Source organism: Eurosta solidaginis, chromosome 2, assembly GCF_040869045.1.
Source record: "Eurosta solidaginis isolate ZX-2024a chromosome 2, ASM4086904v1, whole genome shotgun sequence".
In the NCBI taxonomy this organism is placed as follows: Eukaryota; Metazoa; Arthropoda; class Insecta; order Diptera; family Tephritidae; genus Eurosta; species Eurosta solidaginis.
The window spans coordinates 258,375,549-258,622,983 of NC_090320.1; the positions used below are offsets into that span (position 1 = coordinate 258,375,549).

At 37.2% G+C, this 247,435-nt stretch overlaps 1 protein-coding gene across 3 annotated transcripts; it reads left to right on the forward strand.

Moving 5' to 3' along the window:
* The first annotated feature begins 76,371 nt into the window (after positions 1–76,371).
* On the forward strand, positions 76,372–238,817 carry Atet (ABC transporter expressed in trachea). Of its 3 annotated transcripts, XM_067767709.1 has the most exons (8): positions 76,372–77,566; positions 135,915–135,985; positions 141,278–142,360; positions 223,715–224,014; positions 228,263–229,656; positions 229,738–229,838; positions 235,385–235,673; positions 235,750–238,817. In XM_067767709.1, the coding sequence occupies exons 3-8, from the start codon at positions 141,906–141,908 to the stop codon at positions 235,959–235,961; spliced, it is 2,751 nt and encodes a 916-aa protein (XP_067623810.1). In that variant the 5' UTR covers positions 76,372–77,566; positions 135,915–135,985; positions 141,278–141,905; the 3' UTR covers positions 235,962–238,817. The 3 variants fall into 3 exon arrangements, with proteins under 3 accessions (XP_067623810.1, XP_067623809.1, XP_067623808.1); XM_067767708.1 differs by lacking the exon at positions 135,915–135,985; XM_067767707.1 differs by lacking the exons at positions 76,372–77,566; positions 135,915–135,985; positions 141,278–142,360 and adding an exon at positions 219,452–220,222.
* The last annotated feature ends 8,618 nt before the right edge of the window (positions 238,818–247,435 follow it).

Consider the following 247,435-nt stretch of genomic DNA (forward strand, 5'->3'; position numbering starts at 1 on the left):
CGCCAATGCGCATACACTACCATCGTCACCAATTATATATGGCATTCGACAGTCAAGCATTATCACTCGGCAACCGCGGACGCGCTCCTTTGTATTGTTGCATACATGCGAATACTCTTTATATACATTTATCTAAAATCTAAAGTTAAAGTTTTTTCCAAAATTAGAACCTACTTATATACGTATATTTATCGTGTTAAAGAAGTGAACACATTATTAAATATTATAACGTTTTAAGAAAAAAAACTATTAAACTTCTTATTTTCGACTAAGTGAGTGTAGCGAAGAAAGACCAAGTGAGTATTCACTTTTTTGTTCAAACGACATCCCTCCTTGCAAAGAGGTTTTAACATCGGCATTTTTATTCCGGTACCCACTGCTTTGTATCGTCTAACAGTTTTGAAACTATTATGGTGGTGATGGAACTCGCATTGTGTTTGTGCATATGGGCGCGCCTGACAACCTGCTTTTGAAATCTGCCGACCAAGGACTGCACTACTTTATCACAAAAGGCGATTACTATTTAGTTGTTGCCCTACCGGGTCGACTAACCGGGAAAGTATACGTTGACATTTTAGAACAAGATTTCAGAGGAAAATTGCTTATATTACACTGTTTCGAGGTGATTAATATAAGACCGCCTACATTTTCACATCGCGCGATGTCCTATGGGGATGTAGAAGCCTTCAGAAGCTCAAAGGTCAGATGTGGTGGTAAGCTTCGTCTCCAGTAGTGGGGTAGCACTGAACCTTATCTTTTTTCTAAACCTTTTTTTAACGATTTTTGTATAGGTAGAAAAAGTGTCTAGTAAGTTCACAGGTATAATTAATTTACGTCTGAATGGCATACTAATAGGTGAAAAGGTTAATGATCTATGTGTGCAAAATAACAGTAAACAAACATACACTCATCAAATACATATGTATATCTATGGGTATAAGTTGCAAGCATACATTTTGTAAATTACACTACGGTCGTCAAACATTTACTATGTATGCCAAGCCCAAAAAAGCTTTTGCTTCAGACTGTACCAATAATGTATAATAAAAGCTGCATAATAAAAGCTTTTTACATATAACAGTTCTGTTATAAGCTTAATAGCAGTACAGTACATACAAAAAATATTAGTGGAAACTATTTTTTATTTTGCAATGCTTCGCAAGAGGTCGCTTTAGCAAAAGCTTTGACTTTAACAGAAAAGTGGGGCATAGTTTAAAGCTTGGCGTTCTACGCAAAAGAAATATTTGGGCCATAATATAAACTTTTGTTTCAATTTTTCAGCTGGTTAATTAAACTAAATAAAAAATTGAACCTTTCTTTACGCGTTTTTGCGCTTCAGTTATTTGGTGCAAGGACAAGTAAGAAAGCCTAAATGGTCATGGCAAGGCGCGCCAGTGGCTTGTTCGTTGTGCTAATTGGATACGTCAAAAAAATTAAAATCGTATTCCACCTGATCCTTCCAGCGGAGTGGCGGACGCCCTCCTCCTCTGCTTCCATAGGTTAGTTCCGACAAGAATGCCTTCTTGGCTGGAGTATCATCTTAAATACGCATAACAAGCCAGCGTATAGGCTATATTTTAATTCAATGAACTATGTTAATGTCTGGCGGGCACCGTGGTGTGATGGTATCGTGCTCCGCTTACCACACCATATGCCCTGGGTTCACACCCCGGGCAAAGTTTTTCAATTAAAAGAACATTTTTCTAAGCGGGGTCGCTCCTCGGCAGTGTTTGGCAAGCACTCCGGTTGTATTTCTGCCATGAAAAGCTCTCAGTGAAAACTCATCTGCCTTGCAGATGCCATTCGGAGTCGCCATAAAATATGTAGGTCCCGTCCGTCCAATTTGTAGGGAAAATCAAGAGGAGCACGACTCAAATTGGAAGAGAAGCTCGGTCTTAGATATCTTCGGATGTTATCGCGGCTAACATTTATTTATTTTTTCTATGTTAATATCTGCATAAAGCTTGTGTAAGTCATCATTAGAAGGGTACTATAAGTCACTTGTAGAGATTTTCGGTTGCCGAGATAGGACTTTACTTTTCACTTGCTGGCTTAGTTCAATTTATTATTTATTGGCAAGATTGACTGTTGGCTGGACGTAGTTGTTTGTGTTAATGCTGGTGCCCAAATAGACGAAGTCCTTTACTGAGTATTTTCATATTATAGCTGCCAACAGTGACATGATTGCCAACACGCAAATGCGCTTATTCTGATTACAGCTTGAACTTCGTTTTGTCCTTACCCCCTTTGCCAGTTTGGATTAAGTGCAGGTGTTCCGGCTGATAATGCCAATTTCATCAGCATACGTCAGTTATATCACGCTCTTATAAAATATTGTTCTAGAGCGGCTCGGCTCTACAGCTTATATAATTTTATCGAGAACCAGAGTTTGAGAAATCGGATGATGTCGATATTATCGATAGTTCCAACAATAATTTTGATACTCTATTGAGGAGCTGTGTAGGTTATAGATTATAAAATATTTTTTGGAATGCTATTGAATGATTTATGAATTTTGTTGTCGTGGTGTGGTGGTAGCGTACTCCGCCTACCACACCGAAGATCCTGAGTTCACATCCCGAGCAAAGCAACAGCAAAATTTTATAACCAAGTTTTTTTAGTTATAAGAAAGTTTGTCGAAACGGGATCGCCCCTTGGAAGGGATTTGGTCGAATGTATTTCTGCCATGAAGAGCTTCTCAGCGAAAACTTATCCACCTTGCAGATGCTGTTCGAAATCGGCATAAATTATTTAGGTCCCGTTCATGGCGGAACTATACAAGGTGGCAACACGGTGAAGCTGATGTGTAATTTTTATACCCAGCTGTACTTGTACACAGGGTATTATAACTTTGATTGGATAACGGTTGGTTGTACAGGTATAAAGGAATCGAGATAGATATAGACTTCCATATATCAAAATCATTAGTATCGAAAAAAAATTTCATTGAGCCATGTCCGTCTGTCTGTCCGTCTGTCCGTTCGTCCGTCCGTCCGTCCGTTAACACGATAACTTGAGTAAATATTGAGATATCTTCATCAAATTTGGTACACGAGCTTATCTGGACCCAGAATAGATTGGTATTGAAAATGGCTGAAATCGGATGATAACCACGCCCACTTTTAATATATATAACATTTTGGAAAACACAAAAAACCTTATTATTTAATAAATTATACACCTAGTATGTTGAAATTTGAATAAAAATTTTAAAATGGACTTGGCACCGCCCACTTCTGATAAAATCAATTTTACAAATATTAATCATAAATCAAAAATCGTTAAACCTATCGTAAAAAAGTTCGGCAGAGAAGTTGCCTTTACTATAAGTAATGCTTTGAAGAAAAATTAACGAAATCGGTTAAGGACCACGCCCACTTTTATATAAAAGATTTCTTAAAGGGTCGTGGACGAATAAAATAAGCGATATCTTTGCAAAAAGAGCTTTATATCAATGGTATATCATTTTCCAAGTGGATTTATAACAATAGGAAAAACTTTAAGTTTTAGAAAATGGGTGTGGCATCGCCTCTTTAATGGCTAAGCAATTTTTTATGCTTCGGGAGCCATATCTGGAAGAAAAATTAACAGATCGTAATAAAATTGGGTACACAAATTTTCCCTATAGCAGGATGTATTTCTAGAATAAATGAACGAGATCGGTTAAAGACCACGCCCACTTCTATATAAAAGATTTTTAAAAGGGTCGTAGACGAAAATAATAAGTTATATCTTAGCGAAAAAGAGCTTTGTATCAATAGAATTTTACTTTCTTAATTGAATTATAACATTAAATAGGAAAACACTACAATTTTTGAAAATAGGTCTGGCACCGCCCCTTTTATGACTAAGCAATTTTCTATGTTTCGTGAGCCGTAAATCGAAGAAAAATTAGTTCAGAATAGAACGATATGCATTATTGTGGAGCCTTGTAATACTACTAAGCACACAAAAGAAACAACAACAGCATTTCAAGTGTACAGCTGGGTATGTAATGTTCGGTTTCACCCGAAATTAGATTTACTTGTTTAATTTGATTTTATACATCAACTTCCAGCGCAGTACGCTTTTGACATTTGTCCATCGGCTTACAAAAACAAAGTACACCAAACTTTCATTTATATTTGTAGGTATACCACCGCGCTGCCACATTATATGTTTTCTACCATGGTCCCCCCTCGAAAATTTGCAGGAAAAATCAAAAGGAGTACAATGCAAAAAGGAAGAGAAGCACGGCGTAAAATTTATTCGGAGATTATCGCGCTTTAAATTTATATATATTTTTTCTTTATTGCACGTAGGCTTATCCTTCCATATATTATATACGTATATATGTATGACCGGCACGTGGCACCTAAGATATTTGCATCGGTGGGAAGGCGTGGGAACATTGCATTTTGCTAAGAGTCGTGTGAATAAACCCATCTGTGTATAGAATTTTAAATGTGAAATTTAATCAATTGTTTTAGAGCCCAATGGTATTAGACTTGCATACATTTGTATCGCCTACTTATTCATGCAAATGTATAAAATATCATCGGAAAAGCATATAAGTTTATGAACTGGTAGTAGAGGTTTACGCCGATCACTTTATCGGCGGCGGCGGCGTAGGCTCTATTATATACCAGCGGCGGCGGCGCGCCGACGTAGGCCGTTGTTCTTACTTTAAAAAGCTTGATTTTTCTATTTAAAAAAATAATATTTAGGAAAAGTTTTGTTCGCATGTATTTAAGGAAATCAACGTGTTGGCCAGTTCGGAAAGATCCGGGGTTTTTTCCTCAAAGATCTCGGAGACCGTTCAAAAAATTTCAGAAGTAGCTCCATGCGGAGGGATTGTCCCTCGTTCGCTTACTCCAGAGAGGCTTCGAACCTAACCCCGGTCTATGGAATTGGTACTAGTCACACTTTTGTCTGTATATGTCGTTCAAAGCGTAGTTTCACCTAGGGTTAACTCCTAGTAATCGTCACGAACACAATTTCTTTAAATCATTTGTGGTTCCTTGGCGGTCACGCACAAAGGCGACTTACGGTTGCTATTAATGGTCTATTAATACTCATGACTCTCGTGGCTCTCGGCTGATTTAAGAGCTACATTTCCCTATGCGCGAACAGTAGCGATCCCGACCACCAGTTTCTACCACGCCTCCTGACCATCGCACCATATGCCAGTACAGAAGCTATAGGACGGCGACTTCGAACTCATACCTTCGTCGACGTCACTTTCCTAAAAGCTCTAGGTGTAGCTAAGAAGACTTTCTAATGATGGTTTTGTCGCGCAATACTGCCGGGCTACACCAGAAAAACACCTTGAAACGTTAGGGAGTGACTATGCGGCCAAGGATGCCGCCCTCGTCTAAGTGGATGTCATTGGGGAATGGGTGAAAATCGTATAATCCTCGGCGCATCTACATATTAAAATTCTACAAAGACCCTGGATAAAATTTTTAAAATGTAGACCATAGTTTTCAGTTTGTATTCACAACATTGATCTCAAAAGTCTTCGTTAAATCAAAACGTTATTTTAGAATGAAAGTCGACCGATTTTAAGTTGAAAAATGTTAATTGTTGTTTTCAGACCTTATGATATAAGAGCACACACGGTTATTAGTTCGACTGTCTTGGGAAAGCTTTTACTTTACCACATTGAGTGTTCTTGCGAAGTACAAAGCCTCACCTGGTAAATATATGTGCCTACGTATTCACATTTGTAAAAGGAGCCGTAACGTGTAGGTGATATTTAAACTTCGTTGATAGGCTATAATCAATGTGATTCACTCCAAGGGACTAGTTTTGGATAGGGCCGCCAACTTTAGGAAATGTCAAACCGGGAGACTTGGGTGTTGAAGGACGAAGTGCGAAAAACAAAATTATCATTTCAGACGCTTTGTATAGTTTCGGAAATAAACAACAGATGTTTGAATGTAAGCCCAAGTGATTTTTCAAACCCTTTTCATAGGTACATATGTATATCCTCAACTTAAGTATGAGGTAAGAATCATTCCAAAGGGGTGTTTGTGCCCCTAGAACCTACTAAAGGATTTTGCATCACTGATTTCGCTTATTCTTTCAGCGAATCGTAATACAAAATTTTTTTAAAATCGGCACTTTTAGGGTATTTTGCTGTTTTTAACAACTTGAGTACAATCTGAAAACATGTTCGCCGTGGGTCATTTTATTTAAATTCATTGTTCATTATAAATTAAAACAAGTAAGGAAGGTTAAGTTCGGGTGTAACCGAACATTACATACTCAGGTGAGAGCTATGGTGACAACATAAGGGAAAATAACCAAGTAGGAAAACGAACCGAGGGAAACCCTGGAATATGTTTGTATGACCTGTGTATCAAATGAAAGGCATTAAAGAGTATTTTATGAGGGAGTGGGCCATAGTTCTATAGGTAGACGCCATTTAGGGATATAGCCATAAAGGTGGATCAGGGTTGACTCTAGAATGCGTTTGTACGATATGGGTATCAAATGAAATGTGTTAATGAGTATTTTAAAAGGGAGTAATCCTTAGTTCCATAGGTGGACGACGTTTCGAGATATCGCCATAAAGGTGGACCAGGGGTGACCCGAGAATTTGTTTGTACAATATGGGTATCAAAATAAAGGTGTTAATGAGTATTTTAAAAGGGAGTAATCCTTAGTTCCATAGGTGGACGCCGTTTCGAGATATCGCCATAAAGGTGGACCAGGGGTGACCCTAGAATTTGTTTGTACAATATGGGTATCAAAAGAAAGGTGTTAATGAGTATTTTAAAAGGGAGTGGGACTTAGTTCTATAGGTGTACGCCTTTTCGAGGTATCGCAATAAAGGTGGACCAGGGGTGACTCTAGACTTTGTTTGTACGATATGGGTATCAAATGAAAGGTGTTAATGAGTATTTTTAAAAGGGAGTGGGCCTTCGTTCTATAGGTGGATGCCGTTTCGAAATTTCGCCATAAAGGTGGACCAGGGTTGACCCTAGAATGTGTTTGTACGATATGGGTATCAAATTAAAGGTGTTAATGAGTATTTTAAAAGGGAGTAATCCTTAGTTCCATAGGTGGACGCCGTTTCGAGATATCGCCATAAAGGTGGACCAGGGGTGACCCTAGAATTTGTTTGTACAATATGGGAATCAAATGAAAGGTGTTAATGAGTATTTTAAAAGGGCGTGGGACTTAGTTCTATAGGTGGACGCCTTTTCGAGATATCGCCATAAAGGTGGACCAGGGGTGACTCTAGAATAAGTTTGTACGATATGGGTATCAAATTAAAGGTATTAATGAGAGTTTTAAAAGGGAGTGGTGGTAGTTGTATATGTGAAGGCATTTTCCAGATATCGACCAAAATGTGGACCAGGGTGACCCAGAACATCATCTGTTGGATACCGCTAATTTATTTATATATGTAGTACCTGTCAAGATTTTAAGGGTTTTTTATTTCGCCCTGCAGAACTTTTTCATTTTCTTCTACTTAATATGGTAGGTGTCACAACCATTTTATAAAGTTTTTTTTAAAGTTATATTTCGCGTCAATAAAACAATCCAATTACCTTACCATGTTTCATCCCTTTTTTCGTATTTGGTATAGAATTATGGCATTTTTTTCATTTTTCGTAATTTTCGATATCGAAAAAGTGGGCGTGGTCATAGTCGGATTTCGTTCATTTTTCATACCAAGATAAAGTGAATTTAAGTAAGCATGCGAACTAAGTTCATTAAAGATATGCCGATTTTTGCTCAAGTTATCGTGTTAACGGCCATGCGGAAGGACAGACGGACGACTGTGTATAAAAACTGAGCGTGGCATCAGCCGATTTAGCCCATTTTCACAGAAAACAGTTAACGTCACAAAAGCTATGCCCCTACCAAATTTCAAAAGGATTGGTTAATTTTTGTTCGACTTATGGCCTTAAAAGTATCCTAGACAAATTAAATGAAAAAGGGCGGAGCCACGCCCATTTTGAAATTTTCTTTTATTTTTGTATTTTGTTGCACCATATCATTAATGGAGTTGAATGTTGACATAATTTACTTATATACTGTAAAGATATTAAATTTTTTGTTAAAATTTTACTTAAAAAAAATTTTTTTTTTAAAAGTAGGCGTGGTCTTCTCCGATTTTGCTAATTTTTATTAAGCGTGCATATAGTAATAGCGGTAACGTTCCTGCCAAAGTTCATCATGATATCTTCAACGACTGCCAAATTACAGCTTGCAAAACTTCTAAATTACCTTCTTTTAAAAGTGGGCGGTGCCACGCCCATTGTCCAAACTTTTACTAATTTTCTATTCTGCGTCATATGTTCAACTCATCTACAAAGTTTCGTCGCTTTATCTGTCTTTTGTAATGAATTATCGCACTTTTTCGGTTTTTCGAAATTTTCGATATCGAAAAAGTGGGCGTGGTTATAGTCCGATATCGTTCAGAGATGAGTGCTCAGGAATCTACATACCAAATTTCATCAAGATACCTCGAAATTTACTCAAGTTATCGTGTTAACGGACGGACGGACGGACATGGCTCAATCAAATTTTTTTTCGATCCTGATTATTGTGATATATGGAAGTCTATATCTATCTCGATTCCTTTATATATGTACAACCAACCGTTATCCAATCAAACTTAATATACTCTGTGAGCTCTGCTCAACTGAGTATAAAAAAAAACAATATATGCAAAGTGATCATTTAAATTTATTATATAACTTTTCTGTTAGTGTTTTGTTTTAATAACTTGGTAAATTGGGCGATGCAAAGTCCGTGTTAAGCTGTCATCGAAAACGCCTGTTTTTTTGAATAACTTTTGAACAATTAGAAAGAGTTAAACTTCGCAATTAGTTTCTTATAACTGGCAATGATGCGCATCCGTAGATACCACTTTCTACCATATCCGACCAATTTTCGATATGAACAATAAATGGCCTAAACAATCTTAAACGAGAACACGCCGGACGCCGCCGCCGCCGCCGCGCGCCGATATTTTTGACATTCGGCGGCGGCGTTCGAAAAACGACCAAAATCGGCGGCGTATATCTCTAATTGCTAGGTTGTTAAGCGGACTTTTGATGGGTAAGAACTTATAACTTTTGTATAAAACTTTTCAATAAGAGGGAAAATTTTTCTTCAATTTTTTTCATTCAGGCATACTTGATTGAAAATTTCTCACTATATGTACAACCCAAGATTAACAAAGTTACGCCTATCATTGAAAATACGTCACCTTTTTATTACAACTGGACACTACCTTCTGGCGTCACTTGCTTTTAAATTAGACCTTTTTAGTGATACCAAATAAAAAAAGTACGTAGACTTCAACTATTAAGAATGACGCAGCTATCAGATCTAGAGGCAACACGAAGGAAATGCCCTGGAAAGCTTCTAGTATTTTCCTTAAGGACAGAGTTATTTAAGGCGTAGTTCCTAGTTTCTTATGATAGACGGAGTAATTTTATAAAATAGGTTTCTGTTTCTGATGGGGGTTTTCAGTTCAGTCGTTCGGCACACTTCTGGTAGCACTATGCGCTCATTCAGTCTATGTGAGCTCCTCGCGGACCAGCTAGTTCAAACTAACCTAATCTACATATACTTGTAATATCAGTCAATAAGAGCACTCAACTATAAAGATGTGCACCGCAACTAAAAATTCACGTCCGTGACAGCTTTAAGAAAATTGTTTCTATAGACAAGAAAAAATAGTTTACATGTTGGAGAATATTACTTGTACAGATTTCGGGAAGGATTTCTACGGTGTCATATACCAATTTTCCTTATTTTAATAGTCTCTAGTTGGAGTGTGTAGCATGATAACAATTTGATGATTGTCACATGAAAACTAACCTATAACCAACTGAACAAATTGTATATAGTCCCGAAGTATCAGTGACATCAAAAAGCTATACAGGACTCCGGTAGTCGATCGCAGATTGATATCGGAACACTTAAAGCCCAGCGATAACTTGCAGTATTGACTAACCGTAATAATTTTCCAGTTTCTGTCTGCGGTTTCACGCTAGCACGCTAATATAGAATACACCATGGCCTAGTGGTAAGCCATGTGTTATTCAGATCCGACATCCATAGTGAAGTTGGAGCTTTGCTTGGCATGGCTAAAAATCGAGCGCGCTTAATGCTGCGTCGCCATCATAGCAGCCGAATAAACATTTCCGTTTATTCGCTACAATAGGGTCCATGGACGCGTAAGTTGCCAATACCTCAAACTGAAAAAAAAAACTTCCCAACATATTGTAACGAAATTAGTGCAATTCTTCTTGTTGCAACCTTCTACTAACGTTCGAATCGCTAAACTGTTGAATAAATAACTCCACTATTCAATAATGCAAAATGGCCTTTATTATACTCAGTTGAGCAGAGCTCACAGCGTATATTAAGTTTGATTGGATAACGGTTGGTTGTACATATATAAAGGAATCGAGATAGATATAGACTTCCATATATCAAAATAATCAGGATCGAAAAAAAATTTGATTGAGCCATGTCCGTCCGTCCGTCCGTTAACACGATAACTTGAGTAAATTTTGAGGTATCTTGATGAAATCTGGTATGTAGGTTCCTGAGCACTCATCTCAGATCGCTATTTAAAATGAACTATATCGGACTATAACCACGCCCACTTTTTCGATATCGAAAATTTCGAAAAACCGAAAAAGTGCGATAATTCATTACAAAAGACAGATAGAGCGACGAAACTTGGTACATGAGTTGAACTTATAACGCAGAATAGAAATATAGTAAAATTTTGGACAATGGGCGTGGCAACGCCCACTTTTAAAAGAAGGTAATTTAGAAGTTTTGCAAGCTGTAATTTGGCAGTCGTTGAAGATATCATTATGAAATTTGGAAGGAACGTTAGTCCTATTACTATATGTACGCTTAATAAAAATTAGCAAAATCGGAGAAGGACCACGCCCACTTTTAAAAAAAAATTTTTTTTAAAGTAAAATTTTAACAAATAATTTAATATTTTTACAGTATATAAGTAAATTATGTCAATATTCAACTCCAGTAATGATGTGGTGCAACAAAATACAAAAATAAAAGAAAATTTCAAAATGGGCGTGGCTCCGCCCTTTTTTATTTAATTTGTCTAGGATACTTTTAACGCCATAAGTCGAACAAAAATTAACCAATCCTTTTGAAATTTGGTACGGGCATAGATTTTATGACGTTAACTGTTTTCTGTGAAAATGGACGAAATCGGTTGATGCCACGCCCAGTTTTTATACACAGTCGTCCGTCTGTCCTTCCGCATAGCCCTTAACACGATAACTTGAGCAAAAATCGACATATCTTTAATGAACTTAGTTCACGTGCTTACTTGAACTCACTTTATCTTGGTATGAAAAAAGAACGAAATCCGACTATGACCACGCCCACTTTTTCGATATCGAAAATTACGAAAAATGAAAAAAATGCCATAATTCTATACCAAATACGAAAAAAGGGATGAAACATGGTAAGGTAATTGGATTGTTTTATTGACGCGAATTATAACTTTAGAAAAAACTTTATAAAATGGTTGTGACACCTACCATATTAAGTAGAAGAAAATGAAAAAGTTCTGCAGGGCGAAATAAAAAACCCTTAAAATCTTGGCAGGTATTACATATATAAATAAATTAGCGGTATCCAACAGATGATGATCTGGGTCACCCTGGTCCACATTTTGGTCGATATCTGGAAAACGCCTTCACATATACAACTACCACCACTCCCTTTTAAAGCTCTCATTAATACCTTTAATTTGATACCCATATCGTACAAACACATTCTAGAGTCACCCCTGGTCCACCTTTATGGCGATATTTCGAAACGGCGTCTACCTATAGAACTAAGGCCCACTCCCTTTTAAAATACTCATTAACACCTTTCGTTTGATGCCCATATTGTACAAACAAATTCTAGGGTCACCCCTGGTCCACCTTTATGGCAATATCTCGAAACGGCATCCACCTATGGAACTAAGGATTACTCCATTTTAAAATACTCTTTAACACATTTCTTTTGATACCCATATTGTACAAACAAATTCTAGGGTCACCCCTGGTCCACCTTTATGGCGATATCTCGAAACGGCGTCCACCTATAGAACTAAGGATTACTCGCTTTTAAAATACTCATTAACACCTTTTATTTGATACCCATATCGTACAAACGCATTCTAGAGTCACCCCTGGTCCACCTTTATGGCGATATCTCGAAAAGGCGAACACCTATACAACAACCACCACTCCCTTTTAAATCCCTCATTAGTACCTTTAATTTGATACCCATATCGCACAAACACATTCTAGAGTCACCCCTGGTCCACCTTTATGGCGATATTTCGAAACGGCGTTCACCTATAGAACTAAGGCCCACTCCCTTTTAAAATACTCATTAACACCATTCGTTTGATGCCCATATTGTACAAACAAATTCTAGGGTCACCCCTGGTCCACCTTTATGGCGATATCTCGAAACGGCGTCCACCTGTGGAACTAAGCATCACTCCCTTTTAAAATACTCATTAACACCTTTCTTTTGATACCCATATTGTACAAACTAATTCTAGGGTCACCCCTGGTCCACTTTTATGGCGATATCTCGAAACGGCGTCCACCTATGGAACTAAGGATTACTCCATTTTAAAATACTCATTAACATCTTTCGTTTGATACCCATATTGTACAAACCCATTCTAGGGTCACACCTGGTCCACCTTTATGGCGATATCTCGAAACGGCGTCCACCTGTGGAACTAAGCATCACTCCCTTTTAAAATACTCATTAACACCTTTCTTTTGATACCCATATTGTACAAACTAATTCTAGGGTCACCCCTGGTCCACTTTTATGGCGATATCTCGAAACGGCGTCCACCTATGGAACTAAGGATTACTCGCTTTTAAAATACTCATTAACACCTTTTATTTGATACCCATATCGTACAAACGCATTCTAGAGTCACCCCTGGTCCACCTTTATGGCGATATCTCGAAAAGGCGAACACCTATACAACAACCACCACTCCCTTTTAAATCCCTCATTAGTACCTTTAATTTGATACCCATATCGTACAAACACATTCTAGAGTCACCCCTGGTCCACCTTTATGGCGATATTTCGAAACGGCGTCCACCTATAGAACTAAGGCCCACTCCCTTTTAAAATACTCATTAACACCATTCGTTTGATGCCCATATTGTACAAACAAATTCTAGGGTCACCCCTGGTCCACCTTTATGGCGATATCTCGAAACGGCGTCCACCTGTGGAACTAAGCATCACTCCCTTTTAAAATACTCATTAACACCTTTCTTTTGATACCCATATTGTACAAACTAATTCTAGGGTCACCCCTGGTCCACCTTTATGGCGATATCTCGAAACGGCGTCCACCTGTGGAACTAAGCATCACTCCCTTTTAAAATACTCATTAACACCTTTCTTTTGATACCCATATTGTACAAACTAATTCTGGGGTCACCCCTGGTCCACTTTTATGGCGATATCTCGAAACGGCGTCCACTTATGGAACTAAGGATTACTCCCTTTTAAAATACTCATTAACACCTTTCATTTGATACCCATATCGTACAAACGCATTCTAGAGTCAACCCTGATCCACCTTTATGTCGATATCCCTAAATGGCGTCCACCTATAGAACTATGGCCCACTCCCTCATAAAATACTCTTTAACACCTTTCATTTGATACCCATATTGTACAAACAAATTCTAGAGTCAACCCTGATCCACCTTTATGTCGATATCCCTAAATTTCGTCCACCTATAGAACTATGGCCCACTCCTTCATAAAATACTCTTTAATGCCTTTCATTTGATACACATGTCATACAAACACATTCCAGGGTTTCCCTCGGTTCATTTTCCTACATGGTTATTTTCCCTTATGTAGTCACCATAGCTCTCAACTGAGTATGTAATGTTCGGTTACACCCGAACTTAACCTTCCTTACTTGTTAGACTACTTTCAAAATAACACTGCTACTGCTCGACAGATGGAATGCTTAAATCGAACTGATTATCGTGCCTCTACTGTTGCTGCCTTTTATACTCTGTGTTTTCTCGTTCGCATACTTCTAGGCGCTTCCATTTCTAGAATTTACTATTTAGTTGTAAAATTACTTCGTTTATAGCTTCTCATATGCGAGAGTAGATGTGACTGATACTTGCACAATTATAATTGCCTAGGTTTGGGAGCATCTCAGATAAGATATATGCATATGTTTGTGCGTCTTTTCTCCACTGCGTGTACGTACATATATGTAGACATAATGATTGATGTGCATACAAGTCACTGCTTAGCATCGGCTTAGAGATGATAGTATCCTTTAGTGTTGCTAATATTCGTCACACTGCCTCCACAAGTCTCTCGATCTAAACGATGCCAGCCTTTCCAAATGAACCACTTTCATTTGGTTCGTGGTTTGCCAATGGTTTGTATACGGCACACTACATCGTTGTCCCGTTCTACAACTTTGTATGGGCCTTCCCAATTACACTGCGATTTCGGGGACAAACCTTTTTTTCGTTGTGGGTTGTATAACAGCACCAATTCTCCTTCCTGAAACCCTTCCGAATTAATTGCTTTATCATATCTGGCTTTCATCTTGTCACTCATAATCTTTGCTCGTTGCCTTAACAGATCGTGTATCTCTCTCAGCTCTTCTTCCAAGAGACCAGTGGATTTCTTGACATTTCTCTCCGCATCGGCATCTATTCCATACTACAAATCAGCTGGAGCCGAAGGTCATTGCCAAAAATTGCCTTTGCGGGAGTTTGGCCCATTGTCTCATGCACTGCCGATCGGTAAGCCATCAAGAATAATGATATGTGTGTATCCCACTCCTTATGGTACTTGTCTACTACTTTCCTTAAATGCTCCTCCAATGTTCTATTGAAACGTTCCACCATACCACCGGATTGAGGATGCAATGCAGTTGTCCGTGTTTTTCGAATGCCCAACTTTTTACACATTTCTTGGAGAACAGCTGATTCAAAATTCCTGCCTTGGTCAGAATGTAACTCCATTGGTACACCATACCTTGCAACCCAATCGTTTGTAACCACTTCTGCTCCTGTTTCTGCTTCTTGGTTTGGGATTGGGTATACCTCTGGCCATTTATTGAAATAATCAATAACCACCAGTACGTATTTGTTTCCGCGGTTGCTAGTAGGAAATGAACCTGCGACATCCATGGCGATCCTTTCAAATGGTGCACCTGAAATATACTGCTTCACCTGGCCATGACTTCGTGTTTTGGGCCCTTTCGCTCTGTTGCAAACCTCGCAGTTGGCAATCCACTCGGTAGTCGACTGATGGCAACCAACCCAATAGAATCTCTGCTTAATTTTCTCGAGCGTCTTCGTTATTCCAAGATGACCTCCTCTTGGACTATTATGCAGCTCTCTGAGCACGTCAGGAATACTCTTTCTGGGAACAACTATCAGTTTCTTCTTGCATTGACCATCTTCACTCTTCCATCCTCGATGAAAGCAATCGGATATCAATTCTAAACTGTTCCACTGTGCCCAATATGACTTCGCAATGGGTCTCTCTGCTGACATCTCCTCTCTGCTTGGTCTTTCGTTTCGTTCGAGCCCTTGCATAACATGTGACAGATCTGTATCTTCTAGCTGACACTTTCTTAGTTGTTCCTTGTCCCATTCATCCGTACACGTTATAGTCATTAGCCATACATCTATAATGCCTTCTTTAGCCTCGGCCTTTGAACAGTGCTTGCATTCCAAACTAAATGGTCTTCGTGACATTACATCAGCATTTCCATGGGTACTATCTTTTCGATGCTCAATGGAAAAGTCAAAGCTTTGTAGTCGCTCGATCCACCGTGCCAATTGTCCTTCCAGATTACGGAACTGCAGAAGCCATTTCAACGCTGCGTGCTCTGTCATAACGCGGAATCGCTGGGCGTAGAGGTATTTTTTTAATGTTCTACCAATGCCAACAGCTCTCTCCGTGTAACGCAATAGATCTTCTCTGGTTTTCCAATCGAACGGCTGTAATATGCAACTACCTTCTCCTGTCCATCGACCAGTTGTGATAAAACGCCTCCTATAGCATATCCACTCGCATCTGTATCTAGAATAAATGTTGCTCCTGGAATCGGATATGCCAACATTGGGGCAGTGCACAAACGCTCCTTCAATGTTTGGAAAGCCTCTTCTTGCTCCTTCTTCCATTCAAAAGCTTTATTTTTTCTTGTAAGCTTATGGAGGATATGGCCTACGCTGGAAAAGTTTGGCAAAATTGGCGGTAATATGTGCACAGACCAAGGAAGCTTCTTAATTCATGCAAGTTCTGTGGTCTTGGCCAATCCTTTACTGCCTCTATCTTTTCATTCGTACAGATACCTTCTGTCGTTACCTTGTGACCCAAATAATTTACTTCCTTTTTAAACAGCGAACACTTTTTGGGACTTAGTTTCAGACCAGCGCCAGCTATTGTTTGGAAAACTTCCACTACATTTTTAAGATGTTCATCAAAGTTCTTGCCCAATACGATGATGTCGCCGAGGTCCATCAAGCATGTTTTCCAATGTAGTCCTTTCAGTACCTGATCCATGAGTCTCTCGAAAGTAGCTGGTGCATTACATAGTCCAAAGGGCATTACTGTAAATTGCCAAAGACCATCTCCGACGCTGAAGGCTGTTTTCTCTATGTCTTCCTCCTTCACCTCCACTTGCCAGTAGCTACTTTTCAAGTCCAGTGTGAAAAACTATTTCGTACCAGAGAGCGAGTCCAGAGTGTCGTCAATTCTTGGCAATGGGTAGCTATCCTTTTTCGTGACGTCGTTCAACTTTCGGTAGTCCAAGCAAAACCTCATTTTCCCATCCTTCTTCTTCACAAGTACCACCGGTGAGCTCTATGGACTAGCTGATGGTTCGGTGACGCCGCTGTCACTCATTTCTTGCACGATTTGACTCACAACTTCCCATTTCGCCAGTGGAACACTACGAGGAGCTTGACGCATCGGTCTCGCGTCTCCAGTGTCAACTTGATGTTTCACAACATTGGTGCGGCCTGGAGCTGTTCACAGTTAATAACTACTTCAGCCTCTTGGCATCTTCCCAAAATATTGACCCATTGGTCAATTTGAGTGGTGACTTGAACTCATTGAGTACTCTTACCGGAATATTTCCACCTTGTTTTGTCATAGCCATGTTTTTTCCTACAAGTATGTTCGATGTTGATTTGTTTGCTGCTTCGACAACCCACAATTTGTTTGTCCCACAATCTCCATCAACCTTTGCCCAGATGACTGCTTCTGATTTTTGTGGTATTTGCTGACTCTCTTCCACCAGCACTCATTTACTGCTGTAGCCTCTCTCGTAGCCGAAATTAAGTGGTACATCCATGTTCTTATATCGCCTCGTCTTGCTTTGCATGTCGATCTTGATGCCCTGGTCGATTAAGAAGTCCACTCCAATTATGATTTCATCAACAATCTCTGCCACTATAAAATTATGTACTACCGTGACGTTCCCAATTGAGACTTCACATGCCTCTTCTCCTAGAACCGTGCTGTCTTCTCCAGTGGCTGTAAGCAATCTTGCTCCATGCAGTGGTCTTATCTTCTTATTGACTAAATCCGCTCGAATGATGGAATGAGATGCAACCGTATCTACAGTCAGTAAACGTTCCTTTCGGTCCACATGTCCTCCTACAGTAAGATTGTTTGACCTTCTTCCAATTTGCGAGATAGAAATTTTGGGGCATTCAATTGAGGGAGCGAGCTGTCGCCCCTTGCGGCTGACTCGCTTTAGTTTAACGACTGAGTCGATTTGGAGATTTGCTCATCTCCTTCGGCTCTGCGTTTACGGCCACCCACATTGTTGGAACTATTGGGATTGGTACTGCAATAACATGCAATGTGCCTTGGCTTTCCACACTTAAAGCATTTGACGGCACCATCGGTTTTCTGCTGCGTTCCTTTTAATGCTTCTAAAATTGTGTCTACCCAGTCTGGCCTTTCCACTTCCAAGCAATGAGCTTTGTACACTGGCTTACCGAAAAGTGAGGCAGTCTCCTGAGTTGGTGCATGGGATACTGTTTCAGCAAAAGTTTGCTTTGGGCTTGCGTATTTAGCTCACTTTGTTTCGACGTCCCGTATGCCATTTATAAAACTCTGAATCTTTACCCTTTCAGTGTATTCCACTGGTGTGTCCGCATTTGCAAGATGAGCCAATCTTTCAATGTCTGAAGCAAACTCCTGCAAAGTCTCGTTAGATTTTTGGTAGCGGTTTTGCCATTCTATTTGGTAGATTTGTTTCCTATGCTCGCTTCCGTAACGTCTCTCGATAGCGGCCATAAATGTCACATAACTGTTCGTACTCTAGAATGGTTTGTAAAATCTCAGCTGCAGGCCCTTTCAACGCCATGAACAGTACAGCAACTTTATTTTCAGCATTCCAGTTGTTCACTGCTGATGTCTTCTCAAATTGAAGCTTAAACACCTGGAAAGGAACAGATCCGTCAAAGGATAGAGCGATTTAGTTATAAGTGCTCCATACGACCTTTTAAATCATCTACTTCTGCCTGAAATTGAGCCATTTTTGCATTCTGCGCTTCCAGTTTTGATGATACCTGTTCCATAATTTCTGCCGACATTTCAGATATACGTGCCTCTTGCGCTTCCAATACCATATATGTCTTTTTGTCTTCCAGTTGAGATGACACTTGCGACGTCATTTCTGAAATACGTGCCTCCTGTGATTCCAGTTGGGATGCTATATATGTCTTTTGTTCTTCCAGTTGAGTTTCCATCTTGGATGTTATACGTGTCTGCTGTGATTCCAGTTGGGATGCTACACTTGTCTTCTGTTCTGTCAGTTGAGATGTTATATCTGTCTTTTGATATTCCAGTTGGAATGACATTTGTGACAGTGTCTATCTTCTCCTCCATTTTAGTCGCTGGCTCTTCCACATCAGGATAAAAGACATACTCGTCTACATTAATTCCTTCCAACTCCAATACCTCTCGTAGCCATGCTTGAAGTTCGATCTTATTGCCGGTTGTATTCAATCCATGGCTCTCCAACTCCTACTTCAGTTGCTGGATCCTCAATTCACTCAACTTTGCCATGTCCAAGTTGTATTCGAAGTCTTCGGAATTTATTCAACAATTCCTCTTCTGACACCAATTGTAACGAATTTAGTGCAATTCCTCTTATTTGCAACCTTCTGCTAACGTTCGAATCGCTAAACTGTTGAATAAATAACTCCACTATTCAATAATGCAAAATGGCCTTTATTAGACTACTTTCAAAATAACACTGCTACTGCTCGACAGATGGAATAATTAAATCAAATTGATTGTCGTGCCTCTACTGTTTCTGCCTTTTATACTCTGTGATTTCTCGTTCGCATATTTCTAGGTGCTTCAATTTCTAGAATTTACTAGTTAGTTACCAGCTATAAAATTACTTCGTTTATAGCTTCTCATATGCGCGTTTAGATGTGACTGATACTTGCACAATTATAATTGCCTACGTTTCGGAGCATCTCAGATAAGATATATGCATGTGTTTGTGCGTCTCTTCTCCGCTACGTGTACGTACATATATGTAGACATAATGATTGATTTATTGATGTGCATACAAGTCACTGCTTAGCATCGGCTTAGAAATGATAGTATCCTTTAAAAAATAAATAAAATCCCTTAGTGTTGCTAATATTCGTCACAATATAATTTAACTTCCTACCAGATTTGTGCCGTAATTCCGTTTGTATTGTGACGAATATTACCATCTCTAAGCAGGTACACAGCAACAAAAACATTAAAGCAAGCTACATAAACACATTTTTCATCATTTACCCACATGCATACAAGGCAATGAAGAGATAGCTCACACACAGTCATCAGTTGAAGTAGTATATATGTACACGCGCATATGGTAATGCGAGAGGCTATAAACGGCGGTGGGCACCACTACATTTACGCGGTTACCAAATTGAGAATGGTTTAGTAAACACGAACGCGTAGCGAGCACGAAAGCAAAATCAATTATTTATTTAGTTTGATTTCAATGCTTGAACGGTGAACACGTGCCACACGCACTCTTTGGTACTCTGTTTTAAGCGCGCGTGCAACACTTCCTCACTGTATGACTATCGAAATCAAACTAAAAGAGCTGTCGTTGATTTTGACGAAGTAGCCATTGTGCTCTCGCTTATCGTATACATATATGGTCGCTTAGCAGGTGCTAAGCTCACGCCCACCCCGGCTATAAACTACAGATGCGCACGCGACGCGTGTAGTTGGTGACCAAGTAGAAAATTCTAGCAGAAGAAACTTCTAGACGTTTGGGCACAGACTATAAAAGCAGTGAAGGCTGAGTAGTCAGCAATCAGTTTGATTTAAGCACGCTATTGGTTGTGAAGTTAAGTGTTATTGTGAAATAGTCTAATAAAGACCATTTTTGCATTATTGAATATTGGAGTTATTTATTCAACAGTTAAGCGATTCGAACGTTAGCAGAAGATTTGGAATAACTGGAATTTCACTAAATTCGTTACAGTATGATACTGGTCAATATTCAGAAATATTTGAGCATGGGCTCAATACAGGGATAGCATAAGGATAATTTCTTTAGTGAGGCAAATGGTAGCACGGCATCGTCTTTCGCTAAAAACAGATGGCTCTCTACATCTCAGCTCCCAGCAACATTCACTCTTATTGTCTTCAAGAACGTCTTATTATTTGTCCCATAAACTTAAATGTCCTAGTCAGCATATTGCTTCAACATTGCCCTTCTAGATATTTCAGTTGAAATGACATGAGGCTGATAGGCCTGAAGTTTCTGAAACCCATGTCGTAGATAGCAATTAGTATCCACTTGTTTACCAGCCACACCGAGTACAATAACAGGAATATAAAATTAAGGCGTTGTCTTCATGCTCAATAAACATCAAAATGTATGTATATCTCCTTCATCGGGCAGAGTTCTGGCAAGAAAACACTCGTTGTCTTGTTTTCACTCTCTTCCCAAAAGGTAACTTAAATTTATATCCGTCATCTTATGGGACAATAAAAAAATGTGTAGTGACCTTGTTCCTTTTGTAGCAGTGTTTTTTGTTCTATACAATAGGTGCGATCACTCACAAATTGTCATCGATATCCTCTAACATGAGCCCTACGAAACTTGCACTTTCAATAAGGTTGAACGAGGCAGATATGCTTGTAAGAGGCATTAAGCGCATTACATATGACATTCCGTAAGCCGGGATTGATTCTGAATAAGTAAGAGTCGACGTAATGCGCGCCTACATAACACCTAACATCTTTCAATTGCAGTGCGGAACAAACGCCTATTGAAATATCAAGAGCGATATTGCGAAAGTCTGTTTTGCTCAACTGCTAGTTTGGAGTATTGAACTCTGAAGACCAGGCATTTATCGGTAAAAGGCTCATCAGGCTGAGGCCTGTTTCTGCACATCTGGATGAATTTTTTCATATTGATTGAATATATAAATCCTGAGGCGGAACCCCTTCAGTGAGATGTGTGTTACAATTCCCAGGTTGCAAAATATTTAACAGCAACTGTTTTGTTTAGCTTTTCTTTTCTCTCTCTGTAGGAAGTATTATGCCTCACTGTGTAGGTGATGTAGTGACGACATAAGAACACGTCCGGTAGCAGGTTTAGGCGCGTTGTTTTGACATGCCTATACCTTCTTCCTCTGTGTTTCTTTTGAGCTGTGTGGCTGGTTTATTCCTTTACAGGTAGATGAGAATGTTAATTTTTGTGTTTGAACTAAGGCTGCCATCGAGGGACTTGAAGATTTTGTCATGGCTCTTAGCTTAGGTTTAATTGCAGCTTTCAACTTCCAAAAATGCAAACCATTATCGAACGTCATTATCAGTATTTTGGGTGTCAGGCAGTCGGTAGCGTATTGCTAACGATGTGGTTGTCCGATATATCATATTTATATATTTAATATTGGCGACATTTGCTTTGTCCACTTATTTTAATAAGGTTACCGATGACTTGGTTGGTGATAGTGTAAATCTACGCGAAAAAACTGGAAAAACTTAAAAGATAGATGTCAATTTTATAACATGGCTAAGCAACGCAGATTTTACTTTTGATGCCGGTATTCTAAAAACATATTCTATGGATATCTCATTTATCGCTTCCGTGAAGTAGTCAGACCTTCAAAAATCGGTATAACTTCTATCCTCGATCCGTTTACCTTCGGGTCCCGACAATATTTCTCGCTATTAAATCTTTATTGCACATGGAAGACTGTGTCAGCCTCAATACTTCCAAATCACAAATAACACCAGCATTTTACAACCCAAAAAAAATTGAAGTTCTAAAAACACTGATCGTAGTTAAGCGTGCGTTCATTATTCATCAATTACTAACCGATCGACAGTTCGTCATACAAATTCAATGAACGTGTTTTTATACTCAGTTGAGCAGAGCTCACAGAGTATATTAAGTTTGATTGGATAACGGTTGGTTGTACATATATAAAGGAATCGAGATAGATATAGACTTCCATATATCAAAATAATCAGGATCGAAAAAAAATTTGATTGAGCCATGTCCGTCCGTCCGTCCGTCCGTTAACACGATAACTTGAGTAAATTTTGAGGTATCTTGATGAAATTTGGTATGTAGGTTCCTGAGCACTCATCTCAGATCGCTATTTAAAATGAACGATATCGGACTATAACCACGCCCACTTTTTCGATAGCGAAAATTTCGAAAAACAGAAAAAATGCGATAATTCATTGCCAAAGGCGGCTAAAGCGATGAAACTTGGTAGATGGGTTGACGTTATGACGCAGAATAGAAAACTAGTAAGATTTTGGACAATGGGCGTGGCACCGCCCACTTTTACAAGAAGGTAATTTAAAAGTTTTGCAAGCTGTAATTTGGCAGTCGTTGAAGATATCATGATGAAATTTGGCAGGAACGTTACTACTTTTACTACATATGTGCTAAATAAAAATTAGCAAAATTGGATGAAGAACACGCCCACTTTTTAAAAAAAAAAATTTTTTAATTCAAATTTTAACAAAAAAGTTAATATCTTTACTGTATATAAGTAAATTAAGTCAAAATTCAACTCCAGTAATGATATGATGCAACAAAATCCAAAAATAAAAGAAAATTTCAAAATGGGCGTGGCTCCGCCCATTTTCATTTAGTTTGTCTAGAATACTTTTAATGCCATAAGTCGAACAAAAATATACCAATCCTTCTCAAATTTGGTAGGAGCATAGATCCTGTGACGGTAACTGTTCTCTGTGAAAATGGGCGAAATCGGTGGAAGCCACGCCCAGTTTTTATACACAGTCCACCGTCTGTCCTTCCGCTCGGCCGTTAACACAATAACTTGAGCAAAAATCGATATATCTTTACTAAACTTAGCCCACGTACTTACCTGAACTCACTTTATCTTGGTATAAAAAATGGCCGAAATCCGACCATAACCACGCCCACTTTATCGATATCGAAAATTACGAAAAATGAAAAAAATGCCATAATTCTATACCAACTACGAAAAAAGGGATGAAACATGGTAACTGGATTGGTTTATTGACGCAAAATATAACTTTGGAAAAAACTTTGTAAAATGGGTGTGACACCTACCATATTAAGTAGAAGAAAATGAAAAAGTTCTACAAGGCGAAATCAACAGCCCTTGGAATCTTGGCAGGAATACTGTTAGTGGTATTGCATATATAAATAAATTAGCAGTACCCGACAGATGATTTTCTGGATCACCTGGTCCACATTTTGGTCGATATCGCGAGAACGCCTTCACATATACATCTAAGGGCCACTCGCTTTTAAAACCCTCATTAATACTTTTAATTTGATATCCATATCGTACAAACACATTCTAGAATCACCCTGGCCCACCCTAATGGCGATATCTCGAAAAGGCGTCCACCTATAGACCTAATGCCCACTCCCTCTTAAAATGCTCAGTAACACCTTTCGTTTGATACCCATATCGTACAAACATTCTAGAGTCACCCCTGGCCCACCCTAATGGCGATATCTCGAAAAGGCGACCACCTATATACCTAATGTCCACTCCCTCTTAAAATGCTCAGTAACACCTTTCGTTTGATACCCATATCGTACAAACATTCTAGAGTCACCCCTGGCCCACCCTAATGGCGATATCTCGAAAAGGCGTCCACCTATAGACCTAACGCCCACTCCCTCTTAAAATGCTCAGTAACACCTTTCGTTTGATACCCATATCGTACAAACATTCTAGAGTCACCCCTGGCCCACCCTAATGGCGATATCTCGAAAAGGCGTCCAAATATAGACCTAATGCCCACTCCCTCTTAAAATGCTCAGTAACACCTTTCGTTTGATACCCATATCGTACAAACATTCTAGAGTCACCCTTGGTCCACCTTTATGGCGATATCTCGAAAAGGCGTCCACCTATAGAACTAAGGATTACTCGCTTTTAAAATACTCATTACCACCTTTCATTTGATACCCATATCGTACAAACACATTCTAGAGTCACCCTGGCCCACCCTAATGGCGATATCTCGAAAAGGCGTCCACCTATAGACCTAATGCCCACTCCCTCTTAAAATGCTCAGTAACACCTTTCATTTGATACCCATATCGTACAAACATTCTAGAGTCACCATGGCCCACCCTAATGGCGATACCTCGAAAAGGCGTCCACCTATAGACCTAATGCCCACTTCCTCTTAAAATGCTCAGTAACACCTTTCATTTGATTCCCATATCGTACAACTAGAGACACCCCTGGTCCACCTTTATGGCGATATCTCGAAACGGCGTCCACCTATGGAACTAAGGACCACTGCTTTTCAAAATACTCATTAACAGCTTTCATTTGATACCCATATCGTACCAACATATTCTAGAGTCACCCCTGGTCCACCTTTATGGCGATATCCCTAAATGGCGTCCATCCATAGAACTATGGCCTACTCTCTCTTAAAATACTCTTTAATACCTTCCATTTGATACACATGTCATACAACCACATTCCAGGGTTACCCTAGGTTGATTTTCCTACATGGTGATTTTCCTTATTTTGTCTCCATAGCTCTCAACTGAGTATGTAATGTTCGGTTACACCCGAACTTAGCCTTCCTTACTTGTTCTTTATTGTTTCGATTACTTCCATTAGTTATTGCAATTTTTTATTTGTTGTTTCTTTGTTTTTGCTTTCCAATGCACTCGCAAGACGTTTTAACAATAGCGTCAATACCAGTTTTGGACTTTGAAATTGTATGCAGTTGTTGGGTGCATGTGCACCTAAAATGCACCTGCATGAACTTTTAAATGTTTTTTTTGTTTTCTTGCACTCGTTTTTCTACAAACAGAACAACGTCTGCATTACGCACACATACATACATACATAAATGAACACGCACATACAACATACATGTTCATATGTTTTTATCTACCACCTCAATGCAATGGCATCGAATAAGGAACTTCAAATTGCATGTTAAAAATCAAAGAAAAAAAATACTTTTGTATATCTATTGACATCTTTTTTTGTTCTTTGAGCTTTTCTTCAAACTTAAGTAGAGTTGGGTCGTTTCGTTCTGAACTTGTTCAATTGACAGGGGTCTCTCAACTGAACAAGTGAACTAGATCTTCGATTTCGGCTCTATTTGTTATTTTAGTTCTTTCTCTCTTCTCGTTCGCGAACATTGTAAATTCATACATATGTACATATGTAGAGTAACTTCGAGTATTTTGGTGTAGGCGGCTAATATGGTACATCTCTCTATCTTATGAGCTATTTGCATTGTGGCAACGCCGGCTACGAAAACAGCTGTTAAATTACGAAAAAGAAAATGAAAAAAAATTACAGCGCTGACAGATGCCCAGTTCTCTTCCAGATCTTGAAAACACGTGGTTGCACATGTACGACTTTTTAAGACATTGTAGTAGAAACGGTTTTTTATTCCGCAACAATATACGGATAAGTACAAATATCTTTTAAATCTATAATATACAACCAATATTTTATTTTGAAAAGGTGAGTTATAAACTAGATAAAGTTTTTATTAAAAAAAAGTTTAAAATTTGTGTAAATGAAAGAGGAGTATAATATGGTACACTCGTGACGGGGTAATATGTTATAGTGTACCATGTTTCCCTCCCTATGTTCAGTAGGTCAGTATGTTAACTTAGTGGTGGAATTTTACAGCAAGAATGGAAAAAAAGGGTGTACGAAGGCTATGGACTGCAGAAAATGTTAGCACGGCCATTGCAGCGGTGAGAAATGACGAAATGGGGATTTTGTTGGCATCAAAAAGGTTTGAATACCACACACTACACTGCAACGCATGATCAGAAGCCAAAAGCTAGTTGAGGAGCTTCTTTCAGCAAAGCTTGGCAGAAAACCAGTTTTCACCTAAGAAATCGAACGCGAACTTGTAAGATACTCTTTAGAGATGGAGTCTCATTTTTGGGGGCTAACAAGATTCGACCTGCGATCGCAGGCATAACAAATTGCAATGGAGAACAACATTTCAAATAAATTTAGTATCTTGAAAAAATGCGCAGAAAAGGACTGGCTGTATGGATTTTGTAAAGGGCATAGTGAAACACTAAGCTTGCGAACTCCAACCGGCACTTCTTTTGATCGAGCAAAAGGATTCACTGGCGAAAATATGGCTTCGTTTTACAACTTGTTGGAAAATGAGTATGTTAAACATAACTTTTCAGCAACACGCATTTGGAATGTGGATGAAACGGGTTTGTCAGTTTTGCAGTCTCGACAACCAAAAATTATTGCACAAAAAGGAAAAAGGCAAATAGGCGCGATGACTTCCGCAGAACGCGGATCTCTTATAACTGTCATTACCTGCATGAGCGCTGGTGGCTCTTTTGTTCCGCCTTATTTTATTTTCCCAAGAAAGAACAATCATCCACTCCTTATGAAGGATGCACCTTCCGGAGCGGAATCGTCGTGCCCTCTCTCTGGCTGGGTGCAAATACCGATCTTCACAAATTGGTTCAAACATTTCTTGGAGTTTACAAAGCCAAGAAAAGAAGAACCTATTCTACTTATTTTAGATGGGCATTATTCCCACACGCGAAATATGGAATTACTTGATCTAGCCCGTCATAACGGAGTTGTTATATTATCCTTGCCGCCACACTCTACACATAAATTGCAGCCATTGGACAAAACTTTCAGGGTTCACTTAAAGTATATTATAGTGACGAAGTAAGGCGTTTTACTCGAGATCAAAGACGCGAGTTCAAAGTGGTCAAATAGCTATCAGTGGATTTAGAAGCACTGGAATCTTTCCGTTGGATAAACCTATTTTTTCTGAAGCTGATTTTATAGCAGGCGAAATGAAAAATGTCCAGGCAGAATCTATCTCAGTCCAGGACATCGATAAGGAAAATGCTCAGAGTTTGCTGCCCACATTAAATGACAACGTGGCCACTACTAGCACCGAATTATCACCTTGTATTTTTTGATCAACTGGTTCTATGAAAACTGTGATTATAGGTAAGCATTTTATTTCCACAAACTTCCCTACAACAATAAATTTGTTTACCAGCGATATTTCTTTTCAAGCAGCTGCAAAATACATTACACCTTGGGAGATTTCTCCTCCGCCAAAATTACGAGGAATCGTAAGCAATAGAGAAAGGAGGTCTAAGCCAACAGTTTTAGCCACGTCTCCGTATAAAGCGGAGCTACAAAGTAGCTTGTCAAAAATAGCCAAACGAAACTCCTCCAAAAAACTAAACCAGTTGAGCCTAAGAAAGTATTTCCCCATAAAAAGAACCTGCGGGAATCTAGTACCGACTCCGATCAAAGTGTAGTTCTAGAAGAATCGGAGGGAAGGAAGAGTTCTATGATGTTCATCCCTCAAAAGGCAGTTTATGTAATTTCTGCAATAAAAGCTGGGAAGACGATACTGAAGTTCAAACATGGACTTCATGTTTGCAGTGCGAAGTAATCTGGGCTCACGACATATGCATTCCGAAAAGAAGTGCCATATTTCTTTGCCACTCCTGTATATAAAGTAAATAGTTACCTACTTTGTCTTTCTTTACATCATTTGTTTTTGACGTAGATGCCAAGTAAATTATTATATATTTTTTTTTTAATGAATTTGGTTTTTTTTTTACCCTTAAAGACGTTTTTGAAAATGATATGATGCCAAGGAGGCTTTATTTGTAATTGCATTTCATGTTCTGAATAAAATTGTTTCCATTATATTTTGCTTTTTAATTGCATTATTATTTATGTAATTTATTTTTTAATTGTAACATTGGGCTGGTAATATGGTATAGTATACCATTTTAAACGAACCTATATACGAAATTACCCGCAAGTTTTTCAAAGTTACACTTAATGACTTTTTTCAAATTTTCCCTCAAGATTTTTTTTTTTTCATATGTTTTAGTGAACTAATTGTAAAATACCGTTGTAGCCCATATTTTAGCGATACTGTATACGAGATAAAAAGAAATAGGTATTCCATAATACCCGAAGTTACTTTACGTAGAATTTCATAGTGAACACGAATGTCGATGATGTCACTTACACTAAAGATATGTGTGGCACTGCTACAAAAAGATATGTGTGCACCAAAGAATTCTTTAAAAATGTTTTGACAACACTTGTGTTCTACAGTTATAAGATACAGTTATGTTAAAAAATTTTCTTTTATGTGTTTATAAAAAACATAAAATTAAAATATATTTCTTCATGGCTGCAAAAAGAAAGCGTTCTGAGATTTGGAACCACTTTATTGTTGGCGAAAACGGGAAAAGTGGAAAGTGCATTTATTGCAAATCTACATTGAGCATTTCATGTGGCTCACAAAGTAATCGGGCTCGGCATTTAAAGGTTAAGCACCCAACAGTTAATTTAGTCGTCGTTCGTCAAGAAATATCATCGCTGAATTCTCAGCAGCAGCGTCAAGTCCAGCGATGGTATCTATTACTGACCAACAAATAATTACAAATTTTATTCCTCGGCCACCTCCAACTCGCAAAGTAGAGTTAACTGACCGTCAGGTTCTTAAAATGGTAGCGAAAGGCAATCATGCTCTTAGCACTGTAGAAGAGCCCCAGTTCAAGAACTTAGTTCAAATGATCGCTCGTTGCCCAGGATACACTCTACCTACGCGCAAAAACTTAACAAATTCAATTTTATCAAACGTTTATAATGAGCTAAAGGCGAAACTACATACTTGAGCACAGATGCATAGACGTCGAGAGCAAATGAAAGTTATATTGCAGTAACCGGACATTTTGTAGAGCCTGAGCAGGGTTTATTAAAATCACATCTTATAGCTTGTATCGAATGTGTGGAGTGCCATACCAGTGACAACCTATGTGCGAAATTATAAAAATTAGGTATGAGTGGGAAATTTCCAACAAAATTACTGCTGTTGTGTCAGATAACGCGCCAAACATTATTGCAGCCATAATATTAGGAGGCTGGCGTTCATCCCATGTTTCGCGCACACCTTAAACTTAATAGTTCAAAAAGGGTTGCTGGAAATAGACAATATTAAAATAAAGTCAAAAGCTATTGTAGAGTTTTTCCATCGCAGCACTAGTGGTTTACAGAAACTAAAGGAAACACAAAAGCAGCTAAACTTGGCCGAATTAAAGTTGAAGATTGATGTGCAGACTCTATGGAATTCCACATATGAGAGGTTTGGCCGTCTATTAAAGATTAAAGTTGCTTTAGCCGTAGTTCTGCCTCGCACTAAACCTGATTTATGTATGACTCAGCAGGAGTGGGATGCCATAGAAGAAATAATACCTGTATTGAAATAATTTTATGAAGTGACTGTAGAGTTGTCTGCTGAGCAGAATGTTACTCTTTCAAAGGTTGTAAGATCTAGACGCAATGTGTGTATTTATGCTTATATTTTATGAGTTTTTTTTTTTATTTACAGGTCCTTATAATTTGTAAAATTCTTAAGAAATTCATAGCAGTGGTAGTGTCCACATCAAAAATAGTACGTGGTGTGGTGGAGCATTACAATCAAAGATGCTGACACGTTTTTCCAAAATAGAAACTAACTTTTTATATGCAGAGAGTACAATACTCGACCCTCGATGCAAAAGACGTGGTTTTAAGAATGAGGATGCATACAAAAAAGCATTAGACGAGTTTAAGAAAAAATTTGCATCAATTAAACAAACAGAAAGCACCACGGTTCAAGAAGTTGAAACATTTGAACAGAACGTGGGCACTGTTCAGCCGGGCCAAAGCATTTCGGACGGGTACGACCCTGAATTTGCTTTGATAATCTCTTCGACGAATAAAACCATAGCAACCAAAACATAAACACGAGAACTTGATAAGTATTTAAACGAAGAATATATTAGTAGAGGAAATGATCCATTGAAGTGGTGGTGTGAGCGGAAAAAGATATATCCCCGCTTATATACCTTTGCTATGAAACGACTGTGTGTGGTTGCAACTTTTGAAATTAGACATTCGAAACTGTATACATTATATGAAAAAGATCTTTTGTAAGAAACTAATTATTACATTTATTAAACTCGAAAATTTCATATTTTCAATTTGTGTCTGTACTGTTTCAATTTCCTGGATCTTCCAAACTTTGTAACTTTTTTTGAAGTTAATTATACATATATATACTAACTTATTTATGCATAACACATTTAAATATACCTACACAAGGCATTGCTACACCCCCATCCAAAGAGGATAGATATAATAAGAGACATCATTTCACACTTTTTGCAAAATTTATTTTTAATGTCCCATTTGAGGGGTAATTTTAAATTGCGTCTACACATTTTCATAAGGTATTTTTTATTGTTTTAAAGGATCGTATTAATTAAGCAATTCATCCTCTTTCCAACAATCACAATATATATTAATATAAGCTTCCTAAAAATGTGTAGAAGGTAATTTTCTAATACCCGCCAATCAGGTCATTACAAATGAAAGTCGAAATGACGTCTCTCATTCTATCTATCCTCTCTGCCCTATCTATACTTGTTGACTTTCTTCGTGGGTGTGAGCAGCAGTGAACAAATTTGCTTAAAAAAAAAAGGAACAGAAAAAGAACGAAAGAACCGAATATCTGAAATGAACGAAGAAGCACAACTCTAAACTTAAGTATCTAGATATACACGATTCGAAACGATCGATAGATCACTTAATATAACCCTCGGGTATTCAAGCATACATACAAACATACATACTTGCTGAGTTCCAATGAAGATTGATCCAGATGCCGATAAAAATTTAACATGTAAACGCAGCAACAATGTCGTGATCCTAATATTTATCTCGATCAGATGCGGATTCGTATGGCGGTTCTGTTCGTTTTGTTTTTTGTAGTCGATTTTTGACAGCTCATCTTTTTGACTTGGTAGCACTTACAGACATATACACTAGGGTGGCCCATATTTACCAACTTTTCTCTACTCTAACAACGGACTATAATGTCCATAAAATAATTACATTACACTCGTTCAAGGTCATGCTGGAAGACAATACATTTGAAAGGTCAAAATAAATGGAACTACCAAATTTTCCTAGGAAATTTCTATTTACACCAATGAGCTACAAAAGTTTATTAGAATATAAACACTCTAACAAAAGATAAAATTTGGATAAAACAATTTTTTTTTAATATTATACAAGTCAAAGCTGGCATGTTTGACTGCTGTAAAAAGATTCCTCAAAAAAAAACAAACGAGATCCAAACATTTTTTTTTCAATAGAACACTTTTCTTTGTGTCAACAAATGATGGAAAATACAAAAACTACAACAAAATGTGCAATGGTTTTTGTGAAATTTTAAACATCAGCCTTCGAACGACTGTTTTTAGGTTCCAAAAACCATTTTGCTACCTCTACCGACATTTGTGGGCGTGCTTTAACTGCCGATCTTTGCTTATAAGTAATGGCATTCTAGATCTACATAAAAATTCTAGTTATTAGTTTGAAAAATTGTTTGGAATTTTAAACTAAAGTTTTGGGGGCGATTTGGGGAAAAAAATTTTAATAACAGGTAACCTATTAGGTGTACATATGAGTTGAGTGCTGCCAACTCTCAAAAGCACTAATCCAGATCTTATCCACGAGATTTGATTGCGATGCAGAACTGGATAACTCAATGAACCGCTACTGCTATGGATGTAGAAAATATGGAATCAGCAAACGCGAATGCGAATGTGCAACTCGTGACATTTTTTAACAAGCTGTTTTAATGGAAGTCGTCTTAGAAAATGTAGTTGTTGCTTTTGTTGAAGTTGCAAAGAAACTCCTGGAAGATACATATGAGTGCTAAAGATGTGGATAATTCCTTTTTGCCCCTTTTGTTTTCCTTTTCGGATATTGACGCATTTGTGGAGTTCCATATATAGTATTTTAAGGTGAAATGTATCTTTTTTTTCTAGTCAAATGATATTTTTTTCCAAATCAAAAGAAAATTATTATGGTTTTTGTATGAATTAAGCAGGTGTTGCCCTTGCTGCTTTTCAATGTATGGAAACATTTATTTGAAGCAATTTTTAATTTATAATTTATTTAATAATTTGGGAAAAATTTAAACAACGTGACATCAGGACGGACAAGGCGACAGCTGTTTCGATTATACTTTGTAAATCTCTTCAAAGCCGTATCTCCCGGGAGTGGGATTTGAACCCGTTTGTAACGCTTCAACCATCGTAGGAGTGCGGGTTCAAATCCCACTCCCGGGAGAAAAGGCCTTGAAGAGATTTACAAGGTATAATCGAAACAGCTGTCGCCTTGTCCTTCCTGATATCACGTCGTTTAAATTTTTCCCAAATTATTAAATATGTTTTTTTTTGTTTTATCGGCCTATTGACAAAGTATTCCAGGTAGGTAGACAATTTTTCAGACACCTGTCATAGCTTCGCAGATAGCCCCATTTCGAAGTTGCAAAGCTTTAATCATCAGTACGCTTTAGGCACGCTGCGCTAACCATTTAGCTACACAGCGTTGGTGAGATCAACACAATAATGTAAAGCCAAACCCAGCTGACCATTTTTAATTTTACTAGTTGTGAACCGGCGCAGAGCTATCACATTAACAGACATAACTTGTTCTCATTCTCCCCCCTCGCAGTGCTTTCTACTGACACTTTTTACAATGTGATGTGCTATGAAGTTCCAATATCCCCTGAAGAACTTTTGAACGCGTTCTTAATTGGTGCAGTCATATGCTGGAATAGTCGCAGCATTGTACAGGTGTGTCCACCAACTGTCCCGCTCGGCATCCGATTGGCATCAGTTCAGAGGTAGTTATTGAACTAGTATTGGAAAACTTTCGCTTTGCGTTACTATCTATCTTATTCGCTGCAGGATATGATAGATACCGCAATTTCACACATACACACATTTTCTACTCGATCCTTGTTTTTTAGCGACATTTTAAGGTATCAAGTATCGACAAAAGATGGTGAGGATATTTATGGATCTTTATGATGAGATTGGAAAAAATACGATGACAAATGCTTCTCTGCTTAACAAAATTGCTAGTTACAGCGCCACATCGTGTAATGAAAGCTTGCAATGGGGCGAAAAGGAAAGGCGAGGCCGTGAACAAATTTGCGCAAAAAGAAATTTCTTATTTTCGGGAATAAAAAAAAATAAATAACTTAACTACATTTAAACCTTTTGATAACAGCAGTAAGGCCCTTCGCAGAAGACTTCTATACCGCAAATTTAAAAAGTATCGTAATAAATATATTTCAAAAGTTCTTTGAAACCATTTTTCAAACTGTTCGAGTATGACATTTTGTACCTCATTTATTTTGGTACGATATATATACATAGTGCCAGGGATTTGATTTTGAGTCAAATTTCTGCAAGATATAGTGCTGCTCATCTCCACAGAATACTTTGCATAGCCGCGTCACGACTTAAAAACATAACCACCCTTATCGCGATTTTTATTTTCACCCGAAAATATTCACAGTTGTTGTTCACCCTATCGCAGAGGGTGGCGAAACAGTTTTTCGTCCAAAAATTCAATTTATCCGAAGGGGACAGGACGGCAAAACATCCTGCAAATCCTTCAACCGTGTTAACTTTTATATTGACAGTCAAACAGCAATTAAGGCAATAATCTCGCATAGCACAGCATCTAAATGTGTGTTATAGTGTAAGCATTCTCTGGAGAGAATCGGGACAGGGAGAAGCATACATCTATATTGGGTCCCAGGGCATATGGGAATAGATTGGAATGAAAAAGCGGACGAACTAGCTAAAAAGGGCGCATCCCTTGAAGCTTGCTCCGTAGATGTCCCAATTAGATTGTGCGAGATTAAGCGAAGGCGAGAGGTGCACATGATCGACCAAGCGGGCAAAGCGTGGGTTAAAGCGCGGGGCTGTAAAGTGTCGAAGATTATGTGTTGGTCTTACAACCTTAGACTAACACAGTTGCTTCTATCATTAAAAAGAGAGGACTGTAGACTCATGACGGGTATTCTGACTGGACACTGCCTTCTGGCGTCACATGCATTTAAATTAGGATTGGTCAGTGATAGCAGATGTAGGAAGTGCGGGTTGGAGGAGGAAACGATCGAGCACGTTCTGTGCTCGTGCCCTGCACTTGACAGGCTAAGACTCCAGCTATTAGGAGTGATACAGCTGTCAGATCTAGAAGCAGCAAGTGGCTTAAGTCCTAGGAAGCTTCTAGTATTTGCCAAGAGGACGGAATTGTTTTATAACATCGGTCCTGGTTTTTGATAGGTTTTTTCAGTTTGGTCGTTAAAATAAACTTCTGGTAACACTGCGGACTCAATCAGTCTATGTCAGGTCCTCATGGACCAGCCAGTTCAACCTACCTACCTGGTATTCCGAACTTTGTCTAAAAATCGTGTGCAGTTTTGACGTTGTTCTTCTAAAGTCGCCCAGATTACCATTGTGGAAAAAGCAACGGTTTCAAAATGTTGAGCACCTCGCTGAAACAAGATTGGCTAAGACCCACCCCATGGTCCTTTCCAACGCCTTTTTGATGTCCTCCATCTGGGAAAATACGAAGACATGCGCTCAATTTTATAATTGATGGAACTCCAAATTTTTGCTTCAATGGCGACAAGGACTTGGTAAGAATATCTAGCAAATATTTGAATGCCGGATTGTTTAGCCTGTAATATTGCCGAAAGCTAATTGAAAAAAGTTAACTTGTTATGCAAAAATGCTCAAAATAGTAATTTTTTACTTACAGGGTTAGAACTGTTCCTTAATTGCTTCGGAATCGCTTTCACATTTATATTCTTCTCGCGCTCAATCAATACCAACCTAAGTGGAATACTTACTCAACATTTTTTTATAAATTTTTTATCTCTATTTTTGCTGTATTTTAAGGAAATATTTATATGCTTGCTTACAAAATTTTCAAATTATTTGTTCACTGCTAATTCACATCAGCTGTTTCGAAGTGAACTTTTGTTCACCCAAAATTGCCGATAGGCGAAAAAAGTTCACCCGAACAAAGAAAGTGAAGGCGAACCATTTTCCGTGAATACATTCGAATATTTGCAACATCCCTAATACCCACACATCAAACATGCCAAAACACAGAACTGGGCAATTGAACAATCGTTTTTGGTGCTTAGGACATTTGTAGGCGCACATTGACGTTTAAATAGGTTAACATGCAACTTTCTCATTTAATTTTTATTTCCGTTGATTGCTTGATGTCTTTGAATTGGCGAAAGCCCAAAGTATGAGTGACACGGAAAGTGTGACTAGATACACAAATGACATGTACCTCTGAGACTTTTGTCCCTCGGAGTATATGTTCTTTATTGGAGCAAATGAGGCAAATTCATTGCCGAAGAATTTGTATAAAACGGTTCGAAAGTAAAACTCTTGTTGCCTTTAATATCATCCGCAAAAGTGATGAGCTCAACATCTGGTTCCCGAATTACCGACAAAGTCTTCAAATATTGGAGTTCCCTTTTGAGGAGTATCTATAATGTTAAGCTTGCTGTTCATCGTCCGGTTAGGCAACAAGTCTTTTTCCTCTCATTAGCTAATACAGCAACCCTGCAAAAATTGTTGGATTACGTGTTCTATTTTCTTCATGTTGGAGTACTCTAACAATAATCCTTTGCAATGCGTTTTCGGACCACCATCAGCCGATCATTGCTCGTTTTTTAACGACCGTGATCACGACACGATGACGATCGAACAGAGTTGCCAAAAGTAAAATAACTAATTTTACTTTGGCAACTCTGATAAAATGCAACAGCGCACTGGTTTTATGTATACATACTATAGTATGTATAGAGAAATATTAGTTTCTTTATTCACGCAAATGCTAAATAACATAAGAATATTCGTAGTATAAAATATAAAAGTTGTGTTGCCCCTCTTCATTTACTTTCATTTTAAGTTAAATTCACTTCGATAATTCTTTCCGACACAATTCCTCTTTAGTACTTTGGCATATGATCCTCTGTGGGTGCTCCAAGGAGTACTACAGTGAAAGTACTTTGGAAAGTACTCTCACGTATGTACTCTATGGAATACTCACAAACAAAGCGAGAGTGGGATCACCTGCTCCTCTCCTAGGACATCGCAATGTTAATTGGAGCACATTTTTTGTATGAATACAGATTAGATTTGGAGCAGTCCTATACTCCCAAAGGAGTATTCCTTACATTATTTATAGAGTACTCGCGTTTTTTGAAGGGAAGTGGTATCGATTTTTGAATTCTTAAGATTTCGTTTTTTTATTTCATTTGAATAGGGCAATTCACAAGACTCCCGTATTTACACTGAAAGAAAAAGACTGGTAAAATCAAATACGGGCCAATTCAACCGAAATTTGTGTCAATTTTTATCCGTCGCAAAAAGATGTTGAATCAACTGCGCACAAATCGTTGATTCGTAGTTGGCCGTTTTAGTAGTCAAATGAACAAAAAACGTTGTTGCGGCAGTTTTGTACATAAATATGCATGCTTGCTACATATACCACATATGTACGCACTCACTAACTGGACTCCAATTGTGCGTACATCAAATATGCTGCCACACATTAAACATTATACACTTTATTATTTTGTTTTATTAAAGGCACTTTCACCAAATTTTATATTTTATAATTTATTTAATTTATAGCTCTGAACTTCGCTTTTCAAATAGAAATGAAAATGGTAGTCACAAACTGACTCTGACGTCTTTCAGTTGCAGCTCAGCTCATTCTCAATTTCTTCTCTCGCATTCAGTTGCCACACTTCATTGTTTCGAACAAAACTTGTAGTACAAATGTTTGACATAGCATTTTAAATAGAGAATTTAAATAGAGATGTATGTTGTAGAAAAGTAAAGAATCAAATCGCAGGAAGGTAATTCACCACTGGAGTAACTTTACATGTAATTTGGCAAGTTTGAAACGATTGAAACGATTCCAAAGTAACTCAAACTATTATGTTGTCGGAAACATCAACATTAAAAAAGGAGTTTATTATTATCTTATTAGATTCGTTCGCATGAGTGAAAATTCGTAAAAACTTGAATAAAATGTTAGTAACTTTGGAAAAATCCTGTTCGTTCAAACAAAACTTTTGCAACAAGAGGGCGCAATTTTGCATTTCGGTTGGAGGAGGAGTTGCAAAATTGTACCCGATAAATAGGTGTCCCCTCATCTCATAATTTTTTGCGGAGTAAATTCAAAAAAGGGTTTTTTCGTTTTGTACTGATAACTGAAAAAGTATTTTTTTGTTGTTTTCCCATTTTGTGTGTTTTTTCGATTTAGTGGTTTTCTTATTTTGGTGTTTTTTTGTAACAAGTGGCACCATCGTCATAAGCACAAATTAGAGAGCGCAGTGAGCGTAAAATTTTCTTTGAAATTTGCTCATGTATTGACTGTTTATCGCTGTTGAAATGACCAGTGAGATCAGTTGTGTTAAAAGAAAAATCAGATTGATTAAGAATCTGTAAATTTTACAGATTTTTGTTAACTTAAGAGCGACAATTTCTCTTCTGTTGAAATGACTAAACTAATTTGTTCGCTTGACAAAGAATTCGATCGAATTAACCATAATTCGATCAATTTCACCGAATCTCCGTTAAATCAAGAACAACAGAACCGATTTGTTGATTTTACTAGCACCATTTCTTTCAGTGTATGTAAAGGTTAAAGATATAAGTTTCTTCCATGATTTCTAATTTAAAATTTGACTAAAGCATTGCACGGCGAAAGGAGATCTTGTAAATAACCTCAATACATTAAGCATGTTATTGATGTCACGATGATTGGTAGGTCACGTATAACCAGCCATCTGCAGAAATCAGAGAGACATTTACAACCACTTGAAATTAATAAACATGTCACCTTTTCTTCAGTCTTTTATCAGATTAATATCTTACTACAAGTGGATCTAAGTTTTAAATTACAAGATTTAGATGCGCTAGGTATAATAAAAAACAAGTGCCCACCCTGGGTATCTCCATCGCATCCTTATTTCATTCATTGGTTGTGCTGACCACCCACGCAATATTTCACGCTATCTACACTCAATTTATAATTAATGTTAATTACTTTGCACTCGGAATCGTTTAAATACATTTACTCGATTCGTTTCCCCATTTAATTGATATCGCACTGTACTTTGAAATTTGTATATTTCTATTTTACATTTTAGCACATTGAAAATCAGTATAAACCAATATTTAATTGTTTGAGGTAAATTACAGATACATTGATAATAATATGTAGGGTAAACTGGGGTAAATTTGAATTTGGAACACTTTTACACAATGTCGTTATCGCAAGCGAAAAATTGCGATTTCTTTTTTTGGCTGGATTCAAAAAATTTCAAATGCACGACCGGTTTTGCCTACTTCAGGGTGATGTTCCATATTTCCCGTTTTTTAAGAGCCCTCTACTGTTCCTGCGACCAGGTTCCGCCGTTTTTCTCTCAACGTGGTTTCTACGAAGCTGGTGATTTGTTGTCCGCATATGATTTGGTCGATTTATTTCTCGAGCTTTTGTCGGTTATGGCAAGCTGTGCTCAGCATCGTCCTCGGTTGCATCGCCGCAAACGCACTTAGAATCTTCGGCTTTCTATACTCTGAACAGATATTTTGGGTAGGACCCACAGTTCAAACCGTATAGTAACGTGGATAGGGTGATGTCCATCAGCAGCTTTCTCTTGATTTCTGTTTGTCCTTCTATTTTTGCCATCAACTTGCTTAGCAACAACACTTTTTTAGATGTCTTCTCAGTCGCAATTCAAATTCGCACCCAGTTTGTTAAACGGGAGTATAACTTTACACCTAAATAGTTAACGTTAGATTTCCAGTGAACTCTTTTTTTTCTAGACAGCTTGAGTCAACTCGAGTCTAGCCACTTTTATGTAAGTATCATGACTTGATTAAGCTTTATGCGTGCTTCTTCCGTATTCGGTCTGTATTAGTTGCAGAAATGAAAGAATGCGGTCACTGAGACAATTCATTTCGACTTGTCATTATATCGCCGTGCTAATAGTCCAAGGACGTCTGCAATTGCGCCTAAATGTTATTTCCTGGGCCTAAAGCTATGTTGACTGGTTAATAGTCCTCCAGTTTGTTATGCGGCGCTGCATACCTTTCGACAAAATTTACCGCTTTGTTTGTAGTTTTCTAAAATTTTTTGAGTATACATTTTCTTAGCCTAAGAAATTCAAGTTTAACAAAGTACAAGCTATAAAAACACTTAGCGGGATTTACCTCCGATGAGATTCAGGCCGGAATTGATTTTAGACATTTCTTTTTTCCGAATGGTATTCCAATTTTTTTTATTTTTTTTTTTTTTTCAATATAAAAAATGCTTCACACTTTGCATGAAAAAAAGATCAAAAATCAATACTAATCTTGAGAGAGCTATAACTTGCACTCTGTGAGACTAAGGGCCTCATTCTCTATTACGAAACGAAAGCTCGTTTTGCCTCAGAAAACAGTCGCTAGTATATTTGTAGCACACTGAAAGAAATGGTGCCAGTAAAATCAACAAATCGTTTCTGTTGTTCTTGACTTAACCGAGATTCGGTGAAATTGATCAAATTATGGTTAATTCGACGGAGTTCTTTGTCAAGCGAACAAATTAGTTTAGTCATTTCAACAGAAGAGAAATTGTCGCTCTTAAGTTAACCATTCTCTATTACGAAACGAAAGCTCGTTTTGCCTCAGAAAACAGTCGCTAGTATATTTGCACTACACTGAAAGAAATGGTGCTAGTAAAATCAACAAATCGGTTCTGTTGTTCTTGACTTAACGGAGATTCGATGAAATTGATCAAATTATGGTTAATTCGACGGAGTTCTTTGTCAAGCGAACAAATTAGTTTAGTCATTTCAACAGAAGAGAAATTGTCGCTCTTAAGTTAACCAAATTTTGTAAAAACACCAAAATAAGAAAACCATCAATAATTTGGGAAAAATTTAAACAACGTGACATCAGGACGGACAAGGCGACAGCTGTTTCGATTATACTTTTTTTATACTCAGTTGAGCAGAGCTCACAGAGTATATTAAGTTTGATTGGATAACGGTTGGTTGTACATATATAAAGGAATCGAGATAGATATAGACTTCCATATATCAAAATAATCAGGATCGAAAAAAAATTTGATTGAGCCATGTCCGTCCGTCCGTCCGTCCGTCCGTTAACACGATAACTTGAGTAAATTTTGAGGTATCTTGATGAAATTTGGTATGTAGGTTCCTGAGCACTCATCTCAGATCGCTATTTAAAATGAACGATATCGGACTATAACCACGCCCACTTTTTCGATATCGAAAATTTCGAAAAACCGAAAAAGTGCGATAATTCATTACAAAAGACCGATAAAGCGACGAAACTTGGTAGATGAGTTGAACTTATGACGCAGAATAGAAAATTAGTAAAATTTTGTACAATGGGCGTGGCACCGCCCACTTTTAAAAGAAGGTAATTTAAACTTCTGCAAGGTGTAATTTGGCAGTCGTTGAAGATATCATGATGAAATTTGCCAGGAACGTTACTACTATTACTATATGTACGCTTAATAAAAATTAGCAAAATCGGGGAAGGACCACGCCCACTTTTAAAAAAAATTTTTTTTTTAAGTAAAATTTTTACAAAAAATTTAATATCTTTACAGTATATAAGTAAATTCTGTCAACATTCAACTCCAGTAATGATATGGTGCAACAAAATACAAAAATAAAAGAAAATTTCAAAATGGGCGTGGCTCCGCCCTTTTTCATTAAATTTGTCTAGGATACTTTTAACGCCATAAGTCGAACAAAAATTAACCGATCCTTTTGAAATTTGGTAGGGGAGTAGATTTTACGACGTTAACTGTTTTCTGTGAAAATAGGCGAAATCGGTTGATGCCACGCCCAGTTTTTATACACAGTCGTCCGTCCGTCCGTCCGTCTGGCCGTTAACACGATAACTTGAGTAAATTTTGAGGTATCTTCATGAAATTTGGTATATATGTTCCTGGGCACTCATCTCAGATCGCTATTTAAAATGAACGATATCGAACAATAACCACGCCCAATTTTTCGATATCGAAAATTTCGAAAAATCAAAAAAGTGCGATAATTCATTACCAAATACGCATTAAGCGATGAAACTTGGTAGGTGAGTTGAGCTTATGACGCAAAATAGAAAACTAGTAAAATTTTGGCCATTGGGCGTGGCACCGCCCACTTTTAAATGAAGGTAATTTAGAAGTTTTGCAAGCTGTAATCTGGCAGTCGTTAAAGATATCATGATGGAATTTGGCAGGAACATTACCCTTATTACTTTATGTCTGCTTAATAAAAATTAGCAAAATCGGAGAACGACCACGCCCACTTTTTAAAAAAAAAATTTTTTAATTAAAATTTTAAAAGAAGAGTTAATATCTTTACAGCATATAAGTAAATTATGCCAACATTCAACTCCAGTAATGATGTGGTGCAACAAATTACAAAAATAAAAGAAAATTTCAAAATGGGCGTGGCTCCGCCCTTTTTCATTTAATTTGTCTAGGATGCTTTTAATGCCATAAGTCGAACAAAAATTAACCAATCCTTGTGAAATTTGGTAGAGGCTTGGCTCCTAGGACGATAACTGTTTTCTGTGAAAAAGGGCGAAATCGGTTGAAGCCACGCCCAGTTTTTATACACAGTCCACCGTCTGTCCTTCCGCTCGGCCGTTAACACAATAACTTGAGCAAAAATCGATATATCTTTACTAAACTTAGCACACGTACTTATCTGAACTCATTTTATCTCGATATAAAAAATGGCCGAAATCCGACCATAACCACGCCCACTTTATCGATATCGAAAATTACGAAAAATAAAAAAATGCCATAATTCTATACCAAATACGAAAAAAGGGATGAAACATTGTAACTGGATTGGTTTATTGACGCAAAATATAACTTTGGAAAAAACTTTGTAAAATGGGTGTGACACCTACCATATTAAGTAGAAGAAAATGAAAAAGTTCTACAAGGCGAAATCAACAGCCCTTGGAATCTTGGCAGGAATACTGTTAGTGGTATTCCATATATAAATAAATTAGCAGTACCCGACAGATGATTTTCTGGATCACCTGGTCCACATTTTGGTCGATATTCCGAGAACGCCTTCACATATACATCTAAGGGCCACTCGCTTTTAAACCCCTCATTAATACCTTTAATTGGATATCCATATCGTACAAACACATTCTAGAGTCACCCCTGGCTCACCCTAATGGCGATATCTCGAATAGGCGTCCACCTATAGACCTAATGCCCAATCCCTATTAAAATGCTCAGTAACACCTTTCGTTTGATACCCATATCGTACAAACATTCTAGAGTCACCCCTGGCCCACCCAAATAGCGATATCTCGAAAAGGCGTCCACCTATAGACCTAATGCCCACTCCCTATTAAAATGCTCAGTAACACCTTTCGTTTGATACCCATATCGTACAAACATTCTAGAGTCACCCCTGGCCCACCCTAATGGCGGTATCTCGAAAAGGCGTCCACCTATAGACCTAATATCCACTCCCTCTTAAAATGCTAAGAAACACCTTTCGTTTGATACCCATATCGTACAAACATTCTAGAGTCACCCCTGGCCCACCCTAATGGCGATATCTCGAAAAGGCGTCCTCCTATAGACCTAATGTCCACTCCCTCTTAAAATGCTCAGTAACACCTTTCGTTTCATACCCATATCGTACAAACATTCTAGAGTCACCCCTGGCCCACCCTAATGGCGATATCTCGAAAAGGCGTCCACCTATAGACCTAATGCCCACTCTCTCTTGAAATGCTCAGTAACACCTTTCGTTTGATACCCATATCGTACAAACATTCTAGAGTCACCCTTGGTCCACCTTTATGGCGATATCTCGAAAAGGCGTCCACCTATTGAACTAAGGATTACTCCATTTTAAAATACTCATTACCACCTTTCATTTGATACCCATATCGTACAAACACATTCTAGAGTCACCTCTGGCCCACCCTAATGGCGATATCTCGAAAAGGCGTCCACCTATAGACCTAATGCCCACTCCCTCTTAAAATGCTCAGTAAGACCTTTCGTTTGATACCCATATCGTACAAACATTCTAGAGTCACCCCTGGCCCACCCTAATGGCGATTTCTCGAAAAGGCGTCCACCTATAGACCTAATGCCCACTCCCTCTTAAAATGCTCAGTAACACCTTTCGTTTGATACCCATATCGTACAAACACATTCTAGAGTCACCCCTGCCCACCCTAATGACGATATCTCGAAAAGGCGTCCACCTATAGACCTCATGCCCACTCCCTCTTAAAATGCTCAGTAACACCTTTCGTTTGATATGGCGATATCTCGAAACGGCGTCGACCTATGGAACTAAGGATCACCCCTTTTCAAAATACTCATTAACAGCTTTCATTCGATACCCATATCGTACAAACATATTCTAGAGTCACCCCTGGTCCACCTTTATGGCGATTTCTCGAAAAGGCGTTCACCTATAGAACTAAAGCCCATTCCCTTTTAAAACAATCATTACCACCTTTCATTTGATACCCATATCGTACAAACACATTCTAGAGTCACCCCTAGTCCATCTTAATGGCGATATCTCGAAAAGGCGTCCACCGATAGACCTAAGGCCCACTCCCTCTTAAAATGCTCAGTAACACCTTTCATTTGATACCCATATCGTACAAACATTCTAGAGTCAGCCCTGGTCCACCTTTATGGCGATATCCCTAAATGGCGTCCATCAATAGACCTAGGCCTACTCTCTCTTAAAATACTCTTTAATACCTTCCATTTGATACACATGTCATACAACCACATTCCAGGGTTACCCTAGGTCCATTTTCCTACATGGTGATTTCCCTTATTTTGTCTCCATAGCTCTCAACTGAGTATGTAATGTTCGGTTACACCCGAACTTAGCCTTCCTTACTTGTTTATATCTCTTAAAGCCTTTTTTCCCGGGAGTGGGAAAAAAACTCATACAAATAGACAACATTGGTGTTAATTCGTTGTAGTTCTATAAATAGAACAAAGCAACAACACCAAGTTTCTCTGAAACCGCCTTAGCAACGCATAACTACGAAAGCATCATATGGACTATGAATAAAGAAAATATGCAAAGAAGGCAATTGGGATAAGGTTCACAACAACTAAGGCATGACGTGGCTGAATGCGTTTATAACACTTCAACCATCGTAGGAATGCAGGGTTCGAGTCCCACACCCGTGAAAAAAGGCTTTGAAGGTATAATCGAAACAGCTGTCGCCTTGTCCGTCCTGATGTCACGTTTTTTAAATTTTTCCCAAATTATTAAATAAATTTTAAATTAAAAATTGATTCAAATAAATGTTTTCATACATTTAAATCAATAAGCGTAATCCCCACTTAAAAAACTCAATAAAAAACTAGTTTTTCAGTTATCAATACAAGACGAAAAACCCCTTTTCTGAATTTACTGTGCAAAAAATTATGAGATACCGGGACACCTATTTATCGGGTACAATTTTGCAACTTCTCGTCCAAACGAAATGCAAAATTGCGCCCTCTTGTTGCAAAAGTTTTGCTTGAACGAACAAGATTTTTCCAAAGATAGTAACATTTTGTTCAAGTTTTTATGAATTTTCACTCACGCGAACGAATCTAATAAGATAATAAAAAAACATCCTTTTTTAATGTTGATGTTTCCGACAAAATAAAAGTTTGAGTTGTTTTGGAATCGTTTCAACTTAAAGTGTTGCGAAAATTAAACTTGCCGAATTACATGTAAAGTTACTCCAGTGGTGAATTACCTTCCTGCGATTTGATTCTTTACTTTTCTATAACTTACAAGTTCTCTTTTTAAAATGTTACGTCAAACATTTATACTACCAGTTTTGTTCGAAACAATCAAGTGTGCCAACTACATGTGAGAGAAGAAATTGAGAATGAGCTGAGCTGCAACCAGTGCACGGACTTTACCACTTTATTGGTAGATCTACCAACTTTTTTGCCCATTTTCATTTTCTACCACTTCTACCACAAAAGCCCAAAAATCTACCAACATTTCAATATATTCGCATTGAAACCAAATACTGCGATCATTAGCACATTGACTGCCACGTCGGACATATATGTGTGACACTGTACTATGCGGTTTACGCCACGTCAGACACATATGTCCGACACGAATATTATTCTATCTCGCCATGTCACACAGCAACGATTGACGATAAATATGATTTTATTTCAATAATAAATTATATGGCTTCCCATGAAATTTCTGTTATAGTAGCTTCGGCGTAGCTCAAAAAACAATTGGAAAAAATTGGTTTTGAAAAAAAAAATTTAATTCATTTTATTACAGGAACACAAAATTTTTTAAATATTACTTTTACAAAGTAGTTATACATATGAACCCATTAAACTTGTTTGCGGTGATTCCCAAAACATTCTAAACACATGAGTTGCTCTTAGGGACAATCCGGGCAATACGTGTGTACTCTTTTAGCCCTCTTTCTGGCGATCTCCCTTCCTTCCATTCGTTTTATTCTGGGATAACATAAAGTACATGTTCGACGTACTTTTGTATTACTTGCACTTAGTTTTATTTTTAAAATATGAATATCGCCTGATTTTGGCTTCATATGTTTTTCTGGCTTCTGGAAGTTTAGAAGTGATGAAGTAATTTACCATTTACTACTGATAATATTCTACAGATATTCTATACCCAATTTGCGGTACCACTTTACGCCCTTCCTCAAAGTAGAGCTTGTATGACGACGATGTATTTTGATGTTTAGCCAATGTTTTTGTCGTGCATATATGTCCGCCATGGCCCTGAAATAAAAAAAAGTCGGTAGGCGCCACGTCGAACATATGTGTGTGACACACTAATTAGTTAAAAATCGCCTGTTTCTAAGCAGAAAATATTACCAGCACTACCCTAAATTCCAATTTTGATGTCTCTGATGAGACTGAGATGAATGCTGTGGCCCCAGCATCTTATTTTCTGAAAGTGCCTTGACAGTCAATGTGTTAGGCAAACGTATTTAATTGCCGAGCACACACAAATAACATTAATAGCTGAGACTAACCAAACTAACCAATTTTGAAAAATGTGTGCACAAATTCAAACAAGAAATAAATTTTAATAATTTGGGAAATATTTAAACATTAAAAATTGCTTCAAATAAATGTTTCATACATTTAAAGCAATAAGGGTAATCCCGGCTTAAAAAAAACCTCATATAAAAAGATATAAATTTGTTTATGTAATAAATGTAGTGGGCACGCAAATATTTTCCTGCGCTTTTTCATCAGTTTTTTTGTGAATAATTTTGAACGAAAATAAAAAAAAGTTTTAAGTAAACGATAACATGCCGAAGGCGGTTATTTTGTGGCAGTATTTTTGGTACATTGGAAAATTGTTGTTGTTATTATACGTTTCGGTAAATTTTCGCCAGTATTTCAAGCCCGAAATACTGGAAAAAAAGAAGTATCATATAGGCATAAGCTATGTATATACAAATTTACATGTATTTTTTTGTAGCAAGCATGCGTATTTATGGATTTACATATTTACCTGTTTATATGGCGGCCGCCGTGGTGGGATGGTAGCGTGCTCCGCCTAACAGACCAAAGACCCTGGGTTCACACGCCGGGAAAAGCAGCATCAAATATTTAGAAACAAGCTTTTTCAATTAGAAGAAAAAGTTTCTAATTATGTGTAAACTAAGAAGACGGTGAAGTTCACCGTAACGTAATATAGCGGCAGGGCATAAAATATTACGGCCGTCATTACGGCAGAAACTAGTTCATCACCGTTTTTTGCCACCGCTATTGTAAAGCGGTGAACATTCTGTCAAATATTTATAAAATAAACAACATTTTTGAATTTAAATTTTTTGACCATGTTTTTTTTTTTTTTTTTTTGTATGTGCAGTTAAAAAAATAAGAGGAAAAACTAAAAAAAAAGGAAAAATGTAAAATAAAATTTTGTGGATCGTCTGCCGTAAGTGCTCGTAGTTTCATCTCAGATCAACCAAATATGGGTCAATTCAACCGAAATTTCTGTCAATTTTTATCCATCGCAACAAGATGTTGAAACAACTGCGCACAAATCGTTGATTCGTAATTGACCGTTTTAGTAGTCAAATGAACAAAAAAAGTTGTTGCGACAGCTTTGTACGAAAGTATCTATGTTGCGGCATTTGTAAGGCAGATGAGTTTTCACTGAAATCTTTTCATGGCAAAAATACACTCGGAGTGCTTGCCGAACAGTGCCGAGGGGCGACCCCGCTTAGAAATTTTTCTTCTAATTTAAAAACCTTATTTCTAAGATTTTTATGTTGCGTTGCCCGTGGTGTGAACCCAGGGTCTAAGGAGTGGTAGGCGGAGAACGCTACCATCACACCACGCCGGCCGCCATATAAATACGTAAATATGTGCCTACATATAGTACACAGCATACATAAGTACAAAGTAGAAAGCGCAGTGATAGTAAAATTCTCTTTGAATTTTGCTTATGTATTGACTGTTGATCGTTGTTGAAATGACCAGTGAGATCAGTTGTGTTAACAAAAAAATCAGTTAGATTGATTAGAAATCTTTAAATTTTACAGAATTTTGTTAACTTAACTTGATACCAAGCCTTTAACGAGGCAACACAAGTCAGTTCTTTCCTATATCTTGTTATGTACGAAGATGAACTTTTTTTATTTCTCCTCATACTTTATATTGCTTTTACATCTTATTAATAAAAACATCTTATAATTCAATTTTGGGTGCATGTGTACCCAACCAAAGCACGCAATATGTTTCGATCTAATTGAATTTCTTATTCGGATACGTATGAATCTATCTCTGCAAACAGGCATAATTTGCATAACACTAAATTATTTTGTCTCCCATGCATTAAGCTAATGCAAATCAGTCATTCATACCCGTTATTTTAAACAAGCGCATATACATTAGGGTGCAGTCTATTTATATCAAAACGATTTTTTCCTTCATACAAAAATTGTGCTTTTTTGCTTACATTGAATTATTTTTGAAATCTTTTTGCATTTGCAAAATCGAAAAGTTTACCCATGTATATCATATAAAAAAATATTGGAAAAGCTAAAATTTTTACCTACAATATATTAGGTATATCAAAAAATATTTCTAAGCTGCGCAAGTAGCTTGATCTCGTTAAAAGGTCGTACTTTCAAGGCGAAACGTGACGGCAAGAATAAAGGGATCTGTTAAGGATCTACAGGCATGAAGTTTCCAGGGCAAAGAAGATTTTATGAAAACGTTTATGTGAAGACATCGAGTGCTTCAGCGAAGCAGCGCGTCTGAGGAAAGCCCTAGCAAGGGGAAACTTAGTGCTGGAACTAATAGAGAAAGAAATGGAGTAATGGTCGCGCAAGAGTAAATAGTCGCTTGAGGCAATTCGCGACACATATTTCCCCATTTTGAGGTGATTCAGAAAAGCCGGCAGACAGTGCTTCGATAACGGAGCGAAAAGAGCCGGAGATCGAATACGCGGTGAAAATTGTCTCAAAGTTTAAAACGCTAGACCCAGATGGTATATTCCCAGCCATGCTACAAAATCTGAGTAGAGAGGTCGTGAAATGGCTGAAAATAATATTTAATGGGTGCATAAGATTAAAGCAAGTACAGCACTCTTGAAGAACTGCTCGTTTAGCACTCCTATCAAAGGCGAGCAGATCGGTCATATGTACCCCATAGACTACAGGCATATTAACTTAACATCATTTCTGCTTAAAACTTTTGAAGTGCAGATAGATGAGTACATAAAGTCAAACGTGGATGAAAAACTGCTATCTGTAACATAACATGCGTACACCAAAAATATCACCCAACACTGAATATAGTGATTATAACCATAGAGAAAACCAAAGCGGGAAGAAGGTCTCGTTGGATATTAATGCATGTAAAATAATGCTGGGGTGTACGTGGGGCTTATCGTCCTCCCTCACTCGTTGGGTATATACAGCGTTTGTAAAGGCTATCCTATACTATGGAGTTCTTATTTAGTGGAAAATCATACAAAAAAGAGCATACCCTAAAAATGTTGAAGGGATATGAAGGCTATTACTGTATGCTACTCTGCATATTCCACCTATAGACCTGGTGGCAAAGAACAAAGTGTTAACAACCACAACGATACTCAATGCCTTGAGGCAGCTTGAGCTCAGACCATATGGCCAATGTAGTATAGCATTATCAACTAAAGGACCAAAAGACTATCTAATTATATATCTACCCTACGAGGGAACTCTTCGGTACACAATAGAGGCGGATAGTTGGTGCAAGTGTGCACAACTAGTGGACGAGGCGATACATGTGTACACCAATGGTTCCAGTGTAGTGAAAGGAGTAGCGACTGGAGTATACTGCAGCCACGTCAACTTTTACATTGCCAGCCAAGCAGCAACTAAGGCAATAATCTCGCATAGCATAGAATCTTAAAGTGTGTCAGAATGTAAGACTAGGAATAAGGAGATGCATTGAGTTCATCAAGGGCATATGGGAAAAGTTGGGCATGAAAAAGCGACGAGCTAGCTATAAAGGGCGCAGCTCTCAAATATTGCTCCGTAGATGACCCAATGAGATTGTGTGAAATTAAGAGAAGGCGAAGATATCACACTATACACCAAGCGGGAAAGGCGTTTACACTAGCGCGGATCTGTAAAGTGTCGAAAATCACGTGTCGGACTAATAACCTTAGACAAAAAAAAGTTACTCCTATCTTTAAAAAGAGACTGTAGAATCATAAAGGGTATTCTGACTGTGCACTGCCTTTAGCGTCACGTGTCTTTAAATAAGGCTTAGTCAGTGAAAACAGATGTAGGAAGTGCGGGTTGGAGGAGGAAACGATCGAGCACGTTTGGCTTTGGTCCTAGAAAACTTCTAGAAATGGACTATAGGACGAAGTTATTTTATAACATAGTCCTGGTTTTTGATAGGGTTTTTCAGTTTGGTCGTTAAACAAACTTTTGGTTACACAATGGGCTTAAAGGCCACCCTAATGTACATATGGAAATGACTGCAATTTGACTAACAAATGCGTACAAAGACGATGAACGTTACAAGAATATTTTTATACTCAGTTGAGCAGAGCTCACAGAGTATATTAAGTTTGATTGGATAACGGTTGGTTGTACATATATAAAGGAATCGAGATAGATATAGACTTCCATATATCAAAATAATCAGGATCGAAAAAAAATTTGATTGAGCCATGTCCGTCCGTCCGTTCGTCCGTTAACACGATAACTTGAGTAAATTTTGAGGTATCTTGATTAAATTTGGTATGTAGGTTCCTGATCACTCATCCCAGATGGCTGTTTAAAATGAATGATATCGGACTATAACCACCCCCACTTTTTCGATATCGAAAATTTCGAAAAACTGAAAAACTGCGATAGATAATTCATTACAAAACAAAGATAAAGCGACGAAACTTGGCAGATGAGTTGAAATTATGACGCAGAATAGAAAATTAGTAAAATTTTGGACAATGGGCGTGGCACCGCCCACTTTTAAAAGAAGGTAATTTAAAACTTTTGCAAGCTGTAATTTGGCAGTCGTTGAAGATATTATGATGAAATATGGCAGGAACGTTACTCCTGTTACTATATGTACGCTTAATAAAAATTAGCAAAATCGGAGAAGGACCACACCCACTTTTAAAAAAAATTTTTTTAAAGTAAAATTTTAACAAAAAATTTAAAATCTTTACAGTATATAAGTAAATTATGTCAAATTTCAACCCCGTTAATGATATGGTGCAACAAAATACAAAAATAAAAGAAAATTTCAAAATGGGCGTGGCTCCGCCCTTTTTCATTTAATTTGTCTAGGATACTTTTAAGGCCATAAGTCGAACAAAAATTAACCAATCCTTTTGAAATTTGGTAGGGGCATAGCTTTTGTGACGATAACTGTTTTCTGTGAAAAGGGGCGAAATCGGCTGATCCCACGCTCAGTTTTTATACACAGTCGTCCGTCTGTCCTTCCGCATGGCCGTTAACACGATAACTTGAGCAAAAATAGACATATCTTTAATGAACTTAGTTCACGTGCTTACTTGAACTCACTTTATCTTGGTATGAAAAATAAACGAAATCCGACTATGACCACGCCCACTTTTTCGATATCGAAAATTACGCAAAATGAAAAAAATGCCATAATTCTATACCAAATACGAAAAAAGGGATGAAACATGATAAGGTAATTGGATTGTTTTATTGACGCGAAATATAACTTTAGAAAAAACTTTATAAAATGGTTGTGACACCTACCATATTAAGTAGAAGAAAATGAAAAAGTTCTGCAGGGCGAAATATAAAACCCTTAAAATCTTGGCAGGTATTACATATATAAATAAATTAGCGGTATCCAACAGATGATGTTCTGGGTCACCCTGGTCCACATTTTGGTCGATATCTGGAAAGCGCCTTCACATATGCAACTACCACCACTCCCTTTTAAAACTCTCATTAATACCTTTAATTTGATACCTATATCCACCTGGTCCACCTTTATGGCGATATCTCGAAAAGGCGTCCACCTATAGAACTAAGCCCCACGCCCTTTTAAAATACTCATTAGCACCTTTCATTTGATACCCATATCGTACAAACATATTCTAAAGTCACCCTGGTCCACCTTTATGGCGATATCTCGAAAAGGCGAACACCTATAGAACAAAGGCCCACTCCCTTTTAAAAATACTCATTAACACCTTTCATTTGATATACATATCGTACAAACAAAGTATAGAGTCACCCCTGGTCCACCTTTATTGCGTTACCTCGAAAAGGCGTCCACCTATAGAACTAAGGCCCACTCCCTTTTAAAATACTCATTAACTCCTTTCGTTTGATACCCATATTGCACAAACGAATTCTGGAGGCACCCCTGGCCCACCTTTATGGCGATATCTCGAAACGGCGTCCACCTATGGAACTAAGGATTACTCCCTTTTAAAATACCCATTAACACCTTTCTTTTGATACCCATATCGTACAAACAAATTCTAGGGTCACCCCTACTCCTCCTTTATGGCGATATCTCGAAAATGCGACCACCTATACAACAACCACCACTCCCTTTTAAAACCCTCATTAATACCTTTAATTTGATACCCATATCGTACAAACACATTCCAGAGTCACCCCTGGTCCACCTTTATGGCGATATTTCGAAACAGCGCCCACCTCTAGAACTAAGGCCCACTCCCTTTTCAAATACTCATTAACACCTTTCGTTTGATGCCCATATTGTACAAACAAATTCTAGGGTCACCCCTGGTCCACCTTTATGGCGATATCTCGAAACGGCGTCCTCCAACGGAACTAAGGATTACTCCCTTTTAAAATACTCATTAACACCTTTCTTTTGATACCCATATTGTACAAACAAATTCTAGGGTCACCCCTGGCCCACCTTTATGGCGATATCTCGAAAATGCGACCACCTATACAACAACCACCAAAACCCTCATTAATACCTTTAATTTGATACCCATATCGTACAAACACATTCTAGAGTCACCCCTGGTCCACCTTTATGGTGATATTTCGAAACGGCGTCCACCTCTAGAACTAAGGCCCACTCCCTTTTCCAATACTCATTAACACCTTTCGTTTGATGCCCATATTGTACAAACAAATTCTAGGGTCTCCCCTGGTACACCTTCATGGCGATATCTCGAAACGGCCTCCACCTATGGAACTAAGGATTACTCCCTTTTAAAATACTCATTAACACCTTTCTTTTGATACCCATATTGTACAAAAAAATTCTAGGGTCACCCCGGCTCCACCTTTATGGCGATATCTCGAAACGGCGTCCACCTATGGAACTAAGGATTACTCCCTTTTAAAATACTCATTAACACCTTTCATTTGATACCCATATCGTACAAACATATTCTAAAGTCACCCCTGGTCCACCTTTATGGCGATATCTCGAAAAGGCGAACACCTATAGAACAAAAGCCCACTCCCTTTTAAAAATACTCATTAACACCTTTCATTTGATATACATATCGTACAAACAAAGTCTAGAGTCACCCCTGGTCCACCTTTATGGCGATATCTCGAAACGGCGTCCTCCTATGGAACTAAGGATTACTCCCTTTTAAAAATACTCATTAACACCTTTCATTTGATATACAAAGTCTAGAGTCACCCCTGGTCCACCTTTATGGCGATATCTCGAAACGGCGTCCTCCTACGGAACTAAGGATTACTCCCTTTTAAAATACTCATTAACACCTTTCTTTTGATACCCATATTGTACAAACAAATTCTAGGGTCACCCCTGGCCCACCTTTATGGCGATATCTCGAAAATGCGACCACCTATACAACAACCACCAAAACCCTCATTAATACCTTTAATTTGATACCCATATCGTACAAACACATTCTAGAGTCACCCCTGGTCCACCTTTATGGTGATATTTCGAAACGGCGTCCACCTCTAGAACTGAGGCCCACTCCCTTTTCCAATACTCATTAACACCTTTCGTTTGATGCCCATATTGTACAAACAAACTCTAGGGTCACCCCTGGTACACCTTCATGGCGATATCTCGAACCGGCCTCCACCTATGGAACTAAGGATTACTCCCTTTTAAAATACTCATTAACACCTTCCTTTTGATACCCATATTGTACAAAAAAATTCTAGGGTCACCCCTGGTCCACCTTTATGGCGATATATCGAAACGGCATCCACCTATAGAACTAAGGCCCACTCCCTTTTAAAATACTCATTAACACCATTTGTTTGATGCCCATATTGTACAAACAAATTCTAGGGTCACCCCTGGTCCACCTTTGTGGCCATATCTAGAAACGGCGTCCACCTATGGAACTAAGGATTACTCCCTTTTAAAATACTCATTAACACCATTCGTTTGATGCCCATATTGTACAAACAAATTCTAGGGTCACCCCTGGTCCACCTTTGTGGCGATATCTCGAAACGGCGTCCACCTATGGAACTAAGGATTACTCCCTTTTAAAATACTCATTAACACCATTCGTTTGATGCCCATATTGTACAAACAAATTCTAGGGTCACCCCTGGTACACCTTCATGGCGATATCTCGAAACGGCGTCCACCTATGGAACTAAGGATTACTCCCTTTTAAAATACTCATTAACACCTTTCTTTTGATACCCATATTGTACAAAAAAATTCTAGGGTCACCCCTGGTCCACCTTTATGGCGATATATCGAAACGGCATCCACCTATAGAACTAAGGCCCACTCCCTTTTAAAATACTCATTAACACCATTCGTTTGATGCCCATATTGTACAAACAAATTCTAGGGTTACCCCTGGTCCACCTTTGTGGCGATATCTAGAAACGGCGTCCACCTATGGAACTAAGGATTACTCCCTTTTAAAATACTCATTAACACCTTTCTTTTGATACCCATATTGTACAAACACATTCTAGAGTCACCCTGGTCCACCTTTATGGCGATATTTCGAAACGGCATCCACCTATAGAACTAAGGCCCACTCCGTTTTAGAATACTCATTAACACCATATGTTTGATGCCCATATTATACAAACAAATTCTAGGGTCACCCCTGGTCCACCTTTATGGCGATATCTCGAAACGGCATCCACCTATAGAACTAAGGCCCACTCCCTTTTAAAATACTCATTAACACCATTCGTTTGATGCCCATATTGTACAAACAAATTCTAGGGTCACCCCTGGTCCACCTTTGTGGCGATATCTCGAAACGGCGTCCACCTATGGAACTAAGGATTACTGCCTTTTAAAATACTCATTAACACCTTTCTTTTGATACCCATATTGTACAAAAAAATTCTAGGGTCACCCCTGGTCCACCTTTATGGCGATATATCGAAACGGCATCCACCTATAGAACTAGGCCCACTCCCTTTTAAAATACTCATTAACACCATTCGTTTGATGCCCATATTGTACAAACAAATTCTAGGGTCACCCCTGGTACACCTTCATGGCGATATCTCGAAACGGCGTCCACCTATGGAACTAAGGATTACTCCCTTTTAAAATACTCATTAACACCTTTCTTTTGATACCCATATTGTACAAAAAAATTCTAGGGTCACCCCTGGTCCACCTTTATGGCGATATATCGAAACGGCATCCACCTATAGAACTAAGGCCCACTCCCTTTTAAAATACTCATTAACACCATTCGTTTGATGCCCATATTGTACAAACCAATTCTAGGGTCACCCCTGGTCCACATTTGTGGCGATATCTAGAAACGGCGTCCACCTATGGAACTAAGGATTACTCCCTTTTAAAATACTCATTAACACCATTCGTTTGATGCCCATATTGTACAAACAAATTCTAGGGTCACCCCTGATCCACCTTTATGGCGATATCTCGAAAATGCTACCACCTATACAACAACCACCACTCCCTTTTAAAACCCCCATTAATACCTTTAATTTGATACCCATATCGTACAAACGCATTCTAGAGTCAACCCTGATCCACCTTTATGGCTATATCCCTAAATGGCGTCCACCTATAGAACTATGGCTCACTCCCTCATAAAATACTCGTTAATGCCTTTCATTTGATACACATGTCATACAAACACATTCCAGGGTTTCCCTCGGTTCATTTTCCTACATGGTTATTTTTCCTTATGTTGTCACCATAGCTCTCAACTGAGTATGTAATGTTCGGTTACACCCGAACTTAACCTTCCTTACTTGTTTAAATATACAGTTCAATTTAATTCAAATCCAACAACAATATTATATGTACATTTTATATAACAAAACGATCTTTGGTCAACTGAGCATTAAGAAATAAAATCTAAAATAAAAAGTTAAGTTCCAACGAAGTTCTGCATATTATTCATTTTATTGCTCTAAAATTGCTTATACATGCCGTAGAACAAGGAACCCCTACCGCTTTCTCAGAAAACCATAAGCATTTGTCTGAATTCAAGAAACCAAAATATAAATATTTACAAACAGAATTGGTATAATTTTGAACTGTATTGCATTATTTTTATAAAATGTCCGTTATAGCAAATATTTGAATTTTGATACTTATTGTATATTACGGGACTAACAACAAATTATAAAATAATATATTAATGTTTACATAGCAAATATTGAAACTGCATCAGTTTATATGAAAGTAATTATTAAAGTGTTAATAAACGCCGTAGTTCGAAACTGTGTGCATTCGCAACCACTACTAGTTCGTCACCTATCTCTTTTACATATTTTCAACGTCGACTTAAACATGGCGATGTTCGAGGCCGTGGTAATTGTTCTTGCTGCATTACCTTTTCTCTAGTTCCGAGCTAGTTACATATTTTCACTTTAGAACTTGTTGCTTATTGGCAAGTTTTCGACAGTTCCCAACTAGTTACATCAAAATTTGTGTTCTTTTCTTGCTACTATTTCGTTGGCTCCGAACTGGGCCGAAACTCTATTTATACGTTGCATCTAGCAAGATATTATTTCTTTTTTCGATTTTTTCGATCTGGTGGGAAAGTGTGGGAAAAAAATGCATACTCATAGTCGAAGCTTCTTAAAGCTGGTAGCAGTTTTCTTGTTGGTGGCCTTTTTCTCAAATATATGTTAAATATGATATATAACAAGTAAGGAAGGCTAAGTTCGGGTGTAACCGAACATTACATACTCAGTTGAGAGCTGTGGAGACAAAGTAAGGGAAATCACCATGTTGTAAAAGGAACCTAGGGTAAACCTGGAATGTGTTTGTATGACGTGTGTATCAAATGGAAGGTATTAAAGAGTATTTTAAGAGGAAGTGGGCCATAGATCTATAGATGGACGGCATTTAGGGATATCGCCATAAAGGTGGACCAGGCCTGACTCGAGAATTTGTTTGTACGATATGGGTATCAAATAAAAGGTATTAATGAGTATTTTAAAATAGCGTGGGCCTAAGTTCTATAGATGGGCGCCTTTTCGAGATATCGCCATAAAGATGGACCAGGAGTGACTCTAGAATTTGTTTGTACGATATGAGTATCAAATGAAAGGTGTTAATGAGTATTTTAAAAGGGAGTGGGCCTTAGTTCTATAGGTGGACGCCTTTTCGGAATATCGTTATAAAAGTGGACCTGGGTTGACTCTAGAATGCGTTTGTACAATATGGGTGTCAAACGAAAAGTGTAATAAGTGTTTTAAAAGGGAGTGGGCCTTTGTTCTATGGGTGAAAGCCTTTTCGGGATATCGCCATAAACGTGGACCAGGGGTGACTCTAGAATTCGTTTGTACAATATGGGTATCAAATGAAAGGTGCTAATGAGTATTTTAAAAGGGTGTGGGCCTTAGTTCTCTAGGTGGACGCCTTTTCGAGATATCGCCATAAAGGTGGACCAGGGGTGACTCTAGAATTTGTTTGTACGATATGGGTATCAAATGAAAGGTGTTAATGAGTATTTTAAAAGGGCGTGGGTCTTAGTTCTATAGGTGGACGCCTTTTCGAGATATCTCCATAAAGGTAGACCAGGGGTGACTCTAGAATTTGTTTGTACGATATGGGTATCAAACGAAAGGTGTTAATGAGTATTTTAAAAGGCAGTGGGCCTTAGTTCTATAGGTGGATGCCTTTTCGAGATATCGCCATAAAGGTGGGCCAGGGATGACTCTAGAACTTTTGTGTACGATATGGGTATCAAATGAAAGGTGTTAATGAGTATTTTAAAAGGGTGTGGGCCTTAGTTCTATAGGTGGACGCCTTTTCGAGATATCGCCATAACGGTGGACCAGGGGTGACTCTAGAATTTGCTTGTACGATATGGGTATCAAAAGAAAGGTGTTAATGAGTATTTTAAGAAGGCGTGGGCCTTAGTTCTATATGTGGATGCATTTTCGAGATATCGACATAAAGGTGGACCAGGGGTGACTGTAGAATTTGTTTATACGATATGGGTATCAAATGAAAGGTGTTAATGAGTATTTTAAAAGGGAGTGGGCCTTAGTTCTATAGGTGGATGCCTTTTCGAGATATCGCCATAAAGGTGGGCCAGGGGTGACTCTAGAATTTTTTTGTACGATATTGGTATCAAATGACAGGTGCTAATGAGTATTTTAAAAAGGCGTGGGCCTTAGTTCTATAGGTGGACGCCTTTTCGTGTTATCGACATAAAGATGGACCAGGGGTGACTCTAGAATTTGTTTGTACGATATGGGTATCAAATGAAAGGTGTTAATGAGTATTTTAAAAAGGATTGGGGGTTAGTTCTATATGTGAACGCCTTTTCGAGATATCGCCATAAACGTGGACCAGGGGTGACTCTAGAATGTGTTTGTACGATATGGGTATCAAATTAAAGGTATTAATGAGAGTTTTAAAAGGGAGTGGCCCTTAGTTGTATATGTGAAGGCGTTTTCGAGATATCTACCAAAATGTGGACTAGGGTGATCCAGAACATCATCTGTCGGGTACCGCTAGTTTATTTATATATGTAATACCACGTACAGTATTCCTTCCAAGATTCCAAGGGCTTTTGATTTCGCCCTGCAAAAATTTTTCATTTTCTTCTACTTAATATGGTAGGTGTCACACCCATTTTACCAAGTTTCTTTCTAAAGTTATATTTTGCGTCAATAGACCAATACAATTACCATGTTTCATCCATTTTTTTGGTATTTGGTATATAATTATGGCATTTTTTTCATTTTTCGTAATTTTCGATATCGAAAAAGTGGGCGTGGTCATAGTCGGATTTCGGCAATTTTTTATACCAATACAAAGTGAGTTCAGATAAGTACGTGAACTGAGTTTAGTAAAGATATATCGATTTTTGCTCAAGTTATCGTGTTAACGGTCGAGCGGAAGGACAGACGGTCGACTGTGTATAAAAACTGGGCGTGGCTTCAAACCGATTTCGCCCTTTTTCACAGAAAACAATTATCGTCCTAGAAGCTAAGCCTCTACCAAATTTCACAAGGATTGGTTAATTTTTGTTCGACTTATGGCATTACAAGCATCCTAGACAAATTAAATGAAAAAGGGCGGAGCCACGCCCATTTTGAAATTTTCTTTTATTTTTGTATTTTGTTGCACCATATCATTACTGGAGTTGAATGTTGGCATAATTTACTTATATGCCGTAAAGATATTAACTTTTCTTTTAAAATTTGAATTAAAAAAAAAATTTGTTTAAAAAGTGGGCGTGTTCGTTCTCCGATTTTGTTAATTTTTATTAAACAGACATAAAGTAATAAGAGTAACGTTCCTGCCAAATTTCAACATGATATCTTCAACGACTGCCAAATTACAGCTTGCAAAACTTCTAGATTACCTTCATTTAAAAGTGGGCGGTGCCACGCCCATTTTCCAAAATTTTACTAGTTTTATATTCTGCGTCATAAGCTCAACTCACCTACCAAGTTTCATCGCTTAATGCGTATTTGGTAATGAATTATCGCACTTTTTCGATTTTTCGAAATTTTCGATATCGAAAAAGTGGGCGTGGTTATTGTCCGATATCGTTCATTTTAAATAGCGATCTGAAATGAGTGCTCAGGAACCTACGTACCAAATTTCATCAAGATACCTCAAAATTTACTCAAGTTATCGTGTTAAGGGACAGACGGACGGACGGACGGACGGACGGACGGACGGACGGACATGGCTAAATCGAATTTTTTTTCGATACTGATGATTTTGATATATGGAAGTCTATATCTATCTCGATTCCTTTATACCTGTACAACCAACCGTTATGCAATCAAGGTTAATATACTCTGTGAGCTCTGCTCAACTGAGTATAAAAATCCAAACTGTCGATCCTATAACTGGAGAAAATCTAAATACTAACGGACTAGTACTTATTTGGCACTTTCGGTCTAGTTCCGAACCAAAAATTTTTATCACTGGCTTTCCTTCAGGGTAGTTGCAATATTTAATAATTACATTTATTCTATTTTAGCGTCCACCATGGTGTGATGGTAGCGTGCTCCGCCTACCACACCGCATGCCCTGCGTTCACACCCCGGGAAAAGCCACATCAAAATTTTAGAAATATGGTTTTTCAATTAGAAGAAAAATTTTCAAAGCGGGGTCGCCCCTCGGCAGTGTTTGGCAAGCGCTACGGGTGTATTTCTGCCATGAAAAGCTCTCAGTGAAAACTCATCTGCCTTACAGATACCGTTCGGAGTCGGCATAAAACATGTAGGTACCGTCCGGCCAATTTGTAGGGAAAATCAAGAGGAGCACGACGCAAGTTGGAAGAGAAGCTCGGCCTTAGATCTCTTCGGAGGTTATCGCGCCTTACATTTATTTATTATTTTTTATTTTATTCTATTTTTGTACTCATCGTGCTTTGCACACAGAGTATATTAACTTTGATTGGATAACGGTAGGTTGTACAGGTATAAAGGAATCGAGATAGATATAGACTTCCAAATATCGAAATCATCAGTATCGAAAAAAATAGATTGAGCCATATCCGCCGTCCGTCCGTCTGTCCGTTAACACGATATCTCGAGGAAAGTTTGAGGTATCTTGATGAAATTTGGTATACAGTTTACTGTGGATTCCTCACAGATCGCTATTTCAAAAAAAATTTCGAAAAACCGAAAAGTGCGATAATTCATTACCAAATATGGATAAAGAGATGAAACTTGGTAGATGGGTTGATCTTGTGATGCAGAATAGAAAACTAGAAAAATTTTGGACAATGGGTGTGGCAACGCCCACTTTTAAAAGAAGGTAAAGTTTTTCAAGCTGTAATTTGGCAGTCGTTGAAGATATCATGATGAAATTGGGCAAGAACTTTACTCCTATTACTTTATGTGTTCTAAATAAGAATTAGCGAAATCGGATGATGAACACGCCCACTCTTTAAAAACATTTTTTTTTATATCAAATTTTAACACAAATTTAATATCTTTACATTATAAAGTAAATTATGTCAACATTCAACGCCAGTAATGATATAGTGCAACAAAATACAAAAATAAAAGAAAATTTCAAAATAGGCGTGGCTCCGCCCTTTTTAATTTAATTTGTCTAGAATACTTTTAATGCCATAACAATCCCTATTAAATTTGGTAAGCGCATAGCTTCTTTGACGATAACTGTTTTCTGTGAAAATGGGCGAAATCGGTTGAAGCCACGTCCAGGTTTTATGCACAGTTGACCGTCTGTCCTTACGATCGGCCGTTAACACGATAACTTTAGGAAAAAACGTTATATCTTTACTAAACTTAGTTCACGGACTTATCTAAACTCACTTTATCTTTGTATTAAAAATGGGCGAAATCAGACTATGACCACGCCCACTTTTTCGATATCGAAAATTTCGAAAAATAAAAAAAATGCTATAATTCCATACCAATTACGTAAAAAGGGATGAAACATGGTAATTGGATTGGTTTTTAACGAAAAACATAACTTTAGAAAAAACTTTGTAAAATGGGTGTGACACATATCATATTATGTAGAGGAAAATGAAAAAGTTCTGCAGGGCGAAATCAAACGCCCTTGGAATCATGGCAGGAATACTGTTCATGGTATCACATATATAAATAAATTAGCCAACATACCCGACAGCTAATGTTGTGGCTCACCCTGGTCCTCATTTTGGTCGATATCTTGAAAACGCCTTCACATATAAAACTGAGGCCCACTCCCTTTTAAAATACCTATTAACACCTTTCATTTTATACCCGTATCATACAAACATATTCTAGAGTCACCCCTGGTCTATCTTTATGGCGATATTTCGAAAAGGGATTAATCGCACAAGTTTTTGGAGGGTACGCATTTATTTTTCATTGCTTCACAAACTCAGGTCATCCTAATGTTATATGTGACTGTAAGCTCTTGTAATTAGTTTTGAAACAAAGCTGTATTTAATTTTAAAATTTGTTGCATTTTCTAATCGCTGCAATTAAAAATATAAATTTTAAGTACAGTTGCACTTATATTGTTTGCACTTGCTTACAATAAGCCTATTATCTAGCTCTAGTATACAGTGTAATTTATCGCGGGGTTAGGTTAGATTAAGCTGGTCGATCAATAAGGAACTTATATAGACTGTAGATTTACAGCCAAGTCGTTTCAAATTTTCACCGCGCCATTCGAGTTATGACGCTCGAGATGCTTTTGAAATTGTTTGAAATTGTATCTCCTGAAAAGATATATAGGCTTGAAGGTCAAAAATACCAGTTTATAGCGAGACCTAAGCTTTTATAGCTTTGAAGTCGGGTTTGAGTTATATCATGTTGAAAAGAAAAATATATACTTTTAATAACAAGTTAAATTATTTATATTAGGAATCGAAGTTGAACACAAATCGAATGGGCGTAGTCAGATTAGGTGCCCCACTTCAAAAATAATAACACAAATATCAATTTATATTACTTGAATTACCTTTGGTGAAGCCGATGCTTATTTCCATAAATACAAAAAAAAAAAAATATTATTTTTAAATCTGGTATGTATATTAGGATGGGCCTTATTATTCGTATAAACGATTTTTTCCAGTCTCATCCCTGCAAACGGTAATACTTACAAGAATATATCACATACGAACTTTGGTTCCGATTGCAGACGGTTAAGGGCTGTCGCACAGGAGTCAACGTTAAGACTTTTTTTATAGAGGCTGTAAAAATTTAGGTAATTTGTTTCTTTTTTAATATCAACAAGTAAGGAAGGCTACGGTGGTGTGATGGTAGCGTGCTCCGCCTCTCACACCGTATGCCCTGGGTTCGCACCAAAAGCAAAACGGTTTTTCAATTAGAAGAAAATTTTTCTAAGCGGGGTCGCCCCTCGGCAGTGTTTGGCAAGCGCTCCGGGTGTATTTCTGCCATGGAAAGCTTTCAGTGAAAACTCATCTGCCTTGCAGATGCCGTTCGGAGTCGGCATAAAACATGTAGGTCCCGTCCGGCCAATTTGTAGGGAAAATCAAGAGGAGCACGAAGCAAATTGGAAGAGAAGCTCGGCCTTAGATCTCTTCGGAGTTTATCGCGCCTTACATTTATTTTTTTTTATAAGGAATGCTAAGTTCCGGTGTAGCCGAACATTACATACTCAGCTGAGAGCTTTGGAGACAAAATAAGGGAAAATCACCATCTAGGAAAGTAAACCTAGGGTAACCCTGGAATGTGTTTGGACATGGGTATCAAATGGAAGGTATCAAAGAGTATTTTAAAAGCGAGTGGGCCATAGTTCCATAGGTGGACGCCTGTTCGAGATATCGCCATAAAGGTGGACCAGGGGTGACTCTAGAATGCGTTTGTACGATATGGGTATCAACAGGGTGACCCAGAACATCAGCTGTCGGGTATATTGGCTAATTTATTTATATATGTGATACCACGAACAGTATTCCTGCCATGATTCCAAGGGCTTTTGATTTCGCCTTGCAGAACTTTTTCATTTTCTTCTATATAATATGGTAGGTGTCAAACCCATTTTACAAATTTTTTTCTAAAGTTATATTTTTTGTTAAAAAAACAATCCAATTACCATGTTTCATCCCTTTTTTAACACGCTTTTATTAGCTTGGCCTGTATGTAACGGAATCTTTGAGCTTAATTTTCACCGGTTTCTAGAAGTCTGATTAATTTTAAGCTTTGCATACGTATCATGGACCGATGACAATGCATTAATGTGATGGTGTGGTGACAAAAGGTCAACGGCCAGAAGGTCAATTGGCCTTATTACCACTTTGAATGGCCATAAGTTTGATTGAAACTTTGCACACGTATCAAGGCTCGATGACAATGCAATAATGTGATGGTGGGGTGACATAAGGTTAACGGACATAAGGTCAATTGAACTTATGACCACCCCAAATGGCCATAGATTTGAAACCTTGCACATAATGCGGAAAACACATTCCTTTATTAATGATAGAAGCGGATGCATGGCACATCTACGAAAGAGCATACTGGAGCCCTTTTTAACACGCTTTTATTAGCTTGGCCTGTATCTATGTAACGGAATTTTTGAGCTTAATTTTCACCGGTTTCTAGAAGTCTGATTAATTTGGAACTTTGCATACGTATCAAGGACCGATGGCAATGCATTAATGTGATGGTGTGGTAACATAAGGTCAGCGGCCATAAAGCCAATTGGCCTTATTACCACTTTGAATGGCCATAAGCTTGATTGAAACTTGGCACACAAATCAAGGCTCGATGACAATGCATTAATGTGATGGTGTGGTATCATAAGGTCAACGGCCATAAGGTGAATTGGCCTTATTACCACTTTGAATGGCCATAAGTTTGATTGAAACTTTCAACACGTATCAAGGGTCGATGACAATGCATTAATGTGATGGTGTGGTGACATAAGGTCAACGGCCATAAGGTCAATTGGCCTTATTAGCACTTTGAATGGCGATAAGTTTGATTGAAACTTTGCACACGTATCAAGGCTCGATGACAATGCAATAATGTGATGGTGACGCATTCCTTTATTAATGATAGAAGTGGATGCATGGCACATCTACGAAAGAGCATACTGGAGCCCTTTTTTAACACGCTTTTATTAGCTTGGCCTGTATCTATATAACGGAATCTTTGAGCTTAATTTTCACCGGTTTCTAGAAGTCTGATTAATTTGAAACTTTGCATACGTATCAAGGACAGATGACAATGCATTAATGTGATGGTGTGGTGACATAAGGTCAACGGCCATAAGGTCAATTGGCCTTATTAACACTTTGAATGGCCATAAGTTTGATTGAAACTTTGCACACGTTTCACGGCTCCATGACAATGCATTATTGTGATGGTTTTGTGATATAAGGTCAACGGCCGTAAGGTCAATTGGCCTTATTGCCACTTTTAATGGCCATAAGTTTGATTGAAACTTTGCACACGTATCAAGGCTCGATGACAATGCAATAATGTGATGGTGGGGTGACATAAGGTTAACGGACATAAGGTCAATTGAACTTATGACCACCCCAAATCGCCATAGATTTGAAACTTTGCACATAATGCGAAAAACGCATTCCTTTATTAATGATAAAAGTGGATGCATGGCACATCTACGAAAGAGCATACTGGAGCCCTTTTTTAACACGCTTTTATTAACTTGGCCTGTATCTATATAACGGAATTTGAGCTTAATTTTCACCGGTTTCTAGAAGTCTGATTAATTTGAAACTTTGCATACGTATCAAGGACCGATGACAATGCATTAATGTGATGGTGTGGTTACTTAATTTCAACGGCCATAAGGTCAATTGGCCTTATTAGTACTTTGAATGGCCATAAGTTTGATTGAAACTTTGCACACGTACCAAGGCTCGATGACAATGCAATAATGTGATGGTGGGGTTACATAAGGTCAATTGAACTTGTGACCACCCCAAATGACCATAGATTTGAAACCTTGAACATAATGAGAAAAACGCGTTCCTTTATTAATGATAGAAGTGGATGCATGGCACATACATATATGCTTTTATTAGCTTGGCCTGTATCTATCTATGTATATATGTATCCATGTGTGTATGTAACGGAATCTGGAGTGGAGCCGAGGGCCTCGGTAATGCAGACCTCCGAACTCCGTTGCACCTTTTGAAGCATTTTAAGATAGGTACTTTTAGCTAGTGCAGGCCAGCAGACCAAGGCACCATAAAGAAGAATCGGGCGCACAATGGCTGTGTAAATACAGAAGGTCACCTTAGGGGAGAATCCCCAGGAGGTGCCAATTGCCCTCTTGCAGGTGAACAGTTCTGCTGCTGCCTTCTTGGATCGCTCCACTATATGGTTACTCCATAATAGCTTCCTATCCAGAATGACTCCCAAATACTTGACTTGATCGCTAAACGCTAAGAACTTACCCCCAATTCTTGGCGGTGTAAGGTTTGGTACTTTGTACCTCTTCGTGAAGAGAACAAGCTCGGTTTTATCCGGGTTGACTTCCAAACCTGTGGCGGGTTGTACTCCTGGAGCAGCTCCAGGATGTCAGCTGGGTCCGTTGGTGTCACTGGAACCCAGGCTCTAGCCCTTGGTCGTGAGGGGATATCACGCGCCTCCACTACCTTGAGGCGCGCGCCCGGATATACCGCCCCTATCAGCGTGACGGCGACTCTATAGAGGTTGACCGACTTGGCGTCGTCACAGGCAATTAGCTTGACATTGCCCTGCATCGGTGTAAGATGACGGTGGACCATGGTTGTTTCGGGATCCTGCCATCTTCGCTGCTCTCGTCTATAATGCCAATGATCTGCCGACCCTTGGCAATTTCGGCGAAAGACCGCGTCCAGCCTCCCTGCGTCTTGGCCCTTTTCGGTGCCATGTGGTTGGATTCATCCATGGACCGCTGGCGTTTCGAGGTTTCATCACTCTCGAATAAAACTTTTAAAATTACTTGAACTAAAATATTAAAAATAAATAATAGTTTAAAAAAACTAAAAAAAACACGCTTTTATAGCAAACCGAACTAAAAAATGGAAAATAATTTTCAATTAAAAAGAGTTTATATAACAGTAGTAGAAGGTCAAACAATCGTTTATAGTTAATCATCTCAAAATAAACTCGTAATAAAATTTAAGTTATTAACAGAATAATTTAATTCACAGTAAAAATCGTGGGGCGCTTGATATTGAATGTTACAGTCATTCTATTGGAAACTATCTGAGAGGAAAGATATGAAATGTAGTCAAATGCACCCCACGCTTTTAACTCTGAATTAAATTATTCTGTTAACAACTTAAATTTTATTATAATTTTATTTTGAGGTGATTAACTATAAACGATTGTTTGACCTTCTACTACTGTTATATAAACTCTTTTTAATTGAAAATTATTTTCTATTTTTTAGTTCGGTTTGCTTTAAAAGCGTGTTTTTTTTAGTTTTTTTAAACTGTTATTTATTCGTATTTTGTATGGAATTATAGCATTTTTTCCATTTTTCGAAATTTTCGATATCGAAAAAATGGGGGTGGTCAAAGATAAAGTGAGTTCAGATAAGTCCGTGAACTAAGTTTAGTAAAGATATATCGATTTTTGCTCAAGTTATCGTGTTAGCGGCCGAGCGGAAGGACAGACGGTCGACTGTGAAAACAATTACCGTCATAGAAGCTATGCGCTTACCAAATTTAACAAGGATTGGTGAATTTTTGATCGACTTATGGTAAAAAAAGTATTCTAGACAAATTAAATGAAAAAAGGCCGAGCCACGCCCATTTTGAAATTGTCTTTTATTTTTGTATTTTGTTGCACCATATCATTACAGGCGTTGAATGCTGACATAATTTAATTATATACTGTAAAATAAAATTGTTAAAATTTGATTAAAATAAAATTTATTTTTAAAGAGTGGGCGTGTTCGTCATCCGATTTTGCTAATTCTTATTTAAAACAAATATAGTAATAGGAGTAACTTGCCAAATTTTATCATGATATCTTCAACGACTTCCAAATTACAGCTTGCAAAACTCTTAAATTACCTTATTTTAAAAGTGGGCGTTGCCACGCCCGTTGTCCAAAATTTGTCTAACTTTATATTCTGCGTCATAAGATCAACCCATCTACTAAGTTTCATCTCTTTATCCGTCTTTGGTAATGAATTATTGCACTTTTTCGGTTTTTCGACATTTTCGATATCGAAAAAGTGGGCATGGTTATAGTCCGATATCGATCTGAGATGAGTGCCCAAGAACCTATATACCGAATTTCATCAAGATACCTCAAAATTGACTCAAGTTATCGTGTTAACGGACAGACGGACGGACGGACGGATATGGCTCAATCAAATCTTTTCGATACTGATGATTTTGATATATGTAAGTCTATATCTATCTCGATTCCTTTATACCTGTACAACCAATCGTTATCCAATCAAAGTGAATATACTCTGTGTGCAAAGCACGCTGAGTATAAAAATATATATTGTAACGAATTTAGTGCAATTCCCCTTATTTGCAACCTTCTGCTAACGTTCGAATCACCATACTGTTGAATAAATAACTCCACTATTAAATTATGCAAAATGGCCTTTATTAGACTACTTTCGAAATAACACTACTATTGCTCGCCAGATAGCGTCTTAAATCAAACTGATTGTCGTGCCTCTACTGTTGCTGCCTTTTATACTCTGTGATTTCTCGTTCGCATACTTCTAGGCGCTTCCATTTCTAGAATTTACTAGTTTGTTATCAGCTATAAATTTACTACGTTTATAGCTTCTCACATGCGCGTGTATACGTGAGCGCAATTATTATTGCATACTTTTGGGATCATCTCAGATAAGATATCTGCATGTGTTTGTGCGTCTCTTCTCCGCTGCGTGTACGTACATTGATTTATTGATGTACAGACAAGTCCGTGCTTAGCGTCGGCTTAGAGATGATAGTTTCCCTTAGTGTTACTAATATTCGTCACAATATGTAATACCATAGCAAGGCGAATTCAGTACGAGGTACTGTTATCCCTTCAGGTGATTTATTCTTCTTGATAATTTCCAAGCACTGCCTTGGTATAACAATATATCAGTTAATCAAAGCTAATTTTCCTTTTACCTGATATCATTTTGCACCGTCATTGAATTAAATTCGCCTTGCCTTGTATAGATTCGTCTTGTACTATTGTTGGCGATATCATATACAACTTTAGATCCCGACTCGAAATGGTTAAGGCGTGATCCGCAGGGACTCAACTTAATCGTCTTCAATCGGGACCAAAGCTTATGTGTAATATTTTTGCCTTCGGTATTACCGCTTGAAGTGGCGGGACTGGAAAAAATTGGTAGTTGGATTTATAAAGACCAACTGAATTTAGTAATTCAAAAGTTCTCTGATGTAGGGCTTTTCCGAAACATCAGCCGAGATTGGTTGATATTCTTCTTGGTAGTCGAAATTAAATATGTATATGTCCTCAGCTGATATTGTTAAAATGTTTTAGATAGCTGCAGAGAGTGTTACTCTTAAGGATCAATTCTAAAAGTAATGTTGGGGATGCGACTGCATACATTTCTTACATCTGGCCCCATTATAATATAATTACGGCATTACTTTTCTGGGTAGTAACCTAGGCTACCATCTATGCGAAACGGTCTAGAAAGGGACTGAGGAAGGGAAAGAGTTAGAGAAGATAGAGATATACCGAGATCGGGATAGGGAGAGAGAGTGAGAGCTACAGAAAGAGAGATATATACAGAGCGAGAGAGGACAAAAAAATAAATACTTGACGCAATTTACCTCGAGCCAAGCCTCTCTTCTCCAGCGAGAGAGGAAAGTAGAGAAAAAACCATGCATACATCAGCACAGCATACGCAAAAAAAAATTTAGAAAGGTAAGTCCCAGAAAATGGACTTGTATTCAGTATCGGTATTCGTTTGTTCAACGAACAAATTCTGTTAAGATTATAGATAAATAATTTAATTTAGGATTGCACTGCGACCATTGGTCACAGCACCTCATCCAAGCTGACTCCCTTGATGAACCTTAGCAGTTCACTTCATTTGTTGGAATTTAATGTGGGAATGCTCTGGTCATGGTGAGCCCATAAACTTAGCCCTACGTGTTGAGATTGCTTCACATTCATAGGATATGGTCCACCGTCTACGCTGTTCGATCACAAAATTGGCATGTGTTATCCTTTATTATGCCCAATTTCTGCATGTGGCTGTTCATTCTACAATGTCCTGTAAGAATAGCCCTTAGGGTTCTTAGGTTATCTTTCGGGAGGCCTATTATTTCCCTATAGCGAGTTGTGCTATAACCTCCTAACATTAATTTAGATTGTCTCAAGCCTGGCATATTGCGCCAGTGTTCTTCTATCTTTTTCCTCTCTTCTAATAATAAATGCCCCCTAATTTTGTGTGGGCCTACTGGCAGAAACGGCTCGGCACCGATGGTTCGTACCGTTGCTGCCTCTCAGGCCAGGCTGTCCTCAACTCACCTGTGGCCTGGTACCCAGGCCATCAGTACTACCTTGAGTACTCCTAGTTGGTACAGCTTTTCTACGCCCTCAAGGACCAGTGCTGACTTTATTTCGAACGCCGAGATTGCCTTGAGTGCGGCCTGACTGTCACTGAGTATGGCGATTGTTTCATTGGAGCATCCGCGCTGGAGGTTTACGTCAGCGCACTGGCTTACGGCGAATACTTCCGCTTGAAAAATGCTCGAATATGCTCCCAGAGGTACTAACATCTTGGCTCTGGGTACAAAGACTACGGCTGAAATCCCCTCTGGCGTCTTCGAGCCATTAGTGTATCTTGTGTAGCCGTTGAATGTTATCTATTCTACTTTCCTTCCATGTTCTCTTGTCTCCCAAATCTTCTTTTATACCTTTTCTCAAAAACTATATGCCTTGTCGATATTCAGGAGGGTTCGCTTGGCTGACTGCTCTTAAGATTGCAGATACATTCGGTTTTGCATGTAGCAGCATACATTATCGTCCACAACCGTCTCGAACAAAGAAATTTTGGCAAAAACATGCAGAGCAAAAATTCTTTAAAGATTTGCTGAATTTTAGGTGCATATGCACCGAATATATCTTATCAGAACTCACAGCTGCTGTGATTAATTTATTTGCAGTCAAGAAAGTGAATAATGAAATGCATACATATGTATGTATGAACATGTGTAATATACAATTCAATAAAACGTTTCTGATAATTTTAAATGCGAGCAACTCGTAATCTACAATACTTATTCAATTTAAAAATTTCGTCTTAAGGCTAATCCTAATCTTGGCGTCATGGGGATGATTTATAATAAATTTTATTTGTATTTTACGGAGGGTACTTGTTTTGAAGAAGCAAGTTAGCAAGGTGATAAACAAGCAATCTATAAATTTGGAAGTCAAAGATCTGGTAACATTTTCGACTACGGCATCTGTCAAACTTTTCTTACACATGTACGCTTGTCGTAAAGCTTTGTCCTATTGTGGTTGTGGTCTGTAGCCGTCGTGTTGAATATTATCAGGTCTTAAGATATAAGACTAAAGGGCCCATTACTCATACTTAGCATTGACTTGACTTGACTTGAGAACTGTCACTTACAGTTCTGTTAAATGAAAGTTTCATGTTACTGATTACTCAAAACTTGGCAACACTTAACTTGACTTAGAAGTCTGTTAAATTTTGATTTTCTCTGTAAGGTCTAAGTGACGTTTACATTTGAGATGCCATTTGTTTGTTTCCATTTCATTTTGACATTTTGTCCTACAAATTGACATTTATTTAAAAATAAAATTCAAAGCTGATTATGATGCCAGATTATATGCGCTAAGTGGAGTATAATCGTGGCTAAGTTGCCAAGTTTACGCCAAGTCAAGTCAAGTCTATGCTAAGTATCAGTAATGGGCCTTTAAGGGAAAGTGCAGTACAGTGATCTCTTTCTATGAGCAATGTATTCAGAATCGATTAGCTCTTGAGGGTTTAAAAAAAAACAAATAGCTAATACTAGGTTCAAACACACACCAAATTGGCAATTTATACTGTTTGGGCAATTTATTACGCAATTTGTCATATAATAAATTGTAATAATAAATTGCCAATTTAAAAATAATTGCGTAATAAATTGTTTCAAACTGCAAATGCAACATCGTAAAGTGTGTTTATTGAGTATATACAAACGTCAGGCTTATTCATCAGCTGATTTTATGTCTTTCATTTCATTGGAGTAGGGATTGTCAAAAGAAGATGGCAAAATCAAAATGAAACCAAAACATTAAACACATTTTCTTACAACACACAAAAATTTCAAAGTTTTATGTTTTCATTCCATTCCATTCACCTAATACGAACACGCACATTTTGACAGTCTCAACAAAGATATGTTGCTACTGTAGAGATGAGCCAACCAGCTATCAATTTACTATTGTGTAAGCCAAATAGAGTTGTATGAACACCACTCAATTTAAATCGAAATAACCTCAATTTATTTTTCTGTTTGAACATAGTATAACGTCATTATTCAGATGATAAGACCCTGCAAACACTTCAGAAATATTTCTGTAAGTATTTCACACTTTTTTCTTTTTCTACAATTCGAATGGTTCGACCAGTTACTTCTTGTTCGATTTTATCAACGAAGACTTATGATTAAAAGAGAAATGTTTATATAGTAAAATCATTTTAACCTCACGTGCGCATATGCTGCGTTATAAGCCTAAGGTACGATAAGAAAGATTAAGGCCATTTTATTATTTTATATTCTTCAAGTCAATATAAAGTTTATTTATATTTTTTATTACAACTATTGTAAAAGATCAGGGCCCATATTACGTGTTATGATCCGTGATCCAAACTCAGTTTTTAAATCACAATAACTCTTAAAAGGTGAATCGGATTAATGACATATTTGAACTAACGACAAATAGTACTCGTTAGATTCATTCTTTATTATAATTTTTAAAAAAAGATTGACAGTTGCATAGTTATTACTTGAGTCAAAATGGTTTTCAGTCACTGATCGTAACACGTAATACGGGCCCAGGTTTGTCCGACAACTTCACTAAACTCTCACCCTTTAAACAACATGCCCCTGTAGTGGAATTCTTCTTTTTACTATTTTTATCGATATTCGATAAACTTTGATTAACTATTGATGCTTAATTATAACAAATAATTTTAAAGTTGTCAACCTCATTAACTGGATTGCCATTATTCTTTCCTTAGAACTTATAATAATGGCCACCCCGTTAAGCATGTTAAAACTGTGCTAGTAAATAGCACAATCGTTATCGTAAACAAAAATCGTTAGTTTAAATCTCGATATATTGTCTCGTTAAAGGTTAGCAACTTCGATAAACAACTTTGCAATATTTGTGTAAAGCTCATGCAGCTTATAATTAAGCCTTTTTTAACCGGGATCTTACTGTTATCACTCCGTTACAGTCTAGTGACGGAACGTATATCTCGTCATCAGCGGTCGGGTTCGTATTCTACCAGGCTATTCATCAATGAGGAGGAGTGCTCCCACCAAAACTTAAGCCACTATGTATTATCACTCCTGCAGGAATTATTTTGTTATTTTCATACTCAGCTGAGCAGAGCTCACAGAGTATATTAATTTTGTTCGCATAGCGGTAATCCGTAACGGCATAAACTAATCGAGATAGATATAGACTTCTATATATCAAAATGATCTGGGCGAAAAAAGAAATCCATTTAGCCATGTCGGTTCGTCCGTCCGTTCGCCCGTCCGTTAACACGATAACTTGAGTAAATTTTGAGGTATCTTGATGAAATTTGGTATGTAAATTCCTGGGCACTTATCCCAGATCGCTTTTTAGTAATACTAACGAAATCGGACTACAACCACGCCCACTATTTCGATATCCAAAATTCATTACCAAAGACGGATAAAGCGATGAAACTTGATAGGTTTGTCGACCTTATGACGCTGAACAGAAAATTAGTAAAATTTTGGACAGTGGGCGTGACACCGCCCACTTTTAAAAGAAGGTAATTTAAAAGTTTGGCAAGCTGTAATTTGGCAGTCGTTGAAGATGTCATGATGAAATTTGGCACGAATGTTACTCCTAGTACTATATATGTTCAAGATAAAAATTAGCAGTGACGGACACGCCCACTTTAAAAAAAAATTTTTTAGTCAAATTTTTACAAAAAAATTTATATTTTTACAGTATATAAGTAAATTATGTCCACATTCAACTCCAGTAATGATATGGTGCAACAAAATACAAAACTAAAAGAAAATTCCTAAATGGGCGTGGCTCCGCCCTTCTTCATTTAATTTGTCTAGAATACTTTTAATGCCGTAAGTCGAACAAAAACTTACCAATCCATGAGAAATTTGGTAAGGGCATAGCTTCTATGATGATAACTGTTTTCTGTGAACGCGGCGAAATCGGTTGAAGCCACGCCCAGTTTATATACACAGCTGACCGTCTGCCCTTCCGCCCGGCCGTTAACACGATAACTTGAGCAAAAATCAATATATCTTTACTAAACTTAGTTCAGGTACTTTGAACCCACTTTATCTTGGTATTAAAAATGGGCGAAATCCGACAATGGCCACGCCCACGTTTTCAATATCGAAAATCTCGAAAAATTAAAAAAAAATGCCATAATTCTATACCAAATATGAAAAAAAGGATGAAACATGGTGATTGGATTGGTCTTTTGAGACAAAGTGTACATAAATTTTGAAAAAAACTTTGTAAAATGGGTGTGACACCTACCATATTAAGTGAAAAAGTTCTGCATGGCGAAATCAAAAGCCTTGGAATCATGGCAGGAATACTGTTCGTGGTACAAATTGTTGTGGGTCACCCTGGCCCACATTTTGGTCGACATCTCGAAAACGCCCTCACACATAGGACTAGGGGTCACTCCCTTTCAAAACCCTCACTAATACCATCAATTTGATACCCATATCGTACAACCATGTTCCAGAGTCACCCCTGGTCAACCTTTATGGCGATATCACGAAAAGGCGTCCACCTAAAGAACTAAGGCCCATTCCCTTTTAAAATATTCATTAACACCTTTCATTTGATCTCCATATCGTACAAACACATACTATAGTCACACCTGGTCCACCGTTATGGCGATATCTCGAAACCACCTTCAAATATACAACTAAGGGGCACTCCCTTTTAAAACCCTCATCCATACCTTTAATTTGTTACCCATATCGTACAAACATATTATAGAGTCGCCGCTGGTCCACTTTTATGGCCATATCTCGAAAATGCGGCCACGCACTCTAGAGGCCACATGGTCCACCTTTATGGTGATATCTCGAAAAGGCGTCCACCTGTGGAAGTAAGGCCCACTCCATTTTAAAATACTCATTAACACCTTCCATTTGATACCCATATCTTACAAACCCATTCTAGAGTCACCCCTGGTCCCCCTTATTGCTATATCCCGAAATGGCGTCCACCTATAGAACTATGGTCCACTCCCTTTTAAAATACTCTTAAATAACTTCCTTTTGATACCCATATCACACACAAAAACAAAACATTTCAGGATTGCCTCAATGGTGATTTTCCCTTATTTTGTCTCCAAAGCTCTCTCTGAGTATGTAGTGTTCGGTTACACCCGAACTTAGCCTTCCTTAATTGTTTTATTTTTAGTTACATCGGGACGTATTCCTTTCAGTCGGTATCTGAAACTCCTCACACTTGCGGTATTTCTCTTCCTTCTTCGTGTGACGGTATCTGTCCTATACATCATATAAACGACAGCGCGCCTTTTCTTATCGCACTTTATTTTTGTCGACTCGCCGGAAAACTAGGGTGTTCATTCCGGAAGTGCTTAATGGTAGTGCAATGTGCTGCACCTGCGAGTAAGCATCTTTAGATTGAGCTTAGTGAGCAGTATGAGAGCCGAGTGGAGTAACGAACAGCTGTCTGCCTCGTGAGCAGGCAAAGTTCCGTTATGTCCTTGCGTGTACATTCTTCGCTTGACAGAGCAATGTACGTATCTGAGCTGCTACACGAAGATAGTCGGAGTCGATATTTGAGTGCGCACATCCGGTACGCTGGAGCTATGTCTGCTTACGATAACTGCGTGATAGATGGAGATGTTATGTACATCATGAAGACTGTATATATTATGATATTCACACATCTAAAATACGGAGTTACAATAAAAGAAATCTTAAACGTATGTGCCATACAATATTCATCGCACAGCCTTAAATCGACATGCAACCAATTATAATGAAATTCAAAATGAAATCAACTAAAATGTTTAGCAACATTTGTATCTACAGACAACAAAACTGTTCACACACAGATGCACTCAAACAGAAGTTCCAGCAGCTAAGTACACAAATTCACTACCATTTTCTGCGCTTCTAAAGCAGCTAACTTTTGCTTTGTACGATTTTATAGCTCCACTCGTAGTCAGTTCTTATTTGTTAGCGCAGTAAGATAGCAGCAAAAAGCGGGTAAATCTAATGTGTGCGCGTTAAATACGTAAAATTCCTACTAAAGAACAAAGCATGAGGTACGAATGATTGGATTAGTGTAGACAATTGATGGTGGGCGCACCCCCGCACTCGTAGTTTGACTTCATGAGCAGTCACTCATTCAAAAGACAAAGCACACGTGCAAACAAACATGCTTAGCAAAAACAAGCAACATCACCACCCCACACACAGAGCACCTACAACATCGCTTCCACTTTACTCGTAAGACCAAAGAGACTCAAAGAAGAGATTCTGGTTTACAAACGAATCTGTGGCAATTTACATCCGCCTATTAAAGACTGAGAGGCAACGAACCAGCAAACGATAGCGATAACGCAACAACAAAAGCAGCAACAACAATCAAAACAATAACAAAGGCAAACCGCAACCAGCTGAGTTGAGTTGAGCGAAGCTGAATTGTGAACTGTGAACCCTGGCTAGAGATGGTTAGACTTGATGAGCTACTTTTGCTTTTATATTTTTCAACGCATTTACATTTATTCGGTCGATGAGCGCTGTATTTACGGTTTGACTGCGGGAAGAAAGAACAAAAATATTGAATGCTCAATATTGGTGCTGCACGCGACAATTTCGGAAACAAAGAAAAACGTGTAAAAAACCTGAATAAATAAACAAATTAATAAATTTGTGTGTCTATGCAATTTTTAATATCTCAAAGTTGGTGGTGCTCGAAAAAAAGTTGTTTAGTTGCTCTTTCTTGCATAACTTGATTCATGAATTTGTTAAACAAAAACAAAAAAAAGGACGAGTAGATATTTATAGTGCTCAGATAGATAGATACATAAAATAGTACACACTCACATATGTGTAAATATGTAGACATAAATATTTGTGTATAAATTACAGAAAACTTGTGAAGATGCCAGACAAAGTTCGCTCAATTAAGCGCGTGCATAAATAATAAGAAACTAACAAAAAAAAAAAAAAACAAATGTAAAGAAGAGCAGTGGAAAATAATAAATATAAAATTTTTGTATGTGCTTTTAGTATTAACGGTTACATCAATGCCAAAATTATTTAAACATGTGCTAAAGCTATGAAAAATTCTTATAACACAGAAGAAGTTCATTAGGGAAATTTATCTAAATTTGATTTAAAAAGAGATTAAAGTTGAAAAGCGCCAATTGAAAGAAACGTAAGTACAATAAAATTATACTATTAAAATTTGTAATTTAAAAATAACAAGAATTTTTAACTAAGCAATTAAGAAAGGCACAGTTCGACAGAAAACCAGCATTAAATTTCTAGCGATGGATTCTGATATTTCACAGGAGATAAGACCAATTTACAAAAGTTTTTAGAACTACTTCAATTAGGCTGAAGACTGAGTGTAAATAGTGCAGACTTATAACTGAAAGCGTGGGTGTCTCATCATTAATGGCCGCGTCACCATGAATTTTTCGTAAAGATGTGATCTGTCATAAAAAAATTGGCAATTTTTAACTTGTGTTACATGTAAAGCATAAGAAGAAGAACTCGACATTAACTTTGGCTATGGGTGCTTTCACACTTTGCAAGTGACATTATTTTTCCCACTCTTTGGTACTTATTCAACGTTTTTCACAATTAAGAACAGCATTTTGACAAACAAATAGGAGACAAAATATCTTAGCAAGTGATATTATTCTTGTATAGTGAGAATGTTTATAACAGTGCTTCGCGAAATTCGTATGTATGTAAATGGACAAGGCGAAAAAAGTTTCAATTGCCATGTCTGAAGTTCCTTTATATTTACAAACGCGTTGAACGCATCTACATGAAAAAGTTCATTATGGCGCAGCCCGTCACAGAAGCAGTTTTTCATATAGATGCGTTTAATTCAATCTTATGCATTATGAGTAGATTTTTATGGGGAAGGGTAGCTTGAGCGACACTGGCGCCATCTGACATGAACAAGTAGCCAACTTGCAAACTTTTGTTGCAAGCAAAGCATAAGAAGAAGAATTTGACATTTGCTTTGGCTATGGGTGCTGTCACACTTTGCAAATGAAAATATTTTTCCCACTCGTTCTAAAATTTTTCACAATTAAATACTGCAGCATAACAAATGACTTCGACACAAAATATGTTAGCAAGTATTTTTGATGTATAAGGAGAATGTTTCTAATAGTGCTTCGCGAAATTTTGTATGTGAATGGGCAAGGCGAAATAAACTTGAATTGCTAAGTCTGAAGTTCCTTCATATTTATAAACGCAACATTTTGGCTGATTGTGGCGATGTTACTGGAATGCATAAGCTTGTGTTAAACGCATCTATATGAAAAATTTCATTATGCCGCGGCCTTAAAGCAATGCTAGGGAAAGTGATCTATTGTCATTTTACTATTAGACTATGCATCGGTAAAGTTTTCATATTATCGTTGTACCGAGGAGTGTCATGCGAGAGCGTGAAAAAGTTGCAATCAAAGCCCCAGAATGATTGTAGAAGTGATAAATTATAATTTATTTTTTTTTAATGTTTGGGAAAACATTGAAACAATTCAACATCAGGACGGACAACGCGATAGCTGTTTCAATTTCACCTTGTAAATCTCGTCAAACCTTTTCTCCCGGGAATGGGACTTGAGTCCGAACTTCTGCGCTGATCGGACTGTTACATCCGACCATCACCACGCCTTATTAATTTATTTTTAAATTCAAGAAAAAACTGTGTTTCTAGGGTCAGAAAAATGAAGGAAGATAAGCACCTAATAAAAGGTGGAGAAGTTGCAGGAATGTGCTCGTCATTATGATTAGCTAATCAGTAACAAGTTTGATTTCTGCGTTCTTTGAATAAAATAAACAAGCAAAAAAGGTAGACCTTGCGCCAAATGGTGACAAGGCGAAGTACTTGCTGTCATTCAAGGAAAAATCGGCGCATACCCTCCCCTCCCCCCCCCTTCCCCAGGTCACTATTGAAGAGACTGTGAAAATTTTCGTCTATTTGGGAACTAACATTAACAGCAAAAACAATGCCAGCTTAGAAATCAAATTTAGAACTGCTCTTGGCAATAAGGGGTACGTTGGACTGAGTAGGAAATAAAAAAAGTCCTCTCTCGACGAAAAAGTCACTCTAACGGCCCGATTCTTAGCGTTACCGGTAAAATAGTTCCCAGAACATTATGTAACCGAAAATCGTTACCAGTTGTTTTATTCGCGATTCTGTCCAAAGTGGAAACGCTGTCATCACCGAAAAACTCACCAGTGTCTGTGGTGAAATTTAAAAGTTGGTTTTCTTCGCTTTACCCATGGCGGAACGATACAAGGTGGCAGCATGGGACAGCTGAATATAAACTTTTTTAATTGAATTTGATACATCAACTTCCGGCGCAGTACGATTTTGACATTTGTCCATCGAATTTACAAAAACGAAGTACATGGAATTTTTATTTATGTTTGTAGGTATGTCACCATGCTGCCACCGTGTATGGTTCAGACATGGCTTTACCGAAAATGTGTCACTCGTAGATACGATGTTAACGAATAAACGGGACGATGTGTATATACATATGTGCATACATGCATACGTTTTTACATAGCTATATTGTAATATATACTGTGAAAGTACATGGAAACAAATATGTATAGCAAGAGGCAACACTTTTTTACTATTATGTTTACTTATTTGCGCTCACAATTCTTTATTTTTCAGTTTTGCCTTTTACTAGACAACAGCTGTTGTGTGGTTATTTCGATGTAACCACCTACTTTTGTGGGTAAACAATTATCCGGCTACTTTCGTGGGCAGAATACCAAAAGGGTACAAAAGTTACCATATGAAGAAAGTTGCCGTGGTGAAGAAAGTTGTTACCACATTAGAATCAGGCTGTAAGTCGCTCATCATACTAGTCCTGATGTATGGCTCGGAGTTGTTGTGAGTTTGCTACATTTTCTGCTGAGAAGTTGTTCGATTTTAATTATCCTTTTAATATTCCTTTCCAATTTAATTTTCATTATTTCTTTCTTCCGCTAGGTAGGTAGGTTGAACTGGCCGGTCCATGAGGACCTCACATAGACTGATTGAGTCCGTAGTGTTACCAGAAGTTTGTTTTAACGACCAAACTGAAAAACCCTATCAAAAACCAGGACCTATGTTATAGAATAACTCCGTCCTCTTGGCAAATACTAGAAGCTTCCTAGGACTTAAGCCACTTGCTGCTTCTAGATCTGACAGCTGTATCACTCCTAATAGCTGGAGTCTTAGCCTGGCAAGTGCAGGGCACGAGCACAGAACGTGCTCGATCGTTTCCTCCTCCAACCCGCATTTCCTACATCTGCTATCACTGACCAAGCCTAGTTTAAAGGCATGTGACGCCAGAAGGCAGTTTCCAGTCAGAATACCCGTCATGAGTCTACAGTCCTCTCTTTTTTAATGATAGGAGCAACTTCGTTAGTCTAAAGTTGTAAGACCTACACATAATCTTCGACACTTTACAGCCCCGCGCTTGAACCCACGCCTTTCCCGCTTGGTCGATCATGTGCACCTCTCGCCTTCGCTTAATCTCGCCCAATCTAATTGGGAAATCTACGGAGCAAGCTTCAAGGGATGCGCCCTTTTTAGCTAGTTCGTCCGCTTTTTCATTCCCATCTGTTCCCATATGCCCTGGGACCCAATATAGATGTATGTTTCTCCCTGTCCCGATTCTCTCCAGAGACTGCTTACACTCTAACACGCATTTAGATGCTGTGCTATGCGAGATTATTGCCTTAATTGCTGCCTGACTGTCAATATAAAAGTTAACACGGTTGCAGCTTAAGCTATTCTCTTCCAGGGTTTCTACTGCTATGGTTACGGCTAATATTTCCGCTTGGAAAACGCTACAGTAATCCGGCAGCCTGTAGGATCTGCTTATTTCCGGATCAGCGCAGTATACCGCAGACCCTACTCCTTCCACTACTTTGGAACCATCGGTGTACACATGTATCGCCTCGTCCGCCATTTGCGCACCCTTGCGCCAACCGTCCACCTCTATTGTGGCCTTAAGATCTCCCTCGAAGCGCAGATAGAGAATCATGTAGTCTGTTCGTCTTGTGATTGATGACGCTATACTACTATGGCCATATGGTCGGCGCTCAAGCTGCCCCGAAGCACCGAGCGTGGTTGCGGTCGTTAACGCTTTGTTCTTTGCTACCTGGTCTACAGGTGGGATGTGCAAAATGGCATACAGTGCAGCCGTCGGGGTTGTTTTCAGGGCTCCCGTAATGCTAAGCATCGATAGTCTGCATACCCCCTCTAATTTTTTGAGGTATGTTGTTTTTTGTGTGGCTTTCCACCAAACAAGAAGTCCATAGTATAGAATAGGGTTTACAATCGCTGTAAAACCCCAATGAGAAAGAGAGGGCGATAGACCCCACGTACACCCAAGCATTCTTTTACATGCATAGAGTGCCGTTTAGGCCTTCTTGACCCTCTCCTCCACGTTGAGCTTCCATGACAGCTTACTGTCTAGGATGATTCCTAAATATTTTGTGCAAGGTTTCTCCTGTAAGGTCACCCCTCCTAACTTAGGCCTGGTCCAATTTGGGACCTTGTACCTCTTTGTAAACAAGACCATATCCGTCTTCTCCGCATTGACTTTCAACCCGACATTAGATGCCCAGGTATGAATATCGCGAAGCGCCCGATCCATCACAGAACTAATCGTTGGAAGGCACTTTCCACTTATGACTTTCTTCCGCTAAGTTGTTCGCCAAAGCTTCAATGACACTTTTGTTATAAAAACAGTTTTTTTTTGTATTATTTTAAATTTTGCGCCTTCCTTCTATTCCATTAATCGCATCCTCCCTTTTCTAGCCAATTCCGAAATCAGGCTTTATTTTTACAGCCTGTACTGATCTAACGAAACATTTGCTTGATATTTTTTCGATTACAGTACCTGTTTACTGATGGTCGGCCCATTATCTCGAGTCATTCTAAATTATTAATGTATGCTAATGATGTTATGCATTTCCAGAGAATACAGGAATGTGAATGTAATGACACTCAACTTGAAGTAATGCAAATCCTTGTACTCTACAAACAGATTTTGCATACCATATCCATAATAAGCAAAAATTCAATGGAACAGTGGTCCCCAAATTTGACTTTAAATCTCATAATCTGATAATAAAAACTGTATGAATTAAGCTAAAGGTACGATAGCATATACATATAAAAAGCCGTGCTGACAAGTTTAATGATCCTTATATTACAAGAACCTTGTGTTCAAAATAATGCCAGCTCTTTACGTTGAAGGACTTACCATGGGATCCAGGACAGAAACCTTTGTTATAGTGCTTGGAATCCCGCGAATCCTGCCATCAACATTAGAAATGCCACTAATATATTATATTTCTATTAATTTTGTAAACATATTGTGTTTTCCTATGAAAATGTATAAAGAGTATCTTTAAATAAAATTGCACATCAACTCCCATTTGCAGAAAATTGTTTAAAAAGCTTTTTAAAATGACGTTTCAATACGAATTTCTAATCATAAGGGGATTATTCTGTAAGAGTCGTTGTATATGAAATCAATAAAAATCTCCATAGTCAATTAAGACGATCTTCATAACAACTCTTCAATATACAAAGTTAAAACAATCAAACTTGTAAGATATTTGCTCACAGCTCATTAGCTTGACACATCAGAGCGTAAGAGCTCTTACAACATACTTAACAATTTCACTTTAATGTTTAAATACTTATTTTGAAGTCAATATCTCATTCGATTTATGTAATCTCTCTTTATCAATAACTGTTTAGCTTATCAAGCCTGCAGATATAGTAGAATGTGTAATAAAGAAACTGTGTCTCAATACATCGGCTTGTGTAATTTATTTGGGCAACATTTTTATTCTATAACAGACAGCGCCTCTAGTTATGTATACGACATAGCGAAGTTAATAAATTCATTGAGAAATATCTCAACAATGCCCTATTTTTATACCTTTCATGAACATGAAATGGTATATTAACTTTGGTCCGATGTTTGTAACGTTGAGAAATATAGAAGATATACTCACCATTAAGTATACCGAATTGATCAGGGCGACGAACTGAGTTGATATAGCCATGTCCGTCTGTTCGTCCGTCCGTCTGTCCGTTTGAACGCAAACTAGTCCCTAAAATTTTGAGATATCTCAATGAAATTTGGCACAAGAATGTATTTTTGTATTATATAAGACATTTGTCGGATCCGGTAGGTTCGGACCCCTATAACATATATCTCCCATACAACCGATCGTTCAAATAAGACGATTTGGGTCATTCCTGCTGCAATTTAGAAAGTATAAACGTGAAACTCGGTGATATATATTCTAATATATCATAGAAGATATCCTGAAAAAATTACTTTGATCGGAGCTATATATAGTATATATCCCATACAACCGATCGTTCAGATAGAAAGATTTTTGGCCATTTCTCCCTTAATTTAGAAAGTATAAACGTCAAACTCGGTGATATATATTCTAATATATCATACTTGTCTTTTTTTTTGCTTTTTCATTACTTCCTATAGCCACGTCACAAAGAACTTTTTAATATATCGCACGCTAACTACAAAAGAGTCATAACTTAAATTTTTTCAAAATCTGTTTTTTTCCATAAACCAATTCACAGTACACGTCTCTAACTGCCCCTTAAATTTCGTTGTCATTATTTCTTCTTTAACTGGAAAATTACCGATATGCCAGTTTTGGTGTTGATTGCATCGCTTGCGCTGTATCAACTAATGAGAACTATTTTTAGTTGTGTCAATGTGCTTAAGAACAAGTGACCAGTTTTTGTTACGCATAAAGCGTATTATTTTATATTCTGACTATCTTGTTGCAAAAAAGTTTTAACTTTATTTTGTATTAATTAAAATTGTGTCTTTTTATACGTAAAGAGTAAGTAAATTTGCTTGTATTATTGTGAAATGTGGCTTTTTTGATGATATATTTATCATATACAATTGTCATAAATAGTCATAATTCAAAGTCGCTATATATTTTGTCCATAAATAAATAATTACAACAAAATTTCGTCAATTAATTTTATAATGAAGGTCTACTTCTTTGTAAAACTGGATTTCAGTATAACATTACAGACGTTTTCACATGAACCGCTTTTCTTCTCTCCTGAACATTTACATTTTGCAAGTTGTGACTCTTTTGTAGTTAGTGTGCGATATGTAGATGCGTTAAAGGCAATTTTATTCATGATGAGTAGATTGCACATATTCTTATGGAGAACGACTAGCGCCATCTGACATACAAAAGTTGGAGAGTTTATAGTCTTGCTACATGTAAAGCATAAGAATATTTCGAAATTGTTTTGGATATGAGTGCTTTCACACTTTGCAAGTGAAATTATTTTTCTTACTCTTTGGTACTTTTCCAACGTTGTTCAAAACAAAAGCACCCCATTTTACGAAAAGAATAGGAGGCAAAATATATTAGTAAGTATTTTTCTTGTTATAGTGAGAATGTTTATAACAGTGCCTCGAGAAATTTTGTATGTGAATAGAAAAGTCGAAATAAGTTTCATATGATAAGTTCGAAGTGCTGTTTATATATACAAATGCAACATCTTGCGTGATTGTGGAGATATGCAAAATATTGCGTTGACGCACCTATATAAAAAAGTTCATTGTAACACTGCCATTACAAATTTGCGTTTGTTATACACGCGATAAAGTGTAATAATCTTCTTTATTTGAGTTTAGCCTAGTTAGTTTCGTTTAAAACCTACAAAGCTATGTTTGTTTTACAAACTTATATGATATTTGATAAACGAATTTTGTGAACTGTATATGTGTGAGTATTTATTACAATGAAAGTAAAAAAAAGTGTCACCCATAAGATTACAAATAATTCACCGGCCTTGTAATTCAGTGTCGCGAATTACAAGCATTCTCATCCCTTATCGTAGGACGCTACCAAAATACTCGTCTTGTTGTAAATTTGAATCCTGCATATTTCGCTTTACCGCGATTCTATGAGTAGTATTTACAAACAGGGTTGTTAGGTTTTCCGCATTTCCCTGTAGGAAAAATTTTCTTTTAAATTCTAATTCATTTCAATAGCACATAATCTGACTTTGGGGATGTTTTCAGAGAAGATTTCGATTCATGACGTTTTCACGCGAACAAAATCTAGAATTTATATAGAATTGTTTTACAATGAGTACACAAAATTATCTAGCAATAAGCTACACGGCCCTTAGTGTTTACCATCTTCTTCTACTGCGATCCCAAATAGCGGGGGATGTTGCAGGAAGCTGAAACTGAGGGAGTTTTCATAGCCCTGTAATTATTTACTGTGATATCTATCAGTACATAACCATAAAAATCATGTATTCATTGATCTGTCGCAGCTATTTGCTCTCCTGTTCTTTGAAGAGTTGTGATCGCGTCTGTGATTGTGATTACTGGTACACGTGATTGTGAACTACGATTCAGATCATGCTGCTTTTCTAACACTGTTTCGCCACATTCACTTATGTGTTGGAATCACCGCGACTTCAAGGAAATAGTCACAGATTAGTTGTTTTTCAACAACTGTTGTGACTTGCCAACTCTACGGCATTGCAGGTTCTTCTTCGTGAATAGTTGTCAAAAAAACTTCTTCGGGATAAAGGAGTAATTTTTTGCTTTAGAATTTTTTTACTCAATTTAGTATACGACTCTTTTAATATTGAAGAAAATAATTTTTTTTTATAAGTCAGGTCCCGTATTGTGTTATACGATTCGTAATCGAAATCAATTTTTTAAATCCAAAATAACACTAAAATGGTGATTGGGATTGAGGTAATACATGGAATAATGCCTACAAGTACTTATAAGATTCATAATATACTATTATTTTTATGAAAAGCTTGACAGTTCATATATATCATTTGAGTGGAATTTATTTTTCATCCGTGATCGTATTACACCATACGGGCCCGAAGCGTTATACGATCTTTGATCCAAATGAATTTTCTAAATTGATATAAATTTGAAATGGGTAATCTGAATGGATAATCGGATTAGAAAAACATGTGAAATGGTGGCTGCCGGTATTCATTAGATCACTAACTTAAGAGCTCATTATCAAATTTTTTGACAATTTCTGATTTGTCGTTTGAGTGAAATTGTTTTTCGGTACGTGATCCTATAATACGATAAGGGCCCTGGACCCATGACAGTAAGTTATGGATCTTATAAGTACTGGTAGGCACAATTTCACATATTTTCCAAATCCGATTACCAATTCAGGGCTATTGCGATTTCAAAAATTGATTTCGATCACTGATAGTATAACACGATACAGGCCCAGGCTTCCTTGGCGAAAAGTTATTCTTATTTTGGGAAAAGGGTTTTTTCAGTTTAAGTCAAGTCAGCCGTCAATCCACGGTTTGGTACTGCGAGCAACTATGTGAACTAAACCACCAAAACTTTTTTGCCACAGGTATTTAGGTGACAAAAACTCGAAGTCTACGAAAATTCTCTATTTCCTCTTTTAGCTAGCTACGGTCTCACCATGGCGGAACCATACAAGGCGACATACATACAAACAGAAATAAAAATTACATGTACTTTAATTTTTAAATCGATGGACTAATGTCAAAATCGTACTGCGTCGGAAGTTTAAGTGTCAAATCATATTAAAAAAGTACAAATCCGCTGATTTCAGGACGTCACTTGTTCCTTATTCCGCCATGTATCTCACCGTAGTGGAATAGACGTTAACTAGTTACAGTTTCAAACCCACTCATAATATAATAAATGAATGTTTGCGCATAGTAAGAACATTTTCTTGTTTGTGGTGTATCTATCAACATATTTATTTTTGCGAGATACTCCCTTCAGGTAAACGCCATGTCAAAATGACTCTCTGAGATATTAGATGAAAACATAAAGGGAAGAATAAGCATGATGCTGCGCTGTGCTGATGCAAAGAGAACATTTAATATTGTGGCATAATTCGTCTGATTGACTAATGCTCTTCGCCGGAATATGCGAGCGCTCTTCAATTTTGTTGAATTTGTTTATAACTTTTGATAGCTTCTCACTGAATTACATCGAACTATTGAAGCAGTTTTGTATTTTAAAATTTATTAATAAAAACGAAAAAAAATCATAATAGTTTATCCTAATATATTATACATATTATTGTTGTAAACGGTTTACTCAAAAAAATTTTATTTTTTACATGAGGTATGAACTGCGACTGCGCCTATTTGAGTACTCACTTGTAAACCAGAATGCCATACTTTTCCAATTAAAATTTTGTGGTAGCACTGATGCATACAATTTACTGAGCATTGCAAATATCTGAAGTACTCGTACCATTTAAATGTCTTTTAAAAAATAGTGAAAGTTTTACGTTTTTTTTCAAGATTTCGTGCGCTCAAAGCCAGCTTATAATAATACAGTTCAACTTAATTGGAACATTTTCGTGCAACAGGGTAACCATGGAATTTTCGCCAAACATACTTACAGCCCAGAACATCTTTGATCACGCTTACACATGCCTTAATCTGCAATAAATGGTCAATAGATAATTTACGCCTTGACATATGTTCCATCCTTGGAAAATAGATCATTTTCTGTCAATTTTTTAAGTGTCTCTTTTATTTTGTGCTTCCAATTGAAGACTACACTCTAGAGGTGGAACTTTTTCTTTGAAAAAGAGTCCGCCTCGCTCGACTTTTGTTTATAATTACAGATTATCGAAGGAAAAAAATTATATGGGAAATCTAGTTATATATTTAACGATAAGGAGCTATGTTTATGTAAACTAGGTCTTACACTTAAAAATTAAGGGGCACAAGAGAACTTCATTCAGTTGCAACAACGGTTGTACGAGTTACAATTTTCATGTCCTAAAAACTTTACACATTGTACAAAGCTTAAAATTTCATACTAACACTTAAACTTTCCACCGTTAGTCCTTCCATAATGTTTTTACTACATGTTGCATCAACACGTAGCAATTATCTAATGCTTTCGGCAAAATTTAAAAAATATGATTAAAGGGGAAATGATGGACTTTACATGTATTGATGGAAATTGCTTCATATTTTATAAGGACCAATATTATTAGGAACCAAAACTTAAGCTCTTCAGTATACTGCACACAGGCCGGAATGACATCGTGGGACCAGTTCAACTTTCAAATGCGAATCAAAAGAAAACTAGCAGAGCCGCCTTATAAGTTTCAGAAAAATGTATCTGTTAGGTGACACCTTTTAAGCCCACTTGCACAACGAAAAGTAAACCTTTTAACTCAGAGTTAAGGTGAAATGAGGGGTTGATTGTCCAAGTCCAAGTAGCGCACTTCGCGCCATTTTGATGCATATTTCCCTTGTAACCAATTGCTGCTAATTTTATATGGCTAGCCGATATTCCGTTTGGCGCAGACAATGAACCTGCTAATATCTTTTACAGAGCATTGAGCTTCTTCCATAAATTCCGTTAGTATATATGTAACTGCGTTCGAAGTGGCGCCACATTCCTCTTCGTATCAGTTGATCGCGGGCTCTTTGAGCTTTATATAAAATTTAAAATAGAAATAAATTTCGATTACCATGATTTCAAATACAAATAAACATAATCCAATACTAAAAACTACAACGGCCTTGATTTCTAGCTATATCCAAGGCTGACTTACTATGACTGATAAGGATTTACTAATCTTTTAACACATGTAGATATGAATTCACAAGTAGTAATTCTTCCATACGTTTTATAAACGCCGTATTTGATCAACATGCTTATCAACAGATACAAAATTCACTATCAATTAAGAAAATAATTTTACTTCTAAGTAAATGTGTAAACATAATAAAATACAGACAAGGTCATTATAAAGTACATTAGGGTAGGACCAGAAACAAATTAGAACAAAAGTAAAATAGTAAACAAATAAAATTTGCTATGTATATGTAGACAAAAGACTTGGCAAGCAAAAATTCAAACAGGTTTTTAGGTCAATAGCATGAGATTTTAGTGAAAGAGAGAGAAAAAGAGAAATTGTGTGGTAATAAAATGCTGAATTGTGTGAGAGAATATAAGGAAATAGAGAGAAGCAAATCTCTTGCAAGTACTTATTTAATTAATAAAAACACAGCTTCGAAAGGTTGAAATATTTTATATAAATTGTACAAAAAAAAGCTTTTACGAGTAAAGTTTTTTTACTAGAAAACCTTTGGGAGCAGCAGCAAATCATATTTTTGGTCTGATTCATGAAACAACCCTCAAAATGTACCACACAGTTCTCATACACTCGAAGTTATGAGAGTGCGTAGTTGCCACATATTGAAAAATACGACATTTATTCAACTAGAACAATAAAGGGGTGAGCATGAAAGCAGCTTCCACTTATTAGAAATGTAAGAAAAAATACTGTGTGCTTTCAAGCCTGAGCTCGTATTACGTGTTACAATGCGTTATCGAAACTCATTTTTTTAATCACAATAGCTCTGATTTGGTGGATCGGATTAATCGTATATGGGATCTATCGGCAAATAGTACACTCAGAGAAAAACGCCGTTCAAAAATCCAGCACCACCGGACTCATTTCAAGCTTTTCATGTTCTTACTTTTTTGTTCTTGAAAAACGAACGACCTGTTCTCAAAACAACAACCTTGTTCTTGAACTGACAACCATTTTCTTGAAAACAGAACGGCTGGTCTTAAAATATGAACAAATGTTCTAGTAATGAGAACAATGTTCTTAAATTAAGAACAATGTTCTTAAATTAAGTTCAAGAAAAAAGAAACGGTATAATTCGTGTGCACTAAAATGTTAAATACAACATTTGGCACAATCTATCAAGCAGTTGTAGTCGCTCAGCGGCTACGATGTTGCGGTTGTAATCGTGTGGCTCGAGTTCGATCACCGCCAAACTCTGAAGTTTTTTAAAACAATTTTTTTATATTCTATTTTTTTAACTCTTATTTTTCGTTCAGTTCCACTCATATATGTACAGCTAATTCTCAAACTTGTTATGAAATGTTTTAAGTATATATTCAGATTGCATCAATAAAATGAACAATTTCTCAATAAGAGAAAGACATGAAAAAATGCATATTATGCGTTTTTTCATCTTTTGGTCTTTAATAATAGCTTTTTTGTTATTAATATTTTTTATTAATTACAAAAAATTATTATTAATAAAAATAAATAAATGAGTACTAATTGGAAAAATCAACTTCCCTCTCCATCCCCCCACCCCCTCCAACAAAGATCAAGAACAAACCGTTCTTGAATTGAGACCGAAAATTTTTAAATCGACACAAATCGTTCTCGAAGCGTGAGAACGAAAATTCTTAAATTAAGCCCAAGTATTGCTTGAAATGAGCACTGAAGGTTCACACATCAATACCAAAGTGGTCATAAAATACGAACGCTGTGCTTGGAAAAACTGTTCTTAAAACAAGCCCATCGGTCACAAGTTAAGAAAAAAAGTACTTAGCAGACTTTTGTCGACGAATGTTCTTAATTTTGAACTTGTTTCGTTCGTTTTAGAACGATTTTTTCTCTGAGTGTACTCGTTGGATCCATAACTTATTAAATTTTTTAGAAATAGTTTGACAGTTGCACTCGCTTGAATAAAATTGGTTTTCCGTCACTGATCGTAACACGTAATACGGGTCCAGGTTATGGCAGCCTTTAAAGTGTTTCCGTTTTCCAATTTATAGTCTTTTATAATAGAAGGTATGTTCTAAGTACCTGCGGCTGCCGCGTCGTGATGGTAAGGTACTTGGGTCCATGGCCGGGGCAATGTAGCATTAAAAATATATAAAAAGTTGTATCTATTAGAAACAATTTTTTCTAAGCCGTCTCGCCCATCGGTAGTGGTTTGGCAAACACTCCAAATGTACCATGAAAACGTTTTCAGCGAAAATTAAACCTGCCGTTTGGAGTCGGCATAACTTATGTAAGGCACGTTCCACTAATTTGTAGAAAAAAGCTATAAGGAGAACGACACAAGTACCAAGTACGTTTTATTATCCATTAATGGGATATCATCTCATCAGACTATTCCTGCCTTTAATATTAGCATTTATTGTATACTAATTACATTATGAATAAGTTCGCAATCATTTCAAAGTTATAAATTGAAATAAAGAGACGTTTTCATATCTTCCTCCAAAGATATAAATTCCAAATTCTCCCTGTTGTTTTTGTTGTTGTAGCGATAAGGTTACTCTCCGAAGGCTTTGGGGAATGTTATCGATGTGATGGTCAGCCTGAATAGGTGCGCTACACAGCCCCTTGAATCTGGTATTTTAGACGCCTCTGACGACAGGCATACCTACCGCGGGTATATTCTGACCCCCTTACCCTTCGAACTTTTTAGACCTTTACCTTATAATTTATGATCTGTGTACTCAATTTAACACTTCAATTTCTCATAAATATTTTGAAAAACCTTGTACCTGATAGTCTGATGTATCACCGCCCTATTTTCTTCTTCTTATTCTTGTGGCAATAAAGTCCCTCTCCAAAGGTTTTGCACATGTTTTGGAAAACTGTGAAGCTATATAGAATAAGATCTTTGTCACAATTGTTTGTTATAGGTACATATCAAGTGTTATGATATGCTTGGTTATACGGATACGATAGCTCAGTGGTTAGAGACACATCTCTCATACGCAGCACCTCGACTCGCGACCTGCCGACAGACCACACAACATTTTAAATGAAAGTGTGGGCAAGATTAAAACCCCCGTCAGTTTCAGATTCATAGCCAAACTATTAACCGTGTACCAAACCAAAATTAAAAATCAAACAGAAAATTATACTACAAAGCCAAGAACCCGAAAGCAAAATGTAAATAGGAGCGCCTTTATAAGTCGGGCTGGAAATCAAAATCTAGAACAAAATCTGGATAATATCCGAAAGCGAACATAAATTTTGAATCAAAATCTAATATAAAGTCAGATTTAGATTCTAAAATTTATGAGATCCAAACCGGATTTAAACCCGGGTCGAAGTGGATGAGTTATGTTGAATATCTACAAGTTGGAATCAAATATAGCTAAAAAAATATTTTTGTTTCTATTGCAAACGCATACTTAGTATGAGACTTAGGAGTAATTTTTAAGTACTCCAAAAATTTGTTTTTTCAAACATCTACTGATTCTATCTCTTAGGTAATTTTGGTTTTCAAAAAAAAGTTGCCCACTAATTTGTTTTAAATGTAAGCGGAAATGGAAGTTGTATGTTTTCACTAAACTTACTTCTACAACAACAATAACCTACCTCACCTTTTATCTACAAAAAATGCACGAAAATATTCATTATATGGCAACCCATACACGCTAAACTTGGGCTACTTGACCATCAATGAAAATCTTCCTCCACGTAAAAGATGCTGTAGACAAAGTGTCGACTAACAAGCAAGAAAACGGAAAACTTCGCCAAACCCTTAAACACCACCCCTCACTCACCCAACAGATACTTACAACGAAGAGCATTTTATGCCAGAATTGTAAAGTTCATTCATTGCTAGCGAGGCGACGCGAGCGGAATTCGGTAGCACGCTGCGCTAAAAGTGAAAATTAAAGTAAATGAAAATTTATGTGAAAAAATAAAAGTGATTAAAAAATGACTTTATGCTAACACTAATGGCCGTGTAAATTGAGTGCATTTGTACTTCAAGCATTGTTTAAAGTTGCATTGCCATTATTTTCTTATTCAACCAAATCAGTCAGCAAAACAGCATAAAATGACACAAAACCAAATTTATTTGATTAAAAAAATAAAAGAAAATTACAACAAGCATTGCGTAAATACCTATTTATACATAAAACCAAATATTATTTATTTTTGTTGGTGGTTGAACCGAATTAGTTGCTTAAAGAAAAAATGTGTATTGTTTGTATTTGTTATTAGACCGAATCAGGAAAAGAAAATTTATTTGCTATGTTTTCATGCCTCATTTTATTGTGGAAGAGTTGAGGATTAATCTCAATACAATAATTGTTAAATTTTGGGTTCGAGTGTAAAAAATGAAGCTCAAAATATTAAATTTTATACTAACACTGGGATATTATATAGTGACGAAGACTATATTACTAAGCAAAACGGCTTTTCTTTAATAAGCAATTGAGCTGTAAGTATTACCAGATATACAAATTTACAAATATTGAAACACTATTGAAACGTGAAAAGGAGGCAAGTTACGCCCACAATAAATTAATTTAAAACATAACTCAATTTTGAAGTGTGATCACTTTGTGTTTTAGGATAACTTAAGAAAACAGAGATTTTCTTATGACCTCAACCTCTTCAAAAAACTTTGTTTGATCTTATACTCACAAAAGATATTATTTTGCTGTTTTGGCTCATATTTGGAACACATAATACATGCAAGAATAGAAATCGACCTGTGAAAAAAAAACGCCGCTAGGTGGCGCATGGATCGAGATATTCACAAAAATCGTATTTGTGGCCCGATTTGGCTCATATTTGGAACAGATAATACATGCAAGAATAGAAATCGACCTGTGAAAAAAATCGCTGCTAGGTGGCGCATGGATCGAGATATTCGCAAAATTCGCATTTGTGGTCCGATTTGGCTCATATTTGGAACACATAATACATGCAAGAATAGAAAGCGACCTATGATGCCCGATTTGGCTCATATTTGGAACAAATATTGCATACAGTCCGGTAGAAGTGACATCAAAATATTTTGGAGTTGGAGGAGGGACAAGCATACGTGGCGCAGAGTCGAGTAAAGTCTTTGGAAGGATTATGTATTGAGGACTTAGATTGTAACAAATTGTAAGGAAAGAGTCCTTGTAATAATGAGTCACTAAATGAACTAAATAGAATGAGAAATAATAGGCAATTAAATAAAGACTAAAAACTTGAAAATAAAATAATTTAAAAAAAAATTTTAAGTTAAACGGTTTTATTGAAAACAATACTTACATTAAGTAGTAATAATGCTTAAAGATAGAAAATAATTAGGTAGGTCCTAGGTACTAGTCACCACACTCACCACCAATCTACGCCGTTGATCAGACAATTAAATAAAATCGTTGGGCGCGTGAAATTTCTAAAAATGTGAGGCGTAGCATAACCTGATTAAGGTTCAGTTGGTCTTGTATACGACTATCAATAGAAATTTGACGCATCCAACGCTTTTATTTAATTGTCTGATCAACGCCCTAGACTGATGAGGAGTGTGATGACTAGTACCTAGGACCTACCTAATTATTTTCTATCTTTAAGAACTATTGCTACTTTATGTAAGTATTGTTTTCAATAAAACCGTTTAACTTAAAAAATTGTTTTAAATTATTTTATTAACAAATTATTGTAATAAAATATAGCTAACTAAAAGCACTACGACCAATAATGAACAAAGCTCGCTAATAGCACGAATCTCCGTCTTTACAACCAAAACTTTATTTATAGATTTGGATTCCAAATAAGAGCGAAAAAGGGACCTGCACATAAAAACAGCAATTAGAAATAATATATAAGATAGTTATCAAGAATAAACGTCAACGTTTATTCAGCACCATATTGCTGATGATGTCAGAAAAGATACGATTCCATCAAGTGCAAGTTCGTTGGGGGCTAGAAGGAACGCGTACTACTCCCCAGTTCTGCCTGTCATTTAAAGATTATTTTATCAATAACACACGTGATGTGTTTATGTTAGTGTAAATATTTTAGACTTTGAGAAAAAATATTGCATTGCTTACATGGTGAAAGAAGAGTACGCCTTTCAAAGCCTCCATCTCCTTATTTTTTTACTTCTTTATGTCCATTTAATCCAGAAATTTGTTTATAGTCTAGAATTTTGAAACATACTTCAGAATCCGAAGACAATTATTAATGAAGGAAAGAAACTAAGGCTAGGTAACGCAGGTTAGGTTAGGTTGAACTGGCCGGTCAATAAAGACCTCATATCAACTAATGTGTCCATGGTATTACCAGAATTTGTATGACAATCAAACGGCAACCCCCAGTTATAAACCAAGATATATGTTAACATATCACTCCGTTCTCTTAGCAAAAACTTACTGGAATTTTTCTAGGACCTAGATAATTGTTGCCTCGAGATCTGGCAGGTGGTATTTGATATTTTATTTGAGTAACTATCTAGTGAGCTAAGGACTTAAGACTTGGAATGGCGCGCTATTAAAATTAAATACTTTGGATAAAAAATGCGTGTAAATGGGGCAGATACCAAAATATCAAGTGATTTTCGGAAAATCCATTCAAGGCATGTGGAATATTGCGATCGTTTTTAAGTAACTTCCCATTGAGCTAGAAAGATAAAACTTTGCGCTTTGATCAGGGCACCGAGAAAATGCAACATAATGAAAAATAGATCAGCTAGGTGGCTAGCGTGTGCAAGTAAATGAACAAATTCGTACGCGATCAGAACTTAAGAGAACAGTTCTTAAGTAATTTTACAGTGAGATAGAGACTTGAATCTTTGAACATAGCTTAGAATTGTATTAAGATCTAAAACTAAGGAAAAAACTTCAGCAGATGGGGATGGGATCGAAATATTTACACATCTTTGGGATTTAATTAACTTTAAAACTTACACTTAGATCGAGGCTTCGTGAAATTGCTAGGTGGGTCGAGATAATTAGAAAATTTATATGAAACTTGGAATATTGAGACGTAATACTTTGAAAATAGCTTCAGCCCTGTTAAGGCAGGGATCGAGATTTTAGAGTTATTTAGATTGATAATGCAACAAAACGGAAAAAACTCCGCTAGGTAGCGCACAGACAAAAGATAAAAACAGATTTGAAATCTTTCGATGCCTTTCAATGTAACTTCTTATAAATCTTTAAATTTGAAATGTGGCAAAAAGTTCCACTAGAGTGCGTGCTAATCGAGATATTAACGTAATCATATGAAAGGTTAGGAATCTGGCGACCAATTTTCAAGAGATGTTAAACACTTTCTTTATATAAATAGACCAAAAATACAACCGAAAATCTTTCCTTAAACAAAGGCATAGAGTTGATGAATTTCGATTTTGGAATTTTAGCAACAGCTTTTGTGTACAACTTATCAGAAACGAAGTTATAAGGCAGGTCTCCACCCCTAGCAAGACAGTATCTAGGTGTACCATACCTAGGTTAGAATGTCGTGATATCAAAAAGTTCATGAGCGAAAAAGTTCATCATCGAAAAGTGACATCAAAAAGTTCATGAGCGGCTCCGTCGCTTGCGCGCTGAATCGTCCAACGCGTCGAGTGCATTTCTGCAAAAAAAAAAAAAATGAAACGGTCTAATGTGTTTACTTACTTACTTAATTGCCGCTTAACTGTTTAAACGGTTATGGCCGTTCAACAAGGCGCGCCAGTCGCTTCTTCGCTCTGCCAACTGGCACCAATTGGTCAGACCAAGGGAGTTTAAATCGTTTTCCACCTGTTCCTTCCAGCGGAGTGGGGTCCGCCCTCCTCCTCTGCTTCCTTAGGCGGGTTCCGATAAAAACACTTTCTTGGCCGGAGCATTATCTTTCATTCGCTCATTACACATACATATAAAACACCGCATGAATTACCAACCAACTATTTTAACATCGAGCAAGAAGGGAGATTCCAAAAAAACATTAAGTTCCACGGATTTAGCTTGTGTACGGTGCATGTGCACATGATTCACGTACTCGCATTCGTAAAAGTTTTTAGGGGCTAACTACACGCCGTCATAAGTACGTGGTAAATACTTACTTATAGAAGAAATAGAGAAATGCAAAGAAAAAAATGAATGTATTATAAGCTAAGTGAATAGTAATTTTTCGAAGTACTTCCCAAGCAATGTTACAATGTGCTCTCTATTTTCGAGAAAACATTTTGAGTAGCAGAATGCTGGTTGAGCTTGCAATATGCATAGAAAAGTACGTAAAAGTATCTGTGTACAAAACTTCTTCAGATTTTTTGCTTAAAATAAATTTTTTTTTATTTTTAACACTGCTATGTCTTTGCATGTGTGGTTGGTTCCCTTACACTGACAGCAACTATTCAGCAATTTCAATGTTCACACTTGAGCCACTTGACCCAGAGTCGAAAAGTACGTGTCTCCAAAAGTATTCAAACAAGCACAAAAGCACATATTTTTTTGAGTATTCATATTTAGTAGAATACGAGTGTATATTCCCTCTAATATTCTCATAAAAATACCGATTATATAATGAAATGTATCATTCTAAATGGTAATAAAATTTTAAATTAATTAGCACAGTGATTAAAAGCAATATGCTCAAAGGTTCAAATTTTAAGCACAATCTTTTAAATAAAAATTTATGTTTGTTTAATCTGTAGGCGTACAAAGTTCTCAACTGATCTCGACAGTACGTAATCGTGGGCACTCAATATTTGTATGGCTATGAAGATTTGTGTTCAAGTTGCGCGAGAGGAGTAGAAGGAGGGTGGGAGTGGAAGTGAGAGTGGGAATGGATGTGTGAGTGTTAGTGGAAGTGCTAGTGGGATTTGGAGTGGGAGTGCGAGTGGGAGTGGAAGTGGGTGTTAGAGTGGGGGTGGAATTGGGTGTGGAAGTAGGAGTGGGAGTGGGGGTGGGAGTGAGAATGATTGTATGAGTGTTAGTGGGATTGGGAGTAAGAGTGGAAATGGAATTGTGTATGAGAGTGGCAGTGGGAGTAGGAACAGGAAGGAGGGTGGCGTGGGATAGGAACAAGAACGGATGTTTGAGTGCTAGTGGAAGTGGGAGTAGGATTGGAAGTGGGAGTGGAAGTGAAAATAATAGTGTTTGAACCAATTTTCAAATTGGTTGAAGAATTAAAAAAACCGCAGCGCCTGTGCCAAAAATAATCAGTCTGCAGGTTTCAATGTGGCTAGCTACAGACGTAAGAAAAGGTATGAGTGTTTGATTGACCTTTGTTTCTGTAGTCGCACATAGTTACTGACTCGGAAGCATACAACTGCACAAGCAAAAAATGTTCGATAAAATTTCTTTATCGACGGAAGCGAATTCAATTGCAGCACGTGTAGGGAGTAAAAAAGCAGGCAGTTAGGCTTGTTCATTTAATGAAGATATCCAGCCGATTTACCTGCTGTTCAATCATATAGGATGCAAAAGAAATAGGTCTGCTGCTTAAGTGTGTATACTGCTCCTCCATAGTATTACCAAATTAAAATGCCATAGTCGCTCTCAGAAGATTCGATGCACGAATAGTTAGGAATGAGCCTCCTAAAGCAGCATACAGATCTAAACTTTATTTCAAATTGTCTAACAATTTCATCTTCAATGATATCAATAAAAAAAACGCAATGTTTCTTGTTGAGTTCTGACAGGCACTCAAATTGCCATAAAGTTCCGCTTTCGGTGCACTAGAGGAATACTGGTGGGAAATTACAGAAGTTATATTGAATTAAAACTTTCTATATACATATTTTAGAATAGTCTATTAATCACACCGAAAGCACTCAACACTTATAGGACTGCAGTAATCAGTTGATTCTCTCACTCTCCAACTTTCTTGTAAACAAACATCTTACGATAAGCTACGGCTGCTTCGTTTTGGGGTACATGATCTTACTGTGCTTTGGTATAGCCTTAATTCTTCCCATTTTATTTTACAACTAGCTTGCAATTGTTGCGCGAGGCTTCGCCATATGCCTACTATAGCATGGAGATGCTTTTAGAAATGTCTTACGATCATTTACTTAAAAAAATAAGTGAATGCAAGGCCCGATAATCACCGAAGATATTGTGGCCTTAACATACTTCTGCTTCTCTTCCAATCTGAGACGTGCTCCTTATTAATTTTTCCTACAAATTGGCGAGACGGGACCTACATATTTTACGCCACCTCCGAACGGCATATGCAACGCAGAGAGAGTTTTCACTGAGAAGCTTTTCATGGCAGAAGTCACTGTTTTTCAATTTACAGTTATTCCTATAAATATTAGCTCATAGATCATATTCGTGTTAATACTGTGACAAATATTACCATCTCTAAGGTTATTAAATACAGGCACAACAACAGAAACATCAAGCAAGCTACATAAACACATTAATCATCATTTACCCACATACATACAAGGCAAAAAAGAGATAACTCACATACAGATGTAGTCATTGGTGGAAGTATTACTCACATATACACGCACATATGGCTATGCGAGAGGCTATAAACGTGTATCTGTATTTATAGCTGGTAGCGTATAGCTGGTAACCAAGGAGAAAATTCTAGCAGAAGAAACGTCTAGACATTTGGTCACAGAGTATAAAAGCAGTGAAAGCTGAGTAATCTGTAATCAGTTTGATTTAAGCACGCTATTGGTTGCGAAGTATAAGTGTTATTGTGAAGTACTTTCAAAGTAGTCCAATAAAGACCATTTTACATTATTGAATGTTGGAGTTATTTATTCAACAATTTAGCGATACGAACGTTAGTAGAAGGTGTAAAATAAGTGGAGTTTCCCTAAATTCGTTACAGTTGGTGTCAGAAGAGGAATTGTTGAATAAATTGCGAAGATTTCGAATTCAACTTGGACATGGCAAAGTTAAGTGTATTAAGGATCCAGCAGCTAACAAAGGAGCTGGAGAACCGTGGATTGAATACAACCGGCAATAAGATTGAACTTCAAGCACGGCTACGAGAGGCAATGGAGTCGGATGGAATTAATGTGGACGATGATATCTTTCATCCTGATGGGGACGAGACAACAACAAAAATTGAAGAGAAAAACGAAACATCGCAGACAGCTACGAACATAGACTTGAACACGATTTTGGTCGCAATATCTGCTAAAACATCGACAGTGTCATCTCAACTGGCAGAACAGAAGACATATATGGCATCCCAACTGGAATCGTAGGATACACGTATAACAGAAATGTCGTCACAAATATCAACCAACATGTCATCTCAACTGGAGGAACATAAAACATATATGACATCAGAAATGGTATCCCCACTAGAATAGCAGATAACAACCAAGATGGAAACACAGTTAGAAGAACAGAAGACATATATGGATGAGCAGTTGAAAGCAAAAGAAACTCGCATATCACCGCAGCTGTAGGCACAGGAAGCAAGGGTATCATCAAAAATTGAATCGCAGGATGCAAAAATCGCACACTTTCATACAGAATTCGATTATTTAAAAGGTCGTATGGAGCAATTACAACTAAATCGCCCGGCTGTTCCACAGAGCAATCCGAAGGTAAAAACTTCATCTTTTGACGGTTCTGTTCCTTTCCAGGTCACAGCTACAGTTTAAAAAGACCGCTGCAGTGAACAACTGGAATGCTGAAGATAAAGTTGCAGCTCTCTTCGTAGCACTGAAGGGGTCAGCAGCCGAAATCCTACAGACGATTCCCGAAGGAGAGCGAAACGAATATGAAGCGTTGATGGCTGCTGTAGAACTACGATACGGAAGCGAACACAGGAAGCAGATATACCAAATAGAGCAAAACCGCTACCAAAAAGCTAATGAGGCTTTGCAGGAGTTTGCGTCAGATGTCGAAAGGCTTGCACATTTGGCGAATGCGGACGCACCCATGGAATACACCGAGAGAGTAAAAACCCAGAATTTTATAAATGGCATACGGGACGTGGAAACGAAGCGAGCTACATACGCAAACCCAAAGCTAACATTTGCTGAAGCAGTATCCCATGCACTGACATAGAAACAGCGTCACTTTTGAGTAAGCCCGTTTACAAAGCTCATCGCGTGGAAGTGGAAAAGCCAGACTGGGTAGACACAATTTTGGAGGCATTAAAAGAAACGCAGCAGAAAAACGATGGTGCCGTCAAATGCTTTAAGTGTGGAAAGCCAGGGTACATTGCACGTTATTCCAGTACCAATCCTAACAGTTCCAACAATGTGGCTGGTCGTAAACGTAAAGCTGGAGGAGATAAGCAAGAGCGAGTCAGATGTAAAGATCGAAAACTTGCCCCAGCTATTGAACGTCCTGTGATATCTATCTCGCAAAGTGGAAGAAAATCGAGCAGTCTTACCATCAAAGGAAATGTGGATGGCATGGAGCGTGTACTGACTGTAGATACGAGCGTATCTCATTCCTTGTTCCGATCTGATTTGGTCAACAGGAGAGTAAAGCCCTTACCTGGAGCAAGGTTGCGTACGGTCACTGGCGAGTATAACTAAGTCCAAGGAGAAGTGGTATGTGAGGTCTTAATTGGAAAGGTCACGATTCTACACAAATTCGTTGTGGCGGAGATTGTTGATGAACTTATATTGGGAGTGGACTTCTTAGTTGACCATGACATCAGGATCGACATGAAAAGAAGGAATATTCGCTATAAGACCAGGACGTTCCACATAACTTCAGTTTGGAGAAAGGGTTCAGCAGGAAGCGAGTGCTGGTGGAGGAAATTCAGCAAAGACCACAAAAGCCAAAGAAAGTAAATAGGGTAAAGGTTGATGGAATGAATGGGCCAAACAAAGCAAAATATATGATACCTGCGAGAGAAACACTGGCATTGACAAACCCAAATGGGTGCACTAAAACGAAGGATATAATTCCCCAGAAAAAATGCAAGGGTGGTTTCAAGCAAGGGCGCACTACTGTTGTGAACCGTCAAAACGATGCTGATGATGCAAATTAGATCCGTCAAGATCAAGCTCTGGGAAGTAGTTCATTGGCCAAAAAACAGAGTGTGAAGGAACGGCCCAGGATAACGAGTAGTAGGATCAAACACAGGTACGACAAGAAAAATAATTCTGAAGGTTTCCGGGAGGGAGATTTGATACTGCTTTATAACCCTCACCGGCGGAAAGTTGTTCCATCCAAATTTTGGTACAGTTGGTAAAGTTGTTAAGAAAATCAGTGATACCATCTTCCGCATACAAACCATTGGGAAACCACGAAATAGCAGGGTGGTTCATTTGGAGAGGCTAGCAGCGGTTAGGTTGAGAGATTTGTCTGATCGGGACGATCAGACTTAGGTGGAGGGCAGTGTGACGAATATTACCATCGCATTATGCTACGCGAGAGACTATAAACGTGTATCTGTAGTTGTTGTTGTTGTTGTAGCAATGGTTCGCCCCACCTAATAGCTGCGACCGATCAAAAATTGTCATCAATATCCTCTAACGGGAGTCCAAGGAAACTTGCTGTTTCAACAAGGGTGGACCATAGTGAAGGGGGTGCTAGAGGCGTTGGTTCCACATTACAATTAAAGAGATGGTTGGTGTCATGTGGGGACACATTGCAAGCGGGGCATACATTTTGTATGTCGGGGTTGATTCTGGATAGGTAAGAGTTTAACCTGTTACAGTATCCAGAACGAAGTTGAGCTAGAGTGACTCTCGTTTCCCTGAGGAATATGCGTTCCTCTTCCGCAAGTTTTGGGTACTGTTCTTTGAGTACTGGATTCACCGGGAAATTCCTGGCATAAAGGTCCGAAGCCAGTTTGCGGAGGCAATTCCTGACATAAACGTCCGACGCCTGTTTTTGGATGTACCTGTAGTTATAGCTGGTAGCGTATAGCGGGTAACCAAGGCGAAAATTCTAGCAGAAGAAACGTCTAGACATTTGGTCACAGAGTATAAAAGCAGTGAAAGCTGAGTAATCTGTAATCAGTTTGATTTAAGCACGCTATTGGTTGGGAAGTATAAGTGTTATTGTGAAGTACTTTCAAAGTAGTCTAATAAAGACCATTTTACATTATTGAATGTTGGAGCTATTTATTGAACAATTTAGCGATTCGACCGTTAGTAGAAGCTGTAAAATAAGTGGAGTTTTCCTAAATTCGTTACAATACGATAGTTTATATGCAGATGAAAGGACTGATTTCTAGCGGCTTAAAGTGTAGTAAGACCGCAGATTTGATATAACAATAAATAAATTTAGCTAAGTATTATTTTTCCTGAGTTTTTTATACTCAGCGTGCTTTGCACACAGAGTATATTAACTTTGATTGGATAACGGTTGGTTGTACAGGTATAAAGGAATCGAGATAGACCCATAATTGATTGGTATTGAAAATAAGCGAAATAGGATGATAACCACGCCCACTTTTTATATATATAACATTTTAGAAAACACAAAAAACCTGATTATTTAGTAAGCAATACACCTAGAACGTTGAAGTTTGACGTTTGGACTAAGATTGAGACTCTTGATAAAAATTTTTAAAAATGGGCGCGGCACCGCCCACTTGTGATAAAATCAATTTTACAAATATTATTAATCATAAGTCAAAAATCCTTAAACCTTATCATAACAAAATTCGGCAGAGAGGTTGCCTTTACTATAAGGAATGCTTTGAAGAAAAATTAACGAAATCGGTTAAGGACCATGCCCAATTTTATATAAAAGATTTTTAAAAGAGTCGTGGACGAATAAAATAAGCTATATCTTTGCAAAAAAGAGGTCTATATCAATAGTATTTCATTTCCCAAGTGAATTTATAACAATAAATAGGAAAAACTTCAAAATTTTAAAAAATGGGCATGGCACTTTTATGGCTAAGCAATTTTCTATGTTTCGGTAGCCATAACTCGAAGAAAAATTAACGGATCGTAATAAAAATGGGTACACAAAACTTCCGTATAGCAAAAATGGACGAGACCGATTAAAGATAAAAGATTTTTAAAAGGTTTGTGGACGAAAGTAATAAGCTATATCTTAGCGAAAAAGAGCTTTATATTAATAGAATTTTACTTTCTAAATTGAATTATAACATTAAATTGGAAAACACTAAAATTTGTTTAAATGGGTGTGGCACCGCCCCTTTCATGATTAAGCAATTTTCTATGTTTCGAGCCATAACTCGACGAAAAATAAACATATCGTAATGAAATTTGCGTAAATATATTTTCCTTATAGCAGAAAATATTTGTAGTAAAAATGAAGGGGATCGGTTATAGACCACGCCCACTTTTATATAAAACAAGTTTAAAAGGGTCGTAGACTAGAATAATAAGCTATAAATTAGCAAAAAAATAGTTTTGAATCAATGATATTTCACTTATCAAGTTTTATTTTAAGAGAAAATGGGGAGAAATTTCTTTAAACGGGCGTGTTATGTAGAAAAGTAATTTATCTGAAATGAAATGTACAATTGAAGCTCACGCTAAGTATATAATGTTCAGTTACACCCGAACTTAGACACCTTCACTTGTTATTTATTATTTTGCCATGCTTTGCTTTTAAAAAATCATCCTTTCTTTCCTTAACCCCAGAAAGATAACATTATTTTTTTACCCTAGAAAGATCACGTACGTCTGAGAGACGTGTTCAAGTTTAAGGACCTTAAAGATATAAAAAAACATACATTTTTTTTGTTTTTTTTTTAATCATTTATTTGATATATATTCACTTGTTTTAAATACTTTTTAAAGAAAAATATTGCTTTTTTAATATATTAAAAATTAAGTTTGACTTTTCTTGGACTTGTCCTTACAAAAAAATAAAAAAAAAATAAATGTAAGGCGCGATAACCTCCGAAGAGATCTAAGGCCGAGCTTCTCTTCCAATTTGCGTCGTGCTCCTCTTGATTTTTCCCTACAAATTGGCCGGACGGGACCTACATGTTTTATGCCGACTCCGAGCGGCATCTGCAAGGCAGATGAGTTTTCACTGAGAGCTTTTCATGGCAGAAATACAATCGGAGCGCTTGCCAGACACTGCCGAGGGGCGACCCCGCTTAGAAAAATTTTCTTCTAATTGAAAAATCTTATTTCTAAAATTTTGATGTTGCTTTGCCCGGGAGTTGAACCCAGGGCATACGGTGTAATAGGCGGAGCACGCTACCATCACACCACGGTGGCCGCTACGCTACGGCCTTACAAAACTCAGTCTTTTTCGAAGAACCTCAGTTTATAACAAAAAAATTAAAATAAAATAGGATTTGTTTGTACCTCAATTGAATGAATTAACCGTTTTAAACTATACTTAAAAAAATATTACCTAGAATTACCATTTTAGGCAAAAATTACATATAAGTCACGTAAAAGATAACGATACGTCTCTTAGACGTATTTTTAAAAAACAATCGTATATATTGCAGCAAACAAAAAAGTTACTACTGAAAAACACCCCCACTGACAAGCTGGTAATGGTAGCTGAGAAAACTGAGAATGAGAATGTTCTCTCTTTACGATTGTGGGAGACTGAGAGCAAAAGTAAAGCGACATACGTCTCACAGACGTACGTTATCTCACTAGGGTTAAATTTTGGTATTTGTACCTACTTGAACGGGTAAGGCGCTCAATGCGTTGGGAAATCAACAACATAAACGGCAGACAAATTTATTAGCCGAATAAATTAAGCACAGTTGATTTACGTCTCATAAAATCACACTTCTTGACGCCACAACACCGAATTTGCGATCGTTCGTAGCAATTGCCGTGTTTAGTGTAAATAATTGCAAAACTTAATTATTAAATGCTTCAGAAATGGATGGACTAGTTTTTATTTTTAACGGCTATCTTTGTGAAGCTTAATTTAACATTTTTTTTAATCTGCGAAAAACCTCTGTTTAACGTACTCCTCTTAGTACATCATAGTCAGGTCACCACAAACAAACGACAAAAACGTGGCTAGAGGAAACGGGTCCGGCTTAGGTTTTTATCATAACGTCGTCGTACCGTCCTGCCATGACGGGAAATGTCCTAGATTTATGCAACTGCGTCGCTCGGTGTCATTTACGGCCGCTAACATGCCTACTCTAACAGAAAGAAAATTTTTTTGTCCAAGGATATGTGGTCTGCTGCATCTTGACTGAATAAATTGTATTGCCACTCTAATCAAAGCTCGTTTCAAGTTGCAATTGGACATTTTGTTCAATGTGTCTTTTCTTTGAACCATTTCTAAATAAAACTTGCATACCCTTCTTTATTTCCATAACTGAATAGTGTACTGAATTTAAATCCACACACATACTTAATATTTTGATTGAAAACTTTAAATTTGCATGTTCAAACGCCACTTCTCAAACAAACTCTCACTTTTCGGCACGTTGGCACACATGATTATAATTACATCTTCTCAGATATATACAAACATCCATACGTAAACTCAGCAGGTCATGGACATTGATTTGCGCTATTAACTGGCAATCCTTTCGAAAATGTAACACCTTTGCCCAAAATCAATATTGATACTACAATATTATTTCCTTTTTTCGGGCCAAAAATTGTACAGCTATTTCCTTTGCTTATTCACAGCGCATTAAAACGGAAGCAGCGCTTCATGAATAATCACAGACGATGGTATTTTTGCTACACTTAAAATGGCGAAGCCGGAAGCTAGAGTGGAAAATATGAAAACTAGAAAGGCAAACTAATTGTTGAAACGCAGAAAGAGAATTTTAAAATTTTCTTAATGCTGCACATTTCCACAAATATATTACCTAAGAATGAGCGAATCGTGCTAACTATTTACATGACTAGAACAATTCAAATTATACTCATATTCAGCAAAATGAATTTCTGAATATTTCGCCTACTTTAGAGATATACAGATCTATGAACACGGGCGGATCCAGAGGGGGAAACTTCTCGAAAAAATCCGATTTTTCGGCGCCATCAATGGTAGCGCCTAGCGATTTTTGTGAGACCCTACTCAAGTCAAACGAAAAAATCGGTAGTCTCAACCGTAAAAAAAGTTTATGTTTGCATTGCATTCATCGCTCTATTCGTCAGCCTTTGTTTTCTTTTTTTTGCAATAACTTTTGTTTAAAGAAATGTATTGTAATGAAATTCAACATACTACGTCTTCCGACTGCGACTAATACTTCTGTAACAAAAAATATTATTTCAAAATGAAACATAATTCTGCGATAATTCAATACAAAGCTACAAGCTAAAATCGTATATTATGGTTGACTTAAAAACTGTATTTAACTATCTTGAAAAAAAAAGCGCATGGCAATGCCTACTAGGGCCGCTCGAAACTTTTGAAAATATTTGCATCGACTTCAAAAACGATTGAAGATGTTGTGATATTATTTTTATAAATATTTCCTTTTCAAAATAGAATTACCCTAGACAAGAGTCGCAAAATCGGTTGATTACCAAGCCTACTTTCTGTATACAAAAACACTAAAGCAAGCCACACTTGTGTACATAAACACATCAATCTTCATTTCCACACATACATAGAAAGCGACGAAGAATATCTCACATACACATATACTACATATGCTAAGAGCAGAAGTTGATACTCACATATACACACGCATATGGCTAGTAGAAAAGCATGAACTACAAATATAAGTACATGTATATAGCTGGCAACCAAGCATGAGAGAAAATTTAGAAAACCGAGAGTATAAAAGCAGCGCAAGCTAAGGAATTAGTAATCAGTTTTGATTTAAATATGCTATTTGTTGTGAAGTATAATTGTAAAGTACTCCCAAAGTAATCTAAATAAAGACCAATTTGCTGAATATTGGAGTTATTTATTGGAAAGTTTAGCGATTCGAACTTTAGTAGAAGGTGCATAATAACCAGGATTTACCCAAATTCGTTACAATATATTGTTTATAAAATTATATTTACACAGCAATTTCATATATTGAATAAAGAAGTGAGGACGACCTGCTATTTCATGAAATGTTTTCATATCCAGCTCAAAGTTTAAAAATTAAAAGATCCGTAGAACTACGTGGCTTTCAGCTGATCGAAAAATACGGCGCAGAGTATAGCAAAAATTTAAAATGGTAAATACCAAAAATTTGGCGAAAGATTTAAGGTTTTTAGCCGGGGTTAAATATATTTCACAACCAAAAGGGCGCACTGGTAACCAATTTTCAGAGTGCGCAGATTCTAGAGGGAAGTCGAAGGTGATAATGTTCCACCCGCTCTTCACAATAATTGTTACTGAAGCATTCCACGGTTGGCACGGGACAAATCGTACCCATTTTTTTCAGTTTTAGACCTTTACTAAAGAAATTTTATAACCTTTTCAGACAAAATATTTTGTGCATTAATATTGTGTGGTACATGTCTAATTAAAAATAGAAATTTGTTCTTGAAAAATTACACAAAAGCATCCGTTTATACGGGGCACCAATAAGTCAGGTGAAACTTAAGCGAAACTAGTAATATTTTAACGAGTTTTTGAGTAATTCCCGAAATTTATACATCTTCTGCTAACATTCGAATCGCTGAACTGTCGAATAAATAACTCCAATATTTACTATTGCAAAATGGTTTTACTTGACTGCTTTGGGAATAGTACTTCACAATTACCACGTACTTCACAAAAGCGTGTTTAAATGAAACTGATTAGTTTTTGCCCAGTTTGCGCCGTTTTATACTCTCTGTTGTCTCGTTCGGATGTTTCTCCTAAGCTCTAGACTTTTCAAGAACATGAAACAGTTGTATCGCATACTTGGTTATTTAGCTATATGCGTGTGTATGTGTGAGTAACCACTTCTGCTCTTAGCTGATGACTGCACAAGTGTATGTGAGATATTCTTCGTCGCCTTCTATGTACGTGTGTAAATCGATTACTTTGATGTGTTCATGTAAACAAGTGTGGCTGCTTGCTTTATTGTTGTTGTATATTTATTTACTAACAGCATAGTGATGCTAACATTCGCCACAATATTTAAAAAACAAACAAATACTTCGTTTATTCGAAAGCAAAATTTTGTTTAAAAATCAATTGTTTTTTCGAAACACGTATGAAATTCAGTTTTCAAATTTCGATTTTTCTTTATATATATAGCGTAGCGTGCTCCACCTACTACAACGAAAATCCTGGGTTCAAATCTCGGGCAAAGCAACATCAAAAATTTAGAAACAATTTTCTCAATGAAAATGCACCTGCCTTGCAAATGTCGTTGGGAGTCGGCGTAAACATACAGATTCCGTCTTCTCTCTCCCCAGTTCCACGCCCTCGGATCCGCCACTGTCTATACGTATATGTACATATGCACGTACTTCTCTTACTTTCGAGTAAATCATGTCACATTTGTTCTTCTTAAGATTTTTTTTTTGTAATTAACTGAAGCTCTTGAGGTCGTTTATGGGCTACAGTTGTTATGTACATTAAAAAAAATTTACTTTTTCTGCCAAATGAATTATTTCACCGAATTTGAGTTTTTTTTGTGGTATTTGAGTATGTGTATTTTGTTCTTTGTACAGTTTGAAGATTTCGCTTACTTTGTATTTTTATTGTTATATCTTTTTTTCGTTATTTCATTCTTTAACAGTACCTCCTTTGCTTTTACATTCACATAAGAATTATTCATATTATTTGAAGCAAATCAGTTAGTAAAGTTATACAACTTTTTTAACCGGTATTTCAGAAAAACCAGTTGTATTCCACAAGGGAGCTGACTTATTTCAGAAAAAAAAAACAAATATATTTCAGAAAGTTTCAACTATCACCGGTCCCTCTCCCCTAGTTCATTCCTTTGCCTTCTTTTTTATTCATTTAAATAACATTTCTTGCAATGCCAAAGAGTGAGTAAAAAGTTGAAGCGTGCTGAATAGCACAAGGCCAATCTGCAATAGGTGATGCGGCTTTTTCCATGCTGTATAACTTCCTCTTTATAGTGAAGTCGCCTTTCTACTACCTCTGGTCCCAGGAAAATAAGAGATCGGAGTGGAAATTGGAAAGGGTAAGAGTACGCTTACACAGCCACCTATTCTGATCGCTCGATGCCGGTCGTAATCGTCCGATAAAAATAAACACATGTACTTAGATGAGCGCCTGTACATTTCAACCGATCACCAAATTGTTGTAGGCCATTGTCGTTTTTACTGCCAGTAAATTGCGTGCTTTTACTGTGAAAAATTAATTATTTATTTGGATTGGAAAACTGATTAATTGTGTGCAAAATCGGCGCTCTTTATGGGATAAGCACATACAAGCAGAAACGCAAACGTATTTTTGCGAAAAAGTAAAATGTATGAAAAAAGCTGCCGGCCGATAATCGGTTGCAGTTTTAACACAAGCTCGGCCGATTTCATCAGCTGATTGCAATTTTTTTGGTTTATCGGTGACTGTGTAAGCATACCCTAAGAATGAGATGGAAAGTTTAGGGATAAAAAAGAAAGTGTGAGTAGAAAAAGGCGAAATAAATGAAGAAAGTGCGAGGGGAATATGAATAGGAGAAGAAGCATGAGCACGGAAGGAAATGAAGAAGAATAGGGGAAGGTTCAGACAGAGGAAAGAAAGTAGAAGTAGAATTAGAAGAAAGAAAAGTCGCGAATGTAAAAGGGGTAAGATACGGCAGAGAGGCAGGGAGAAGGAGGGAGAGGCAAGAAATTAACTAATTTTGTTTTTTGCAGAAGCCACAATACGACATATGCCTATGTTCAATGATAGAGTAATAATATCGCGGGGAGGAATATTATCGGGCTGTAGAACGGGTAAATTTTCTTTCTATATCTTATTCAGAATAACATAAATATAGTCATCCAAAAACTAGAAAAAACCCGCCGTAGCACAGAGACTCGTGTCTCCGCTATTAATTTAGTACAACTCGTTTTGTAGCGAGTTATTTAACGCGAGTCTTCAATGATTGCCTCTAGATGGGTCTCAATCTCCTTTTGCGCGCCTAGCCTAGAGAGTTACAAACAAGTATACATACATACAAGTGAAGCTAATATAAGCGTGTTAAAAATGAAAGCGGGTTTGAAAAGTTAGTTAATTTTATATAGTTTCGTAAAGGTTTATACAAAGATACTGAAATCGGCAGGACTTGAAGTGGGAAGAGGAATGAGAAATTTAGCGGAAGTAGGAGTGGATGTGGGCGTAGGATTGGGATTGGGAGTTGAGATGGAATTGTGGAGTGGCAATGGAGTGGGAGGCAAACGAATGAAATAAGACATGGACAAGCATCATAAGAAAAATGTAATACTAATTTCACACAGACGGCTTATTGAATAATAAAGGAAATTTTCTACATTAAGACGCTTATTGAGCTCAATCTTCCCTACAAAATTCGAATCTATTATTATTTCATTAGTAGCTAATCGAATGCCTAATGAAGTCAAAAGCACAATGCAACTCTGGTGGCAGCGTTCCGCTTCCGTTTCCGTTTCTTAGTTTTCAAAGCAAATGTCATTGTCTGCATGGCGGAACGATACAAGGTGGCCGCATCGAACAGCTGATTATAACCTTTTTTATTTGATTTGATATATCAACTACCGGCACAGTACGATTTTGACATTTGTCCATCGAATTTACAAGTACATGGAATTTTTTTTGTTTGTAGGTATGTCACCATGCTCCCACCTTGTATCGTTCCGCCATGATTGTCTGTCTCATCCCTCATACTAATCGAGCAGTTACTTCTGTGTGAAAGCAAAAAATTTACGATTTCATTAGCAGGTAAAATGAGATCATTAAGTTTCTGTGTGAAAACAGTATTAGAAAGAGTAGAAGATAACTTAATTAGGGAAAATTGTAAACACATTTCAGAAACGTGCAAATGTATTTTAAAATAGGACAAATGCATTTGGGAATAGAGCCAATTTATTATAGTGATGCATTTTATCTCATCTCATCTTTCTCAAATTCATTTGCCCTTTTCTCAAATAAATTTGCCTGTCAAATATATTTGTCCATTTCTGAAATTCATTTGCCCATTACTCGATCCCATCAGCATAAGTAAATATCTTGATATCTAGGATCTCTTGAATAGAACTTATATTTTTGTCATTAATATACCCAAACACCATCGAGCAGTAAAAAATTTTTGCCCACCCACTATTAACATATATCTTTACTAGGACGACTATTGCGGGAACGATTTTTTTGACCACGTGCGACCCTCCTTAATTTTCACTCACATGATTACCCACCTCCAAAGAGGACCAACATTTGTGATATATCTGACCTTGGTATTACAGCCAGAACTGCTGAGCTTGGAAAAAATCATTTCTTTTGTTTATAAAGACAACCCTAATGTAGAGCGTTACGGTTTCGTAATAGGCAAATATTATGAGATGTTAATAAAAAATGTAAACTACATAAAAAATAATAATTCTGTTTATATGTAACTATAACCAATGTTGGTCCTGTTTGGAGGTGGGTGAAAATTAAGGAGTGTCGCACGTGATCATATAAGATCTTTCACGCAATGGTCGGACGCGTACTTTAATAGTAGTATTTTCCAAGAATATTCCGAATGAATATGCGGCAGAAAACCATAAACATTGATAAAACCCCTTGGAACATTCTAGGACTCTTCTTATGGCTACAAGAAGAAGAAGAACCATAATTTATATTTGACCTTGATGTTGCCGTCTGATTTAGTGAGACCGAAAAAATAGTTTCTTTGATTTATAAGAACCACCTTAGTACTCAATTTTCAATTGTTTGCGCTTTAGCGTTGCAAATGAGGAAGTATCAATTGTGCTCCCTTAGACGGTGCCTGTCAACTTTTTGACTCAATTATAGCATACATTTATTCTTGCCCCTTATAAGTGACAACACATTAAATGGGCTTATAAGTATGCTTCGGTGAAAAAATATACATTTGTTTTCTATATAGGCATTAGGTTGGTCATTAAAAATCAACTGAATGAATTTATTCCGTATCATAGCTTCACACGGTAATCCCATGCCATGATATAACATTTATCTGCTCTTTCGACTAAAGAAATTTAAATTTTGTTATCGAAAAGTTATCGAAATTTTATCAAAAAGTTATTGATTTGCTATAAGAAATTATGGATGATAATAAATGTTTATCGATTTGTTATCTGCGCGCTATCAATTTGTTATCGACGATTCATCTGTTTGTACAGGTACCGATAAAACTTCAAAATAAAATCGACAAAACATCTGTTGCCGATAACAAGCCAATAAGAAAGACACCAATAATGACAACAAGCGGGCGAAATGGGAGGAGCACCTAAGAGGTTGTAGCCTCTCTACCGGTGTGGGTAAACTTTGGTCCACCGTAAAGTCCCTATCGAAACTGACTAAGCACAAAGACAGAGTTTCCATCGCCTTTGGGACAAAGTGCTGTCGGATGCGAAAAAATGCGCGAGCGTTTTCTGCCGACAATATATAATGCATTCTACGGTCGACAAAGATAGACGGAGGGCCAACAGACACGCACATAAACACAAATTCAGCGCGTCACCAATCACCATCACCGCTAAAGAGGTTGTGGACGCCATTGGTCGCGCTAAACCATCCAAAGGAGTGGGCCCAGACGGCATAGGCATGCCGATGCTTAAAAGCCTAGGGAAAGAGGGTTTCAAATACTTAGCGCAGGTCTTCAACCTGTCTCTTTCCACCTTTGTCATGCCCGAGAAATAGAAAATGGCCAAGGTGGTCCCGCTACTAAAGCCTGGTAAACCAGCTAACATAAGAGAGTCGTATCGTCCGATATATCTCCTATCGCAAGTAGCAAAGACGCTCCAAGCCATTTTGCTCCCTTATTTCTAAGCAAATTTGCAGCTAGCCTCTCATCAGCATGGCTTCAGAAAACTCGATAGCACTACCACCACGCTAAATGCCATTAGCAACCAGATAAATTGCGGTTTAAATCAAAACCCCCACCATAGAACAGTACTCGTAGCGCTAGACTTATCAAAAGCTTTTGATACGGTCAACCATGGCTCGTTACTGCAAGACCTGGAAGGGTCTACCCTTCCCCCATGTATTAAAAGGTGGATCGCAAATTATCTGGGTGGTCGGCAGGCACCGGTGCAATTTAGAAACGAAACGTCAAAACCAAGGAGAATTAAACAAGGGGTGCACAATAATGGCAACAGGCCCAGGCCCACAGATCGATGAGCTATGCAATAAAATAAACTACTACCTCCCTGATCCCTCCAGTTTTTTCGCCTCGCGAAACCTGGCATTATCACCGACTAAATCTTCCGCGACCTTATTTACAACATGGACGTCCCAAATGTCGACCATTTTGAGCATCCACGTCGATAGCACTACGCTACCGACTGTCCTACACCCCAAAATCTTGGGAGTGACGTTTGATCAGGATATACATTTCGGTGAGCACGCAGCCGCAATTGTTCCGAGAATTCAGAGCCATAACAAAATCCTCAACTACCTCGCTGGCAATACCTGGGGAAAAGATAAAGAAACGCTCATGACTACATACAAAGCAATTAGCCAGCCGATTACGTGCTACGCGGTCGCCAAGCCTAAAAATTACACACTGGAAGAAGCTACAGGCCTGCCAAAATACTGTTCTCAGAATTGCCACGGGCTGTCTTCATATGTCCCCAGAACACCATCTGCATAATGAGGCGAGAATACTCCCCATCAGGGAGAGAAACGAGATGCTGACCAAACAGTTCCTGTTAAATACCCAGAAACCTGGGCATCCCAACAGACATCTGATTGATGAACCAGCACCGCCTAGGGGCTTAAGGAGTCATCTCCGTAAGTATTTTGAGGAAATACGGCACCTGAGAACCCAGCCGTATGAAGCGAAAAAACACAAGCAGTTCCTTGGTGAACTCCACAAACAGGCGTCGGACCTTTATGCCGGGAATTGCCCGGTGAATCCAGTACTCAAAGAAAAGTATCCAAAACTCGCGGATGAGGAACGCATACTCCCCAGGGAAACGCGTGTCCCTATTGCTCAACTTCGTTCTGGATACTGTAACAGGTTAAACTCTTACCTTTCCAGAATCAACTCCGACATACAAAATGTATGCCCCGCTTGCAATGTGTCCCCACATGACACCAACCATCTCTTTAATTGTAATGTGGAACCACGCCTCTAACATCTCTTTCCTTATGGTCCACCCCTGTTGAAACAGCAAGTTTCCTTGGACTCCCCTTAGAGGATATTGATGACAATTTGTGATCGGTCGCGGCTGTTAGGTGGGGCGAAGCGCTGCTACAACAACAACAACACCAATAATGAGGCGATGAAATTGCAATAACAAATTACTCGATGATAATTTTGCCAATTTGTTGTCGAAAACTTCTGGATTTGTTTGCGAAAATTTACCGATTTGTTATCAAAAAGTTATCGATTTGCTGTCGCAGTGTTATCAAATTGTTATAGGCATGTTATCATTTTGTTGTCGACGACTGCTCAATTTTGTGTTTTTGAAACAGATGCCGGTACAACTTCGATTCTTGGTTCGAATTCGAACTCAGAGCCTATAACAGTAATTTTTGTGATATAAATTTTTTTTTTTTTAATTTTTCTAGATTTAAAATGGAAGAGAACAAAGGAATTTTCAGTTACCTAACATAGTTGCGCAGATAGATACATTTCGAAAATTGCTAAGCCTTCATCGTGAGTACGCCTTGAGCCTTGAGCTCGAAATAGAACCAAGGATCCTTAATCAATAGGCCCATAAAAACAAAAACAATTGATAAATGTTCGATATAAAATAAGTGACACATCTGTCACACCCGTCGATCACAAGCTGATAAGAAACCAATAAAAAGTTGATGAAACGGTGATAATATACCAAGAGCTCGTAGACAATTTGGCTTCTGATAATAACCTCACAATAAAACAATTACCTGTCCGTATTGACCAGAAAAAGCTTCTGGTGAAATTGCCACTATTGCGGTTAAACTACAACCCCTGGGCAAGCTCTGAATAACTTGAAATTTACTTCTGTTATTCACGTCATTATTTATTTTTAAAACGCCACTAGCAGACCCGGCAGACGTTGATCTGCCCTAGCTTTGGTCTATCTGAATAACTTTTAAGCAGCTTTTACCTCTTACTCTCCCTTCCAGTGAATAGAATTTGTTCGAATAGATCGGTCCCTGATCCACCTCACGGAAAGAAACATCACAGGAACGCAATCCTGTATTTCAGGTTGGATCAAACTGCACACGGTGTGAAAATTTGATTGAAATCGGTTAAGTAGCTTGGGAGTCCACCGCATTTATTTAGTCTCCTTAGCGAAATGTGAAGTTCGGCCTTTGTTAGACACGCCTTAACCCTATCCTATCGTAAACTAAAATATACATGCTATATCTTTTGCCAAGGTATAATTGAAAGTTCGAAACTGAAAAAAGCATTCATTTGAAACTTTAAGGAATACCCTCATATAATCAATTAGCATTTGCTAGTATCATTTCGTTTACTCATTTAAGTCAAGTAAAGTTATCATTATTCTAGTAATGAATGGTAGTCTTTAGATTATGATTTTTGTTATAATAATGAACTCGTACCCATTTGCATATATGTATTTGGTTTGTATGGGTGTGTATGTTGCTTAATTTGCATTTACAATTTAATCTCAATTTAACTAGCTACCTTCTTGTTGCGTCTTTAAAGGAAAATATTTCAAAAATTTAAATTGTCAGCTCTTTGCCTAAATATTCATAACATCCATCACAATCAAATTCACGTCACGTCCCTTGTTAGAACACAAACTTAATCGCTTTGAGTCGTGAAATTAACAACAAAAACCATAGCACATACAAAAAGTGCTAAATATATCACTTTTTGTTGATTTCTTGTTCACATCTGTCGTTAATTGTATCCGTACAAGAAAATTGCTCACGATTATTGTAAATAATACACATCTCAAAAAATAGCCAAATAGTGGCATACAAGTGTAAACCCGCACATTAATCATCTGCTTAGCTGCACCGAAAAAAATTAGTTCCAATACTTAAAACTCACGCCATGAGGATCTCATTATTTACTTATTCCCATTACAGCTACGAATTTGACTAATGAAACATTTAAATAATCGAATTTGGTCAGAATGTGTTTGATATAATAATCAACCTTCATTAAATAACGTATTTTTATACTCAGCGTGCTTTGCACAGAGAATATATTAACTTTGATTGGATAACGGTTGGTAATACAGATATAAAGGAATCGATATAGATATAGACTTCCATATATCAAAATCATCAGTAGCGAAAACAAATTCGATTGAGCCATGCCCTTCCGTCCGTCTATCCTGGGCGTGGCTCCGCCCTTTTTGATTTAATTTGTCTAGAATACTTTTAATGCCATAAGTTGAAAAAAATATACCAATCCTTGTGAAATTTGGTAGGGGCACAGATTCTATGACGATAACTGTTTTCTGTGCAAATGGGCAGAATCGGTTAAAGCCACGCACAGTTTTTATACACAGTCGAACGTCTGTCCTTCCGCTCGGCCGTTAACACAATAACTTGAGCAAAAATCGATATATCTTTACTAAACTCAGTTCACGTACTTATCTGAACTCACTTTGTATTGGTATAAAAAATCCGAAATCCGACTATGACCACGCCCACGTTTTCGATATCGAAAATTTCGAAAAATTAAAAAAAACGCCATAATTCTATACCAAATACGAAATTAGGTTGGTTTATTGACGCAAAATATAACTTTAGAGACAACTTTGTAAAATGGGTGTGACACATATGGTAGGTGTAGAAGAAAATGAAAAAGTTCTGCAGGGCGAAATCAAAAGCCCTTGGGATCTTGGCAGCAATACTGCTCGTGGAATTACATACATAAATAAATTAGAGGTACCCGACAGATGATGTTCTGGGTCAACCTGGTCAACAACGCCTTGACATATACAACTAAGGGCCACTCCCTTTTAAACCCCTAATTAATACCTGGTCCACCTTTACGGCGATATCTCGAAAAGGCGTCCACCTATAGAACTAAGGCCCACTCCCTTTTAAAATACTCACTAGCTCCTTTCATTTGATACCCATATCGTACAAACAGATTCTATAGTCAGCCCTGGTCCACCTTTGCGGCGATATCTCGAAAAGGCGTCCACCTACAGAACTAAGGCCCAGTCCCTTTTAAATAATCACTAACACCTTTCATTTGATTTCCATATCGTACAAACAGATTCTAGAGTCACCCCTGATCCACCTTTATGGCGATATCTCGAAAAGGTGTCCACCTCTAGAACTAAGGCCCACTCCCTTTTTAAATACTCATTCGCACCTTTCATTTGATACCTAAATCGTACAAACACATTCTAGAGTCACCCCTGGGCCACCTATATGGCGATATCTTGAAAACGCCTTAACATATACAACTAAAGGCCACTCTCTCCAGGGTTACCCTAGGTTCATTTTCCTACATGGTGATTTTCCCTTATTTTGTCTCCAAAGCTCTCAGCTGAGTATGTAATGTTCGGTTACACCCGAACTTAGCCTTCTTTACTTGTTTTTTACAAATGTGGAATTAGCGGTTTTCAAATTGACGGACAAAATATGCGTAATTTTTTCTATCGAAACTCTTTATACAATTAAAAGGACAAATGTGGGAGTTAAATTAATGTTACATATGACTTTATATATACATAACTACATTAATAAATTAGTGGAATTAACTTGTGTAAGTTAAGCTGATTTTACGCAAAATCCTCGTTTATTTTGTGGTTTCGCTGTAACCACCCTGTAACAACTGCGATTAGTCTAGGCTGAATTCGGAAGGAGTCGCAAGGGAATATGTAGCTTTAACTAGTTTGGATTTCTTTATATGGCTAGGAGATATACCTTTTGTTTAAGCATATTCTATGGGGAGAGAGTTTATGCCTGAATGGGTAGTGTCAAACGGGTCCTTTCTGTACTTTCATTATACCCTTATGGGTACTGTTTGACACGTCCTCTTTTCACCATTAACGGGCACTGTCGGACAGTTTTTTTTTGTTCCGTCGGACAAGTCCACTACCTTCGCTCTCGAAAACACTACCGATTTTATCTTTACATATATATTTCATCTGTACGTGTGTTTGTGATTGAGCTCCTCTTAAACGACTAGACAGATTATAATGAAATTTTGTGTGTGTTCAAGGGAAATTGTGTTTTCTGTAGATTATTTTTATTCCAAAAAATCGAATGTATGGTGCGACTCACATAAAACTCGGTGATTGAGATAGCAGAAATATTGTGTAGTGCGATTTGCTTGAAATTTTGTATAGGGGTACTTTCGTATCTAGCTCATTATTTAAGAAACTTTTCTCTCTGTGAATTCGACTATGGGCTAATCTATTCTAAATAAAAAAATTGTATTATTAGATTTTCTTGAAATATGGTGCCGGGGTACTTCCCCCCACGAGAATGAAGAAAGCAAATGGGAGTAGAAAATAAAATATAAAGTTAAAAAGGTTCGAGGGAAATATATGAGGGAAGGAAGCCAGAAAAACTAAAGATGGACAAGAAAAAGAAGAAAAATGGAATATAAAGTAGAAAATAATGGGATAGAGCGTGAAGGGGAAAAGCTATGCCCACTTTTTAAATTTGGGCAAAACAATTTTCGGACAGAACAAAGTCTGGCGAGTACTTTTTATTTTTTCGCATTGGTATTGTAAAAAATCACAAAGAAAAACAAATACCATGATCATGGTATGGTATCGGTATGAGGACATTTTCCTTAAATATTTTGTTTCAACTCCATTTTTATACCTTTCATGAAAATGAAATGGTATATTAATTTCGTCACGAATCCCAAAATTGTAAGTCCTTAAAGGAAAATAGATAGACCCACCATTAAGTATACCGAAATAGTCAGAATGAAGAGCTGAGTTGATTTAGCCATGTCCGTTTGTATGTTTGTATGCAAACTAGTCCCTCAATTTTTGAGATATCTTGATAAAATTTGGTGAGCGGGTGTATTTAGGTGTCCGATTAGACATTTGTCGGAACCGGCCGGATCGGACCACTATAGCATATATCCTCCATACAACCGATTTTTCAGAAAAAGAGGATTTTTGTCATATCTTCCTCAATTTATCAGATTGAAGCTTCAAACATCACCATATGCTTTCGTATATAGCATATATTGTTGTCTGAAAAAATTGATGAGATCGGTCGTATATATATTATATATCCCCACAACCCATTGTTCAGATAAGAAACTTTTCGTAATTACTGCCCTATTTTAAGAGCTAGAGGCTTCAAATTTCGAATGCTTACGTATATAGCATATATTGTTGTCTGAAAAAATCATAAAGATCGGTGATATATATATGGTGGTATATATAGTATATATATATGAATATATATATATATTTTCGCAATTTCAGCCCCATTTTAACAGCCATAAGCTTCAAATTTCACCAAATGCTTACGTATATAGCATATATTGTTGTCTGAAAAAATCATAGACACCGGTGGTATATATAGTATATATCTCATACAACCGATTGTTCAGATAAGAAACTTTTCGCAATTTCTACCCCATTTTAACAGCTATAAGCTTCAAATTTCACCGATTGCTTACGTATATAGTATATATTGTTGTGTAAAAAAATCATAGAGATCGGTGATATATATAATATATATATGATGGTATATATAGTATATATGTATATATAGTATATATATTTTTTTTTTGCAATTTCAGCCCCATTTTAACAGCTAGAAGCTTCAAATTCCACCAAATGCTTACGTATATAGCATATATTGTTGTCAGAAAAAATCATAGAGACCGGTAGTATATATAGTATATATCTCATACAACCGATTGTTCAGATAAGAAACTTTTCGCAATTTCTACCCCATTTTAACAGCTATAAGCTTCAAATTTTACCGCTTGCTTACGTATATAGTATATATTGTTGTGTAAAAAAATCATAGAGATCGGTATGGTATATATAGTATATATATATTATATATATATATTTTTTTTTTGCAATCTCTGCCCCATTTTATCAGCTAGAAGCTTAAAATTTCACCAATTGCTTACGTATATAGCATATATTGTTGTCTGAAAAAGAGATCGGTGGTATATATATTATATACCCCATATAAACTGTAATTTTTCCTTTTTTTTACGGCTAGAAGCTTCAAATTTCATCAAATACTTACTTCTACATCATATATTGTTTGAAATACGTGATTCGTAGTCATAGTTTTTATAAGCAGACCACCAAAAACCTGAAACTTTGCATCCTCACACAAAGCACTGTAGTATTTAATATATAAATCACTATTTAATAATAAGCACTATTTATTTTTATAAAATATTTTTATTTAACCGCTCCTAAAAGTATGTTACAAAACGTTTTTAAATATTTCAACCGAATGAAAATTTTTGAAAGACAATATTTTACAATTGAAAAATAAAAATCAACAAGAACAAAAAAAATTCAATTTATTTAAAGTAGGTACATTTATAGTTGAATATAAATATAACCCTACAATACTCCCCCTTCCGGAGATTTAATGTTATATAAATTAAATGTAACTTTCTTTTTTGTTTTTGTGTTAGGTATCTGTATTTTATCAATCATTGCTGGTTTTAAACGATCAATAGGAATAGATTTAATTTCATTGTTTATTTCAATTTTAAAGTTTTTAATATCTTTTTCAATAACTCTATAAGGACCTTCATACGGATGTTGCAAGGAATGTTTGTTTATTACACGTACAAAAACAAAATGACAATCTTTTAAATCTTTTGGAACAAAAATACCACTAGAATTTTGATGATGTTCCAAATTTGATTTAAAATTTTTAAAATGTTCACGCAAACTACTTAAAACATCCGTTGAAGTTATATTCTCTGTAGTTGAAACAAATAATTCACCAGGTAATCTTAAATTTTGTCCATAAACCATTTCAGCCGGTGTTGCTGAAATATCTTCTTTAAAAATCGATCGCAAACCCATAAGTACTATGGGTAACTCTTCATACCAATCTCTGGATCTATTCCTAGCCATTATTGAAGATTTAAGCTGTCTATGAAAACGTCCTATCATTCCATTAGCATGGGGATGATAAGGAGAAGTAGTTATTTGATGACTTCCAAGAAGTTTCGTTAATTCTGAAAACAGGTTCGAAGTAAATTGAGATCCCTGATCTGTTGTTATTTCTAATGGAACTCCAAAACGTGAAATATATTCTTTAAAAAATTTATTTACAACCGTAACTGCAGAAATATCTCTTAGTGCGAATGCCTCTGGCCAACGTGTAAATCTATCAATTATAGTTAATATGTAACGAAATCCTTTTGAAACAGGTAAGGGTCCAACAATATCTAAGTGAATGTGTTCAAATCTAGATTTTGGAATTGGAATTTTCATAACTGGAGATTTTGTATGACGATGTACTTTCGATTTTTGACAACTTATACATTCTTTAGACCAAGTATTAATATCTTTATTCATTTTAGGCCAAAAATATTTCTTAACTATCAAACGACGTGTAGCTCTACTACCAGGATGTGAAATCCCATGTAACATATCAAATATTATTTTTCTTAAATTGTTTGGAATGAAAGGCCTAGGATTTTTTCCTGACACTTCGCACCATATATTAAAGTTAAGAACATGAATTTTTATTAGTTTCAAATTTAAAAATGTTTGTTCTGAGGTAAGTTTGCTTAATTCACTGTCTTGTTGTTGTTCACTTTGTAAAATTTTTAAATTAATGTCCGAATTATTAATCGCTTCTACTTCAAACGCACGAGATAATGTATCAGCTACAACATTTTCTTGTCCTTTAATATACCTAATGTCATTTGTAAACTGAGCAATGAATTCCATATGTCTAGTCTGTCTTGGACTGCGTTCTGTTTTTGAATTTAAAGCAAATACAAGAGGCTTGTGATCTGTGAAAACTGTAAATTCACGTCCTTCTAGAAGGTAACGAAAATGTTTAATGTTCAAATAAATAGCTAATAGTTCCCTATCAAATGCACTATATTTAATTTCGGATGGAGACAATTTCTTTGAAAAGAATGCAAGTGGTTCTGACTTATTATTAAACGTTTGATGTATGACACCACCTATTGCCGTATTGGATGCATCTACATTTAAAGAAAGTTTTGCATCTTTGTTAAAATGATTTAACAATATCGCAGATGCAAACTTTTCTTTAATGCATTCGAAAGCTTTATTAGATGTATCGTCCCAAATTAAAATCTTGTCTCGCTTCTTATTTGTTCTATTAATTAAATCATAGATAACTGTCGTAAACTCTGCTTATTTTGGTATATATCGATGGTAATAATTAACCATACCAATAAATTTTTGTGCCTGCTTAATAGATTTTGGACGATCAAAATTTCGAATGGCTAAAACTTTTTCTTCTGAGGGTCTAATTCCCGTTTCAGAAATATTATGTCCTAAAAAGTCAACATTTGTTACGCCAAAAGTACATTTACTTGGTTTTATATTTAAACCGTACTCCGTTAGACGCTGAAATAGTACGCGAAGATCTTTGAAATGTTGTTCCTCATTTTCGCTTGCCACTAAGAGATCATCAATATATGTAAAAACAAAGTCTAAATAATTAACTACTTCATTAATAAATCGTTGAAAAGTTTGCGCGGAGTTCCTAAGCCCGAAAGGCATTCGTACAAATTCAAACATGCCAAAAGGCGTAGTGATTGCAGTTTTATAGATATCCTCTTCTGCCATTGGAATTTGGTGATAAGCTCTTACCAAATTTTGAAAATATTTTCTTATTTCTTAGATTCATGTTGAAGTCATGAACATGGGGCAAAGGATAACGATCAGGAACTGTTACGACATTTAATCTTCTAAAATCTCCACAAGGACGCCAGTCATTTAACTCATTCTTGGGTACAAGATGTAAAGGAAATGCTACTGCTGAATTAGAAGGTCTACATATCCCTGTCTTTACTAAAAAATCGAATTCAGTTTTATCTACTTTGAATTTAATGGGGTCTAAACGTCTTGGTTTAGAAAATGGCAAATTTCCTTCAGTGACTAATCTGTGAACTGTTGTATGTCTAACTGGTTGTGAATAATCCGGTTCAGAAAATAAAGAAGGAAATTCTTTTAGTAACTTTGTAAATATGTTATCAACAGCGAAAACTTTTGGTAGCGAAACATTACAAACACATGAAATTGTATTAACTGAAAGACTTGTTATCGGATCTACTAAGCATTTGCGTTTAACATCAACTAAGAGACCATATTTACACAAAAAATCAGCACCGATAATTGGTTTAGCTACATCCGCTATTAAAAACGTGACCGGAAATTCGCGACGCAGTCCTAAATTAATATTTAAAAGTTTTTTACCGTATGTCGAAATCGTTGAACCGTTAGCTGCAGTTAAAATAATATCTGATGACTTTTTCGAACTTGAAGATTTTGAAACCGGAAGCACTGAAATTTCTGCTCCACTATCTATTAAAAAATTAAGTTTGTTTTATCAAAAATAAATAAGCGACGTGTAAAGGTGTCCAAATGTCCGTTGTTTGTCGCCGTCACAACGGATAACTTTAGTTTGACGAACTATTATTTTTAAAAGCGCATGGTTGTTCGCACTTCAAAGCCTGATTACCAAACTTATAATGATACATACAGAGCCAACTTGGGTTGTCACGAGACTTTGATCGGTATCTAGAAGGACTTCTAAAACGATTCCTACTAAAAGATCGGGACCTTGAATAATTTTGACTCATCTGATTTTTAGTTTCACTGATCTCTAATGACAATTTTTCAAAATTTTTGCACATCATGTTAGTTGTTTGAACCAAATTTGAAATAATTGCATTTTCGCTTTTAGAATTTGGAAAATTACTAACTGAGGCTATTTCATTTTTATTATAAACTTTCCAAATATTATCGGCTAATTTAACTAATTCACTTATTTCATTCAAATTCGAACTAGTAAGAATAATACTTAAATTTTTGGGCAACTTCCTTATCCAAAGCTTTTTAAGAATTTCTTTGCTAAAATTGTTTCGGATAACACTCGATCTAATTTGGCATTCTCACTTAATGAGTGCCGTTCAATTAAAATTTTCTTTAATGCATAAACTTTGTCATTTTCAGGAGGATTTTGAATAAAATCAAGAATTGTCATAATTACATCCTGTGGAAGTGCAGTTATGACATATTCATATTTTGTCCCTTCCTGAGTAATGTTCTTTCGACTAAATTGCATTTCAGCATGGATGAACCATGCTTCAGGGCAATTAGTCCAAAATTGGGGAAGTTTTACCGATGTAGCAAAAATTTCATTATTTTGATTCACATATGGATTTGGTAAATCATTTTGATAATTTTCATTATCCAAATCAATAAGTGAATCGTTTACTTGATTTCGTGGTGTAGATGTACGTGTATTATTTGATGGTGAATGAAACATTGTTAATAGAAATAACTACAAAAATTATATTATAGGAAGAAATAAAAATGTCCGGAAAGGAGCGTTTATAAAACCCAAATTATTAATCTATTTTGATACATATACAGATACTATTATAATATTAATACTAGATACAGCTCACCAAATATTTGTCGCAATGGTTTTAAAATTGATTGATGAATTTAGACAATGTATTGTGCAATGGCTTTAAAATTGATTGATGAAATTAGACAATGTATTGTGCAATGGCTTTAATTGTTTTGTATTTGTAGCTTTTGTTGTTGTTGCTCTTGCAATGTTTGATTGAAAGGCTGATGTTAATGATGCAGCGGTAACGCCTGAAATAATAACAATCCAAAAATACGACGAAGATGACGTCGTGCAGTTGAAAATAAACTAATTTTATAGAAGTGAATCTAGTTTTTGGACCACCACGTCTACGTCAAATACGCGTTAGAGAGGGCTCTTGTGATGTTCACGATATATTTGGTATATATTTTCAACTTGTTTTTCAGATAATTCTTCTAGTTTAAAGGTACGAATTACAAAACTTTTAGCGAGTTAGAGCTGGACATTGCAAGATGTTATGTTTGGCTGGCTAGATCGCCAATGTAGTATTTAATATATAAATCACTATTTAATAATAAGCACTATTTATTTTTATAAAATATTTTTTATTTAACCGCTCCTAAAAGTATGTTACAAAACGTTTTTAAATATTTCAACCGAATGAAAATTTTTGAAAGACAATATTTTACAATTGAAAAATAAAAATTAACAAGAACAAAAAGAATTCAATTTATTTAAAGTATGTACATTTAAAGTTGAATATAAATATAACCAACCCTACAAGCACCTACCTATTTTTTTTTATATTTATTTTAAAAATCGTTTAGGTATGTACATCGGTTCACTATATATTTCTTATCTTATAAATCCGATTATTTGGAGAATACGAATGGGATAAGATTATTGTTCAGCCCCATTCATGAAAGGTTGAAGTCTTCAGCACAGCCGAAGACAGTCCCGTCCTTACTTGTTTTTTTTTTTTTTTTAATTTTCCCCATTTCGTTGCAGCTTTTTACATTGGTGCATAACATTTCCTCACATATTTCAGCCTGACTAATCTCAACTGTATGCAAAGGGCCTTAGGGGTATCTATAATACCCTACTACAAAAGAAATCAATCGCAGACCACTCTCTTTAGGTATTAATCGCACAATTTTTACAGGGAATGTAATACATTTCAAACTACCCATAGCAAGTACATATCCAATAAACATTTTCGTTCAAAGTCAATAAAATATTTATTCGAAGAAGAACCGTATTCTGACATCTAAATTTTACGTTCTCAAATGCATTTTAGATAACCGTTGATTGCGATCACAAACTTAAAGGCATCGGATTTCGCACACTTTTCAGAACTATACTTCTCTATCATGATGAAATTAATATTCAGGTGTTCTCATCCCGTTGACAAGTTCGGCATGCATAATTTAGAGGGTTATCTATCATACATAACTGCCTTTAAATTCTACTACGAGTGGAGTAGATTTTACTATACGTTTAGAAATATAATAACTATGCAAGTCGCTACTACAATTATTTAGACATAAACATAACTTTGTTTTCCCCAAAAAATTATAGAAATTGCAGAAAACTTAATTTTTCACGGAAATTTGTAGGAAAAATTTAGCAATAAAAATTTAGTACTTTTGTAGTACAAGTAAATACTGGCAAATAGAGCTGCCGCAAAAGTGAGGTTATGTTGTTGACATCACCTTTATTATTTCATTATGCCTCTCTATAAACCTTCCGAATCACAACCGGAACAAAATGGAATAACAAAGAGAGACCTGAATATGAAAACACATTTATTTCTTACAAAAGCAAAATTTATTCTTGGGATATATTGAGCTTAGAATTAAACAAGTAAAGGTGTCTAAGTTCGGGTGTAACCGAACATTATATACGCAGCGTGAGCTTCAATTGTACATTTCGTTTCAGATAAATTACTTTTCCATATAACACGTGACACCGCCCGTTTAAAATAAAAACGTCTCCTTATTTCCTCTTACAGTAAAACTTGATAAGTGAAATATCATTGATTCAAAACTATTTTTTGTTAAGTTATAGCTTATTATTCTAGTCTACGACCCTTTTAAACTTGATATATATCTAAGTTGCCGTAGTCTTTCACCGATCCCGTCCATTTTTACTGGAAATATTTTCTGCTATAAATTTCATTACGATATGTTAATTTTTCTTCGAGTTATGGCCCCAGAAACATAGAAAATTGCTTAGTCATAAAAGGGGCGGTGCCACACCCATTTTCAAAGATTCCAGTGTTTTCCAATTTAATATTATAATTTAATTTAGAAAGTAAAATTCTATTGATACAAAGCTCTTTTTTGCTAAGATATAAGTTATTATTTTCGTCTACGACCCTTTTAAAAATCTTTTATGTAAACGTGGGCGTGGTCTATAACCGATCTCGTCAATTTTGTCTAGTAATATGTCCTGCTATAAGGAAAATATGTGTACCCAATATCAGTCCACACGTCAAATTCCAACATTCAAGGTGTATTATTTACTAAATAATCAGGTTTTTTGTGTTTTCGAAAATGTTATATATATAAAAAGTGGGCGTGGTTAACATCCGATTTCGCTCATTTTCAATACCAATCTATTCTGATGAATGATTTCTTCTATTAGATCCGTAGAAATATCGATACCATAAATCGTGCAGAATGCCGCTGCCTTTTCTATGAGCTCTTCTTCCGTCAGATCCTGATACTTCCACAAAACACTAAATTTAATCGCAATGTCATTTACGGCTTCGAAACGTCTTGTCATGTTACCAATCAAACAGTCCAAAAAACGTAAAAAACTTGCTGTTTGAATTGAGTTTCGGAATCACACTTAGGTGATTCGCCAGGTAATTCATCGAACTGGCGCTTTTTATTTTCCTTCTTTTCTCTGCGAAGGTATTCACAACTCCTATACTCCCTGCCAGAACCTTACATTCTTGAACTATGATCGACAATTGATCCTTTCGCTTCTTTAACTCATCAATCAGGCTACGTATATTTTCTGTTTCCACGTCCAGTGTTGCATTTCTAGCTTGCAGTACCAGATTTCGCTGGTTGATTACCGGCAACACTTTGAGCCAAATGGAGGCTAAGAGGATACACTCAAATTTCCCCATATATGCTTAAATACCTTTCAAATCCGTTACTGTTTCTAAACTCAGATTAAAAAGCTTGATTTCATCAATAGCTTTCAATATTTGGGGAATGTGAGTTGCGAAAGGTTTCACACTATCCACACGAGCAGACCATCGTGTTTGTGACATGCAAGGAGCAATTAGTTTTTTCCTGGAGAAATTCCCATCTCTGAGGGCTTGCGCTAAAGATATTATACAATTTCTGCATAATACCGAAAAATGTGATGACTTCTGCACAACATTCAGCAGCTTGCACTCCACATAAATTTAAACTATGACAAGCACAAAGTGCAAATATTGTCAGGATATGATTCTGCGCTCCTTTGTAATGACCGCTCATATTACTGCCATTATCATACCCTTGCCCACGGCAGTCATCCAGTGGAATATTGTGCTTTTTTAGAGTGCTGCGAATCAGCTAAGCGATAGCTTCTCCTCTTTTTGCGTTACAATCGACAAACTCTAAGAGGCGTTCTTGGATTTTCCATTTTCCGGAGTCCCTGTCTAATAAAACATAACGCACTATAAAAACAGTCTGCTCAATACGCGCCGAATCAGGTGTTGCATCCACTATTACTGTGTAATACTTGACGGACTTTCTCTCGCATTCTATCTTTCGTATTACTTGACTTGCACAGATTTCTATGAACTCATTTTGTATTTCATCAGACAAATAATGTGCTTGGAGACGACTCTTTTTCGTTTGAGATTCCCTCACCTTCTCCAAATGTTCATGAAATAAAAAAAAATAAATGTAAGGCGCGATAACCTCCGAAGAGATCTAAGGCCGAGCTTCTCTTCCAATTTGCGTCGTGCTCCTCTTGATTTTTCCCTACAAATTGGCCGGACTGGACCTACATGTTTTATGCCGACTCCGAACGGCATCTGCAAGGCAGATGAGTTTTCACTGAGAGCTTTTCATGGCAGAAATACAATCGGAGCGCTTGCCAGACACTGCCGAGGGGCGACCCCGCTTAGAAAAATTTTCTTCTAATTGAAAAATCTTATTTCTAAAATTTTGATGTTGCTTTGCCCGGGAGTTGAACCCAGGGCATACGGTGTGATAGGCGGAGCACGCTACCATCACACCACGGTGGCCGCAATGTTCATGAAATAGGGGGTCATAATTGCTGATCAGTTCCAAAATATCAAGAAAGTTTCCATTTTTTGGATTTCCGATCAATGACTTATCCCCTCTAAATACCAAACCTTTTTCTCCAAGAAATAAAACAACATCAAGAATTCTGCGAAGTATCTCTCTCCAGCGAGCTGCTTCATTTTTAAGGGTTTCCGCTGAGATAAAATCCACTAAACTTGCATTTCGAACTCTCGTTTCATATTGGCGACACTCTATATAGCAAGTTTTATGATTTTGATTATATTGATGTTCAGGAATTTTGTCGTGTAACCTCTTCCAACCTTTTCTTTAGAATAACCTGAAGACTTTGTCAAAGCTGATCGGGTATTTTCGGAAATTTTGCTGAAAAGCCGGCATGGAAAACAAAAAAGCGCTTCTTTTGTTGCACTCCAAACGAGCCATGAATAGTATGGAGTATGATTTGAAGGAAATGGTGACCACTTAAGTCGTTGGGAAGTCGAAATAAAATGTGATTTTATGTTAGTTGAAGCATTTTTGACAGATAGCGCTTATAAAATTGTGTGAAAACCGTTTATATAACTTAAAATTACATTTTATTTCGACTATGTCTATGCCCCATAGTATTTGATCGGATGCTTAAGATTTTAGTTAAGTGATTTTCAATTTTAATTAAATTTTTTGTAGCAACAAAATATGTATGTATCTATGAAATCCTAGTTAGAGTACTGTCAATACTGCTTTGCCTTGCGGGCCCCCAAAAACCTTTCGGGCCCCAGGGTAATTGCCCTGTTTGCCCCCCTCCCCCTCCCTCTCCGCGGCCCTGACTCTGTGTGAAAAGCACGCTGAGTATAAACAACTGGAATGTGTGTGCATGTATGTGTGTTGCCCTGCTACCACCACGTATGGTTTCGCTATGAAGGGACACGAATTCCGATGCGATATCTTGCCATGCCGATACTATTGACATTCGATAACGGTGTTTATGGTCGATACTTTTATGACGCTATTTACCAAGCTTGAGCGATTTGACAAATCAGTTTCCTTGTACATTTATATGTACAAATATCAGTTGACCTTTAAACCGAATACGAAATGATGAATAAATGAATTGGAATATTTTAAGCCATTTCTGCATACAATTTTGCAAACCTTTTGTATAGAAGTTTTAAATAAATAAGCTATATGCATGTTGAGATCTTAGCTAAAGTTTCCTATTGGGATGCTTATGCTTTCGTTAACACCAATAAATTTATATTTTCCATATTGTCTACCATTGTTGCGAATTGCCGGCTGTGCATGTGTAATAGCCAAACATAGTTCGAATTTTGCTGGTGTTGTTTTAGCGATAAAAACACTCCCGAAAGATTTGACCATTGTTACCAATGTTGATGGTTCTTTGCCGGTACGTTCATTTACGTACAAGCCCGATCATCTCGACACCGATTTAGTATGACCACATTGAACCTTCAAGGCCATACCGCCTCCCAATCCCTACTTTCCATGAGGATTCGCCACGGGTAGATGAGATTGACAATTTAGCTAGAGAAGCTGCAAATTGCGCTGCGCAGCCCCTTGAATTACTTACTTACTTACTTATTGGCACTTAACCGTCTAAACGGTTATGGCCGTCCAACAAGGCGCGCCAGTCGCTCCTTCGCTCCGCCAACCGGCGCAGCGAAGGATACACCAAGGGAGTTTACATCGTTTTCCACCTGGTCCTTCCAACGGAGTGGGGTCCGTCCTCTACCTCTGCTTCCATAAGCGGGTTCCGATAGAAACACTTTCTTGGCCGGAGCATCATCTTTCATTCGCATAACATGACCTAGCCAGCGCAGCCGCTGCATTTTAATTCGCTGGACTATGTTGATGTCTGCGTATAGCTCGTACGGCTCATCATTAAATCGTTTTCGGTACTCGCCATCGCCAACGCGTAGAGGTCCATAAATCTTTCGAAGAACTTTTCTCTCAAACACTCCCAAGGCCGCTTCATCTGCTGTTGTCATGGTCCATGCTTCTGCCCCATATAGCAGGACGGGTACGATAAGTGACTTGTAGAGTATGATTTTCGTTCGCCGAGAGAGGACTTTACTTTTCAATTGCCTACCTAGTCCAAAGTAGCATTTATTGGCAAGATTGAATTACTGTGGTATTTTAGTCGCCTCTAACGACAGGCATGCTTGCTGCGAGTATATTCGAAATGGCATCTCAAAGGTTTTTTAAATAGTAAGCAACTGAAAAATTTACATTTGAGACATTTGTTTAGAAATTTTTTTTTTGTCGAAATGATAAAAATCGTTTAGAACCAAATCGGGAATTAATATTTTCTACAATCTTTTTTCCATCGTAAATTGGTTAATTTGTGACTCATGGAAGATGTCCGACAACACAAGCAGGAAGGCATCGAAGCATTCAGCAAGGTTTTTAGGAAAGAAAATAGAGTTGCAATCAGTTTCAGATATGAGTGAGTTAAGAGTATCATAATTTGCATCCTTGAAATTATCAGCCCTGTTCTGAATTCCGACTCGTTTTGATTTTGACTTTTTGGTGTTCTCAATTCCGATTGAAACAAATCGATACGAAATCGATTTCGAATCGTTTTCATTTCGACTCGATAATCAATCGAAACAGCTGTTTTTATTCATTTTGGTTTTAGTTAAATTAAAATTGTGCAAAAATATGAACAAAATGCCAGAAACATGGTTTTCGGAAATGCAGAGGCAAGAAGACGAGCAATTGTGCATAAAAATTGCAAAAATCGATCGATCGAAATTGAGAACACGTCGGTTTCCTTTCGACCAGAATCACTTTGTTTAGCTTGGAAAATTTTGATAGGAATTTTCAAATTAAGATTTGTTATACTAAATAAACAAATAGTCCAGCAAAAAGTTGTTGTAAATTTTACAAATAAAATGAATAATTTAATAAAATTTATTTTTAGAAAAAATATTGTTATTATCTGTGCTTAATAGGCTAATTACATTCGATTCCGACTGCTCAGAGGCAAAACTTTTCAAATCGACGGAATTGATATTCAGAACACCAATCCATTTCGATTCCGAATAAATTGGTCGGAATCAAAATCCAGAACACGCTCGATGATGTCTACTGGGCTAATAACTGTGCTGGTACTATTTGTATTTACGTATACGTATACGAACACAAATACGCATGAGCATGTGCGTGTGGGTGGAATTCATTGAGAAAACTTTTGGTACTGTGAACGGAGGTATATGTACATATTTATACACACATATGTAATTAACTATCAACCTAAAATAAAAGCAAGGTCGTGGTTTTTGTATTCAATGCTCGTATTTCTTATTTTCCCATATTTTTGGAGCGTGGAATAGCTAATGGCTTTTCGCCTTGGTCGTATTTATCTTAGGCGCTTTAGTGCTTTCGACGAAAATTTAAGCAAGTGATTATTTTCCCTTTTGTAGCTATGGTATGAGTGGATGTGGATGGGAAAAATCTCTGCCATCTTCTGTTTTTCATATTACATCGAGAAATGTGTGTACAATAACAATACCTAAATTCCCATGTATTTGTGTAGTCAATTGATTCACAGTGGTGTCCTTCGCTTTAAAAGATGTGTCGATTATTTGCTATGGAATTTTTGTTAGAAGAGATTTTTTTTTGGATTTTAATAGATTTAATTCGGTCTTCGAGTTGACCAGGTTATACAATATACTAGCAGAACCGGCAGACGTTGTTCTGATCCAAATTTGGCCTATCTGCATATATTTTAATAAGCTTTTTCCGTCTAACTCTGCCCTACCCCTCTACACTTTTTTCTAATCTTTTTATTCACCCCTCCCTCCGTCTTTTTCGCTTCATCTCCATCTTCGTCTCATTCTATCTCTTTCTCAGTCTCCTCTCTTTTCTCTTCTCTCAAGTTTTTCTCCTTCTTCTTCATCACTTATTGCCAGTCCCAGAGGGTGGTATGTATTTTGTTCCAGTCCCATTCCCACTCAGAATCTCAGTCTCAGTCCCAGTCCTAGTCCTAATCCCAGTTCCAGTCCGTCTCTGTTATAAATAAATAAATAAATATAAGGCGCGATAACCTCCGAAGAGATCTAAGGCCGAGCTTCTCTTATTTCCTCTTGGCCGGACGGGACCACCTACATGTTTTATGCCGACTCCGAACTGCATCTGCATGGCAGATGAGTTTTTACTGAGAGCTTTTCATGGCAGAAATACACCCGGAGCGCTCGCCAAACACTGCCGAGGGGCGACCCCGCTTAGAAACAATTTATTATAATTGAAAAACCTTATTTCTAAAATTTTGATGTTATTTTGTTAATACTAATATAGCCAAATTTATATACAAAATTTCAGGCAAGTCGAATAGGACTTATGTAAATAGGTATGTGGGTATTATTAATTCTTGTCTTTATTTCGGCTTACCATGCATATTTATCAGTTTTGCCAGGTTGATGCGACTAAATCGAATATCACAATGAACTTTAGAGCTCTCAGCAACAGCTCTTATTTGATATCCATAATACACACACATTCTAGGAGTATCCAGGCCCATGTTTTGGGCTATATCTCGAGACCCTAGTCACTCAGCGGTGTAAAACTTACTCTGTATTATAGCACACATCAACAGCTTCAATTTGGTACCCATAATGTAAAAACACATTCTAGGTGTATCCGGGTTCACGTTTTGGGCTATATCTCGAAACACTAGCCTCCCAGTTATATGAAAATTATCCTGTACTATAGCACCCATAAACAGTTTTCATTTGATATCCATATTGTATAAACACATTCTAGGGGTAGCCGGGTCCACGTTTTGGGCTATATCTCGAAACCCTAGCCTCCCATTTGTATGAAAATTATCCTGTACTATAGCACCCATCAACAGCTTTCATTTGATATCCATATTGTATAAACACATTCTAGGTGTACCCGGGTGCACGTTTTGGGCTATATCTCGATACCCTAGCCTCCCAGTTGTATGAAAATTGTCCTGTACTATATCACTCATCGACAGCTTTCATTTGATATCCATATTGTATAAACACATTCTAGGGTACCCGGGTTCACTTTTTGGGCTATATCTCGAGACCCTAGCCTCCCAGTTGTATGAAAATTATCCTGTACTATAGCACTCATCAACAGCTTTCATTTGATATCCATATTGTATAAACACATTCTAGGGGTACCCGGGTCCACGTTTTAGGCTATATTTCGAGCTAGCCTCCCAGTTATATGAAAATTATCCTGTACTTTCGAAGGAGTGAAGCCTCTAAAACCGTGACAGAAGAATTTTATATATTAGATTATCATTTCTTATACTTGACCCTACATTGAACTCAATTTTATATATATATATGTGTACATATTCATTGGTGCGTAAATATTATTCACGACAGGTGAATACATAAACATATTCTTATGTATGCACATATATACTCAAATATGAATATAATTAATTTTGTTTGTGTGGGTCTGTGTTTTTCCTATAATTTCTTCTTCTTTAATGTATCAGATTCAAACTCACAATCAAAGAGAAGAAAACTATTTTTTAAAGAAGGTACAAACACTTGGACGACAATGACATAGTGCAAGGGCAACTCATAAATTGGCTAACATTTTTCAAAAATACAAAATAAGCACAGAGATTTAAACATCAAACAGCTAAGGACGAAACTAAGAGTGTATTTCTGCCATGACAAGCTTTCAGTGAAAGCTGATATGCCTTGCAGATGCTGTTCGGATTCGGCATAAAACAAATAGGTCCCGTCCCGGCAATTTGTAGGAAAAATTAAAAAAGGAGCACAACGCAAATTGGAAGAGAAGTTCGGCCTCAAACTTCTTCTTCGGAGGTCATCGTGCCTTATATTTATTTTTTTTTAATACCAGCTGATGTACCTACAAGCTATAAATATGTACAAGACAAACAACAACAAAGGATCGAAAAGAAAAATTACATACATATATGATGATGCAATGCCGAAACCGATTTGTCTTCAAACCAAATTTGACGAGGGATTATGGAAAATCCTTCCAATATACAATGAAATAATACTAAGATTTATAATTTTTAGTATCGCCCGGGTGCAAAATTCAACAAATCCAACTTCTTAGATAAGGGATATCAAAATTAAAGCTTTTGCGAATATTGTTATACGCGGTACGTACAAATTTCGCTTTATTTGAGATGTGCCACAGTGCCTTTCACATAATTTCTACTCCTCTGTTTAGCACGGTGTTTATGTCTAGAATCTCCAAGCAAAATTTCGCTAATCTAGACCTTTTGGTATTTCAGGTTTTTATACAAAATTTTCAACTTACGCACTGATGATGCTATTATATAGAAATGGGAAGTAACTAAAAAGGGTAAGCCGTGCAAATTAACTAACCCAAAATTAAGTTGAAATTTACGATTACGTATTAAAATATATCGTCGGCTTAGAGTGTTGGCCTGCTAACAGTCATAAAAAAGTGTTACATAATAGAAACGTATTTAAATTTTTCATGGAAAGGATACAAAGTAGACTCGTCATATGAGTTTTTTTGCTATTGATACTCATTTGTAAAACATTTAGATTGTGTCACTGCCGTGAAAAGCTTTGCAGAGAAAATTTATAAAGACAAAAGCTTACGATCTTTCGATATTGTTCGAGAGGAAATTTCTCGCGAGTGAACTTTTTCCATTTTTGAAGCTTTACTACGTGCGTATGGAACTTGTACTCCGAGTAAGAGTTGTTGCGCTAAGCTTGCTGTGTTTTTTTTTACATGGATATACATATGCACTTGAACCTTGTATGAACTGCTAAGTGTGTAACTTTATCTACACTTGTGAAATGGTTGCGCAGAAAATCAATACTGCTAAATTTCATTATGTATTATACTCAGTTGCATCTGAAATATGTCTCTCTATTTTATCTCTATACTCTTATCCACTGCTATGGCCGTAAAGGGTAGGTTAGGTTAGGTTGAACTGGCCTGTCCATGAGGACCTCACATAGACTGAATAAGTCCGGAGTGTTGCCAGAAGTTTATTTTAACGACCAAACTAAAAAACCCTATCAAAAACCAGGACCTATGTTATAAAATAACTCCGTCCTCTTGGCAAATACTAGAAGCTTCCTAGGATTTAAGCCACTTGCTGCTTTTAGATCTGACAGCTGTATCACTCCTAATAGCTGGAGTCTTAGCCTGGCAAGCGCAGGGCACGAACACAGCCCGCATTTCCTACATCTGCTATCGCTGACCAAGCCTAATTTAAAGGCACGTGACGCCAGAAAGCAGTGCGCAGTCATAATACCCGTCATGAGTCTACAGTCCTCTCTTTTTAATGATAGAAGCAACTTTATTAGTCTAGGGCTGTAAGACCTACACATAATCTTCGATACTTTACAGTCCCGCGCTTGAACCCACGCCTTTCCCGCTTGGTCGATCATGTGCACCTCTCGCCTTCGTTAAATCTCGCCCAGTCTAATTGGGACGTCTATGGAGCAAGCTTCAAGGGATGCGCCCTTTTTAGCTAGTTCATCCCCTTTTTCATTCCCATATGCCCTGGGACCCAATATAGATGTATGCTTCTCCCTATCCCGATTCTCTCCAGGGACTGCTTACACTCTAACACTCATTTAGATGCTGTGCTATGCGAGATTATTGCCTTAATTGCTGTTTGACTGTCAATATAAAAGTTAACACGGTTGCAGCTTTAGCTATTATCTTCCAGGGTTTCTACTGCTTTGGTTACGGCTAATATTTCCGCTTGGAAAACGCTACAGTAATCCGGCAGCCTGTAGGGTCTGCTTATTTCCGGATCAGCACAGTATACAGCAGACCCTACTCCTTCCACTACTTTGGAACCATCTGTGTACACATGTATCGCCTCGTCCGCCATTTGCGCACCCTTGCGCCAACCGTCCACCTCTATTGTGCCCTCAAGATCGCCCTCGAAGTGCAGGTAGGGAATCAGGTATTCCGTTCATCTTGTGATTAATGACGCTAGACTACTATGGCCGTATGGTCGGTGCTCAAGCTGCTCCGAGGCACCGAGCCTGGTTGCAGTTGTTAACGCTATGTTCTTTGCTACCAGGTCTACAGGTGGAATGTGCAGAATGGCATACAGTGCAGCTGCCGGGGTTGTTTTCATGGCTCCCGTAATGCTAATCATTGATAGTCTGCATACCCCTCTAATTTTTATACTCAGTTGAGCAGAGCTCACAGAGTATATTAGGTTTGATTGGATAACGGTTGGTTGTACATATATAAAGGAATCGGGATAGATATAGACTTCCATATATCAAAATAATCAGGATCGAAAAAAAATTTGATTGAGCCATGTCCGTCCGTCCGTCCGTCCGTTAACACGATAACTTGAGTAAATTTTGAGGTATCTTGATGAAATTTGGTATGTAGGTTCCTGAGCACTCATCTCAGATCGCTATTTAAAATGAACGATATCGGACTATAACCACGCCCACTTTTTCGATATCGAAAATTTCGAAAAACCGAAAAAGTGCGATAATTCATTACAAAAGACAGCTAAAGCGACGAAACTTGGTAGGTGAGTTGAACTTATGACGCAGAATAGAAAATTAGTAAAATTTTGGACAATGGGCGTGGCACCGCCCACTTTTAAAAGAAGGTAATTTAAAATTTTGCAAGCTGTAATTTGGCAATCGTTGAAGATATCATGATGAAATTTGGCAGAAACGTTACTCCTATTACTATATGTACGCTTAATAAAAATTAGCAAAATCGGAGAAGGACCACGCCCACTTTAAACAAAAAAAAATTTTTTTAAGTTAAATTTTAACAAAAAATTTAATATCTTTACAGTATATAAGTAAATTATGTCAACATTCAACTGCAGTAATGATATGGTGCAACAAAATACAAAAATAACAGAAAATTTCAAAAGGGGCGTGGCTCCGCCCTTTTTCATTTAATTTGTCTAGGATACTTTTAACGCCATAAGTCGAACAAAAATTAACCAATCCTTTTGAAATTTGGTAGGGGCATAGATTTTATGACCTTAACTGTTTTCTGTGAAAATGGGCGAAATCGGTTAATGTCACGCCCAGTTTTTATACACAGTCGTCCGTCTGTCCTTCCGCATGGCCTTTAACACGATAACTTGAGCAAAAATCGACATATTTTTACTGAACTTAGTTCACGTGCTTACTTGAACTCACTTTATCTTGGTATGAAAAATGAACGAAATCCGACTATGACCACGCCCGCTTTTTCGATATCGAAAATTACGAAAAATGAAAAAATGCCATAATTCTATACCAAATGCGAAAAAAAGGATGAAACACGGTAAGGTAATTGGATTGTTTTATTGACGCGAAATATAACTTTAGAAAAAACTTTATAAAATGGTTGTGACACCTACCATATTAAGTAGAAGAAAATGAAAAAGTTCTGCAGGCCAAATAAAAAACCCTTAAAATCTTGGCAGGTATTACATATATAACTAAAGTAGCGGTATCCAACAGATGATGTTCTGGGTCACCCTGGCCCACATTTTGGTCGATATCTGGAAAACGCCTTCACACCACTCCCACACGGCGTCCACCTATGGAACTAAGGATTACTCCCTTTTAAGATACTCACTAACACGTTTCTTTTGATACCCATATTGTACAAACAAATTCTAGGGTCACCCCTGTTCCACCTTTATGGCGATATCTCGAAAATGCGACCACCTATACAACAACCACCACTCCCTTTTAAAAGCCTAATTAATACCTTTAATTTGATACCCATATCATACAAACACATTCTAGAGTCACCCCTGGTCCACCTTTATGGCGATATTTCGAAACGGCGTTCACCTATAGAACTAAGGCCCACTCACTTTTAAAATACTCATTAACACCTTTCGTTTGATGCCCATATTGTACAAACAAATTCTAGGGTCACCCTTGGTCCACCTTTATGGCGATATCTCGAAACGGCGTCCACCTATGGAAATAAAGATTACTCCTTTTTAAAATACTCATTAACACCTTTCTTTTGATACCCATATTGTGCAAACAAATTCTAGGGTCACCCCTGGTCCACCTTTATGGCGATATCTCGAAACGGCGTCCACCTATGGAACTAAGGATTACTCGCTTTTAAAATACTCATTAACACCTTTCATTTGATACCCATATCCTACAAACGCATTCTAGAGTCACCCCTGGTACACCTTTATGGCGATATCTCGAAAAGGCGACCACCTATACAACAACCACCACTCCCTTTTAAAACCCTCATTAATACCTTTAATTTGATACCCATATCGTACAAACACATTCCAGAGTCAACCCTGTTCCACCGTTATGGCGATATTTCGAAACGTCATCCACCTATAGAACTAAGGCCCACTCCCTTTTAAAATACTCATTAACACCATTCGTTTGATGCCCATATTGCACAAGCAAATTCTAGGGTCACCCCTGGTCCACCTTTGTGGCGATATCTCGAAACGGAGTCCACCTATGGAACTAAGGATTACTCCCTTTTAAAATACTCATTAACACCTTTCTTTTGATACCCATATTGTACAAACAAATTCTAGGGTCACCCCTGGTCCACCTTTATGGCGATATCTCGAAACGGCGTCCACCTATGGAACTAAGAATTACTCCCTTTTAAAATACTCATTAACACCTTTCATTTTTTCATTTGATACCCATATCGTACAAACGCATTCTAGAGTCAACCCTGATCCACCTTTATGGCTATATCCCTAAATGGCGTCCACCTATAGAACTATGGCCCACTCCCTCATAAAATACTCTTTAATGCCTTTCATTTGATATACATGTCATACAAACACATTCCAGGGTTTCCCTCGGTTCATTTTCCTACATGGTTATTTTCCCTTATGTTGTCACCATAGCTCTCAACTGAGTATGTAATGTTCGGTTACACCCGAACTTAACCTTCCTTACTTGTTTGAGGTAGGTTGCTTTTTGTGTGGCTTTCCACCAAACAAGAACTCCATAGTATAGGATAGGGCTTACAATCGCTGTAAAACCCCAATGAAAAAGAGAGGGCGATAAGCCCCACGTACACCCCAGCATTCTTTTACATGCATAAAGTGCCGTTGAAGCCTTCTTCACCCTCTCCTCCACGTTGAGCTACCATGACAGCTTACTGTCTAGGATGATTCCTAGATACTTTGTACAACTCCTCCTAACTTGGGCCTGATCCAATTTGGGACCTTGTACCTCTTTGTAAACAAGACCATATCCGTCTTAGCCGACATTTGATGCCCAGGTGTGAATATCCCGAAGCGCCCGATCCATAAAAGAGCTAATCGTTGGAAGGCACTTTCCACTTATGCCGAAAAGGGTAAGTGTAAACTATTTATCGCAACCGATTCAGCTATAGGTTTTACACTATGACCAATAGCGGTGCGTGTCTCCGCTATTCTGTACAACCCGTTTTGAACGAAGTCACTTACAATTGCCACGAGTCTTCAATAATTACCGCCAGATCGGTCTCCTAAATATTATTTAAGTGATGATAAATTTTTTACACGCAAATGTAGGTGGATATACATGTAAAAAAGCACGGCTATTATTTGTATAAATTACCAAAAAAAAAATGTCTATTTTAGAATTTTATGCAAATTATATTCATAATATCTTATCTCTCATTATTTCATTGCAGGATTGTGATATATCTCTGATTTCGTAAGCAGTACAAGAATGTGTCATACGAATGTAGTCACAAGCTTAATGGAAGCTAATGAAATACGCTTTAGTAAAGTAGCACACAAATTTATTACATTTAATATGCACTAAAGCTTTCCGTAGGGCACACAAATTTGAACTATTCATAAGACGGCAGAATTTTTTGCGAATACTGACGAGAGCGAAACAAGTGAGGCGCACAAGCGGAGCTGAAAAACAAGCCAACACAAACAAACAATAATATTTAAATAATTTATGTGTCATAGAAGAAATAGCAACAATGAGGAATTGTCGTAAATTTAAAATAAACACGTGATAGAAACGTGCAATACTAGAAATAATTGCGGAAAATCGTGAGTGAAAACAAAAAGAAAGAAAAAGTGATGTAATTGAAAAAAAGTGGAAAATTAGATAGAGGATACATTCTTTATTATGCAAATTTAGAAAAAAAAAAAAACAAAAAAATTGTTTTAAAGAAGCACAGATCTCGCAATATCACAAATATCTACTCTTTCTTTTAAATAAATTACATAAATAACTAGAATTTTTTTTAAACATATTTGCCAAATAATATAAAGCTTAAGAAAATAGTTTAATTAGAAAAAATGGCTGACGATAAATTAAGCATACCGTTAGTGTCAAAGGGGGCAGCCGACAAAGCAGTTATTCTGCCACTAGCTGCCGCTATAATGGGCGTTAATGGCGGCAATGGCTTAACAACAGCTGCTGTAGCTTATCAGGATAAAATTTCCGCCAATGCCAACAGTTCACCTACTAAAATAGCTGCAATAGATAACGTATCAAAAGCAACAACAACAACAACGCCAACAAGAGCGCCGTTAAATGCAAAAAATGTCAATTTAAATGCAAATACTCAGTTAAGTTTAGAAGTAAAAACACAACAACAAGCAGTGCCAGTGATTCTTGCAGCGCAACAACAACAACAACCGACGCAAGAACAACAACCAAAGCTACCAGAACAACTAACATTACTGCCATTCAGTAGCAAAACTACACATTTTCTTAGCAAAAATGAAAAGAAAGGCGCTTCTAGTAATAAGTAAGTACATGCAAAAATTTTAGATTTAAAGAGCCGCACCCGTGCGCATCCTGCGCAACCAATATAAAAGCCTCTTATCAAATATCAACAGAAATCAGCTGTTCTATCAATCAAAACTTGCAGCTTGCGCTGCCATCTTGCGTATGGCAGCAACTGCCGGTAATGCAGTGCAAATATTCACAGTGATGCCATAGTAAAAATAGAAAGAAATCTATGCACTACGACCAAAATTGGCCAGAGCTCGCTAATAGATCGAATCTTCATCTTTACAACCAAAACTTTATTCATAGATTTTGATTCCAAATAAGAGCGAAAAAGGGACCCGTAGAAATAATATATATGATGAATATTATGATTATGTAACAACAAAAAAAAGATATAAATTTATTTAAAAGAAAAAGGTTTGAGTCTTGAGCCCTCTCTTTTTTTTATATTCTGATTTTGTTATTCTGATTTAGCTCTTTTACATTACCTATTTCTTTCCTTGGGTGTCTGATTGTGCCTATATCTAATATATACAATTCTTCTGTCACGGTTTTAGAGGCTGAACTCCTCCGAAACGGCTGAACCGATTCTCATGAAATTTTGTGAGCATATTGGGTAGGTCTGAGAATCGGCCAACGTATACCTTTTTTTCGCTACGTGTCTAGGGTCTTGAGATCAAAACGTGGACCCGTGTACCCCTAGAATGTGTTTATACAATATGGATATCAAATGAAAGCTGTTGATGAGTACTATAGTACAGGATGATTTTCATACCCCTTAGTGACTAGGGTCTCGAGATATAGGCCAAAACGTGGACCCGGATACCCCTAGAATGTGTTTATACAATATGGATGCCAAATGAAAGCTGTTAATGAGTGCTATAGTAGAGGATAATTTTAATACAACTGGGAGCCTAGGGTCTCGAGATATAGCCCAAAACGTGGACCCGGGTACCCCTGGAATGTGTTTATACAATATGGATATCAAATGAAAGCTGTTGATGAGTGCTATAGTACAGGGTAATTTTCATATAACTGGGAGGCTAGGGTCTCGAGATATAGCCCAAAACGTACACCCGGGTACCCCTAGAATGTGTTTATACAATATGGATATCAAATGAAAGCTGTTGATGAGTGCTATAGTAGAGGATAATTTTCGTACAACTGGGTGATTACGGTATCGAGATATAAGCCAAAACATGGACCCGGATACACCTAGAATGTGTTTTTATATTATGGGTATCACATTGATGCTGTTGATGTGTGCTATAATACAGAGTAAGTTTTACACCGCTGAGTGACTAGGGTCTCGAAATATAGGCCAACACATGGATCCGGATACCGCTAGAATGTGTGTGTAATATGGATATCAAATGAAAGCTGTTGCTGAGAGCTCTGAAGTTCAATGTGATATTCGATTTAGTCGCATCAACCTGGCAAAACTGATAAATATGCATGCGAAGCCGAAAAAAGACATGAATTAATAATACCCACATACTTATTTGCAAAGGCCTATTCGATTTGCCTGAAATTTCGTATATAAATTTGCCTATATTAGTATTTACGATGCTTTTTTTCCGGGAAGTATAATAGAGACGGACTGGGACTGGGATTAGGACTAGGACTGAGACTGAGACTCGGAGTGGGATTGGGACTGAGACTCCGAATGGGACTGGAACAAAATACATACCACCCTCTTGGACTGGCAATAAGAGATGAAGAAGAAGGAGAAAAACTTGGGAGAAGAGAAAAGAGAGAAGGAGACTGAGAAAGAGATAGAATGAGACGAAGATGGTGATGAAGCGAAAAAGACGGACGGAGGAGTGAATAAAGAGATTAGGAAAAAGTGTAGAGGGGTAGGGCAGAGTTAGACGGAAAAAGCTTATTAAAATGTATTCAGATAGGCCAAATTTAGGGCAGAACAACGTCTGCCGGGTCTGCTAGTAACCTATATTATACGCAAGTCATAATTAGTAGGCACTGCTCCCTTGTTGTTGTTTAAAAATTCAAAGAAGTACACGGCGTATGAGTAACAGTATGAACTCATTCAGTGATGTCCTCACGGACCAGCCAGTTCAACCTACAGTACCTGGGCGTCCGAGCTTTGCTCGGCAATCTTCGAGTATGCCGCATAACTTACTTTGTTCTACATGTCATCATTAATCAAACTCTACTTTTTTATATGCACATATATTATATATTTTTTCTTACCAATATTTGATTTCCTTAAAAATAGATTTCAAAAACATCTCAAACACTAACCGCAAAATGAACTGGAATGAAAAATTTGAAATGGGTTATTCCAGCCTATAGTATAAGGGATTGTTATAACAATTAGTGAAATCGATAACTAAGTTATTTAGGTCGAGTATCTTCATGCGCCGAATAATAATTTCAAACATTTTTTAGTTATACACTATGAAAGTCTCACAATTTTATTACATTCCAAAAACTTGTAAATTTCACGAATGACAACTATCAGTTAGTTTAATTAAATGTCAACTTACTTCCCTAAGCGCCATCTGTTGGTAAGTAGTTAAATGGTTAGATGTCGTTTTCAAATTGAACATATGCCTCTAGTGTTCAAAGGTAGAAAATTACCTTGGTGAGATATCTTTTTGCTAAGTTGTGAAATCTTTCTAATAGTAATCTGTGAGAAACTGCAATTATTCATTTCATATTTGCCAAAAATATGCATTTAAATATATTTTGCTAGAATTTGCCACGGTGCCTTGATATTGCATTCAATTTCATTTCAAGATTTTTTTTGCGAAGATTTTTAACTTTTATGTTCCCCTTTAAAGCTTTAGAAGAATATGAGTAAGCAGAGTACTATTTTGTCTAACTACCCCAACCCTAAATGGTAACCCTACTCAAACATGTCCCTATTGTAATGCGGAGTGAAATACCTTTCGTTTGATAATTTCGAATAGGTGGCAACCCTAAATTGCAAGCCTACTCAAAAATGTCCCTATTGTAATGCGGAGTTTAATGCTTTTCGTTTGATACCCATATCGGCATATCTCGTGAAATTTTTCTTTAATTTCGAACAGGTGGCAACCCTAATTGGTAACCCTACTCAAAAATTCCACTATTGTAATGCGGAGTGAAATACCTTTCGTTTGATACCCATGTCAGCATATCTCATGAAATTTTTTTTAATTTCGAATAGGTGGCAACCCTAAATGGCAACCCTACTCAAAACTTCTCCTATTGTAAAGCGGAGTGAAATACCTTTCGTTTGATACCCATATCGGCATATCTCATGCAATTTTTTTTAATTTCGAGTAGGTGGCAACCTTGTGAAACATTCTGAGTAGCATCACCTAGGTAGAAAGTCTTAGAAGGTTATACATTATCTCTGTGCCAAATTTCATTTAAATCGGTTGAGCCGTTCTCGATATCGTTCGGCTATACCAACAAACAAGAATTGGCTCTTTAAAGTTATAAGATATAAGATATATATTTCTACCTCCCGTGATTGCTACTGCAAATATTTTTAATTTTTCAATACAAGTTGGTAATTTCCTACGCATGTCCCAACAAAAGCGGTTATGAATCATTCTTTATGGTCATATAAAGCGTGTAGCAAATTGATTGCAATTTTTGTGAAAATCTCTTTATAGAACATGAGCATTACCATTACCTTCGTAAATAAATAAATAAAAATTCCTTCACTTGCAAACATTTTGTTTGTGTTATTTGCTTATATGCTTTGCTCTTTTGTTGTGCTACTAAGTATATAAAATACAATTGCAATTTCAAAGCTCTCAAGCTGGCATTACAAAGAAATAAAAATATATCTTGCTAAGTTCATACCCGGCAAAAAATACGATGAATCAATCTACGATGATTGCAGCAAACTTTGTATTTTCCTTATCACTGCAAAATCCAAAATTGCATAGAACATCAAAAAAAATTATTTGAAATAGGCCAATAGCAGAATTACCGCAAAAATATAGAAACGAAGGCTCTGGTGTCCACTAAACCAAAAGCGTTTAATCAAGGATCAGCATATCTACAAATTAGGCACACAATTTCGTTAAGGATATGTACATACATACATATGTACATATGTACATATCCCTATACTTAGGTGTGCTTTGCAATATTCTGCAAAAGTTGTCAATGTGCACACTGGGGATTCGATGTACTTTTTTTTGGTTCGAAAAATCATCTTTCCAAAGTGCATCTAAATATTACTTAAAGTTTTTTGTTTTTTGCAATAGTGTTCTTGTGCTTTGTGGCAATAACGATATGAGCGCATGTTGCAAATGTCTAAGTTTTTGAAATAAAATGCATTTAAAAATTAAATATACATAGATTTACATAGGAGAGAGTTTTATATTGCTAAATATATATATGGGACTCACTTAGGTATGCAAAACTTTGTCGACGTTTGTGAAAATTTGTATTCAACATGCTCGTTTGCACATTTGGGCAAAACTGTACAAAATATTCATTCAGTGATGTTCCTAATATTTATTTTGAACCGGCAATGCCTAAAATTTAATTTGGAAGTTTCATTGGAATTCAATTGGTTGAATGAGTGGTAGACATTTTTGGAAATATTTACTTTTGGTTTCTCCGACAAAACTTTAAAACTGTTCATATGGAATCCATGATGCTAACCGCGCGTGCTAACACTACACTAAATGCAACGCATTTTATCATACAAATCGCATTTGTGACTCATTTCATCACATTTCATCACACATGTCCTGCAAATGCGATTAACTCAACGAAACCCCTCAAGAACATAATAGATAAATGACTTATCATAATCTTAGTGACGTACCAGAGTTGCAAATAACAGTTTCCGCCCATTTCTAAAAGCCGACATTAAAATTGTTTTCTTTTTATAAACGGTTTTATTTAGCTTGACTCTGTGTAGCGACCAGCCAGCAGACCAGCAGACCGGCCGGCCGTTGTGAACGAATTTTGTAACTAAAATTTAAGTGACTTTGCGATAAGCTACAAGCTTGAAACTTGGAATATAGTTCAGAACCCGATGACAATGCAATAATAAAAAAAAATTCCGATAAGTGGATCATGGATCGAAATATTTCAAAAAATTGCATTTGTTGTCCGAATTTGCTCATATTTGGAATACAAATTACATACAGTTCGGTAGAAGTGACATCAAAATACTTTGGAGTTCGAGGAGGGACAAACATACGTGGCGCCGAGTCGAATAAAGTTTTTGAAGGATTATGTATTGAGGACTTAGATTGTAACAAATTGTCAGGAAAGAGCCCCTGTAATAATGAGGCACTAAATGAACTAAATAGAATGAGAAATAATAGGCAATTAAACTAGACTAAGGCTGTGGGCGAGTTGACCTAAATTTCTACATAAATAGAGAAAAAATCTAAATCACTGAAAACTGTCGGTAAGGCAAAATAAAAATTTAGAATTTTATGAGCATACTTTTCAACCTAAATTCAAATGTTAAATTACAAAAACAAAAACATTGATTTTTCAATATTGTAAATGGCTCTTGTCTATTCAATTTAAGTAAATTATAGATTATAGAGCGATGATCCCTGCTGCGATTAAGGTCCGATCGATTGTTTGTGATGGTGAGCTCAATTTTGTTCAAGCTGATGTTGGCGACACAATTGGATCCTTCTCAAATACGGACCGCAATCTGAACATATTTGGCAGCCGTGTGCACTAATTGGCCTAAAAAATTTCCTGCATTGTTATTATACTCTTAGCAGAAATAAACAATTTAGGTTTTTAAATTAACTCGCACAGTTTTCACAGCTTTTTCCTAAATTATTGCATGGCTTGAAAGTTCCAGTGGAATATTAGTTTAGGTACCTAAAATTTAGGCGAACTCGCATCCAGCCTAAAAACTTGAAAATAAAATAAAAAATAAAATAATAAAATAAAAAAATTCGTAGCATAACCTGACTGAGCTTCAGTTGGTTTTACATATGACTACCAATAGAAATTTGATGCGTCCAACGTTTTTATTTAATTGTCTGATCATTGCCCTAGATTGATGAGAAGTGTGATGACTAGTACCTAGGACCTACCGGAGTCTTTGAAAGAAGGTTAAGCTTAATGCAAGCGTAGCTAATAAAAATGCTTTCAAATAACTCCTTTGGGAGAGTCATGTGTAAAGTTACTATAAGACAAAAGTGTAAGCAAAAGTTTGCTGATTTTTTAGTTTTCGTGTATTCACAAAAGATTTCCGCGATTTCTTGAACAAAATATTGACAATTTTATAAAATTTCGACAAAACTCGATAACTCACCTATACCTTGTCGATAACGCACCTATAATAAACCGATAACTTATCGATAAAATATTGGTAATACGCCCATAAGAGGTTGGTAACAAATCGATATATTGTCGGAAGTATATGTGTTTTCAATTTGTGATCCCTTGACTTGCCATAATTTTCCACCTGATATCGCTCATTCTAGCATACCGCTTCTAACCATACGTTTACGCTTACCATTATGTATAGAGCTGGAAAACTTTACAAAATTTATTTATATACAAGATCTAAAAATTATTATTAAGGGCCACATTATGTATGACGCGTTGACAACTTGCATCGCAGTCACTCACATTCAGTCACCAGTATATAATACCAAAAATTTCATAAAGGAATTTGGTCGGAGTTTGCATAAATTACGACCATAGGGAGGGGAAATTTTTTGAGGAATTTTGTCAACGGGAACCCCACAAAATGATCAGCTTTTGCAGATTTTAATATAGCCAAAGTTTAAGAACGATTGGATCATATTAACACGTGCCGCTGGGCGCTTAAACTTTCAAAAAACTTGATTTTTTGGCCGATGAGCGACGTGTTTGGCCCGGATCTCCGGAACTCTTCATTATTTTCTCATGATTCATATCTCCAGGTAAAGGCATGTTGTTCCCATTAATTTATATTCTATGCCAACCTCTAGGAACGCACATCTATTACGAGAATTACACGTTAAGTTATGTAACACTTCGCATTCCCTTGTATGGTAATTAAATTCAAGGTATCTCGAGTTTAGCCCGAATTCTGCGCACTTGATATTGCTTGTTATGGCAATCTCATAGCAAAAGGATTAGGCATGGGACTAGAGAAATTTTAACTATGAAGATATCTCTTTTGTTGGATCGGTGTAAGGTATCTGACAGAAATGCCACACGAATTCTTATAGCTACCATAGAGGTACTTGGGGAGAATCCTGACGACTTCAAAGTATCAAAAACTGTTATCCAAGAAATATGAAAAGTATTTAGGGAAAATACACTGAGAATGTCAAGGAACAAGTTCATGTGACAGAGAAGGATGCTGTTGTGGTTCACTGGGGTGGAAAACTTTTACCAAGCATTCTAAAGACAGAGCAGACTGAACGAATAGCGGTTTTAATTTCCTATGGTGAACATGAACAACTACTAGGAGTTCCTACAGCAGATAATAGCACTGGCGAAGAACAAGCCCTGGCTGTTTATAATTGTATCGAGGAATAGGGTATCTCCCATTCTATCAAAGCCATGTGTTTCGACACCACTTCATCAAATACAGGAAGGCTTAAATGAGCTTGTATAATTTCGGAACAAATCTTGGGTAGAGAGTTGCTTTACCTAGCCTGTCACCACCATATTCTTGAGATCGTCTTGAGAGGAGTTTTCGAATGTAAGTTTGGTTCATCTACTGGACCTGAACCCGATTTATTCAAAAGATTCAAAAGTGCATGGTCGAAGCTCAACAAGAAAAAATATGACACGCTTATCAGTAACGAAAATATGAGAAAACATATACCTCCTGAAGTAATTGCCAACATAACTGTTGATTTCAAAACTAAACTCACAGAATCTCAACCCAGAGACACAGAGATGATTACAAGGAGCTTCTGCAGTTGGTACTGGTGTTTGTGGGATCTATGAATGGAAATGAAGTGGGATTTAGAGCCCCGGGTGCTATTAGTCATGCCCGGTGGATGGCCAAGGCCATCTACTGTCTAAAGATATTCTTATTCCGTAGACAATTCAAACTGAGTGATAAAGAAAACAGTGCAGTAGAAGCTGTCTGTGTTTTTCTCGTTAGAGTGTATTGCAAAGCTTGGTTCAATGCTCTCATAGCATATTTGGCTCCCAAGCAAGACTTTGGTCTCTTACGATCTTTGTTGGACTATCAGGTGATTGACAAGGATATCTCTAGGAGAGCTCTGATGAAATTCTCCAATTATTTGTGGTATTTCAATGCCGAATTGGTAGCACTAGTGTTCCTTCATCCCACAATTTCAGACGAAGAAAAATCGAAAATGACGAACAAAGTCCTTACTCACACCGTACAAAAGCTGAAACGGACCGAAAACGAATAAGAAAATTCAAGAATACTTCTAGAACACCAGTTGAAGGAAATGGTTAATGCAGGGCTATCTGATTTAATTACCAATGAAACTATACATTTTTTTCAGCGTTTCCAAATCAACTCAGATTTTCTCAAAGAACACCCCAGTAGCTGGTCGAAAAATAATAATTTTAAGGAAGGATTGGAGATTGTGAAGTCACTGAAGGGCGTTAACGATATTGCAGAACGAGAGGTGAAATTAATGACTGACTTCAATGAGCTTCTAACCAAAGATAAGGAGCAGAAACAATATATTTTGCAAGTCGTAAGCCAATGCCGAAAGTTGTATCCTGGCTGGTCAAAAAGAACATTGAGGAAACCTGTAGAATAGAGTATTCATTATTGTATACTTGTGTCCTTAAAAATAATAAAATGTGTTAAAATACATTAACGTATGTAAAAAAAACCGCTTTCCCATTTCAACATTTATACTTTAAAAGATATAAGAGATTTTTCATGATATCATAAGTTTGTTCCTAGAGGTACCTATTAAAATTTTTTGTGACAAAGGCTGTAATAACTCGGTTCGGTTACACATAACAAAAAATGTTTGGAATATAAATTTGTGGGAACAACATGCCTTTACCTGGAGATATGAATCTTGAGAAAATAATGAAGAGTTCCAGAGATACGGCCCAAAAACGTGGTTCATCGGCCAAAAAAGCAAGTTTTTTGAAACTTTAAGCGCCCAGCGGCACGTGTTAATATGACCCCTTCGTTCTTAAACTTTGGCTATCTTAAAATCTGCAAAGGCTGATCATTTTATGGGGTTCCCGTTGACGGTCACCCTAATGACCACCTAAGATCGAAAAACAACGTGGTGACCAGAATGTTTTAGCATATCACAACTTTGATTGACAGTTTTGTCCGATCGTAATAAATACGTAAATTTTCCAACTGTTTCTGCTACATAAATTTGTATTAGCTTATATAAATGTATATAAGAAGCATGCAACAAAAAAGAACCATGCTAGTGAAAGTTTACGACTCGATAACCAGCTGCATTATACCTACATACATATATACATAGGTACATAGAGAACATTTTTAGTGCATCAGCGAAAGTGAAAGGCATAACAATAGTGCAATTAGTAGCGACTGAACGAAAGAAATGCTGACCTCAAAATGTTACAGCAGGAACTGACGGAAACCGCGTGCTTAACGTATGCCGGCATACATACACAAATACATTCAAATTAACGACTTTTTTATGTGGGTAGAAGGTACTGAAGAACCAACATCAAATGCAACGCGGTTTTCACGTTTGTTGTAATTTTTGCAATACAAAAGCCTTTCATCAGTGCCAAATTGGTAGCTAAGGTAGCCTGCATGTGGATCTGAACTATTTCCTCATATACTGGTGCATAAAGTCTAAATAGGCTAACCGGCTATTGTTCTTATGATACATACATAGTTATGTACGTATGTATAGGCTGGAAGCAAAAACACGCAAGCATGACATTTTAGTAAGCTTGAACCAAAAAGGACAATACGTACTAAGCTAGTGTGCATACTTTTAAACAAACTTGAACTAAAAATTTGTGAACCAACAAAAAGCATAGTTTACTCTTGCGTGTGTAAATACGCTTATACAGGGTGGCTCACCTGCAAAATTTACTTATTTAAGTAAACATTTGAATGAAATTCATGACATAAATCTAAAGGTATAAAGTCCGAAAAGCTGAGAAGGTATTTCCACAAATTTAATAATTTTTGAATCAGTTTTATTTTTCAGTTTCCGTATTTTAAGCGGTTTCTCTTTTCTAGCAGACCGTGTTTTTAGTAATGGTGATGCTCGGAGACTACTATTAGTAGTAGTAAAGACGCTCGGAGTGTGATGACAGAGTACTATGAGTAACGGTGATGCTCGTAGAGCGATCCCGAACTCTCGAAGGAGAATAGTAACGACGTTGGTCTTCACCAGAGAGTGACGACGGTGAAATTGGCAACGGTGACGACCGAAGAGATTGTGTAACAACGTTGGGACGCACGGTAGAGTGATTATGTTGGCGGTAATGGTCTAGACTAAAGGGTCGGATGTCCGAGGATCGGAGAAAGCGGTATTAGTTGTACCTACAAGAATGTAATATAAACTACTGGCTATTTATACAAGACTTTCTACGTACATGTAATCTATAATTCCACACGGGTAGTTGGAAAACCAGATTAATGCCAATGGCGACTTACTAAACAGTCCATCCTAGCTGTGCGGAATACTCTCGCTCATCTCTCTCAAACAACAGAAGAGACTGGTTGACCGAAGCCAAAATTTATAAACAGCCCCCTTCCATTTAAGAGAGGTTCCTAACTCAATATATTTAATCTGGAATTCTACCAGGGTAGTACGGGAGTCCAACCTGTCACAGTCGCTTGGACGTGTCCCCCTCTCATCCGAGCAGAACTCACCTACGAGGATGTGTCTCTATTGAAACTCAGTTTGATGTCTTGTACATTGCGTAGTGGGAGGCATGGGTATGTGAATAATGTGTAGCATTTGCTTCGTCACACGGTTTTATGGGTACAGCTTTACGATTAAATAAATGAAAAGTTCGATTTACGGTTACGATAAAATTTATGGATACAATTACGATTTTTATTTCGTTATTTGCCCAGTCGTAGTCCCTCGGTCATAGGGTACGGACCCACCGATCCACGGAAGACTGACCGGCTTTTGGTATTGGATTTGGCTCCCCTCCGCCGCCCAAGCTACACTTGCCTACATCCCCGTGGTTTGAATTCAAACCTTTTACCCGATTTGTACGATCAGCCCTTTTTCCCGTCTCGAACTGCTTTCAGGGTCTAGTTCCGGCATCTTTTCCACCCTTTTCCTTCATTTTTTAGTAGTCGATTTCACTCTTGGCTTCCCCATAGGACAAGAGATTTTCTGAACCACAGTTGCAATAACTGAATACTGGGCGATGGTCAGCGCACGGATAGATGTAATAACGATGCCCACTATGCGTGTAAGTACTTAACAAATTTGCGTCGCGAATTTTAATTTTTCCGGAGAATAGCCAAGTTGAGATAATGCTAACTTGCATATAACTTAAGACAGATACGTGCTGACGGACCTTTACATGTATTGAAACATACCACCCACCATTGTCTTAATCAAGTTGTTTGACCAAAATTCCAGGGATTGAAGGGGTTGATAAGCGCAATACAAAGCTTTATAGCTTCAAAGCTTCCGCAACCCAATTGTAAACCTAACCTACGCGAAGGGAATCAGTTACAAATATGAATTTATCTTACACATATTTAGCAGGTGAAGTTCTGACGACCCTAAATTTAATGTGGTCATATTAATCGTTCCCGAGATTATAGGGCTTAACAGTGCTTTGTTACCGGAAGGTACCGTATCTATATCCAGCTACGAACCATCAACACCTCAAAGCCTTCGGTGAGCGTCTTTATCATTAATACAACACAACAACAACACTAAAATGTCAATTAATAACAACAGTGTTAAAAAACTGGCTTAACAATGTATACGCAGCATTGGTCTTTCTCTGTTCCGGGAAGCATGTGCTGACCGCAACCCGTGCCATTTTAGGAGCTATACTCAACTTAAGAAATACCATTTTTCTCTTTCATTGAAGCCTTGAGTACTTAATCGATTTGAAATTAAAAATAAAATAACTTGACACACTCTGTATACACACAATTATGAGCAACTCATTTTATTGGCAGCGCTGCAAAAAAGTATCCCTTTTCGCCTCAAGCAGTTCGCCAAGCAGTAAATGCTTGCTTGATATTCTTTTATCGATTCCATTTAGGTATTTATTTATTTTCTATCTCGCTTACGACGAGACTATCCCCTTTTGTCCACTACAAGCCGGTTGCACAACCTAACAAAATTACTAGTCAGCTAGACTCCTTGCCAAACATTATCCCGCCGCACGTTTGTGTGCCACATTCAGTCTACACCGAACCGTCGACTCGTGCATAATTCGAACGAACTATATACTTAATGTAAATTGTAGCGGCTTACGGTATTTTGATTTTTCTAAATGTAGAAACTGTGGGAAAAAGATATAAGCAACGCGTTCGGTTAAAAAGATTCAAAGAAATTGTATTGCTGCAAAAAAAAATTAATTTTATTTAATTTTTGAATTCATATAAAGTGTTTGACGTTGCTTAAGTGCACGTGCACCTAAAAATGCAAAATTAGTGCATTGGCTTTTGGTCGGCTGCCATTAATGTAGTGTAGTGTTTATATTTATTTTCGTTGATGGCGCAAGCTAAGCAGACAAATATATTGCTGTAGGGCATAAGAATTTAAAAATTTATTGAAATGGAAGAAATCATAAAAGTGTATGAAAGTGAAAAAGCTTAATTACATAACACAAAAAAATGCGCAAGCAAGAAATGGGCTAAGGGAAAACTGTTAAGTGGCAATGAAATTGTGCTACAGTGTATAGTGAAAATAAATAAAATTCAGTGCCTCTTCTGTGTATTTCCTATTCAATGCTTCTTTTAAAAAATTCCAGTTACTGCTTGACTAGCGAATGCGCAATGTGAAAGAGTTCTTGGTACGACGTGTCGTATGAGTGACTTTTACAAGTTGCAAACCAAATCACGCTCGAACTTAAGTTCTCATACCTTTCATGAATGGGGCTGAACAATAATCTTATCTCATTCGTAATATCCAAAAAAATCGGCTGTATAAGATATGAAATGTATAGTGAACAGATGTACATACCTAAGCGATTTTTAAGATAAATATAAAATAATATAAATATAAAATACATAAAAAAATTTTAAGCACTTCCTTTATATGAATGGACAAAAATCAGCGAAAAATGTCTCCTTATATAAAGACATATTCTTGCTAAACTTTGATATTTAAATTTTGACATAGAAATTGCAAAAGTATTTATGAGAAGTAAAGATATAAAAGTGGAGCGCAAATTACTTGGATTGGAAAGTTGGTAGGAAAGGAGATATTATTATTCAATCAATTGCCCTCCACCTATATATTTTTACATAAATATTTTTGCAATTTCTATGTCAAAATTTAAAAATCAAAGTTTAGCAAGAATATGTCTTTATATAAGGTGACACTTTTCGCTGATTTTTGTCCATTTATATAAAGGAGTGCTTACAATTTTTATACTCAGTTGAGCAGAGCTCACAGAGTATATTAAGTTTGATTGGATAACGGTTGGTTGTACATATATAAAGGAATCGAAATAGATATAGACTTCCATATATCAAAATGATCAGGATCGAAAAAAAATTTGATTGAGCCATGTCCGTCCGTCCGTCCGTTAACACGATAACTTGAGTAAATTTTGAGATATCTTGATGAAATTTTGTATGTAGGTTCCTGAGCACTCATCTCAGATCGCTATTTAAAATGAACGATATCGGACTATAACCACGCCCACTTTTTCGATATCGAAAATTTCGAAACACCGAAAAAGTGTGATAATTCATTACAAAAGACAGATAAAGCGACGAAACTTAGTAGATGAGTTGAACTTATAACACAAAATAGAAAATTAGTAAAATTTTGGACAATGGGCGTGGCACCGCCCACTTTTAAAAGAAGGTAATTTAAAACTTTTGCAAGCTGTAATTTCGCAGTCGTTGAAGATATCATGATGAAATTTGGCAGGGACGTTACTCCTATTACTATATTTACGCTTAATAAAAATGAGCAAAATCGGAGAAGGACCACGCCCACTTTTAAAAAAAAAATTTTTTTAAAGTAAAATTTTAACAAAAAATTTTATATCTTTACAGTATATAAGTAAATTATGTCAACATTCAACTCCAGTAATGATATGGTGCATTAAAATACAAAAATAAAAGAAAATTTCAAAATGGGCGTGGCTCCTCCCTTTTTAATTTAATTTGTCTAGGATACTTTTAACGCCATAAGTCGAACAAAAATTAACCAATCCTTTTGAAATTTGGTAGGGGCATAGATTTTATGACGTTAACTATTTTCTGTGAAAATGGGCGAAATCGGTTGATGCTCCGCCCAGTTTTTATGCACAGTCATCCGTCTGTCCTTCCGCATGGCCGTTAACACGATAACTTGAGCAAAAATCGATATACTAAACTCAGTTCACGTACTTATCTGAACTCACTTTATCTTGGTATGAAAAATTAACGAAATCCGACTATGACCACGCCCACTTTTTCCATATCGAAAATTACGAAAAATGAAAAAAATGCCATAATTCTATACCAAATACGAAAAAAGGGATGCAACATGGTAAGGTAATTGGATTATTTTATTGACGCGAAATACAACTTTAGAAAAAACTTTATAAAATTGTTGTGACACCTACCATATTAAGTAGAAGAAAATGAAAAAGTTCTGCAGGGCGAAATAAAAAACCCTTAAAATCTTGGCAGGTATTACATATATAAATAAATTAGCGGTATCCAACAGATGATGTTCTGGGTCACCCTGGTCCACATTTTGGTCGATATCTGGAAAACGCCTTCACATATACAACTACCACCACTCCCTTTTAAAACTCTCATTAATACCTTTAATTTGATACCCATATCGTACAAACTCATTCTAGAGTCACCCCTGGTCCTCCTATATGGAGATATCTCGAAAAGGCGTCCACCTATAGAACTAAGGCCCACGCCCTTTTAAAATACTCATTAACAACTTTCATTTGATACCCATATCGTACAAACAAAGTCTAAAGTCACCCCTGGTCCACCTTTATTGCGATACCTCGAAAAGGCGTCCACCTATAGAACTTAGGCCCACTCCCTTTTAAAATACTCATTAATACCTTTAATTTGATACCCATATCGTACAAACATATTCTAAAGTCACCCCTGGTCCACCTTTATGGCGATATCTCGAAAAGGTGAACACCTATAGAACGAAGGCCCACTCCCTTTTAAAAATACTCATTAATACCTTTAATTTGATACCCATATCGTACAAACTCATTCTAGAGTCACCCCTGGTCCTCCTATATGGAGATATCTCGAAAAGGCGTCCACCTATAGAACTAAGGCCCACGCCCTTTTACAATACTCATTAACACCTTTCATTTGATACCCATATCGTACAAACAAAGTCTAGAGTCACCCCTATAAAAATAAATGTAAGGCGCGATAACCTCCGAAGAGATCTAAGGCCGAGCTTCTCTTCCAATTTGCGTCGTGCTCCTCTTGATTTTCCCTACAAATTGGCCGGACGGGACCTACATGTTTTTATGCCGACTCCGAACGGCATCTGCAAAGCAGATGAGTTTTCACTGAGAGCTTTTCATGGCAGAAATACACCCGGAGTGCTTGCCAAACACTGCCGAGGGGCGACCCCGCTTAGAAAAATTTTCTTCTAATTGAAAAATCTTATTTCTAAAATTTTGATGTTGCTCTGCCCGGGAGTTGAACCCAGGGCATACGGTGTCATAGGCGGACCACGCTACCATCACACCACGGTGGCCGCCAAGAGTCACCCCTGGTCCACCTTTATTGCGATACCTCGAAAAGGCGTCCACCTATAGAACTTAGGCCCACTCCCTTTTAAAATACTCATTAATACCTTTAATTTGATACCCATATCGTACAAACATATTCTAAAGTCACCCCTGGTCCACCTTTATGGCGATATCTCGAAAAGGCGAACACCTATAGAACGAAGGCCCACTCCCTTTTAAAAATACTCATTAACACCTTTATTTGATACCCATATCGTACAAACAAAGTCTAGAGTCACCCCTGGTCCACCTTTATTGCGATACCTCGAAAAGGCGTCCACCTATAGAACTTAGGCCCACTCCCTTTTAAAATACTCATTAACTCCTTTCGTTTGATACCCATATTGCACAAACGACCCCTGGCCCACCTTTATGGCGATATCTCGAAATGGCGTCCATCTATGGAACTAAGGATTACTCCCTTTTAAAATACTCATTAACACCATTCTTTTGATACCCATATTGTACAAACAAATTCTAGGGTCACCCCTGCTCCACCTTTACGGCGATATCTCGAAACGGCGTCCACCTATGGAACTAAGGATTCCTCCCTTTTAAAATACTCATTAACACCTTTCTTTTGATACCCATATTGTACAAACAAATTCTAGGGTCACCCCTGGCCCACCTTTATGGCGATATCTCGAAAATGCGACCACCTATACAACAACCACCACTCCCTTTTAAAACCCTTATTAATACCTTTAATTTGATACCCATATCGTACAAACACATTCCAGAGTCACCCCTGGTCCACCTTTATGGCGATATTTCGAAACGGCGTCCACCTCTAGAACTAAGGCCCACTCCCTTTTCCAATACTCATTAACACCTTTCGTTTGATGCCCATATTGTACAAAAAAATTCTAGGGTCACCCCTGCTCCACCTTTATGGCGATATCTCGAAACGGCGTCCTCCTATGGAACTAAGGATTACTCCCTTTTAAAATACTCATTAACACCTTTCTTTTGATACCCATATTGTACAAACAAATTCTAGGGTCACCCCTGCTCCACCTTTACGGCGATATCTCGAAACGGCGTCCACCTATGGAACTAAGGATTCCTCCCTTTTAAAATACTCATTAACACCATTCTTTTGATACCCATATTGTACAAACAAATTCTAGGGTCACCCCTGCTCCACCTTTACGGCGATATCTCGAAACGGCGTCCACCTATGGAACTAAGGATTCCTCCCTTTTAAAATACTCATTAACACCATTCTTTTGATACCCATATTGTACAAACAAATTCTAGGGTCACCCCTGGCCCACCTTTATGGCGATATCTCGAAAATGCGACCACCTATACAACAACCACCACTCCCTTTTAAAACCCTTATTAATACCTTTAATTTGATACCCATATCGTACAAACACATTCCAGAGTCACCCCTGGTCCACCTTTATGGCGATATTTCGAAACGGCGTCCACCTCTAGAACTAAGGCCCACTCCCTTTTCCAATACTCATTAACACCTTTCGTTTGATGCCCATATTGTACAAAAAAATTCTAGGGTCACCCCTGCTCCACCTTTATGGCGATATCTCGAAACGGCGTCCTCCTATGGAACTAAGGATTACTCCCTTTTAAAATACTCATTAACACCTTTCTTTTGATACCCATATTGTACAAACAAATTCTAGGGTCACCCCTGCTCCACCTTTACGGCGATATCTCGAAACGGCGTCCACCTATGGAACTAAGGATTCCTCCCTTTTAAAATACTCATTAACACCATTCTTTTGATACCCATATTGTACAAACAAATTCTAGGGTCACCCCTGCTCCACCTTTACGGCGATATCTCGAAACGGCGTCCACCTATGGAACTAAGGATTACTCCCTTTTAAAATACTCATTAACACCATTCTTTTGATACCCATATTGTACAAACAAATTCTAGGGTCACCCCTGCTCCACCTTTACGGCGATATCTCGAAACGGCGTCCACCTATGGAACTAAGGATTCCTCCCTTTTAAAATACTCATTAACACCTTTCTTTTGATACCCATATTGTACAAACAAATTCTAGGGTCACCCCTGGCCCACCTTTATGGCGATATCTCGAAAATGCGACCACCTATACAACAACCACCACTCCCTTTTAAAACCCTTATTAATACCTTTAATTTGATACCCATATCGTACAAACACATTCCAGAGTCACCCCTGGTCCACCTTTATGGCGATATTTCGAAACGGCGTCCACCTCTAGAACTAAGGCCCACTCCCTTTTCCAATACTCATTAACACCTTTCGTTTGATGCCCATATTGTACAAAAAAATTCTAGGGTCACCCCTGCTCCACCTTTATGGCGATATCTCGAAACGGCGTCCTCCTATGGAACTAAGGATTACTCCCTTTTAAAATACTCATTAACACCTTTCTTTTGATACCCATATTGTACAAACAAATTCTAGGGTCACCCCTGGCCCACCTTTATGGCGATATCTCGAAAATGCGGCCACCTATACAACAACCACCACTCCCTTTTAAAACCCTTATTAATACCTTTAATTTGATACCCATATCGTACAAACACATTCCAGAGTCACCCCTGGTCCACCTTTATGGCGATATTTCGAAACGGCGTCCACCTCTAGAACTAAGGCCCACTCCCTTTTCCAATACTCATTAACACTTTTCGTTTGATGCCCATATTGTACAAACAAATTCTAGGGTCACCCCTGCTCCACCTTTATGGCGATATCTCGAAACGGCGTCCTCCTATGGAACTAAGGATTACTCCCTTTTAAAATACTCATTAACACCTTTCTTTTGATACCCATATTGTACAAACAAATTCTAGGGTCACCCCTGGCCCACCTTTATGGCGATATCTCGAAAATGCGGCCACCTATACAACAACCACCACTCCCTTTTAAAACCCTTATTAATACCTTTAATTTGATACCCATATCGTACAAACACATTCCAGAGTCACCCCTGGTCCACCTTTATGGCGATATTTCGAAACGGCGTCCACCTCTAGAACTAAGGCCCACTCCCTTTTCCAATACTCATTAACACCTTTCGTTTGATGCCCATATTGTACAAAAAAATTCTAGGGTCACCCCTGCTCCACCTTTATGGCGATATCTCGAAACGGCGTCCTCCTATGGAACTAAGGATTACTCCCTTTTAAAATACTCATTAACACCTTTCTTTTGATACCCATATTGTACAAACAAATTCTAGGGTCACCCCTGGCCCACCTTTATGGCGATATCTCGAAAATGCGACCACCTATGCAACAACCACCACTCCCTTTTAAAACCCTTATTAATACCTTTAATTTGATACCCATATCGTACAAACACATTCCAGAGTCACCCCTGGTCCACCTTTATGGCGATATTTCGAAACGGCGTCCACCTCTAGAACTAAGGCCCACTCTCTTTTCCAATACTCATTAACACCTTTCGTTTGATGCCCATATTGTACAATCAAATTCTAGGGTCATCCCTGGTCCACCTTTATGGCGATATTTCGAAACGGCGTCCACCTCTAGAACTAAGGCCCACTCACTTTTCCAATACTCATTAACACTTTTCGTTTGATGCCCATATTGTACAAACAAATTCTAGGGTCACCCCTGGTCCACCTTTATGGCGATATCTCGAAACGGCGTCCTCCTATGGAACTAAGGATTACTCCTTTTAAAATACTCATTAACACCTTTCTTTTGATACCCATATTGTACAAACAAATTCTAGGGTCACCCCTGCTCCACCTTTATGGCGATATCTCGAAACGGCGTCCTCCTATGGAACTAAGGTTTACTCCCTTTTAAAATACTCATTAACACCTTTCGTTTGATGCCCATATTGTACAAACAAATTCTAGGGTCACCCCTGCTCCACCTTTATGGCGATATCTCGAAACGGCGTCCTCCTATGGAACTAAGGATTACTCCCTTTTAAAATACTCATTAACACCTTTCTTTTGATACCCATATTGTACAAACAAATTCTAGGGTCACCCCTGGTCCACCTTTATGGCGATATCTCGAAACGGCGTCCTCCTATGGAACTAAGGTTTACTCCCTTTTAAAATACTCATTAACACCTTTCGTTTGATGCCCATATTGTACAAACAAATTCTAGGGTCACCCCTGCTCCACCTTTATGGCGATATCTCGAAACGGCGTCCTCCTATGGAACTAAGGTTTACTCCCTTTTAAAATACTCATTAACACCTTTCGTTTGATGCCCATATTGTACAAACAAATTCTAGGGTCACCCCTGCTCCACCTTTATGGCGATATCTCGAAACGGCGTCCTCCTATGGAACTAAGGATTACTCCCTTTTAAAATACTCATTAACACCTTTCTTTTGATACCCATATTGTACAAACAAATTCTAGGGTCACCCCTGGTCCACCTTTATGGCGATATCTCGAAACGGCGTCCTCCTATGGAACTAAGGTTTACTCCCTTTTAAAATACTCATTAACACCTTTCGTTTGATGCCCATATTGTACAAACAAATTCTAGGGTCACCCCTGCTCCACCTTTATGGCGATATCTCGAAACGGCGTCCTCCTATGGAACTAAGGTTTACTCCCTTTTAAAATACTCATTAACACCTTTCGTTTGATGCCCATATTGTACAAACAAATTCTAGGGTCACCCCTGCTCCACCTTTATGGCGATATCTCGAAACGGCGTCCTCCTATGGAACTAAGGATTACTCCCTTTTAAAATACTCATTAACACCTTTCGTTTGATGCCCATATTGTACAAACAAATTCTAGGGTCACCCCTGCTCCACCTTTATGGCGATATCTCGAAACGGCGTCCTCCTATGGAACTAAGGATTACTCCCTTTTAAAATACTCATTAACACCTTTCTTTTGATACCCATATTGTACAAACAAATTCTAGGGTCACCCCTGCTCCACCTTTATGGCGATATCTCGAAACGGCGTCCTCCTATGGAACTAAGGTTTACTCCCTTTAAAAATACTCATTAACACCTTTCGTTTGATGCCCATATTGTACAAACAAATTCTAGGGTCACCCCTGCTCCACCTTTATGGCGATATCTCGAAACGGCGTCCTCCTATGGAACTAAGGATTACTCCCTTTTAAAATACTCATTAACACCTTTCTTTTGATACCCATATTGTACAAACAAATTCTAGGGTCACCCCTGGTCCACCTTTATGGCGATATCTCGAAACGGCGTCCTCCTATGGAACTAAGGTTTACTCCCTTTTAAAATACTCATTAACACCTTTCGTTTGATGCCCATATTGTACAAACAAATTCTAGGGTCACCCCTGCTCCACCTTTATGGCGATATCTCGAAACGGCGTCCTCCTATGGAACTAAGGTTTACTCCCTTTTAAAATACTCATTAACACCTTTCGTTTGATGCCCATATTGTACAAACAAATTCTAGGGTCACCCCTGCTCCACCTTTATGGCGATATCTCGAAACGGCGTCCTCCTATGGAACTAAGGATTACTCCCTTTTAAAATACTCATTAACACCTTTCGTTTGATGCCCATATTGTACAAACAAATTCTAGGGTCACCCCTGCTCCACCTTTATGGCGATATCTCGAAACGGCGTCCTCCTATGGAACTAAGGATTACTCCCTTTTAAAATACTCATTAACACCTTTCTTTTGATACCCATATTGTACAAACAAATTCTAGGGTCACCCCTGCTCCACCTTTATGGCGATATCTCGAAACGGCGTCCTCCTATGGAACTAAGGTTTACTCCCTTTTAAAATACTCATTAACACCTTTCTTTTGATACCCATATTGTACAAACAAATTCTAGGGTCACCCCTGCTCCACCTTTATGGCGATATCTCGAAACGGCGTCCTCCTATGGAACTAAGGTTTACTCCCTTTTAAAATACTCATTAACACCTTTCGTTTGATGCCCATATTGTACAAACAAATTCTAGGGTCACCCCTGCTCCACCTTTATGGCGATATCTCGAAACGGCGTCCTCCTATGGAACTAAGGATTACTCCCTTTTAAAATACTCATTAACACCTTTCTTTTGATACCCATATTGTACAAACAAATTCTAGGGTCACCCCTGGTCCACCTTTATGGCGATATCTCGAAACGGCGTCCTCCTATGGAACTAAGGATTACTCCCTTTTAAAATACTCATTAACACCTTTCTTTTGATGCCCATATTGTACAAACAAATTCTAGGGTCACCCCTGGTCCACCTTTATGGCGATATCTCGAAACGGCATCCTCCTATGGAACTAAGGATTACTCCCTTTTAAAATACTCATTAACACCTTTCTTTTGATACCCATATTGTACAAACAAATTCTAGGGTCACCCCTGCTCCACCTTTATGGCGATATCTCGAAACGGCGTCCTCCTATGGAACTAAGGATTACTCCCTTTTAAAATACTCATTAACACCTTTCTTTTGATACCCATATTGTACAAACAAATTCTAGGGTCACCCCTGCTCCACCTTTATGGCGATATCTCGAAACGGCGTCCTCCTATGGAACTAAGGATTACTCCCTTTTAAAATACTCATTAACACCTTTCGTTTGATGCCCATATTGTACAAACAAATTCTAGGGTCACCCCTGCTCCACCTTTATGGCGATATCTCGAAACGGCGTCCTCCTATGGAACTAAGGATTACTACCTTTTAAAATACTCATTAACACCTTTCTTTTGATACCCATATTGTACAAACAAATTCTAGGGTCACCCCTGCTCCACCTTTATGGCGATATCTCGAAACGGCGTCCTCCTATGGAACTAAGGATTACTCCCTTTTAAAATACTCATTAACACCTTTCGTTTGATGCCCATATTGTACAAACAAATTCTAGGGTCACCCCTGCTCCACCTTTATGGCGATATCTCGAAACGGCGTCCTCCTATGGAACTAAGGTTTACTCCCTTTTAAAATACTCATTAACACCTTTCTTTTGATACCCATATTGTACAAACAAATTCTAGGGTCACCCCTGGTCCACCTTTATGGCGATATCTCGAAACGGCGTCCTCCTATGGAACTAAGGTTTACTCCCTTTTAAAATACTCATTAACACCTTTCGTTTGATGCCCATATTGTACAAACAAATTCTAGGGTCACCCCTGCTCCACCTTTATGGCGATATCTCGAAACGGCGTCCTCCTATGGAACTAAGGATTACTCCCTTTTAAAATACTCATTAACACCTTTCGTTTGATGCCCATATTGTACAAACAAATTCTAGGGTCACCCCTGCTCCACCTTTATGGCGATATCTCGAAACGGCGTCCTCCTATGGAACTAAGGATTACTCCCTTTTAAAATACTCATTAACACCTTTCGTTTGATGCCCATATTGTACAAACAAATTCTAGGGTCACCCCTGCTCCACCTTTATGGCGATATCTCGAAACGGCGTCCTCCTATGGAACTAAGGTTTACTCCCTTTTAAAATACTCATTAACACCTTTCGTTTGATGCCCATATTGTACAAACAAATTCTAGGGTCACCCCTGCTCCACCTTTATGGCGATATCTCGAAACGGCGTCCTCCTATGGAACTAAGGATTACTCCCTTTTAAAATACTCATTAACACCTTTCGTTTGATGCCCATATTGTACAAACAAATTCTAGGGTCACCCCTGCTCCACCTTTATGGCGATATCTCGAAACGGCGTCCTCCTATGGAACTAAGGATTACTCCCTTTTAAAATACTCATTAACACCTTTCGTTTGATGCCCATATTGTACAAACAAATTCTAGGGTCACCCCTGCTCCACCTTTATGGCGATATCTCGAAACGGCGTCCTCCTATGGAACTAAGGTTTACTCCCTTTTAAAATACTCATTAACACCTTTCTTTTGATACCCATATTGTACAAACAAATTCTAGGGTCACCCCTGGTCCACCTTTATGGCGATATCTCGAAACGGCGTCCTCCTATGGAACTAAGGTTTACTCCCTTTTAAAATACTCATTAACACCTTTCGTTTGATGCCCATATTGTACAAACAAATTCTAGGGTCACCCCTGGTCCACCTTTATGGCGATATCTCGAAACGGCGTCCTCCTATGGAACTAAGGTTTACTCCCTTTTAAAATACTCATTAACACCTTTCGTTTGATGCCCATATTGTACAAACAAATTCTAGGGTCACCCCTGCTCCACCTTTATGGCGATATCTCGAAACGGCGTCCTCCTATGGAACTAAGGATTACTCCCTTTTAAAATACTCATTAACACCTTTCGTTTGATGCCCATATTGTACAAACAAATTCTAGGGTCACCCCTGCTCCACCTTTATGGCGATATCTCGAAACGGCGTCCTCCTATGGAACTAAGGATTACTCCCTTTTAAAATACTCATTAACACCTTTCTTTTGATACCCATATTGTACAAACAAATTCTAGGGTCACCCCTGCTCCACCTTTATGGCGATATCTCGAAACGGCGTCCTCCTATGGAACTAAGGTTTACTCCCTTTTAAAATACTCATTAACACCTTTCGTTTGATGCCCATATTGTACAAACAAATTCTAGGGTCACCCCTGCTCCACCTTTATGGCGATATCTCGAAACGGCGTCCTCCTATGGAACTAAGGATTACTCCCTTTTAAAATACTCATTAACACCTTTCTTTTGATACCCATATTGTACAAACAAATTCTAGGGTCACCCCTGGTCCACCTTTATGGCGATATCTCGAAACGGCGTCCTCCTATGGAACTAAGGATTACTCCCTTTTAAAATACTCATTAACACCTTTCTTTTGATGCCCATATTGTACAAACAAATTCTAGGGTCACCCCTGGTCCACCTTTATGGCGATATCTCGAAACGGCATCCTCCTATGGAACTAAGGATTACTCCCTTTTAAAATACTCATTAACACCTTTCTTTTGATACCCATATTGTACAAACAAATTCTAGGGTCACCCCTGCTCCACCTTTATGGCGATATCTCGAAACGGCGTCCTCCTATGGAACTAAGGATTACTCCCTTTTAAAATACTCATTAACACCTTTCTTTTGATACCCATATTGTACAAACAAATTCTAGGGTCACCCCTGCTCCACCTTTATGGCGATATCTCGAAACGGCGTCCTCCTATGGAACTAAGGATTACTCCCTTTTAAAATACTCATTAACACCTTTCGTTTGATGCCCATATTGTACAAACAAATTCTAGGGTCACCCCTGCTCCACCTTTATGGCGATATCTCGAAACGGCGTCCTCCTATGGAACTAAGGATTACTACCTTTTAAAATACTCATTAACACCTTTCTTTTGATACCCATATTGTACAAACAAATTCTAGGGTCACCCCTGCTCCACCTTTATGGCGATATCTCGAAACGGCGTCCTCCTATGGAACTAAGGATTACTCCCTTTTAAAATACTCATTAACACCTTTCGTTTGATGCCCATATTGTACAAACAAATTCTAGGGTCACCCCTGCTCCACCTTTATGGCGATATCTCGAAACGGCGTCCTCCTATGGAACTAAGGTTTACTCCCTTTTAAAATACTCATTAACACCTTTCTTTTGATACCCATATTGTACAAACAAATTCTAGGGTCACCCCTGGTCCACCTTTATGGCGATATCTCGAAACGGCGTCCTCCTATGGAACTAAGGTTTACTCCCTTTTAAAATACTCATTAACACCTTTCGTTTGATGCCCATATTGTACAAACAAATTCTAGGGTCACCCCTGCTCCACCTTTATGGCGATATCTCGAAACGGCGTCCTCCTATGGAACTAAGGATTACTCCCTTTTAAAATACTCATTAACACCTTTCGTTTGATGCCCATATTGTACAAACAAATTCTAGGGTCACCCCTGCTCCACCTTTATGGCGATATCACGAAACGGCGTCCTCCTATGGAACTAAGGATTACTCCCTTTTAAAATACTCATTAACACCTTTCGTTTGATGCCCATATTGTACAAACAAATTCTAGGGTCACCCCTGCTCCACCTTTATGGCGATATCTCGAAACGGCGTCCTCCTATGGAACTAAGGTTTACTCCCTTTTAAAATACTCATTAACACCTTTCGTTTGATGCCCATATTGTACAAACAAATTCTAGGGTCACCCCTGCTCCACCTTTATGGCGATATCTCGAAACGGCGTCCTCCTATGGAACTAAGGATTACTCCCTTTTAAAATACTCATTAACACCTTTCGTTTGATGCCCATATTGTACAAACAAATTCTAGGGTCACCCCTGCTCCACCTTTATGGCGATATCTCGAAACGGCGTCCTCCTATGGAACTAAGGATTACTCCCTTTTAAAATACTCATTAACACCTTTCGTTTGATGCCCATATTGTACAAACAAATTCTAGGGTCACCCCTGCTCCACCTTTATGGCGATATCTCGAAACGGCGTCCTCCTATGGAACTAAGGTTTACTCCCTTTTAAAATACTCATTAACACCTTTCTTTTGATACCCATATTGTACAAACAAATTCTAGGGTCACCCCTGGTCCACCTTTATGGCGATATCTCGAAACGGCGTCCTCCTATGGAACTAAGGTTTACTCCCTTTTAAAATACTCATTAACACCTTTCGTTTGATGCCCATATTGTACAAACAAATTCTAGGGTCACCCCTGGTCCACCTTTATGGCGATATCTCGAAACGGCGTCCTCCTATGGAACTAAGGTTTACTCCCTTTTAAAATACTCATTAACACCTTTCGTTTGATGCCCATATTGTACAAACAAATTCTAGGGTCACCCCTGCTCCACCTTTATGGCGATATCTCGAAACGGCGTCCTCCTATGGAACTAAGGATTACTCCCTTTTAAAATACTCATTAACACCTTTCGTTTGATGCCCATATTGTACAAACAAATTCTAGGGTCACCCCTGCTCCACCTTTATGGCGATATCTCGAAACGGCGTCCTCCTATGGAACTAAGGATTACTCCCTTTTAAAATACTCATTAACACCTTTCTTTTGATACCCATATTGTACAAACAAATTCTAGGGTCACCCCTGCTCCACCTTTATGGCGATATCTCGAAACGGCGTCCTCCTATGGAACTAAGGTTTACTCCCTTTTAAAATACTCATTAACACCTTTCGTTTGATGCCCATATTGTACAAACAAATTCTAGGGTCACCCCTGCTCCACCTTTATGGCGATATCTCGAAACGGCGTCCTCCTATGGAACTAAGGATTACTCCCTTTTAAAATACTCATTAACACCTTTCTTTTGATACCCATATTGTACAAACAAATTCTAGGGTCACCCCTGGTCCACCTTTATGGCGATATCTCGAAACGGCGTCCTCCTATGGAACTAAGGTTTACTCCCTTTTAAAATACTCATTAACACCTTTCGTTTGATGCCCATATTGTACAAACAAATTCTAGGGTCACCCCTGCTCCACCTTTATGGCGATATCTCGAAACGGCGTCCTCCTATGGAACTAAGGTTTACTCCCTTTTAAAATACTCATTAACACCTTTCGTTTGATGCCCATATTGTACAAACAAATTCTAGGGTCACCCCTGCTCCACCTTTATGGCGATATCTCGAAACGGCGTCCTCCTATGGAACTAAGGATTACTCCCTTTTAAAATACTCATTAACACCTTTCGTTTGATGCCCATATTGTACAAACAAATTCTAGGGTCACCCCTGCTCCACCTTTATGGCGATATCTCGAAACGGCGTCCTCCTATGGAACTAAGGATTACTCCCTTTTAAAATACTCATTAACACCTTTCTTTTGATACCCATATTGTACAAACAAATTCTAGGGTCACCCCTGCTCCACCTTTATGGCGATATCTCGAAACGGCGTCCTCCTATGGAACTAAGGTTTACTCCCTTTTAAAATACTCATTAACACCTTTCTTTTGATACCCATATTGTACAAACAAATTCTAGGGTCACCCCTGCTCCACCTTTATGGCGATATCTCGAAACGGCGTCCTCCTATGGAACTAAGGTTTACTCCCTTTTAAAATACTCATTAACACCTTTCGTTTGATGCCCATATTGTACAAACAAATTCTAGGGTCACCCCTGCTCCACCTTTATGGCGATATCTCGAAACGGCGTCCTCCTATGGAACTAAGGATTACTCCCTTTTAAAATACTCATTAACACCTTTCTTTTGATACCCATATTGTACAAACAAATTCTAGGGTCACCCCTGGTCCACCTTTATGGCGATATCTCGAAACGGCGTCCTCCTATGGAACTAAGGATTACTCCCTTTTAAAATACTCATTAACACCTTTCTTTTGATGCCCATATTGTACAAACAAATTCTAGGGTCACCCCTGGTCCACCTTTATGGCGATATCTCGAAACGGCATCCTCCTATGGAACTAAGGATTACTCCCTTTTAAAATACTCATTAACACCTTTCTTTTGATACCCATATTGTACAAACAAATTCTAGAGTCACCCCTGCTCCACCTTTATGGCGATATCTCGAAACGGCGTCCTCCTATGGAACTAAGGATTACTCCCTTTTAAAATACTCATTAACACCTTTCTTTTGATACCCATATTGTACAAACAAATTCTAGGGTCACCCCTGCTCCACCTTTATGGCGATATCTCGAAACGGCGTCCTCCTATGGAACTAAGGATTACTCCCTTTTAAAATACTCATTAACACCTTTCGTTTGATGCCCATATTGTACAAACAAATTCTAGGGTCACCCCTGCTCCACCTTTATGGCGATATCTCGAAACGGCGTCCTCCTATGGAACTAAGGATTACTACCTTTTAAAATACTCATTAACACCTTTCTTTTGATACCCATATTGTACAAACAAATTCTAGGGTCACCCCTGCTCCACCTTTATGGCGATATCTCGAAACGGCGTCCTCCTATGGAACTAAGGATTACTCCCTTTTAAAATACTCATTAACACCTTTCTTTTGATGCCCATATTGTACAAACAAATTCTAGGGTCACCCCTGGTCCACCTTTATGGCGATATCTCGAAACGGCGTCCACCTCTAGAACTAAGGCCCACTCACTTTTCCAATACTCATTAACACTTTTCGTTTGATGCCCATATTGTACAAACAAATTCTAGGGTCACCCCTGCTCCACCTTTATGGCGATATCTCGAAACGGCGTCCTCCTATGGAACTAAGGATTACTCCCTTTTAAAATACTCATTAACACCTTTCTTTTGATACCCATATTGTACAAACAAATTCTAGGGTCACCCCTGCTCCACCTTTATGGCGATATCTCGAAACGGCGTCCTCCTATGGAACTAAGGTTTACTCCCTTTTAAAATACTCATTAACACCTTTCGTTTGATGCCCATATTGTACAAACAAATTCTAGGGTCACCCCTGCTCCACCTTTATGGCGATATCTCGAAACGGCGTCCTCCTATGGAACTAAGGATTACTCCCTTTTAAAATACTCATTAACACCTTTCTTTTGATACCCATATTGTACAAACAAATTCTAGGGTCACCCCTGGTCCACCTTTATGGCGATATCTCGAAACGGCGTCCTCCTATGGAACTAAGGATTACTCCCTTTTAAAATACTCATTAACACCTTTCTTTTGATGCCCATATTGTACAAACAAATTCTAGGGTCACCCCTGGTCCACCTTTATGGCGATATCTCGAAACGGCATCCTCCTATGGAACTAAGGATTACTCCCTTTTAAAATACTCATTAACACCTTTCTTTTGATACCCATATTGTACAAACAAATTCTAGGGTCACCCCTGCTCCACCTTTATGGCGATATCTCGAAACGGCGTCCTCCTATGGAACTAAGGATTACTCCCTTTTAAAATACTCATTAACACCTTTCTTTTGATACCCATATTGTACAAACAAATTCTAGGGTCACCCCTGCTCCACCTTTATGGCGATATCTCGAAACGGCGTCCTCCTATGGAACTAAGGATTACTCCCTTTTAAAATACTCATTAACACCTTTCGTTTGATGCCCATATTGTACAAACAAATTCTAGGGTCACCCCTGCTCCACCTTTATGGCGATATCTCGAAACGGCGTCCTCCTATGGAACTAAGGATTACTACCTTTTAAAATACTCATTAACACCTTTCTTTTGATACCCATATTGTACAAACAAATTCTAGGGTCACCCCTGCTCCACCTTTATGGCGATATCTCGAAACGGCGTCCTCCTATGGAACTAAGGATTACTCCCTTTTAAAATACTCATTAACACCTTTCTTTTGATGCCCATATTGTACAAACAAATTCTAGGGTCACCCCTGGTCCACCTTTATGGCGATATCTCGAAACGGCGTCCTCCTATGGAACTAAGGATTACTCCCTTTTAAAATACTCATTAACACCTTTCTTTTGATACCCATATTGTACAAACAAATTCTAGGGTCACCCCTGCTCCACCTTTATGGCGATATCTCGAAACGGCGTCCTCCTATGGAACTAAGGATTACTCCCTTTTAAAATACTCATTAACACCTTTCGTTTGATGCCCATATTGTACAAACAAATTCTAGGGTCACCCCTGCTCCACCTTTATGGCGATATCTCGAAACGGCGTCCTCCTATGGAACTAAGGATTACTCCCTTTTAAAATACGCATTAACACCTTTCGTTTGATGCCCATATTGTACAATCAAATTCTAGGGTCACCCCTGGTCCACCTTTATGGCGATATTTCGAAACGGCGTCCACCTCTAGAACTAAGGCCCACTCCCTTTTCCAATACTCATTAACACCTTTCGTTTGATGCCCATATTGTACAAACAAATTCTAGGGTCACCCCTGCTCCACCTTTATGGCGATATCTCGAAACGGCGTCCTCCTATGGAACTAAGGATTACTCCCTTTTAAAATACTCATTAACACCTTTCTTTTGATACCCATATTGTACAAACAAATTCTAGGGTCACCCCTGCTCCACCTTTATGGCGATATCTCGAAACGGCGTCCTCCTATGGAACTAAGGATTACTCCCTTTTAAAATACTCATTAACACCTTTCGTTTGATGCCCATATTGTACAAACAAATTCTAGGGTCACCCCTGCTCCACCTTTATGGCGATATCTCGAAACGGCGTCCTCCTATGGAACTAAGGATTCCTCCCTTTTAAAATACTCATTAACACCTTTCGTTTGATGCCCATATTGTACAATCAAATTCTAGGGTCACCCCTGGTCCACCTTTATGGCGATATCTCGAAACGGCGTCCTCCTATGGAACTAAGGATTACTCCCTTTTAAAATACTCATTAACACCTTTCGTTTGATGCCCATATTGTACAAACAAATTCTAGGGTCACCCCTGCTCCACCTTTATGGCGATATCTCGAAACGGCGTCCTCCTATGGAACTAAGGATTACTCCCTTTTAAAATACTCATTAACACCTTTCGTTTGATGCCCATATTGTACAATCAAATTCTAGGGTCACCCCTGGTCCACCTTTATGGCGATATTTCGAAACGGCGTCCACCTCTAGAACTAAGGCCCACTCCCTTTTCCAATACTCATTAACACCTTTCGTTTGATGCCCATATTGTACAAACAAATTCTAGGGTCACCCCTGCTCCACCTTTATGGCGATATCTCGAAACGGCGTCCTCCTATGGAACTAAGGATTACTCCCTTTTAAAATACTCATTAACACCTTTCTTTTGATACCCATATTGTACAAACAAATTCTAGGGTCACCCCTGCTCCACCTTTATGGCGATATCTCGAAACGGCGTCCTCCTATGGAACTAAGGATTACTCCCTTTTAAAATACTCATTAACACCTTTCGTTTGATGCCCATATTGTACAATCAAATTCTAGGGTCACCCCTGGTCCACCTTTATGGCGATATTTCGAAACGGCGTCCACCTCTAGAACTAAGACCCACTCCCTTTTCCAATACTCATTAACACCTTTCGTTTGATGCCCATATTGTACAAACAAATTCTAGGGTCACCCCTGCTCCACCTTTATGGCGATATCTCGAAACGGCGTCCTCCTATGGAACTAAGGATTACTCCCTTTTAAAATACTCATTAACACCTTTCTTTTGATATCCATATTGTACAAACAAATTCTAGGGTCACCCCTGCTCCACCTTTATGGCGATATCTCGAAACGGCGTCCTCCTATGGAACTAAGGATTACTCCCTTTTAAAATACTCATTAACACCTTTCGTTTGATGCCCATATTGTACAAACAAATTCTAGGGTCACCCCTGGCCCACCTTTATGGCGATATCTCGAAAATGCGACCACCTATACAACAACCACCACTCCCTTTTAAAACCCTCATTAATACCTTTAATTTGATACACATATCGTACAAACACATTCCAGAGTCACCCCTGGTCCACCTTTATGGCGATATTTCGAAACGGCGTCCACCTCTAGAACTAAGGCCCACTCTCTTTTCCAATACTGATTAACACCTTTTGTTTGATGCCCATATTGTACAATCAAATTCTAGGGTCACCCCTGGGCCACCTTTATGGCGATATTTCGAAACGGCGTCCACCTCTAGAACTAAGGCCCACTCCCTTTTCCAATACTCATCCACCTCTAGAACTAAGGCCCACTCCCTTTTCCAATACTCATTAACACCTTTCGTTTGATGCCCATATTGTACAAACAAATTCTAGGGTCACCCCTGCTCCACCTTTATGGCGATATCTCGAAACGGCGTCCTCCTATGGAACTAAGGATTACTCCCTTTTAAAATACTCATTAACACCTTTCTTTTGATACCCATATTGCACAAACAAATTCTAGGGTAACCCCTGGCCCACCTTTATGGCGATATCTCGAAAATGCGACCACCTATACAACAACCACCACTCCCTTTTAAAAACCTCATTAATACCTTTAATTTGATACCCATATCGCACAAACACATTCCAGAGTCACCCCTGGTCCACCCTTATGGCGATATTTCGAAACGGCGTCCACCTCTAGAACTAAGGCCCACTCCCTTTTCCAATACTCATTAACACCTTTCGTTTGATGCCCATATTGTACAAACAAATTCTAGGGTCACCCCTGGTCCACCTTTATGACGATATCTCGAAACGGCCTCCACCTATGGAACTAAGGATTACTCCCTTTTAAAATACTCATTAACACCTTTCTTTTGATACCCATATTGTACAAAAAAATTCTAGGGTCACCCCGGCTCCACCTTTATGGCGATATCTCGAAACGGCGTCCACCTATGGAACTAAGGATTACTCCCTTTTAAAATACTCATTAACACCTTTCTTCTAATACCCATATTGTACAAACAAATTCTAGGGTCACCCCTGGTCCACCTTTATGGCGATATCTCGAAAATTCGACCACCTATACAACAACCACCACTCCCTTTTAAAACCCTCATTAGTACCTTTAATTTGATACGCATATCGTACAAACACATTCCAGAGTCACCCCTGGTCCACCTTTATGGCGATATTTCGAAACGGCATCCACCTATAGAACTAAGGCCCACTCTCTTTTAAAATACCCAATAACACCATTCGTTTGATGCCCATATTGTACAAACAAATTCTGGGTCACCCCTGGTCCACCTTTGTGGCTATATCTCGAAACGGCGTCCACCTATGGAACTAAGGATTACTCCCTTTTAAAATACTCATTAACACCTTTAATTTGATACCCATATCATACAAACAAATTATAGAGTCAACCCTGATCCACCTTTATGGCTATATCCCTAAATGGCGTCCACCTATAGAACTATGGCCCACTCCCTCATAAAATACTCTTTAATGCCTTTCATTTGATACACATGTCATACAAACACATTCCAGGGTTTCCCTCGGTTAATTTTCCTACATGGTTATTTTCCCTTATGTTGTCACCATAGCTCTCAACTGAGTATGTAATGTTCGGTTACACCCGAACTTAACCTTCCTTACTTGTTTTATTTTATTTTTATTTTCTCCTTTTCTTACATTTTCTCGGTGTCTTATTCTATCTGTGAAGTTTCACGTTTGTAGCTCAATGAGAAGTTACTTAAAAATCGATTGCAAAATTTGTATGAAAAGCCGACAAACATTCAACCGGCGTAATATAAAGGAAGTAAAATAGGTAGGTACTCTGGGTGAGGATGCAGAGTTTCACGATATTGTGGTCTGCATGAAATAGTTCGTATCTCAACAGTATATGACGTAAACGTAACTATTTGATGAAATTTGATGAATTTTGAAGCTTCTAGCCGTAAAAAAGGGCAAAAGTGACAGTTTATATGAAGTATATAATATATATACCACTGATCTCTATGATTTTTTCAGACAACAATACATGCTATATACGTAAGCATTTGGTGAAATTTTAAGCTTCTAGCTGTTAAAATGTGGTAGAAATTACGAAAAGTTTCTTATCTGACCAATCGGTTGTATGAGATATATGTTATATATACCACCGATCTAAAAAATTTTTTCAGACCACACTAAATGCTTTATACGTAAGCATTCGGTGAAATTTGAAGCCTCTACCTGTTAAAGTGGGGCTGTAATTCCGAAAATCTTCTTAGCTGAACAATCGGTTGTTGGGGATATATGCTATAGTGGTCCGATACGGCCGGTTCCGGCAAATGTCTAATCGGACACCTGAATATACCCGCTCACAAAATTTTATCAAGATATCTAGCAGACAGACGGACAGGCGGACAAGACTAAATCAACTCATCTCTTCATCCTGATCATTTCGGGATTCTTATTGGCGTGTCTATCTATTTTCCTTTAAGAACTTACAATTTTGAGATTTATGGCGAAGTTAGTATATCATTTCATCTTCATGAAAGATATACAAATATTTATATCATTTTGCCTTTCCCTTCTCTCTCCGTATTTAATCCTGATCTTTCCTTCGTAACTTTTCATTCTTCCTCTCCTCCATTTCCACCTTCTTTATCCAACCTCCCTATATTTTTGTATCTCTCCTTTTATTGCCTCCTCTCTTCTCTCTCCTTTTTTATTTTCCCCACGCACGTGCTCCATTCTTATTGCCTTTTCCTACTATCCCACTCCCAATTTATTTCCTCTCCCTCACCCTCTCTCTATTATCTTTCTCTTCCCCTTTTTCCTCCACCCCCTCCATTCCACTATCTCTTATTTTTCTTTTTCTCTTTTTCTACCTAAATATTTTCGTATTAATCCCTTTTCTGTCACCTTCGTCTTCTCAACCACCACCGCTGTTAAAACTCTCAATAACACATCCAATTTGTTAGCCATATTGTGGGAACAAAATTAAACCCTGCTCCATATTTAGGTTTATATCTAAGAAACAGATTAACATATGGAAGTGAAATCCACTTACAAACCATCTGCGATCTTCAGTTATAAAGTTACCAACTGATTTTGCATTAGTTTTCATATATAAGATTATCCTATTCGAAAGGCTGTCTAATAATAAATTTTAAACAAATTGCTCGTATCTTGTCTCTTTTGCTAGAAAGAAAAGACCACAGATATTAAGCTTGTCGAAAAAGAACCCCTATACTAAAGTTTTGGCAAATCGATCCATTAGTAAGAGTATTTCGATTAGGCCGGTCTCTGGTCCAATTTCCGGAAATAAAAGTTTCCCAAATAATAAGCTGGTCCATGAGGTAAGCCTGTACCATATTTGTAGCAAATCACACCATAAATAATTATTTTTTCAAGCGTGGGCTATGGTGATCTTCCCGGAAAGATAAGGAAGAGAACAGATCAAATGGCACAGCATCCTCAAATGGGTGTTCAAGTACTCACACAAAATCTCATAAAAATCGATACAGCAATTAGGAGGAGTTCAGACACAAACATATGTACGAACAGAAGAAATATATACATATATTAAGATAAGTTGGCCCCTGGTCCACTTTCCGCAATGAAAAGTTTATCAAATATTATCTTTGTCAAAGAACTTTACCGAATTTGAAGAGATTCGCACCAAAAATCAGATTTTTTAGAATAGGTCGGTCCCTGTTTCACTTTCCGGAAATAAAAGTTTCTCAAATAATGAGCTAGTCACGCAAGTACCCACTTACCGATTTGCTAGCACATCGCACCGTACACTATTTTATTTGGGATAAGTTGACCCTGGCCCACTTCCCGTCATTTTTTATGAAAAAAAACTATGCCTATTACCGTTCTAATGGCAAAATATAGAACTGAGTAAATTTTCACGTTATTCGGTGGTGTGTTGTAGGCGTGACGCCCCGGCTCCATACAGACTTTCACATTTACGTAATCGATAGGACACCACAGCAATTACGTATTTTATTGATAACTAATTGCTTTTAAGAGGGTGTTTTGCTTTGTATTGAAAATGCTATAGCCCTTGCTAAAAAAAGTTAAAATATAAAGCCTATAGGACACAGTTCGTATCCATAAAATGTTATTCAAAATATTAGATAATTAACTAATCATTCCAATTAATTATCTAACAGTGACGCAATGCTATGCATGTAGGCATTGGTTTTTTTTTTTTTGTGATCTTAGTGAAAAAACACCTTATGCACCAAAAATACTGCCGTCGGAGCTGCCGACCATGAACCAATAAATAGATCCCGCATTAAAAAATGAGAATCATAGTTGGCTGCGAAATAAATTTTCTCGGCGTGACGTCACGCTTTTGACAACATGTTTTATTGCTGACGCAGTATTCAGACTTTATTCCAATCGGAAATATTTTGCTCCGCTCTTACCTCCTACTCTATTTTTTATGTATCTTAAAGGTTTATTTGAGTCGAGTTGAAAACTAAATAGTATTACTACATAATATATTTTGGTTAAAGTTTTCATTGCAGACGTATGAAAAAGTGATTGTTTACAAGTGACGATTGGATAAGATGACGTGAATTCATTGTTCGTGGCTTAAGATATGTTTGTTCACATTTTACTGACAGTTTTTGTACTTTTTCGTATCGCATAAGAAAAGATGCAGTAAAATGTAAGCATAAAATGTGTCCGGGCGCGATCTGTATATCCTGCCAAAATTCAACATACAGTACTTCTTGTAGTTTTATATAAAAATGAAGTACGTTGAGTCAGTGAGGTCAGCTAACCCTGTTTTGCGATAACAGTCACCAATTGGGAGCACCAAGCGAGGTCAAAGCTTCCTCCAACTGTCCAAGAAATCCTTCACAGTCTCGAATTTATATCCGTGACGTGGCTGCAAAGGCCACGATGACAGCAATTACTTCGTCTTTTCCACATTTACGCAAGACCCTCTTTATTTTTCTTTATCTTATACCAACTCTTCGCCTCCATGTTTGAGCAGCCCAGTGGGTATCCCATCATTACTTGACACGCCAAAGTTGGATGCGGAAGCGTGTTTTTCATCATCGGCAATCGAGGCATCGGGTTCGTCTTCCCCCACACTCTGTACGTCAGTTACCAGGTCTCCATTATCATTACTGCAGGAATCTGGCCCGGTCTTGAAACCTTCTGTTATTAAAAGAGCATGAAATATGTATGATAAACCGAAAATAATAATAAATTTTTTTTTCGATAAATATCCGGGGAGATAGAGCCTACTTTTCTTCCAGAATGTGGTCATCTTACAGGTTTTGGGCCGACTCCATTTGCATCTGATAAGGCAGATAACTTTTTTTTAATTACATGGAAAAAAACACAATCGAAGGGATTTTAAGCCACCAAATCAATTTGATGTTGGTTGTTTGCCCGCTTTCAAAAAGGAAGAAAAAATATTCTACGAAAATTTTATTTTTACTCCGCCGTAGTCGTTTACTCAGGTAACAGTTTTAAATACCCCAAACACTGGTAGCGAAATATGAGAGAAATATAATAAATCAAAAATTTTCAAAAGCGCTGCATCATCAAACTTTTTTTTTTAAATTCGATTGCAAATACAACAATTCCGGAATGCGGGATCTTGGCTCATTTGTTTATGGCTGCAGACTTTTCGCACAGAAAAAAAAGTAATTTAAAATTTACAATAAATCTAATGAGGCATGAAATAGTGACAGCTGGAACATTTTGACTAGAAATCTAAATAATTTATCCTTATTGGTGATAAAAGATTTTTTTAAATATTATCACTAAAATTTTACTTACTTAAAACTTACTAACCTAACCTAATCGTTCAAAAGATTATTGCCGTCCAACAAGGACTGGCAGTCGCCTGTTCGTCGCTTTCGTAGGCGAGCTTCGATAAAAACACTTTCTTAGCCGAAGCATCACCTTCCATTCGCATAATATGGCCTAGCCAGCATGGCCGCTGCATTTTAATTCGCTAAACTATGTTTGTGTCTGCGTAAAGCTCGTAGAACTCAGTATTAAATATCCTTCGTTTATAGCCGTCGCTAACGCGTAGAAATCCGTTAATCTTTTGCAGAACTTTTCTCTCCAACACTCCCAGAGCCGCTTCATCTAATGTTGTCATAGTTCATGCTTCTGCACCATATAGCAGGACGGGTACGATAGATGACTTGTAGAGCATGATTTTAGTTTGCGGAGGGAAGACTTTACTTTTCAATAGCCTACCCAGTCCAAAGTAGTATTTGTTGACAAGAGTGATTCTTTGCTTGATTTCCGACTGATGTTGTTGTTTGATTTAATGCTGGTTCCCAAACAAATGTAGTATTTTACTGTTTCAAAATTATGGCTGACAATAGTGGCATGGTTGCCAAGGCGCAAATGCACTCACTCTTTGCTCAATGACAACAGCTCCTTAAGCTTAGATGTGTAATTTAATCGAAATATAATCACTTTCTTAGAGTCACGGGTGGGACTTCTAAGTTACCTGCCAATAAAAGTGGATGAATTCACTTTCAATGTTGATCCAAACTACATAAATATTTCCAAAATTTTGAGAAACATATGTTTATCCACAAAAAAATAAATGCTCATTTTTTCTTGTGACGGGTAGGAAAATTTTTCTGGAGCAGTTTTGGAAGAGTATATGCTCTGTGTTTCTTTTTTTTGTTGTTATAAGCTTGATATCGCTAGATACGCCTCTTCTACATTTCGGGCTGTAACGACTGCACCAAGCTTTGGTGCATATTCGCTTAGGAATGTATCATCAGGTGTTTGGAGAATGGAAATTTAATTTTAGGTTAAGTTTCGATATGTATTCCGTTAGATAGTGCGGTAGGCGGTACAAAAGTCGGAATGTGATTTGCTAATTCTACGCTCTCTGTTGAGAGTGTTTCTTATGTATAAGGTTCTAAGGATTACAACTCGCTTGGCTTCCGAGACTGCGCCCTATTTCAATTTTTCAAGACTAAAGCGATGGCGGCGGCCGTGCTGTGGTAGTAAATCAACATCAACAATTTATAAACAAGTTTTTTTTCAATTAAAAAAATAGGTTTTCTAAGGGGGTCGTCCCTCTGTAGTAATTTGTCAAACACTCGGATATATGTCTGCCATGAAAAGCTATTCAGTTAATATTTATCTGTCCAGCAGATGCCATTCGGAGTCGTCAAAAACATCTGGGACCTAGATTTAAGGAAAAATTCAAAGGAGCACTACGCAAATTGGAAGGGACGTTTAGCCCAAAATGTTCTCGGAGACTATCGCGCCAAGAATACATTTTTGTAAGCGGTGACCGTGCTGGGAGCCATACAGAAAGTCATCTGGTGGCAACAACCATGCTTTATTGACCATATGCTTTAGGCAATTTCCGGTTCCCTTCACCATTGCCCATCAGCTGTAGCTATTGTTTCCACACATACCAGGAAGCAGTTTATTCCTTGACTGTTCAATGGACTTTTTTAGGCTTTTTGATGCAAATCATTACACTTCTGTTGTAAATGGAAGGGGTCCTTCGGATGTGCAAATCTAGTCTTCTCCATCTTCTAGATTCATCTCGTTGCCGGTGTCGCCATCTTGATCCCATTATTTTTAAGTACTATTATGTAGCCCAGACAACATGTGTCGCTGTAAAAATTTCCTCGAAGTTCCACTCATTTCTGCTTCTGGCTACTCAATATAGCGATTTCCAAATGTCTATTCATTTCTATGTATGCTTCTGGAAATGTACGGATTTCCATTGGCAGTAAAAACTTATATTAAGAAACAACTTTTTGAAACGCTAAGAACCGTAGAGCCTGCTTTCGAAACCGAATACACAATGATAGATAATCTAGGATCTAGAAGAAACAAAAACACAAATTCAACCTAAAAATCGCAAGTCATATTCAATAACATAAGCAAAAGGTCACAAAAGAAAAACTGCAAACAAGCCCAAAAATAAACGTAAGTGCATAAAAAAGCAAGAAAATATTGTTCTGTTTTTTGCTTGCATTTAGTCATAGAAAAAGTGAAAAATAACTGTGGGGTATGTATGGTTGAATTGGTGGGTAAACAAAGACGTCATATAGATTATTAAATATTTTCTTACAGTCCAACTGTATGAGAACAGTTTTGCGTAAATATTTTTAAACTAGAAAAACTATATGTACTTGTAATTGTACTTGTTTGTATGTACGTTTTCCCGAACAATGTTGACTTCGAATGGCTGGCAATGATATTGATATTAATGTCGTCTTTGACAATGCAACTTGTAAAACCGAGAGGATATACAAATAGAAGGACATAAAAAAAATATTCGGAAATTTTTAGATATTAAAGCGAGGACTATTAACGATAAGTGGACTCCTTAATACTGGGTGTGTTAATGTAGGAATATTTTTGTTTGTTACAAATTAATGTAATTAAATAATGTTTATACTAAGGCCGCATACATATATTCTAATAGAAGAAATATACACCCACATTATTTTATTTATTTATCAGCTTACTCTTGAATTCAGGTCTGCGAATGAAACTGTTATGTTCCTTTTTAGTTCTTGACGTTTTCCTTACACGCTATAATTTGATTTAAGGTAAACGTTACTAATTAGCTTACTGAGTAAGGACTAGGGATGACGATCCCGATCTTTTTTATGTCCCGAAAGTCCCATGAAAATGGTCCTTAATCCCGGAACTGTTGAAAATAGCATTTTAGTATTTGTTTAAATAATATCCCTCTCTTAAGATCAAAAGAAAGCAACATACTGGGCAACAAAAAGAAATTAAAACACCTGGGGTCCAATTCACGTTCTGTGAAGTGATAAAATGAAAACGAATTTTCATACATTTGAACAAACTTTTGTATGAGTTTTTTTTTTTAATTTAATCACTTCACAGAACGTGAATTGGCCCCTTGTCGCAAAATTTCTATTAATGGTTGCTAAAGGTTTTAATTACACAGAACGTAAATATGAAGTCATATTTTCCAATTCGGTTCAGGTTTTCGAAATATTCGTGTCTAAAATTATTAAAAACGCCCTATAAGCTGCATTGAAATCATGCAACTTCTAGTAATATTGTTAAAGATGATTGTTCTACGTGAAAGTACGAATGACACTCTTCAAAATTCATTTCGAGTTTTTAGAAAACCCTTTTCATGCTGAAGATGTGTTTTTGCCAAACTTTTTTTATATATATATATTTTTTTTTATTTTGTTTTTAAATGAAAAGCAAATATATGAATTACTATAACTTGTGCTTTTGAATTATATCTGCATATGTGGGTATATACCAAGGATCCCGGGATTGAACTTTCAGATACCGAAAGTCCAGGGAAGTGAAAAATCTCGAAACTCGTCATCCCTTGTAAGGACTGTGTTGTGGAGAGAACATTTTAAAATATACTAGCCATGTAGGCGGATTTCACCCCACATTTCAATATAAGCAGACTATGAAATTGATTGATTGAATTTCAACTCTCAACTCCACTAACAATTACACTACCACTACCACTAAAACAACCACTACTACCACCACTTCCAGTTCCACTACCCCTAACACTAGCACTACCACTAAAACAACCACTTCCACTACCTTTACAACTATCACTTCCACCACCACTACCACTAAAACTATCACTGCTACTACCACTACCACAACTACAACCACAACCACTGCCACTTCTACTACCACTGGCAGACCCACTAACACTACCACTATCACTACCACTACCTCTACTACCATTACTTAAACAACCATTACCACTTCCTCTTCAACTACTACTGCAACTACCCCTACCACTACCAATACTACTACCACGAAAACAACCACTTCGACTACCACTACAACTATCACTTCCACTACCAAGACCACTACCACTACAGCTGCCATTACCACAAAAACTACAACTTCCGCACCAACTACCATTATCACTCTTACTTCCAATCCTAATTCCACTTCCTTTCATAAATTTATATAATAGATGGTGTTACATAATGGTGCAAATGTAGCAGCGAAAATCCTTGCATTTCAGTTTACCATTGCAGTAAAACACTTCACAAATCGCTTGTGCACAAGGTTTACGCATACACACAAAATCATTCACATGCATGTCATCATTATATTGATGAAAATGTTTTATTTATTAATATCGGTTCACGAACTTAACTGCACCTGCCACGTGATAATAAAAACAATTGCAATATCATACATATTTATGAAAAGTGACACACTCACAAAATTATATACCACCTACACGCAAGGATCTATCTATACAGATATGACATTTGATATGGCCATGATTAAAGGTTCTCATCTGTCACATTAATTATTAATATATGCACAAATATATTTACATATGTCCTCCGAATTACATGTAAATATTATTTGTGCGTTTGTAAATATGAATGTATTGTTTTCGCAATGTACAAAATACATACTACGCATGTACTTAAATGTTATTGAATGCAAGTAGTAGTTTAACATGTTAATCCTCCTCCACAGCAAACTTTACCTCCCCCCCCCCCAAATATACTTTGTACTCATATTTCATTTAAGACAATTTGCAGTTTCGTGTATCAATGTCTCTACATTTTCAAAGAATCATTTAATATTTTGCTTGTTTCCTAGTGACATTTCGATACCTCACCTAGAAATCAAACTTCATACGCAATACCACATTTTCTGATTTGCACAAAGAGTACGCAGCACTCGTGCCAGAAGTGAGTTTGAGCAATTTTACTACTGTAATTTTCTTCACGGACATAAAAGCCGATACGTTAATAATTATACTCCCATGGCTATTAGACTTTGAATAAGAATAAGGCACTCACATGTGTACACCATATCATAATTTTACTCGCATGTGGTTAATAGCATAGTATCTGGTATTTTCCACTCTCAATATAATTTTCAAATCTACCTATTGTGTTTAGCATTAAATATACTGACTTTCTTTGCAAAAATAGAAACACGTGTCCTATGCATATATATACATATATGGTATATATATTAGATAAAGTGCACGTGGTAATTTTCTCAATACAACCAAACATATGTACGTTTGTGAGATAGGGGCACAAACGAAGAACAAATTATATAATATATACCTTTTTTTCAAAAGACAAATACTTTTCTCAATATAAACCGGGTATAACTTTTTGATTACTTATCGATACTTAATCCATCAATTTTCGATAACGAATCAAGAAATTTTCGATAACGAATCGATAAGACACCAATAACAAATTGGGGGAACATTCAAAAGCGATTCAAAATTAATAACTTTTGGAAAAAGAAATCGATAACTTTTCAATAATATACTAATAAAGAACTGGTAACACTCCGATTGAAAAGCGTTAACATATCGATAGCTTTTAGATTAATAGCCGATAACTTTTTAATAACCTTGCGATAGGAAATGGTAAAACTCCGACAGAAAACCGATAACTTTTCGATAAAAAATAAGACTTTTTTCGATAAGTTTTCCATAAATAATCGAAAAGTTTTAGATAGTAAATCAATAAATTTTCTTTAACAAACCTATAACTTAGTGATAAAAACCGATAGCTCATCAATAACCCCGATAGCGAGTTAATGACATACGTTAATAAATCGATAACTCGTCTATACGGCGTCGATAATATACCTATAACAAACCGATAACTCATCGATAAGAAAGAGATAATATGCCGGTAACCTGTCGATATCAAGCTAATAACCAGGGTTGTAAAGCATGCGCTTTATGCGAATGAAACTCAATCGAAGTCGAAGTTAATGACTTCGAATGCAGTCAATGGCTAGCTTTTTAACTAAAGACTAGAAAATAGAGTTTGGAGTCTTTTTATGGAGTCGTGACTTATGAGTAATTTAGAGAATTAATTTAATTTGTGTCAGTGGATTCCCGAAACTCTTTGCTACAAAATATAGACAAATTACATATACTTCATCATCCAAATAAACCTGTTTATTTGAAAATCTCCTGAATTATTCGCAAATTTCAAGTTAAAGATATTTATAGTGAATTGTTTATTTTTAGTAGCAAGATCTCATCGAAACTGTCATCTGATAGACATCCTCGATTAAGTATTGGTGAAATGCATTCTATTTGATATACGCCCATTTAATGGTAGGGCGTGCTCCGCCTACCACACCGAAGGACCTGGGTTCAAGGCCCGGGCAAAGGAACATCAAAATTTTAGAAAATAGTGCTTTCAATTAGAAAAAAAAAGTTTTTCCAATTAGGGTTACCGACACTCTGAGTGTATTTCTGCCATGAAAAACTTTTGAGTAAAAACTCAACAGATACCATTCGGAGTCGGCGTAAAACTTGTAGGTCCCTTCCCGCCAATTTGTAGCGCAAAAATGAGTACGACGTAGATTGGAAGAACAGCTCGGCCTAAAACCTTTCAGAGTTTATCGCGCCTTGTTCGGAGACTTATCGACTATATAAGCTATAAGTTCATCTTTCATCTTCATTATATACCCATAAGTCTGCTGTTACATATATTTTTAGATTACATTTAAAGAGAAACGTCACGATTATTAAACGACTGAAAAGATTTATGATCGACTTATGAAATTTAAAAAAAAAGTTTTTACATTTAGAAAAAGTTTTTCTCCCATGAAAAGCATGAAAAGCATTGAAAATTCATCTACATTGCAGATACCGTTCGTAATCTGCATAAAATTTGTACATAGCTCTCATTCCCTTAATCTATGAGGAAAATTAAAAAAAAAATTTAAATATTTTTAAGTTAAACGGTTTTATTGAAAACAATACTTACATGAAGTAATAATAATACTAAAAGCTTGAAAATAATTAGGTAGGTCCTAGATACGAGTCATCACACTCACCATCAATCTAGGGCGCTGATCGGACAATTAAATAAAAGGGTTGGGCGCGTGAAATTTCTAAAAATGTGAGGCGTAGCATAACCTGATTAAGGTTCAGTTGGTCTTATATATGACTATCAATTGAAATTTGACGCGTCCAACGCTTTTATTTAATTGTCTGATCAGCGCCCTAGATTGATGATGAGTGTGAAGTCTTTGCACACAGAATATATTAACTATGATTGGATAACGGTTGGTTGTACAGGTATAAAGGAATCGAGATAGATATTGACTTCCATATATCAAAATCATCAATATCGAAAAAATATTATGATTGAGCCATGTGCGTCCGTCCATCTGTCCATTCGTCCGTCTCTCCTTTAGCACGATAATTTGAGTAAATATTGAGATATTTATTTAATTTAGATATAAAACAGGTAAGGAAGGCTAAGTTCGGGTGTAACCGAACATTACATACTCAGCCAAAGCTCTGAGCTGAGTATGTAATGTTCGGTTACACCCGAACTTAGCCTTCCTTACTTGTTTTAATACAAAGTTAATTACATTTGTACATTATTGTTACCCTGGCTTTTTTTTATAAAAGTCGACGTTTTTCCGCTCATGACGCTTCTCGAAATTTTTAAGGTGACCGCAAAGCTGCCACGCTCTGTCCTGGTGTGTCGAACTATATATGCCCCCAATACACACTGACGATGCCTAATAAATAGGTCAAATAGTTGTCATATAATCAGGTTTATTCGATTTAAAAATGACGCGGGAAAGAGTTCCAGTAGAGTATAATATGGGCTGTATAAAAGGCTTTTAAGACTCATGTCGGACTCTTATTTAGGCTCAAATGATACACGTTAATAGGCTCATATAGGACGATCATTGCAAGAAAGGAAATATATTGGTTTCGGACTCCCAAATGAGCTCTTAGATAGTTTTATACTCAGCTGAGCAGAGCTCACAGAGTATATTAACTTTGTTCGCATAACAGTAATCCGTAACGGCATAAACTAATCGAGATAGATATAGACTTCTATATATCAAAATGATCTGGGCGAAAAAAGATATTCATTTAGCCATGTCCGTCCGTCCGTCCGTAAACACGATAACTTGAGTAAATTTTGAGGTATATTGATAAAATGTGGTATGTAGGTTCCCGGGCACCCATCTCAGATCGCTGGCACCGCCCACTTTTAAAAGAAGGTAATTTCAAAGTTTTGCAAACTGTAATTTGGCAGTCGTTGAAGATATCATGATGAAATTTGGCAGAACGTTACTCCTATTACTATATGTGTGCTAAGGAAAAATTAGCAAAATCGGATTACGAACAAGCCCACTTTTGAAAAAAAATTTTTTTAAGTCAAATTTTAACAAAAAATTGAATATCTTTACAGTATATAAGTAAATTATGTCAACATTAAATTCTACCATATCATTGCTGCAACAAAATACAAAATTAAAAGAAAATTTTAAAATGGGCGTGGCTCCGCCCTTTTTCATTTAATTCATCTAGAATACTTTTTTTAATACCATAAATCGAACAAAAATTTACCAATCCTTTTGAAATTTAGTAGGGACATAGATTTTATGACGTTAACTGTTTTCTGGGAAAATGGGCGAAATCGGTTGAAGCTACACCCAGTTTTTATACACAGTCGTCCGTCTGTCCTTCTGCTCGGCCGTTAACACGATAACTTGAGCAAAAATCGATATATCTTTACTAAACTCAGTTCACGTACTTATCTGAACTCACTTTGTATTGGTATAAAAAATGGCCGAAATTCGACTATGACCACGCCCACTTTTTCGATATCGAAAATTACGAAAAATGAAAAAAATGTCATAATTCTATACCAAATATGAAAAAAGAGATAAAACATGGTAGTTGGATTGGTTTATTGACGCAAAATATAACTTTAGAAAAAAACTTGGTAAAATGGGTGTGACACCTACCATATTAAGTAGAACAAAATCACAAAAGTTCTGCAGGGCGAAATCAAACGCCCTTGGAATTTTGGCAGGAATACTGTTCCTGGTATTACATATATAAATAATATAGCGGTACCCGACAGATGATGTTCTGGGTCACCGTGGTCCACATATACAACTACCACCACTCCCTTTTAAAACCCTCATTAATACCTTTAATTTGATACCCATATCGTACAAACACATTCTAATACATTACAAATCGGGTATATTTTGGATTGAATTTGTGTGTTTGTTTCCCATATTTAACCAATTTACCGGGTATTTACCATTTGTGTGTTTACCCCTTTCCCATCTCTTTTGATGGGCATGATTTGAAACTATAACGTTAACTAACTATCCATGTTCTCAAAATATTTAAAAAATATATCTTCATCTATATATGGGGTATTCCATCCCATTTCGACCAATTTTGAACCCGACCCATTTAGAATTGGCTGAAAGTTTTTCTTCTTTTTCTAGCTTACGAAAGACGTTTTTCAGAATTTTTTCAAATTTTTTCATCCAACTCAAAAAAGTTATGAATTTTTAAAAAAACACCACTTTTGTTTTCAAAATGCTATAACTTTTTCAAATATTGACCGTTTGGGATCTTTTTTTTTTTAATTTGTTTTTAAATGTACTTTTCGGAAAAAATACAAACAAATTTTCAAAGTTTTTTTTTTAATTTTTCAGTTTTTCGAGATTTTTCGAATTTCGCCATTTTTTTTCTCATAAAAAACTTCAATCAATTCTGCATTCATCCCCACTAATCCCGGAGTGGGCCAATTTTTTTTTATATTTTTTTCTATTTAATTGATAAAAAAAATGTTTATTTTTGAAAATTTTGTTATCAATTTTATTTATATAACAAAAAAATGTAATAAAATGATTTTTAAGTATGATTTATAAGTATTGAATACGAATGTATGTGTATTCCGGCATAATGCAGTTGCTGGACAGCGAAAGCGAGTCATTTTAATCGTAGATTACCATAATATATAAAGAAAATAATACTTAAAAATCATTTTCTTACATTTTTTTGTTATATAAATAAAATTGATAAAAAGAAATTTTTATTTTTGAAATTTTTTTTTTTTCAATTAAATAAAAAAAAATATAAAAAAAAATCGGCTCCTTCCGGGATTAGTGGGGATGATTGCAGAATTGATTGAAGTTTTCTATGAGAAAAAAAAAATTGGCGAAATTCGAAAAATCTCGAAAAACTTCAAAAATTAAAAAAAAACTTTAAACATTTTTTTGTATTTTTTCCGAAAAGTACATTTAAAAACAAATTAAAAAAAAAACGATCCCAAACGGTCAATTTTTGAAAAAGTTATAGCATTTTGAAAACAAAAACGGTGTTTTTTTTAAATTCATAACTTTTTTTGAGTTGGATGAAAAAATTTAAAAAAATTCTGAAAAACGTCTTTCGTAAGCTAGAAAAAGAAGAAAAACTCTCAGCCAATTCTAAAGGGGTCGGGTTCAAAATTGGTCGAATAGGATGGCCTAGATATAGGCCAAAACGTGGACCCTGGCACCCCTACATAACTCCAGGAAGTGTTTGTACAATATGGGTATCAAATGGAAGCTGTTGATGAGTGCTTTAGTGCAGGTTAGTTTTAATACCTATTGGTGACTAGGGTCTCGAGATATAGGCCAAAACGTGGACCCGGGCACCCCTAGAGTGTGTTTATACAATATGGATATCAGGTTAGGGTTCAAAATTGGTCGAATAGGATGGCCTAGATATAGGCCAAAACGTGGACCCTGGCACCCCTACATAACTCCAGGAAGTGTTTGTACAATATGGGTATCAAATGGAAGCTGTTGATGAGTGCTTTAGTGCAGGTTAGTTTTCATACCTATTGGTGACTAGGGTCTCGAGATATAGGCCAAAACGTGGACCCGGGCACCCCTAGAATGTGTTTATACAATATGGATATCAAATGAAAGCTGTGTGTGTAATATGGATATCAAATGAAAGCCGTTGATGTGTGCTTTAGTACAATGTAATTTTTATATCCCTGGGTGACTAGGGTCTTGAGATATAGGCCAAAACGTGGACCCGGGCACCCCTAGAATGTGTTTATAGAATATGGATAACAAATGAAAGCTGTTGATGAGTATTTTAGTAGAGAGTAATTTTTATATCACTGGGTGACTAGGGTCTTGAGATATAGGCCAAAACGTGGACCCGGATACCCCTACAATGTGTGTGTAATATGGATATCAAATGAAAGCCGCTGATGTGTGCTTTAGTACAGAGTAATTTTTGTATCGCTGGGTCACTATGGTCTTGAGATATAGGCCAGAACGTGGACCCGGGTACCCCTATAATGTGTGTGTAATATGGATATCAAATTAAAGCTGTTGCTGAGATCATTAAAGTAATTTGCACTGGCATATTCGATTTAGTCGCATCGACCTGGCAAAACTGATAGATAAGCATTAGAAGCTGAAGTAAAGACATGAATTAATAATACCCACATACATATATACATATGTACGTCCTATTCGATTTGCCTGAAATTTGGTGAATTAATTTATAAGTATTTACGATCTTTTTTCCGGGAGCTAGAGCAGAGACGGACTGGGACTGGGCTTAGGACTACGACTGGGGCTGAGACTCGGAGTGGGACTGGGACTCGGAATAGGACTGGAACAAAATAAACACCACCCTCTGGGGCTGGCAATAAGGGATGAAGAAGAATGAGAAGAACTTGAGAGAAGAGAAAAGAGGGAAGAGGAAAATATAAGAGGGGGGAGGCAGAGTTAGACGGAAAACGCTTATTAAGATGTACGCAGATAGACCAAATTTAGGGCAGAACAACGTCTGCCGGGTCTGCTAGTATTTATTAAAAATTTCATTTCTAACCTTTTTAATTATAACTTATTTTTTGTTCAAATGAATTCATGGCAGGACAAAATGAAGTACCTGCTGTCATCCAGCAAAGAGTCAGCGCATACGCGCCTTGGCAACCACGCTACTGTTGGCAGCCATAACTTCGAAATAGTAAAAGACTTCGTTTATTTGGGAACCAGCATCAACACTAGCAACAACATCAGCACTGAAATGCAGCGAAGAATCAATCGTGCCAACAAATGCTACTTTGGACTAGGTAAACCATTGAAAAGTAAAGTCCTCTCTCGGCGAACGAAAATCATACTCTACAAGTCACTTATCGTACCCGTCCTTCTATATGGGGCAGAAGCATGGACCATGACAACAGCAGATGAAGCGGCTTTGGGAGTGTTCGAGAGAAAAGTTCTTCGAAAGATTTATGGACCTCTACGCGTTGGCGATGGCGAGTACCGAAGAAGATTTAATGATGAGCTGTACGAGCTATACGCAGACATCAACATAGTCCAGCGAATTAAAACGCGGCGGCTGTGCTGGCTAGGCCAAGTGTTTCTATCGGAACCCGCCTATGGAAGCAGAGGTAGAGGGCGGCCCCCACTCCATTGGAAGGACCAGGTTGAAAACGATTTAAACTCCCTTGGTGTGACCAATTGGCGCCGGTTGGCGGAGCGAAGGAGCGACTGGCGCGCCTTGTTGGACGGCCACAACCATTTAGACGGTTAAGCGCCAATTAAGTAAGTAAGTAAGAATTCATGGCAACTGGGAAATATTAAGTTAACACTAACTTTCGAAAATCGACTGAAGACTTAACACATGTCAGCTCTGTCCTATGGTTTAAAGCTTTGTAATATTTTGTAATATTGCATGCATCTGTTGCCAGTTTCATTCAAGTTTTGTTTTACGTTCTTGTTTTGCTTTAGCTTCATTAATTAAGCAAATAAAACTGATTTTAGGTACATGCTATTTACTTTTCCGATGCTGAATCACGAATTTCCTCATCGTACTTACCTACTATTCTGCAACAAAAATGAACTTTGAAACTTGCTGTTGGAGCTGACTCAATAAAATTAATAATGAAAAAAAAAATTACTTAAAACATCCAACAAAAAGTCAGACACTTTATGACGCATCATATGATTCTGCTGCTGATTTTTAATAAATGTACATACAAACATTTTACATATACTATTTTCTGATTAATGCGTACTATGCCAATGAACAAAAAAACATCAGTTTTTCTGTGCACCAGAGAGCTTGTGAATATCGTAAATATTTGTATATATGTATGTATGAGCTTCAATAGCCATAAAGCTAATATTGTATATATAGACAACTATACATACATTTGTATATATAAAAATATATTTATTTGCTTGCTAAATGTGTTTTGTGGGGAACGTGTTTAACTCAAACAAAGCTTCGGATTCATATTACGTACATACTATGAAAATTTAAATGTGCAATGACTCCACAGCAACATTGTAGTCTTTATACCCCTCATAAGCATGAGATTTTAAATTAATTTTAGTCTGCTACTGAATCAATCTATTTTGGCTACTAGAAGTAGAAAGCTAGAGCCAGAAGTATGCCGCTAAGCAAGCCCTATTTTACATGTGCAATAAAGCTTATAGGTATTTAGGTTGAAATATATGTAGCACATTATTCCCTTTCCTACCTGATTCATAAACCTTATAATCAGATTACTGTACTCATTATAAGGCCTTATGTGAGACTCATTGGTATTGCGTTATTAACCTTTTATATAAGATCCTCCTACATTCTTAAAGTAAGACCTTATGTAAACCTAAAATAATTTGGTTCTTAAGCCTTACAATAAAGTTGTTATATTTTTCCTAATTGCTTATAATTATTCCTTATGGAAGCCTTATTTTATGTTTGTTATAAGCCTTATACAAAACGTTACTTTCACACAAACCCATTGCCTATTGACATAAGTACACAAAAATAAGGATTACCACTTAAAAGGAATACGCCATACAACTTATGTTCTTATAGAATTAAAGCCTGATACGATAGGACTTTTGGCAATGTGAAATAAGCCCTATATAAGGGTCATATTTTTTGAAAGGTATTATACATTCTGAAAACTCCATACGATCGTAGTTCGTTCATATTAGTCAGAATTTGAAAGACTTAATGCATACATATCTTTGTACGTTAGGGTGACCCTTAGTTGTATTGAGAAAAAAGTGTTTGGATTTTCGATCTCACCTCCTGAGATATGCAAATAATGCATAAACGAGTATATTCAAAGTCTTATGGCAATATAAAAAGAGTAAGCGGTTGCCCAAGGAACTTGAAGTTCTGAAAAAGGAAGAATTTGGAGAATTTCAAGTGTATTCCTTTGTCATAGAAACGTTTACTTCTTTGCAAAGTAACTTTTTTAACTTTAACTTTCTCCTTAGAAATCGGTTTATTTATAACAGAGTTAAAGACCAAAATAAAATATAAACAAAAAACTGATTTTCTTCATTCGTTGTAGAGAAGGAAATAGCCAACACTCGTCACAAAAAAGTTCAATTAAACGGAAGTCGAAACCGTTTTAAAGCCTGCAGCGCGTAATTAAAATCTTGACACTTCTTCTATTTTATAACTTTTTATTATTTGATCAATTTTTGTAATTTTAGATATGCTTGAAAGCAAAAACCTGTAGAGGTTATTGATAACAAGTGAGAGTCAGTTTCGCCCACAGTAAATGAGTTAGGGTGGACCAATGAAATGTAAAAAATCGCGCAACCTATAAATCTTCTTTGACTGGATTTATATTTAGCACATGCAAATTTCTGGGGGTCATATTGAGAATCGGAATACTTTGGAAAATAAGTGCCACCCTAACGTCAATATATACGCCCCATCTAGGTACATGTGCACCGAGCGAGCAACATTTTAAGTACACTTGCACCGAGAAACGGTGTCGATATACAAGCAAAACCAACAAAAAAAACTTATTGACAATAACAACAACACTACATAAATTAACCTAACGATAGCACAACCAGCGCAACACAAATGTACATATATACATACATACGTACATATGATTATGAGAAAATAAACAGCTGAGCCAAAAGCAAGAGGATACCTACATATAAACAAAACAAAATAAAGACAATAAAAATAAATAAATAGAGAAAAGAAACATGTAGAATAGAGCTACAAAATGCAAGATAAATTTGTGTATCTGTCAGATATAAATACTCTTTGCAAAAGAGATTAATTGAACAGAGCAGTTGTTTTAAGAGAAATGAACGGTTAACTGGCCGGTCCATGAGGGCCTCACATAGAGTGAATGAGTCCGTTGTGCTGAGAAGAGAGGAAATAAACAAATAAAATAGTTGAAATAAGAGAAAACGCCAATATGTATTTGAAAACCTTTTTTATGGACTTCTTTCTCCATATGCCATTATTGTTTCCATTGATGTTCATTTCTTAATTCGCATTTTTACATATGTATTTTATATATGTATATATGTAGGTACATGTGAACACATAATTGTATGTTTATAATTAAAAATTATGACAAAAATTAGAACAAACAAGTAAGGAAGGTTAATTTCGGGTGTAACCGAACATTACATATTCAGTTGAGAGCTATGGTGACAACATAAGGGAAAATAACCATGTAGGAAAATGAACCGAGGGTAACCCTGGAATGTGTTTGTAGGTATGGCATGTGTATCAAATGAAAGGTGTTAATGAGTATTTTAAAAGGGAGTGGAACTTAGTTCTATAGGTGGACGCCTTTTCGGGATATTGTTATAAAGGTGGACCAGGGTTGACTCTAGAATGCGTTTGTACATTATGGGTATCAAATGAAAGGCATTAAAGAGTATTTTATGAGGGAGTGGGCCATAGTTCTATAGGTGGACGCCATTTAGGGATATAGCCATAAAGGTGGACCAGGGGTGACCCTAGAATTTGTTTGTACAATATGGGTATCAAAAGAAAGGTGTTAATGAGTATTTTAAAAGGAAGTAATCCTTAGTTCCATAGGTGGGCGCCATTTCGAGATATCGCCATAAAGGTGGGCCAGGGATGACTCTAGAATTCGTTTGTGCAATATGGGTATCAAACGAAAGGAGTTAATGAGTATTTTAAAAGGGAGTGGGCCTTAGTTCTATAGGTGGACGCCTTTTCGAGGTATCGCAATAAAGGTGGACCAGGGGTGACTCTAGACTTTGTTTGTACGATATGGGTATCAAATGAAAGTTGTTAATGAGTATTTTTAAAAGGGAGTGGGCCTTCGTTCTATAGGTGTTCGCCTTTTCGAGATATCGCCATAAAGGTGGACCAGGGGTGAATTTAGAATATGCTTGTACGATATGGGTATCAAATGAAAGGTGTTAATGAGTATTTTAAAAGGGCGTGGGGCTTAGTTCTATAGGTGGACGCCTTTTCGAGATATCGCCATAAAGGTGGACCAGGGGTGACTCTAGAATGAGTTTGTACGATATGGGTATCAAATTAAAGGTATTAATGAGAGTTTTAAAAGGGAGTGGTGGTAGGTGTATATTTGAAGGCGTTTTCCAGATATCGACCAAAATGTGGACCAGGGTGACCCAGAACATCATCTGTTGGATACCGCTAATTTATTTATATATGTAATACCTGCCAAGATTTTAAGGGTTTTTTATTTCGCCCTGCAGAACTTTTTCATTTTCTTCTACTTAATATGGTAGGTGTCATTTTATAAAGTTTTTTCTAAAGTTATATTTCGCGTCAATAAAACAATCCAATTACCTTACCATGTATCATCCCTTTTTTCGTATTTGGTATAGAATTATGGCATTTTTTCATTTTTCGTAATTTTCGATATCGAAAAAGTGGGCGTGGTTATAGTCGGATTTCGTTCATTTTTCATACCAAGATAAAGTGAGTTCAAGTAAGCACGTAAACTAAGTTCATTAAAGCTATGTCGATTTTTGCTCAAGTTATCGTGTTAACGGCCATGCGGAAGGACAGACGGAAGACTGTGTATAAAAACTGGGCGTGGCATCAACCGATTTCGCTCATTTGCACAGAAAACAGTTAAAGTCATAAAATCTATACCCTACCAAATTTGAAAAGGATTGGTTAATTTCTGTTCGACTTATGGCGTTAAAAGTATCCTAGACAAATTAAATGAAAAAGGGCGGAGCCACGCCCATTTTGAAATTTTCTTTTATTTTTGTATTTTGTTGCACCATATCATTACTGGAGTTGAATGTTGACATAATTTACTTATATACTGTAACGATATTAAATTTTTTGTTAAAATTTTACTTTAAAAAAAATTTTTTTTAAAGTGGGCGTGGTCCTTCTCCGATTTTGCTAATTTTTATTTAGCACGTATATAGTAATAGTAGTAACGTTCCTGCCAAATTTCATCATGATATCTGCAACGACTGCCAAATTACAGCTTGCAAAACTTATAAATTACCTTCTTTTAAAAGTGGGCGGTGCCACGCCCATTGTCCAAAGTCTTACCAGTTTTCTGTTCTTCGTCACAAGTTCAACCCATCTACAAAGTATCATCACTATATCCGTCTTTGGCAATGAAGTATCGCATTTTTTCGGTTTTTCGAAATTTTCGATATCGAAAAAGTGGGCATGGTTATAGTCCGATATCTTTCATTTTAAATATCGATCTGAGATGAGTACCCGGGAACCTACATACCAAATTTCATCAAGATACCTCAAAATTTACTCAAGTTATCGTGTTAACGGACAGACGGACGGACGGACGGACGGACATGGCTAAATCAAATTTTTTTCGATACTGATGATTTTGATATATGGAAGTCTATATCTATATCGATTGCTTTATACCTGTACAACCAACCGTTATCCAATCAAAGTTAATATACTCTGTGAGCTCTGCTCAACTGAGTATAAAAAGTGGGTCAACATTGTCTACACAAAATAAGAAATTTGATTAACATAACAATAGGAATGTAGTAGGGGTATTTTTGGATACATAAAGTAAAAACTTTTACAGTGACTCAAAAAGAAAATCATAAAATCTGAGCTCGAGGTGGATATAATTTTTAATTAAAAATGCAAAGGTATCTGAAGATATCTTTAACAATGCCGAAATGGCTGTATTATCAGTCAATATGTTTAATTATTTTCATATTTTTCCATCATAATTAATAATAATTGAATACTCATTAAAATTTAAGAATAAAAAAGAAAAATAGATAGAAACATAAAGCTACATTCTCATCCCATTGCGGGGTATTGCAACTCTCCTTATGAAGGACAGCAATAAAATCGTGTGGACCAAGCACACGATCGACGTAGAAAAAACGAATGTTTTTAAATTAACTAGAGCTCGGCCAGTGGTTGAGGTTAAACCATAGCTGAGATAACTTCACCAGAATCAAAAAATAATAATAATACAAGGCACGATAACCTTCGAAGAGGTTCCAGGCCGAGCTTCTCTCTTTAGAATGCAATTCTTCTAAGCGGGGATGCCCCTCGACAGTGATTTGGCAAACACTTTGAGCTGGTTTCTGTCATGTCAAGCTTCTCAGTGAAAGCTCATCTACTTTACAGATACCGTTCGGAGCCGACATGAAACGTGTGTATAAAAAACTGCTCAGATACACTGAAATATAAGCCCAGTCCAGTAATTCAAACAACCTCATACCCAAATAGTAACAAAGTTGTCTGTCACATTAGAATTGCAGGTTTTAAGGACCTATCTGTCATAGAATGGCACAATTTCCCCGGTTTAAAAAAAAAAACAACTCAGGATGACTTCCTATATTACTGTTGTTCACAAAGATTCATAATGCAATTCAAATTGAAAATACTAATAATTATGCCAGTCCCAATAGCATTTTATTGATAATTGTCTAACTGTGAATTGTGACGGATGTGACATGTGATAACCGTGATTAACAAAAAGCGGGTTTTCACAGGATGCATACAAATACTGTGCTCCATAGAGCACGTATTGAATATTTTCTTTCTCGTGGTTTCTAATTTACGATACAAACTAGGAAATGTATAATGAGATATCAACTGCAGCTGTGAAAGCTGAAAAACTTTAAATTAAAATAGAAAACTGAAACTCGTAAATTAATTTCACTGCCTAAATGTTAATCAAAATTGAAATGTGCACGTTCATTTGTTATCTACTGTACGAATTTAATTTTATTTACTTCAAATTCTAACTTTTAACCTTGAGGCCAAACCTTTAGTCTGGCTCTTTAATTTCTTTATAATTTAAGCATATTTTTTTTTTTTTTTATTATTAGCACTACTTCCTGCTATTTGTTTTTCAAATTTGTATGACACACAAAATATCTAAATTTAACTTTTATTAACATACCTATGTATGTGTATACGTATTTGTGTATGCGTTTATTGCTTTATTACACGAAACTTGTTTGGCTACAAGTCCAGGGAAGCATGAAGAGCTCATTTATAAACTTCTCCAAGCACAAAAACTGAAAATTAAACAAATTAGGATATGCAAACGCAAGGCAAATCAAACAAGTTAGAAGTGACAGCGGAAATATTTTGTTGTTGTGGAAATTCTTACTTCAAAAATTTGTAAACAATTGTATTAATTATTAAGGGCTTACTATAAAGTTTAGATACTACAAATATTATTTGTTAATGCCGCAGAAATATTTATATATATGTATACTAGCCGGACCCGTGCGCATCTTGCGCAACAAAATACAAAAGTCTCATAGCAAATATTAACAGAAATCAGCTGTTTTATCAATCAGTCATCTATCAGTAAAAACTTACATGCGCTTGCGCTGCAATCTGGCGAATGTTAGCAACTGCCGGTAATGCAGTGGTAGTTCTAATCCAATATTCACAATAGTGCCATAGTAAAAATAGATTTCTTTGTGTGCTCACAATCGTTTATTTTTAACAAATTATTTTTATAATAAAATATATTTAAACAAAAGCACTACCACAAATAATGCCCAACACTCGCTAATAGCACGGATCTCCATCTTTACAACCAAACTTTATTTATAGATTTGGATTCCAAATAAGAGCGAAAAAGGGACCTGCACATAAAAACAGCAATTAGAAATAATATATAAGATTCTTTGGACTTCTTCTGTGTGAAGTTTTCAGAGCATAACTCGATCTGAAAGAAAATGTATGACAATTTCGATGCAAGTGGTAACGGAAAAGAAAACAGCTCGATGATCTCCAGTGTGCGGATCGTTAGAAGTGATTAAAATATATCCAAGAATACCAGGGGCCAAACGAAATTGTTCCCGCTGCAGTCAGACTAGTATCAGAAGGTTAAAATACCAGAGCGCACCAGATTCATTAACATCGAATACTGTCCATTTCCGTAATAAATGCTCCTACATATTCCAGGCATGCTTTTGCAGTTGGACCAAGTCTAAACTATTCGCCCTGACTTTTGATCCTATCACCAGAATAGTGTACAACGTCAGAACATCAGCGCACTGAACAGTGAGCAAAAGTAGCAGAAATAGCATGAAATCAATAGCACTAAAGCTCTGAAGGTCAAGCTCTGGCGATTTAATGAAGTTATCGACACTTCCCGTTCTACTTTGATGAGCTCGATGCAGGCGGCATTCCGTTCTTCTACAATGGATATTAATACTTTATTAGTTTTTGTTGTATTTTAAAAGTTTTGAGAATTCCAAACAAAAGTAAGATTCAACGGATTAACATTTTGTTTAATTTTACGCATTAACTGCTACAGGGAAGCAGTGATGCCAAAACGTGGGTTTTTCGCCCATTCGTGTGTTTTTTCAACAAAAAATTAGCTGAATGGGTAAAAGGGTCTTCCGCAAGCCAGCAGAACAAAATGTGGGTAGTTTTAAAATTTAGCAAAAACTACATGAACTCCAATTTGTTTTCCATAGAATGCAACTCAAAACTCTCTATAATAATGGAAAATCTTGATGCATATATAGTTGATTTACATAATCTATTTGTGGGAGAAGTTTGCAATGAAATGCTATCAAATTTAAATGATATTGAAAAAGCTGAAGTACTAACATAATGTACGAACTTTTATAAAACAGCTATTAAGGAAATAGTAAAACGTTTGCCTATTCATGATGAATTTATGAAAAGTATTGATTTTTTGAACCCTAGTGCGGTATTTGATGTTAAAAAATATCTTCTGTTCTAAAAAAATTCAAACTTGATTCCGCCGATTCGGCCTGCCTTGAGTATAAAAACATTGCAGTATTATTCAGTGACGAAAAAAAAGATTACTTAAGAAATCTTCCAATTGATCGCATGTGGCATGAAGTTTTGGAATATAGAAATTGTAACAATAAATATGAATTACCAAACTTAAAAAAAAAATCATTAATATTGTATTAAGTTTGCCTCATTCAAATGCTGAGAGGGTATTTTCTATTACTACATATGTTCAATATACAAAAAGAAATAAGTTGGGACCGTTAACATTAAACAGCATAGTAAAGATAAGAACCTCTTCTGTTTCAAGAAATATCAATTGTATAAATTTTGAGGTAACGAAAAAACATGCACAACTTTATAAAGCCAAATACAAAATAAATATTTGCGTATTCACTAAGTTTTTCATTTTTATTGCAATTATTTTTTCACATATCCATATATAATAAGGATCATTTATCTTGGTGGGTAAAATTGAGGTTTTTTCTTACTCGAATAAGGGGAAAAATGGGTAAATGAATCCAATTTCGTAGGTTTTCTTTTCTCGATTCGATGGCATCACTGCAGGGAAGGAGAACTGTCAAGTATTTTGTGTAAACGCATGCGTATTAAAAGTGGGAAAGGGAATACTTCTGAGAGAGAAACTAAACAAAAGTATACTTTTAAATAAATAAATGTAAGGCGCGACAACCTCCGAAGAGATTTTAGGCCGAGCTTCTCTTCCAATTTGCGTCGTGCTCCTTTTTAATTTTTCCTACCAATTGGCGGGACGGGACCTACTTGTTTTATCGAACGGCATCTGCGAGGCAGATGATTTTCACTGAGAGCTTTTCATTGCAGAAATTCACTGGGAATGCTTGCCAAACACTGCCGAGGTGCGACTCCGCTTAGAAAAATTGTCTTCTAATTGAAAAACCTTATTTCTAAAATTTTGATGTTGCTTTGCCCGGGGTGTGAACCCAGAGCATTCGGTGTGGTAGGCAGTTCACGCTACCATCACACCACGGTGGCCATCATTTGGTAACTATGCCAACCATTGTCTGTTTGTGATTTAAAATTTTATAAATCATTTTGTTCAATTGTTTTTTTTTTTTTTTTGTTTTCAATACTCTTATTCCAGTCTTTCTATTTAATGCTCTTACTTCTCTTTAATTTGTTTCTTAGCTCATTTTAAAATTTATTTACAAAAGTAAACATATCTATACATTCATATAAAGTATAAGTGTATAATTTCAGATATTTTCTACTACAGCAACAAAAATGTGTATTTCCTTTATTTTGGTGTCGTTACGAACATTGTTGGCGTAGCAACTTGTTGCTAAACATCACGTGTTGCAATTGAAGCTTTAAGTAGCAACAAAGTTGATTTATTAAGTAGTATTTAGTAAAAAAAATTAATTTAAAACGACTAAGATGTGTACTTCCCGTTTGCCCTAGATCAAGTCAATTTCAATTGCTCAAAATGCAATCGCAGTAACATTAAAACTCATACGTCCCGTATCTTTTGTCGCACGATATATGTGCATTTTTCACAAGCAGGTAGAGTAAGAGTTCAACAATATTAGAAATTTTCGCCCAACAAAGTAAAAATGGTATTTTTCAAAACGCACGTTATATAGATCATTTTCTTTGAACATTCATATAGTTAAGCACGTCTGGAAAATTTACTACTTTGATGTCCCAGGAAGTATTTCTCTATGTACAAAGCTTAACATTACATATTAACACTTCAACTCTCCACCGTTTGACCTTCCATAGTTTCCTTTGCTCCAGAAGTGAAAATTTCAAGTAAACCTGTCTCATCAACACGGAGCAACTACCTGGTGCTTTCGGGAAAAATGTGGAAAACAACAAGTAAGGAAGGCTTATTTTCAGGGTTAACCGAACGTTACATACACATCTGCCAAATTACAGCTTGCAAAATTTTTAAATTACCTTCTTTTAAAAGTGGGCGGTACCACGCCCATTGTCAAAAATTTTACTAGTTTTCTATTCTGCGTCATAAGGTCAACCCACCTACCAAGTTTCATCGCTTTATCCGTCTTTGGTAATGAATTAATGAACTTTTTCCATTTTTCGAAATTTTCGATATCGAAAAAGTGGTTATAGTCCGATTTCGTTCATTTTAAACAGTGATCTGAGATGAGTACCCAGGAACTTATATACCAAATTTCATCCAGACACCTCAAAATTTACTCAAGTTATCGTGTTCACGGACAGAAGGACGGGCGGGCGGACATGGCTAAATGAATTTCTTTTTTCGCCCATATCATTTTGATATATAGAAGTCTATATCTATCTCGATTAGTTTATTCCGTTACGGGGTACCGTTATGCGAACAACGTTAATATACTCTGTGAGCTCTGCTCAGCTGAGTATAAAAATAGTGGAATTTCCAAGTGTTAGTAAGTGACCGAAACTTTTTCGTAACCAAAGGTTGAACACTTCAGAATTCTGCATACATGGTCGAAGGACACCAACAAAACTAAAACCGTGATACTTTTGTTGTGAAGTTGTTATTGTACAGCATTATGATTCCAAACAAAAAGCTAAGCCATTCCCCAAATGATTTTGCAAACAATTTTGAAACAAAAGTTCCAAAATCAATGCGAATTGATCTAAAAATGCCTTGACCCGAAAAAAGTTCGATACCTCAAACTGGTGCTGAAATCAACCGCAAAATATAAACTAAAATATTTAGAAATGATATTGAAAATAATCTATAATCGGTATCCATATAGTTCCTTTAAGAATTCAGATATGAGTTTGAAAGAGTCCAAAGATTTGAGTCTTCTCCTGAGCTCAAAAAAAAAAAAAAACAACTTTTACGGAAACTGAATTGGTGGCCAAAACCCATTCCTGTTTTAGAAGAAAAGATTTTTGAGTTTATCTTATTAATATTATAATTGTGAGAATATGAGTTTGAGATCTTTGTATGTGCTGATAAGTGAGCAATTTTGCAAAAGTGAGACAGCTCAGTTTAAGATCCTGAAGTTTCCTTCGAAATCTTTAATTAATTATCTTAAAATAATGCCAAAAATACTTCTGAAATAGTCAGGAGCTAATCTTCAAAACCAATCCTGAGATAGTCAAAGTGCGTATCGACTGCTGAGTGGAATATCACCTTATCTTGGCTGCCATTTTGGAAACGCCCCACTTGAATATATATAGATATTTCCGAATTTGTCTTAAAGGCGCCCTATCTGGCTCAAATTCAATACATTTCGACAATAGCTGGGCTGTTTTCGAAACAAATTCTGAAATACGGCGTTATTCAAAAATTTTCTGAGATAAGCCGTTTTTGAACCGCGGCCAAGGCGTTACTCCACTCAACCGGCGATATGAACAGTAAAATATATGATTTTGACCAAGGAAACAGTGTCGATGTTGGTTGTGAAATAGACGATTTAAACCAGAGATAAGAAATTACCAAAGTAGTATTTGAATAAAACTTAATTTGTCTAATTCCTGAACTGCATTTTTAAAGATTCGCGAGGAAGGGCCTTTGCTGGACCGCCCGAACCCAAATCAGCAGGTTTTATAATCGTTGTCTGTCTGTCTGTTTGTCTGTACGTTTGTACTCGCATCACTCAGAAACCACTGCATAGAGTTGAGTACAACTTTCACTGGTGCATCAGCTGAGGCCTAACTTAAATTTGAGGATATATTTCAAGCCACTAGATCTTTAGAGTCTTGAAGTCCAAAATATGGACCCGGGTATTTTTATGAAAGCTGCTGATGAGGGCTTTACAATTTTTTTAAATTTTTGAGATATCTTCTGAGATATAGGCCAAAATCAGGGGTATTAGTGAATATACAAATTGTTTAACTCAACGCAAAAATAAAATAAAAAAGTAAAGATTCTTTCTTTCAAAATACAATAATTTCTATAATAAACAAATAAGGAAGGCTAAGTTCGAGTGTAACCGAACATTACATACTTAGCTGAGAGCTTTGGAGACAAAATAAGGGAAAATCACCATTTAGCAAAATGAACTTAGGGTAACCCTGGAATGTGTTTGTATGACATGTGTATCAAATGAAAGGTGTTAATGATTATTTAAAACATAGTGGGCCTTAATTCTATAGGTGGACGCCTTTTCGAGATATCGCAATAAGGGTGGACCAGGGGTGACTCTGGAATGTGTTTGTACGATATGGGTATCAAATGAAAAGTATTAATGAGGGTTTTAAAAGGGAGTAGCCCTTAGTTGTATATGTGACGGCGTTTTCGAGATATCGACCAAAATGTGGACCAGGGTGACCCAGAACATCTTCTGTCGGGTACCGCTAATTTATTTATATACGTCATACCACGAACATTATTCCTGCCAAGATTGCAAGGGCTTTTGATTTCGCCCTGCAGAACTTTTTCATTTTCTTCTATTTACTATGGTAGGTGTCACACCCATTTTACAAAGTTTTTTCTAAAGTTATATTTTGCGTCAATAAACCAATCCAATTACCATGTTTCATCTCTTTTTCATATTTGGTACAGAATTATGGCATTTTTTTCATTTTTCGTATTTTTCAATATCGGAAAAGTGGGCGTGGTCATAATCGGATTTCGGCCATATTTTATACCAAGATAAAGTGACTTCAGATAGGTACGTGAACTAAGTTTAGTTAAGATATATCGTTTTTTGCGCAAGTTATCGTGTTAACGGCCGAGCGGAAGGACAGACGGTCGACTGTGTATAAAAACTGGGCGTGGCTTCAATTGATTTCGCCCGTTTTCACTGAAAACAGTTACCGTCATAGAATCTATGTTCCTACCAAATTTCACAAGGATTGGTAAATTTATGTTCGACTTATGGCATTAAAAGTATTCTAGACGAATTAAATGAAAAAGGGCGGATTTACGCCCATTTTGAAATTTTCTTTTATCTTTGTATTTTGTTGCACCTTATCATTACTGGAGTCGAATGTTGACATAATTTACTTTTATACTGTAAAGATATTAAATTTTTTGTTTAAATTTGACTTTAAAATAATTTTTTTTTTAAGTGGGCGTGTTCATCATCCGATTTCGCTAATTTTTATTTAGCACACATATAGTAATAGGGGTAACGTGCCTACCAAATTTCATCATGATATCTTCAACGACTGCCAAATTACAGCTTGCAAAACTTTTAAAATACCTTCTTTTAAAAGTGGGCGATGCCACGCCCATTGTCCAAAATTTTTCTAATTTCCAAATTGGCTTATAAGGTCAACGCACCTACCAAGATTTATCGCTTTATCCGTCTTTGGTAATGAATTATCGAACTTTTTCGGTTTTTCGAAATTTTCGTAGTAGTCCGATTTCGTGCATTTTAAAAAGCGATCTGAGATGAGCGCCCAGGAACCTACATACCAAATTTCATCAAGATACCTCAAACTTTACTCGTGTTTACAGACGGACGGACAGACGGACGGACGGACATGGCTAAATGAATTTCTTTTTTCACCCAGATCATTTTGATATATAGAAGTCTATATCTATCTCGATTAGTTTATGCCGTAACGGATTACCGTTATGCGAACAAAGTTAATATACTCTGTGCGCTCTGCTCAGCTGAGTATAAAAATAGCCGTTGAATCATTGCAACATTTCTTGAATAAGAATAACCAAGTACTCATCATATACTAATTGAAATATGATGATTACAAATAATTTTTTTGCATAATACATTTTTTTAAATAGCAACAGCATTAATAAACATATCGCTCATTTACTTCAATAGTGTCATAACTCAAAAAACAGGAAAGCCATTCAAAGATTTTAATTGCCATATGATGCGCATATAAAGGCATATTTTCATTTTTATAGCACGTGGTGAATTTTTAACGGATCATAACGATTTTTTTATACAACATAGACATTGATATTGGGTATGTTTATATGTTATTAACTCAATTGTCATGTTTTTTGGGTTATGACACTATTGAAGTAAATGAGCGATATATGATAGGTTGCTATAATTGGCTTTATCTAAAAATTATCAAAAGTTAAAATATGTAACGAAACAAATATACAATTTTTGTAGAAATAACTCAATTCATATCACGTGAGGAAAATATCAACGATCTAAATATACCCACTAAAAAATATTCATCAATCATTCATAATTTTCTTACCTGTGCCAAAGGTGGACGCTATTTAAATCACTTTGTCATCGTTAAAAAAAAAAAATAAATATAAGGCGCGATAACCTCCGAAGAGATCTAAGGCCGAGCTTCTCTTCCAATTTGCGTCGTGCTCCTCTTGATTTTCCCTACAAATTGGCCGGAGGGGACCTACATGTTTTATGCCGACTCCGAACGGCATCTGCAAGGCAGATGAGTTTTCACTGAGAGCTTTTCATGGCAGAAATACACCCGGAGCGCTTGCCAAACACTGCCGAGGGGCGACCCCGCTTAGAAAAATTTTCTTCTAATTGAAAAACCTTATTTCTAAAATTTTGATGTTGCTTTGCCCGGGAGTTGAACCCAGGGCATACGGGGTGATAGGCGGAGCACGCTACCATCACACCACGGTGGCCGTCATCGTTATTCATTGAAATTCTCGTGCATTCAGTATATTTGTTTGTGTTATTGTACTTATACTCATTGTGCTTTGCACACAGAGTATATTAACTTTGATTGGATAACGGTTGGTTGTCCAGCTATAAAGGAATCGAGATAGATATAGACTTCCATATATCAAAATCATCAGTATCGAAAAAAAATTCGATTGAGCCATGTCCGTCCGTCCATCCGTTGGCACGATAACTTGAGTAAATTTTGTGATATCTTCACCAAATTTGGAACACGAACTTATCTGGGCCAAGACTAAATTGGTATTTAAAATGAGCGAAATAGGATGATAACCACGTTCACTTTTTATATATAAAACATTTTAGAAAACACAAAAAACCTGATTATTTAGTAAATAATACACCTAGAATGTTGAAATTTGACACGTGATCTGATATTGAGGCTCTTGATAAAAATCTGAAAAAACAGTTTTAAAATGGGTGTGGCACCGCCCACTTGTGATAAAATCAATTTTACAAATATTATTAATCATAAATCAAAAATCATTAAACCTATCGTAAAAAATTCGGCAGAGAGGTTAAAAAAAAATAAATGTAAGGCGCGATAACCTCCGAAGAGCTCTAAGGCCGAGCTTCTCTTCCAATTTGCGTCGTGTTCCTCTTGATTTTCCCTACAAATTGGCCGGACGGGACCTACAGGTTTTATGCCGACTCCGAACGGCATCTGCATGGCAGATGAGTTTTCACTGAGAGCTTTCCATGGCAGAAATACACCCGGAGCGCTTGCCAAACACTGCCGAGGGGCGAACCCGCTTGGAAAATTTTTCTTCTAATTGAAAAACCTTATTTCTAAAATTTTGATGTTGCTTTTCCCGGGGTGTGAATCCAGGGCAAGCGGTGTGGTAGGCGGAGCACGCTACCGTCACACCACGGTGGCCGCCCGGCAGAGAGGTTGCTTTTACTTTTTTAAAGGGTCGTGGACGAATAAAATAAGCTATATCTTTGCAAAAAAGAGCTTTATATGAATGGTATTTCACTTCCCAAGTGGATTTATAACAGTAAATAGGACAAACTAGAAATTTAAAAAAAGGGGCGTGGCACCGCCCCTTTTATGACTAAGCAATTTGCTATGTTTCGGGAGCCATAACTCAAAAAAAATTAACGGATCGTAATAAAATTCGGTACACAAATTTTCCCTATAGCAGGAAATATTTCTAGAAAAAATGGACGAAATCGGTTAAAGACCACGCCCACTTTTATATAAAAGATATTTAAAAGGGTCGTAGACGAAAATAATAAGCTATATCTTAGCGAAAAAGAGATTTGTATCAATAAAATTTTACTTTCTAAATTGAATTATAACATTAAAATTTTTTAAAATGGGTGTGGCACCGCCCCTTTTATGACTAATTGTGATTTCTTTTCTACACGAAAAAGTCGCCACTTTCAGCCGCAAACATTTTCAAAATTCTCACTTCGCCTTGTGAAATTATAGCCACTTAAAATGTTCAGTGCCACCCTGCATGACTTGAAAAGAAAAAAAATTGTAACCATCTTTACAAAAAAATGCAGTTCGCGTGGTTGTTCGCTGTCAACTGTGATCGCAAATTGCTTTTGAGTGAGACATGATGCGACACATACGTACATATATAGCATTCGCTTCAGCTTCGTGTTATTCATTAGCTAATTGTCAGGGCTGTTTTCTGCACCGTCAATGGCAGCGAGGGCAAGTAATGTTGCATTTTTGGCCATTGAGGAAAGATAATCATGCCCTCTATTGAGGCTAAGCTGATTTTACGACAGAACACAACATCTTGAAAGGTTGGCGAGAAGGCGACATTTTCGTGTAGAAAAGAAACACCATAAGCAATTTTCTATGTTTCGGGAGCCATAAATCGAAGAAAAATGAACGGATCATAATGAAATTGTGTATACAAATTTTCCTTATAGCAGAAAATTGTTCTAGTAAAAATGGACGGGATCGGTTAAAGACCACGGCAACTTAGATATAAAACAAGTTTAAAAGGGTCGTAGACTAGAATAATAAGCTATAGCTTAGCAAAAAATAGTATTGAATCAATGATTTTTCACTTTTCAAGTTTTATTGTAAGAGGAAATGGGGAGACATTTTTTTTTTAAACGGGTGGTGCCACGTGCTATGTAGAAGAGTAATTTATCTTTATTTTAGCTATAGCTTAGCAAAAAATAGTATTGAATCAATGATTTTTCACTTATCAAGTCTTATTGTAAGAGGAAATGGGGAGACATTTTTTTTTAAACGGGTGGTGCCACGTGCTATGTAGAAGAGTAATTTATCTGAAATGAAATGTGCAATTGAAGCTCACGATGAGTATATAATGTTCGGTTACACGCGTACTTAGACACCCTTACTTGTTTAAAGTAGCAACAGCATTAAAAAACATATATGATAGGTTGTTATAATTGGCATTATCTAAAATTATCAAAAGGTAATGTATGTACCGAAACAAACATACAATTTTTGTAGAAATAGCTCCAATCATACCTATCACGTGAGGAAAATATCAACGATATAAATACACCCACTTTAAAAATATGCATCAATCATTCGTAATTGTCTTAACTGTGCCAAAGGTGCACGCCATTTAAATCACTTTCTCATCTTCATTCATTCGAATTCTCGTGAATGCAAAAGTGCATTCAGAATACATATTTGTTTGTATTATTGTAATTTTGAAAAACACATAGCTGGGAGCATCATGTTAATAATTTAATTAACAAAGCTTCCAAATGGCGACAAAACGTTTAATGGTGTTCAAACCTAAATACAAACGTACAACATAACATGATTGCTATGACACAACAACAACGTATATATATGTATATTACAAGTGCGAACAACAACAATGCGAATATGTAAATTTACAATCGGTAGACAAAATGTTGTCATGCTATCAATTTAATTACAGTTCAATCTTACATGAGCCCAGTGCGTTTTAAAAATATACGAGTATGTGATGACCCTGTAGGAATGTTTGATGATATTAAAGTGGTGAATAAGGTACGGTGGATTTGTTTCTATCGGAGTCCGATTTTGAGCTGAAGTGTGTTTAATTTGTAAGTTAAGTAAAAGAAGGCAGTCGAATGAATCTAGAAGAGCAGAATGTGTGTGAGAGTGCATCAATATATGCACATACCTTCAATGTCTTTATCAATATTAAAGCTCACTGATGAAAAAATAACTTAACACTTTAAAATAAATAAACATTTTCTCTTAATCACTGCAAATAAATGCTGTACATTCCAAAATTTTGACAGTTTAGGTCTGCTAAAAAATGTAACTTGAATTTTCTTAAAGATTTTCGTAATATGGACGTTAGTAATGTTTGTATTTGTGTGCGAATGTTAGTTTCGCTACTTGTTAAGGTTTACAATGCTATGGGCGCTTTCAGCAAACCCTGTTTTTCCTAATTCGTTGCAAACATGTTTCAATCAGTTGAGTGATAGAAATTATGTTCTCTGAACGGTGAGTTGAGCCGAATGCCAAATGAAATAATTATCATTAAACTTTAAGGAAAATTACTTCTTAAACTATTTTAACACTTCATTATAATATTAAGAGGAAGTATTATATTATAACCAAAACTTTAAAATTTCAAAGAACTGTCAGATAGAATAAACGAGTTGAACGAATATAGCAAATGAAACTATGCGCAGTAAGAAGTCTAATTTGACAAGCATACCTAAATAGAAGGGTAACTAAATCTTTTTAAATTTTGACTTGAATTTACTTTATTTATTAATGGCAATTGTGCATTATGTAAATTATTATTACATTTTTAAAGACATAAATTTCTTCTGCCCCCGAGGAAGCTAAGGAGATTAGCGAAACGTAGGGCTTGAATAGTGGAGTCCTTTGACTTGCACTAAAGCAAAATTTTGCTCATTTGCAGCATATTTCTATTACATACCTATGCTCAGTAATTTGAAGTAAAGTCCCAACCTTTGAGTGAATCCAAATACTCAAAGATGTGTTCAGATATTTATAACTCAACGATTGCTCAACATTTGTGTTCACTGAGAGCACGCTTTGTCGAAATTATCACACTAGACATTTTTGAGTACCTCTTAAAAAGTTAATGGCCATGAGAGTTGATCTAAAGATTGTAGTCGATAGCGAGTCGAAAAAAATTTAAAGAGTTCATAGATTTTAAAGCAAATTGATAAAAATCTGTACATACCGAAATATAACATAAAGATTTGTAAAAATTGATTTAGGAGCAATAAAAATTGACAAAGCAATCGGCAAAAAGTTCTTCAGCTTCACTTTAAAACTGGAGATTTATCGATGAACCTTCACAAAAATGAAAAATATCAATAATTACAAATAAAGAAAATTCAATCATTATCGATAAATATAAATTCATAATCATTTATTAACTTAATTTTATAATTACCGATAAATAAATATGGTTAACTCCTTACAAATATCAAACAGCTCTAGAACATCTATGCAAACCGAAAAAAATTGGTGCAAGCATCTTTCCCTAATGAAACCGACGAGCATAAAAAAACAACTACATGCATAATTCCGAGTAAGCTTCGATAAAATGAGAACATCAATCAAATTTGCAGAAATATGAATTAAGTTTGATAAAGATTTAGTAAAAAGTACCCACCAATCCACCCTCACTAGGGTAGGCACCTTGCCGTTGGTGTGAGGGCTTAGCCGAACTCCGTAGCGCCCGATACCGGGCCACCGCGGTAAGTATTGATGGACGTACCACAGTAAGGGGCGCTGCTGTGGCGGACGGTTCTTTCCGCGTATATAATACTGGACCGCTGAGCCCGCCTTGCCGGGCAGGTGGTCGTACGACAAAGATGAACGACTCATTACCTAATTGTACTAAGGACGATGATAAAGGGAGGACTGAGTCGCAAGCCAAGGACGACAAATACGCATTAAGGGATGCGTCGGACTCGGAGCGAGAGTAGTGCTGAATCAATGAACTCCGTGTTGGAGTGCACACAAATGAAAACGGAGTAGAAGAGTGGAGAAGGGTACGGAGCAGACCCAGAGCAGGCACGTAGCAACTACCTCGAAGCTGCGAGTCAGAGGGGAGTTCCAACTACGGAAGTAGGAGATAAGCCAAAGGGAGATAACGCTAAGACTCCGGCTTTCTCGGAGGTGCTAAAGGGAGTTAACGCTAAGACTCTGGCTTTCTCGGAGGTGCAAAGGGAGACTACGGCGTTTCCCGAGAAGATGAGTGATGTGGAAAGGCAGTCACTGAATGGGGCGCTGGTTGATCGTAGCAGCCCTTTCAGACAGATGACTACTGAAAGGTGGAGATCTGTATAAAGGGAGCTTATTATCTTATGGCTTAAGATGATGCAGGAACAACCAAGTAAGCCCCTTCCTACCTTTGATTCGGGGTGATGGTCTAATTTGCATGCGACTCAGGAAAAGAAGTCCCGAGGATAAAAATCCCAACACGCTAGAGGTGGGCGAAATCGAAGAGGACCTCAAAAGCCCAAGAGAAAAAAGACGTGTGGAGGTAGCCGATGTCACCACGAAGATGTTAGAAGAGGGCCAACTGCCAAATGGTGCTGTGACTCGCACAGAGAAACACCCGGCACAACAGCTACGAGCGGCTGAAGGGGGCCTCGAATACTCTAAACCAAAATTGCAAGGGGAGCACGACGACGTCACGACGAAGGTGCTGGAGGGGGACAAACAGCCCAATGGTGCTGCGAGTCCTACAGATAAACCTCCTACACAGTAAAGTGGCGTCGAGCGAACTCCTAACCCTTGAGGTGGGTTAGCTTGACGTGGCGCTGATCCAGCACCCGTGGATCTCATCGAGAGGAAAGGTTTCTGGACTTAGCGCTCGCGGGTTTGGCGTTTACTACGCGTAAAACGGAAGGACGGGTGGGAGCTGTAGTAATGGTAAGGAAACAGCTGCATTCATATATGCTGCCTAATTACACTACTGAGGATCTTGTAGTGGTGGCCGTTGAGCAAAAGAATAAGCAGGCATTTATCCTGGCATCCTGCTACACGGCCCATACTGCGGAGGTTCCACCGATGGAGTGCAAAAGGCTAGTACAGGAGGAAGGGCGCAAAGGGTTGGTCCTAGGCGCAGATGCAAATGCGCACAACAATGCATGGGGAGGAGCAGATACGAACGAGAGAGGAGAATCTCTATTTTGTTACATCCTGCAAACCAATTTGCAGATAGCCAACAGGGGAAAAGTCCCTACATACATTGGTCCAACATCCAGCAATATTTGGATATTACATTGAGCTCCGAGCATGATATATCAAGGTATGATTGGATGGTTCTTGATAGACCATCCTTCTCCGACCATGCGTATATCAGCTTCAGCATCCCCCTAAAGAGGGTAGAGAAGGGAAGAACCTTTAGAGACCCTAGGGCAACGAACTGGACTAAATTTCAGAAAGAGGTAGAAACAAGAATCGGACAACCCAAAGAGGTTGCCAATGTGGAGGAACTGGAGGAGTCGAATGAATTCCTAACAAGGACGTTTATGACTGCGTTTAACAAAGCTTGCCCTCTAAGAAGATTCAGAGGGAAAGCAAAGCCGCCATGGTGGAGCAATGAGCTGAGTCTTCTAAGAAGACAGGTAAAAGAAATGTTTAAGCTCGCAAAGACCGCGGAAAGCGAAGCGTGTCGGGAGGAGTACAGGGATCTACTGAGGATATACAAGCGTGAAATTTCCAGGGCGAATAGAATCTCATGGAAAAGATTCGGTACGGACATAGAGTGCTCCAGCGAAACAGCACGGTTGAAAAAAGTCTTAGCAAGAGGAAACATAGTCCAGGGACTAATCAAGAAAGAGAACGGGGAATGGTCACGTAATAGTGAGGAATCCCTTGAGGTGCTTTTCAACACACATTTCCCATCGGGAGACGGTTTAGAAGAGCCAGCAGTCATCACTCACACTTCGATCACGGAGCGGGTAGTACCGGGCTTGGTGACCGATACCAAGAGGACTGCTACAACAACAACAGCAACCGCTACCTAGATCGAATGGGCAGTGAAGACGTTCTCTAAGTTTAAATCGCCGGGGCCAGGTGGTATATTCCCGGCCATGCTGCACGTTTCAAGTATGGCGGTCGTGGATTGTACGAGGCTACGAAATCAGTGGACAGTGGCACGCCGCAGGGAGGGGTGCTATCACCTCTGCTGTGGACGCTGGTCATCAACCAACTGCTCAGGCGATTCGATGAGGGACCCGTAAAACTTACGCAGATGACGTTGCAATTTTCATAAGTGGAAAGTGCCTTCCAACGATTAGTTCTTTGATGGATCGGGCGCTTCGGGATATTCATACCTGGGCATCTAATGTCGGGTTGAAACTCAATGCGGAGAAGACTGATATGGTCTTGTTTACAAGGAGGTACAAGGTCCCAAATTGGACCAGGCCTATGTTAGGAGGGGTGACCTTACAGGAGAAACCTTGCACAAAATATCTAGGAATCATCATAGACAGTAAGCTGTCATGGAAGCTCAATGTGGAGGAGAGGGTGAAGAAGGTCTCAATGGCACTTTATGCATGCAAGATAATGCTGGGGTGTAGGTAGGGCTTATCGCCCTATCTTTCTCATTGGGTTTTTACAGCGATTGTAAGCGCTATTCTATACTATGGAGTCCTTGTTTGGTGGAAAGCCACACAAAAAACAACGTACCTCAAAAAATTAGAGGTGGTATGCCGACTATCGATGCTTAGCATTACGGGAGCCCTGAAAACAACTCCGACGGATGCACTGTATGCCATTCTGCAGATTCCACCTGTAGACCTGGTAGCAAAGAACATAGCATTAACAACTGCAACCAGGCTCGGTGCCTCGGGGCAGCTTGAGCGCCGACCATATGGCCATAGTAGTATAGCGTCATCAATCAAAACACGAACAGACTGCATGATTCCCTATCTGCGCTTCGAGGGAGATCTTAAGGCCACAATAGAGGTGGACGGTTGGCGCAAGGGTACGCAAAAGGCGGACGAGGCGATACATGTGTACACAGATGGTTCCAAAGTAGTGGAAGGAGTAGGGTCTGCGGTATACTGTGCTGATTCCGAAATAAGCAGACCCTACAGGTTGCCGGATTGCTGTAGCGTTTTCCAAGCGGAAATATTAGCCGTAACCAAAGCAGTGGAAACCATGGAAGATAATAGCTAAAGCTGCAACCGTGTTAGCTTTTATATTGACAGTCAAACAGCAATTAAGGCAATAATATCGCATAGCACAGCATCTAAATGCGTGTTAGAGTGTAAGCAATCTCTGGAGAGAATCGGGACAGGGAGCATCATACATCTATATTGGGTCCCAGGGCATATGGGAATAGATGGGAATGAAAAAGCGGATGCACTAGCTAAAAAGGGCGCATCCCTTGAAGCTTGCTCCTTAGACGTACCAATTAGCCTGGGCGAGATTAAACGAAGGCGAGAGGTGCACATGATCGACCAAGCGGGAAAGGCGTGGGTTCAAGCGCGGGGCTGTAAAGTATCGAAGATTATGTGTAGGTCTTACAACCTTAGACTAATAAAGTTGATTCTATCATTAAAAAGAGAGGACTGTAGACTCATGACGGGTATTCTGACTGGACACTGCCTTCTGGCGTCACATGCCTTTAAATTAGGATTGACCACTGATAGCAGATGTAGGAAGTGCGGGTTGGAGGAGGAAACGATCGAGCATGTTCTGTGCTCGTGCCCTGCACTTGCAGGCTAAAACTTCAGCTGTTGGGAGTGATACAGCTGTTAGATCTAGAAGCAGCAAGTGGCTTAAGTCCTAGGAAGCTTCTAGTATTTGCCAAGAGGACGGAGTTATTTTATAACATAGGTCCTGGTTTTTGATAGGGTTTTTCAGTTTGGTCGTTAAAACAAACTCCTGGTAACACTACGGACTCAATCAGTCTATGTGAGGTCCTCATGAACCGGCTAGTTCAACCTAACCTAACCTAACCCAACAATCCAATCCAAATACAGTTTTATAGCAAAAATATGCCGTGGGTTTTAGTAATTAATTTTTGAAAGACAAATTTGCTTTGAAAACACTTCTCTGGAACATTTTTGATGTCACCTCATTTAAAATGATTTTCGTTACTATAAACTATTCAATTTTGTTAACTATATTATATTTTACTTTATTATACTATTTTCCATGATCACATATGCTTTCCATGTCTCATACGGCATTAGTACTTGACCAATCAAATTTCCTACATTGAACATAGCATTTTAAAATTAAATAACTACCATTAGACAAACAAAGTTTATGAAAGTGAATTGCTCATACGGTGAACCGACCACTAGAGGCTCAATTATGCACATTCTTTCATTATCAGTCAGAATGAGTTTCAAATTGTTATTGGTTTATCGACGTCATTATTTTGCACTTAATAAACAGAGGCGGCGTCAAATATGTAATACAACATATCGGTAGGTGAGTCTCTCCCTTCAAATTACTTACAGTGATTATACACAGCATTGAAGTACCGGAAATCACACAAGTTTTCAGGAGTTCATTTAAGGTTCTAAACCAAAAGTTAAAAAGAAAAGGCTGCAATAAATTTTTATTTCAACTAAATATCATATCACATATATCATATCATATATATCTCATTGCTATCACATCATTGCATTGTAGGACAGTATCGTGATCATCATTTCACCTCAAAGTTAGAAAATATCACCATATCAACATATAATCTTGGCACTTTAATATCGCTAAATAAAGGCGTGTGACTAGTAACATGTATTTGTGATAATATCTGGTTTGAATGCAACCGCTATAAAATCTTAATTCATAACAGCACATCATAATATCGTCGAATCGTCACAGCACCAAGTCATCACATAAACGCACTTTTACAACGTTATATCGTACTGATCAAGAATATCACTGATATATTGGTCGAACTTGTTTTTGTAGTTATCGTCGTTGTTGTTGTTGTTATTTCTGTTGTTTCAATAGCAACATATAATCCCATCGAAACATCCCCAGCCCATTCCGTAACTACGGCATCATATGATTGGAATCATCATATTAGCGAAAAAACAGCGACAAATAATTGAATCATTGCATTAAAAAAATCAGCTGACCAATGCCTACGACATAGCATAGCATCTATTTGGAATCATCGACATAATTATGTTATGTCATCAACCCAATATCCTATCATTATATCATAGCGATCAGGCATATCATAAACATAAATATTTTGGGTGTTGTCGTTAAACAGGAGAAATCGTCCGCTGCTGAGAATACTATCACATCATCACTCAACTTAATAATTAAATCAGCCCAAAATATGGAGAAAATACAGATTTAAAATTTTAAAATCTAAATGTTGCATACTTTGGGTTGCCCTGTTCTTGCCTTACCTGTTCAACCAACTAACCATCACAAGAATATCTGTTTGCCAAGTAATTACTTCTACCCAATATCGCACCATCATAACATAGAAATCAAAAGTATCGTACAGATAATTTTTATTGTATTTGTTTTTACATAATAAGCATTTAATATCAACACATCATTACATCGAAATTTATTCATATCATCACTTCATCATATCATCTGATTGGAATCATCAATATCAAACTAATAGTATATCAATTGATCCCCGTTTTTAAGGCTTTTGTTGTTGCTATTAACAGGATAACCGCTTGTAATGCTAACCATGTCGTATAGTTATACCATTTTTTAACCAATTCAACCGAAAAACCGTTATCACATGTTTATTCTATAGTAATGAAAAATATCGTAGACCTCGTTCTATCTGCATTTGCTTTCGTCTCAAAAACACAGTAATGAAATCAATGTATTCAAATTTCTACATGCCATCTTCTTAGAATCATCATCATTATATTAGATATCGTTCTCAATCACATCATAGCCATTAATGCTTTTGCTGTTCTTGTTTTTTGTTCATATTATAATTGGAGAAACAACCAGCTGCTTATCGTATTATCACATCATCACGCCATCATATCACCATATAATTGTGTATCCAATAACATTGACCCACCATCATCAGAACATCTGTTAGGCAAATTATCACATCAGCGCAATATCGCATCATCAAGCCACAGTGATGCGCAACGTCGTAGGCATTTTTCCTTTTTTGCTTGCATAGGCACACCCTTGCTTATCACGCGAAACTAAGTGAAGCTGCGATGGGTACAACTATCATATAATATATATATATATACATATATACATATGTAGCATCTTGGCAGCACATAATTACAAGCCAGTCAAAGTCCCAAACAGTTGACTACTGTCAACGAACCGATGCTAACACACACTTTCAAAAAGGCGTACGCAGAAATATTGAAAAACGGACCATCTAATTCTGAACAAGAGCTTTTTCGGTTATTCGCTGTCCAGTCAAACCAAGGCAATAACACAGTAAAGACGCAGCAAACATAGTGTAGTGTAATAGACTTGGTAATCAAAGAGAAAGAACAAATTTTAATTTATAAACTTTGTACAAATGGCGTCAAGCGCTCAGTGTTTGTTTATGAGCATAAGTTGAACGTTCTTGCCGAGTGGTGAATAATATCTCAATAATATGGTTAAATATTTAAGGATAAATGCTTTTTCGTAGTAATGTAAATAAAAAGTATATTAAGTGATAAACTAATAAAAACTATTGATATTAATAGCATGCGACATAGATTATGTGATATTGAATGATAGTGTTAAAAAAAAATTTAAAATATCTCAAAGTGATTTAAAAAAATCTTTATAATAGTGCTTCTAACCAACAACAACAACAAAATCTACTTGCCTTAGCACAACTAAAATTCAACATCAAGCACAAAGTATTCGATATATCTGAATGTATAACTTAATTTAAAAACAAACTACAAAGCAATCAACAACTGTAAAAATCCTGTTTCACACATAATTAAATATGTCACATACATCCGGTTGCAGTATTTTAGATAATTTAACAACTTCACAACCACAGCTGCTGAAACAATGCAGCAGCCCGAGCATCGATAAAGACAATCAAAATATTCTGAATTGCCACCGAAATGGCAGTGTCAAAGACAGTAGCACAACGCAACACTCAAACCCAACCACATCCATTGCCGGTCCAATGCAGATATTCGGGGATGTGAATGGTGGTATACACAATAAAGGGTTCGTTGACAATTTTGCAGTGCAACGACGCCATTCTGAGTATTTGCAAGTCTATGCGGATATCTTGAATGATTGTACGAGTTATAGTAGTAGTGGCAATCTTAAATCAAATATACAACGACCGCGACCAGTATCCTGTTACGTACAAACCAAACTTACAAAGAATGGCTATGTAAGTGCACTACAACAACAACACATACAGACGCGACGGGGAGCTGAGCACGTAGAATGGCAAAATTCAGGTCAACTGCGTCAGGAATTTGCCGCTACAATGGCTGCATGGTTGAAACCATTAAAGTAAATACGGAATGTAAAAAAAAAATATTTAAAGTTTTATGTTATTTGAAGTTAGAGATGTTTGGTTGAGCAGCCTAGAGAGTCAAGTGCTCCCATAGACTGAATGTTCCCTTTGTTCCCAGAGATGTTGTCGATGATCGGTTGCAAAATTCAATCAACAACAGACGTACAACCATTAAAAGGACTTCTTTATATTCCAGTTAACTTATTTCAGTCCCAAAATAAGTTAGCCTATGGTTAACTTTTAGAGAAACGTACAGTGTATCACCAATGTCTTCGTAAAACTTTTTTATACTTCAAGTTCCAGGTCACGCTTTCTGTGAAGACCTGAAGTTATCTCAATGACCACACTGAAAAAGCGTAACCAAAACCAGAACATATATTATAAATTATCTCTGTTCTCTTGGCAAATTCTAGAAGTTTTCTAGGATCTATCCCACTTGCTACTTCTGGATCCGTTAGCTGTGTATTTTTCTTTTAACTGGAGCCTTAACCTGGCGAGTGTCGAACGCGAGTACGTAAGGTACTTGATCGTTTTATTCCTGCATCCCAAACTGACTACAGCTGTTGACTGAAGAGGCCTAATTAAACAAAAACATCATGCAAATCTAAATGCTTCAATTCTGTATTACGTTTCTACATTTTTCATAATTTTTACATTCGAAATGGTTCTCTTATAATGTTGCTCGATTACAAATATTCCCAGTTATCTAAAATATACCAAACACTGCCCGACCTATGCAATTTTTTATCATTAAATTATTTTTATACACTTAATAAAATTGACTCTGTTTTTAGGTTTAGGTTGCAGTGGCCATTCAGTAGAGACATAGACTGATGTGTCCAGAGTATTTGTTTCACGATCAAACGGAAGAACCTCAACAAGGTGCCTGGACGTATGTTATAGAATAATTCTGTCCTCTTAGCAAATACTAGAAGTTTTCTATGATCTAGCTTGATTGCTGCGTCGAGATCTGGCAACTCTGCCGGTCCTAATATATGGAGATTGAGAACGTCCTCAACCGTTCTTGCAGCTCGGATCTTGCATCTGCTGTTACTGACGAGGCTTTACTCATAAGCATTTGACGCCAGAAGGCAGTGTCTGTTCTGTTAATATGCCCATCGTTAGCTTTAAGTCTTCTTTATTCAGAGATATTAACAACTTTTAAATCTAATATCGTAGGATTTCCAAATGATCTTGCAGATCTGCGCTTCTGTCCACGTCTTTCCTGCTTGAAAGATCAATTTATTCTCAATTATTAATAATAATGGAACTCATGCCTCAGTTTGATTTCTCCCAAACCAATTGGGACGTCAACCGTCATTTAAGCGAGCGCTGCACCCACCTTTGCCTACTCATCGGCCTTTTCGTTACCTTCTATCACTTTATGACCAGTATATATGTGTGTTCCGTCCTGAGCGAAGTTTTTCCAATGCTTCTTTGCATTCTTCTTTCTGAAGCACTGTGAGAGATTGTTGCCTTAATCGCCGCTATCAATATATATATTGACGCAACTGCAGTATTGTGGCCGCCTGTAGAATCTACTTGTTTCCGGATCGACAGAGTAAACATTAGAAAATATTAGAACTACCGGTTTACACGTGTATTTTGTGCCATTTCTGCACCCTGCCGCCAACACTCCGGCTTAGTTGTGGCTCCAAGATCTCTTCCGAATCTCAGGCACGGGATCATATAGTCCGTTCACGCTGTACAAGACAGCGCTTTACTGTCATGGCCATACGGTCTGCACTCAAGCAGCCCCGAGGCCTTAAGTCTTGTTACAGTTACTAAATCGATGTCTTTGGCCACGGAATAGTTTTTGGGCTCCCGTTATGATAATATTTGTTCATACCGCTCAAATGTTTCTTTTGGTTAACGTCGTAAATAACCAAAGAGAGAGTTTGGGTGATATACCCCACTTGCATCGTAACATCAACTTGCATACATACAGCGCAGCGGAAGCTTTCTTCGCTCTCTCTTCCACGACAACTTATATTATCTAGTCTAACTCCTAGCTATTTTTTGCTATATTTTTCTTGTAGGGTTACCCCTCAAAGAGAGGAATCCAAAATGGGGGGAAAATAAAACAAATAATAAAAATTTGCTTAAAAAACAAAACTACTCGCCCTTAACTCTCCCAAAGCGTATCTGCCTAATTGGTACATCAGATAAATTTATTGGTTTGATGTAAAATGCGCTAATAGATGACTTACGGTATCCAGAAAACCGTATTCTTTTATTCCTGAAAATAGAGTGTCCCCCTCCCTGCAACAAGGAATGCCTACTTTTTAAAACGTAGTAATTTCTTATACCATAAGAAAGTGGTAGAAAAATTATTAAAACATTAAAAACTTGATCGCCAATTTCTAGGGGCATCCTCTTTGAAAAGTACCTGTTATCCTTTATTTAAGGATTTAGCAATATAGAGCTGTTAGACAAATTTACTCGGAATATATACGAGATGTATTCAGAAAATAACGTGCATTTTTTAATTTCGCGGGTTTGTAGTATCCAATTATCAAACATTTTTTTTTTATAATTTTGATACACATGTCCCTGAAGTGTGATACAATTTTCAGCTGAATTCATTTTTTACTTTGGCAGTGAAAGCTGCTAAGGTTAGACGTATTTTTATGAGGTCGGCGATTTTCGTTTGTTAAAAAAAATGCATCTAAGAATTTGTATCAAATTTTGCGTAAAGAATGAAATAAAGTGTAACAAAGTGTGCGAAATATTAACAAAGGCCTACGGTAAGTCTGCAATGAGTAAAACAGTGGAGGCATTCTGGATCGCCAAGACCGAAAAAGGCTCGAGCAGTGCGGTCGAACGTGAAGGTTATGCTCACATTATTCTTATATTTTAATGGTGCATCATGAATTCTTGCCACGAGGTCAAACGGTCAACAAGGAGTACTAGCTACAAGTTCAACGCCGTTTACGTGAAGCAGTCCGAAAGAAACGCCCGAATTTGTGGCAAACCAATTCATGGCTTTTGCACGACGATAATGCACCTGCTCACACTTCATTGCTTGTTCGTGAATTTTTGGCCAAAAACAATACTGGAACGATCTCCCAGCCTCTATATTCGCCAGACATGGCTCCGTGGGACTTTTCCTAAAATAAAGAGAACTTTGAAGGGCCTTCGTTTTACAAGCATAGATGAAATTAAAAGCGCATCGCTGAAAGAGCTGAAGCGGATAGTCGAGATCGAGTTTGAGAAGTGTATCGAGGATTGGAAGAAGTGGTGGCACAAATGCATAATATCTAATGGGGACTATTTCGAAAGCGATAATGTAGATGAATAAATAAATATCTTTTTCAAAAAATGAAAATTCCCGTTACTTTCTGAACACACCTCGTAAACATCGTTCCCTCGAGTCTATATTCTTATAATAAACAACTTATTCAACTCAATTTATGCAGACAATATATTTTTATATATTTAGCGTTTATGATATTTATAATAATTTTTTCTCTTTTTTTCTATTACAGCTCGCAAACTAATATCTGCAATGGTGACATTGTTGGTCAAAATCACATACTCGCAACCGAAAAGCAAAATAGTCCAAATGAGTTAAAGAAGGGCAAAGCTGCGCTATCACACCTGCCACATCGACCACCAGTAGATATTGAATTTACAGAGATATCATATTCAGTATCAGATGGACGCTATGGTACAAAGACTATACTCAAAAGTGTTTCGGGTAAATTTCGTAATGGTGAGCTTACGGCGATTATGGGACCCTCGGGTGCGGGGAAGAGTACGCTAATGAACATTTTAGCTGGCTACAAGTAAGTCAAAATTGAAAATACAAAGTAATTATTTACAAGCTTAGAAGACCAAGGGTCATCTATTTGGGAGCCAGCATTAACAGCAACAAGTAAGGGTATCTAAGTTCGGGTGTACCGGAACATAAGATACTCAGCGTGAGTTCCAATTGTACAGTTCATTTCAGATAAATAACTTTTTCAAATTTTGTTACGATGGATTAATTTTTTTTTTTTTGAGGCTCTAGAAATGTTGTGCAATGCTTTATCAGAATAGAGGTGTGGCACCGCCTTTAAAAATTGTCTTCCAATTTCCTCTTACAATAAAACTTGGTAAGTGAAAAAAGAAATATGTATACAAAACTACAAAAAACCTATTTTTTGCTTAGATAATGCTTATTACTCTCTTCGACGCTTCCTAAAATCTCTTTTACTAGAGATATTTCCTGCTATAAGAAAAGTATGTACTCGTACTCACAATTTTATTGCGATTATGCTATTTTTTTTTTTAGTTATGGCTCCCGAAATATAGACAATTTCTTAGTAAAAAAAAGGGGCAGTGCCACACCCATTTTCAAAAATTTTAATATTTTCAACATTTTCTTAAATTCCATTTAGAAAGTAAAACACCATTGATATTAAGCTCTTTTCCGCAAAAGTATAGCTGATTATATTTGTCTACAACCCTTTTAAAAGTCTTTTATATTGTGATGAATGCGTAATTTCTGAAATTGTCGAATATATAACTCCGTATTACCAAATGGTCTTTATTTGGACTACTTTGTGAGTAGCAGAATTATACTTCACTATCACGTATTTCCCAACTAATAGCGTGTTTAAGTCAAACTGATTACTGATTCCTCATCTTCCCCTGCTTTTATACTCTCGGTTTTCTCGGGTTCACCCATTATCCCTAAGGCCTAGTCATTGCGCGAACAATTGTATCTCATGCTGGGTTACCAGCTATATACTTGTATATTTGTAGCAACTTATGCTTTTTAGCTAGCCATACGCGTGTGTATGTGTGAGTAATTACTTCTTCTCTTAGCTGATGACTCCGTAGGTGTATGTGAGATCTCTGTTCACTTCGAGCTACTGGTTATGTATGTGGAATGTTCTTCGTTGTCTTGTACATAAGTGTCGCTGCTTACTGTTTTTGTAGTTGTAATTATTTACTAACATCATAGTGATGTCAACATTCGCCGCAATATAAATATGGGTGTGGTCCTTAACCGATCCCGTTAATTTTTACTAGAAATATTTTGTGCTATAAGGAAAATATTTGTAGCCAATCTTATTATGACGAACTAAATTTTCTTCAACATAGAAAATTTCTCAGTCATAAAAGGGGCGGTGCCTCGCCCGTTTCAAAAATCTGAATTTTTTCATTTTCCTTGTTATAATACTACTTTAATACAAATCTCTTTTTTGAAAAGATATAAAAATAAATGTAAGGCGCGATAACCTCCGAAGAGATTTTAGGCCGGGCTTCTCTTCCAATTCGCGTTCTCCTGTTCATTTTTCCTACAAATTGGCGGGACGGCACCTACTTGTTTTAAACCGACACTGAACGGCATCGGCAAGGCAGATGAGTTCTCACTGAGAACCTATTCATAGCAGAAATACACTCGTAGTGCTTGCCAAACACTGCCGATGGGGGACTCCGCTTAGAAAAATTTCAAACAAATTTTCAAAGTCTCAATATCACTCCGCACATCAAATTTCAACATTCTAAGTGTGTTGTTTACTAAATAATCAGGTTTTTGTGTTTTCCAAAATGTTATATAAGTAAAAAGTGAGCGTGTTTATTATCCGATTTTACTCATGGGAGATGAATACCAAGGAATTCAGATATCAAATTGTAATAAGATATTTCAATATTTACTCAAGTTTACATGTGCGCAGACAGACGGATGGACGGACATGGCTAAACCAATTCCTTTTTTCATCCTGGACATTTTGGTATATGGAAGGAAATCTATATTTATCTCGATTCGTTTGTGCCGTTACGATCAACCGTTATGTTGTCAAAGTTAATATACTGTGTGTATACAGCTTTGATATCAAACGGAGAATATCTCTTCCCAACATGTGCTAATTTGGACCGAGTAGGCAATTGAAAAGTAAAGTTCTCTCTCGACAAACAACAATCACGACCTACGAGTCGCTCATCATACTGGTGTACTGATGTATGGCTCGGAATCATGAACGGTGTCGAGCGAAGATGAGATGACTCTTGGAGTGTTCGAAATAAAAGTTCTCCGGAAGATATATGGTGCTGTTCGTGATGCCGACGGCGAATATCGAAGGAGGTACTATGATGAGATGTATGAGTTTAACGCAGATATGACGATAAATAAATAAAATAAATGTAAGGCGCGATAACCTCCGAAGAGATCTAAGGCCGAGCTTCTCTTCCAATTTGCGTCGTGCTCCTCTTGATTTTTCCCTACAAATTGGCCGGACGGGACCTACATGTTTTATGCCGACTCCGAACGGCATCTGCAAGGCAGATGAGTTTACACTGAGAGCTTTTCATGGCAGAAATACAATCGGAGCGCTTGCCAGACACTGCCGAGGGGCGACCCCGCTTAGAAAAATTTTCTTCTAATTGAAAAGTCTTATTTCTAAAATTTTGATGTTGCTTTGCCCGGGAGTTGAACCCAGGGCATACGGTGTGATAGGCGGAGCACGCTACCATCACACCACGGTGGCCGCTTGGTAGTGCTGCGAATAAAAGCTCTAAATAGTGCCATGACTGAGATATGGGGGTAAAATGTGAAAAAAAAATAATATTAAATAAAATAAGCGGTCAGTGCGCTTTTTCAGATTTAGCGCTTCGAAAATTAGCATAATTCAATAAGCTGCAAGTAATTGTATAGTTTAAAATATGTAGCTAAAATAAAAAGGAAAAAAGCCGTTGCCAAGGATATCAGTGTGCTGTTTAAACCTGCATTTTTTCTGTATATATATTTTTTTTCTATTTTCTAAGGCTTCCATTTATACGCCACGTTGAACTTATAATAAGAAGCCACTAAGCACTAAATATCCAGATTTTATTTATTTTCATATTTTCCTCTCTTATCCTTCTTTCCTCCTTTTCTTTCACTACAAGTTAATATTAGATTTAATTTTGCTGTCCTCTACAAGACGAGCTCATATTGCGCAAGTACAGTGACGCTATTTATGTTTATTTGGTTTTGACATTTTGCTGTAGACATTCTTTAAATATTTTCTGATTTTCCCCTGTTGGTGTTGTTGTTGTAGCCGTGCTACGCTCCAGAGGAGGTCGCTTTCCTCTACTGCGAGTTCAGGGTATATGACATTGCGCACGGGGCTCGCCCGGCAATTCCTGGCATAGAGTTTCTACGCCTTTTTTAGATACCACAGAGGATACTTTTGTGCTTTTATTCTACATACGGATGAGTTCTTAAGTGCCGTATTTTCTTATAATGCTTGCGGCGATGTCTTCTTAAGTCCCTGGGAGGCGGGGTCTCTTCAAACAGCTATGTCAGCATTTTCAACCAATCAGCTACTATAAATGTTACAATCTTTGTCGGCCGCAGCTATTGAACCATAATGTGTCCTAATGTATATATTCAAAGATATATTCTATGAGTCTAGGAAACATATCGAACAGCTAGATCAAAGCAGCTATCAGCTCAAAAAGTCGCGATGTTAAGAAAAATTTTTTAATTTTAGTTAGCCGTCTCTGGGTGACTAGTTGCCAGAAATTTGAATACAGTAAACACATCAGTAGGTACTGCATTGAGGAACCCGATAATACGTACTAGTTCAAAATATTTGATATTTGACTTAGCTTACTATTGCTCTATGTATGAAATATGTACATGCGAGCGTTAACCCTTTAGGATATGAAATCGTGTTTGCCAGTTTTGACACGGAACGTATACTTGAGTCTTCAGTTACTGGCATTCTCATAATAAAAAGACGTAAACACGAGCCGTTGGTTTTCAAACGATACTAGATTCACGCATAGGTGCTATAAATAATGTAACCACAAGATCGGAAGAAATAGATTTTTCACTCAGCTCTCACTTTCTTTTAGCGTTGGTATGTGTTGGAGAGAATGAATTGGGATTGTAGTTGTAGGGAAAAAAGAAACAGCTTGAAAGCGTTCAGGCGGCTTCTAAGCAAAAAGACTAGCTCCGAGTTCCACTAAGTTAAGTGAGCGTGTTTCATCTCTTCTTTACTCTCTCTCTCTGTCTAAAATGCTTCACGTATAACTAATACTCCTTGTCTTCTTTGCAGAACAGCCCAGCTGAGCGGTTCGGTGTTGATTAACAGAAAAACGCGTAATCTACGACGATTTCGTAAACTTTCCTGCTACATAATGCAAGATGATATACTTATTGGCAATCTGACGGTCGTGGAATCTATGATGATTTCAGCTAATCTAAAATTAGGTAAAGATATGGATTTGGCTGCAAAGAAAGTGGTAGTCGATGAGATACTCGATACAATTGGACTAAAAGAGTCCAGCAATACGAAAACTTGCAATCTATCGGGCGGACAACGTAAACGCCTCTCTATAGCACTCGAATTAGTCAACAATCCACCAGTTATGTTCTTCGATGAACCCACATCCGGCCTAGATAGTTCAACATGTTTTCAATTAATTTCATTGCTCAAATCATTAGCACGCGGCGGACGTACTATCGTTTGTACCATACACCAACCGTCAGCTCGCCTCTTCGAGAAGTTCGATCATTTGTATATGCTCGCCGAAGGTCAATGCATGTTCGAAGGACGTGTACGCGGTTTAGTGCCATTCCTTGCATCGTTAGGCTACAAATGCCCTTCATATCATAATCCAGCCGATTATGTGCTGGAGGTAGCCTGCGGTGAATATGGCGAATCTGTGCAAAAATTAGTGGCGGCTGTTAAAACTGGTCACTGCAAGAAATTCAGTCAAAAGGACTATGTCATGGATTTGGATGGAATGCTTTGCGTAACAAATGATACAGCTAAGAGTGATGGTGGTAATGGTTGCACCAGCTCCACAACAACACAAACAATTATTACAATGACAACACTCAATTTGCAGGATGAAAAATGCAGAATAGATGAGCCAACGAGCTGTTTAATAGCCAAATCACAATTGTGTGAGCAAAGTTCCGACAACAATCAACCGTCGTTGGTGAAGCAGCATTCACAACAATCACAACAGTCTGACAGTAGCGTTATCAATTTGAACATTCCTAGCACTCCAACAAATGGCAATGGAAACTCCATTAGCATTGGTATGCCTTTTAATGGTCAAGAGGATAGTTGTAGTTTAAGTTCGAAAGGTAATGGAAAGACTGCTTTGATGGGTGCTACAGAGAAAGCGGCTACTGCTGGTTGCACCACGTCATTATTAGATTCTCATGAAAGCATTCTGATGCTACCAAATAGTTCAGGCTTCCCCACAAGTGGTTGGACACAGTTTTGGATTCTATTAAAGCGTTCATTTGTCACAATAATGCGTGATCGTATGCTGACTCAGATGCGTTTAGCTTCGCATATCATTGTTGGTGCTATTATTGGTATGATCTATTATGATGTGGGAAACGAGGCGTCGAAGGTAATGAGCAATGCGGGTTGTTTATTTTTTACTACGCTCTTTACAATGTTTACGGCGATGATGCCAACTATATTGACCTGTAAGCATTTAAATTCAAGCAGTCATAAATTATTGAATCTTGTTATTGTACATAAATAAATTATTTTTGTACTATTTTCAGTTCCAACAGAGATGTCGGTATTCGTACGAGAGCATCTAAATTATTGGTACTCATTGAAAGCATTCTATTTTGCTAAGACAATGGCAGATTTGCCCTTTCAGGTGAGGAGCGTGAAGGCGGAAAATACATTTTGTAGCCAAGTGTAACATTCAACTAAGGTGACCAGAAAAAATTGCTTTTTACTTCCATTATATTAGGTTTGTTAGATGTTCCTTGGTCGATTTCCATATTAAATTGGAGAATCTTGCAATCCATTCAAGAGCAACTTGCCGGAAAGCTAGTCTTGAAATTTTTAACGCACATTGAAAACCTATGACAGTTAAACATGAGGGAAGAATACTTTTCTGGTCAAGGGATCGTGAGAATTCTAAAAAAAAACGACCGAATTTGGAAATTTTTCTATCGAGGGAAAAAAAACTTTGCTGGTCCAGGGATCGTGAAAATTCTAAACAACTTCCGAGTTCGGACATTTTTCTTTTGATTTTTAAGGAACATCCCGACAACTTAGATATACGAAACGTTGAATGAAGATTTGCGTTTTATAACGTTGTAATGTTTAGAGTAAAAAAGTTTTCTATATGGACAGTGATTAAGATATAAAGAGTAATTTAAAAAGTCCATTTACAACATGTGAAATCTTAGGACGGCTATTTGAGTAACTTCTCGTAAAACTAGATTTTTGAAACTTAGAACTTACTTAGGGTCTGAACCCTGACAATGCAACATAAAAGAAACAAAATTTGTTAGACGATCGAGGGACCGTGAAAGTTTAAAAAAAAAATGCAAACTTTATTTTTTGTTTTCGAGTTTTAAGAAACTTCCCCCATAACCCAGAGACCTGATGCTTTGAACGAAAATTTTAACTTTATTAGGTTGTAATATTTAGGGTGAAAGAGTTTTCAATATGGGACAGGGATCGAGATATTTAAAGATATTAAGAAAGTCCATTTACAAAATGTGGAATCTCGTGACCGCTATTTGAGCAACTTCCCATAGATCTAGATTTTTGAAACTAAGAACGTACTTGAGAACAAGTTAACAATACAATATGGAAAAAAACTTTACTAGGCGGTCCGGGGATAGTGAAAGTTCTAAAGAGCTTGCGAACTTCGAAATTTTTCGTTCGAGGTTGAAGGAACTTCCCAATAACCAATATATCTGAAACTTTGAACGAAACTTCGAGCTTTATTAAACTAAAATATATAGGATAAAAGAGCTTTCTAGATGGCACAGGGATTGAGATAATATGAGGTCTTTAAAAGCCCGTTTATAATTCTGGAATCGTGTTATCGATTTTTAAGTAACTCTGATTGAGCCAGAAACATGAAAGCTTACATAAAGTTCTGACAATGCAACAAAAGGTGAATATAAAACGGGGATACAAAATTTTAAAGTACTTTCTTTATATTTTATTTTATTTATTTAAAATTATAGTCGACTCAAAAACAAAGCGGTCGACTGCTAAAAATTTAAAGTAAATTGTATATAATTATAGGCATTACAATTCCTATTATTCAGAAAGTAATGTTATTAAGGATTAATATGGGAACACTTATATCGGGTCATCGTGAGGAGCTCAGAAGGGAGCTTACGCGAGGTGCTCAGAAAGGAGCTTGGTCCCCATAAGGGGCTGACGCGACGTGCTCATAAAGGAGCCGGATGCCCAGTAGGCGGAACGCGCGAACTGGTTGAAGTATCGATTTATCCAATGCATCCTTATACGATATCGTGCCTGTTTTCTACGGAAGAAATAATGATTCCAGCTTTTTAAAAAATAAATTGCCTTGTATCTCTTAGTTTAGATAGGCGAGTATTGCATTACGTATAGTGGCGAAAGTACATTCAAGACTGATACAGCTATACAAGTCATTGTAATGGGAGCACCAGATAAGCAGAGGATTATTTTTAGCAAAGTTTCGACGACAAAGGGGTAAATAAAAAGAAACATTGTTTCTGGAAACCCTAGGAGGAACGGCAAAAATCAATCGGCTGAGAAGTTCAGCAGAATCAATTTCTACAATAATGAGCTTATGGATAAACATTACCCCCAGTAATATTCTCCGGTTTTTCAGAGTGGGCAAGCTAATAAGAAGAAGAAGTATATTTCTGTATGGTGAAAGGTGGAGACTTGAGTCCCAGTTAAGGCCACGTAATGCGAATATCAAAAATGGATTTTGAACTGACTCAAGACGCTTTATATGATTTTGAGAAACAGGGCACCAAACACATGAGCAATACTCGAGTATTGGACGGACCAGCGATGTGTAAAGAATCTTAGTGTGGTACGGATCATCGAACTCTTTAGCTCATCTTATAACGAACCAAAGTGCACCCAACGCTTTGTTGAAACTCAGTTTCGGATCAAAAAGAACACCTAGATCATTTACAATAGATATACGCTCCAAAGGCGTACCATCTATTACAGACGGTTTCAAAACTGGTTTCACTCGGTGAAATGTCATATGCTTACATTTAGAGTAATTTAAAGCTAGTAAATTTGTTGTGCATCAACAATGGAACGAATCTAAGTCGGCCTGAAAATTACCCAAGGAACTCAAATCGGTAGGACAGTAAGTGTAGAAAAGTTTTACATCATCCGCATACATTATAATATGGGAATGTAATATTATCTGTGGCAAGTCGTTTGTGAATAGGGTAAAGAGCAAAGGGCCTAGATGACTTCCCTGAGGTACACCGGAGGAAACTCCAAACGATTCCGAAAGATTGCACTTAAACAAGACTTTTTGGGTCCGGTTAGAAAGATAGCTTTTCAGCCACATTAATAGGTCAAACGGAAAGCCCAGTAAATCAAGCTTATGAATAAGTAAATCAAATTTTAGGAATAGCCGAAAGTTTAGCAATACCCCTGTTGTTCTCAACTTTTGACCTACTACCTTTTTATATAGGGGTATAATAAACGACTGTTTCCATAGTGACGGGAATGACGCAGATAGCTCAAATAATTTAAAAATAGGCTCATATGTGTTTTCAGCGCAGTATTTAAGCACACAACTAGGAACACCATCTGGTCCGGAGAAAAGTTAGACTTCAAAGATTGAAGACTGAAGAATAATATTACCATCAATAGCAAGATTCCTAATTTAATTCGAGCTATCTAAGCGATAGGGGTATTGACCGGAATGAAAACCAATGGATGAATACGTGAATTTAAAGAACTCAGAAAATAGTTCAGCAACGTCGTCATCAGTGCAAGCTTTTTTACATCCAAAGGTTAATGAGGAAGGATACTCAGAAGTTTTCCGTTTTGAATTTACGAAACTGTAAAACTTTTTTGGATTTTCAAAAAATTTAGCTTTACAACAACTTAAGTAATATTTATAACAAAGCTGATTAAGACGGTGAAAGTTAGAACGAGCTATTAGGTATTTGGTGAAGTTTGTAGATGTTCCAGTTTTCTTGAATCTCTTATAAAGCCTAGATTTGATGTTATTAAGTCTGATAAGTTGCCTTGAAAACCATGTCGGCTTATTCGATAACAGGGTATAGCGAGTAGGAATACAGGTATCAAAGAAGCACTCAAGTGTACTGTAAAATATGGAGATTGCCGAATCGAAATCAGTGCATGCATAGATAGAGATCCGACCAATTATGGGAAGCCAACAGATCATTAAGCATAATGAAATTCGCTTTGTAGAAACATGTAGAAAGGGGTCGATCCTGATATCAAGTGGGGAGGTAGACTGATATCAAGTGATATCTCAAGCGTATGGTGCAGAGGGTATTCTCGAAGGGATAAAGGTGGAACTTGAGTAAGGGCAGTACCCACCGAGCCATCCACAAATATTAAATCCAGCATTTTGTTTCTACTATTACTATTTGGAACGTTGTTAATCTGAAGAAGAGATGAATCTAACAGGCAATTGAGAAAATCGTGTTGAGCAGTGGGATTTAAAAAGTTTGAATCACTCATATTAACCCAATTAACTGCTGGCAAGTTAAAATCACCAACAAAAACAAGTCGATCATTATCACCTAACTGCGAATGCAAATCGCAGATGGCTGAGCTATGATTAGCATAAACATCCATATCCGAACACGGTGGAATGTACGAACTGCAAACAATTACGCTATAGGTACCGAATGAAAGCCATACTGCTATGAATTCGATATGAGAGATATTGTTCAGCAAAATCAACTCAGATGAGTGGTTAGAATCAACAGCAATAAGGACACCTCCCGCTCTAGAAATGCGGTCACGCCGATAAACAGCATATTTATTTGAAAATACCTCAGAATTGAAATTATCAGGCTTTAGCCTGATCTCCGTAAAGGCGACTACTTGTGCCGTAAAAGTAAAGCTATTAAGGGAAAAAGGAGCGATAATTACCTTTGTCAATAATTACCTTTGTGTTGTTGTTTCTGTGTTCGACATTACGTTTTTTGGATTTGTATTAACCGCTATGACAAGCTCAGCCCTCGACTTCCTGGTAAAAAAATGAACCAGAGGAAATCAAAAATGTCTCTTCAAACAAAGACGTAATCCTGCTAAAGTTTGATATACTAATTTGAAGATAAGCACTAAAAAATTGTATAGGAACTAAAATATAAACATTTTTCTTCCACACTCACTCTTTGTGTAGAGATATTTTTCGTTTCTTCTGGTCCCCTTTTATAAAGGAAATACTTAAGTACTTAGAGTGTAAGCTTTCTTGTGCAGAAGCTTTACAACCTTTTAAATATTTTTGAGCCTTGTTGCCCTAAGGATAGAGAATAGCCAACCTGATAGTTATGTCATAAATAAGCCTCTTTTATATGTAAAAAAGGCTACCTTATTTCTTATATCTGCAAGTGTAGGAACTACACTGTAGCGTAATGTCAGAAAAATATCAGCGAAATCAGAGAGCAAATCAAGCCAACGAAAGGAAGATTATATATTTCTTATCGAAAAGCTATCGATTTTATATCATAGTGTTATCAAATTGTTTATTAGCGTGATATCTAGTTGGCGAGCTTGACAAGTCCTGCGCTAGTGATGGTGATATCTGCCGAGCCATGCAAATGTCACACGTGTGCACAAAGTCATTCTACTATTTGATTCGCCAGCATCTCACATCTGCCGAGAGTTTTCGGGTTAGAATGGCAAAAATCGTGATGAGCATTGAAATAGCGTTAACTCAATTGGAACATTTCGATTCATTTTATAAACTGTCTTTTTGGGATCTCCCACTATAGACTTCACAGCGTTTTAAGCTGTAATCAAAATTCTTTAGAAGCACTTAAATATGATTACCAAATTTGCATCAACCGACATTACAGATATTTCTTGACGATGCATTATAGAGTTATGGCTTTCTGTGGTCGTTATAGCCGCATCAAGTTTGAAAAGCAGACTTTGCGGTAAGCTTCATATCCTATATCCCAGCTATTCGGATATTATGTTTTTTCATGAAGTCAACTACATATCTTAGCGATCTTCGAAATCAACCCGTTACAGTTTGATGCTGAGGAACGGCTAACTAATATCCCTGGCTACTTTACGCAAGTATGCCTAAGAAGCTCTATGGTCACCTTATACTACTTTTATGTTCATGCTGTTTATGTACCAGCCGTACAAACAATTGACCTACAAGTTATATTGAAATACTTTAAAACACATAAAAAATCGTCTTTTTATTTTGTCTTACAGATCTTTTTCTCTAGCGTGTATGTGATTGTGGTATACTATTTGACCTCGCAACCCATGGAATGGACGCGCCTATGCATGTTTGTTTTCATTTGTGTGCTTACATCATTGGTGGCACAATCGCTTGGTTTGCTCATTGGGGCTGGTTTGAATATTGAAACTGGTGTTTTTCTTGGCCCAGTTACAACAATACCAACCATATTATTCTCTGGATTCTTTGTACGTTTCGATACAATACCAGGTTATTTGAAATGGGTGACCTACGTTAGTTACGTGCGTTATGGATTTGAAGGTGAGTAGTGGATTTTTTTGTTTTTTAATACTTACTAAATTTTGTATTCAAACTTTTTGCTTTCTTTAAAAATCAGGTGCTATGGTCTCCATTTATGGCATGGATCGCGCCAAATTGGAATGTAGTGAAATGTATTGCCATTACCGTAGTCCAAAGAAATTCCTAGAAGAGATGTCAATGAACACCGCGGAATATTGGATTGATGCCACAGCGTTGACAGCGACATTTGTAGCGCTGCGTGTAATTGCATACTTTGTGCTGCGCTGGAAGTTACATGTGATACGTTAAAGAGGGGCATGGTGAAGAAAAAATGCAAAATTATGTTCTAAGGCAAAAAGGAATAGCTTTTAGGGATTTAATTGTATGAACTTTATTTATATACTTATAAATATTTAACAAAAAATTTACAAAAGTAAAAAAGTTTCACGGGCATTTCACGCTGATTTCAGTTTATTTGAAATCACACGTTAAATGGTTTTTTTTTTTAAGTTTAGTTGTTTCTTTCTTATTTGTAATCAAATATGTTATGAGATATATAAAGTTTTTTTTTTTAATTTTAAATTCAAATACTACATATGTAATAATAAAACGGACTATTTAAGTAATTATTATGCATACCATGACGCCATAAAACCCAGCAGGTGAAGTCAGTAGCACAACAACAAAAATTTGACGAACCTCATAGTCCGGTCATAAATTTTAAAGTAGTAGAGTAAATTCTTGGTAATATTTTGTTATTTTTTTACGAACTTTGTAATGTAAGGTGCGGAAAAAAGCCAAACTGGATATATTCTCCCACTGGAAACGGCGACATTCAAGAAAAGAGACAAGAAAAAAAGAATTGGGGAGAATAAGTTGAGGAAGTTGAAAGAAAATGGGATAGTAAAGAGAACAAAGATGTAGAGTGAAAGTAAAAGTAGGAATAAGAGTAACGGTTTGAGATATATTAGTCAATAGAGATAAATAGGAAGATTAGAAGTAATACTGAGAGTCAGACTTGGACAAGAGCACGAGCAAGAAGCAAAAAATTAAATGGGGTATGGACTATGCCGCCCAGGAGCTTAAGGGGTCATCTCCGTAACCATTATGAGGAAATGCGGCACCTGAGAACACAGCCGTATGAAGCACAAAAGCTTAAGCAGGTCCTCAGTAATATCCACAAACAGGCGTCTGACCCCTATGCCAAAAATTGCGCGGCAAATCCGATACTCAGATAAGAATACCAAGAACTATCAGAGGAGGAAAGCACTCTCCTTAGGGAAATGCGCGCCACTCTAGCTCAACTTCGATCTGGATACTGTAGCAGGTTAAACTCTTACCTATCCAGAATCAATCCCGACTTACAAAATGTATATCCTACTTGCAATTTGTCCCCACATGGTACCAACCATCTCTTCAATATGCAACCAACGCCTTTAACCTCCCTCTCATTATGGTCCACCCCTTGTAATATGTAAAAACAGGGATTAGTTGAAACGCCGATGTGTAGCGTTAAAATGCGATTGTGTTTATTTTAGAATTGTCTTTCCTTTTATACAAAATTATCTATTCTACACATACGTATTTACACTAACACTAATACACTACATTCTTAACATTTACATACTGATTCAGCATATTAGTTAGACCTAGTTTAACAAATTATAACTGTAGAAATATTTTGGCAGGCGCATTGACGAATTGTCATTGACACGCGGTCACGCTATTAACGAATTGGTCAATGCGGCTGTAGAAATGTAACCGGATACAGGTCTTGCTGTCGGCATTAGTAAGTGATGTTGAACTCCCGCTGCGATGGGGTAAACGAAATGTATTTAGGTCATATATGTAATACTCCTATATTGTTACAAAAGGCTAGGTACATTCCCAAACATCAGAGTGCCGATATATTGCGGTTTAAATGTTTTTGTTTTTGTATTAAATAATCGAATGTACCTAAATTTAAATTTTGTTTTGTCACATTTATGCTGCTACAATCACAAAAATTGTATAGACTGTCTTGTTTTGATTTCGAATTCAAAACACATTGCGAGCATTTTCTATTAGCAATATAGGAGTATTACATATATGATTTAGGTCGATATTGTAATGTGAATGCAATATGTGTGGTCTGCATAGAAAGTGCATTGGCGTAGTAGAGCATGCTGCATAGTACTACAAACGTATTGACATAAGGCGGCACCATGCATAATACTACACTCTGTTGAAACAGCAAGTTTCCTTGGACTCCCTTTAGAGGACTTTGATGACAATTTGTTATTAGTCGCATCAATTTGATGGGGCGAAGCACTGCTACAACAACAACAACAAGCACCTGCGAGACGAGAAAAGCGGGAAGATTCACGGAAGAATGAAAGGAATGGTAAAATTTAATGGGTCGATTATACACTTTTATACCACCCACCTCTTTCTGTTCAATAAGCCTACCTCAATGCTTGGTTTATATATGTAGATAAATGTTGGGTCTTGGGACCGTATACCATCAATACCGAATTTTCGTACTACAGGATACTCATTCGCACTTTCATGATATTGTTCTAGATCTCTAATCATCTCATTGACAGTAGCAGCAGTATGTTTCCACATTCCTTAGTCATGCAGCATTTGATACTCTGAAGATCCAGTCATTCAGTTTCGTTGACCAAAACTTTTCCATTTCCTCTCAGGAAAAGGAAATAAACACTTCGACCGAAGGTAATACAGACGGCAGGGATTTTACGTTACTTCATATGGCAGAAAGGCAGTTATGTAGTAGTTGTGTATAATACTGAAAAAAGCAATGCTGCGCCTAACTCAGAAAGCAATATTTATAAGTATGATCGCGAGTAGTGTCAAATGCGACTCCATTTTGTAATATTAACTTCACCTATCTGGTTTTATTGCGTCATTATGCATACTGATTGTAAATATAACTCAATTATAATAATCAGCTTCAGTGTGATTAAAAGTAATGTAATGATATTCTTTAGATGCATATCTGCATTCTTCTTAGGTATAGTGCTTTACTTTTATTTGATTTTTTTACTACATCACTATAACTTTTGTATGGGAATGAAATACTTCTTTAAGATAAACTAGCATGTAAATAGTTTCAAATATAGTAATATAGAAAATATTAAATTGTAGATAAATAAAAATTAAATATTCCACAAAAAAAACTCAAGCAAACAATGTTTTTATACGGTAAGGTTCCATGAGAAAGTGAAATTTGATGTGGGAATATTTTATTCTTATAAAACTGAAGATAGTGTGGAAACAAATATTAACTGTGTTTTTTGTCATCTATATACGTTTGCGCTTAAACTTTATATGGACTGCGAAGCGATAAACTTTAAATAGACCTCTGAAATTGCTGCGCATAAAATTAGTACTACTAAATTTTAATACGCATTATACTCAGATGTAACTGAAATATGTGTCTATGTTTCACCCTCTTCACTAATTCTATGTATTCTATGCGTGTCCACTATTCATCGCAACTGATTTAGATATATGGGGTTGGTAACGAAATCCTGTTTTTGCAAAATCCAGAAAGCAAAATCCTGCTTTTTAAAATCATGCTTTTTTAAAATCCTGCTTCTCAGAATTCCGAATTAGAAAATTCTGTATTTAAATGTAATATAAAAAATGTTAAAGCGGGCATGTCATTACTTTGAAAGTGCGCATTACTTTTCAAAGTAATTGTATATTACATTTAAATACAACACTGTGTACACATTATTTTTTATTTTATTATTCCACCCATATGACATACATATGTATGTATGTACACATTTTCATTGACGAATTGCTGGAACTAGAAATACCGTTATACATCGTAGACTAAAAGTCATTGTAGGTGAAAGTACCTCACAATTTTATAAACTCGTATAAAATTTACAAAAGGAGCTTTTTTATGCGAAAACTCAAATACAAAGAAGGGAAAATGGAGAAATAATAAGAAAGAAAAGAAACATAATTAAAAAAAAACAAGCAACTACCAAGATTTATTAAAAAAAAGGAATGAATTAAATCAACCAAGTTATTTGAAGAGAGTTGCAAAAAATATTTCAATTTACTAGACTAAAATTTTTACATACATACACACCCACATATATAAAAACATATTACGAATAAAGTTTATTTGATTTCGCTGTGTATGAGTTTGAATACTTTCGCTACGTATGTCGGTTCATTTCGTTGTTCAGAAAGTTTATCTAAAGGGTAAGTACACTAAAAGCAGAATTTGTCAAACCGGATTTAGCAAAAGCAGAATTTTGGAAAACCAGGATTTTGGAAAAGCAAAATTTTAGAAAACCAGGATTTTACCTATGCAGAATTTTTTAACATTTTGCAGGATTTTGCGAGGTAGAATTTTCTAAACCAGGAAACGTTACGCTCCCGATATATGTTATACACAGCCATACAGCAGATGGTTGTGTCTCCGCTTTTCGGTACACCCTGTGCTGTTGCTAGTTGTTTAACCACTGCCGCTAGATAGGTCTCCTAAGCATTATCTAAGCGAGGATAGGCGTTTTTTTACGCGCAAACGTAAACGTATACGCATGTAAAAAAAAACACGGCTATTGTAAAAACCCCAATAGTCCTAAAATAATAAAAAAATAAAAAAAAAAAAATAAATGTAAGGCGCGATAACCTCCGAAGAGATCTAAGGCCGAGCTTCTCTTCCAATTTGCGTCGTGCTCCTCTTGATTTTTCCCTACAAATTGGCCGGACGGGACCTACATGTTTTGTGCCGACTCCTAACGGCATCTGCAAGGCAGATGAGTTTTCACTGAGAGCTTTTCATGGCAGAAATACAATCGGAGCGCTTGCCAGACACTGCCGAGGGGCGACCCCGCTTAGAAAAATTTTCTTCTAATTGAAAAATCTTATTTCTAAAATTTTGATGTTGCTTTGCCCGGGAGTTGAACCCAGGGCATACGGTGTGATAGGCGGAGCACGCTGCCATCACCATACTCGTAAAGTAAACATCGATTTAACAATTTCAAGTCAGTTCAAATGGGTTGTTTTGAAAAAAACTCTAATTTATGTTTGTAATTTATAATTTCTTTGAGAGGCAGTGGCTTCTTAAGCGTCGAGATCTAACCCTGCTCAGCTACAGAGAAACTCATCAATTGAGAAATATAGATACACAGACTAACAATAGATTAAAAGTATAGGTATGATTTTTTAATTATTAAGAGAAGATAGAACCGTTTTTTCATCGCAAAGAGCGAGTCGGAAACATCAATTATTCTCGAGTGAGAGTTATAATCTTCACGCAAACACAGAAAAGGTTCGTGTAGTTGGGAATTGCCTCTGCATTGCTTAAGAATTATAGATCTATAATGCCTTGAAACTCGGCATGGAACATCCAAGTTTACTTCGTTCAAAAGAAATGGGCTTGAAATCGATCCATTTAACAATTTAGCCATAAATATTACTCCTAGCATTTCTCTACGAGTTGCAAAGCTAAGAAGATTAATTAGTTTGGTACGTTTTACAAGACGGTGCACCACCTAATTTTTATCAAAAATTATCAAAGGTGATATCAAAAGACGCATCTCGTTTCTCCGTTTTTAGAATCCGCAAGCGAAAATTAAAATTTTTATTTCTGTCAAAAGATATAAGCAAAAAATCGGTTCTAATTTTCGTGTGGTTGTTGTTTTTTGTCAGATTTGTTGTACACACACATACACTAATGCAGAAAGGTGTTCTGCGCGCATTTAGTTTTGATCACCAAACCGGTGTCGGACCCACCCAGGGTAATTTTTTATAAGCGCGGCCGAAGGCCGCCAACGCAGAGGCAGAGGTTTTCTATGCAAAAAAAAAATATGGCACGGACCCCATATTTCCGACCCTCTCGGGGTCATTTTACGCTTTTTTCTAAATAACTTCGACAGAAATAAAATTTTTTGATTTCCGCTTTCGGATTCTTAAAACGGAGGATGAGACGCGTCTTTTGATACCACCTTTGATAATTTTTGATTTAAAAGAAATTACGTGGTGCACCGTCTTGTAAAACGTTAGCATTAGTTTTAACGGACTAGTGTAAGGAGGAAAATTATACGAATAGTCCCGTTTGAGATTTCCCAAGGTGAAAAGTAAAAACTGCTTTTGAATTGATTCTAGCCTATCAACATGATCTTGATAATGCGGATTCCAAATTATCGATCCATGTTATAATATCGGCCTCACCACTGCTGTAAAAAAGGTTTTTGTAACGTAAGGATCGCTAAACTCATATCTTCACAAATACTAAAAATCCGCTCGCTTTATTTAAGTATGGCATTAATATGAGGATTGAAACTAAGTATTAAATTCATTGTAACTTTAACTGTGTAAGCAGCTGGCTGTAAGTTCCCACGTGAAAAACACATAAATTTACATTTTTCTATGTTTAGCGGCGTACAATTGGCATTACACCAAGTAATTAAACAATTTAAATCCGACTGGAGTACAAAATGTTCTTCAAACGGCACGTATGACTTAAAAAGTTTTAATTGAGTTTTAGGCCGAGCTTCTCTTTGAATAAATTTGTTTTTAAAAGTTTGATGTTGCTTTGACCGTGGCGTGAACTCCGGATTTCCGGTGTGATAGGCGGAGCACGCTGGCATCACACCAAGGCGGCCGCCTATTTATTAAATATACTTTTGCTAATATAAAATATAAAAACATACACTATCGATTTCTTGTTCTGAACAAGTAATTTCCTACAGGGTACTTACAAATTATTCATATCACTCATACGCACCGTCCCCGCTGCTGATTTCATTTATGCTTCTCATTAAACGAGCCTAAAAGCACCACTTCGCAATCATTGTATGAAGCTTTTTGCAGTAATTTTACGTTTATTTCATAAAAAGCTTTTACAAGAAAAAGCTTTTCATTTTTAAAGTCTAGAGCTTCACGAAAAACCGTTGTGTTTGAATTGAATATTAATCTATTGGCAATAAAGAAACAAGATCAAGATTTCTCTTTGCTTAAAACGTAATGTACAACAGGTAAGGAAGGCTAAGTTCGGGTGTAACCGAATATTGCATACTCAGCTGAGAACTTTGGAGACAAAATAAGAGAAAATCACCATGTAGGAAAATGAATCTAGGGTAACCCTGGAATGTGTTTGTATGACATGGAAGGTATTAAAGAGTATTTCAAAAGGGATTTGGCCATAATTATATAAGTGGACGCCCTTTCGTGATATCGCCGTAAAGGTGACTCTAGAATGTGTTTGAACGATATGGGTATCAAATTAAAGGTATGAATGAGGGAAAACGGCTGTGAAAAAAATCGCCGCTAGGTGGCGCAAGGATCGAGATATTAAAAAAATTATATTTTTGGTCCGATTTGGCTAATAGCTGGAACATATAATACATACATAAATAGAAAAAGGCTGTGAAAAACATCGCCGCTAGATGTCGCAAGGATCGAGATATTCAAAAAATCGTATTTGTGGTCCAATTTCGCTCATATTTGAAACACATAATACATACATGAATAGAAAGCGACCTATGAAAAAAAAATCGGCGCTAGGTAACGCGTGGATCGAAATATTTCAAAAAATCGTATTTGTGGTCCGATTTGGCTCATATTTGGAGCACATAATACTTACATGATTGAAAACGGCTGTGAAAAAAATCGCCGCTAGGTGTCGCAAGGATCGAGATATAAAAAAAATTATATTTGTGGTCCGATTTGGCTAATAGCTGGAACATATAATACATACATAAATAGAAAACGGCCTGTGAAAAACATCGCCGCTAGATGTCGCAAGGTTCGATATATTCAAAAAAATCAAATTTGTGGTCAAATTTCGCTCATATTTGAAACACATAATACATACATGAATAGAAAGCGACCTATGAAAAAAAAAAAATCGCCGCTAAGTAGCGCATGGATCGAAATATTTCAAAAAATCGTATTTGTGGTCCGATTTGGCTCATATTTGGAATACATAATACATACATGAATGGAAAACGGCTGTGAAAAAAATCGCCGCTAGGTGGCGCAAGGATCGATATATTAAAAAAATTATATTTGTGGTCCGATTTAGCTAATAGCTGGAACATATAATACATACATAAATAGAAAACGGCCTGTGAAAAAATCGCCGCTAGGTGGCGCAGGGATCGAGATATTCAAAAAAATTGTATTTGTGGTCCGATTTGGCTCATATTTGGAACACATAATACATACATGAATAGAAAGCGACTTATGAAAAAAAATCGCCGCTAGGTAGCGTATGGATCGAAGTATTTGAAAAAATCGTACTTGTGGTCCGATTTGGCTCATATTTGTAACACATAATACATACATAAATGGAAAACGGCTGTGAAAAACATCGCCGCTAGATGTCGCAAGGATCGAGATATTCCAAGAAATCAAATTTGTGGTCCGATTTGGTCCATATTTGGAACACATAATACATACATGAATAGAAAGCGACATATGAAAAAAATCGCTGCTAGGTGGCGCAAGGATTGAGATATTCACAAAAATCGTATCTGTGGCCTGATTTCGCTCATATTTGGAACACATAATACATACAAGAATAGAAAGCGACCTATGAAAAAAATCGCCGCTAGGTGGCGCAAGGATCGAGATATTCACAAAAATCCAATTTGTGGCCCTATTTTGCTCTTATTTCGAACACATAATACATACATGGATAGAAAGCGACATACGAAAAAAAATCGGCGCTATGTGGCGCAAGGATCGATATTAAAAAAAAATCGTATTTAAATACAGTCCGGTAGAAGTGACATCATAGTATTTTGGAGTTGGAGGAGGGACAAGCATACGTAGCGCAGAGGCGAGTAAAGTCTTTGGAAGGGTTATGTATTGAGCACTTAGATTGTAGCAAATTGTCAGGAGAGGGTCCTTATAATAATAAGTAACTAAATGAACTAAATAGAATGAAAAATAATAGGTCATTAAATAAAGACTAAAAACTTGAAAATAAAATAATTAAAAAAAAAAAAATGTTTAAGTTAAACGGTTTTATTGAACACAGTACTTACATGAAGTAATAATAATACTAAAAGCTAGAAAATAATTAGGTAGGTCCTAGGTACTAGTTATCACACTCCTCATAAATCTAGGGCACTGATCAGACAATTAAATAAAAACGGTGGACGCGTCATATTTCTATTGATAGTCATAAGTAAGACCAACTGAACCTTAATCAGGTTATGCTACGCCTCACATTTTTAGAAATTTCACGCGCCCAACGCTTTTATTTAATTGTCTGCTCAACGCCATAGATTGATAAGGAGTGTGATGACTAGTACCTAGGACCTACCTAATTATTTTCTAGCTTTTAGTATTATTATTACTTCATGTAAGTACTGTGTTCAATAAAACCGTTTAACTTAAACATTTTTTTTAATTATTTAATTTCTGAGATAATTTAAATTAAGAAATAGAAACATTTTAGCAGTCCCAGCTCCATAAGTACTCTGGCAGGAGCAGAACATCTGCAAAGAAAATGCACAAACGTTTTTTTGTCTCCTTTTCGTTCCTGCAGCTCTTACAGAAATCCTAAGTTAGGATTTCCACGCATTTTTCCAACCAAACAGTAGCCTTTTAATATCCCATTAAATGCGCCTAAGCAGAGATTATCACGATAATCGTCTCTGTTCAAGGCAGCTCGAAATTGTTTGTATGCGCTTCATATATTCCTCCGTCTGACTGGACACTGCCTGCTGGCGTCACATGCCTTCAAACTAGGCTTGGTCAACGATAGCAGATGTAGGAAGTGCGGGTTGGAGGAGGAAACAATCGAGCACGTTCTGTGCTCGTGCCATGCACTTGCCAGGCTAAGACTCCAGCTATTAGGAGTGATACAGCTGTCAGATCTAGAAGCAGCAAGTGGCTTAAATCCTAGGAAGCTGCTAGTGTTTGCAAAGAGAACGGAGTAATTTTATAACATAGGTCCTGGTTTTTGATAGGGTTTTTCATTTTGGTCATTAAAACAAACTTCTGGTAATACTACGGACTTATTCAGTCTATGTGAGGTCCTCATGGACCGGCCAGCTCAACCTAACGTATCGTGTTTACGGACGGACGGATATGGCTAAATGAATTTCTTTTTTCGCCCAGATCGTTTTGATATATAGAAGTTTACATCTATCTCGATTAGTTTATCCCGTTACAGGGTACCGTTATGCGACAAAAGTAATATACTCTGTGTGCTCTGCTCAGCTGAGTATAAAAAAGTATTATGAAGAGTGCGTTTCAAAATAAAGTGTTACTAATAAACTGACGGCCACTTTACTGTGTTGGTAGCGTGCTGCGCCCATCACCCCGCAGGTCTTGTGTTCAAATCCGGAGCAAAACAACATAAAAAATTAAAAACAAGCTGTTTCAATTAGAAATAAGTTTTTATAGGCACAGTCGCCCTTCGGAAGAGGTTTGACAAATAGTTAGAGTAAATTTCCGCCATCTAAAGCGTCGCAGTGAACATTCATCTGCCTCTCAGTTGCTGTAGTCGAAATGTAGGTCCCATCCCTCCAATTTGTAGGAAAAATTAATAAGAAGCACGAAGCAAATTGGAAGAGGAGCTCGGGCTAAATCTTCTCGGAGACAAATCGCTCCAAGAACTTATGATCAGCAAATTTGGCGTATACTGATGGCATTTTTGAATTAAGTTTATATTCTGAAAGTGTGTGCAAATACCTTTTTTAATTATGGTTATCGCCAATAATGATCTTAGCCAAAATCGTCATCCAACAGCTCTGGCTAGAAATAACAGGCTGGAATGAGAAAGTCAAACCGAAATCATTTTACAAGAGAAACACCTTCCCTGAAAGTCTCCCAACCATTAGCAGTATAAACATCTGTCGGAGGGTGAAATTCTCTTCTGATAAACGCATCCAAATACACTGTTTCTGTGGTGCCTCATCAAAAAATGATTTGCTTCATGTGTGTATTTATTAGAGTGCAGCACGATCAGAGCTCAGGTCAACTCACTTATATGTGGCAAAAACCAAAATCGCACCCTTGCTTGCTATAACAAGAACTCTGTAAAGCAGTTTTTTTGCTTAAATAAATAACTCAATCTCAATCGAAACAGCCACCACACGAACTAACACTCTGGTTAGATTCCTCCATCGTGTTGGCCTGGCTAGAAACACCCCCACATTTATGGAAAACTTATGTGAGAAACAGAATGGTCAGTAGCGCAACTTGGCGCCACATAGCCAGTGGTTACAATCTCGCCGATTTAGGAACTCGAGGATGCACACCACAAGATTTTGTTTACTGCTCGCTATGGTGGAGTTGACCCCAATGGCTCTCTAATCGGAACACATTCTGACTTATAAATCGACCCCTCCCAAGAAAAAAATATCAAGGCCTCTCATACCATCAATCACGTTGAAATACTTGAATATTTTTCATCATACCCGCGTGCGTTAAGTGCTGTGGCCTATAATCCGGTTCATTCGTTGCACACAAAAACATCCGATTCCCGATTCGCAAGTCCTCACTTTCGAGAGAATTGTAAGTACTAAAAGGGTAAGTATAGTAAAGTAAATATTTGTCTATTTATATAAATTTATTTGATCAAATCTGAATTTTGATGATATTTGAGCTCTTGTCGTCAACACATTCCAGTTTAAACGGACTTATTCAGTCTAAACGAGGTTTTCACGGACCGGTCAGTACAAGCTAATCTGATCTTACTTTCATTACTGAATTAACTTTTTTGTTGGTCATATATTTTGGCTTTCAGCTGTAAATCGGTTTTTTTGTATAGAATTAAATATATATTTTATTAT

Excerpts from the sequence above, each read along its gene's own strand:
- Atet (XM_067767707.1), top strand. The coding sequence starts at position 219,693 with ATGTCACATACATCCGGTTGCAGTATTTTAGATAATTTAACAACTTCA. Across the intron at positions 224,015-228,262 it reads AACATTTTAGCTGGCTACAA|AACAGCCCAGCTGAGCGGTT; the intron begins GTAAGTCAAAAT and ends TCTTCTTTGCAG. Across the intron at positions 229,657-229,737 it reads GATGCCAACTATATTGACCT|TTCCAACAGAGATGTCGGTA; the intron begins GTAAGCATTTAA and ends TACTATTTTCAG.